The sequence below is a fragment of the Bos javanicus genome, chromosome 10 (assembly GCF_032452875.1).
Source record: "Bos javanicus breed banteng chromosome 10, ARS-OSU_banteng_1.0, whole genome shotgun sequence".
Classification (NCBI taxonomy): Eukaryota; Metazoa; Chordata; class Mammalia; order Artiodactyla; family Bovidae; genus Bos; species Bos javanicus.
The window spans coordinates 84,245,327-84,469,650 of NC_083877.1; the positions used below are offsets into that span (position 1 = coordinate 84,245,327).

General features: G+C 42.2%; 2 protein-coding genes across 18 annotated transcripts; one reads left to right on the top strand and one right to left on the bottom strand.

Moving 5' to 3' along the window:
* The first annotated feature begins 7,984 nt into the window (after positions 1–7,984).
* PAPLN (papilin, proteoglycan like sulfated glycoprotein) lies at positions 7,985–45,769 on the top strand. 4 transcript variants are annotated; one of them, XM_061429353.1, is made up of 28 exons: positions 7,993–8,179; positions 10,975–11,042; positions 16,947–17,062; positions 17,969–18,029; positions 18,357–18,459; positions 20,369–20,499; positions 21,299–21,422; positions 21,867–21,947; positions 22,042–22,214; positions 22,322–22,445; positions 22,914–23,040; positions 23,406–23,471; positions 23,998–24,205; positions 24,685–24,867; positions 25,286–25,427; positions 32,793–32,873; positions 33,049–33,307; positions 34,315–34,435; positions 34,760–34,898; positions 35,866–36,328; positions 37,329–37,466; positions 37,608–37,732; positions 38,002–38,137; positions 38,678–38,815; positions 39,483–39,610; positions 39,717–39,825; positions 40,579–40,745; positions 43,163–45,769. In XM_061429353.1, exons 2-28 carry the CDS (start codon positions 10,986–10,988, stop codon positions 43,345–43,347), a joined length of 3,885 nt encoding a protein of 1,294 aa, XP_061285337.1. In that variant the 5' UTR covers positions 7,993–8,179; positions 10,975–10,985; the 3' UTR covers positions 43,348–45,769. The 4 variants fall into 4 exon arrangements, with proteins under 4 accessions (XP_061285340.1, XP_061285337.1, XP_061285338.1 ...); XM_061429354.1 differs by lacking the exon at positions 7,993–8,179 and adding an exon at positions 9,147–9,223; XM_061429356.1 differs by lacking the exons at positions 40,579–40,745; positions 43,163–45,769 and adding an exon at positions 40,346–40,544 and having other exon boundaries at positions 7,985–8,179.
* On the bottom strand, positions 44,971–204,074 carry NUMB (NUMB endocytic adaptor protein). 14 transcript variants are annotated; one of them, XM_061429369.1, is made up of 14 exons: positions 203,969–204,074; positions 160,735–160,866; positions 160,107–160,149; positions 129,427–129,511; positions 102,101–102,241; positions 85,200–85,274; positions 80,813–80,845; positions 59,846–59,920; positions 57,637–57,777; positions 54,744–54,948; positions 52,535–52,828; positions 50,812–50,961; positions 47,838–47,984; positions 44,971–47,056 (listed from the first exon to the last, which is right to left on the bottom strand). In XM_061429369.1, the coding sequence occupies exons 5-14, from the start codon at positions 102,224–102,226 to the stop codon at positions 46,341–46,343; spliced, it is 1,962 nt and encodes a 653-aa protein (XP_061285353.1). In that variant the 5' UTR covers positions 102,227–102,241; positions 129,427–129,511; positions 160,107–160,149; positions 160,735–160,866; positions 203,969–204,074; the 3' UTR covers positions 44,971–46,340. The 14 variants fall into 14 exon arrangements, with proteins under 14 accessions (XP_061285353.1, XP_061285351.1, XP_061285348.1 ...); XM_061429367.1 differs by lacking the exon at positions 160,107–160,149; XM_061429364.1 differs by lacking the exon at positions 129,427–129,511 and having other exon boundaries at positions 52,535–52,819.
* Positions 204,075–224,324: the final 20,250 nt, after the last annotated feature.

Genomic DNA, 224,324 nt, shown 5'->3' on the forward strand with positions numbered 1-224,324 from the left:
TACGTACATCTGCCATAAGATATGGTAAATATTTAATGAGATGACCGAGTTTTAACTTGTTTGAGCCAGATAGATGTGAATGTGTGATTCCTTCGGATTTTCTGAGATGTTAAAAATGACCTCCATGCCACCTTCTGCCATCGTGGTATCTCTCTGGGAAGTCTTGTTTCTGAGACCCCCTAACCCAGCCTCCCTGCCCCTTTCCCTCCCAGTTCCGGGGTCCTCTCTGGAATAGTCCAACAAGAAGGTCATCCAGTGTGAAAAGGTCATCAGGCTTGAGTAACATTCCAGCGGGAGAGAGAGGGCATTTTTATCCTGGGTAACCTGCACGGGGGTCTGAGGGCAAGGTCTGAAGACTTCAGGAGGGTGTCTGCTTTCACACTGATTTCCTCCATGCCTGTGCTCTCTCTAAGGCAGGACTGGGAGAGCTGGGCTAGGCTTCACTTTTATTAATATGGCTACTCTGCCTTCTTGGGTTACTTCCCTGGCATTTGGAGCTGGGTTCCATGGCAGTTTATTAAGGCCTTCAGCCTTGGTGGGAACCTCTGGTGGCTCAGAAAGTAAAGAATCTGCCCACAATGCAAGAGACCCGGGTTTGATCCCTGGGTTGGGAAGATCCCCTTGGAGAAGGGACTGGCTACCCACTCTAGTATTCTTGCCTTGGAAAATTCCATGGACAGAGGAGCCTGAGGGGCTATAGTCCATGGGATCAAAGAGTCGGACACAACTGAGTGACTAACATTTTCACTTTTCACTTTCATGGTGTAGCCAGCCGTCCTAGGGGTTAACATGCTCTCGGTGGCCTCACCCCTTTGACTCTGGTGATGTAGGATCCTGCCCTCTAAGCCAGGACACCCCTTTGGTGTCTGATGGATACATGGCAGTGAGCCCAGAGTGGCGGCCCACCCTCAGGAGCGACAGGGACCCGGTTCCTCTCACTGTCCCATCATTCTTTGGAGAATTCTTTCTAACCAACAAGGATTAGAATTCCCCCTTTCCTTTCTTTGGAGAATTCTTTCTAACCAACAAGGATTAGAATTCCCCCTTTCCTTGCTTGTGCAATAGAGTCATGACTTAAACCAGTAAATAATAAAGTCATAGACTTGTTACAAGTGATTATGCAACTTTTGTCATTAAAAGAAATGATTCACCAAGGCAAACCAAGCATTTGTTAATTGCCGCATAAATTGATTTTTGTTTCAAGTCAAATGCACTGGCGAACGTTTCCGTGAAGGAAGGCAGGTGATCTGGCCCAGAGTGGCCCTGTTGCAGTTGGAGCTTACCAGGGACCAGGCCTAGGAGCTGGCTCTGCCAAGCTGACGGCCAAGTGGAGTGGCCAGCGGCCATCTGGACCCCCTCCCCATTGGCCCCTGAGTGTTTGGAAGGCACTGCCTATCTTCCTGGCCACTCTCCAGCCTTCTGGCAGGAGAGGCCTGGCCGCCTCCTCAGAGGGCCCCAGCCCCTGCCCCCCGGGACTGGAGACAAGTCTGGCCTCGTCTCCCCACTGGGAGCTCAGCCAACCCAGCTGTTTCCCGCAGCCCCTCCCTGCGCCTCTGCCCAGCCAGTTTCTCACAAGACAAACCCCTTGCTCCCAGACTGTGTTGCTCCAGGATTCTGTCTCTGGCTGGTGAGGGGCCAGGACCTGCTCCTTCCTTCCATCTCCCTGAGGGCTGACGTTCCTGTGGCCCACCCCAGTCTCCCAAACACCCTCCTTTGTTATTCTCAGAGCAGACAGCCTTTGTCTGCAGACTGGCTCTGGGACAGGGAAGCCAGCAGAGGAAACTGTCTCATGCACTCCTGATGCCTCTGAGCAAACCAATGTGGGCACCTTCACTTGGACCACAGAGGTGTGCCTTCCAGCTGCTCAAACCCTCCCACGCCCCAGGTAAGGGGATGAGCTGGCCGACGTAAGAGGGAGCTAAGTGCATGCATTCACCCACCCATCTGGGGCTCCTAGAAGTGACTCAGTAAACGTTTGCTGAATAAGTGAGGTAATGGGTGGATTAGGGGTCCACAGGAGGGGATTTCCATGCAGGATGATACGTAAACAAGACACATGTGTGGAAATGTGTTTTAAGTAAGAAGAAACATGAACCACTTTTGCCTTTGTTTATAAGGCTGTGCTGGAGATTCTGAAGCCTGAGGTCAGCTGGCCTCATCCGCTTAAAAGACCTAGTATTTATAAATAGGTGGTCGGGGTTGAATCCAAACAGGATTCCTCCCCCAGGGCACATTTGTGACATCTTGAGAAATGTATGGGTTTGTCCTCGGTCAGTGTCACCACATTGAATGCAGGAGGAGTAAAGCACAGTGTGGTTCTTGATACTTCTTATCCCTCATTCAACACACACAAAAAGTCCCAGAGAAATGTACTTGCCCCATAAAACCAATGTCCATGGAGCATTTACTATTGACGTGCCCAGACCCTCCGCAGGGCCCATGACAAGCATTGTCTCGGGCCTCCTCATCTCACCGGTGAGTAGGGCTATCCGCATTTCACAGGTGAGAGAATGGAAACTTCGAGAAGATGAATAACGGTCACAAACACACATGGCCAGAAAGTGGGAGAGGCTGCCCCTGCCCTGGCAGTTCTGGTGCCAAGGCCTGTGCTGCTTACCTCCAGAACGAGGGCACTGTAAATTGGAGCACCGCTCTGCGCCTCTGGTTTCTCTCCTGTAAAATGCAGGCAAGTTTTCTCAAATTTTCTAACTAAAGTTGCTCAAGCAACAGAGGATCTTGAGGGACCTGCAGGTCTAGGGCACAGCCCAGAGTGGCAGCCACAGGCAGCAATGTCTCCAGAGTTTTAAGAAAATCAAAGTTTTAGTTTTATTTCCCGATGCATTTTGTTGTTTTATTCTGGTAAAACACCCATGACATAAAATTTACCATCTTAATTTTTTTTTTTTGGCCGAGCTGCAAAAATCCTATTTGGCTTATAGGATCTCAGTTCCCTAACCAGAGATTGAACCCGGCCCACAGCAATGAAAGCCCAGAATCCTAACCACTAGGCCACCAGGGAACTCCTTTCATCTTTTCTTAAAAAAATATTTGTTTGTTTGGCTGTGCTGGGGGTTAGTTGCAGCAGTCGAACTCTTCGTTGCAGTATGTGGGATCTAGTTTTCTGCCCAGGAGTTGAACCCAAGCCCCCTGCAAGTCCCTTCAGTGGTATTTAAATTCAAAATTTATACTCAAAATGTTGTGCAACCATCACCACCATCCATCTCCAGGACTCTTCATCTTGCTAAACTGAAACTGTATCTGTTAGGCACTAACTCCCTATTCCTCCCCCACTCCTGCCCCCAGCCCCTGGTGACCACGATTCCACTTCCTGTCTCCATGAGTTGCCTTCTCTGTGTGCGTGCTCAGTCGCTTCAGTTGTGTCTGACTCTCTGTAACCTCCAAGGACTGTAGCCCGCCAAGCTCCTCTGTCCATTGGCTTCTCCAGGCAAGAATACTGGAATGGGTTGCCATGCCCGTCTCCAGGGAAATCTTCCCGACCCAGGGATGGAACCCGTGTGTCTTAAGTCTCCTGCTTTGGCAGGCTGCTGCTTTGCCACTAGCGCCACCTGGGAAGTTGCCTTCTCTGCAGCTGCTGCTGCTAAGTCGCTTCAGTCGTGTGCAGACTCTGTGCAACCCCATAGACGGCAGCCCATCAGGCTCCCCCGTCCCTGGGATTCTCCAGGCAAGAACACTGGAGTGGGTTGCCATTTCCTTCTCCAGTGCATGAAAGTGAAAAGGGAAAGTGAAGTCGCTCAGTCGTGTCCGACTCTTAGCGACCCCATGGACTGCAGCCCACCAGGCTCCTCCATCCATGGGATTTTCCAGGCAAGAGTGCTGGAGTGGGGTGCCATTGCCTTCTCTGTGCCTTCTCTAGGTAACTCATAGAAGTGGAATCACATGATGTTTATCTTTTTGTTTCTGGCTTATTTCACTTAGCATCATATTCTCAAGCTTAATCCACGTGTATGTCTGTGTGCCTATTTTAATACATAAGTAACCACACTACCCCTTATCTTTAAATAGCATTATACTCTGAAAGAGGAGTCCAGGGTAACGGGTCTGAAATGTACCGGTTAGAGAAGCACAGCAAGAAGATAAAAGTTATTACTTTCCCTTCGATAAGTTGAGTGTTGGAAAGGCTGTTTCTGAATTGCAGGGCGCTGCTTCTCTGACTTTGGCACAAGGCACGGACATCACTCAGTTTCTGGGTGAGAATCATCCAAATACAGCAGCTGAAGCAGCAGAGGAGGTGAGAAGTGCCCTGGGAGAGAAGTGGAGAGTGACCAAGGGGAGAGGATTTCAGGAGTCTTAGCTGCTGGCCTCTGGGGGTCCCAAGGGACAGCAGGCACAGAGCAGGGAAGGCCCAGCCCACATCGGGACCACACCCAGAGAATGATACCCCTCGCCCTCTCTCTGCAACGACTAAGGCACCGAGGCCACCCTGCTCAGCCACGAGACACCAGCTGTGCTCCAGAGGCCGGGCCACCTATAAGAGGCTGGAGGGACCCTCCAGGCCTGTGCCCTGGGGCCTGGCCCCACACCGAAGCCCACATTGGCTTTTTAGGGGCCGGGGCCAGAGCCCCTCCCCCTCAGGAAGCAGACGGTGGGCGAGGGGGTCTCCTCACACCAGCTCCCTGCACTTCTCCAGAAGTTCAGGCAAGTGGCTTCTCTGGAGGTGACTGTAGCCCAGATTCTTGCAGTGTGTGTGTGTCCATGTGGAAGGAAGAGGGTGAGATCTTGAGAACAGAGCAGCTGTGTGGGAGCCAATCAGAACAAATTTTCTGGAAAACTTCTCTTCCTCCTTTTTGTTGCTCTCGGGGCTCTTCCACCCCGGGCAGTGTCCTGCCCACACCCCAGAGTCTTCACAAGGCCTCAACCTCCCCCTGGGTCCATGTCCCAGGACCTGGATTCAGGCTCCAGGGCACGGAAGGACGTCCCAGGAATTCAGCTCTTTGTCTCTGGATGGCCCTTGGGTTAGTGGAAGGGTCGGGGAACCAGTAATTCTGTCCCTGCTCTGAGGATACAACTCCCTTCCAAGGCCAGGCTGTGTATGACAGCCCCTGTCAGCCACAGTAAGCGTTGTCCATCTCACATCTCACTCCCACGGACCAGGGTGGGGTGGGCTTGGGGGGTGGAGTGGGTGCAGACTGGCACTTGAGGGTTTGAACATTCTCCTTCCCACCCCCCAACTTTGAATGACTCTAGCAAGGGAAATGGATACATGTGTTGGAGGGTGGGGAGAAGTCGAGACAGAAAAATCCTCCAATGTGAAGTGTTCTTTTCTCCTTTTGGATTCCGGGTGGGCTGTAGCATGGGTTGTGCTGTGTTTCGTTTTGGCTGATGGGTCTTCATTGCTGAGTGTGGGCTTTCTCTAGTCGTAGTGAGTAGGGCTACTCTAGTTGCAGCGCACAGGCTTCTCATTGTGGTGGCTTTTCTCATTGTGGCTTGTGGGCTCTAGAGGGCTCAGGCTTCAGGAGTTGTGGCGCACAGGCTTAGTCGCCCTGTGGCATCTGGGATCTTCCTGGACCAGGGATCAAACCCATGTTTCTTGCATTGGTAGTCAGATTTTTAACCACTGGACCACCAGGGAAGTCTGGTTGTGACTTTTATAGTGGAAATATTTGAATATTCAAGTTGTAAGATTTGTTTTATTGTAAGGTAACACACAAGGGTAGAAGGCAGTGCCCTACTAGAAGGTAGGGCTTCCCTTGTGGCTCAGCTGGTAAAGAATCCTCCCACAATGCGGGAGACCTGGGTTTGATCCCTGGGTTGGGAGAAGGGAAAAGCTACCCATTCCAGTATTCTGGCCTGGAGAATTCCATGGACTCTATAGTCCATGGGGTCCCAAAGAGTTGGACACGCTCACTTTCACTGGAAGGTGAACTCCCCAAGGGCTGGACAGTCTGTGTGTTGGCGCCCATGGCTTGGGAGAATTGACACTGCAACCCTATGTTTAGCGACACTGCCTCAGTAGCTTGAAAATAGCCATGGGGTGTTCACACCATGGAAACAGATCAAGGCTACAAAGCAGTGCTTTTTGTCCTCCAGGGAGCTGGTGGTTAAATGTTTATCAACACTAGATGTTCATCCTCCCCAGCTTCCAGCAGAGTAGGCACTCAGGTATTCAAGGAATGAGTAAATTAATAAACCACCACCCAAAAGAGCAGAAAGGAGAGAAGCATTGTTCTAAGTCCAGGTTAACCGAGCGCTGGTGCCACATTTGTTCTCTGGGCTAACCCAGCGCCTGAACTCCCATCTGGGGGACCTGCCAAGTCTTGTTTTCCAGGTTCTGGAAGTCGGGGTGCTGGCATGCTCCTGTTGGGGCTAGAGTCTGCAAGGATCATTCGGGGCTTTTTCTGGGGGCAACGAGGGTCTGTGTTGCCTAAAAGTGGCGGTGGCAGCAGTCAAGTGTCCAGTGGGATGTCATAACCATGATCTGTGACCACTTCTGTGATTCCAACCCATTTCTGTGCTGATTCTCCAGCTTCTTGTCAAGTCTATGAGCTCCCAGTGTCTTTCCTCTGAAGAACTTTTTTCAGTTAGCCAAGTTCTTTTCTGTGGTTTGTAATCAAGAGCCCTGTGTGTCAGGTCAGGTGAGATGCACAAGACATCTACTGGGAGAAATGCAGCAAAGATAAACAGAAAGGGACGGGGCAAAGAGAGCCTTCAGAGAGTGGTGTAGACCTGAGGTATGGCAGCAGGAGGTGGTCAGTCAACGGTGGTTCCTGCACCACTCTCTGAATGAGCACTACGGAGCCCTGGTGCAGGGTCCAAAGATGAAAAACACAGACCCCTGCCCTTGCAAAGTTCACAGCTTAGAGGGACGAGGAGAGACAGATATGTCACTGCAGTTGTTCACAGTGCTAAGGCCAACCCTGCATCATGGGAGTGCAGGTGGGTGGAAGGAAGGCTTCCTGGAGGAGGTGCATCCCAGGAGCTCTTGGGGTTTTGCCATCTCCCTCCTCTCCTGCTTGCGATCCCAACCCAGCCTCACAGAGAGGTCTGGCCATTCATTTCTGGGTTGTGTCCCTGGATCTGCAATCTACAAGGATGACCAAGATGTAGGGAATCCAGGATAGAGGTGGAGGGAGCAGGGGCAGAAGGAACACCCTCTTACTGAGCACCTGCTGCTGCTGCTAAGTCGCTTCAGTCGTGTCCGACTCTGTGCGACCCCATAAACAGCAGCCCATCAGGCTCCCCCGTCCCTGGGATTCTCCAGGCAAGAACACTGGAGTGGGTTGCCATTTCCTTCTCCAATGCATGAAAGTGAAAAGGGAAAGTGAAGTCGCTCAGTCGTGTCCGACTCTTAGCGACCCCATGGACTGCAGCCTACCAGGCTCCTCCGTCCATGGGATTTTCCAGGCAAGAGTACTGGAGTGGGGTGCCATTGCCTTCTCCGTACTGAGTACCTAGTAGCAGCTTTATAGAAGCCAGTTACTTCCCTTCTCTGCCACCCTCCACGTGAGGCTCAAGTGAGCAATTGAGACTTACGGAGGTGACATGACTTGCCTGAGTTCACCCACAGTGAGAGGCAGACCTCCTTCTGCCACCCCAGGCTGCAACCCAGGGGATGACACAGGATCAGGGTGGGGGTGGGGGTGGTTACTAGGGGAGAGGCCTTACACTTTTTTTCTGGAATCTTCTTTCTAAACCACCACGTTTTTGTGCACACAGTTCTTTTTATTGAACGAGGACTCTGTGTGCTGGGCCCTGTGGTCACCAAGTCCCTCTGCGGTGGTAGAACATGAGGCTTAAAGGCAAGTACTTGCTCTAACCAGTAATAGCCAGAGCCCCGCTGGTGGGTCCAGGGACCTACCTCCCCAGCAAAGGGTCTCCTTTGCAGCTGAGGTGTGGGGTAAGAAACTTGGGCTTCTGAGAAGAAGGGATCAGAGAGGAAAACCAGAAACACATCAGGAAGGTGCTTTGACTGCCCACCCCCCACAGGAAGAGAAGCAGCTGCCTCTCACTTTACAGGGACCTTTGACCAAGCTCAGAAAATTCCTGGCTGAGGCAGGCAGGGAGTGGGGCTTTTTGAATAAGAGAAACGATTTTTCCTTTTCTAGAGAGGTTTGGGGGTAATCCCACTTCCTTCTCTCTGCCAAGCTTTGTGTAAGAATTCACACAAGTCCCCAGGGGGCCCCAGCTGCACAGCTGCTGCATCTCCTCTCTTCAGTGATAGGTAAGTAATGGGCCGAATTTAGCATGCTTATGTTTTACTAAGCATTTTGTCTGAGCATCCGTGATGGTCCAGGGAGATGAGTTGCCGGAGCTGCAGGTCTGAAGAGGGGGTAAGCTCCCCACTGGTGATTTTTCCCTGCTCCTCAGGAGGCCGGGGGGGAAATGACCAACAGCTGGGCTAGGAAAGGGGCTGCAGGCAGAAGAGGATGAGGGGAAAGGAGCCAACCTCATGATCGCCTCACCTCCAGCGTGTCCCAGGATAAGGGCTAGTTTTCTGAGGATAGGTGATTTCCAGTTTCCGAGACAGAGATGGCAGACAAGACAGAGTGCCTTGGTTAAGAAAGACAACTAGGAAGGAAAATTAGCTCCTACCTTGATCCCAACTAGTGCTGTGAACACAGGTGACAGGGATGCATGCACGCTCTACCGTCAGGGACCTCAGAGATGACTTAGGAAGAGTCCGAGCCTGCAGGGTGTTAGAGAACTGCAGCAGACGGAGGTGGAGATTGCGGAAGCAGGGGGCCACCAGCTGCCTGAGGTGGTGTGGGGAAGCTTCTAGAGAGGATGATGTTAGGCGGATCTTGAGGGATGAGTAGGAGTTTGCCAGGTCAGAGGCAGTGGGAAATGGTGGCTGAGAGGTAGGAAGCAGCGGCTTGTGTGTGGAGAAACTGAGTCCTGCGGAAGCATAGAATTCAGGGGTAGAAGACAAGCAGGCAGCTGCACAGAGAGCTGTGTTGTTTAAGGTGGGTGCAGAGGAAGGATGGCACAGACCGGAAGACTTGGGTGCAGGGGAAATGGGACTGGTGCCAGCACCAAATATGAAGGGCAAACCAAGCCTTGGCACAGACCCAAAGGGGCGGAGACCCTGGGCATCGCAGGTCACCGGGGATGGACGACAGCAGAGCTGGATGAGGAGGAGATGGGCGGGGAGGAAGCCCAGCCTCCGCCGGCGTTCCAGGCAACCGGGCCGACCTCCCAACTGGGCGGGGCGGGCACCGACGGAGCGGTCCCGCGGGCCCTTCGCGCCCGAGGCTCCTGGAGACAGGTAGGAGGCGGAGGAACAGGACCCGAGGGCCCGGGGCGGCTCACCTCTGGGCTGCAGCAGGAATTTGCCCGCCCCGGCTCCCTGGGAGAGCAGTGTCGGAGGAAGTGGGGGTCCTGGGAGGAGACCTGCCTCCCGCTCTTCGCTGGAGCGCTCCGCGCCGAGGGCCGGGATGGGGGAGGTCGCAAGCGAAAAGGAAACCTCGGAGCCTCAGAGGGCAGAGGGCCGGGCTGAAACAGACGCAACCCCGGGCGGCCCACGCCAACCCTCCCGCCTCCTCTGCCCTTCCCTCCGTCGAAAGCCGTTCCGGAGCACAGGGTCTCGGAGACCGCGCGCTCCTCTTCCTTGGTGCTGCCTAGGCTGTGGCCCTGGAGCGCCCGAGCCGAGTGCTGGCCCGGCTCCTCACGTCGGAAGTCGCCTCTCTCCGCCTCGGGGGCTGCAGCGGGCCGGTTCCCCCGCGGGGCGGGCGCAGGGGACATCCTCGCGTGGGGACCGGGAAGGGCGCGCGGGGACCGTAGACATCCGGCGCTCCCAGTAGCAACTTTTCTCCTTGAGACTGTTTTTTCTCCTGTCCTCCCTGCTGTCTCTCCTTTAGCTGCGTTCGTCCCCGCCCCGCGAAGGACTTCTATTTCAGAGAAGCAGCATCTCCGTCGTTAGCCCTAGCACGAGGCTCCCCAGGCACCCGGGCTTCCCCTCGTGCGCGCGGCTTTTCCACGAGGGGTCGCAAGCCCAGGCCGGGCCGCCACCCCTCACCCCGCCAGCCCCGGGGACCCCTGGTTTGCAGTGAAAATGATGCCTATGTGAATCACTCTTAAAACTAAATTAACGCAGCATAGATGTGCCAGTTTATATTTGGCTGAACTTGGCTTAGTACGCTCTGTTTTATTCTTGTAAACTGAAGTCATTTTATGCTTAGGAAAAATTAAAGAGAACCATGGTGGAGTTACAGATTTTAAAACTTAAGCATACAAGTCAGTACTTGCTTAATCTTTTCTCCTGAAAGGGGCACATTGTGTATGTCATTCTCCAGCAGGGTGGCATGTACACACTTGCACACATACTGCGCACACGCACCAGACTGCACTCTCAGTGCATACTGCACTCGCACACGCCACACCACACAGGCATTTTGTACACACAAACAGGACACTGCACACATGCACACACTGCACTCACTTTACACACCCATACCCCCACGCACCGGCTTAGGGAGGCTGCTTGTGGAGCTTCTCCGGAGCAGAGAAATGCTGCCTTGGGTTTAAAGTAAGATACAATCAGCATTTTCAAAGTATTTACGTTTTTAAAGTACCTGCAGAGACTTTTAAAAAACGTCTTTATTTACGAGTTTTAAAACAAGTGATGTAATGGCTTTTAAAAAAGGATCTCTTGGTGAATGAAAACAGTGAGTCTGATGGCTTTGAATCTGAACTCTCGACTTTTAACCAGTGTTTTTAATTGCTCTCCTTTCTTCCCTCTGAAACCCTGAAAGAAGTTACTCTTGAACTTTTAGAAGCCAGTTGTAGACGGGCCTGCCCTCCCTCACTGTATAGGAGCCTCCGCTGCGCCGCCTCCGCTCCGCGGCGTCCCCTCCAGTCCCTCTGCGGGTGTCCGGGTCACCTGTGGGCACCCTGCGGGGGAGGGATGGACCGCCACATCCGTGCTGGCCCGGGAGCCGGCGGGGAGCGCGGGGCTTAGATGGGTGGGGCGGCGCCTCGTCCCTGCCCCGCCCGCTCCAATCCCCGCCTCTCCCGCAGGCCAGGCCGAGATGCGGCTGCTGCTGCTGCTGCTGCCCCTGCTGCTGCCCCCCGCCCCTGGGTCCTCGGTGAGTGCGACCCTTCCTCCCGCTCCCCCCCGACCCCCGCCCAGGGTCGCCGCGGGTCGGAGCCCCCGACGGCTGGAGCCAGTGGCTGCGGCGCCATCCCCAAGAGAAAGCCACTGTCTGGATGGTGGGGCGGGAAGAGGCGAACCCGCTCAGCCTTCAAAGACGGGTGGGACCTTGCAACCTCTGGTGCCCAGAACTTCCTGTCTGGCTTTGGGGCACAGTTCGCAGAATTGGCAATTTCCCAGCAGCCCCACCCCTCCTTCAGAAGGTTCTGGGCGCGCTGCTAATGCTGCGGAGGTCGGGAGGGATGGTCTATCACTGGATGGAAGAGGGGTCCCTGCTGGCACCAGCCAAGGAGCAGGGCCAAATGGCCATCCTACCAGATGTCTGCCACCTGCCTATTGACCAAACTCTGCTGCCTCTCAATGGGGGCTATTCGGACGTAGAGGTTTGGGCTGCCAAGGCCCATCCTCCACTGCCCCTGGGGTTAGCATCTAGAGCGGGGCTGTCCAATAGAACCGTCTGAGATGATGGAAATGCTCTGCATCTGTGCTGTCCAGTAAGATAGCCACTGGGTTCATGTGGTTACTGAGCACATGACATGTGGTCAGTACAACTGAGGAACTGAATCTTATTTGATTTTTAAAATTATTTTTAACTGGGCTGAGTCTTTGTTGTTGCTGCTGCTGCTGCTAAGTCGCTTCAGTCATGTCCGACTCTGTGCGACCCCATAGACGGCAGCCTACCAGGCTCCGCCGTCCCTGGGATTCTCCAGGCAAGAACACGGGAGTGGGTTGCCATTTCCTTCTCCAGTGCATGAAAGTGAAAAGTGAAAGTGAAGTTGCTCAGTCGTGTCTGACTCTTTGCGACCCCATGGACTGCAGCCTACCAGGCTCCTCTGTCCATGGGATTTTCCAGGCAAGAGTACTGGAGTGGGGTGCCATTGCCTTCTCCGAGGAACTGAATCTTATTTGATTTTTAAAATTATTTTTAACTGGGCTGAGTCTTTGTTGCTACGTGCATGCTACTCTCTACTTGCCATGCATGAGCTTCTCATTGCGGTGTCTTTCATTGCTGAGCACGGGCTCCAGGGCGCACAGGCTTCAGTAGCTGTGGCACTCGGGCTCAGCTGCGGCATGTGGAATCTTCCCAGATCAGGGATTGAGACAGTGTCCCCTGCATTGGGCAGGCAGATCCTTAACCACTGGACCACCAGGGAAGCCCTTATTTGATTTTAATGAACATGAATTTAAACAGCCTCATGTGGTTAGTGGCTACCATATTAGTGAAAATTCAGAGAGTGGATACAGGAAGGCAACTGGTGATCACAGTAACTGTTTCATTACCAGGGGCCTGAGGGACAAGGCTTCCTGGAGAACCTACCTGGGTTCCAAGGAGGTACAGGGAATCTTCTAGATCACAGGCCCCACCTTGGGGGAGGGGACTGTGTGCCGAGCGGGGCTTGTTCCTGGAGCTGCTCCTGCCCAGCAGGATGGAGGGCACAGATTCCATCCACCCCTGGAGAGGGCTCCACTAGGGAGGCTCACAGCCCTGCCTCCTGAGAACGGACCCACACTGTTCACTGCTTTGGGAGAGGGGCAGGGTGATGCTGTCTCTGTGGAAATGTGAGTGAAGCCTGAGAAGTCCTCCTCCAGCCAGCGGGAAGGCCGGGGTGGGAGTCAGCAGTGGGCAGCGGGTTTAGCATGGGCCTCAGTCAGAGCACAGAGTGGGCTAGAGCCCCCTTCCTCACGTCCTCTCCACCACCTTCCGGTGTCCCCAGCTCACCTCTGCTACCCCATGGCCCTTGCCTCCTCAGTGCCACACCCTGAGGGCCTCGCCACAGGCGGCACTGAGGTCGCAGCTCAGGTTGCGGAGGGGGGGCGTGGTGACAGTCAGGACACTGAGATGAAACTCAGAGCCACCACCTAGCAGCTGTGTGTCGCTAAGCAGATCATCAGATCTTAGATCCCTTTAAATTGGAGAGTAATGACGCCCACACACAGGTTCCATGCAGGGAAATGAGGGATCTGAAGTAACCTGGGGCCTGTTAGGCGCTTTCTCCCTTAGAAACACCTGGGTACGTGGGGCTGGGACCTCCCCTTATCCACTCCACTGTCTGGAGGAGGGTGTGGCTCAGGCTGGTTCTGCTGCTGCTGCTAACTCGCTTCAGTCGTGTCCGACTCTGTGCGACCCCAAAGACGACAGCCCATCAGGCTCAACCTTCCCTGGGATTCTCCAGGCAAGAACACTGGAGTGGGTTGCCATTTCCTTCTCCAATGTATGAAAGTGAAAAGTGAAAGTGAAGTCGCTCAGTCTTTGACTTAGCGACCCCATGGACTGCAGCCTACCAGGCTCCTCTGTCCATGGGATTTTCCAGGCAAGAGTACTGGAGTGGGGTGCCATTGCCTTCTCCGGCAGGCTGGTTCTAGCTGAGTGCAATACCCCCCTCCATGGCCCAGGCAGGTTATAGCTGGGGGTGGGACTGCCCCATGGCCCAGGCTGGTTCTGGCTGGGTGCAATACCTACTCCCCCATAGCCCAGCCTGGTCGTAACTGGGGCTGGGACCCCCCCCATAGCCCAGGCTGGTTGTAGCTGGGGGTGAGACCCACCCCCACTCCATAGCCCAGACTGGTTGTAACTGGGGGCAGGACTCCCCCTCCATGACCCAGGCTGATTCTAGCTGTGGCGGGACCCCCTCCCCACCATCCCCAACCTTTCACAGGATCATTCTCAGTGCTGACAGGGGTCAGCTTGAGCAGAATGAATAGTCGATTAAGGAGGAATAACGCATCACACCTCTCACTGCCCCCTGCCCCATGTTGGTCAGGGGAGGTTTCACAAGGGGTCTTCCAGTCTCCTTGCTTCTGCTCTGTTCCCACTCCCACCCCAGCACGTTGGGCAGGTGATCCCAGGGGAACAGTGCGACAGGAAAGGGGGCTTCCTGAGTTGCCCAGGTAGGGGTTGGAGGAGGAGCTGGTGGGGTGGGGAGGGCGGCAGGAGGCAGGTGAGGACAGGCCCAGGTGAGGGTGGACCGGCCCAGCTCATTCCGGCTTCACACCATCATGCCGCTTGTGGTTTGGGTAATTACAGAGAAACGAGATGCGTCTGTGCTGCTCCTGGCTGAACGTGCTGAATACTCCCCACTCCAGTATTCTTGCCTGGAGAATCCCATGGACAGGGGAGCCTGGTGGGCTACAGTCTATGGGATCGCACTGAGTCAGAGAGGACTGAGCGACCAACACTTTCACTTTTCACAGTGATGAGTCTGGGGGGAGGTGCTTATCATCCCTGGAAAGTCACCCTCTATCCCCAACACTCAATACCTTCCCCTTTAAAATAGGAACTGATCAAGTAAATTTCAGTTTAAATTTCATGGAACACTTGTATGTCCTGGTTTTTAGAAGCTTGGAGATCTGGCCCACTTAGAAATGAAGGGTAAATGATTTGAAGAGTGAAAAGCTCAGACTTTGATCTAGTTGGCCCTTCCTTCTTGGTTTTGTATGCGGTTCAGCAAACGTGTGTGAGTTGTTCTGATTCAGGGTTCATGGTTTTGTTATAAACCAAGGATAACTAGATGTTTGCCACCGGGGCGCTAGAAGAGCGCTGGGCGTAATCTGCGCATGCGCAAACCTCCATCCTCACCCGAGATCTTGGGTGGTGGCAGGAGGCTCACTACGTGAGGAACAGTTTGCTTTTCTGCCTGAGAACTTGAGTTCTAGGGAAAATGGCAGGGATTTTTTCCTCTAGAGATTATTATGTTGTGACGCCCTAAGATAAAGTCCCCTTCAAACAAACAGGACATACTTCCAATCCACATTTTGCCTCCCAGCAAGAAAGCAAGTCTAACACCCGTCCATCTCCTCAAGCCTCATCCAGTGTCCCCCCTTGGTTCCCCAGGTGAGGTTGGTGGGAACCTGGTACAAGAGCAGAGGCCTGGAGTGAAGCCAAGCTGCTGTTGTGTCCACTTGTTCCTGTGGCTCCCTCTCTTTCTGCGCCTCTTTTCCATGCACCAGGATGGTCAGGTTGTTCTGTGGAGTAAATGAGAGAATATGGGGGTAGCATGTGGACTTCTGAAGTCAGCTGCAGGGTACCAGATCCTTCTGGTGGGAACCTGTATCCATTAGGATTATTTTCCTGTTAGAGTCCCAAATGACAGTCCTTCAACAAAAAAAGACCTGATTCCTCTCTCTCATAGACATGCATGGTCAGAAACCTAGGGATGTTCTGTCTCACCAAGTGCTCCAGGATTCTTGTACCTTTGCTTCAGTGTTCAAAACTTCTGTTCCTAAATTACCACAGAGTTTCAAAGGCTGCTCCAATTCCAGCCATCACATCTGATTTCCAACCAGCAGGAAGGCGTATAGGAGGACTAAGAAAAAGGACAAATGAACACGCAAGCTATCCCTTAAGGAGATTACAGGCACTCTGTTTTATTAGGCTTAACTGTGCTTTGCAGCTAGTGCTTTTTTTTTTTTTTTTTTAACAAACTGAAGGTTTGTAGTAATGCTGTGTTGAGAAAGTCTATCAATGTCATTTTTTCCAATAGCATTTGCTCACTTTGTCACATTTTTGAAACTCTCAAAATATTTAAACTTTTAAATCATTATTATGTTTGTTATGGGGATGTTTGATTAATGATCTCTGATGCTACCACTGTGAAAAGATTACAACTTGATGAAAGTTTGGGTGATGGCTATCATTTGTTTAGCAATAAAGTACTTTTTAATTGAGGTACATACATTATTTTTAATGCTATCGCACACTTAACAGATTCTAGTATAGTACAAAGAACTTTCACATGTACTGGGAAATCCCCAAAGCTGTGTGATCTGCTTTATCACAATATTTGCTCTATTTTGGTGGAACCAAGCCTACAATATCTCTGAAATATGCCTGTACTGGAGACTGCTAGGAAAGAAAATCTCGCTCAGTCGTGTCTGACTCTTTGTGACCCCATGGACTGTTTATGCAATGCATGGAATTCTCCAGGCCAGAATACTGGAGTGAGTAGCCTTTCCCTTCTCCAAGGGATCTTCCCAACCCAGGGATTGAACCCAGGTCTCCCGCATTGCGGGCAGATTCTTTACTAGCTGAGCCACAAGGAAGGCTGCCACCCAGCACCTTTCACGTACATCTCACTGACAAGAATTTAGTGACATAGCTGTGGCTGGCTGCGGGAAACCTGGGAAACGAACTTGGGTGGGAGGGCAGCCAGCTATCCAGCTAGGAGTCAAGGGTTCTCTTAGTGGGAGAAGGGGAGGATAGACACTGGGGGACTCCTGGGGGCCCCTGCCACAGCTTGGCAGGAAGGAATCACCACCCCATCCTAACACACACACATGCACACGATTAGATTAAGTTCTGACTAGGCCAGAGCTACAAAAACATGGCGCTTCAGGTGGACGGCATTCCCCGAACACCTGGAGCCCATCCTACCTGATGACACGCCGTTCCTCCTGCGCTTTTATGTCTTCCTCCTGGGAGGGCATGCTTTGCTGCTCCGGGGGTTCCATTCAAGAGTATGCTTCTAGACATCCTGGTTCTCAGACCAAACTCTGCCCAGCCAGGGGATGTCATGGTCAGACACGATCAGGGAAGAGCTCTCTGCCCGCAGCTTGCCCGCTGTACTGGGCACATAGGGGCTGCTGGTGGAGGCGGCATTGACGGATGGGGAGGCTGGGTTGGCTCCCAGCTCCTTATGGTGAAAGCTGGCTTATTCCACAAATGAGGATGTTGGGGTGCCTGGGGGAGCTGCAGTCCTGAAGGCTCAGCTCTAGGAGACACCGTCTCAGCCTCCTTGCAGGGGAGGGCAATGCTCCAAGGCTGGGGGTGTCAGGGCAGCCCTGAGCACTCCTGTGGGGGCTCCAAGCGCTGACTCCCACTGCTGAGCGTGTCCTCCTCCAGGCTCCCCAGGTGAGGCGGCAGAGTGACACCTGGGGCTCCTGGGGTAACTGGAGCCCCTGCAGCCGGACCTGTGGAGGGGGCGTCAGCTTCCGGGAGCGTCCCTGCTACACCCAGAGGTAGGAAGGCGGGGATGGGCCAGCTTGTTAAGAGAGAGCAGGCGCGGGGGAGCGGCTGGGTGTCCTGGGCCAGTGGCAGGGCTACAAGGGCAAAACCTACCACACGACAGATTTGTTCTGGGAGCAGCATCAGTGGAGAACTTGAAATTGAGTCATTTCCGCATACTGACACTCTGATTGCAACGACAGCCTTATTTCAGGGAGCTGGTGCCATTCCTGCTTCATCCACCCCTGAGTCCCTAGCTTCTCCAGCAGTGCCGGCAGGTGTAATGAATTCTTGTTGAATTAACGAATAATCCTCAAAAATTCCTAATGTGTGCGGTTTCTCTGCCGTCAGCCCCTTCTTCAAGTATAGATGTTTCTCACTCTAAGTGACTTATTAAGCTGCTGCTGCGTGCCCTGCACTCTGACGAGTACCATAGGGCGCAAAAGAAGGGGTGGTGATGCTCTGCCTATCGGGGGTTTAACGGTTCCTGAAAACTTTGCCTGAAGAGGCAGAGAGAAGATACTATTCTAAGTGTCTTACCCACATTTACTCCTCTTAAATGGCAGAATAACTTTACCAAGTGGGTATATATTGCATCTCCAAGGACAGAATTTGAGTCTTCTCTGGGAATATGCTTTAAGAGGTAGAGTGGCCCCTAGTTAGCCAAGCTCTAGGCTAGTTAGCCTTCTGGGTCGGGCTTCTCCCAGGTCTGAACACAGGGCTCACTATACCTGCCTAAGGGGATTTGGGAGCCCCCTCCTCTCCTGCCACCCCTCTGGCCCAGCAGTGCTCACCGGGTAGCTCCACCGCAGCTGGGGGTCGGGGGCGGGGGGGGGGGGGGGGCCTGTGGGAGAGACCCATGAGGGGGCGAGGTGCTGGGTCCTGGGGGTTTGGCTCTTTCCAGTGCTCTCACCCTGCAGGAGAGATGGGGGTTCCAGCTGCGTGGGTCCCACCCGGAGCCACCGCTCTTGCCGCACGGAGGTAAGGTACAGCCCCTGGGGGTGGAGGACAGCTCCCCGGACCCCCTCCGTAGCTGACATACTGGCCTTGGGAAGCCCCCCACCCCCGCACGTGGGTGCATGGCAGTCACTTCCTCACCCCGCCGCCTGAAAGGATACCTTCGCCTCCTTACCCCAAGCCCCCTGGAGGGGGGCACACGGGAGCCCTGGGCGGGGCGGGTGGGGGGGCAACCCCGCCTCCCCGAAGCTGCAGCAGGGGTTGGGGGAACAGGGCCCGGCCTCCCCGGGGTCCAGCGGGACCCCAATGGTGGACCCACAAGCCCCCTCCCTTGCCCCCTCCTCTCCACAGAGCTGTCCCGATGGCTCCCGCGACTTCAGGGCGGAGCAGTGCGCGGAGTTTGACAGCCACGAGTTCCAGGGGCGGCGCTACAAGTGGCTGCCCTACTACGGGGGTAAGTGCGCCGCCGTTCGGGCGCCCCTGCTGCCCCACCCTGCGTTGTCCTACGCTGGGCCCCTTCTTTGGGGAATCTCTTTGCTACATTGACTTTGCGTTTCGCAATTCTCACTACCATATTATGGTGCTCAATCTTTCAGTCCTGTCCCATTCTTTGCGGCCCCATGGACTGCTCTGCCCATGGAACTTTTCGAGGCAAGAATACTGGAGTGGGCTGCTATTTCCTCCTATTCCAGGGAACCTTCCCGACCCAGGGATCCAACCGATCTCTCTTGCGTCTTCTGCATGGCAGGCGGATTCTTTACTGCCGAGCCACCTGGGAAGCCCTCACCATATTCTAGACGCGTTTTCAAATACATTTAAAAAAAACCTCCAGTACTCCCAGCAGGGCACAACGGTGGTGACCATTTTGAGGTTTTTCCATCCTTCCCCCTGGGTATTCAGTGTTTCAGGCCAAGCCTTGGCCGGTTCTGGGCAGTTTTGAGCCTTCTTTTGTTTGGCCTGCTCCCTGAAGCCTTCCTCACTGGCAGGAGTCTCTGGGTGGGCTGAGGGGATGGGGGTGGGGTGGCGTTGAGACCTGTGCCCAAATTTGGGCAAACTGCAGGCTGGGCTGCCTGGGGGCTTGGTGTGGCAAGAGCTCATTTGCTCAGAATCTCTGGGGCTGGAGGCCATGCTCTGGGTAACTGAGGAGGGTGTAGGTCATTGATTTTTAGAGTGGTACAGTTCAAGAAAAAACAAAAGTCACTAACATGGTGTAATTAAAACATTTTCGATGAGTCAGATATGCTGTAGGCTAATCCTTCCCAGTATGAGTTTTCACTGCTCACTGTAGATGACTCCTGGAAACTCTGGCACTCTGGATTCCAAATCAGTGAACATTTTATGTCTTGTGTGTGCTGTGGGCTGGGGGAGGGGTCTTGGCTAGAGGTGGAGCCCCAGTGGGGTAGTTTGCATTCATTGCTCCTCCTGGATCCTAAGGTGAGGGTATGTTGAAGATAATTTGCTAAGAACCGACTCATTGGAAAAAACTGATGCTGGGAAAGAGTGAGGGCAGGAGAAGGGGGCGACAGAGGACGAAATGTTGGATGGCATCACCAACTCAGTGGACATGAGTTTGGGCAAACTCCAGGAGATGGTGAAGGACTGGGAAGCCTGGAGTGTTGCAGTCCATGGCATCACAAGCCTGGAGTGTTGCAGTCTGTGGCATGGCAGAGTTGGACACAACTTAGCAACTGAACAACAGCAAAATATTACAGAAAAACTAGAGGAAAGTTTAAAAAGGGTTGCCGAGGGATGCCTTCTTTGTGGTGGAGGTGATTACAATCCTGTTAGCACTCCTGGGTATTCAAACAGATAAATATAAAAACTGAAACAAGAAAATTAACCCACCTTTTTCATAGGATTGCTGCTAGCCTTTCTTTCTAGCTCCTTTCACATTACTTTCTCTCTCTGTTTATGTATTTGTGATTGTTACATGGTATCACTTTGCATTCTATTATAAACATCTCCCCGCATTACTGGTTGGTCTTCATAATCACAGTTCTTAATAGCACAGTCCACAGGTGTAATAATCTAGTTATAGTAATTAAAGAGTAGCTGACAGTCAGAATACTATAAATAGTAATGCTGAGATAGACCTCTTCAAGTGTCTAGCTTTTTCCTAATTCTAGGATTTTTCCTCGACTTAATTCCCAGAGATGTATCCACTTCATGGAGAAGATCTTTCCCTCTGTGACGGTGGTGGGATTTTGAGCCACTGGGGGTGTGATGGCGTAGGGCTTCCTCTCCCTGTGTGTGTGTGCACACACGTGTGTGCCTGTTTCCGGCCCCTGCCCACACTTCGCTGTTGCTCGCACAGGCCTTCAACCTCACTTAGCCTCTCAACTCGCCCCTCTTGCTTACCGCAGCCCCCAACAAATGTGAGCTGAACTGCATCCCCAAGGGGGAGAGCTTTTACTACAAGCACAAGGAGGCCGTTGTAGACGGGACACCCTGTGAACCTGGCAGACGGGACATCTGTGTGGATGGCAGCTGCAGGGTGAGTTGTCCCCGCCACCCCCACCAGCAGGTTTGGGGCTCATTACAGGATGTCCACCTGCCCCCCACCAGAGGCTCTCCTGACCATGATGCCTTCTCAAGACTAGCTTCTAAGGTGCCTTGCATCTCCGATGTCCTGTGGCCCTCTTACCTTTGCCCTTTGAAAACTCAACAATAAGAGGAAGCTTCTGGGTGGCAAGTTAGTAAAAGTAAAAGTGACTTAAGGGGGAAAAAAAGCCATTGAGGGAGGGGCGGGCTGGCTGCAGGGGCCTGGCTGATGCTCTGGAAAATCTCTCCTCGCTTGACTTTCTTCTCCTCTGGGTCCGCTGAGGGTTGGCGAGTTCTTCTGGTGAGCTGTGAAGATGGCCCAGTGGCCCCAGGCTTCCGTTGTCATAGCCTGGCCGCTCCCTGGGGCAGGGGCGCTGTTCCCAGAAGTGCCAGCAACGCGGGGTTGCCTCTGGCTTGCCCTCACCTGGGGCTCCCCCGAACGCCTTGAGCAAAGCGCACAGCCTGCTGACCGGCCCGACACTACTGCCCAGAAGCCATGTCCACACGCTGTGGGAGAGAGGTGGCTTCCGAAGGAAAACGAGGTGCTGTTGCCGGAGAAGGGGACGCGGGCGCCGTGCAGGCAGGAGAGGTGGATGATCAGCTACCGGCCAGGTTCAAGGCTAACTCGGCGCCCCTGGCCAGCGAATGGTTACTGCACCTCCTGGGACTGGCCGGGCGGCCAGGGTTCCAGTCCAGGTGTGACCGTGACCCGCCCTGGGTCTCTCGCATCTCCTCTCACCTCCGCCTGGCAGGTCGTTGGCTGTGACCACCACCTGGACTCGTCGAAGGAGGAGGACAAGTGTCTGCGGTGCGGGGGTGACGGCACGACCTGCTACCCTGTCACGGGCGTCTTTGAGGCCAATGACCTCAGCAGAGGTGCGATCCTTGTGGGGTCTGCAGACAGTTCAGACCGGGATCTGTCGCATGCCCCTTCCTGGCATCTTGCTCGCTGGCACAACACCGAGATGGTGTGATCTGGTGCTCAGGTCGTGAAGACCTCAGGGTGGAGGCCAAACCCTTGCCCAGGAGCCTGTGGGCTCATGCTAGGATCGCCACCCACTTATCCAGTGATGCCTGGGCATGTCCTCCCCTTCCCCCCATCGTCCCCATCTGTCCCCTCCATTCCCCTCCCCTCCCATCAGTTTGGGTGCTGGACCCGTCCATCCTCTGTGCAGGCATTTCCTCCTTCAGAAACACTTTCCCAAGCCCTGGCCCTGCTGTGTCCCACTTGGCGACCCCACCTGTGGGGCCAGGCACTGGGCAGCCTCAGGGCCAACTCCTCCTTGTGGCTGGTGGTCCCAGAATGTCTCTGCCCTTCAGGCTACAACCAGATCCTCATCGTCCCCATGGGGGCCACCAGCATCCGCATCGAGGAAGCGGCAGCCAGCAGGAATTTCCTGGGTGAGGACAGTTTTGGGGTCCGAGGCGGGGCTGTCGCCGTGGCAGGGAGGTGGGTGCTGCCTTGGCAGCTGACTGGGGTGCTCCCCCGGCGCAGCGGTGAAGAGCATCCGTGGCGAATACTACCTCAATGGACACTGGACCATCGAGGGTGCCCGCGCCCTGCCCGTGGCCAGCACCCTCCTGCACTATGAGCGGGGAGCTGAAGGGGACCTGGCGCCCGAGCAGCTCCACGCCCGCGGCCCCACCTCGGAGCCCCTGGTCATTGAGGTGAGTGGGGGGTGAGCACTTGGCCCCCAAGAGGCTGGCAGGAGGGCTTCGGGGTGAGCAGGGGCGGCCCCCTGGCGTCCAGCCTCAATGGGGACCCTCCTGCACAGCTCATCAGCCAGGAGCCCAACCCAGGCGTGCACTTCGAGTACCACCTGCCCTTGGGTGCCCCGCAGCCCGGCTTCAGCTGGAGCCACGGCTCGTGGGGCGACTGCAGCGCTGAATGTGGTGGAGGTGAGGGCAGTGGCCTGGGTCGGGGGTGGCGCGTGGCTGTGTGCAGGGCTCAGCTCTCTTCTGCAGGCGCTCCAGCCATGGGAGGGAGGTGGACAAGTAGATGCAACATCTGCATGTCACGGGGGGCCCCCTTGGGGAAACCCAGGAGTGGGGAGACTCGACAAAGGGCCCCTACCTTAGCTAAGCGAACCAGAGGGCTTCCTGGAGGCAGTGGCATCTCCTAGGACATGGTATTCCTTTGGTGGTGGAGGGTGGGCCTGGAGCCAGTGACCAGGTGTCAGAGAGGGGCTCCGTCACCCATAGAGAAAGCTCTCTGAGCTCAGACGTGGTGATGGCCACCTACCCAGGGGGGTCACTGAGCCTCAAACAAGGTGATACTCAGAATGTGTCTAGAAGGGAGCCTGGCCCAGAGAATGCATTGGGTGAATGTGGACTGACCAGCTGCCTGCTGTGGCCGGGCCTCTGCAGGTCAGCAGACTCGCTGGGTGTTCTGCACCATGGATAACGAGGTCTACCCTGAGCACCTGTGCCAGCCCCAGTCGCGGCCAGCTGACCGCCGCCCCTGCAGCCTGCAGCCCTGCCCACACACCAAGCGGTGAGGCCCTGCCCGCCCCTCTGCCCAGGCAGGGCCCAAGCTCTTCGGTGGGAAGGGGGTGGAGGCCCTGAGCTGCTTTAGGTGTTGGGAAAAGCAGGAGGCTGGAGGGCTCCTGATAGCTGCAGCTGGGTGGGGAGGAGGCAGTGGGGGGCCTGAGTGTGAGACCCTGAGTGGTTCTGTCCACCCTTGTGAGCCCACACAGTGCCCAGAATGTCCAGGCTAATGGCGGGGGGGTGGACGGTGGTGTGGGTACCAGAGGCCCCATTGGTGTGAGCTGGCAGGAAATTGGCGGATGCCAAGGAGTGGACCAGGGCTTGGGCCCAGGGGCCTGAGGGCATTGGCGATGCCTTTCTTTGTGCACCAAGGACCTCTTACCTGCACCGGCCCAGAGCGTGGCACCTTGCTGGGGCCCAGCGTGTGTGCAGGAGCAGGTAATCCTCGGGCCGCTGGCTCCCTGCAGGGCTGTGCCGTCTTCCACCCGGTGGCCTTGGTGGCAGGCAGCTGGTCTCTTGGGATGGTGGTAGGCTTGGCTTTGCATATGCGGTGGGGATGGTCCTATCGTCCAGGGCCGGGAAGGGCCGCTGCACATATGGGTGAGCATGTCCCCTCAGGGAGATTCCCCCCTCCACTAAGGTCAGACCTGGAGGGAGTGGAGTCTGGCTGGGGTGATGGTGACCTGGTGAGAAGGAGAAAGGGGTCCATGTGAGGACAGGAGCCCTGGGAGGGAGGCAGCCAGGCTCCGTGTTTATAGGGACCCGGGCACAGTGGTGGGAATGGTGAGCAGGGCTGGACCTAGGCCTTTGGGCAGGGTTCTCTGCCCCTCACCTGGACAGCCCGATGCTCGGAGGATGGGCTGGGGAGGGGGGTCCCCACTCCGCTCCTGGGTGCCGCCCCCCTGGGCCTGGACCTCAGACCCAGCTGCAGGGCCCACCTCAGTGCGCTCCTGCTTCCCACCAGCTGGAAGACGGGGCCCTGGACGCTCTGCTCGGCCTCCTGTGGGGGCGGCTCCCAGTCCCGCTCCGTCTACTGTGTCTTGTCTGATGGGGCCAGTGCCCAGGAGGCTGCTGAGGATGCTGAGTGCGAGGGTCTGCCTGAGAAGCCCCCGGGCACACGGGCCTGCAACCTGCAGCACTGCACAGGCTGGAGCGTGGAGCCCTGGAGCGAGGTGAGCCCGGCCCCTCTGGGACGGGGTTGGTGGGCCTGGGTGGCCGCCGGCAACTCTGAAAGACTTGTCATCCTCAGGGGAAGTGGCTCCTGGGAGAGAAGGGACCTGCCAGGTGGTCCCAGAGGCTGTGGTCAAGGCTGGGGCTAGGAGCAGGGGCTTGGATCCCTGCTCCAGCGCTGTTCCTCCTTTTCGAGGGTCCAGGGCGGGTGGGAAAGGAGCCGGGCATGTTGTTTGGGGGCGAGGGAGGGGCTGGAGCTGCTGGTCACTGCTTCTGGCCAGTTATGTGTATAGCAGTTGCAAATAAAGGAAAACACACTTCAGCCCAGTGTCCGCCACCGTTGTTCAGGCTGTGTGACCTCAGGAGGGTGACTCGGCCTCTCTGGGCCTGGGGCCACGGAGCGCTGTCTGCCCTCCATGCCAGGCTGGTGGGCCCCCAGCTGGGCGAGGACCAGCTCTCGCTGACAGCCCGGTCCTCACAGTGCTCTGTCAGCTGTGGTGCGGGGGTCCGGAGGCGGAGTGTCACCTGCCGGGGTGACGAGGGGTCTCTGCTCCACGCCACGGCCTGCTCCTTGGAGGACCGTCCACCTCTCACTGAGCCCTGTGTGCATGACGACTGTCCCCCCCTCAGTGACCAGGCCTGGCACGTGGGCGCCTGGGGTCTAGTGAGTACTGCCCCTCCCCTCCCTTCCCCCTCCCCCTCCCCCTCCCCCTCTCCCCTCTCCCCTCTCCCCTCTCCCCTCTCCCCTCTCCCACTGTTGAGTCCTGATCCCTGGGCATCATCCCCTCTTCCTTCCCCCTCCCCCCCTCTTCCTTCCCCCTCCCCCCCTCTTCCTTCCCCCTCCCCCCCTCTTCCTTCCCCCTCCCCCCTCTTCCTTCCCCCTCCCCCCTCTTCCTTCCCCCTCCCCCCTCTTCCTTCCCCCTCCCCTCCTCCCCTTCACCACTGTCCAGTCCTGGACCCTGGGTCTGACTTTAGGACTCAGGCATCTTCCCTTCCCCCTGCCTTATGGGCACCCCCCAGCCTTAGGGTCTCTCCCCCCATGCGGTGTGTTCTCTCTCTCACTCCCTTCCTGGGGTCCTCAGTGCTCCAAGAGCTGCAGCTCGGGCACTCGGAGGCGCCAGGTGGTCTGTGCCCTTGGGCCCCCTGGCCGCTGTGGGAGCCTGCAGCCATCCAAGCCCCCGGCCGTGGAGGCCTGCAACACGCAGCCCTGCGATCTCCCTCCAGGTAAGCACGGGGAGGGGCAGCTGGAGCCTGGCCCAGCCTCTAGCCCTGCCGGCAGCCTGGCCAGCACCTCCTGACCCTGCGCCTGTGCCCTCAGCCCCCTGGACCATCCTCCTCTCAGGTCTCCGTGTGTGAGGCCTTTGCCGTCCGCAAAGGCCAGCTCTTGGCAGCCTCACCGGGCAGCCGTGTGGCCCCCTGGGAGGCAGCACCTCTCCGTCACCCCCAGAGCTCTCTGTGACTGCTGGCACACTTGGGCGCTGCAATGGTTGTGCGTGGCTTGTTAGGCCTACTAGCTACAAGCTGCTTGAGGGCCAGGCCCGCTTCCTTCTTCCTGTTACGTCGTTCATTTCCTCAGTCGTGTCTGACTCTTTGTGACCCCGTGGACTGCAGCACACCAGTCTTCCCTGTCTTTCACCATCTCCCGGAGCTTGCTCAAACTCATCTCCATTGAGTCAGTGATGCCATCCAACTACCTTGCCCTCTGTCGTCCCCTTCTCCTCCTGCCTTCAATCTTTCCCAGCATCAGGGTCTTTTCTAACGAGTCAGCTCTTCCCATCAGGTGGCCAAAGTATTGGAGCTTCAGTCTCAGCATCAGTTCCTCTAATGAGTATTCAGGACTGATTTCTTTTAGGACTGACCGGTTTAATCTCCTTGCAGTCCAAGGGACTTTCAAGAGTCTTCTCCAGCACCACAGTTCAAAAGCATCAATTCTTCAGCACTCAGCCTTCTTTATGGTCCAACTCTCATATCTGTACATGACTACTGGAAAAACCATAGCTTTGACTATACAGACTTTTGTCGGCAAAGGGATGTCTTTGCTTTTTAATATGCTGTCTAGGTTGGTCATAACTTTTCTTCCAAGGAGCAAGTGTCTTAATTTCATGGGTGCAGTCACTGTCCACAGTGCTTTTGGAGCCCAAGAAAATAAAGTCTGTCACAATTTCTATTGTTTCCACATCTATTTACCATGAAGTGAAGGGACTGGATGCCATGATCTTCGTTTTTTGAATGTTAAAGTTTAAGCCATTTTTTACTCTCCTCTTTTACCTTTATCAAGAGGCTCTTTAGTTCCTCTTTGGTTTCAGCTATTAGGGTGGTGTCATCTGCATATCTGAGGTTATTGATATTTCTCCCGGCAATCTTGATTCCAGATTGTGCTTCATCCAGCCCGGCATTTAGCCTGATGCACTCTGCATGTAAGTTAAACAGCCTTGATGTGCTCCTTTCCCAATTTTGAACTAGTCTGTTGTTCCATATCTGGTTCTAACTGTTGCTTCTTGACCTGTGTACAAGTTTCTCAGGAGTGAGGGAAGGTGGCCTGATATTCCCATCTCTTGAAGAATTTTCCACAGTTTGTTGTGATCCACACAGTCAGAAGCTTTAGCATAGTCAATGAAGCAGAAGTAGATGTTTTTCTGGAATCCTCTTGCTTTCTCTGTGATCTAGCAGATGTTGGCATTTTAATCTAGGTTCCTCTGTCTTTTCTAAATCCACCTTGTACATCTGGAAGTTCTTGGTTCACATACTGTTGAAGCCTAGCTTGGATTTTGAGTGTTACCTTGCTAGCATGTGAAATGAGTGCAATTGTGCAGTAATTTGAACATTGTTTGGCATTGCTTTTCTTTGGGATTGGCATGAAAACTGACCTTTTCCAGTCGTGTGACCACTGCTGAGTTTTCCAAATTTGCTGGCATATTGAGTGCAGCACTTTCACAGCATCATCTTTTAGGATTTGAAAGAGCTCAACTAGAATTGCATCACCTCCACTAGCTTTGTTCATAGTGATGCTTTCTAAGGCCCACTTGACTTCACATTCTGGCTCTAGGTGAGTGACCACACCATCATGGTTATCTGGGTCATGAAGATCTTTTTGTTTGTATAGTTCTTTGTATTCTTGCCACCTCTTCTTAATATCTTCTGCTTCTGTTAGGTCCATACCATTTCTGTCCTTTATTGAGCCCATCTTTGCATGAAATGTTCCCTTGGTATCTCTAATTTTCTTGAAGAGATCTCTAGTCTTTCCCATTCTATTGTTTTTCTCCATTTCTTTGCATTGATCACTGAGGAAGTCTTTCTTATCTCTCCTTGCTATTCTTTGAAACTATTCTTGCTGTTCTTTCTTCCTGTTTATACCCCCACAGAACCTAGCTGGCACGTGGTTGGTCCTCAGTAAATGTTTGTTGAAGGGCTGAATGCAGAGAAGGAGACGGTCTCCTTCACATTGCCTCTGCCTTCCTGACCCCCTTCGCCCCCCATCCTCACTGGGAAAGAAGGTGTCCCCATCGTGAGGAGCTGTAGGACAAGGGGCACACAGGCCATCAGGTTATTTGGTTTGAGGAAGTGTTATTGGGGGAAGGTGTGGGCTGGGGCTGTGCAGGGGTGGCCGGGGGAGTGGCCTTCTGAGACTGCAAAGAGGTGTATTTGGCCCTGACGTGCCAATGACGGGGAAATGGTAGGATGCCAGTGGAGGCACGTGGCAAGGTGGCCAAGAACCAGTGGCCCAGAGTCAACGGCTAACTAATGGAGGGGTTCAAATCTCCCTTCTATTGCTGACCAGGCATGTGACCCTAGGCAAGGGTCTCTCCTTTCTGATCCTCCGCTGGCCCAGCTGTGCAGTGGGGTTAAGGAGACTGACTTTCCAGGCTTGTGGTGATCTCTTGGCATAGTGGTCACACACACAATACTCCATAAATGAAGTTCTTGTTCAGTCACGGACTACCGTTTGCAACTTCATGGACTGCAGCGTGCCAGCCTTCCCTGTCCTTCATCATCTCCCATAGTTTGCTCAAACTTATGTCCATTGAGTTGGTGAAGTTATCCAACCATCTCGTCCTCTGTTATCCCCTTCTCCTCCTGCTCTCAGTCTTTCCCAGCATCAGGGTCTTTTCCAATGAGTCGGCTCTTTGCATCAGGTGGCCAAAGTATTCAGCCTCAGCATCAATCATTCCAATGAATATTCAGGGTTGGTTTCCTTTGGGATTAACTAGTTGATCTCCTTGCAGTCCAAGGGACTCTCAAGAGTCTTCTTCTACACCACAGTTGAAAAGCGTCAATTCTTGGGCGCTCAGCTTCCTTTATGGTCCCGCTCTCACATCCGTATGGAGTGTGGGTAGCAGTCGTGGTGAGGCCCTGTGGGGCCTGGGCTGGGCTCCTGGGCCTGGCCTTCGGGCTGCACGCGCAGGAGGTTCCTCAGCCCTTACAAGTCCAGCTCCCTCGAGCCACTCGGTGTCCCGGGACCCTGGACACCTTCCTGGGAGAGGTGGCCCGAAGCCTGCCCCAAAGAGGCATTCACTCGGAAAGGAAGGAAATGGAAGGAGAGCTTCAGGCCAGGGTGAGTTGTGAAAGAAAGAAACCTGCATTGCTATTTTCATAATTATAGAAATAATGTGTGTTCGTTGTGGAACGTTTGGAGAAATTAGAAACATAGTATATATAGAGAAACTTAAATTGGCCTTGATCCCAGTGGTTACTGGATAAATCTTTAGTGTGTTTCCTTGTAATGTATCTGTGATTTCTGTATCTGCTCCCCCCCCCAACCCCAGTGACATTTGGTGTATGAACATTTTCATCCTGTGATTTCTAGGGGCTCCACAGAAGTCCACTTGTGGGTGAGAATTTAGAATTTGTGTGGTTCCTACTGTTTTGGATACTTTAGTGCTATAGTGCTTACTGGCAAGTGCCCTGGAGGAGGGGCTGAGTGTCCAAAGAGGGCTCCCCTTGAGGGGTGGGTGTCTGAGAGCCGACACGCTGGACAGTTCTGCTTCCCTCTTTCTAGAACAGCACACGCCAGTAGAAATAAACAAGCCCACATGTCATTAAAAATTTTCTAAGAGCCACATTTTAGAAAGTAAAAAGAAGTGAATCTGCATTTATGTTTTATTTAACCCAATAAAATATTTTTAGCCTGGAATCAATATAAAAATTGTAGGATATTTTATATTCTTTTTTTCACAAGATTTTTTTTTTTTTAATCTTCGAAGTCCACTGTATAGTTTATACTTACAGCACATCTCAGTTCAGATGCTGGAATCCCACTGGTGTAGTCGGTCTCAATTTAGAGGTCATGAGATATCCAGTTGAAAAAGCAGACTCACCTACCCAACTTGTCCCAGACATACTGAAGCATCTTCTGATAAATGAATTAAGTGTCAGTGTTTAAACTGTAAATTTAATTCTGATTCAACAAAATTTGAAATTCAGTTTCTCGGTCACTCTGGCCCCATCTCCAGTGCTCAGTAACTGTGAGACCAGTCAGGAGCCAGGACTGGCACTGGCCCAGGGTGGGGTGGGGGGTTGTGACAGGTCTTTTCAGGGGGGTGCTCTTAAGGCCAGGAGGATGCTGAGGGCCTCTGGCTATGCCTCACATTTGTCTGATAGGCTCAGGGGAGCCGTTGAAAGTTTAGGGGCTTGAAGTGACACCATGGTCATTAGGACATTTGGTGCCTGCCTTGAGGGTCAGGCTGAAGTGGGGAGAGTGGGAACAGGCTGCAGATGCTCAGAGTTTGAGGAATGGAGGGGTGGGCGCTGGCCAGCACAGCCTGAAGCCCCTGGCGTGTGGGAAGGGACCCCAGACTCTGAGTTAAAGCCTGAGATGATGGCAGAAGAGAGTCATAGGAGTCCTCACGTGCGACAGAGGCAGGATGGGCTTGGCGGAAAGCTGCCTTCCCAGCCACGGAGGGACAGCCGGAATTCCCAGGCTGGCTGGGGACCATGAACCCTCGGCCAAATGTCGACAGGAGACCAGAACCAGGGAGACAATTTGAATCAACCTTGTCTGAGCTTTTGGCCCAGGTGGGATGGGCAATACATGGAAAACAAAGATTTGACCACATATCTACCAGAATCTTCCAACTCTATTATTTTTAAAAGTTCCCTGGGACTGGCGAGATGTAGTCCCTGTGGAGATGGACTTTTCACTTATTTTTTTTTGTAACTTTGTTCCACTATGTAGTAATATGTTTATTGTGGAAAATTTGAAAAACACTAACAAATAGAAGGAAGCACCCCCCTCACCCAGCCCCCTGGCAGAACACACACACAGAGCATGCAGAGCCTTTCACTGTGAGCATTTCGGGGTTTTTATTTATTTTATTCGAGTAGAGTTGAATGACAATACAGTGTTAGTTTCTGCTGTACAGCAAAGTGATTCAGTTTTTTAATATACACACATACACAGACACTCATTCTTTTTTGTATTCTTTTCTCTTTTGCTTCTCTGGTGGCTCAGCGGTAAAGAACCTCCTGCAATACAGGACTTGCAGGAGACACGGGTTCAATCCCCTGGAGAAGGGCATGGCTCCAGTCTTCTTGCCTGGAGAATCCCATGGACAGAGGAGCCTGGCGGACTCTAGTCCAGGGGGTCACACAGAGTTGGACGTGACTGAGGCGACTTAGCACGCATGGTCTATCATAGGATACTGCATACAGCTCCCTGTGGGATGCAGTAGGCCCGTGTTGTTTATCCATTCTCTATGTAGTGGTTGGCATCTGCCAACCCCGCACTCCCACCCTCCCCTTGGCAACCATAGCTCTGTTCTCTGTGGTGGTGAGTCTGTTTCGTAATCACTGTGAGCATTTTAGCCATATCGTGCTAGTATTATTTTGGGCATCATTTTTTAAAATGCCTGTTGTCTTCATTTTCTCTACAGCCTTTTGCATTTTTTCTGTAACATTTTGTGATGAAAAATCTTTTTAAAAACCTTATTGAGGTTAATTATCATACACCATAAAATTCACCTATTCTAACGGTACAGTTTGTGATATTGAGTAAGTTTGCCAAGTTGGACAAGAGACGCGGAGAAACTTTAATCACACAGGAAAGATGAAGAGCTGTGTGGCAAGCAGTCATGTGCCCACCATCAAGTTCTACAATTACTATTTTGTTGTAATTACACTTTCATCATCTACTCTCTGTCTCTTCATTTATCAATTCAGTTGTTTTTAATATGGAATTTTTTATTGAGGTGAAATTCAATCACACACAGTTAACCACTTTAATGTGTACAATGTGCTCTTATTTGTTCTCAAGGTTGTATGACCACCAGCTCTCTCAGTTCAGTTCAGTCACTCAGTCGTGTCTGACTCTTTGCGACCCCATGGACTGCAGCACGCCAGGCCTGCCTGTCCATCACCAACTCCCAGAGCTTCCTCAAACTCATGTCCATTGAGTCGGTGATGCCGTCCAACCATCTCATCCTCTGTCGTCCCCTTCTCCACCTGCCCTCAATCTTTCTAGTTTCAAAAATTCTCACCACCCCATAAAAGTGCTCTGTGCCCGTCCATTAATCACTCCCCATTAACCCTGATCCTCTTCACTGGTAGCCAGATCGCTGTGTCTCTGTGCCATTAACCCTGAGCCTCTTCGCTGGTAGCCGGATCGCTGTGTCTCTGTGCCATTAACCCTGAGCCTCTTCGCTGGTAGCCGGATCGCTGTGTCTCTCTGGATTTGCCAGTGCTAGGTACATCAGGTGAAAGGAATAGCGTGCCTCTTGCATCTGGCTGCTTTCACCGAGCAGAATGTTTTTGAGGTTCGTCTAAGTTGTGGCATACATCAGGACTTCACTGCTTTTTATGGCTAAATTGCAGTCAGTCGTACGGATGTTCCCAGTTTGTTTACCCGCGTGTCTGTGGATGGATATTTGGGTTGTTTCCACCTTTTGGCTTTAGTGAATAATGATGCTATGAATATTCATGTAGAAGTTTCTGTGTGGGTGTCTGTGTTCAGCTCTCTTGGGTTTATACTTAGAAGTGGAGTTTCTGGGCTGTATGGTAACCGAGTAACTGTTTTGAGGGACTGCCAGGCTGGTTCCCCAGTGTCTCCACCATTCTTTATTCCACCAGCAGTTGCGTGGGAACTCCTCCATCCTCATCCTCATCCTCGCCGACCCTTGTGATCTCGGTCTTTCTGGTTAGAACCACGCTAGTACCTGCGAAGGGGCGTCTCCTTGCGGCTCCGGTTTGCGTTTCCTTAATGGCCGATGGTGTTGGGCATCTTTTCATGTGCTTATCGGCAATCCCTGTGTCTTCTTTGGAAAAGTCTTATATTCAAGTTCTTTGCCCATTTAAAAATTGGATTATGTTTTCCTCAATCCAATTAAAAATTTTTGTGTTACCATTTTTTATGTTGTTGGGATCAAACGTAAATGCTCTCTTTACACGCGGCTTTTCTCTTTGCTGAACATTTGACACGGGCGTTTTCTATGTGACGAGAGACTCTTGAAACCTGGGAAGGGTGTTGACAAGAACTCAAGCCTGCTGCTCTTCACTTCTGCTCTCCTGGGTTTCCCGGGTCCTGCCTGAGTGGTGGGGTGGGAGCAGATGTTGGGGGGGTGGCCATCCCCCTGTGCCCTGACGCCCCCGCTCCTGCAGAGGTCCCCAGCATGCCGGAAGTGCACATCAGCCCCAGGGACCCCCGGATGTCTTTGGGCCCACGGGAGGCCTCTGCCTCAGGTGAGAAGCTTGGTGGAAGCCCCCAACCTCGGGGGCCCTTGGGATGGATGTTGAGGGTCGGGGGGCAAGTGGTTGTGGGGGGAAGGGATGTGGAGGAGGGTCTGACATGGACAAAGACAGAGGGTGAGGAGTCAAACAGAGACATCATGGATCTTTTATTTCCTCCTCTTTCTAGGTTTCAGAGACCAGTGGTGGGCACCCCAGGAGCAGCCCTCAGCATGGGGTAACCCCAGAGGAGACCAGAGCCCACTCCTGTCAGCCCCGGGCCCCGCCCTGTCTCTGCAGCTCTCCTCATACCAGCAGCCTCTGCGGCCGGGCTCGGGGCCCCGCGACTGCAGACTGAGCTCCCACGGCTGCTGCCCCGACGGCCACACCATGTCCCTTGGGCCACAGTGGCAAGGCTGCCCTGGGGCCTCCTCGTGTCAGCAGAGCAGGTGGGTGCCTCTCACCCTTCCCCAGGTCAGAGAGGGAACGTGTGTCTTCTGCGGGGTGTCTGATGGGCGGGCAGGGCAGTGTCTTTGCTCAGAACAGGTAGGGTGGGTTAGCAGAGCTCAGGAGTGGGAACTCTAGGGCTGTTGTGTCTGAGCTGCCCAGTCTGGGCAGAACTGGGGACTTGGCTTCTTCCCGCTGATCTCCCTAACCTGCTGGGTTAGGGAAAAAAGCCCCCCACTCTCTCTGCAGAGGTCAGCCTGTTGAGATATAGCCTGAGGCTTGGAGAAGGCAAGTAGGGTATGAATTCTAGTTCTGTGATCCAAATCAGGCTCCTGCTCTCTCGGGTTGGGGTGCTAAGGGCCATGATTCTGGAGTCAGCAGCTTGGGGGTGAGTCTCAACTCAGCCAGCAACACAGCTGTATGACTTGGGGCAAGTTACTTAACCTCTCTGATCCTGGCTTTCTCTGCTGAGAATGGGGAACAGTGACAGCCACTGACTGGGGCCACTGTGAGGATGGACCAAATCACGTGGTGCCTGGCCCACAGGTGCTTCGATACATTCCTTCCTTTGCCTTCCTTCCCACCTGCTGGTTGGTGGAGGGGAAGTAAGCCCTGGGCTCCTTTGACCCCTTCTGCTGCCCCACCTCCCAGCTGCCTCCATTCTGTAAAACCTCCCTGGGAACCTGGTGTCTGGGGAGCTCAGGTGATTTTCCACCTTCTTGGTTTTGTGGTGGGATGTGTGAGTTGAGGATCTGTTGATTATTAAGAGTTTAGCTCTGCTTATTGTCTTCATGTTGCCCTCCCTGGGAGCCCCTACGTGGTGAGTGGACGTGGCGGAGACTGGGGTTCACCACATGGTTCGCCCTGCACGCAAGGGCCCCCCATGTCCCGACTTGGATCCTCACCTGATCAAGCCCCCTGGCTCAGGGAGCCTCAGAGCCTGGATCCTGGGGTGCTGGCACTCAGGGTCCCTGGTGGGGCAGGGGTCAGGGCTGTGATGTCTTTCCAGGTTCGGGTGCTGCCCTGATGGGGTGACCGCGGCCAAGGGGCCTCATCAGGCGGGCTGCATGAGCTCTTACGGACGCGACAACACCGGGGGCAGGCCAGGATCAAGAGCAGCGGCCTCCACAGTGAGTGTCTGCTCACCCCAGGGCCACGAGTCCAGCCCGGAAGCCTGCTCAGTGCCTCTGTGACGCGGGCTCGTGGCAGCTTTGACCTTGAGAAGGGAGGTCCCTGAAGCTTGCTGGCCTGGCTTGTCCTCTCGAAGGCACAGGTTTCCGTGACGGGCCCTGTCTGACCTTCTCCGGGATGTGATCTCCAGGACTGGGGTTCTGCTCAATGGGGTCATAGTTCTGTCCCTCTCTCTTCCTGCCATCCTCCCCCCAGCAGCCTGGAGTCCTCCTACCAAGAGCCAGACCTCCATCTAACTTCCCAATCCTGGGCTCTCTCCCCAGGTCCCCAGTGCCCACCGGCCCCAGGCCCAGCAGAATGAGCCCAGCGAGTGCCGGGGCTCCCAGTTCGGCTGCTGCTATGACCACGTGGCCCCTGCGGCAGGTCCTCTGGGGGAAGGCTGTGTGGGCCAGCCCAGCTCTGGTGAGTGGCTGATCCTCCTCGTCCTTATTGGTGGGAAGGCTCTCGTCCCACTCTGCTCACTGCCCCGCCCCCCAGAGCCCCCCGACTTCCTCCTGGCTGGTTTATCACTTGTTTCTTCCACCAATATTCCTGGCACCTGCCAGGTCCTGGGCTGGAGAACGGTGCTGGATTATCCTGCCCGACAGGTCATCCTTGCCCCTGAGTTTGCACTCGTGGCTGCCTGGCTGCCTGTGGGAGCCGGGAGCGTGGTCAGTGGGGAGTCCACGGAGAAGGAAGACCTGTGCTGCCCCTTGGGGCTCAGCCCCCTCCAGAGGCAGTGGGGGGGTGGTCAAGACTGGGATGGATGGGGTGGCCACCCTGCCTGAGATGCGTCTTGGAGGAAGGACCGTGAGGTGGGAGCACATGCCCACGTGGAGCTGCTAAGGACCATCCCGGGGATGCCGGAAGCCAGGGGGCAGAGTCTGCAGGGAGCTGGGTCGGGGGGGCTTTAAGTGGGGGGTCTGGAGGGTCACATCTGAGTGTGGAGAAGGATGGCTAGGCTGGGGGCTGGAGAAGGTTCTGAGCTGCTAAGGGGCCCCAGGAACAAGGGTGGGCCCCCTCCCTGGGCATCTTGGCAGCCTGTGAGGGCTCAGGGCTGGGGGTATTCCTTCTGGGCGAAGCACGTCAAAGGTTGGCCCTGGGGCTGCTCTGTGTGTGCTGGGGGGGGTGGGGAGGAGCACGAGGGAGCCCGTCCAGGGAGGTCACAGCCCTGATCCTCTGCAGGGCTCCAGCTCCGGGGGTGCAGAACAGGCTGGTTCTGCTGGGGTCCCGGGGCAGTGAGCAGAGTCTGTCCCTGGAGTCAGTCAAGCCCCTGGCAGTAGTGTGGATGTGCGCTGAAGCTGGGGAGGGCCTCGCTCCTGAGTCCCGGGCTGCGTTCGCAGCTTCCCTACTGAGTCCCGGTGACCTGCGTGCTTCCTGCCCCCCTCAGCGTACCCCGTGCGGTGCCTGCTGCCCAGCGCCCACGGCTCCTGCACCGACTGGGCTGCCCGCTGGTACTTCGTCCCCTCCGTGGGCCAGTGTAACCGCTTCTGGTATGGCGGCTGCCATGGCAACGCCAACAACTTTGCCTCAGAAGAGGAGTGTGTGAGTGCCTGCCGGGGACCCCAGCCCGGGGCGGGGGCCTCTGGCCAGAGCACCCATGGAGATGGTGGCAGCAGCGGTCCTGGGGGCCAGCAGGAGGCTAGCCAGCATGGGCCGGGGCCCATGGTCCAGAGAGGACCCTTGCCTTCTGGTGGCCTCCGGTGGCAAGACCAAGAGCCTGGGCCAGGGGTGACGGACCACAGACAGGCCTTTGGAGAGGGGCCCTGGGGCCAGGAGACTGGGCCCAGTCCCCCTGGACTGAGCGGAGATGCAGGACGACCAGCGCCTCCTTCCCGTGGCTCCTCCTACAGGTGAGGCCCCCCACTTCCCCAGGTGGGATGGGGATAGGGATGCAGGCAGGCCAGAGGCTGAGCCTTTTAGGGCTAAAACCCTGAGATCAGCTGGGCCTCCTTCCACCTTTCACCTGGAGTCTTCCGGCTGGAGGGCTTTGCTACCATCATTCCATAGGTGGGGAACCTCAGGCTTTGGAGACATGAGGCTTGCCCAGGGTCAGGTGGATGGTGGTGCCTGAATTCTCCAGCAGATCTTGCGGGTATGGTCCAGGGCCTGTCTAGTTGAAGCTTCAGAGCTTCATGGCCTCTGGCAAGTCATCCAGCTTCCCGGAGCCTCAGTTTCTCGACCTGTAAGATGGTGATATGATCTCACAGGTTTAGTGTGGATCCCGGTCGTCGTCACTCTCTGTGTCATATTAATGAGAACTGGGAAGATTAAAAACAAAACTGAATCCCGAGGGATCCAGCGTGCGTTTGGTTGCCCAGCTGCTTCTCTCCCACGCTGTCCGTCCTGGGGCCCTGGGGCCCTGGGCCTAATCTGTGCTCATTTTTTTTTGCCTGTGTTTGTGTGGGGGTTTCTCTCCCTGTGGTGAGCAGGGTTTCCTCTCTGGTTCTGGGTCACGGGCTCCGGGCGTGCGGGCTTCAGTAGCTGTGGCTCATGGACTTAGGTCCCCTTTGGCATGTGGGTTTCTCAGATCAGGGATTGAGCCTGTGTCTCCTGCACTGGGAGGCGCTTCCTAGCCACGGGACCCCCAGGGAGGTCCGTGTTCTGTGCTCTTACGGGAACAAGTTGAGGGCACAATGCCTGTGGGTATTTTGGGGGTGGGGAGGGGAGATTCTTGATTCCCCAGACATCTGGAGAGTGGCTTCCATGAGAAGTACCTCTGGTACTTCCATGGGTACCCTGGGGGTACCTCTGGTACCCATGACGGGGTACCATGCTTGCTGTGGGGACGCACTGATGAAGGGATAGTCCCTGATGCTGGCCCTCATGTGACTCTCTGTCCCACCTTCCCAGGATCACTCTGGCGGGCTCAGAGCCCTCTGTGGTGCAGGCAGCCATGGGGCAGTTGGTGCGGCTCTTCTGCCCGGAGGACGGCTCTCCAGACCCCCACTCAAGGTGGCAGAAAGACGGGCGGCCCGTCTCCTCTGACAGGTGGATGCAGCCCGCTCCCCTGCCCAGCCCCTCCAATTCCCGGGGATGGGAGGGTGAGAGAGCAGGGGGCAGCCCCTCCAGTGGGAGCCAGGCTCACTGTTGCCTCAGGACACAGCGCTCAAGCCCCCTCCCCGCCCTTAGGCACCAGCTGCAGTCCGATGGCTCCCTGGTCATCAGCCCCCTGAGGGCGGAGGACGCGGGCACCTACAGCTGTGGTGGCCCCGGGCCAGACCGTCACTCTCAGCAGGTCCAGCTCCACGTCACAGGTCTCATCCCCACCCCACCTAACCCACCCTTGGGTTCTTCTGGGCCCCAGGGTGGGGGTCCCAGCCAGGGTGCCCCCACACTGGGGGACTAGGGCAGGAAGCGGGCCGTGGCATCCTGGCGGCTGGGCCCCGGCGCTGCAGGTTGCCTGGGGCGGACGTCTTGCCCCGTGTGGCCCTCACTTCTCGTCGGTCCCCCGCCAGCCTCACGGGCACCGTTCTTCCACCCGCTTCTCCCCACAGCTCACCCCTTGCTTCTGGCCTCACAATAGGGGGTGACGTGGCCATGCCTTCTGAGGCTGAACCGAGGCACTTCCCCGAGACCAGGGACCCAGCCCAGGACCACAGTCCTCGGGACCCCAGCCGCGGGGGCCCCGCCGCCGCCTCACACCCGTGGCCCCTGACCAGGTGCGGTGTTCAGCACTGCTTGCCAGCCGCCTGCTCAGGGCTCTGGGAGGGGAGGGGAGGGCAAATGTGGCTCCCGGAGCCCGACCTCTGAAGCAGGGATGGGGAGTCCTGCCCACCACCGCGAGCACTGGGGAGCAGAGCCCGTCCTGGCCCCCGGCCTCAGGAGCTAGAGGGCTGAGCCGGCCTTGAAGAAGGGAGTTTACAGAGCGGGTGCAGAGGGCTGGAGGGGCCCACGTCAGGGACCTGGTGCAGGGTGGGCAGGACGCAGAAATTCTGGGTGGCTGAGGTGAGAAAGCCGGAGCTGGATTTGAGCCTGGGTCCCAGATACTTGTCGATATCTCCCAACCAGAACAAAGAGCTGAGGCTGGAGAGCGGAATCTGGTCAGGGTTGTGGGGAGAAGGGGCCCATGAGGCCGGGTAGGGGTCCCGTCCCCAGGCATGGTCGGGAGGAGGCAGTGGCGAGGAGCCTGTCCCCTGGCATGGTCGGGAGGAGACAGCGGCGAGGAGCCCCCTCACAGCTGAGTGATGCTTGCTCTGCAGGGTGCGTCTGGACCGGAGCCAGCCCGGGGTGCTGGACGCCCAGCCGGGCCAGCAGGTCCGGCTGACCTGTCGTGCTGAGGGCTTCCCGCCCCCGACTATCGAGTGGCAGAGAGACGGGCAGCCTCTCTCCTCCCCCAGGTTTGTTCAGCTCCCCTCCCCTGTCCTGCCTCTGGCCCCGCCCCGTCTGGGCAGATGCCATCCCCTGGTCAGACCTGAGCGCGACCCCAGGGCCTCTTGAAGGACGCGGTTGCTGGGCGAAGGGCTCCTTGGGCAGACCACGCTGGGATCTCTGGGCCTTTCCAGAGTGTGGCTAGCGGACAATTGTAAGAAGCCAGCCAACAGGTGACGGCCTGTTGGGAGGAAGTGGAGGCAGACACCCTTCTGGCTGTAATCATAAGAGCTAACATATATGGGCCCTGTGCTGAGGCTTAATCTCTTTCACGGGACGTGCAGAAGAGCTAAAGTGGTGCTGTTTTATCCGCGTGTGACGCACAGAAGCTTAACACCACCCAGCTCCTAAGTGACTGAACTAGGACCGAGCCTAATAAACGAGTGTAGGAAAAAAACCTCGAAACCCAAACCAGAATTATTTTGTATCCGAAAACTTGCAATGATTTGCTTGTTGCCAGGTTTTAAAGTCAGGCGTCCTTAAGTAAACGAGAGTGCCAGCAGCTGGAGGGTGGTCAGACCCCGCTGACTGGCAGGGCCCACTCAGCCTCTCACCAGGGGACGGGAGACCCTGACCCCGCTCCCACCCACTGGGAGCCTTGGGATGGCGCCACCTGACTGTGCTTGGCCTCCCCAGACACCAGCTGCAGTCCGACGGCTCCCTGGTCATCAGCCGCGTGGCTGTGGAGGATGGAGGCTTCTACACGTGTGTCGCGTTCAACGGGCACGACCGGGACCAGCGCTGGGTCCAGCTCCGAGTGCTGGGTGAGGCGCAGCCTGAGTGGGCGGGTGCGTGTGGCCAGTGGCCTCTGGGGTCAGGAGGGGCACCGCGGGCATGCCGTGGCTGACAGTGCCCCCTCCTTGGGCCCAGGGGAGCTGACTATCACAGGGCTGCCCTCCACAATGGAGGTGCCGGAAGGGGACACGGCCAGGCTGCTGTGTGTGGTGGCAGGAGAAAGCGTGAACATCCGATGGTCCAGGTGAGGCTCTGTCCCTGGCCCTCAGGCCCTCACCCTGAGCTCCACAGCCCAAACCAGGGCTGGGGGGCCCACCTTTGTGCAGAACGTTGCTGCCACCCGCACCCCTCCCCCTCACGTCTGCTCCCGGCTCCTGGCCTGGTGCCAGGGGAAGGGGCTACAGCGCCCGCCTCCCTTAATGGGGAAGCCCCGCCAGGACCACTCTCTTCTCTGCTGGTCGGGCTACACACCAGAGCTTCTCAGGCTCGGCACTGTTGACGTTTTGGGCTGATGGTTTTAGTTGTCGGGGTGCATTGGGGGATGTTTAGCCGTGTCCAGCCTCGGGGTGCCTGTAGTACTCCCTCCCACGTCATGGCCACAGAAAGTCTCCAGGTGTTGCCAGATGTCCCCTGGGTGGCGGATGCTCTGCTAGGCTGAGAAACACTGGGCTCCACTCAGCTCTGGGGGCTTTGGGTGGTCTTTTACCCCAAGTCTGCTGGGCTTTTATTCATTCAGCAGTTTGATGCCCCCTTCCTCCTTGCAGTATGTCAGGACGACGCTAGGCACTGGGGATCCTGGTGTAATCTGAGCCCCCCCGACACTCCAGGTGGGAAATAGCCCAGTATCCCCCAGGCTCGGAGGAGGTTTGCCCTGAGTGTGTCTGGGTCAGTGGGTGGCTCTGGAGGGAGCCTTAGACGGCCTCCTCCCCGGCCCTGGGAGAACCAGCTCAGCACCCGCCAGGGCCTGGAGGTTCTCCCAGCATCCTTTCCCCTCCAGGAACGGGCTGCCGGTGCGGGCCGACGGCCACCGTGTGCACCAGTCCCCGGACGGCACGCTGCTGATCCACAACCTGCGGGCCAGGGACGAGGGCTCCTACACGTGCAGCGCCTACCGTGGAAGCCAGGCCGTCAGCCGCAGCACTGAGGTGAAGGTGGTCCCACCGGGTAAGGAAGGGCCACCCCAGGCAGCTGCTTGTCTTCGGGAGCTGGCCGTGTGCAGCCGGATGCGGAGGGCACGGGCTCTGCAGTCGGAGGGGCTCTGCCAGTTCCTGGTTGTGTGACTTGGGGCGGGCCAGTCGTCACGTGGCCCGAAACAGCCCTGGGAGGGAACCGCCAGGGCCCAGCTGTGCTGGTTGGCCTGGACGGTCACGGCTGTCGGGGCCGTAGCACCTCACCAGGACCATGCAGGGCGTCAGGCCTGGCTGCCTCCTATCTGCCAGGCTGAGCCCGGAACTGGCCAGGTTAGAGGTTGCAGTCTGGTAGAAATGTTGCTTAGTGAGCAGGACTGACGGTGGGCTTCCAGTTTATGAAGACAGGGACTGGAACCCAGCCAGGGCCCGGCATCACCGGGTGCTCAGGCTGAGTGTTTGTGTGTGAAGGTGGTACCTTGGGGAAGGCACCATCCTGCAGGGGCCGCTTTTCACCTCAGTCGTGCCCAGCAGATAGATCTCTTGTCCACATACTTACCAAACTTACAAGACTTGAGACAGGCCAGAGTGCAGATTTAAGTGAGAGAGATTGCTGTCAGGGGGCCCCCACATGGGCATGTCTGTGACTAGGTAGAGATGTGTCTGCATAGGAAGCCAAACTAGAACCAGAAACTCAATTGACACTGAAGTTTGGTGGTGCTCCTAATGATGCATGGTCACCAAGATGAAATGGTGTGATGGGACTGCCTCCGGGACAGCACACTTATGGCCTCAGTCCGGCTGTCTGTCTTCTGCCCCGTTAGATGAGTGTTGGTAATCTGAGACACTTTCTTTGGGGGAGGAGGGCACTTCTTAAGGAGAAGCTATCTTCCTCTCTAACTGTGTTGGTTCCGTCAGTTAAGCTGTATGTGTCTGCCATCACCCATTTAAGCTTTTTGTGGCATTTCACTGCTTGAGGCTGCCTCACTGCCCTGTTCATGGTCTGGTGGCATGCTGGAACTGCAGTGTTAGTAAGGGGGAGGGGCCTTGAGCTGGTCCCACTCTGGGGACAGCTTGCAAGCTTGCTTTCTCTTTTTTTCTTTATTGGAGTATAATTGCTTTGCAATGTTGTGCTAGTTTCTGCTGTACAACAAAGTGCTCTCAAGCTTTTTACCTAAAGGTTTAAGGTGAGAAACAGAAAATACTGTAAGGTTAAAACATGGGGAGTGGGGCTCACTCTTCGGAATGGGATGCCCATTACGTGCTGGTTATTTTAGCCATGGTTACTATGTGCTTCAGTTGCTATCTCTTTAACTCCAAATGAGAGAGCAGACACGGAGAGCTTATGTAACCGTTTGCCCCAAGTCCCCTGGCTGGAAGGGGAGAGCCACGATGGTGCCCAGCCTGCACCATCACGCCCAGCACCTGCTCACCTCTGCCTGTGATGAGTCCAGGAGCTACGACAGCTGAGATTAAGTTGGTAACGAAAGTGGCGATTGTTAAAAACAAGCATAAACGGCTTGTCCTTTATGTAAATGTAGGTGGTCCGCACTCTTGTTACACTGACGAGCCAGCCTTCACAAAGCCGTCGGCTGCTCAGGTGTTATCTACTAGTTGTATCTGGGGGGAGGTGTGGAGGGGGGCCTTCTGCAGCCCCGTGAGGTGACTTTGGGGAGCTGCTGTCAGGCCTAGCCAAGGCTGAGCCCTGAGAGCCCCTCCCAGAAAGAAAAGGGAGGTTAACTAGACAAATAGACTTCAGTCCGAAGACAGAGCAGCAGAATGAAAGTCCCACGGTGATTTATAAGTTATGGACGTGACGAGCAGGTTCAGAGGGGAGGCGCCCGGCGCTTAGCGCTCAGTGTCGCATCAGCGCCACTGCTCATAGCCTGTCCTCCCGTCACTGGCCTGACGGGCTCTGCTGTCTCTGGGGGAAGTGGGAACTGGAAAGCTGGGGAGCTAAGTGACTGAGCTGGGGCTACTGAAGGCACAGAACGCTTAAGTGGGAGGAAACCAGCAGTGAGAGACAGACCGCTCTTGCCAACTCAAAACTGTGCTTGGGGCTGACCCCGCTCTCCTTGTCCAGAGGCCACGGCCATATATTCTGCGGCTCTTCAGGTCTCAGTCAGAGCAGGGGGTTAACTTCCAGAGATGTTTAATCAGCTGGAGAGTCAATATCTGGGGGTCTGCGATGGGCTGTGCACTGGGGCGAGCGGTGGGGGTGGGGGAGAGCTATAAAAGGATAACAGGAGGCCCACTGCATGCCGAAGCGGGGCTCAGGGCAGTGCAGACCGTGTGCCCTCAGCTGGACACACAGGTGTTACCGGGATACAGTGACCGGCATCTCTGGGAACCTGGCGGTTACAGCGCTGCTCTCCTTTAGGGAAATGACAGGGCAGGTGAGTTTCCAGCCACACGGAACTTTCTCACCACCCTCTCCCCCCCGGTGTCTCACAGTGCTGGCCACCCAGCCCCGGGACCCCAGCAGGGACTGTGTCGACCAGCCGGAGCTGGCCAACTGTGACCTGATCCTGCAGGCCCGGCTCTGCGGCAACGAGTACTACTCCAGCTTTTGCTGTGCCAGCTGCTCCCGTGTCCAGCCGCCCGCGCAGCCCGTCTGGCAGCAGGGACACAGCTCATAGCACTGGGAGGAGAAGGCTCTCGGTCTCCCCTCTCTGGCTGAGGAGGGAGTTCTCCTCCGCAGACACTGGCCTGGTCAGAGCCGCCCCCTGCCGTGGAGTGCCAGCAGCAGCGGTCCCAGCGGTGTCGGCTTCTCTGGCTTCACCGGTGCCTGCTGGGATGTCAAGAAGCGGCCACTTGTTTGCAATAAGGACATCTTTCACTTGACAGTTTCTCTCTATAATTTGTTATACAGGATCAGCTCACTGTGTTCTTAAAGCCAGCTACCAGGGTTCTCACTTTGCTGAAAGCTGGGTGGGGAGGTGTGTCCTATCTGATTGGGGAAGGTAACTAACTCCTGGTGTGTATATTAGGGAAACATTCTTTGCTAGAACTAGGTCTCATCTGGGGTCCAGATATGGTTCATCGCTCCAGTCTCTCTAGCCCTTCCTAGGGAATATGGCGACCAGCTTTAGCTGGTTGCTATAGTAGCACAAAGTTGGTGAAAGCCCTCAGCAAAGTGGGAGATAATGAAAACTAAAAACCAGGCTATTGTAAAGCACAGTACCAACAGGATAGGGGGACCAGTGGAAGGGAGGGCGACGTTAAGAAAGGGAAAAGGGAAGTGGTTTCAGAGTTAGGTCATTCTTCCTCTCAGCCTCTTAAGGCCTTGATGCTAAGACAAGAGGCCTGGTTTCAATGAGCTTCCACGTCCCTTTCCACTTTAACCTTCTCCCAATCCCCCAGAGGACGGGCTGGGCCTAGTAACAGAGGTCTTTCTGGGGCACAGGAAAAACCAGCATTACCGGGACAGGTGATTTCTATTACCAACACTCTAGCTGGAAAAGAAACAATTGCTTCATGGTTGAGTGATACTTCTTGGTCTACCTCTCATTCAGCAACAGAAACATGGGCCAGGACAGAGGTCTTTTTTTCTTTCCAGTTTTAAAAACCATTGAGGTGCATCCCCTTCCGTGTACCATGGCTGGTTTGGCTATAGAAATTGGAAGGTAAGGACTACTTTCTTGGACTCCACTGTTCTCTAGTTAAATCACTATTTGTCAAATTGGTGGCATACTCCAGACCTTAGCTAGCTCTTGGAACCAGTCACAGAGCGGTGGGGTATGGTGAGAGTAAAACTCAGTCTAGACCAGTGGTTCTCACACTGGGAGCTTTTTCAAGAAATGAAGATGGGGGTCTACTGCCCGGAGATTTTAATTGGTCTGGAGTATGGGCTGGATATGAGGATTTTTAAAAGCTCCCAGATGACTCTCATATATATCCACGGTTCAGAGTCACTGCTGTAGCCCAAATTCTCAGAATGTGAGTCTTGTTAAAATGCAAATTCTGACAACTAGGTCTGGGCTAGGGCAGAAGTTCTGTGTCTCTACATAACTGCCAGGTTCAAGTCTGCACTTGGAGCAGCAAGAATCTGACATCAGAGATGTGCTTAGGAACGACCGGAGGCTCGAGTATGAATACAGATAGGAACTTTAAGAGAATACTAGCCCCAGTGAAAGATTTTTCTAGCCATCAAACTAGAGATCTGCGGCAGCAGTAGAATGCAGAGAGGACAAGACCACAAGGAACTAAAACTCATTCGCTAATAGAGAAAAGCGCAAAGAACAGCTCTTCATGGCAAAAGCTTCTACCACGAACATTTATTTTTGTTAAAGCAGACTGTAAATTCTCATCAGTACAAATATATATATAACTTACATCTGATTGTAAGGCCAACATTCGAAAGTAAAAATGAGATGGGATCTTACGTGGTTACCAGAGGTCAAGTGGCTACAACTGAAAACAGGATGTTCGGCTCACCACAAGAGGGAGGGATGCACGCACGCACACATAACACACACACGCAGTCCTAACAAGACTGGGCCCTCCATCCCCACAAAACTCGGAACAAAACTTAAAAGGACAAAACAAAACCCACCAAGACCTACATGACAAACCAACACGGTAACCTGCGTTCCCGTCTCATGGATATGATTACATCATTGTCACCTTAGTGTTAAAGGATTAACATAAGGAAACTGCAGCAGTATAGAAAAGAAAAGACATTCTCTATTTAGATTGAACCCATTAAAATAATGACATTAGAATTTTTCATTACAGGTGTAAAACCAGGACAATACTGCTTGCTCTTTATTTAAAACTACTACCTAGCTGACGGTACTGGTCATAAGCGTGATTGTTGTTGCAGTGTGCTACTTACAGTAAATGATACCAAGTGAGCTAGGGATCCCACCTGCAACTTCCAGCCCTTCCTCTCTTTTACTTCAATAGGCATCAATGATAAATCAATCTTATGTACAATTTCTTACAGCTAACCCTTTTACCTTTGGCAAGATTACTTACAACTCATACAACTTTTTAATAGTGAGAACTATTTAAAATATTCTAAATGCATAAAAATAAAGATTTTGGCTTTTTGATATATATTTATAATATTTATTCTTACTCAAAATGGAAGCTCAACTTTACCCCTAAGATACAGCTCTGCTGGGCAGCTCCTGACGGGCCCTGCTGGGAATTCCAGCAGCACAGCCTGCCTCTCGTCCCAAGTCCCGGCACAGGCCACCCTGTTCTTGATCTTTAAGAAGGCCAGTGCTGAGAGCAGGTAGATGAAAGGCCTGAAAAACTAAGGGAGATCGTTTCGCTTCCCGTTGTGTTGTATATTCCAGTAAATGTGCTTTGAATACAGATTCCTGTTCAGATACTTCTGCCTCTCTGTTGCCAGAGACTGGTAAGTGGCTGAGGGAGGCGGGGCAGAGGATGACAGCTCCTTGACTCTCTTAGTCTAGCTGCAAAACAGCTCTTCCCTAGGAATGGGTCTCTCCACTTTCTCAGTCACCCCCATCCACATGCTATGCCTGGACATGCCCTTGGGGACCTTTGGGATTAGTGAAAAGCATATTGGTTGGGAATGCAAAGTCCCCTTTGCTCCTCTGACCTCCACCCCCCTGCCCGGGCCTAAGTACAGACAAAATACGTAAGCCATAAGGACTGCTTAAAGTTCAATTTCAAAAGTCTTCTGTAAATCACTGGAGAAAGGATTGGTGGGGGAGGGGTTAGTACGCTGCTTGGACTTGCTTTCCAAGGCTGCCCACTGGGCCTCGAAGGGATCCACCGTGCAGGTGCCTGCAGGAGCCTCAGTCTGCTTGTCTCCTGAGGCCAACCTGCTGTCGTCTACGCCATTGAGAGCTGCAGAACCGTTGAGGTGCTGAGCAGGAGGCTTAAAGAAGGGACTGGCAGTAGCACTGCTTGTCTCGTACTGTGGGAATGTCTGCTGCTTGACCAGGCTGGGAGACTGATGGGGCTGGGCAGCCTGTGGGTGGCCTGCGGTGCCAAACACGTTGGCGACCATCTGGGAGGGAGTGATGCCCACCACGGGCACGTTAGAGGCTGGATAGGTCATCCCGTTAGCCACAGGATAGGACTGGGCAGCGACAAAGGCTGGCTGCAAGGGTGGGACCACGCCCACTGGCACGGGCTGAGAGGTGAGGAATGCATTTCCTTGGAAAGGTGGCACTGGCTGGGAGATGGCAGTGGGTGGGGGCGGCTGGAGAACCGGCTGCAGAGGGGCAGCTGAGGCCTGGGGCTGCTGAGCCCGGACGCTCTTGGACACCTCCTCCAACCAGCGGTCGGCCTCGGAGGGAGTGCGTCTGTGACCAGCCTGGAAGAGACCTGGAGAGACAGCACCGGAAGACTGACCCCACTCGGTCCCTGGAAGCAACAAGAGGAAGAGAGGGAAGAATCAGGATCTTCAGGGGCTTTTTTCTTCACCTGATAATCTCGGTTATTTGAATGATCGTAATGTGGAACAAGCCCCCCCAGGGGGATAGTCTGTGGTTTTGGTAGGTGGGAGGAAAGTCTATTACCAGCTGAGGAGGTTTCCTGGCAGGACAGGGAGAACCCAGGAGACCTCAGCCGTGTGTCTGTGGTCTACCTCAGCCGTGTCGGGAAGCTGCCAGAGATGGCTCAACTGCACAAAACTGAAGCTGCTGGCTGGCATCAGAACCCTGGCCCCACTGCTGTGGCTCATCTATGGTCCAGAAACCAGCTTGCACACACTCTAAAGAGCTGAGGTGATTCACCTTCTGCTCTAACAGAATGAGAAGAAAATAACCAGGGACTTGCTGCCGGCCTTTCAGACACATGTCTTCCTGGTGAACTGCCTTTTTGTAGCCTTTTTTGTAGGCCTGCTGTTGTAGGAGGCAGGCATATCCACAGATCTAGATCCAGACACAGGCTCTTGCGAGGGAGGGCCTGGGGATCTGTGTCTTATGAAAGCTCTGTGGGTAGCTCTAGGGTCCTAAGAACTATCAATCTTACCTCTAAGAGCTCCTCTCTGACACCATTCTTCCTTAATAGTTTATTTCCAAAAGGGATCCCACTTTTCCTAAAAGGACTCCTTCCTGGTTCCCACTAAGGTAAATGGCTGATTTTCACACCAAGGTCACTTATCTGATCCCAGAATCCTCACCACCATGTGTGGTCACCTTACCCGAATGTGTGGCTGCAATTCCCTTGTTAGCAGCATCAGGGGCATAGGCCCAAGGGTTGGTTTCACGCACAGGCATTGCTACGGGTGCTAGAGCAGTAGGGGCTGGCTTAGCAGCAAGCACATGGAAGGCTGAGTCAGTGCCATTAGCTACAATGGGAGCAGACAACATTGATGGAGTTAATTCATGCAGGGTGTACAGGTGACCCCTTGGAGCTGGGTCAGTCAGGCCAATATGCAATACTGGTGGAAAGATAAGACAGAAAAGTTGGTGTGGGATAACCATGCCATCTGCAATAAATACACAAACGTTCTGGCAAAGACGGAATCAGAGGCTGTAATTAAAATGGGTGTACTGATAAAGTTAAATGACTTTTAGAAAAACATGTTTATGGGGAAAGAGGTAATAAAGACTAAAAAACAATTTCAAATTAAGTTAAAAAGAACTGCTTTGTATTACAAGTAGCAAAAATCTATTCTAGACATAGCTTAGCCTTTGGCATAATGATAAAGTATCATCTATCACAATTTCAAAAGATCAGATTATGCCAACAATGGTTAATACAATCATCCTTATTATGTGTGAGGCACTACTCTAATAGTGCTTTAGTGCGCATCATCTCAAGCTACTCCATCCATGGGATTTTCCAGGCAAGAGTACTGGAGTGGGTTGCCATTGCCTTCTCTGATTATCTCAATAAATTCTCTCAAAAACCCCATATTACAGTTAAGAAATCAAACTTGGTACGTGTTTTCATTTGCTTAATTTATAATTTGCTACAGAATTAATTTAATCTTTTTACAAGATTTTTTTCCCCTTCAGTAATGTTTGTAATGTCAAGGCACTTACTGTTTTTTCTTGTCTCCCTTTAATAAAATCCAGTCCTTGCTCCTTTACTCCAAATGGCTATCCCATCAGCTTCTACTCCTTCGCCCAGCTCTCTATACTTGGTATAGAGCAGACAAGCAGGCACCTTCTGCCTTACACCATAATCATTCTCTCTTTAGGACTTGGCAACTATGCTTATGGCATTGGTGCTATTGACCCAGGGCTTGCCTAAAAGACTAGCTTATCCAAAAACTGCGAGTCCTCTAAAGGCAGGAAAAGGACTATATTCTATTTATAGTTTTGTATACCCACTACCCTGTAAATAGGCACAAAGTCAGCTGAATGTAACAGGAACTATATTCAGAAAGACTTGGGTTTATATCCTGGCTGTGTGATTTGGGAAATTTACTTAATCTTTCTGAGCCTAATTTTCCTTATCTGTGATGCCTATCTCAAAGGACTATTGTGAGGATTAAATGAGATGAGGAAAATGCATGAGTCCTTACCATGATGTACATGGCAGACATGCTGCTAAGTGCCCCATAAATAGTACCTATTACTGTTGGCAGTATAAATATCTGTTAGATGAAATGAAAAGCCACCTGATGCATATGAATATTAAGGTTTTGTTTTGTTTTTAAAGAGACTCCCTCCTAGAGGACAAGCATGTTACAGCTTTTCAACAGGTGCAGGCAAAAAAAGTCTGCACAGCAAAACTTCTTCTGAGCTCTCTCCCAAAAGAAATGAAGAAAGATCAATTATATAAGCTCAAATTCTAACATCTGTAATTTAAGTTATATAGGCTCTTTGTTGACCTTTGAGTCAGTCAGTTCAGTCGCTCAGTCGTGTCTGACTCCTTGCGACCCCATGAATCGCAGCACGCCAGGCCTCCCTGTCCATCACCAACTCCCGGAGTTCACTCAAACTCATGTCCATCGAGTCAGTGATGCCATCCAGCCATCTCATCCTCTGTCGTCCCCTTGTCCTCCTGCCCCCAATCCCTTCCACCATCAGAGTCTTTTCGAATGAGTCAACTCTTCGCATGAGGTGGCCAAAGTATTCGAGTTTCAGCTTTAGCATCAATCCTTCCAATGAACACCCAGGACTGATCTCCTTTAGGATGGACTGTGGACTTCCTTGCAGTCCAAGGGACTCTCAAGAGTCTTCTCCAACACCACAGTTCAAAAGCATCAATTCTTCGGTGCTCAGCTTTCTTCACAGTCCAACTCTCACGTCCATACAAGACCACTAGAAAAACCATAGCCTTGACTAGGTGGACCTTTGTTGGCAAAGTAATGTCTCTGCTTTTGAATATGCTATCTAGGTTGGTCATAACTTTCCTTCCAAGGAGTAAGCATCTTTTAATTTCATGGCTGCAGTCACCATCTGCAGTGATTTTTGAGTCAATACTATTAATTCAGTATCTCTGAAAACAACTTTTACTAATTCTTCAATGCTACAAAGACTAGTTTTAGGATACTTGTTATAGAAGATGAAATGAACTGAAGAGCCAAGAGAAGTGCCTTTTTCTTTATGGGACTCTTGTGAAAGGGCAAAGACTAGGTGAGTCCAGTCTTGGCACCATTGTTATTTTGGGCCTGACTGTTCTCTGTTGTGAGATGGCTACTGTGTACATGGAAGGATGTTTACGGGCCTCCCTGGCCTCCACTGGGATGTCAGTAGTAACCACCCCCTGCCACACCACAAAACCCAAACATCTCCAGACAACGGATGCTAAATTTTTCCCAAGGGGGCAAAATCACCCCAGCTTTCTTTACTGTGGTAAAGAAAGCATGAAGCTAGAACCAACTCTGATGACTGCTGTTTCTGGAGAACTGGTTGGGTGCTTTGTCTCTTAACAGTTAAGTAGCAAATAAAGCAGTGGGTTGGGACTACTGATGCTCCTGACAGGATGGAGTGAAAGGAGGGCAGGCACATGCAAAATGCAGACAATCTCAGGAAACAGGAGGGAACAAAGCACAAAGACACTGTCGCACAGGGAATGTAACGAACCTGAGTCAGTATCAAACAGGGAAACGCAGTGGGTCTGACCAGGTCTTGGGAAGCTCAGGATGCCAACTTACACTAGCGATCAGTGTCGTGAAAGTATTAGTTTCAAAGAAAATCGCAGGCTAAGTGAGCACCAACCTTGAAAGGCGGGAGACTGTGGTGCCACCACCGTCACTGGTTTGGTCATTGGGGCGGATGAGAAGGGATCCTCAGAGGGTGTGCTGAAGGCACTGGTGATCTGTGAGCACAGGGAGCTGATGCTCTCTGCTTCGCCGTCTACCTCTGGCACTGTAAGACAGACAGAAGATGGCTCCAGACAGAAAAACGGAACAAGTCTGGAACAGAATGGTGTCACGTGAGATGGCATTTTACACTGCCTCTGTTATTTGTGGAAGAAAAAGACTCAACTGTCAGGTGGGGCTATAAAAGCAACTTCAAGAAACTTACCACTATTCACTGGCTTTTTACATGAGAAGGTACAGAATGCTAACAATTCCTGCAGTAAGGTCTACCTTCCTCCCTTGCAAATCCCCAGATTTCTGTATTTCCTCTCCTGTGTGACACTGTTGAAAACACGCTGTTCTCTTTTTGTGCCAAGACTTTTGTTGCCAGTGAGATTTTTCTAGAAGACACATGCAACCTGTTTGTCTTCCAACCAGGTCCCAAGCTGGTGATGTGAGTTAAGTTCTAGAGGCCCCCAGTGACTCTTTTGAGAAAAATGGGTTAAAGTCAGGGGCACCAGTGGGCACTCAGTCCTTTTCTCTGTCATAAACTACGACAGTGTGATCACTGTCATTTTTCTCCAAAGTGTTAACATGAAAACGTGAACTGAGGTCTAGGACTCTAGAGGCTTTGTTCTTAATATTGACTCTGGAATACTTCTGTGTCACGGAGGAAGCTAATTATATGTGTTGAAGCTCTGTCTGCTCAAATGTGAAAAGAGAATAATGGTTTTGTTTCTCGCCTGCTCCAGAGGGAAATTGAAAATGAGGTACTTGAAGCATCTGGAGTTTTGGTTTTTATAGGAGTTGAGAGAGGGGTAAGACCCTCAGTAATGATCTAGTTTAACTGTTCTTTAGGTCGAGTTTTATCCATCAAAGAACTTAAATCTCTGTGCTTTTGTGCCACCAGCAGTGACAGTGCCCTACTGAGACACAGCTTCCTCAGATTCTGTTATAGCACTGGCTCAACATGTCTGAGAGCAAAGTAAAATAGGGCCCAATAAAAGCACTGACCGGATCTGACACTTTAGCTCCGGATCTTATGATGAGGATAGAGCTAGTGGGGTTGGCTCAGCTGTACAGAGGCCACACAAAGGCCTGTGTGACAGCTCTGAAAGGTAATGAGTATGTGTGAGCAATCCCACTGTCTCTGATGAACAACAGATCTTAGATTTATACAGGAGACCCGTTTAGAGTTTCCTCCCTAGGGAGCCAACCAGCCACAAGGACAAAGAGAACTTATCTATTTCTTCTGGTACATCTGACAGTGGTGCTATTTAACTGGATGTGTTTCCAAAGCCTTTTAAATTAATTCCGTGCTGGGTCCCAAATGGCAGAATAAGAAGGGAAACTTGAGACCCTTGATGTCTGAAAGCAGGTACACTTTCATCAGGACAAATCACAAACCGTGTAACTCGGACTAGGAATTCCCATCATGGCTCTGTTAACCTATTGCTGAAAAGAAATGAACAACTCCCATCTCTCTCCATGAACCTCCATTTTCTGCCAATGGGAAATGATACAAGATATACACAGCCACCAAACAGCCTCAGAAGACGGGTTGATAGTTTGATGGGATCAGGGACTCCACTGGAGGTGACGTGACACTTCAGTACCTGAAGTTGGGGATGCCGTGTTACCTGTGTGTTTTATGGGGAAATCAGTCTTCCTCTGCATAGTGGAAGGCAACTCATTGATGCGCAGGGACAGTTGGCGTTTAAAGGGTGACATCTTCTGGCTAAGAGCAGGAAATCCTCGGAAAGAGCCTTGGCGAGCAAGCTGTTCAATTGGTGCATGCCGGCGTGGGATGGCGTGAGGATTGTTCATCTCCAGAGAGGCAGTGGCATCCAGAGTGGGAGAGGTGGGAGAGGATGGGGAGGTGGCAATGTTGCCAGGGGCCACTGACGAACCAACAGCTGTCTTATCTGTATCAGCTCAAGAAAGTAGGAGAACGAGGACCTTAGGGCAATGTCTTCAAATGATTTGAGCTCACACCACTGAGGAACCCCAAAAACCTCCTAGGTCATTTTACCCATCTACTTCCCTATGTATCTCAAAAGACAGGTTAGAAGCAGGGCTCAGATCTCCTGTTTTTCAGATAAATAAAAGGTTTAATAATCTACTACATGTCTCATGGTATATCTACTATTCCCATGTAGTAATTAAAACACTGAACAAAACTAAACAAAACAAAAAAAACAAAACTATGAACTCTTAATGTAAGGTCTTTTAAAGAACAATGGTGCACTGTTTGCAATGTCTGCTTGCTTTCTGGCCGGTGGGGGGTACAGAGGACTTTAGAAGTGGCAGAGTCACAAGGGTCTAAACAAACTTAAGTTTGATTAGATGTTAAGTCATAAAGCAGGCATGGACAACAGGCTCTCTTGAATAAAAGCATACAAAAGTAAATTTTAAATTGGAGCAAACAAATACAAGACTGTTTCCATGTGAATACCTGCTGTAACACACTCTCATTGTGGTCAATCTCTACTTCCCCCTCACTCCCCACAATCCTCTGCAGATGCTAGGACTCAAGCATTTTGGCAGTTGCTGTAGTAGCAAAAAGTATTATTTGGTGGTATCAAAGAATATGCTTCCAGTCTGAAAATCACTGAAGCACATTAAATAACAGCTATACACATTCATTTGTCTAATTAAAATAGCACTGTGTTTTTTTAATTCTTTGGTATCCTGGCACAAATGTTGATAAGAAATGAAAAAATCATAATCAATACTTTAATTTCAAATAAAAACATATATTCTTTTTTTGGCTTAAAAATTAAAAGCTGTTTGGGTATTAGATTAATGAGTGCGTGCTAAGTCGCTTCAGTCATGTCCGACTCTTTGTGACCCCATGGACTGTAGCCCGCCGAGCTCTTCTGTCCATGGGATTCTCCAGGCAAGAATACTGGAGTGGGTTGCCATGCCCTCCTCCAGGGGATCTTCCAGACCCAGAGATTGAACCCAAGTCTCTTAAAGCTCCTGCTTTGGGAGGCGGGTTCTTTACCACTAGTGCCACCTGGGAAGCTGATGTTACCTAAAATGGCAGGTTTAGAATTAAAAGAATATAGTAAAAAATTAGCAAAATTATATTAATGTATATTTAAACCAAACTTTTTAATTTAAAAATACTCCTTGTTTTGGGTTTCAGCCCAAGTTATACACAAGAATGCAAAGCATTTTTTCCCTAAGCCCTATCACTCAGTTCTAAAATACACTGGCCTCAACTTCAGACAACAGCCTCCTGAGTGACTTGAATATTTGGACAGGCATTTTTGCTATGCTGCCAAGTGTACCTTAAAAAAACTCACATTCTGCAAAACCACACACTAAAGTTAATGGGGTTATGGGAAAATAGTGAGGGGCCAGCTTCTCAAAAATCTGTGGCCTTTTTTCATGAAAGTACTAAACAGTCATAAGCTAATAGAGTATCACTGAGATGTCTCTGCCTGCATTTCCACCTGGTATCACCATCTGTGGGTCCTTTGCAGCCTAAACCTGGGACTTGCACTTCCTTCAAGATGTAGGTCCTTGATAGGATTTGCTTTTCATAGAGATCAGATGCATCAGAATTAAAAAAAAAAAAAAAATCTGTTCCAGGATACAGGTTTTCCCAATTTTGCTTTTAAATGTCTTTGCAACTTGTTCAACTGCACTCTCAGCTTCCCCAGGTAGTTAAAATTAATGGACAGAGTCAATACTTTGAAGCCACTCTGTTTAGATTTTCAGCTTTGTTCTTAAGGTCTTCATATGTTGCTGAGTTCTCTATGCCCCTGACAGCTTCCAAATATTAACCTGTTGGGAAAAGCTGTTTTAAATAAACATACATTGTAGTAGAACAAATTGTACCTTTCTTGGCATCTTGGATTTGTTTCATAATCTCCTCTCTTTCTGCTTGCTCAGTGGCTGTGGTAACACGGAATGATCCTTCTCTCGTGAAAGTGGTTCGACTGGCATCGAAAGTAGCAGTCACTCCACATTCCTTCTCCCGCTTCTGCTTACGTTCTAAACAGGCTGCAAAGGCACAGCCTACAGCATGGCTCAGTCTTTCACCCTGTACATAACAGAATGTTTAAAAAACGTTTTTACAGTTATGGTGTCAACAACTACAAATTAGCTGGACCACAAATAAGTCTGTTTTCACACAGGCAAAATGTTAGTAACTCCAGCTTATTAGATTTTAGTGTATTAATACGCCAAATTAATCTAAATGAATAATACCTTACATCATGCTATGACCCTCTACTGCAGTAGGCACCGGGTAAAGTGGCCATTGGTAGCCTGGGCCCTGTCAGCAGCCACCAACACTTTCTTATTAGTCATAGGTTCCTCTGTCACTTGTGTCGGCTCTGGCCATCAGCTGAGAAGACACTGCTCAAAGTTCCAGGCCCTAAGTATTGACGCCCAAACCTCTACTTGCCATGCAGGGGAATAATAGGAATATTTACCACGCATTTCTAAGCAACAACTGGAAAGAGGGCATTTTTCAGAGCTTAAATTTTCTGCCAACATGTCTAGGAACAAAAGGCACAGACTTAAAACTTCAGATAAATACAACTCCAGCGATAAGAAGGAATCAGGTACAGGAAAGCTGAGCCTTCTCAGTCTCCCTTTCTGAATGCTCTTCTCTTGCCCTGTTTGGGCCCTCAGTGCTTACAGGCTCTCTCCCATACCACCCCTATTTTTTTTCAGCTCTCTCAAACCCCAACTCTACTTCCCAACCACACAGAGGCAAAAATAAAACCATGTTTTCAGCTACATTTTCTACTTGTACAGGAATTAAACAGCTAAGCCTGAATTTTTGGTGTGTGGAAGGAGAGGACGGTTTGTGAAACTAAATATTGTTTTAAAGATACACTGGATTATCTAGAGTAAATTTAATAAATTCAATGGATTCTTTTTTTTTTTTAATCAGGGTTTTCTGTATTTTAAACACTATCCCTAACTGTGGAATAAAAGGGTTAGAGGTGATACAATAACTGCTGGCATCTTTTAACAGTGAGGAGAGATATCTGAGAACAGGGAACCTTTTGTGGAGTTTCCAAGATCATACCATGTAAGCAGCTGCTCCTACATATGGCTCCGAGTAAGTAATTTCACTGCATTTTATATGCCAATATCAGATACCATAAGGAGAGGTAAACGTCTGAGACACTTCTGTCCCTAGGATTTCACATGATGGTAAACTGTAAAGTCTCATTTACAGACTGACAGACTCATTCTTTGTGAATCCACATGAGTTTCATGTAACTACTTAGCAGGATGATAAATGGGTAGGCATGGAAGCATGCAATAGGAGAGAGAGCAGAAAGAATTTTAGAACCCATCTGCATTTGAGCACAGCTCTAGTACAAGGACAGAGCTATAGGCCAAAGAAGCTTACTATTTCTGCTCAGCCTTATGGCAGAAGTTCCTGAAGACAGACTTGCCCTCAAGCTCCATCCCAGACTCACTGAGTAAAAAACTCTGGGGTGGGGCCCAGTCATCTAATTTAATGAGCTCTCCAGCTGATTCTGATACAGAAGAACCACTGTTTGATACCAAACAGCCTGAGGACTATGATTTGACAACAGAATGGTTTTAAAATATAGCAAAACTCTGGATTTTACAAGTGTAGCAATAGCAAAATACACTGCTTTGTGACTTACGGTATGAGAGAGGAAGAAAGTGTAGTTTAGTTACTTCAACCCATTTTCAAAGCACTTGTGTCAAATCGAGGAGGAGCAGCTTTAACAATATCAGACACCATTTTGGAGCAGTTAGCATGAGCCAGGTCCTATGCTAAGAGTGCTTACACTTGTTACCTAATTTAGTCTTCACAGCTGTTATCTCCATCTTATACAAGTGGATACCAAGACTTAGAAAATGTTACATAACCTGCTCAAATCCCATGGCTAGTAAAAACTAGAAACAGGACTGGAACCCATATCTGATTCGGAGCCTGAGTCTCTAATACTTATTTTTACAACTGCTTTTTAAAAAAGCTTCTGGTCAATATTAGAATATGACCACGACTTCCTTTCCAGGTTAAACCTTGGCAAGAATTCACTGAGTTGTAGCCTTTATGAATAGCTACCCTGCCTTACTCTGTCTGGACTTTTAAAAACTCAGAAATCACATACTCAATGCTATCCTATAATTAAATAATTAAGATCATCATCACCTAAGAGACTCGTTTTTCATATCAGAATTCTGGGTAATTTAGATGAAAGATGACAAATTTGATTATTCTCTACTTCTAAACAAAACCAAAAACTTCTACCATGTAACAATTTCTAGCACAGCTCACTGTACCATAATTTAGTATTTCTATTTTTTTAATTAAAAATATACTCCAAACTCAGTTCTTGTGGTAGAGTCTTTTTGCAAATGAATTCGTAAGCACCTTTCAAATACCAATATCTTCTACCCAGACAAATTAGCAAATACATGTAAGGATCTTGAAAACAGTTCTAATCATGAACAGTTTTCTATAAAGCTTAGCAGCCACCATCCCCAGAGCACTTTTACTTTCCTTTAATAATCTTGGATCTCAGCCAACCATCTTGTTCTGTGAGTGGTGGGGTTACATCAAGAGTGTGAACTGCTTGAATAAAAGGGGTGAAAGCGGGCTCGTTTAGGCGCTTACAAGTTCTGTAACAGCATATACTTGTTAAAAATGCAGTGGAAACTGGCTGAGCCAACCGGGAAGAAGCTTGATGACTGTGGCTAGTCATGATGCAATTCAGGCTACTGGACTCACCGTGTCCTTGACGGCCATGAAGCAGTGACAGATCCAGCGCCGAGTTGTGCCATCACGACATATATAAGAGAAGGCCCTATCAAAGTTCCTATCTGGGGCACAGAAAGAAACTTTTTCTATTGTCTGGTCAACTATGAGGTCCTAGAAAAAGGGAAACACAAAGGAACAGTGGACTTGAGAGGTCAATCAAGTTTCTCAGAAGAAACACGGGATGTTCATTTCACAACACAGAATCCCTACATCTAATGCATCAGGGCTGCGGAAAAGCTTATCTGAGCCAGAAGTTGGAATACTAAGGATCTGACCTAGAAGAGATCCCCAGAGGCACTCTCCACAGATGTTTCTTTCCCTCACCTCATCTTCATGTTCTATAATACACATGCTTGCTGATTCTAGTTTTACAATGGTAAATTCCATGTTCAATTTTACAGTATATGTCAAACAATAATCCAATCCCCATATAAATTACACTCAATAACATAATTTCCAGAACAATTTTATGTGTTTATTAACTTATTTAATTTTGAATACCACTGAATGGCACAGTATATACATAATGTAAACATCACATAAAATGTTTTTTTTTAAATACTGAGGCTCTTTGGTGCTTCTGTGTGATGTTCCAATGGCCTAAAATCCCTAGATGCTGAGGTGGTGGCTGGAAGTGCTGAAGCACACAAACAAAATGACTTTTATAAAGCATTCCTGTTGCTCCACAAACAAACTTGCCAATCGTTTAAAAGTTCTGCAATTCTGTTGGCTCATTCTAATTTTATTTTGCATAACCTTGATTACTATGCATTTCCTCTTCAGTATCTCTTGCTATGCAGGAGTTACTGATACAGCTTAAGCGGGAGCCCTTTATCGATCATTCGCATTTTTGCAACATTTCTTCTCTGCGCATGATGGGTACCACGGTAACAAGTCATCCATTCCTATTATTCACTGTGGGGAGAATTAATTAATTCCAGTGCTATAAGTAACCACCAGGGGGCAACATCACTTTCTAGTAATAACGATTGTGTACAGCAATTAAAGATACAGCCTCCACATACAACAAATTTCATCCAAAGCACGAATGAAAACTATACAAGTTCTTAAAAATAAGCTAATTAAAATAGTTGTTTCCAACTATAATGTACATTTAAGACCACCAGTTCTCTTAAAAAAAAGTCAAAAGAATTAAAAAGTAGCTAAATTAAATCATTTAAAGTATAATAGGTAAGCTACGCATGAAAACTGTTCTTTGCCTGCTAGGCTTTCTTCTCCTTCAGGTGACATCTGAGTTTTTGTTTTTTTTTAAACTGCCTTCTGTTAAAATTTCTCCAGATTTTAGGTCTCTTAGAAAGTTTTAATTAATGATTAAATGTATGTGTATAAGTAACACCTTATGCTCTCTAAGGGCAGAGTCTATGTCTATTCTTATTTAGGTACTTAGGATCATTTTTTTCTTTTTCTTTTTTTTTCTTTTTTTTTTAAATTAAGTCTTTATTGAATTTGTTACAATATTGCTTATGTTGTTTATGTCCTGGTTTCTTGGCCATAGGGCATATGGGATCTTAGCTCCCAGACCAGGGATCGAACCTGCACCCTCTGCATTGGAAGGTGAAGTGTTAACCACTGGACCAGCAGGGAAGTCCCGGATCATTTTTTTCTAATGCAAAGTGCTATGTACATTTAAGATATTGTGTGGACTCTTAAATAAATGTTAACTCATATGAGCAATTTACTAGTCCTTAAGATTTCACTTAAATTGAGTCTTCAGTTAAATAGTAGGTTAATGAGTTCAAATATAACTTACTAAAAATAGTGTTTTATTAAGGAACAAGAAGAAACTTTAGATGTGGTCTATTCTTTTTTTTTAAACAGTGGCAAAATGCCTATAGTATTTTACATCAAATTTGTGGGGGTAAACTTTTTTTTAATGTGTCAGAACAAAAATAGAACTCAGATCTTAACATTAAATGCAAATACACTGTAAGCTAAACATGCTGTATCATGTAGAACAAAATGCTCAGAGAATTCTATTCTTCATAAGGTAAATGAGTAACTAAATTGGTTTTCTGAACATTAACCAGTCTCTCAGAAGATCGTACTTTGGACAAAGTGGAAGGATATAGAGTGACTACAACATCTTAATGGCATTATGTTTGATCACAGGGATAAAAAAACATATGAATAGTAACATTTAAGCTTATGAAAGTTTTACCTTAGTTTTTTCATCCACAACTCTGAGTCCATCTGCCGATACCCACAGGACTGCCTTAACAGCTTTCTTTCCAGTCTTTTAAGAGAAACCAAAAAAGAAGAGGGTGGGGGGAGAGACACACACATATATAATATTAAAAAAAAAAAGGTCATATTCCATAGAAAACACTGACTTCTGCCTTCCATAAGTCACAAGTATAGATGGAGTCCAAGGTTCAGGAGGGGTGCCCAAAGCCAGATACTCAAATCAAACTGCAGAAACATTCAAGAAAAAACAAGCCAAAGCCATTATTTTAGAAACACAAAGCAAAACAATAAGGTAAAATTAAGTAAAGGGTAAGGAGGATAAATGGAATAAAAACCAAGATATCACATTCCGTAAAGGGCAAAGAATAAGTAGATTCTTCACCCATTTCAAAACTCAACCACGAAAACCAAGAGTTAGATAAATATTAAATACATAAGGAGTTACACCACAAGTAGCTTCTACGAGTGTATTCAGAGTAGAAAGTAATAGGTAAGTCTAAATTGAGATGCTGACCATTCTACTATACTTTGACCCCAATGTGTATGGCTGTGCCCTTGGTCACCTGAAATTTTCATATTAAAAACCCAAGAAATCTTCATGATTCCTTTAGCAATCTTTAAAAAGCATTACTTATTCTCCCAGGATTAACACAGAACTGCTTTAGTTTTTAATTTGACATTAAATGCAGACAGACATTTTGGGGACATAGGAGGATTAAAAAACCTGGAAAAATATTGTCATTATAATATAAATTCCTTTTGCTGGCTGAGAAAAAGCTTTGGCACAAGTCACATGAGAACAAGCTGATGAATGATTTCTCCTGTGATGGAATGAAAATGGGACAGGGGAGTTTCTAATAGCAATTTAGCAGCTTCCTTTCTTTTTACTTGCTCCAAGGATACAAACAAAATAAAAGCAAGGTGAAGGCTCAGAATAGGTATCAAAACATCATAAGAAAGTATAGATCAAAAGAAATCTGGTACTACTCTGGGAGGGACAAAGGAGGATAAAGAAATGCCTACCATTCTCCACTTTACATGTCCAAGCCCAGCACTCCTCAATAAAGCACGGCCTTATTTAAGTGAAATGTGTAATCCACTCTGGCTCCAACTCCACCATCACCTCAAATCTGATGAGAGCCTATTACATACCGGGCAATAGAAATACTTGAGTTCACAGTCCACTGAAAGGCGACACTCAGATAAAAAATAAATAATACAGTAGTAAATGCTATAGCTTCCCTGGTGGCTCAGACAGTAGAAAATCTGTCTGCAATACAGAAGACCTGGGCTCAGTCCCTGGGTTGGAAAGATGCCCTCGAGAAGTGAATGGCTACCCACTCCGGTATTCTTGCCTGGGAAATCCCAAGGACAAATGAGCCTGGTGGGCTACAGTCCATGAGGCCACTAAGAGTCAGACATGACTGAGTGATTAATGCTTTCAAGTGCTTTAGTAGAGCTGAAAACAGTTTGTAACAATGTCAGAAACAAGGCACAGTCAAATCTATTTGTGGAATTAGGGGAAGGCTTTTTAAAACTGAAGAGTGAATTGGGTACTAAAATAATTTTTCTAGATGCCCCAGGTAGGAATAGGAATGCAGGGAAGTAATAGAGGTAGTAGACATCCCAGGCAGAAGAAACAGCAGTACAGGATATGGAAGCAAACAACAGAGCAAATCTGGGCCCTATAAATACTTCAGTGCGGCCTCAAAGTGGGGAGGCACAGTGGGATATAAAGAGCAGGAAAGACCTAGACATGGAGGACTGTGTATACCTGCTAAAGAATTCTATCTTAATTCTATGAGCAATTAGGAGCTTCTAAAAGTATTTTGGACATGATTAAACAGATTTGCATTTTTTAAATATCACTTTGGCAGCACTGTAGAGGAGTTGGAAAGAGACTGATAGGAGGTAGAAATACCACAACAAGATTCCAGGTGAGAGAAAATGAGGGTTGTGCTCTCTTGAGTGAGATATAGGGCTGGAGATGAGAAGTCTGAAATGGTGAATATAAGAGAAATGTTGAAGACCCCTCTCTGTTCCTGGCTTGGGTAACTGGGTGGAGAGGGTACCACAAACTAAGAAAACAGAAGAGATGCAGAAGCAAGTTTGAGAGGGGGAGACTAGGATTCCAGTTTTAGACAAGCAATGTTTGAGATGTGTGTGCAACATCCAGGCAATTGGATATACAGATCTAAATTCAGTAGAGAACTCTTAAGATGGAATTTTAGTTTTGGGAAACATCAATCGTGGGAGCAATATGAGGGCCAAGGACAGGAGAGAATATCAATAATTAAGGAATTGGGAGACAAGAAATGAAATATCAGAAAAGGAATAGTGAGGAGAATGTAGAGAGATTAGCATCACTGAGACCAATGGAGAGGAGTTTCAAGAAGTAATTTGTGGTCCAAAATGTCAAATTTTGTAAAATGACCAAGTAAGGAAAGATGTGAAACGTGTCCATTGGATGTAGCGATGAGTAAGGCACCACAGAGTGACAGCGGTTGAGGTGGCTGGTTATTTTTATTTTTAGATTGGCTAGGTTATGTTTGCCTAGTTGTTTGATCAAACACTAGCCTACATGTTGCTATAGAGGTATTTTGCAGATGTGATTAACATTTACAATCAACTAACTTTAGGTAAGGATTTCCCAGGTGGCTCAGTGGTTAAGGTTTGACCCCTTGGTCAGGAAGATCCCTTGGAGAAGGAAATGGAAATTGACTCCAGTACTATTGCCTGGAAAATCCCATGGACAGAGAGGCCTGGTAGGCTACAGTCTATGGGGTCGCAAAGAGTCAGACATGACTGAGCGACTTCACTTTCCCTTTCCCTAGTGACTGAAGGGCAGCAGCAACTTTAGGTAAAGGAGATAACCCTACCCTTGATAATATGGGTGGGCCTCATCCAGCCAGTTGAAGGCCTTAAGGGTAAAACTGAGGTTTCCCTGAGAAGAAATTCTGCCTGAATTTCCAGCCTACTGGTCTGTATGTGTATACACATAGAGAGAAAGACAGACAGACAGAGGAGGGAGGGAGACAGAGAAAGAGACTGTGGTTCAGTTTCTCTGGAGGATCTAAAAAAGTGGAAGTCAGACTAGAATGGGTTGAGAAGTAAATGAAAGGCAAGAAGAGTCTACATATATTAAATACTTTCTTTAAAAAAGCTTTCCTACAAAAAAGAGCTGTACTGCATCAGGGGACAGGCAGAGGATCAAGGGAGGTCCTTTAAAAATTGTGGTAAACTAACGTGCTATACTAGAAATAGAATGGATTTTGGAGTAAGACAGATACAAGTCTGAATTCAATGCCACTATTCATAAGCTAAGGAAGTTACAGAGTCCTCTGAGTTTCTACTTCCTCATCTGTAAAGGATCTGTGGGGTTGGTAAAAGGACCAGAGTTATATAAGCACCTGGAATTTAAAGAGGGCAATAAACAATTAGTGTTCATTTATTGTTACATTAATAAACTTAAAAATTTCTCCCAACAACAAAGCTTCTTGAAAGAGTAAGACACACTTTCACCAACGACAACAGATAATGCTTATCTGCTGAATGACAAAAGCCTGTGGAAAGATGGAGACTAAAGCCCCAAAAGAGTAATGTAGAGAACAAAGTCGTCAAGGAGGCGAAATAGGATGAAGCCAGAATACAAATTTTAGATGGGAAAGGAAATGTCCCTTCCTTGAAACAGAGGGATGGAGTGAAGCCGAGTACAAATGAAGACAGATTAGTAAAGGAGTGAGTGACAAGTTGAGGAAGTTTACTTCAAAGAGCCACAAATTCATCTGATCAGGAGATGAGATGATCTACTTTGCTAGGGAGAAAAAGGTAGGCAGATTTAAGAGCGTAAAGACTTAAACAGCAGTATTGGGGCAGTATAGTACAGAGACTACACAAACTCTGGAACCAGGCTGTTGTCTGAGTGTGAATTCTGGTTCTGCCATTTATTAGTATGATCAAAGGCAAATTACTTGACCTCTCTATGCTTCCGATTCCACTTCTGCATAACGATGTTAATAATGTCACATACCTCATGGGATTATGATGAGGATTCAATAAACAGACATACCCATCAACAACTATAACTGCCCGTATTTAACCAATGCTTAGGTAGTATTAGAATAGCAAGGAGAGATAAGAAAGCCTTCCTCAGCGATCAAGGCAAAGAAATAGTGGAAAACAACAAAATGGGAAAGACTAGAGATCTCTTCAAGAAAATCAGAGATACGAAGAGAACATTTCATGCAAAGATGGGCTCGATAAAGGTCAGAAATGGTATGGACCTAACAGAAGCAGAAGATATTAAGAAGAGACGGCAAGAATACATAGAAGAACTGTACAAAAAAGATCTTCATGACCCAGATAATCACAATGGTGTGATCACTCACCTAGAGCCAGACATCCTGGAATGTGAAGTCTAGTGGGCCTTAGAAAGCATCACTATGAACAAAGCTAGGGGAGGTGACAGAATTCCAGTGGAGCTATTTCAAATCCTGAAAGATGATGCTGTGAAAGTGCTACACTCAATATGCCAGCAAATTTGGAAAACTCAGCAGTGGCCACAGGACTGGAAAAGGGCAGTTTTCATTCTAATCCCAAAGAAAGGCAATGCCAAAGAATGCTCAAACTACTGCACAACTGCACTCATCTCACACGCTACTAAAGTAATGCTCAAAATTCTCCAAGCCAGGCTTCAGCAATACGTGAACCGTGAACTTCCAGATGTTCAAGCTGGTTTTAGAAAAGGAAGAGGAACCAGAGATTAAATTGCCAACATCCACTGGACCATCGAAAAAGCAAGAGTTCCAGAAAAACATCTATTTCTGCTTGATTGACTATGCCAAAGCCTTTGACTGTGTGGATCACAATAACTGTGGGAAATTTTTCAAGAGATGGGAATACCAGACTACCTGACCTGCCTCTTGAGAAACCTGTATGCAGGTCAGGAAGCAACAGTTAGAACTGGACATGGAACAACCGACTGGTTCCAAATAGGAAAAAGAGTACGTCAAGGCTGAATACTGCCACCCTGCTTATTTAAACTTATATGCAGAGTACATCATGAGAAACGCTGGGCTGGAGGAAGCACAAGCTAGAATCAAGATTGCTGAGAGAAATATCAATAACCTCAGATATGCAGATGATACCACCCTTATGGCAGAAAGTGAAGAGGAACTAAAAAGCCTCTTGATGAAAGTCAAAGAGGAGAGTGAAAAAGCTGGCTTAAAGCTCAACATTCAGAAAACTAAGATCATGGCATCTGGTCCCATCCCTTCATGGGAAATAGATGGGGAAACAGTGGAAACAGTGTCAGACTTTATTTCTGGGGGCTCCAAAATCACTGCAGATGGTGACTGCAGCTATGAAATTAAAAGACGCTTACTCCTTGGAAGGAAAGTTATGACCAACCTAGATAGCATATTCAAAAGCAGAGACATTACTTTGCCAACAAAGGTCCATCTAGTCAAGGCTATGGTTTTTCCGGTAGTCATGTATGGATGTGAGAGTTGGACTGTGAAGAAAGCTGAGCACCGAAGAATTGATGCTTTTGAACTGTGGTGTTGGAGAAGACTCTTGAGAGTCCCTTGGACTGCAAGCAGATCCAACCAGTCCATTCTAAAGGAGATCAATCCTGGGTGTTCATTGGAAGGAATGATGCTGAAGCTGAAACCCCAGTACTTTGGCCACCTCATGTGAAGAGTTGACTCACTGGAAAAGACTGATGCGGGAGGGATTGGGGGCAGGAGGAGAAGGGGATGACAGAGGATGAGATGGTTGGATGGCATCACCGACTCGAGGGACATGAGTTTGAGTGAACTCCAGGAGTTGGTGATGGACAGGGAGGCCTGGCGTGCTGCGATTCATGGGGTTGCAAAGAGTCGGACATGACTGAGCGACTGAACTGAAATGGGTAGTATTTACTATTTTGCTGGAAGGTAAGCTCCATGAAGGCAAGGTTTTTTTTCATACTTATTGTTCACTGCTGTATCTTTAGAGCTTAGAACAATGCATGGTACAGAGCAGGAGTTTAAGAAATATTTGTTGAAGGGATAAATTTGCTAAATATCTGCTATAGGAAAGAGGAGACAGTTAAACCAGTGATATATAAGGCTGCCAAACAGTACTGAGAATCCTGTGTAAGAAATCTGAATCTTCAATTTTATCAATATGTTAATTGTGCAACAGTAGCCTACAGTGTGCAGCATCTGATGCAAGAGACAGAACTACTTCAAAGTTGGGAGACTGAAGGTGGGAAAACTAAAAGATCATTTTAGAACAGGACTGCTCCCTATTTAGTCTCCTTATCACACACAAGGAAATATTTTCTTGGCCCAATTAGACTTCTATGAAAATATCTCTGCTTTTTGAGGTGTCTTTAATCTTTACAGTGTTGTACTAAATGCATCAGTGAAGCACTGTATTTGTCATATTTCATAGTTTCTGACTACTCTAAACAGGGGATGAAAACAGATAATATGAATTTTTCCACTTGTTCATACATCTAAGTGCCAGTTCTTGGATGCCAGTACAGTTTGCCACATTATGATTACTTCAATAAGGGACTGAGATATTAATACTCAAAGACACACCTGCAGCTGAAATTAAGTCCAAACTTCCTCTCACAAACTCTATAGTAGCAGTGCTTCTAAACTATCCGTCAACTTTTTAGAGTTTTTCATTCTGGTAATATAAACTAAGATTCCTAATCACTTTTTAGAAAATGATGAAAGTCACAGAGAGAAAATGAAAGTTTTCCTTTTGTTTGCCCTGAAACTGTCTACTTAAGCAAATTACCTTAGGAGATAAGGTTAAAATTAGCTAACCACAGGACTGAAAAAAGAGATAACCCAGAGTAAGTACGAAATGTAGAATACGCATACATCTTAGTTACATACACAACCCGTAAAAAGACTACATAATACTTCAGACACTAGTAAAAATGTGATAGGGGTAATGTATATATGACAATTAAGAATTATTTTATCACCATGGTTCCAGTGCTTTCTATTTTAATGATAATTTCAAGGTAATAGGTAGAATTCACACTGACTAGTGTCAGTGCATAAAAAAATACAATTTTATAGAAAAGAGAAACCTGTTTATTATTCAAGCAGAGAAAATGGGTCTAATATGAACAGAACTTCAGTAACTGAGAATTTAAATTGGTGAAATCTAAGAAGGATCAGGCTATCCTATGAGTGAAAAATGTCAAATTAAGAATAATTTCAAGTAACCACTCAACTCTCTAAATATCCAATTCAGAATTTTAAAACTAACATTTCCCTTAAACATCTTTTATTACAGGTAGATACAAACCAGTACAGAAATTAAGCAGACTCTGACATTGGAGAAAAGGACAGCAGGAAATCAATTGATTACAAATTACTAAGTCAGGAAACTTGAACTTGCAAGTAAGAGAAATGTACAAGTAATCTTAACATGAAATTACTAGTGAAGAAACACAAACTGGTTGCAAAAATGATATGGAAATAGTAACTAAATAAGCTCGGTACACTGTAAGATCATTTTCTCCTAAATATCAAAGCTACTCATAATAAAAAGCAATGAAATAACTAATTACAATAAAGAACTGCCATCTACCTACTTATGTCCAGCTGCCTGCTGTTTTTTTTAAGTAAATACCACTTCAGAAAGTTTTTTTCAAGGATGGAGATCATAAGTTGGTAGGGTTCTCAGGATGTTGACAGGTTCTTACAGTCACTCTTTTGTTATACATATTGTTGTTATTTGGGGAAATACTTCAGATTTCCAGTTGGAAAATTAAGTTTCTAAACTGTTTAAATCACAGATTAGGAAACTTTCTGTGAAGGACCAGATACCAAATAACTACAGCTTTGCAGGCCATATAGTCTGTGTCATCTACTCAAGTCTGCCTTGCTGTACAAAAGCAGCCAGACAATATGTAAACAAATGGACATGGATTTGTAACAATACAACTTTATAAAAGGGTTTTGGAAGGACAATTCATTATATTGAAATATTAGATCTGTTTGGAATTGCTCCTGAATTCTTTTTCTTTTCTATTTTTTAAAACAAATATCCTTATATCCCACTAGTTTATTATAATATATAATATTATATATATAAATTATTACATTAACTGAGACCTGAACTCAGGTGCAGTCCAACTCTAAAGTTCTGTGATTCCCAAGGCCAACACTGAAATAAGAACATGCAATTAATCAACATAAATGGAAGTAATATTGGGGGCAAAACAATTGTGCTGAGAATACGATAAGAGCAAAAGGTGTTCTAATGTAAGCCAAAGCAAAGGAATGCTATAAAGACACACAGAAGCGTAATTTGGCTTAGCTATGAAATGTTAAGAAGCAACAGCAGCAAACAAGGCCAATTTGGGCAGGAAGATTAGAGCAAGTCACTCTTTCTGAGCAACAGTGATATGCCATTCTACTGTGCAGAGCTCTTTCTGCTACACACCAAAGAGGTCTTCAAGGGTACCCAGTATGTAAAGAATCTCTGGTCAGTCTTTCTGCCACACCTACACACAGAGATAACCCAGTCATTATGGTGTAATAACATATTAGCAGGCAACCATGGCACAGAGTGCCTTGTAATGAGTGAACAAGACAACTTCTTTTTAAAAAAAAATCTGAGAAGGGCCTTCAAATCTATTAGATGACATTTAATTTCTGAACAGACTGTGTAATGAACAAATTTTGTCTTAAAATTCCAAGATACAGTATGTATCTTCAAAGGAAAGAGCAGTAAAGAAAAACACAACTTTCTATAGAATTTGAGACTGGTACTATCTCCAATGGCTGCTTTATTAAAAATACAGTAACTTTTATCTTGCACTTTCTTAAGTGAGAAGGGCCTTTAAAGGCTTTCAGGAAAAAATAAGGATGATACAATGTCATGAACCAAACAACAAAACAGATTTTTTGAGGCAATTGAGCTCTTCCAGTATGCCAAATCACTTTTTGAGGGGAAGAAGGAACCTAGAACAGAAATTATTCTAATATTAAGTTCATATTTCAAACGTATATAATAGAAAAAGTGGAAATTCCACAGGGACCTAAAATTCAACCTGTCTGAAACCAAATTCATTACACCTCTTCTCACAGTGAAAGACCCCCCCCCCCCACCATGGTCATCTTTACCATAAACTTAGGTCTTACCTTCTGTCTCCTTTCATATATACCTAGGGTGAATGAATGAATGATCTCCTCACCCCAGTGGCTGTTAATGCTGCTCCTTCTATGCCTTTCTCCTCTTAGTGTAACTGGAACTCATAGTCTTAAGTCTCAACCTTAAGTATCATCCCCTCTCAGAAGCCTTGAACACAATCTCTTGCATTCATTCTCCCTCTCTGCTCCAGCAGTACTTGTTATTGTTACACAATTTGCTAACTTTTTTTTAAACCTGTCTGGTTTTACTACAGGGTGAACTTGCAAGTGGTGCATCTGACATTCACTCACTCAGACACGTTGGAGTAGCCATCATGGACCACATACTATTCTAGGCATTAAAGACTCAGCCAGGAACAAAACAGGTCTGTCCACAGAAAGCTTATGTTTTAGTGAGGAAGAACTTAAAAACCAAATTAGTAAAATGCATGAGTTTGAGTAAGCTCTGGGAGTTGGTGATGGACAGGGAAGGCTGGTGTGCTGTAGTCCATGGGGTCACAAAGAGTCGACACGACTGAGCGACTGAACTGAACTGATGCTACGAAAGATGGTGATAACTTCTATCAGAGGAAAATAAAACTAGGAAGGGGAACAGTGAGTGTTTATATATGGAAGAAGGTGGTATTTGAAATTTAAAATAAGGTTCTCTCAGTGACTGCCTCAGTGAAAATGGGGCTTTTAAGCAAAGAATGGGAAGAGATGAGGAAGTGAGCCACACACATATCTGGATGATGAGTGTTCCAGATTAGAGGTTATGGCAAGTGCAAAGGTCCTGAAGTGGAAGCATACCTGGTATACTCAAGGAAGAGCAGGGAGGCTAGTATGGCTGAAACAGAGGAAGCAAGAATAGGAGAAGATAGGAAAAGGGACAGAGGGAATTCATGTACAATGGCCCACTAGGCCCAGAAGACTTTGGTTTTTACTCTGGGTAGGTCAGAAAGCTACTGGAGGACCAACTGCTGTAGGGAAAGAATCAGATCTGTCTTAAAAAGATCACTCAGACTGATATCTTGAGAACAGATGACAGAGGAATAATGATGAAAGCAGACTGAGTAGAACATTAATGCAATGATTCAGGTAAGCAGAGGAGCTGGCATGGACCAGGGTAGTGGTGGAGGTAGTCAGACAGGAACTGCTGACAGGATGATATAAGGTAAAAGAGGAAGAAGTCAAGATCAGATCCAGGATTTGTTGCTAAAGCAGAGGGACTGGGATGGGAAAGACTAGGGAAGAGCAGTCTGTGGAAGAGTTTAGAATTTGGTTTGTGACACATTAATATGAAATGCCTTAGGGTGAAATGTTTGATGCTAATGATACTGACACTTGTTCATATAGCAAGCTATTCTGTACACTTGGCTTGTATTTACTAATTTAATCTTCAGAACAATCACATGAAGTTAGAATTAGTATTATCCCCCGCCTCTTTTTTTGGTAATAGATGGGGAAGCTGAGGTACAAAATGGTTAAAAACATCTCCCAAGGTCATAAAACTAATAAGCAGCTGAGCCAGGATTAAATACACACATGGACATCACCAGATGGTCAACACCGAAATCAGATTGATTATATTCTTTGCAGCCAAAGATGGAGAAGCTCTATACAGTCAGCAAAAACAAGACCAGGAGCTGACTGTGACTCAGATAATGAACCCCTTGTTGCCAAATTCAGACTTAAATTGAAGTAAGTAGGGAAAACCACTAGACCATTCAGGTATGACCTAAATCAAATCCCTTATGATTATACAGTGGAAGTAAGAAATAGATTTAAGGGACCAGATCTGATAGATAGAGTGCCTGATGAACTATGGACGGAGGTTTGTGACACTGTACAGGAGACAGGGATCAAGACCATCCCCATGGAAAAGAAATGCAAAAAAGCAAAATGGCTGTCTGAGGAGGCCTTACAAATAGCTATGAAGAGAAGAGAAGTGAAAAGCAAAGGAGAAAAGGAAAGATATACACATCTGAAAGCAGAGTTCCAAAGAATAGCAAGGAGAGATAAGAAAGCCTTCCTCAGCGATCAAGGCAAAGAAATAGAGGAAAACAACAGAATGGGAAAGACTAGAGATCTCTTCAAGAAAATCAGAGATACCAAGGGAACATTTCATGCAAAGATGGGCTCGATAAAGGTCAGAAATGGTATGGACCTAACAGAAGCAGAAGATATTAAGAAGAGACGGCAAGAATACACAGAAGAACTGTACAAAAAAGGTCTTCATGACCCAGATAATCATGATGGTGTGATCACTCACCTAGAGCCAGACATCCTGGAATGTGAAGTCTAGTGGGCCTTAGAAAGCATCACTATGAACAAAGCTAGTGGAGGTGACAGAATTCCAGTGGAGCTATTTCAAATCCTGAAAGATGATGCTGTGAAAGTGCTGCACTCAATATGCCAGCAAATTTGGAACACTCAGCAGTGGCCACAGGACTGGAAAAGGTCCGTTTTCATTCCAATCCCAAAGAAAGGCAATGCCAAAGAATGCTCAAACTACTGCACAATTGCACTCATCTCACACGCTAGTAAAGTAATGCTCAAAATTCTCCAAGCCAGGCTTCAGCAATACGTGAACCGTGAACTTCCAGATGTTCAAGCTGGTTTTAGAAAAGGAAGAGGAACCAGAGATCAATTGCCAACATCTGCTGGATCATCGAGTTGGTGATGCCATCCAGCCATCTCATCCTCTGTCATCCCCATCTCCTCCTGCCCCCAATCCCTCCCACCAGCAAAAGAGTTTGAGAAAAACATCTATTTCTGCTTGATTGACTATGCCAAAGCTTTTGACTGTGTGGATCACAGTAAACTGTGGAAAATTCTTCAAGAGATGGGAATACCAGACCACCTGACCTGCCTCTTGAGAAACCTGTATGCAGGTCAGGAAGCAACAGTTAGAACTGGACATGGAAGAACAGACTGGTTCCAAATAGGAAAAGGAGTACGTCAAGGCTGAATACTGCCACCCTGCTTATTTAACTTATATGCAGAGTACATGAGAAACGCTGGGCTGGAGGAAGCACAAGCTGGAATCAAGACTGCCAGGAGAAATATCAATAACCTCAGATATGCAGATGATACCACCCTTATGGCAGAAAGTGAAGAGGAACTAAAAAGCCTCTTGATGAAAGTGAAAGAGTAGAGTGAAAAAGTTGGCTTAAAGTTCAACATTCAGAAAATGAAGATCATGGTATCTGGTCCCATCACTTCACGGGAAATAGATGGGTAAACAGTGTCAGACTTTATTTTTGGGGGCTCCAAAATCATTGCAGATGGTGATTGCAGCCATGAAATTAAAAGATGCTTACTCCTTGGAAGGAAAGTTATGACCAACCTAGACAGCATATTCAAAAGCAGAGACATTACTTTGCCAACAAAGGTCCATCTAGTCAAGGCTAAGGTTTTTCCAGTGGTCATGTATGGATGTGAGAGTTGGACTGTGAAGAAAGCTGAGCACCGAAGAATTGATGCTTTTGAACTGTGGTGTTGGAGAAGACTCTTGAGAGTCCCTTGGACTGCAAGGAGATCCAACCAGTCCATTCTAAAGGAGATCAGTCCTGGGTGTTCACTGGAAGGACTGATGCTAAAGCTGAAACTCCAGTACTTTGGCCACCTCATGCGAAGAGTTGACTCATTGGAAAAGACTGATGGTGGGAGGGATTGGGGGCAGGAGGAGAAGGGGATGACAGAGGATGAGATGGCTGGATGGTATCACCGACTCGATGGACAGGAGTTTGAGTGAACTCCGGGAGTTGGTGATGGACAGGGAGGCCTGGCGTGCTGCAGTTCATGGGGTCGCAAAGAGTCAGACACAACTGAGCAACTGAACTGAACTGAATCCAGATCCCCAGTCTGTCCTTGACCCCTATGCTATACTGTTTCTAAGATGGAAATACCACTCTGGAATTTATTGGAGATGTCTGGAGATAGAAACTTCAAAATCATCAGCATAGAGATGGTATTTAAATCCATGACACTGGATGAGATCATCAAGGGACAAGCATAGGTGGAGTCCACAGACTGAGAAGTAGGCAGCAATATAAGGGAAAATGAAGACAGTATGACTCCTTAACTCCAAACGAATAGTGTTTCAAGGAGTGGGAGGGATGGGCTATGTCAAATGCTGTTGATAGGTTGAGTAAATAGAACCACTGGAATAATAATACAGATGACTTGACAAGTGGTGAGGGTAAAAGTCTGATAGAGTGTTCAAGAGAGGAAAGGAGAGAAGAAACTGAAGGCACCAAGAAGAAACCTCCGTTTAAAAAGAAGGTTTATTTTCATGCTAATGGACAATCCACTAGAGAAAGAAAAACTGATTATCAACGATGAGGGATAGCGATACTGAAGAGCTGGAATAAGAATTTTGTGGAGGAGCTGGCCTCAGCTAGGAACACAGACAGCTTATCCCTTGAATAGGAGGGAAAATAGAATATATGTGCACAGATGCATGTAGGTGAGAAGATATGGTGTTGTGTCTGAGAGTTCTCTTCCAGCTGATTCTATCTGTTCAGTGAGGTAGGAAGCAAGGTCATCAACTGAAAGAGAGAACAGAGTAAGAAATTCTGGAGATTTAAGGAAAAGGAAAGCATAGCCAAATAGTCATCTGAAAGTAAGAATAAACTGGACTAAATAAATGGAGACCATCTTGCTCATCGTTGATCTGGGTAGCCTAGAACAGTTCCTAGTATGTTTTAGACACTAACTGTGACTTTGGACTTGAGAACCACTGACTACTTATGAATACAAATTAAAAAAAACAACTTCAAAGGTTAATGAGTTGGTTTTTTTTTTCAGTCTAGAAAAGATCAGTGGCCAGGCCATTTGACATATTAGTTGATCATGTTACAGGAAATACTGAAACCAAGGATCAATGGAAATATTCTAATGACTCCTGGGATTGTCTTTTTATTTTTCCTTCTTTAGAAATGTGTTATATTGCACTTCAAAAACAAACCCTAAAAGGTGCATTTAATAAGATATGAGAGAGGGTAAATTTCATAGAAGAAAGGGCATGGGAATTTAAAAAGCAGAAAGGAAGAAAAGGAAAGAGGCAGTAGATACTCCCTCACTTGTAGAGGAAAGGACCCAGAGTGGTCTAAGTACAATCTGCCATTAAGGAAAAAACACAGGAAATCTAAATAGAATGTAGATGTGAGCACACTGACTTAACGTGGTCATGAATACCATTTAAATGTTTTACTCTTGCGAATTAGTTGCAACCAATATAACAATGTGCTACTTTTCAACTATGTATTCTCTAAAACATAACCATTTCTAATGATGCCATTTAACAATTGTAACAGCATAAAAACTTGAAAAAATATATATCTGGCAGTACATTAACAATATCTGTTATAACAGATACTACAATATTTTTGGTGATTTTTATACAGTTAGAAGTGGTTAACCCCCTCCCCCAAATTAAATAATAGCCTAGGGAGGAGTTCACAGACTCAAATCCCCACAGGGTTAAAAGCAGGTAACAAAATGAGTGAAGCAGACAGTGAGGACAACAGGGAGCTACAGGGATATGGCAACAGGCAACCAAAGGGCATAACAGCTACTCAGCTCCGCATACAAAGTTAGCTGTTTTGCCAGATCTGCCATTCCTAAAATAAATATAATAGTTTCAATCTGAAAGCTTTCAATGTTTGAAATACTGGCAACTAATTTAAATTTATGAACTGTGTGCAGGCCATACAATGTACATTTGTGGGAAGCATTCAGGCCCTTGAGCAGTCTAGTGTCCCCTGCATCTGACATTTTTCCATTCACTGTAATGAAAGCCTCTTGAGGAAAGCAGAGACCAACACTGGGCAGAAGGCATGCGGCACTATGTTTCAGAAAACCTTGGTTTCAGGGTAGGCACTACCATTTACTACTAGCTGGGTAACCTCTTTGAGCTTGTTTATTCATTTGTAAAATGTAGTTTCATCAACTATCATGTCTAATTCACTGAACTGTTTTGAGTAGCAAGTTAGAAAGTAGGTCAAAACACATCACTAAGTATAAAGCTCTCTATAAATACAAGTAGATGGCTGTGAGATACTAGAAAATATACACTGGTATTTGCCCCTGGTTCCTGGCACAGAGCTCCTGAAATTCCCCAAGCAACAAGAACACAAAGAGCATCTCTTGTCCTGACATTTGTTCTCTGATCCCATCCCTGACACAAGGCTCCTAAAACCCTTGTAAATTCCTAAGTGCTAAGAACACTAGGAGCATCTTTTGTTCAATGATACAATCCTGGGTGGGCTCCTGGTAAGAACTTGTCACCAGAACCACCAAGTCATGATGAGAAGCTTAGGATTTTCAGTCTTATTCCTCCATCCTCTAAAAAGGAAGAGGAGATGGAATTGGAATTAATAATCTATCATGTCTACACGAGGAAGCCACCACAAAATCCTAATAATGCAAGGTTCCGAGAGCTTCCAGGTTGGCAAACACATGCACATGAGAAGGTGACATACTCCGATTTCACAGGGACAGAAGCTCTTGCCCTTGGGGCACTCCCAGGCTTTGCCGCACGTATGTCTCCATCTGGCTCTTCGTCAGTATCCTTTACCATGTCCTTTAATAAACTGGTAAATGTAACTCTTTCCTTGAGTTCTGTGAGCTGTTCTAGCAAATTAATGAAACCTGAGGAGGAGGTCATGGGAACCTCCAATTTGTAGTCAGAGACAGAGGTTATTACAAGTAACCTGGGGACCGACTACCTGCAATTGGCATCTGAAGTAGGTGGGACCAGTCTTATGAGATTGAATCCTTAAATCTGTCTGACACTATCTCCAAGTAGACAGGATTAGAACTGAGTTAAACTGTAGTGTCTCAGCTGGTGTCACAGATAATTGCTTGGTGTAGGGGGAAAAAAAAATCTCTATACATTCGGTGACTAAAAGTAAAGTGTTTTGTGTCAGCAGTAAAGAGATACACAGGACAAAGACTAACAGGAGGCAGATTGAACTGAGTTTTTCTAATACAATGGCTTTAAAAAGAGACCTAACAGGGTGGCCTAAAAACATTTTATATCTTTATGTTCAGTGAGTTCCTCGTAAAATGGTAATACAGATTTATTTAGCTCATGAGTTTCCTCAAATACATTAAAATTTAAGATCCTTTTCAAATGTTAAGGGCCATGTAATTGCTTACTAATATTAATAAAACATTTGCCGAGTACAGCCAAATACACTAGGAGCTGTATATAGTACTTTCTAAAAAGTTGAGAATATTCTTGGCTTTCTTAAAATAATGAGCAATTTAACGTAGCTAAGTTTAGAAAAAGATATTTCAGAGTCTTAGGTTTTTTTTCCCCGTTTTAAGATGTATGTAATCTTACAATGGGTTAATAACACAGACCTGTAAGACACCCAGGTTTATCTGTTACTCATTAATAAAGCTTCTGAAAGTACTGCTTCCATTAGATGGAGGAACAGGGAGGTCAGGCCCCTGACAGGAACAGGGCAGAGTATTCAGGTCCAGGACAACTAAGGGAAAAGCAGCAGCAGTTCTCCTCGTCATCAGGAGAACTAATAATTCATCAGGGCTAATAATTCTTTCACCCATCTGCTGCTGCTAAGTCGCTTCAGTCGTGTCCGACTCTATGCGACCCCACAGATGGCAGCCCACCAAGCTCCCAAGTCCCTGGGATTCTCCAGGCAAGAACACTGGAGTGGGTTGCCATTTCCTTCTCCAATGCATGAAAGTGAAAAGTGAAAGTGAAGTCACTCAGTCGTGTCCAACTCTTAGTGAGCCCATGGACTGCAGCCCACCAGGCTCCTCCGTCCATGGGATTTCCCAGGCAAGAGTACTGGAGTGGGGTGCCATTGCCTTCTCCATTAACCCATCTACTGTTATGCAAATATGTTTGGTGGAAACTCTTGATAACTGTTGGACCATTAAAACATACATAACATGAAGGCTAAGAAAGTATCAAAATTTATGAGGAGTTGCACTAGATAAAAACTCCCTAACATACTGTTCTATGAGATTCTTCATTTTTAGCTTTCATCAAAACACAAATGACTGAGCAAACTCAACAAACCAAATCCCTTTCACCAGATGACTTGTAGATTAGTGTTGAAAGTGAGTTAAATGATGGCAACTTGAAAAGTATAAAAGGCTCCAAATTCAAGAAAAATTTTCATTTACACATAAATTTCTGGAAAGATTATGGGTGATGCTTTCCCCCACCTTGGCTTCCAAACTCTCTGAATGAGTTAACTGTAACTAAAAAAAAAATTGTGTGTAAGACTGAACTGCCTGGGAAAAAAAAAAGAATGAACTGGCTGGCCATAAAAATAATTCTCCCCACAATAACGTAAGAATTCTGCATTGTATCTCTATGAGATGGAGAGGATCACTAAACTTATCTTAGTAACTATTTCATCACATATGAACTCGAATCATTATGCTGTACACCTTAAACATACATTGCTGTATGTCGATTATATCTCAATAAAGCTGAAAAATAAAAAGAATTCTAAGGGTCAGTTTGACAGGAAACAACAAAATTCTGTAAAGCAGTTATCCTTCAATTAAAAAATAAGTAAAATTTTTAAAAAAGAAAAAAAAGAATTCTAAGGGTCATATTTGTTCACATTATGGGACAGATTAGTATCTTTTAAGAAAATCTCACTAGTATGATTTAAACATCTCTAGATAAATAAAATGCTATTTGAACCACTGGAAAAGATTCTTCAAAGCTTTAATAATAAAGTAAATTGACCAGAGACAAAAATCCAAAATTAAATTGCTACCTTTAAAGAAGAAAGGTAGAAAATAAAATGAGTTTTAGGATGCTCTTTATTTACTAACATCTTTATAAGGTTAAATCTCTTAAACTTTGCTTGTAAATAATCTAGAAATAGAGTGATTGTAGAGCAAAGTGATTTAACAATATAGACTCTGAAATCAGATTATCTGGGTTCAAATCTAGACTCTACCACTTATTGTATCTGTGAATTCAGGCAGGTCATTTAACCCTCTGTAGACTTCAGTTTTCTCACTGTAAGACAGGAGAAAATAATAATTTCAGGGTTACTGTAAGGATTAAGTGAGATAATTCATAGTTTTCTTTCTCATACCATATTAAATTTGTGATGTAGCAAAATGCAGTGAAAATAGCTAAGAAGCATGGTGTGACCCAGTTCAGTGACATTAAATGCACAATGACCTCATTATACACAGCAATGAATACTGTCACCTGGGAACTGATTCTCACGTGATAGCTATTTTTGTTCTTTAATATGATGCTATAACCTTCTAAAAAAACACACTTTAACGTATTTTTTTATAAACCATATTAATATTTTCTACATCCTAGCATTCATACAGAGAAAGCAATGGCACCCCACTCCAGTATTCTTGCCTGGAAAATCCCATGGACGGAGGAGCCTGGTGGGCTGCAGTCCATGGGGTCGCTAAGAGTTGGACATGACTGAGCGACTTCACTTTCACTTTTCACTTTCATGCATTGGAGAAGGAAATGGCAACCCACTCCAGTGTTCTTGCCTGGAGAATCCCAGGGACGGGGGAGCCCACTAGGCTGCCGTCTATGGGGTCGCACAGAGTCGGACACGACTGAAGCAACTTGGCAGCAGCAGCATTCATAGATAAGACTGCTTTACCACAGTAGATACATTAAAAACTGATCACTTAGAAAATACTTAAAATTATATATTTTAATTGGGTTCATGTGAAATTGCTTTGAGAAATTATATTTGGAAAAGAAAAAATTCTCCATCAAAAAATTTGCTTAACAATCAGGATGCCTATTTATAAGTGTCCAAGTGTCTACAGGATTAATTCTTTCTAGTTATAGATCCCACTGTCTATGGACCTGTTAATGTGATTCTCATTCTATGGACCTGTTAATCTGATTCAGGCTCAAAATATCTACTAAAGTTTTACTGTGACATGTGTGGATACACTACATGACTTTGTATTTCAGACTGACAGCAGTTACTGAGTAAACCATTCAATCTAAAATCCTTCAAACTTGTTTACTTTAGTATAATGGTAGCTTAAACCAGAAGTGAAGTGGAAGTGTTGCTCAGTTGTGTCCAACTTTTGGTGACCTCATGCAGCATGCCAGGCTCCTCTGTCCATGGAATTCTCCAGGCAAGAATACTGGAGTGGTTAGCCATTCCCTTCTCCAGGGATCTGCCTGACCCAGGGATCTAACCCAGGTCTCCTGCACTGGAGGCAGATTCTTTACCATCTGAGCCACCAGGGAAGCCCAACTTAAACCAGAACATGTGGAGGGGATAAAAAGAGTTACAACTAAAATACTTAACTGAGAAGGAAATGGAAACTAATCATTTTAAAAAACTGGCCTTCTTAGGGACTTCCCTGGCAAGCCAGCAGTTAAGACTCCAAGCTACCACTGTAGGGGGCACAGGTTTGATCCCTGGTCAGGGAACTAAGTGCGGCATGCCATGTGGTGTGGCCAAAAAGAAAAAAAAAAAATTCTTTAAAGTAACAAAACCACCCAGTGAAAAATTAACTGTGATGGGATTTTTATATTTTATATCACATAAACACATAAACTTTTAGTAATGTACACTGAGTTATAAAAATGACAGTAGTTTTTTTATACTGTCTCAGTCTGAATTATTATTTTGTGGCACTTACTCAAAACTAAACAATACAGGTTCGATGCAGGATACAGGATGCTATTTTGTGGCACTTACTCAAAACTAAACAATACAGGTTTGATGCAGGATATAGGATGCTTGGGGCTGGTGCACTGGGATGACCCAGAGGGATGGTACAGGGAGGGAGGTGGGAGAGGGGTTCAGGATGGGGAACACGTGTACACCCATGGCGGATTCATGTTTGATATATGGCAAAACCAATACAATATTGTAAAGTAATTAGCCTCCAATTAAAATAAATTAATTTAAATTAAAAAAAAAACTAAACAATAAGCTTAGACACAAAAATGTTAGAAATGTATTTATCTATTTTTGTATTGTCACCCTACACATTATAAGGAAATCTGAACACTGAACAATCATTCTTTAAAAAGCACCTACATGGGACTTCCCCCGCGGCCCAGTGGTTAAGCCTCTATGTTTCCACTGCAGAGGGCCCAGGTTCAATCCCTGCCCAGGGAATGAAGTTCCCACATACTGCTGGGTGCAGCCAAAAAGAAAAAAATAGAAAAAAAATTAAAAAAAAAACTAAAAAGCACCTACATAAAGAACATTACACATATGACATACATTTGATAGACTACTAATTAAGATAGTTTTTCTTAAGTTACCATCCCAGGTTAAAAACCACAGGATTCCCAAAGATAAGTTCACATACTTTACTTACTTCACCTGAAATTTAACTTAAATTGAAAAAAAGTAATAGCAATAAATGTAAAATTTAGGATACATTTAATTTTCACTTGAATTTAGTATTTCTTCCTACTTCTCTGTCAATATGGAGCACTAAGTAAAGCCTACTTGTTCAAAAATATTCTAATACGAACAACTTTGCTAAATCAAATTTATTTAAACACCTAGTTTTGAGGAAGCAATTATTTTTTAACCTACTTGATTTATTTATTGGACTTTCCTAGGAATTATCAGATTTAGTATCAACAAACACACAGGTAATATCATAGACAGCAGCTTCCAGATTCATTAATTTCCATATTCCATCAAATCAATTCCTGTATTATAAAGAAACCAAAGCTGTACTTCTTTTTAAAAAATACATGAATGCTATACTAGGGGTGTAACTCCTTATAAAGCAAGGCACGAATGTGGCATCAAACTTACTTTTCCAAAGAAGCCTTTGAAGAACTTCCTTTCCTGGAGGAACAGGGGGACAAGTCGAGCGCTATTATTGTATGGGCTTAATGTCCCAGGGTTTCACAGCAATAAGCACACACAGAGGGTAGGTGAAGGGCAAAGTAGGAGAAGGGGAGGAAGTGAGAGTTTTAAAGAGTTATCCATACCAGGAGTGACAGGGAAAAAGGAAGGGTGCATGAAAATGCAGGGAAACATACTGTACGGCCTAAGAATCCACAGAAAGAGAAGATATCAGAACCTGTATTCATGCAGAGCAACTAGTTACTTTAGCATTCTCTTTTGACTTTTAAAACAGATTATTCAAATTTGGCAGCAGAGAAAAAGATTATGACATACAGATTTGGTGAGATTTGCATTAAAACTTTCATAATAGTAAGTGGTAAATATATTGGTAGATGTACATTTTTCAATTTAAAATCAGTGGTTGAATATGTGGAAGTCACCAATTAAAAAACCAGTCCACACTCAAATGATCACACAGTAACATTAAAAAATGCTACACTTAAATTATAAGTGTGCAGCGAGGATCCTTGTTAAGACTTTTTCTTTTTGAGTTAAAGATGTCACTTAGAGAATTCTTACTAATGCATTAGGATTGATTTATATGTATGTATGTGCTGATCAATTCCACAGCAATCATAGGGAATTAACAGATATTTTCGATTTCAAACACGGAATAAATCATCTATAAAGAACACAAGGCCAATGCTTTCATTGGAGTTGAGAAAATGAATATATTTGAGAACCAAACCACATCTGTGAGCCACAGCTGAAATCTGAGGAATATGGTCGTATTTTCTTTTAAAATTCTATTTTAGAATAAAGAAATTTGCAGTGACAGTTATAAGTATATGTAGGTAAAAAAGAGACAAGTGTCTGTGATCCCAGCACAATTTTTTAAGCATATACAAATTTTGCAAACTGGCCACCATGTAAAGTCTGAAGAATTTATGCAAAGTAGATGAGTTCTAGTTCACCCAAGCTAGCTTAATGTTAACATTTCTTAGTTTTGGCTGAACTATACTTTAAGCCTTTGCCTTTTATAAACTGTTATTAACAGTGAACAAATGCCTAGAAAAAGACAACTATACAGAAATTTGACTCTCTTAGATAATTTATCTAAGAGGATGGTATGGCTAGATAGCATTACCAACTCAATGGACATGAATCTGAGCAAACTCGGGAGATCGTGGAAGACAGAGGTGCCTGGTATGCTGCAGTCCACAGGGTCACAAAGAGCCGGACGCGACTGAACAACAACAGATAATTTATAAATTCATTCAATATTCTCAAACACTAAATAGTTTTTTTCTCTAGGTTTTGAAAAACACAAACAGCATCAAATATTTCCACAAAATGTTTTCAATTTAAGCTAGAAATATAATAAGGAAAGTGGGTAGTTACATAGTAAGACTAAGCTTATTTCTGCTGCCAAGTTTGGTGACTCTAGCTTTGTTAGACTTTTAGGTAACCACCAGCTTTTAAAAGGTACAGGCGATGTTAAAAGATTCACCATTCTTTAAGGACAGGAAGGTACCAGAAGAAGATTCATTAATATTTAATTTAGCTCCCAGAAAAGCTCCTGTTAAACATGGAGTTTGCCTTCTTTTTATAAAAGACCTCAGATGTTAATGAAAAAAGATGACGTGCAAAATGCATCAAGACAGTTATTAGATTAGAGAATAAAACTAATTTAAAAAACAATTATGATTCTTTTACCTGCTAAAACAAGAACATATATTAAAACAAATATATCAAATAGTGAATAAAAAACCAACATATTAGAAACTGGTAGTATAATGAAACTAGTCTAAAACCAAGACAGAGTGCGAAAGACATTTACAGAGACAATGGGAAGAAAAGACATTTTAAAAGGTCCTCTTGCACCAGTATCAAGCAAGATAACCAAAGGCCCAAAACGCTTTTTATAAAATTGGTACTCCTCACTCTGCAACTATGTCATCAAGGCACTGAAAATGGGCAACAGTCCTTTCTTTCATTTATCTTATACAATCTACACCCCTAAGTGGCTAAGTAAATTATGCCACAAAGTAAATGAATTGAAAACACTGTACCTAACTTTATGAATATAATGTAAAAAAAAATTAAACATATCTAGTCTCTGAGAAGTATTTGTTTAATTATATCTTTTCCTTTGAGAATATAAAGTATGTTGATAACTTCTAATTGAAGTTAAAGTAATCCTAAATTTTAACAAATCACTTGGAAGGAAAATAAAAAAACTGTACTTGCAAATTATCCTGCTACTTCAATCTCCCACAAATTTAAAAAACACTAGAACATTACATTTTTAGTTCAACAATGATTTGAGTGATAGGTTTAAGATGTTTGTTTTCCTATTTAACTGGTACATTTGAGCTACATAATTCTTTATATTTTAAAACTTTTTGGCATTCAAACTTGTTCCAGATATGCTATTTCTTCTTCAGTCTGTAGATTTGTACATTTTTATGTTTGCTTCCATTTATTTGAAACTCTAAGAGGAGTATTTATCATCTATGAAAATAAACACATCTCCCAGACACAGCTTTTGGCACAATATAAGCATCTGGCACAGTAGATTACAGATGTTTGTTAGATAAATGTTTGGTAAAAGGAGGAAAAAAGGCATCTAGAAATTTGTGTAGTAAAAATATGAAAAGACAAAAATCATGTATTTTTGCAGACTAACATGATATGATCTGAGGATGAACAACATCTGAAGACTTCCAACTTTCTGCAACCGTTTCCATATAGCATTAGAAAGGGTATTAGTAGAAGGGGAAGTTTCACTGAGTATTAACAAATGGGAAACTGACACAGAGAGCTCAGCCTGGTGCTCTGTGACAACCTAGAGCGTTCAAGGAAGAGGGGATATATATATATTTATGGCTGATTCACGTTCCTATACAGAAGAAACCAACACAACTTTGTAAAGCAATCATCCTTCAATTAAAAATCTTTAAAAGTATTCTTAATCTTATTCTCTTAGTGAACTTAGAATTATTTTGTTAAATAAGAGACTGAATTTAAGTTTCTTTGAAAACTGTATTATCTGCGGCTGCATTTAACTCGGGACCATATTTAGGTGGACATGGCAAGTCTATAAAACTATGAAGTTCCTTTAACATTAATGATGATTAAATGAAGAGCACAGATAAGACTAAGAAGGTATTCAAACATTTAAGAATTTAAATAACCAAAATCTGAGGTAAAGGGTATGTATATCTGTATATTGTTCTGGGTTATTTTTTTTTATGTTTTTTGCATACCATAATCAGTTATTTTTCTCCTCCTTTCCTTTCTATAATAGATTTAGACATTTGCTGGAAAACACAATCCACTTCGATGAGTTGGTTGCTTCCTTGATTTCATATCTTTTATAATGAGCAATTATATATAAGAGGTCATATAAAATACACCAAGAAGCGGAAAAGTTTTGATTAAGCAAATTGAGGGGGAAAAAAAAGCACTCATTCATTAGTAGCCAAATTGTGGCAGCCTAGCATATCAGCAAACCCAAAGCAACAAGTATTTAATGCTGCTGGGGCAAGGGCATGCAGAAGTAATGCTTAAAGCTTTCACAGCAAAGGCAGAAAAGGCCACACATTGGAGAAAAGGAAGGTTGTAAAAAGGGCTGTCAGAATCCAAAAAACATTCTTCAAACCTATCCAAACTTCAAAACTATTAACACCTTAATCTGAACCTTTATGAACTCTGAACTCCTTTTATTAAACACACAGGCATATGCCTGGGATGTATTCTATGGCGTAACAGGCAAAATAGACATTATTGATCCTTGAAAAGGACTCTCCACTTCAAATATGCTGAAGTTTGTGCAAAAGGCAGGGAAATACTAATGTTAGAGGAGTACAGAGAAGGAAACTGGGGGATAGCAGTAATGATAGGAAGTCTCCCCAAAATAAACCTCACCGGCCATTAACAGATATCTCTATTTTATACTTTTTTTTTTTTCCTGGAAAGCTGTTTCCTACAGATTTAAAATTACTAATTTATAACCCAGTTATCACAGTTAGGTTAAGTGACTGAAATAGTTTTACCCTGGTTTTAGAATATTAGTTATCTATAAGAGTTCATACCACTAGTTTAACATGGGTTCTGAATTAAAACTATCTTTTAGATAATGTCTGGCCTACACTGAAGCAGCTGGTCATTAAAACTTACATCTTTGGATGGACAACGTGAAATGCTCTTTATTAATGAGCACACATCTTTTGCCTTAGAAGAAACACTGTTCTTACTGGACAATGAATCACTGAAATTTACTGAGCAAAATCTTTTGAGAAAGTGTTTATAGCATACAGATCAACACTGGCAACCATCAAATACATACAGCTTTCAGTCTTTTTACAGCATCTTCACAGATGTGCATTCCTCTTGATTCATCAACTTCTACATGCCCAAGGTACTGTAGAAAGAAGATAAGAGTTAGGGATATTGCTGTGTTTACTAAGTAGCTACTATATGGTAGGCATTATGTGGTAGAAAATTGAATACTAAAATTCCACTCAAGAAACTCATAGCATTACACAACAGTTAAGATAATGTGACTTTACTTATTCTCGTGTCCTCATATGAATGAGATTTAGAATAAAGGTCTCAAAGAGTTGTTAAAGGGGAGTAGGTGAAAAAGAACATGATAAGGAAAGGTAAATGTCAGGTAAACATTCAGGTAAATGTTACCTGAATCTAGTGAATCTGAGGCATAAAAGCTTGTGCTAGACACTGTTTATCTCTAGACATAAAAAATAATCCTAAAACAAAGCATGTGTGTGTGTATATACTGAAAAGGTACAAAGGAAACAACAGCTATTCAAGGCCTGAAGAGATCACATACTCTTTTTATGGGAAGCACATAATAAGAGGGCTGAAAACTAAAAGTTTAAGACAGTACATTTGAGCTTTAAAATATGTATAGAACTTGAAGAAGCCATATGGGAAAGGCTGGAAAACTATTTTAGGCAGGGAGAATTAAACAAAAGCTATAGGTGTGGAATAGAATAATAATTACATCAGCAAGTATTCCTCATCTGGCAAGAATATGAGGTATATGCAGCTATGAAACTTGAATACTGAAATGAGTCTGTACTGAACCCCAGAGACAATGGAGAGCTAAAAAGCGCCTTTTTTTGCAAGGCAGTATTATTATTCAAATTATATCTTAGTATGGGAATAGTCTTGGGTTAAAAAGTACAATGGATGATGGCAATATCACAAGTGCTCTTTTAAAAGGAGATTTAGAGTCTGGTTCTGGTAAGATGGGAGTAGACATGTCTTACCCTGTCCTGGCTTCCCAGGTGGCACTAGTGGTAAAGAACCCTCTGTCAATGAAGGAGAGACTTCACTGTCAATCCCTGAGTTGGGAAGATCCCCTGGAGAAGGAAATGGAAGCCCACTCCAGTATTCTTGCCTGGAGAATCCCATGGATAGAGGAGCCTGGTGGGCTACAGTCTATAGGGCTGCACAGAGTTGGACATGACTGAAGTGACTTAGCAGAGCATGGCATCCTGTCCAACGCTCTGAATGAAATCATAAAACCAGAATAGAATGCATGGAGCACCTATCTGAGATCTCTGTAAAGAGTGTAAGATAAATCAGAGAACATCAGAATTCAAGGTATTTCTGAATTGGCAGAGAGTTTACCTTCCATGCCCCTCCCCCCTCCTTTGGTCCCTCCAGCTTGAACTTAACACAGCCAGATATCCAAAAGGGAGTGCTATGGCACAGTCAGAACTCTGGGAAAAGCACTCTATCTCTGGCTCAAGGACCAGGTATGTGAATACCTTATCCTCAAAAAGTATAGGGATCCCCATCCCTTTATTTATTTATTTTTGTTCTTTCACACCCCAATCCCCAGGAAACCCTGTGGTGGTGTCAGTGGGAGCAGCAAGGGAAACCTGCAAGAGCCACGCACCTCTCACAGACTGTGATTCCAGAAAGGTGGCGTCAACACCCCCAATCCCGACTTCTGCTTTCTTACCCTCTCCCTGAATCTCCCACCATCTGGCCCTGGATGAAGGTGAAACAGTAGCAATTCATGGGCACAATAACTAGTGCCCTAGGGAACACATGCATAGAGAGTTTAAGTAACTTGCTCAAAACCATTCAGCCAGTGAATGCTCAAACCCAAGCAGCCTGACCCACAATAGTCTTACAATGCTCATATATTGAATTTTTCATTTTTATTCCCATCTTTCCAATACTGACTGAATGCATAAAACCTACATAATTAAAATCAATTTAGGAAACTGCTAGACTTTAGGTAACAAAATACCTGAGGTATCAATCATAAAGATCATAAACTAAGGGCAAAATACTTAAAATATCTAAATAATTGTAACTGCTGTAATTTTGAATAAATGTAAAACAGCAAGATTCACTTTTAAGTGAATCAAATAATATATTCAGTTATATATATTTTATATATTCATCCTCATTCTTTTTTATTATAGATTATTACAAGATATTGAATATAGCTCCCTGTGCTATAAGTAGGTCCTTATTGGTTATCTATTTTATATACAGTAGTGTGCATCTGTTAGTCCAACTCCTGATTTATCCCTTCCTTCCCCTTTCCCATTTAGTAACTGTAAGTACATTTTTTACGTCTGTTGAGTTTGTTTCTGTTTTGCAAGTTCATTTGTATCATCTTTTTTAGATTCCACATATAAGAGACATCATACATTTGTCTTTCCCTACTCTGACTTCTTCACTTAGTATAATAATCTCTAGGTCCACTCATGTTGCTGCAAATGACATTATTTCATTCTTTCTTATGGCTGAGTGATATTCCATTGTGTGTGTGTATATATACCACATCTCCTTTATCCACTCATCTGTTGATGGATACTTAGGTTGCTTCCATGTCTTGACTATTGTAAACAGAGCTGCTATGAACACTGGTGCATGTATCTTTTGTGTGTATGTGTGTGCATGTTTATGTTTTGGCTGCACCACACAGCTTGTGGGATCTTCGTTCCTCAACCAGGGATGGAACTAAGTGGAAGCGTGCAGTCTTAACCGCTGGACTGCCATAGAGGTACCTGCATATATCTTCTGGAATTATAATTTTCCTCAGATATAAGCCCAGGAGTGTGATCGCTGGATCATATGGTAATTTTATTTTTAGTTAGTTTTTTTTTTTTTTTTAAGGAAACTCCATACTTCCTTCCATATTTAAGGAAATACCATACTTCCATTGTGGCTGTACCAATTTATAATACCACCAATAGTGTAGGAGGGTTCCCTTTTCTCCAAACCCTTGTCAGCATTTATTATTTGTAGGCTTTTTGATAATGGCCCTTCTGACTGCTGTGAAGGGATACCTCTTTGTAATTCTGATTTGCATTTCTCTAATAATCAGCAATGTTGAGCATCTTTTAATGTGCCTGTTGGCCATCTGTATGTCTTCTTTGAAGTAATGTCTATTTAGGTCTTCTAGTCACCCTCTGACTGGGTTGTTTGTTTTTTGATATTACACTGTATGAAATGCTTATATATTGTGGAAATTAAGCCCCCATTGGTCATATCATTTGCAAGTATTTTCTGCCAGTCCACAGGTTGTCTTTTGTCTATGGCCTCCTTAGCTGTACCAAAGTTTCTAAGTTTGATTAAGTCCCATTTGTTTACTTTTGTTTTTATTTCTTTTGCACTGGGAGACTGATCTAAGAGAATATCGCTAGGATTTATGTCAGAGAATGTCTTGTTTATGTTCTCTTCTAGGAGTTTTATGGTTCTCATGTCTAATATTAAGTCTTTAGGACATTTTGAGTTTGAGTTATTTTTGTGTGTGGTGTGAGGGAGTGTTTTAACTTCACTGATTTATATGTGGCTGTCCAGCTTTCCTAACACCACTTCCTGAAAAGACTGTCTTTTCTCCAATGTATATTCTTGCCTCCTTTGTCAAAGATTAATTGACCATAGGTGTACGCATTTATTTCTGGGTTCTCTATTCTGTTCCACTGATCCATATGTCTGATCCATTTTACGCTGATCCACTGATCCATTTTATGCCAATACCATGTTGTTTTAACTACTGTTAAACAACTATTACTACTGTAGCTTTGTAGTACTGTCTGAAGTTGGGAGGGGGGTCATGGTTAATGCCTCCAGCTTTGTTCTTTTTCCTCAGGATTGCCTTGGCAATTCTGGGTCTTCTCTGGTTCCACATAAGTTTTAGGAGTATGTGTTCCACTTCTGTTAAAAATGTCATAGGTAATTTGATAGGAATTGCATCAAAATTTGTAGACTGCTTTGGGTAGTATGACCATTTTAACAATATTAATTCTTCCAACCCAAGAGCATGGGATATCATTTTATTTCTTGGAACTGTCTTCAATTTCCTTTATCCATGTTTTACTGTTCTCAGCATGTAAGTCTTTCACCTCTTTGGTCAGGTTTACTCCCAGGTATTTTATCTTTTTTGATGCTATTTTAAGCAGGATTCTTTTTTTTTTTTAACTTGTTCTTTCTGCTATTTCACCGTTAGTGTAAAGAAATGGAACAGATTTCTGTATGTTAATATTGCATCCTGCACCTTGCTGAACTCATTTATCAGTTCTAAAAGTTTCTGTGTGGACTTTTTAGGGTTTTCTATATAAAGCATCATGTCATCTGCATATGATGACTATTAACCTCTTCCCTTCCAATTTGGAAAAATGAATACAGAATTTCAAAGTGTTTCCAAAAGATTTTATTCTATCATCTTTATCAACTCAACTGGTCACATACAGGTATTTATGACAAGGGGGCGGGGAGAGGGGGAAAGGAGGGAAGACTTGATGAAAAGACTTGGTAAAAAGAAGAAAATAAAAGTATCTCACATGTACTGACTCAGTCACATAATCTATTTTAGAAATGTGGAGATGGAAATCAGCCTTCTGTCTATTAGAAAAACATGCCAATTGAAAAAAACATTATTAAAAATGTCTCTTTTCCTCTCTGAGACACTACCTCACAGAAGAACTGCAGCTGATTTATGCTTTAATGGCTAAAATATTTGACACTGCGACTTCTTTGTCTGTATGCCTTTTCCAAACTCCCTCTGAGTCAAGGACTTTTATTCACAAAAATGTAGCTTAGAAAAACTAGTGTGTAGAATTTCATTCTTGGATGAATTACGTCATTTTTCGTTTTCTTGAAAAAAAAAAAAATTTAAAAGTAAATTATCCCTCTGCTTTCATACTGTTATCCATGAGAATTGTAGAGCTCTGATGTGAGAGACTACATAGTCAGCAGTTCTCAACATTAACAAACAGTGACAGTCATTAATTTATAAGAAGCTATAAGGCACATTATCACATACACATAGCCTATGTTATAGGCAAATAAAGAATGCAGATGTGCACAACATACATCAAACCTTGTTCAGGGGCTTTAATCAAAAAGAAGTAGCTAAATTAAAATGGACTATTTTTTATGTATAAATTTGGAGCACAATTACATTTGAACAATTGATCTAAACTAAGTATATATGGGAACTCCCCAGCATACCAGTGGTTGGGACTCCATGCTTTTACTGCTGAGCTGGGGTTCAATCCCCAGTCGCAGAACTAAGATCCTACAAGTCACTCAGCACAACCAAAAAAAAAAGAAAAAACTAAACTAAGCATATGGGTTAAATCTAATCACTTAAATTTAAAGCTTAAAATAGATTAAAATGATTGAACATTAAGTTTTACAGTGTGAAGCAGCTTTGAAATGAAACACTGAGTATGCAGAAGACTGTCACACTCAAGCTGTAAAATTGTAAGCAACAGAAAATATTTCATCTCCTGGGATAAATAGAATTTTTACAGCTAAGAGAAGTTGGTATGACCAATACATAAGTCCTCAGGCACCAAACATCTATCAAAAACTTGACTCCTTTTCAAGAGAAGATATTTAACTTGCAGTGTTTCAAAGAAAAATTAACTAAGGAAAACACCCAAGAAATTCAGATTAAAAACTTCAACATTCAGTTGTTATCTAACCAATAACGCCAAGAGCAGCAGCAAATATTTATCGTGTACTCACTATGTGCTCGGAGAAGGCGATGGCACCCTACTCCAGTACTCTTGCCTAGAAAATCCCATGGACGGAGGAGCCTGGTAGGCTGCAGTCCATGGGGTCGCTAACAGTCGGACACGACTGAGCGACTTCACTTTCACTTTTCACTTTCATGCATTGGAGAAGGAAATGGCAACCCACTCCAGTGTTCTTGCCTGGAGAATCCCTGGGACGGGAAGCCTGGTGGACTGCCGTCTATGGGGTCGCACAGAGTCGGACACGACTGAAGCGACTTAGCAGCAGCAGCAGCACTATGTGCTAGTGGTGTGTTTTTCATATAATGTATCTACTCATTTAATTTTCACGTGTGCTAAGTCACTTCAGTCCTGTCCGACTCTTTACTACCCCATGGACTGTATCCCATCAGGTTCCTCTGTCCATGGGATTCTCCGGCAAGAATACCGGAGTGGATTGCTGTGACCTCCTTCAGGGGATCTTCCCGACCCAGGGATTGAACCCACGTCTCTTACATCTCCTGCATTGGCAGGCGGGTTCTTTACCACGAGCACTACCTGGGAAGCCCTAACTTAATTTTCATAACCTATACTAACTCAAGTTCTCATTTTATAGATGAAAAAACTGAGGCACAGAGAGGTTAAGTAATTTCTTTTTAAATTTTTTAATTGACATATAGTTGATTTAAACTGTTTCAGGTGCAGTACAAAGTGATTCAATTTACACACACACACACACACACACACACACACACACACACACACATATGGGGGCTTCCTGGCCTCCCAGCTTCCCAGGTGACACTAATGGTAAAGAATCCGCCTGCCAATAGAGGTTAGATGTAAGAGATGCCGGTTTGATCCCTGGGTCAGCAAGATCCCCAGGAAGAGGGCATGGCAACCCACTCTAGTATTCTTGCCTGGAGAAGCCCATAGAGCCTGGCAGGCTGCAGTCCATGGGGTCACACAGAGTCGGACACAACTGAAGTGACTTAGTGCGTGCACGTGCACGCATACACATCACACACACATAGACTCTTTTTCAGATTCTTCTCCCTCATAGGTTATTACAAAATACTTAGTATAGTTCTCTGTGCTATACAGCAGGTCCTTGTTGGTTAACTTTTTTATATTAATATATAGTAGTGTATATATGTCAATCCCAAACTCCTAATTTATCCTGGACCCACTTTCCCCTTTGGTAACTGTAAATCTGTTACCTATATCTGTGCTTCTACTTCTGTTTGATACATAAGTTCATTAAAAAAAAAATTTGTTTTTAAAGATTCCATATATAAGCAATATAATGTTATTTGTCTTTTTCTTTCTGGCTTACTTTACTTAGTGTGATAATCTCCAGGTCCATCCATGTTGCTGCCAATGGCTTTATTTCATTCTTTATTTATGGCTGTGCTGGGTCTTCATTGCTGTGCACGGGCTTTCTTCAGTTGCAGTGAGTGGGTGCTACTCTTCACTGAAGTGCAAAGGCTTCTCATCACAGTGGCTTCTCTTGCTGAGGAACACAGGCTCCATGCTTGCAGGCTTCAGATGTTACAGCCCATAGGCTTCAGAAGTTGTGGCATACAGGCTGAGTTGCTCCAAGGCATTTGGGCTCTTCCTGGATCAGGGATTGAACCTGTGCCTCCTACACTGGCAGGCGGATTCTTATCCATTATGTCAACAGGTAATTTCTCTTTCTTTCTTTCTTTTTAATTTGGCTGCACCAGGTCTTACTTGCAGCACATGAACTCTTATTTGTGGCACGTGGGATCTAGTTCCTTGACAAGGGATCAAACCTAGGCCCCTTGCATTGGGAATGTGGAGTCTTAGCCAATGGGCCAACCAGGGAAGTCCCTATTTCATTCTTTTTTATGGCTAATATTCCATTGTATACACATACCACATCTTCTTTATCCATTCATCAAAGGGTAAGTAATTTTTAAGAGAGATCACACAATTAATAATAACTGGCATAGATCAAACACAAATTCAGGTAGTTTGGCTTAAAAATGTACACTTTTACAAAAGCCTAGATGCCTCTCCAGGATTTTATAACAGAGCCACTGAAGCACAGGAAGCAGGAAAGTGACATAACTATATTTACAATTTAGAAAGATCACTACTGCTGCTGCTGCTGCTAAGTCGCTTCAGTCATGTCCGACTCTGTGCGACCCCATAGACGGCAGCCCACCAGGCTCCCCCGTCCCTACTATGCACTAAGACAATAGTTTGGAAGGAAAACAAGATCAAAAGCAAAAAAAAAAAAAAAGGTCAAGAGCTCTTATAATGGTCTGAGGGAGAAAACAAAGATGAGGACTTGATTAAAGCAGTGGCAGCAGGAAAAAATAACACAAAATGAGAGGACAGTGAAGATCATATACGATATAGTGACTGTGGCTGACATTGTTAGCTGCTTACATGACAGTCATCCTTTCAACTGGTTTCCCTGCAAGAAGAGCTTGCCTCCTTGGTACAAGCTGAAAATACCAAATATTTGTTTTCTTGACTTTCAACTATAGATTTGACTTGATTCCATCTTAGCCAATGGAAAGTAATGGGAAGTCTCCATGTATCTGTCTGTAAAGAGCCGTCCCATTCTGATACAAAATGCATTTGTTCCCTTGGTCTTTACCGTTTGATAATAATGAGCGAGGACATAATTCTGTTTATTAACAGTATCTTTTTTTAATTAGCAGATAGAGTTGTAAGACAAGCTTTGAAACCTACTTTAATTACTGTTCTAATATTATTACACTTTCATAGGCACTAGTATATTTAAAAACACATGGCAGAGATCAAACCAGCTGGAGCTTCATTTGACTAATGTCTAGTAACTGCATTTCTATTTCGAGTAATTGCATAGTCTGTATTGCTTGTTCTCTAGAGTAGCTATGCCAGTCTTCAAAATCTAATTCTATAATCTCTCTCTCCACTCTTCTACACATGCCTTCACTTTTTATTTCTTTGAGAAAATATATCTTTAGAATAGAATCTCATCAATTTCGGGCCACCAACACCATAAATTAAAGTGCATTTGCCCTGTTTTCCACCTTTGCTACTATTATAGAAGCAGCATCCTTCCTCCACTCTAGAACTAATCCACTCTCTCCATGCTTCTTTGTGGAGACCTTTATGCTCAGGTCTCTACTATTTTAAAAACAAAATTCAACACAAAATCAAGCCACTGGTGATTTACACACTTTAAATCAGTAAACTTCACTTTATGCAAATTATATCTAATAAATCTGTTTTTAAAAAATCAAAACAAAATATACACATAGTTTTTCAACTTCACACTCCTTTTGTTACTCTGCCTTTCTAGTCTCCTTTGAAGACACATTTCCTGAAAAACAAAATTTAACTGCCTTACTGAGGTATAACTGACATACAACAAAATACACACTTTTAAAGTACACAATCTGCTGAGTTTTTTTTTTGTTTTTTTTTTTTGTTTGTTTGTTTTTTCCTTTAGGATTGATTTGTTTTTGTTTTTTTTTTTTAATCTTCCAATTTTATTTTATTTTTAAACTTTACATAATTGTATTAGTTTTGCTCTGCTGAGTTTTTTCATCAAATATATAACTGAGAAACCATCATCACAATCAGCCATTATCACCAAAAGTCTTCTTCTACCTCTTGCAATACTTCCCCCCCTTTAACCCTTCTCCCATCACATAAACTTGTCTGACAAACTTCTGGGATTAGTAATCTCTAGATTTGTTATCTCCTTATTTTGCATCCGTCCACTCAACATAGATTCCATCCCCATGACTCCACTCTAAATCACCAACACCTTCAAACATTTAATCTAATGAAGTTTCATTTCTTACTTGATTTCTTTACAGCATTTTTCTTCCTTGAAAATCTTGGTGTCTGAGACTACATTATCCTGGTTTCTCGTCTCTCTGGCTACTCATTCTTATTTTCCTTTGAAGATACTCATTTATACTGCCTGTCCTTTCTATATTTGTCCCAGGCCACCTTCTCTTCTCACTTAGGCAATCTCACTGACACATGATTCTAATGATGATTTATATATAGCTATATATATATTATTTGAGGATTCCATTTCCAAACTCACCTACTCACTAAAATTTGTAACCTCAAAATCAAAGCTCATGGTGCTTTTGGTCAGTGGGGATATGCACGTGCAACTCTCATATGTACCTCAAAAGCAACTCATCTCTATCCCCAAATATGGTCTCCCTCAGTGAGCATGCCCACCACCCTACTAGCTGCCTATATGGGAAACTTTTCATACCAATCCAATACTAGTTTAGAATTCATGGTTTCTAAGGCAAGCCCAGATATCATTTGCCCAGTATGACTGAGAAAATGCATCTATCTCTAGGTTATAGGGGAAAAAATTTCAGGTTTTGATTCTACCCTAGGTCACCTGCATGTAAGTGTGTGGGATAGGGTGGGATGGGATGGGTTGGAAGGAAGGCAGGTTAAGGGAGGCACACACAGCAGAGAAGATGAACATCTTGAAAGGATTTCAAAAGACCATTTGGAAAAGACCAAACAAAAACACTCTAAATAAGCTGCCCTAGATATTGTATATGCATGTTAAGTTGCTTCAGTCGTGTAAGACTCTCTGTGACCTTAAGGACCGTAACCTGCCAGGCTCCTCTGTCCATGGGATTTCCCAGGCAAGAATACTGGAGAAGGTTGGCATTTCCTCCTCCAGGGGGTCTTCCCAACCCAAGGATTGAACCCACGTCTCTTATGTCTCCTGCACTGGCAGTCAGGTTATTTACCACTAGCACCACTTGGGAAGTCCTTCTAAGATATAAATTTTATATCTTCTGTGCTTACCTCTAAAATACATCCCAACCAGCAATTTCTTACCACAAATGAGAACTACACAGAAAGATACTGAGCCTATTTATCTTACATAAAATACTTTAAAGCTAATGTATTTTGTAGCCAATTAAAAGTGCTTCAATTAACTTTACTATAATTATTTTAACCTCTCAGAATCCTATGAATGAGGTTTAAATATATATATATGTGCTAATTATAAATATGATACATATTCATGATAAAAAAAAAATGCCACGAATTCCAAAGGACATATATTCAAAAGTGAACAAATCACCAATTCTTTACTATCAGAGTTTGGAATTACCTGTGTTGTCTTTTTACAGATATTTCTTACATATATGTGAGCATATACATATTTTCTTTTCTTAAAATTAATTATTTATTTATTTTTGGCTGCACTGGGTTTTAGTTGCAGCACGTGGGTTCTCTAGTTGTGGCAAATGGTCTTAGTTACCCCATGGCATGTGGGATCCTCGTTACTCAACCAGTGATCCAACCCACATCCCCCGCATTGGAAGGTGGATTCTTAACCACTGGACCACCAGGAAGTTTTAATTTTTTTTCTGTTTAACTATAAATAGAATCATTCCATATAAACTGTTCTGTACCTTGCCTTTATCACTTAATGATACCCTAAAATATTCTGCATAAGCACATGCAGAGAACTTTCTTTCAGTATTTCCTTCCAAGGAGCAAGCATCTTTTAATTTTATGGCTGCAGTCACCATCTGCAGTGATTTTGGAGCCCCCAAAATAAAGTCTCTCACTGTTTCCCCATCTATTTGCCATGAAGTGATGGGATGCCATGATTTTTGTTCCCTGAATGTTGAGTTTTAAGCCAACTTTTTCACTCTCCTCTTTCACTTTCATCAAGAGGCTCTTTAGTTCTTCTTCACTTTCTGCCATAAGGGTGGTATCATCTGCCTATTGATATTTCTCCCGGCAAACTTGATTCCAGCTTGTGCCTCATCCATCCCTGCATTTCACATGATATATTCTGCATATAAGTTAAATAAGCAGGGTGACAATATACATCCTTGATGTATTCCTTTTCTGCTTTGGAACCAGTCTGTTGTTTCACATCCAGTTCTAACTGTTGCTTCTTGACTTGCATACAGATTTCTCAGGAGGCAGGTAAGGTGGTTTGATATTCCCATCGGTTGAAGAATTTTCCAGTTGTGATTCACACAAAGGCTTTGGAGTAATCAATAAAGCAGAAGTAGATGTTTTTCTGGAACTCTCCTGCTTTTTCGATGATCCAATGGATGTTGGCAATTTGATCTCTGGTTCCTCTGCCTTTTCTAAATCTGTTTAATAGCCATGTCAAAAAGTCTACAAATAATAAATGCTGGAAAGGGCACCAAGAAAAAGGAACCACCTTACACTGTTACTGGGAATGTAAACTGGTGCAGCCACTAAGGAGAACAGTATGGAGGTTTCTTAAAAAACTAGAATCAGAGCTACCACGTGATCCTGCAATTCCACTCCTAGGCATATATAAGGAGAAAACTATAATTCAAAAAGATACACACACCTTAATGTTCATAGCAGCACTATTTACAATAGCCAAGACATAGAAATAACCCAAGTGTCCATCGACAGGTGAATGGATAAAGAAGATGTGATATATACACAATATGGACTATTACTCAGCCATAAGTTAGCGTTACCAAAGGGGAAAGGGGAAGGCGGGGAGAGTTAGGAGTTTGGAATCAAAATACGTACACTACTATATATAAAATACATAACAACAAGGACCTACTGTATATATAGCACAAGGAACTATATTCAGCATCTTGTAATAACCTATAATAGAAGAGAATGTAAACAAAGAATGCATAGCTGAATCACTTAGATGTACACTTGAAACCAACATAACATTGTATATCAGGTATATTTCAAAAAAACTTTTTGAAAAGAGAAAAAAAGTAAATAAAAAGCACTTATCTCAGTCTGTAATCATGTATTAGTAACACAGATATCAAATTAAAAGTCTCTCCCCCATAAGGAGACTATAAACGCCACAGAGCGAGAACTGTGTCTTATTTGCTTACCACTTAACATCTGTCTGGCACATAGCAGGAGTTCAAAAAAATTTATAAATATGTGAAGACAGATCTACCTTATTCTTTTTTTAAGTGTCAAAGGATTCCCCTCAACAGATGTCATTTCTTTATCTAGTCTCAGAATGATGTTTAACTGAGTTTCCACATTTTTACTATTATAAACAAATTGCTAGAATGACCACTCATGCCGGTATATATCTATAGATGTAATTCTCAAATGTAAAATTGCTAGTCAAATGAAAAGTGCATTGAAAATTTTAACTGATATTTTCCAAATTGCCCTCCCATGAGGTTGCAAAGTATCCTCCAAGCAATCAGCAATGTGTAAGAGGATCCACTTCAACATATCAGGTTGGCCAAAAAGTTCATTTGGTTTTTTTCTGTAAGACGTTAAGGAACCCAATACTTAATACTTGATTTGTATAATCAAAATGAATCCACTGTTTGGCTGGATGTGAGGCACTAAAGAAGAGTGTTAGGTTTTATGTAAGAGAGGTGGGGTTGTTTTTTTTTTAATCTTAATATCATACTAACCACTTAAAATTAAACATTAAGTTTATTATTCCTATAAAAGAAGTTTCAGCAAGTAAGTTGCACAGACACAGCTAAGTGATTAGGAAGATGCTTCATCACTGATGGACTATGGAAAATCTGTGTATTTTAAGAGTCATGTATTAAGTTCCCAGAGATTCTCAAAATCACTTTTCCAATCATAATGACTTTTTTTCTTTCTGAGGCTTTGGTCCATGTTTCATGCATAATACCAAGGCAGTAAAAAAGGAGAAAAATCACAATAAAAATATTCATACATAAGAATATACAAAAAATAGAGAAAAATGCTAACACTTCAAATTAAAGTTTCTTCAAGATATTAACATTTTGGTGTAGTTCCTTCTATTTTTTCCTCCTCACACATCTCATAGCATATATAACTATTAATTGCTTCTTCTCACTGAACAGTGTAGCACGCACATTTATTTCTTCTATGACCTTAAATACAGATGATTCTTCTTCAGTCTCAAGTAGCAGTAACAAAAAGCACCTACAAGGCACCCCCTTCTCTAGATCTTCACTATGTTCTTAAACTCTTAAAGCTTCCATTTTCTGATGTGACAAATGAAAGCATTAGTTTAAATGAACTCAATTAAAAGTTACAAGATTAAGGATACCACTACAATACTGTAAAGTAATTAGCCTCCAATTAAAAATAAATAAATAAAAATATCTATTCAAATAGAAAAAAAAAAGATTAAGGATAAAATCCTTTTTAACTCTTCTGATTTAAGACTTTATAGAACATACCAGGCCTGTATTTAAGAAAGCATATACTCACTTCCTTTGTTCCACAATTAGTAAGCATGTTCTGTTGAAAAAAACTTGATTCTTGATAATTCAGAATTTTTAGGTATTTCAGGATTAGTATTTTCATTAGAAGTGGTCTTATTTGTAGTGATTTCAAATTATATACCAGAAATTCTTATTTAAATATAATGAGAAGGCTTCCGGTGCAAGATGATAGAGTAGAAGGATGCGTGCTCATCTTCTCCTGCGAGAGCACCAAAATTGCAACTAGCTGTTGAACAACCATCAACAGGAGGACACTGTAAAAAGATACTAAAAAAAGATAATCTATATCCAAAGACAAAGAAGCAGCCACAGAAAGATGGTAGGAGGGGCACAATCACAATAAAATCAAATCCCACACCCTATGGGTGGGTGACCCACAGACTACAGAACAATAATTCCAAGAAATTCTCCCACCACTGTGAAGGTTGTAAACCCCACTTAAGGCTTTACAGCCTGGGGATCTGACAAAGAGACTGGGAATCCTCAGGTAATCTGGTCTGGAGGGCAGAAAAGACTCTGATGCTGAAAGGGATTGGGGGCAGGAGGAGAAGGGGACGACAAAGGATGAGATGGCTGGATGGCATCACTGACTCAATGGACACGAGTCTGAGTCAACTCCGGGAGTTGGTGATGGACAGGGAGGCCTGGCGTGCTGTGATTCATGGGGTCGCAAAGAGTGGGACACAACTGAGCGAATGATCTGATCTGATCTGGATTTGATTATAGGATTTCCTTGATTACAGGACTTATTTTTACAGTCAACAAAAACAAGACTGGAAGCTAACTGTGGCTCAGATCATGAACTCCTTCTTGCAAAATTCAGACTTAAATTGAGGAAAGTAGGGAAAACCATTAGACCATTCAGGTATGACCTAAATCAAATCCCTTACGATTATACAATGGAAGTCACAAACAAATTCAAGGGATTAGATCTGATAGACAGACTGACGGAAGAACTATGGACTAAGGTTCATGACACTGTACAGGAGGCAGTGATCAAGACCATCCCCAAGAAAAAGAAATGCAAAAAGGCAAAATGTTTGTCTGAGGAGGCCTTACAAAGAGCTGAGAAAAGAAGAGAAGCTAAAGGCAAAGGAGAAAAGGAAAGATATACCCTTTTGAATGCAGTTCAAAAGAACAACTGGTTCCAAATTGGGAAAGGAGTACATCAAGGCTGTATATTGTCACCCTGCTTATTTAACTTATATGCAGAATACATCATGAGAAATGCTGGGCTGGATGAAGCACAAGCTGAAATCAAGATTGCCAGGAGAAAAATCAATAATCTCAGATACGCAGATGACACCACCATTATGGCAGAAGAGCCTCTTGAGGAAAGTGAAAAAGGAGAGTGAAACAGCTGGCTTAAAACTCAACATTAAAAATACAAAGATCACGGCATCTGGTCCCATCACTTCATGGCAAACAGATGGGGGAAACAATGGGAACAGTGAGAGACTTTATCTTTCGGGCTCACAAGATCACTGAAGGTGGTGACTGCAACCATGAAATTAAAAGACGCTTACTCCTTGGAAGGAAAGTTATGACCAACCTAGACAGTATATTAAAAAGCAGAGACATTATTTTGCTGACACAGGTCCATCTAGTCAAAGCTATGGTTTTTCCAGTAGTCAGGCATGGATGTGAGAGTCTGACTATAAAGAAAGCTGAGCACTGAAGAAGTGATGCTTTTGAACTATGGTGTTGGAGAAGACTCTCAAGAGTCCCTTGGACTGCAAGGAGATCCAACCAGTCCGTCCTAAAGGAAATCAGTCCTGAGTATTCATTGGAAGGACTGATGCTGAAGTTGAAACTCCAATATTTTGGCCACCTGTGTGAAGAGCTGACTCATTTGAAAAGATCCTGACGCTGGGAAAGATTGAGGGCAGGAGGAGAAGGGGATGACAGAGGATGAGACGGTTGGATGGCATCACCGACTCAATGGAGATGAGTTTGAGTAAGCTCCAGGAGTTGGTGATGGACAGGGAGGCCTGGCGTGCTGCAGTCCATGGGGTAGCAAAGAGTTGGACACAACTGAGTGACCAAACTGAACTGATTGTGAAAACCAATAAACAAATCTTTTACTATTGTGATTATGTCACTACTACTCACTTAATACTACTGTATCATGATTCGTCAAGAGAAAAATAATAGAATTCTGTGTCACCAAAACTAGGATCTATTAGAGAAACCTTTTAAAATCACTTTTTAAAACCTAGATGCATATGAGAAGTATCTTGAAATCTTCTGAGAACTACAAATGCTTTGTATTGCTTTTTTTCTCCAGAGCTCCAGATATGTTTCTAACGAGCAGATGCGTTTAAAATCAACTGGACTATATGATGATCTTTTACTTTTACCTAGTTTGTTTCACTTTTTCTATTTCATATTCAGTGCCCACATTTCCTTTAGTTTATGTTCTCTGATTTCTTCCATCTCTTCTCTTCTTGTTGACTGTTCTTTCTCAAGCTTTTATCAAGTGTAGTAGAAAAGCTTTTATATACATATATATAAATATGTATAATATATATATTTTAGAGAACATGAATTTTTGCCTAATTAAAAAATTATGACATTTTTGATTCCACTTGTTTGACTTCGTATAAATAGAATGCTAGATTTCTAATTAAAAAATAGATATGCAACAAGCAACAAAGGTTGACTGTATATCATAAGAAACTATAGTCAGTATCTTGTAATAACTTATGGTGGAAAATAGTTTAAAAAATAATATATGCATATTTGTATAACTGAACCACCTTGCTGTGCACCTGAAACAATGTAAGTCAATAAAGCATATATATTAAAAAAATAATAAATATAAGGAGAAAAATCATTAATTATAATCTATTTTCTTCGAATTCTGTCATTGAAGCAGAATATAAAGAGATTAGCTTTTGAAGTGTTTTAACTGTCCTAATTAATGGAATTTCACATACAATAAACTGTCAGTTTTTTCCCACATCGAGATTTATAGAAACATGAAGTCTTACCTTGACTGGGAAGCTACATTTTCCAGAACGAACTCCTTCTTCATCTGTCTGCCACTGATGTGGACGACTGGCCTCTGGAACATAAACATCTTTCTTTCTCCTAAAACTCTGCCGTAGTTTATTCATTTTAATTTTTACAAGCTGTAAAAGAAATATGAAAAGGAAGTTACTACCTTCTTACATGAGTTTGGGTGAACTCCGGGAGTTGGTGATGGACAGGGAGGCCTGGCATGCCGGGATTCATGGGGTCACAAAGAGTCGGACACGACTGAGCGACTGAACTGAACTGAACTGAACTGAAACTTCTCACATATTTAAAAGTTCAGATTATGATACTAATAAAAAACTATTATTCCAAATCAAAGGTTTTGTTTTAGGGGGAAATGAGCAATTAACATACTTCCTTTTAGAGTAACCCTAAGTTCAAACAAACAAATCATTTCACTTTTTTCAAAGACAATTATAATACTAGTTCTAGTAAAACAACAATAACCTCTTGTAGGATCTGAAGAGACGTTATTCTAAGAACTTTCAAGCACTTTAATTGTAATAAACCAATGACTATTTCTACTAATCTACCTCTCAAATCCATTTTAACTACTGAATAAAGAAATTTGTACATCTAGGCCAAATTATAAACTGCTAACAATTTCTGAAAATATTCTGAAAGCTTTTATCTTTATCAGGAAAAAATCATTCTGAAACACTGAAATTTGGGAATCTTTTTGGTTTAAACTACAGTGTTTTTGTTTTGTTACTGGAAGAGGCACTTCTCTAATGCTTTCAAAGGTACAGAAGAAATCACAAAACTACAGAGAAGGAAGACTTATCTAATCAGAAACAATAGAGCATTTAAGAGTCAATGAATAAACATAATGAATGTATCCCTTTATAGAGCAAATCTCAAAATCTGAAACCAATACCTTCAGTTTTCTGTTTAGGAGCATTGCTCATTCCTTCCATGAGGGATTTAAGCACCTCAACCAGCCTAAAAGGAGATCTTAACTTGAGAAAATGATGTGACAAAGCTATATAAAGGAAACGTCTCTGCCAGGAATGTTAAATAACAAGGGATGGAACATTAATTCCCACATAACACCAATGAAAGACTTGAAAATCAAAGCCTGCATTCAGAGGAAAATCATTTTGTATTTTACAGTGCATAATGCCACAGCAGAACTATTACCAAATTAGCTAATTCACAGAGACAGGCCATTCTTACCACATATTTTCTTAAAAGGTAAAAATTCTGAGAGATGAATGATAAAATCTCTGGATTTTCTAAAAATGAATTTATTATTTCTCAATTAAAAGTTGATTTATAGAGTAGGTAAGGTGGATATTAAATAATCAAAGGACTGGATGGACAAAAGGTAATCCATTCCTTTGCTTTTAAGTAGATCACTTATTTCTAAACTACTTTAAATGAGAGTCTATCTTAATCTAATAGACTTCCAAAAAGAATTCCTTAACCTTCCTTGATAATATATCCTGTTATATACTTTCATATCACATTTCAAAAATATATACAAATACAAATATAAGAAAATAAAAAACATCCATATCCTTGCTCAAGGTGGCACTCTAAGAATCTTGAGACAAAAGTCCGTATGATGCCCTTTTTTTTTTTTTTAATTTTTATTTTATTTTTAAACTTTACATAATTGTATTAGTTTTGCCAAATATCAAAATGAATCTGCCACAGGCATACATGTGTTTTTCTTTTTAATTTCTTTCTCTTAGCAAAAAAAGACTATACACTTACCCAGCTGGCCAAGTCAAACACCTGAAAGTCACCTCTACTTTTATTCTTTCTCGGACCAATAACTATGGATTTATTTCCTTAGTATATCCTGAATTAATTTCCCCACCCACCATGTGAGTTTTACTATCCTTATTTTTGCTTATATCATTGCAAAAGCTTAACAACTTAATGGTCTCTCTGCTTCCAAGAGAGGTCTACTTCAATCTGCTCTCCTGACTAATGCCAGACAGAGCGCTTTCTAAAACACAAATCTGATCATTAATTACTCTGCTTAAAATCCTTTAATTGCTTCACATCACTTTTAAGGTAAAGTCCAAATTCCCAAGCATGGTGCAAACAGTCTTTTTTCATCTGGCTTCACCCACCAGCTCCATTCACATGCTAAGCTCCAGGCATACTCAACTACCCAAACTACTTTAAACAAGGCAGGCTATCTTTCAGAGCCTCTGTACATGTTCCTTCCTCTGCTTAGAAAGACCTTTCTCTATTTGCTTCTGGTTCAAGTTTACTCATTTTCAAAGAGTCAGCTCAGTCTTCATAGAAGCTAGCATTTTTTCTGAAAAGCCCCTATCTGGTCTGGGTCCTTTCATTTAATATGAGTCCCATGAATACCCTCTGCTTACCTCTATAACTACTCCTCAAACCTTATAGCAATTTTCTATTTCCTTTATGGAAGGTTGTATCTTATTTGTTCACATTTACTTGTTTCAATAGTACCCTTGCGTCCTAATACAGTGCCTGTCATATATACAGCACACTATAAAGTTGAAGAAATGAAAAATACAATAGAGCCCATCCTATTAGATGGTATTTACAAGGTAGGATAAATGTGGACAGTAAGATCAGAGAATCATCGATGTTGAAAGAGACTGCATTTAATAGTAGGCCAACCTCCCACTAACAAAGGAACTACTTGGACAACTTCCCTGAAAGGAAGACATCCAGTGAAGTGAAGTTAAAGTCACTCAGTCATGTCCGACTCTTTGTGAGACCATGGACTGTAGTCCATGGAATTCTCCAGGCCAGAATACTGGAGTGGGTAACCCTTCCCTTCTCCAGGAGATCTTCCCAACCCAGGGATCAAACCCAGGTCTCCCACATTGCAAGCAGATTCTTTACCAGCTGATCCACAAGGGAAGCCCAAGAATACTGTAGTGGGTAGCCTATTCCTTCTCCAGCGCATCTTCCCAACCTAGGAATCGAACTAGGGTCTCCTGCACTGCAGGTAGATTCTCTACCAACTGAGCTATCAGGGAAGCCCTGATATCCAACCTCTGTCTAAATAGCACCAGTACAAATTTATTTGCTCTTTGTTGTTGTACCATTCTACTGACCAATAAAGATAACAGACTGGAAGTATCATCTGATTTGGGGGTCTAAATATCATGTTACTTTCAGTATTAAAATGGCTTGACATCAACATTTCTACAAAGAGAATTACATATCAGTGATTTTTGAACTATGCTTTAGGCGGCCCTAGAATTTCCACAGAGGAGTTCCTGGTACCACAGGTGTTTGGAAGGAAAGAGGAGGAGGTTAGAAGACTGACATAACTCTCAGGAGGGCTTTCAGTCCCTGTCACAGCTTCCAACAGACCAGCTTCTCCTTCTCTGACTTACATGTTGGGGCTCCATGTTAAAGTTTAAGGAAAGGGTTTCAGAGCTGGAAATTTTTTGAAAATTAGTGATATATCTGTAACTGTTCTAAAATAAACTTGGTAAAAAGAAAATAATCATAATATCTTGCTTGCTACTTCTTAATGTGTAACTACCACTGGCCTACAAAATAATCTAGCAATTAAGATAATAATTAATACAAGGGAGAAACCAAACATTCTATTTTTGGGTAATCTATGTATAATGATTTTGCTTACCAAAAAAAGGAAAAATAGAAAATGTTAATTCAAAGTAATGTTTACTACTGGCCCTCAATAAGGTTAAACTTGACTCCCAAATAAAGAAAATCATACCCCCCGTGGAAGTCCTGGTTGAAGAATACAAAGAATATATTTTTCTAAGTATAAAACCTGAGAACAAACTTATTTTGTCCTACAAACTAAATTAAAAAAAAAAATGATATCCCCATTCTACTAGATTTTAAGAGGTCACTGCGTACAACTTAACTGCCCAAATCAGCAAATCCTCTGGTTTATCCTCCTCATCTCTGTTTCTACCGATGCCTTTGAGGGCTTCCTCTACTTTCTCCCACCCACTGTAGATATTCCTCAAATAATTCTCCATTGGTGTTCTCTTTGCATTATCACTCTTGGAGAAATAATCAACACAAACTATTACCCCAATTAGGAGCATTTTCTAATTGTACTCTTAACTCTTCCTCTCTTACTTAAATTTCTATATTTGGGTGCACTGATACTGCCTCAATTGCATTAATTTAAAGTTAAATCCTCACCTCTTATCTCCTATTCCTCTGCTCTTCCTCCTCTGACCCAATTTGTTTGGGTTAGTAAAAACTGAAAACTTACCATGTGCTGGGCCCTGTTATGAATGCTAGTGGATACAGAAATTAATAAGACAACTAGCCTTTAGATGGCTCTCTTCCCTTTATAAAAGGTTCATTTCTGCACAACATGGAGAATGTAATAATAGCACTATATACAGTATCACCTAGAAGCAGTCTAGGTTCAGGAAACACTTCCTATAGGAGACACTGCCTGAGTTAAGTTTTAAAAGAACAAAAAATAGTCACATACTGTGGGAAGTAGGAGGGAAAAGATTATTTCAGGTAGAGGTAACATCATCAACAAAACATAGATTCAGGAAATCTATGAATTAACTGAGTCAACATGATGTAATTGTGCTTCAGGAAAGCACTCTGCCCAAGATGATAAGACTGTAAGCCAAGAATTAGCTACACTTTGTCAGGCAAGTTTAATAAACTAACCTATCTGGGCAAACAATTCATGCATCAGGGCAAACAGTTCTCCTCACATGTTAACAGACTGCTCTTCTTGCTATGTCCATTAATTTTAAATATTGTGTCACAAACTTTGCCCATCTACACCAGTTCCCCACTTTGAAGGACCGGCCTTAAACCATCGGAGTCCAGATCTCAAAACCCCAGAAATAACCTTTCCCAACTTCCCCTAACTACCAAGACTCTTTCATAGTGGTGCTCTCCCTTGCTGCAGTAAGTTTAATAAACTCAGTTTTGGTTGATCAACAGAATTCTCTTTGTGCGGAAAGTCAAAAGCAGGAATTAATTATAAAAGGTGAGGAAGAGAAAGAAATCAAACTATGACTCCTAAGTTTTAGGCCTCAGTAAGCTGGATAGAAGAATTCAGTGAACCGAACTGTTGAATTTGAGGGGTCTGTTTATCAGGCTGCCAGGTGGAGATGTGTATAAGCCTGAAGATCAGGGAAAAGACCAGGGCAACCATAAGCAGTTAGGATAGGTGAAACTTTTCTTGTGATGATCTCATTATTTTCCTAATTTTTTCTAATAGGTGTTAGTATATAATAAACAGAATTAAACCCAGCACACTCAACGTGAATAGAGAAATACACACCATATAATTGGCCAGTATGACTTGATATAGCCATACCAGTGATAAGTTTTTGCGATGCTTACATTCTAGATAGTAAACATTCACTGTGCTGAGTCCCTTGCCCAGGATCCATTCTGTGACCTCCCACAATGCAACAACTGTTTTAACAAAGTAGTAAGGCCAGTGATCAGTGCAAAGAAATAGGGGAACACAATAGAATGGGAAAGACTAGAGATCTCTTTAAGACAATTAGAGATACCAAGGGAACATTTCATGCAAAGATGGGCACAATAAAGGACAGAAATGGTATGGGCACAATAAAGGACAGAAATGGTATGAACCTAAGAGAAGCAGAAGATATTAAGAAGTGGCAAGAATACACAGAAGAACTGTACAAAAAGATCTTCACGACGCAGATAATCACGATGGCGTGATCACTCACCTAGGGCCAGACATCCTGGAGTCCAAAGTCATGGGGGCCCTAGGAAGCATCACTGGGAACAAAGCTAGTGGAGGTGATGGAATTCCAGTTGAGCTATTTCAAATCCTGAAAGATGATGCTGTGAAAGTGTTGCACTCAATATGCCAGCAAATTTGGAACACTCAGCAGTGGCCACAGGACTGGAAAAGGTCCGTTTTCATTCCAATCCCAAAAAAAGGCAATGCCAAAGAATGTTTAAACTACTACAATTGCACTCACCTTACATGCTAGTAAAGTAATGCTCAAAATTCTCCAAGCCAGGTTTCAACAGAACCTGAATCGAGAATTTCCAGATGTTTAAGCTGGTTTTAGAAAAGGAAGAGGAACCAGAGACCAAATTGCCAACATCCGCTGGATCATTGAAAAAGCAAGAGAGTTCCAGAAAAACATCTATTTCTGCTTTATTGACTATGCCAAAGCCTTTGTGTGGATCACAACAAACTGGAAAATTCTTCAAGAGATGGGAATACCAGACCACCTGACGTGCCTCTCGAGAAACCTGTATGCAGGTCAAGAAGCAACAGTTAGAACTGGACATGGAACAACAGACTGGTTCCAAATAGGAAAAGGAGTAAGTCAAGGCTATATATTGTCACCCTGCTTATTTAACTTATATGCAGAGTACACCATGAGAAATGCTGGGCTGGAAGAAGCACAAGCTGGAATCAAGACTGCTAGGAGAAATATAAATAACCTCACATATGCAAATGACACCACCCTTATGGCAGAAAGTAAAGAGGAACTTCACTTGATGAAAGTGAAAGGGGAGGGTGAAAAAGTTGGCTTAAAGCTCAACATTCAGAAAACAAAGATCATGGCATCCGGTCCCATCACTTCATGGCAAATAGATGGAGAAAGAGTGGAAACAGTAGCAGACTTCATTTTTGGGGGGCTCCAAAATCACTGCAGATGGTGATTGCAGCCATGAAATCAAAAGACGCTTGCTCCTTGGAAGAAAAGTTATGACCAACCTAGATAGCATATTAAAATGCAGAGACATTACTTTGCCAACAAAGGTCTGTCTAGTCAAGGCTATGGTTTTTCCAGTAGTCTTATATGGATGTGAGAGTTAGACCATAAAGCTGAACACCAAAGAATTGATGCTCTTGAACTGTGGTGTTGGAGAAGACTCAGGAGAGTCTCTGCAAGTCCCTGCAAGACTGCAAGGAGATCCAACCTGTCAATCCTAAAGGAAATCAGTGCCGAATATTCACTGGAAGGACTGATGCTGAAGCTGAAACTCCAATACTTTGGCCACCTGATGCGAAGAGCTGACTCATTGGAAAAGACCCTGATGCTGGGAAAGATTGAAGGCAAGAGGAGAAGGGGACGACAGAGGATGAGATGGCTGGAGGGCATCACTGACTCAATGGAGATGAGTTTGAGTAAACTCCGGGAGTTGGTGACGGACAGGGAGGCCTGGCGTGCTGCAGTCCATGGATCACAAAGAGTCAGACACGACTGAGCAACTGAACTGAACTGAAGGCAGGTGAACATTCTGATCGGTCAGTAACAATGCAAGTCGGATTCCAAAAGTTCCATCTCTCTCAGGCACAGTTGCTGGCTTCCTCCAGGGTCCCCAGAGGGTTGGTCTGCCTTCATGTGCCTCTGCCTGGTCCTAGATAGGCACAGGAAGGATGGTATTACCCTACTAACCAGCCCTCCACCCTGTCCACCACGGTCCTGCAGGCTGGCTCCATTGCCACAATGTTCCCCCAGTGAGATCTGGAATAGACTTGTTAGGGAAGACAGCACCTTTTTCAGTGACACTAGCTGCCCCAGTAGCCAAAGAGACTAACTAGCTCATTAGACTGGATAAAAAAGCAAGACCCGACAATATGTTGCCTGTAATAAACCTACTTAAAATATAAAGACACAAAAAGGTTAAAAGTATAATGACAGAAAACAATATACCATATTAATACAAATCAAAAGAAAGTTGGAGTGGCTATATACTCCCATCACAATAATTAACAGAATAAGGAAGAAAATAAAAAAGGAGATGTACAGCAAGACTTGAGCCACAGTATCAATCAACAAGATCTGACTGACATTTATAGAACATTCCACCCAATGACAACAGAGTACACATTCTTCTCAAGTGCATATGGAACATTTACCAACATAGACCATATTCTGGGCCATAGAACAAGTCTTAAATTTAGAAGGTTCCAAGTCATGCAAAGTATGATCTCTGACCACAAAGGAATTAAATCACGAAATATTTGGAAACTAGATAATGCATTTCAAAATAGCCCATGGGTCAAAGTAGAAATCAAAAAGGAATTCAGAAAGTATTTTGAACTGAATGAAAACACAATATATCAAAATTTATGGGATGTCACAAAAGCAGAACTTAGAAACTTATAGCACTAAACCAGTGGTTCTCAACCAGATGTGGGGAGGAATCCTCTACATTTGACAATACCTGGAGAAGACATTTTTGGTTGTCACTAGGGGAGATGCTACTGGTATCTCATGGATAGTGCCCAGAGATACTGCTAAGCATCCTATAACACACAGGCCAGCTCCTGAAAAGAAAGAATTGTCCAGCTTAGAATGCCAATAGTGCACTATTGAAAGACCCTGCACTACACATCTATATTAGAAAATAAGAAAGGTCTTAACTTAAAACCATGACCTTAGCTTCTACCTATAGAAACTAAAGGACAAAGAAATGCAAAGTAAGGAGAAAAAAGTAAACAGTAGGAATCAAAGCAGAAAGCAGTAAAGTAGGAAAATATAAATACAGAAAAAAGGAAACCAGAAGCTAGCTCTTGGAGAAGATTGAAGAAAAACTGATAAACCTATAGCCAGACTATTCAGGGGGAAAAAAATGATACAAATTACCAATGTCAAGAATGAGAGGATTTCTCTGATAGTCCAGTGGTTAAGAACCTCCTGCCAATGCAGAGGACACAAGTTCAATCCATCATCCTGGAAGATTCCACATGCTGAGGGGCAACTAAAACTGGGTGCCATGTCTACCGAGCCCATCAACTCTAGAGCCCATGCTCTGCAACACCACTGCAATGAGAAGCCCATGCACCACAACTCGAGAGTAGCCCCCACTCGCTGCAACTAGAGAAAGCCCAAGGGCAGCAGTGAAGACTCAGTGCAGCCAAAAATAAACAAATAAAAAGAATGACAGAGGTGTTATCTCTGTAAGAGTCTATAGATATTAAAAATAATAAGGGCATATTATGAACAAGTTTATGCCAATAAATTCAACTCAGATGAAATGGAAAAATTCCTTTCAAGGTACAAATTTTCATAGCTTATTCAAGAAGAAATAGATAACCCTTTGAAGCTGCAACTCCAATACTTTAGCCACCTGATACGAAGAGCTGACTCATTTGAAAAAACCCTGATGCTGGGAAAGATTGAGGGCAGGAGGAGAAGGAGACCACAGAGGATGAGATGGTTGGATGGCGTCACTGACTCAATGGACATGGGTTTGGGTGGACTCTGAGTGTTGGTGATGGGACAGGGAGGCTTGGCATGCTGTGGTTCATGGGGTAGCAAGGAGTTGCACACGAGTGAGCGACTGAACAGTCCTATGGGCTTCTCTGGTAGCTCAGCTGGTAAAGAATCTGCCTGCAGTGCAGGAGACCCTGGTTCAATTCCTGGGTCAGGAAGATCCTCTGGAGAAGAGACAGGCTACCCACTTCAGTATTCTTGGGCTTCCCTGGTGGCTCAGTTGGTAAAAAATCTGCCTGCAATGTAGGAGACCTGGGTTTGATCCCTGGGGTGGGAAGATCCCCTGGAGGGGCACAGCAACCCACTCCAGTATTCTTGCTTGGAGAATCCCCATGGACAAAGGAACCTGGCAGGCTGCAATTCATTGGGTTCCAAAGAGTCGGACACGACTGAGCAACTAAGCACAGCACAGCACAAAAGTTCTATACCTATTAATGAAATTCAGTTTATAGTTTAAAATATTTCCACAAATACAACTCCTGGGCTAAATGGATTCACTGGTGAATTCTGCCTAACATTTAAGGAAGAAATCATACCAATTCTACAAACTCTTCCCAAAAAACTGAAGAGGAGGGAACATTTCCTAAAGCATTCTATCAGGCTAATATTACCTGATACCAAAACCAAAGACACTATTTATGATTTTTAAATAGATAGACCAATATTTCTCATGAACATACATACATAAATTCTAAACAAAAATTTCGCAAATCAAACCAAACAATATATTAAAAATGTATCATGACCACATGGAGCTTTTCTAATAAATGCAGGGTTAGCTAACATTTGAAAATGAATTGTTAAGTCATCTTATTAGTAAACTAAAAATGTCTCTGTCAATATGTAAGTTTATAGCTCATGACAAATTGTACTTCTCCTTTGAATTCACGAACAGATTACATACTGAACTCAGTTGTTTTTTTTTAATGGGTAAAAATTCAACTAATTATAAACATACATTTCTTCTTTCTCTATCTCCCATAAAGAGCTCATATCTAGTCCTGACTTCTTTGTGAATTCTAGTCTTATATTTTCAACTCCAAATATCTCCAAATCCATTTATCTTCTTCCTTTCAAACAAATTCTTCTTCCTGACTTTCGTATTTCTTCATAACACCTTTATACCCAGCAAAGCTTTGAAATGCCAACAGCATACTCTCAGGTTCATCTCTGACACTTTCCCATAATTCTTCCATACAAAGTTCATCAACAGACGCTACTGGATGGGAACAGGTATCAGTTATCTCTGATATTCAGCCATTCAGCACTTCTATTCGTAATTGCCCTGGTAGAAAAATCACTTCATCCATGACCTCTGCAACAATCCCTGGACTCCAAGCCCTCTTTCCTCTAATCTTCCTACAGAGTTGTGCCAGATTAAATTCCTAGAATTCTTCCTTGACTATCTTCAAAATCCGTTGAAGATTCTAAAGTTTGATGTCCAAAAAAAAAAAAAAAAAAGTTTGATGTCCGAGTCTGGCATTCAGAAGCCTCTACAATTTGAACCCAACATTGTCGCCTTATCTCCCAGTACTTCCCTGCATAACAAGATCAGGCCTTTCAAATATGCAATGGCTTTCTCACTTCCTTCTCTCTCTTTTACCCTATATATTCTACTTGTAATATTTTACTTTCCTCCTCTTTCAACTAAAATACTATATACCAGAGTATGATAAAGAAGCTGATTTAAAAATAATTTTATTATATAATAGATGTGACTTGTAAAGAACACGAAAAACAGAAAAATCTGAAGAATGAAATACAAATGACCTGTAATCCCAAATAGAAATAACCTCCATCAACACTTCAGAGTTTTTTCCTTTGCATAAATGCTTCATATTTTTCTTTTTATAAAAGAGAGACCACATGATTATCTTTCTTTCAGCAAGGAAAATTTAAAAATCTTCTATCCCTTTCAGAGTAACATGCTTTTATTTATAATCTAGGTCAATAATTCAGAGAGGTAAGAATATTATGCTATTGTTATAATCAAAATTTCATATTAAAAGATGAAAAAGGTTTCAATTTATTTGAAGACAAAATTTATTTTTTGCTCAGCATCTAGTACATTTATTTTAATTAAAATTCACTTAGCAAGTATTCATTGACTGCCTACCATTCCAGCCTGCAGCAAACAATACAGAGCAAAACCTCTGCCTCTATGAAGGAGATAGACAGAAAATAAATAGCCAGATTATTCACAGCGATGTGCTGACTGACAAGATCCAACTGTTAAATTTTCAGCAAGTTTGTGAACTTGGTGTAAAACATAACCTTTGTTATAAATTAAACTATATAAACATAGTTATTTTAAAACAAAGATAAATACTAAAATCTTACGTCCTATTTTTACATTACATTTTACTATCATCTCTGCTCTTGATGCTACTGATGATTTTGTATCTGTATGGTAGAAATATTGCCTAATGCTGGGCTACTGTACATCTCTTCCAAATATCGCATAGTGACTTCATGTTGGTAACCTGAAATCGGCCACAGTGGAAATATTTACACTGTGAAATTTGGCAAAAACTATCAATTACTGCTTGATTTATTGTTTTGTGCTTGTCCAGATCTAAGAAACTGATGGAGAAAATGCTACAATGCAGACTGAACTTAAAAGTGTGCGGTGTCTAAAGCACTACCTTATGAATAGCACAAAAATTTTGAGGAAATATTCTTCTACTATTTGAAAACTATTATCCAATTCAGCAAAGAAGCCTCTCATGTCATTGACAAATGAGTGAAATTCTGACACACAACTTCATTCCTTCATTTTCATCTTACTCACTACACAAGCAAAAATATCAACCATCATTCATGTAGGAATTATATCTGGAAAACTAACTGTAAAGCATTTACCTGAACACCACCAGCTCTGTGGTATATTAGAAGACGGTAAATGCTATAGAGAAAAACATGAATAGGGTTAAGAGGGGGATTAGAAGTACTGAGGTAGGGATAAAATTTTAAATTAAGTATTATTTGAGTAAAGAATTGAAGTAGGTAAAAAAGTGAGTCATACACTAGGATAAGTGTTCCAGAAAAAGAAAATAATCAATGCAAAGGTCCTAAAGGTCTTGCCCAGAGTGTCTGACAAACAGAAAGGAGGTCAGTGTGTTCAGTGCAAAATGAAGACAAGAGAATAGGAGAGATGAGACCACATGGGTAACACACAACAAGTTAACAGAGAACCTTGTAGGCCAAACACTTCAATTTTCCTCTGAGAGAAATGGGGAATCACTGGAGGATTCTAAAAGAAAGCCCTTACATTTTACATTTGGCAGCTGGTTTAAGAAAGGATTGAAGGGAACAAGAATGAAGCAGAGAGACAATTAGGAGGCTATTATAATAATCTAGCAAATGATAGTAAACTGGATCCAGACACTTAATACTAGAAATGCTCCTGAATCTTTTCATACCTGCTCTAGAAAATGCACTACTTGCTGATATAAAATCTGTTGAAATCAGATTTAGAGTATTTAAATGGGAGAAAAGTGTATTAAATTCCACTGCTGGAATTAAAGACAGTTTTTAAACAAAGTATTTGGCTCAACTGTTTCAAATATAAAATCTTATCTATAATATTAATCAAAAGGTCAGCTAAATTATCATAATTTCATGGTAATTAAACTCATTCTTGACAAGACACACATTTATTGAACACTGCCTCAGTATATGAGTGTAAGAAGGATTACAAACACACATGGTGTGCTTCTAATTTGCTCTACTGAGGAAAGAACAAAAAAAGAACAAGAATAATAAGTGTTAGGCATTTACCATGAATGGTACTTTAACAGGAGTCTACAGACTTGTAAGAAATAACTGCCCCCAGCCAAAGGAAGCCCACATGTATGGGAAGGGACAACTAATTGTAGGATCAGTTCCTAAATGCTACATATATATACACATACACACACAATACTACAAAAAACGGCAAAATACAACTCCAAATAAAGCAAAGCTTTCTAAATGAATTCTCTCTAAAAAGTATCATCTGATTTGTTACATTCAGTAACTAAGAAGGTTAAAGTTCCTAAAAGAATCTCCTCAGTTCAGTTCAGTCGCTCAGTTGTGTCCAACTCTCTGCGACCCCATGAATCGCAGCACACCAGGCCTCCCTGTCCATCACCAACTCCCGGAGTCCACTCAGACTCACATCCATCCAGTCAGTGATGCCATCCAGCCATCTCATCCTCTGTAGTCCCCTTCTCCTCCTGCCCCCAATCCCTCCCAGCATCAGAGTCTTTTCTAATGAGTCAACTCTTCGCATGAGGTGGCCAAAGTACTGGAGTTTCAGCTTTAGCATCATTCCTTCCAAAGAAATCCCAGGGCTGATCTCCTTCAGAATGGACTGGTTGGATCTCCTTGCAGTCCAAGGGACTCTCAAGAGTCTTCTCCAACACCACAGTTCAAAAGCATCAATTCTTTGGCGCTCAGCCTTCTTCATAGTCCAACTCTCACATCCATACGTGACTACAGGAAAAACCATAGCCTTGACTAGACGAACCTCTGTTGGCAAAGTAATGTCTCTGCTTTTCAATATGCTATCTATGTACAGCCTATTCAGTCATTGCAGGGCTTACTATTTGGAGAAGGCAATGGCACCCCACTCCAGTACTCTTGCCTGGGAAATCCCATGGATGGAGGAGCCTGGTAGGCTACAGTCCATGGGGTCACTAAGAGTCAGACACGACTGAGAGACTTCACTTTCACTTTTCACTTTCATGCATTGGAGAAGGAAATGGCAACCCACTCCAGTGTTCTTGCCTGGAGAATCCCAGGGATGGGGGAGCCTGGTGGGCTGCCATCTCTGGGGTCGCACAGAGTCGGACACGACTGAAGCGACGCAGCAGCAGCAGCAGCAGCAGGAAAGTTACAAGAAGGTATACAAGATAGTGTCTGTGCAGCATTGTTTAGTATTTCTAACAATAAAATAACAAACACTAGAATCTAACTATCCATCAAAACAATAAATACAGAATAGTCACACATTAGAATACCATACAGAAATAAAAATAATACCTCAATTTAAACACTTTTAAAAATAAAAAATAATCAAGAGAAAACATAAAAGTGAATCATCTACAGTTATAACAATCAACATGGATGAATCCTGTAATGCTGAGGGAGGAGGGAAGCAATTTATGATTTCTTTATACAAATATAATAGATATTTTTCTCACAGCATAGTTCCTAAACATAAGCAAGCTATTTCAACTGATTTCAGCTAAAAACAGCAAACTGTCCACAGTATAACATATCTCTGGCTGTTGGATTTATTGCAAGATAGTATACTACTGTACTTTGCGGATGATTTAAAGTACTCCCAATGTTATTTTGAATTGATGTGATTTTTCGCTTTTAATGAGATTAGAGTCTCTTGGAACAAGACTCTTTAGCTAAACTAAGGAAATCTGTGAGTTTATTAATTTTTTTCAGCTATTCAGAATGGTACCCATGGTTTCAGATTTTAGTTTATATATTATTACATTCAGAACAACTAATACTGTTGTAACAGTAATTTTACCATTTTTGATAACTTTGATATTTCTTTTTCTTTCTTAAGGGGAAACTCATAATTAAGTGTCAAGGTCAAGTTTTCTGAATGTGTCTATATCCTATGTATATAATGTCTGTGCTATATAGTGTTTGTGAATTTTTTTCCGTCACAGTGAGTTTTCTAAAGCATTGTCTTGTCCAATCTTCCTTATAATTTACATACAAGAGGGGCCTAAAATTAGATGTGCAACTGTGACAAGAGAAAAAAGAAAAGCAAACAATCATAATTTAGAAATGAAAAAAACTCTGGAGAGACAAGTCCCCACTTTCCTAAGAGTTGTAGCTCTCTAATGTCCTTACAAAAGCCTTTGGTTCATTTAAAATTTCTCTTTTTTTTAATTATTTTCTTTTTCTTTTCTTCCTCCCTTTCTTTCCTTCCTTCCTTTCCTTCTCTTTCTTTCTTGGTCCATTTTATTTTTTGGCTGTGCCGCGCGGCTTGCAGAATCTTAGTTTCCCAATGAAGGACTGAACCTGTGCACTCAGCAGTGAAAGTATGGAGTCCTAACCACTGGACTGCCAGGGAATTCACATGTGGTTCATTCTGGATCGGGTTGGACAAACTAAATTTCAATAACTTTATTCTTTGCAATAAAAGTGAAACTTAGTTCAGTTGATCAGTCGTGTCTGACTCTTTGCAATCCCATGGACTGCAGCACGCCAGGCTTCCCTGTCCAACACCAAATCCCTGCGCTTGCTCAAACTCATGTCCATCGAGTCGGTGATGCCATCCAACCATCTCATCCTCTGTCGTCCCCTTTTCCGCCTGCCTTCAATCCCTCCCAGCATCAAGGTCTCTTCCAAAGAGTCAGTTCTTCGCATCAGGTGGCCAAAGTATTGGAGTTTCAGCTTCAGCATCAGCCCTTCCAATGAATACTTAGGACTAATGTCCTTTAGGATTGACTTTGATCTCCTTCCAGTCCAAGGGACTCTCATGAGTCTTCTCCAGCACCACAGTTCAAAATCATCAATTCTCTGGTGTTCAGCTTTCCTTATAGTCCAACTCTCAAATCCATACAAGACTACTGGAAAAACCATAGCTTTGACTAGATGGACCTTTGCTGGCAAAGTAATGTCTCTGCTTTTTAATATGCTGTCTAGGTTGGTCATAGCTTTTCTTCCAAGGAGCAAATGTCTTTTAATTTCATGGCTGCAGTCACCATCTGCAGTGATTTTGGAGCCCAAGAAAATAAAGTCTGTCACTGTCTCCATTGTTTCCCCGTCTATTTGCCATGAAGTGATGGGACCAGATGCCATGATCTTTGTTTTATAAAGGTTGAATTTTACGGCCGCTTTCTCACTCCTTTTGCACTTTCATCAAATGGCTCTGTTTGATAAAACAAACAGAGGGTGGTGTCATCTGCATATCTGAGGTTATTGATATTTCTCCTGGCAACCCTGACTCCAGCTTGTGCTTCACATAGCCCAGCATTTCTCATGATGTACTCTGCATATAAGTTAAATAAGCACAGTGACAATATACAGCCTTGATGTACTCCTTTCCCAATTTGGAACCAGTCAGTTGTTCAATGTTCAGTTCTAACTGTTGCTTCTTGACCTGCATACAAATTTCCTGGGAGGCAGGTAAGGTGGTCTGGTATTTCCATCTCTTTAAGAATATTCCACAGTTTATTGTGATCCACATAGTCAAAGGCTTTGGCATAGTCAATAAAGCAGAAGTAGATGTTTTTCTGGAACTCTCTTCCTTTTCCGAAGGCCCAATGGATGTAGGCAATTTGATCTCTGGTTCCTCTGCCTTTTCTAAATCCAGCTTGAACATCTGGAAGTTCTTGGTTCATGTACTATCGAAGCCTGGCTTGGAGAATTTTGAGCATTACTTTGCTAGTGTGTGAGATGAGTCCAATTGTGCGGTAGTCTGAACATTCTTTGGCATTGCCATTCTTTGGGATTGGAATGAAAACTGACCTTTTCCAGTCCTGTGGCCACTGCTGAGTGTTCCAAATTTGCTGGCATATTGAGTGCAGCACTTTCACAGCATCATCTTTCAGGATTTGAAATAGCTCAACTGGAATTCCATCACCTCCCCTAGCTTTGTTCGCAGTGATGCTTCCTAGGGCCCCCATGACTTTGGACTCCAGGATGTCTGACTCTAGGCAAGTAATCCCACCGTCGTGGTTACCTGGGTTATGAAGATCTTTTTTGTACAGTTCTTCTCTGTATTCCTGCCACCTCTTCTTAATATCTTCTGCTTCTCTTAGGTTCATACCATTTCTGTTCTTTATTGTGCCCATCTTTGCATGAAATGTTCCCTTGGTATCTCTGATTTTCTTGAAGAGATTCTAGTCTTTCCCATTCTATTGTTTTCCTCTATTTTTTCGCACTGATCACTGAGGAAGGCTTTCTAATCTCTCTTTGCTATTCTTTGGAACTCTGCATTCAGATGGGTATATCTTTCCTTTTCTCCTTTGCCTTTAGCTTCTTTCTTTCCTCAACTATTTGTAAGGCTCCTCAGACAACCATTTTCCCTTTCTGCACTCCTTTTTCTTGGGGATGGTCTTGATCACTGCCTTCTGTACAACTTCTGTTCATAGTTCTTCAGGTAGTCCATCAGATCTAATCCCTTGAATCTGTTTGTCACTTCCACTGTATAATCATAAGAGATCTGATTTAGGTCATACTTGAATGATCTAGTGGTTTTCTCTACCTTCTTCAATTTAAGTCTGAATTTGGCAATAAGGAGTTCATGATCTGAGCCACGGTCAGCTTCCAGGCTTGTTTCTGCCGACTGTTTAGAGCTTTTCCATCTTTGACTGCAAAGAATATAATCAATCTGATTTCGGTGTTGACCATTTGGTGTTAACCAAAAAGTGAGATGTAAATTTTATAATTAAATGTAATTTATTTTTCTTACCCCTTAATTAGATGACTCATAATTATAAGTGTATGTGTTTATATTTCTACAGTTCCCATCTCTACCCTCAGAAGGATTTTAGGTGACTTGCTTTCCACATAATTAAATTGTAAAATAGCTGATGTATACAAAAGAATATAAACATTGATATATAGGTTACAGAACATAATGAAATGAAAACTTGTGTATCTTCTACTCAGCTTAAGAATTAGAGCATTACTAAACCTTGGGAAGTCCCCAAATGAACCTTTGCTGATTATGTCCTCTTTTCTTTTCCCCCAGAAGTAACACTAGACTTAATTATGTTTATCATTCTCTTGGTTTTCTTTCTTGTTTGGGGTTGCCATGCCCTTCTCCAGTGGATCTTCCCGACCCAAGACCATCTGAGTCACCAGGGAAGCCACTAATTATATGCTAATGCCTAAATGTTATTATGCTTAGTGTGGCACATTTTTGAGAGGTAGTGTGAGGGGACTAAGTGCACAGATTCTAGCACCAGGCAAATCTGCCACTTACTAACTGTGTAATTGGGACAAATTATTGAACTTTTCAGTGCCTGTTTCCTTATCCAAGAAAGAGAGATTAAAAATAGAATCTATGTGATAGGGCTACTGTGAGAATGAAACGAATCATTATATGCAAACTGCATGGCGTACAGTGCCCAGTACACAGGCGGTGTTTCCCAAGTGTTCATTGTTGTTAGTACTAATACCCAGAACTAGAATTACACAGTAAGCTCACACTGTATATGCTGCTGCTGCTAATGTTTCAGTTGTGTCCAACCCTTTATGACCCCATAGACGGCAGCACACCAGGCTCCTCTGTCCCTGGGATTCTCCAGGCAAGAACACTGGAGTGGGTTGCCATTTCCCTCTCCAATGCACGCATGCATGCTAAGTCACTTCAGTCGTGTCCGACTCTGTGCAACCCTATGGACAGCAGCCCAGTAGGCTCCTCTTCTACGGGATTCTCTTGGCAAGAATACTGGAGTGGGGTGCCCTTTCCTTCTTCACACACTGTATAGGAGGCACAAAAACACTGTACCGCAGAAACTCATTGATAGAACAAGCAAAGAGAATATAAACCTAGGTTTAATTATATTGTTTCTAACTCTTTCATTTTACTGTCCTCTGAACAAACATGGTTGAATGCAAATATATACAATTCCACTGTATTTTTCATCACACACCTATTCCGGAATTCTATAAGGAAAGTGAAAGTCGCTTAGTCGTATCTGACTCTTTGCAACCCCATGGCCTATACAGTCCCTGGGATTCTCCAGGCCAGAATACTGGAGTGGGTAGCTGTTCCCTTCTGCAGGGGATCTTTCCAACCCAGGGACTGAACCCAGGTCTCCCACATTGCAGGTGGATTCTTTAACAGCTAAGCTACAAGGGAAGCCCAAGAATACTGGAGTGGGTAGCTTATCCCTTTTCCAGCAGATCTTCCTGAACCAGGAATTGAACCAGGGTCTCTTGCATTGCCGGCAGATTCTTTACCAACTGAGCTATCAGGGACAAGAAAAAAATGTTCTGACTGTACACCTGCTAACAATAATCTTAATAATAATAATTTGTTCCATCACTAAAATTCTAAGCTAAAAATGCCATAAATCAAGTGATCATTTAAAGTATAACATTATATGGCTCAGTGGTAAAGCCGGCTTAAAACTCAACATTCAGAAAACTAAGATCATGGCATCATGTCCCATCACTTCATGGCAAACAGATGGAAACAGTGAGAGACTTTATTTTTGGGGGCTCCAAAATCACTGCAGATGGTGACTGCAGCCATGAAATTAAAAGATGCTTGCTCGTTGGAAGAAAAGCTATGACCAACCTAGACAGCATATTAAAAAGCAGAGACATTATTTTGCCAACAAATGTCTGTCCAGTCTAAGCTATGGTTTTTCTAGTAGTCATGTATGGATGTGAGAGTTGGACTATAAGAAAGCTGAGTGCCGAAGAATTGATGCTTTTGAACTGTGGTGTTGAAGAAGACTCTTGAGAGTCTCTTGGACTGCAAGGAGATCCAAACAGTCACTCCTAAAGGAAATCAGTCCTGAATATTCACTGGAAGGACTGAAGCTGAAACTCTAATATTTTGGCCACCTGATGGTAAGAACTGACTCATTGGAAAAGACCTTGATGCTGGGAAAGACTGAAGGCAGGAGGAGAAGGGGATGACAGAGGATGAGATGGTTGGATGGCACCACCAACTCAATGGACATGAGTATGAGTAAGCTCCGGGAGTTGGTGATGGACAGGGAAGCCTGGCATGCTGCAGTCCATGGGGCTGCAAAGAGTCGGACACGACTGAGTGACTGAACTGAACAGTAGAAAAGAATCTGCCTGTCAATGCAGGAGATACAGGTTCAATTCTTGAGTTGGGATGATCCCCTGGAGAAGGAAATGGTAACCCTACTCCACTATTCTTGCCTGGGAAATCCCATGCACAGGGGAGCCTGGCAGGCTACAGTCCATGGGGTCACAAAAGAGTCAGACATGACTTAGCAACTAAACAACTACAACACTATACCCCAGACAAAGTATTTTGGTTTTGCATTTTCTTTCCTTGATTTCTAGTTTTTCTTATGATGTGGAACTTGCTTTCAAGATTTATTTGATCTTTTATTTGATCAAGTGAAAAAATGTAAGGAATCCTAGACTCCTATAGCATGGCCTAAAGGCTTAGAGGTAGGTCATCTAGTCAATCCCCTACTCAATCAATGAATCTTAAGAATTTTGGATTTCATTAAACATTGGTCTAACTGGCATAATGTGCCTAACAGGAAATAATTTATAACTTATTAAGTTGTATCACTAGCTTAGTTTTCCACTTAGGCCCTGAGCCAAAGGAAAAGTAACAAAGTACAGCTTCATCACCAACAGTGAAGGAAATAGGTCCAATACTTAACCTATAGGACTAATAAAGTTCACTTTAAAAGTTCATGGTCAGTTTTGTGAGAAACATGTTACAAACAGATTCATGGAAAAGGAGAGAGAACAAAGAGTTGGTTTGTTTGCTTTTTAAATCTAGTTCTAAAAGGAAATATTTATTCAGCTTCTGTATAATCTTAGGTGTCAGTAAATTTGAAATTTGTTTGTATTTCACCTTGACTTTATTAGTAAGTTTCATTTCTTAGCATATCCTGAATACTGTATTGCCTTATTTCAGAAAACACTGCCATCTATGACATTTTATAAAATTAATTTTTATTGAAGTATAGTTGCTTTACAATGTTTTGTTAGTTTCTGCTGTACAGCAAAGTGGATCAGCTATATATAAGTATATATAGATATAGATATATCCCCTCTTTTTTGGATTTCCTTCCCATTTAGGTCACCACAGAACATTGGGTAGAGTTCCCTGTGCAGTACAGTCGATTCTCATTAGTTATACGTTTTACACATGGTAGTGTATATATGCCAATCCCAATCTTCCAATTCATCCCACCACCCCCGCCACCACGTATGGTATCATGTTTGTTCTCTATCTCTGTGTCTCTATTTCTGCTTTGCAGATAAGTTCACCTATATCATTTTTCTAGATTACACATATACAGTAACTGCTTTTCTACAGCATTTTCAAAGTAAAAAATTTAAGAATAATTTTCAACAGCTAAAACTAAAAATTATGTTATCAGCTGTCAGACCAAAAGTTTAAAAAATAACAACAAATTGAGTTTGGGCTGCCTGAAAGGCTAGTATTTGAAAAGAGATTACTGTCACAGTTTGAGTGTTGATGCTCTCTAGCCACTACTTCCCAGCCCTGATTCAGACCACATGTTCTTGACCAGGGCAGCCTGTACCCCCATAGGCTCTTCAGATTTAGAAATGCCCTAAGATTATGTTCAAATCTGAATGCTCATGCTTCTGTGCATTTTCTGAGGCCAGATTCTTCAACTTTCTTTGGAATCTCAAAGGATTCTGTAACTATTAATCCTAAAAACTTAAGAAACACTTATTTAAACAGCATTCTATGATCCTTATCTATTACCTGACTTTTTAAATTTAAATTTAATTGGAGGCTAATTACTTTACAATATTGTATTGGTTTTGCCATACATCTACAAGAATCCGCCACGGGTGTACATGTGTTCCCCATCCTGAACCCCCCTCCCACCTATTACCCGACTTTAATTTCAGATTTCTGCCTTACTAATTTTCATCTTATCCACAAAATTCTTTTGTTTTGATACATGGCTTCTTTATTCACTCCTTAAAAATAATGGAAAACTAGAGCTTCAAAAAATAAGGAAAGACTGTCTACTTAAAATTGCAGTCAAAGGTGGTTTCAAAAGCTGAACCTATATATATTTAAGAAACATTAAAAAAAAAAGGCTATCTCTTCTGAGAGTTTTTTTCAGTTACACAACCAATTTTATCTTTTAGTTTATCACTTGCCTTTCAATTGAGAAAACAACTGGTGAACTGAATTGGTGATTCAGCTATTCTTAACTTTATCTTTTAAGGTATGTTGAGACTTAACAGATAAAAAACATGTATGACCATCACCCCTAATCCCATAACACACATATACAGAGACTGACTTCCTAAAATGCTGTTCCTTCAAGAATTAAACCTTTACTTATAGAACAAAATGGTTTTGCTCTGATATAGCAAGGACTGATTTAGCAAGGAACATCTTGATGAAAAAGGGCAGAACTGCTGAGAATGCTAGCCTACTTTTTAACTGACTTGCCTCCTCTAAGCATCTGTCAAGTGTGGGATGAGAAAAAGGTGCTGCAATCTGGAGAGGCAGACTAGAATAAAAATATATTTGGTTCCAAGAATTTAAAAAAGACAGAAATGGCACTGGAAAAATGATGGAAATAAGAAGGTTAAAAACAGCTCTGCTCTCCTTTTCTGTAGTTCTAAATAACTACAAATTATCTACACACATCATCTCTTCAACTCTTTAACCTTCTCCAATCTGACTCCTTCCTTCCCCTCACAACCCTCTCCCTTTATCCAAGCCATCAACAAGACTTGTAAACGTATCGTAAATCTGTCCACTGCTCTCCACCTCTACCATAAAGGACCATGGTCCAAGGTTACTGCATCTCCTACATGAACTAGTATAAACCATCGACTAGTATTTATTTCAATTTCCTCTGCTGTCCCCCTTTGATCAACTGTGAACAAAGCATTCAGTGTAATCTTTAAAAATGGATCAGGGCACTGAATAATAGTTCCATGGCTTCCCAATGCATCTTCAAGTTAAATCCAAACTCTTAGCATTCAGACAGTCAATACGGCATAACAACTAACACTGCTTGAGAAGTGCCTGGAACAGTGGCCAGCACTTCACAAATGCAGAGCAGATACTACCATGTTATGGTACAGCCCTTGCCTGCCTCTCCTACCTCAGAGTGACACTCTCCTCAAATAACCAGTATTCTCTTTCAGTTAACTGCAAGCTCTTTCCCTCTCTGGGCCTGCTGTTTCCCTCTGTCTAAAATATTTTTCTCTCAAAAACTTCAAGAATGCCTGTCTTCCATTCACACTTCAAGTCTCAACCTAAATGTTACCTCATTCATGAAGCTTTCTTTTCTTCTCTAAATACCATCCTTTATAATTCCTTTTAAAAAATATCTCAGTATAGTTTATTATTTTTTAATTTTTATTTATTTGGCTATGTCAGGTCTTAGATGAAGCACAGGGGATCTTTAGTTGTGGTATACAGGATCTTCTAGTCGTGGCGCATGAACTCTTTAGTTGTGGCATGTGGAATCTATTTCCTCAACCGGGGATCAGCCCCTGCATTGGGAGCTTGGAGTCTTAGCCACTGGGCCACCAGGGAAGTCCCTGTAATTCTTTACTGTTACTATTCTCTTCATTTTCCTTCACAGTGCTTTCTATTTTTAAACTGTCTTTCTTTCTTTCTTTTTCTTGCTGTGCCCTGTGTGGCTTGTAAGGATCTTAGTTCCTCAACAAGGATCGAACCCATGCCCCCTACAGTGGAAGTGTGGAGTCCTAACCACTGGACAACCAGGGAATTTCCTTTAATCACTTTTTTTGTTTGTTTCATCGGTTAAACTTTCTTGAACGTCATCAGATGACTAAACATCCATCCAATAAACTCTCTAACTTGCTTAATGTAGGAAGCACTGGGCTCTGTTCTTTATATTTAAAATAATCTTAACTAATGTAGGTATTAATCTCTTCTCACCAAGAAGCTAAAAAACCAGTCACTAATATACATGTGTCACAGTCTGTGCTATGATTCAGTATATCTACATACTTCCCGTAATTGTTACATACAACCTTGTGCCCAACAAAGTATTGTGCTAAGTGCTGCAGGAAGAGGAGCCAGGATGACAAAATAAGGATTATTTCTTCCATTAAGATCTTGAATAATATACGCACAGGATGGGAGAGACAAAAAACAAAACATTTCAAAGCATTTCAAGTAGAGGATGAGGTAGGACAGAGTCATGGTATGTATGTAAAAATGTATATTTCATCAAAGCTAAGATGCCATCAACTGATGGCAAGATATATCATTATTTTATGTTCCAAACAGAAATGCTGCCAAAATTGTTAATAACTGTTCATTAGCTGGGAGGTATGGGGGGCAGGAGGAGAAGGGGATGACAGAGGATGAGATGGCTGGATGGCATCACCGACTCGATGGATGTGAGTCTGAGTGAACTCTGGGAGATGGTGATGGACAGGAAGGCCTGGCGTGCTGCAATTCATGGGGTCACAAAGAGTCGGACATGACTGAGCGACTGAACTGAACTGTGAAATATCAAAAGTAACACGCACGCCAATATGACAGATACATCCCAATTCAAGAATGAAGAAAAAGAAAGAGAAGAAGGGAGAAGAAAAGAAAAAGAAAAAGGAGGAAGAGAAGGGAAAAAAAAAGAAAATGACTATTCTATGATTAACACAAAATCAATCTTTTTGAGTCTTCCTCAAAACACCTCAATGATATGGACTATCACTTCTTTACTAAAGTTTGCTATCAGGAAAGGGAGAAAAAACAGTCACTGAAAGGAGTGGTCACACAGCAACACTTTCTTTTGTGATTGTTTCATTTCCATTTGCCTTGTATATCTTCACTTATCCCTTTTCTTTTTCTTTTTTTAAAATGCAAGTACTTTTATTTTTTAGAGATGTTTATTTACTTATTTGGCTGACTCAGTCATCCTTGCAGTATGCAGGATCTTTGTTGCATTATTATTAATGGACCGCTTCTTTTTAAAAGCTAAGTGCAATGTAAGAATGCCCTCTTTAACACTTGTATTGAACACTGTACTCAAAGTCCTAACTAGCATAGCAAGGCAAGAGAAAGAAACTTTGTAAGCACGGGAAAGAAAGACACAATTGCAATCATCATACTTCAGCTAAGGTGGCTGAACAGAGATCTATATACCAAAAAAGTTTCTATCAGTAAATTGAAAATGTAAAAAAAAAAGAGGAAAAACTATTTAAAAATTTAACAACAATAATAATTAAATTTAAGAGGAGATTTGAGAGACTTATGAGAAAAAGAAACTATTGAAAGATATTTTTAAATATCTAAGGGGCTTTCCTAATGGCTCAATGGTAAAGAACCCACCTGCCAATGCAGGAGACACAGGTTCTAGCCCTGTTCCAAGATGATCCACCTGCCCTGGAGCAACTAAGCCCGTGCTCCACAACTATTGAGCCTGTGCTCTAGAGCCTGGGGACTGCAGATACTGAGCCCACATGCCACAACTGCTGAAGCCCTCACACCCTAGAGCTCATGCTCTGCGACAAGAGAAGCCATCACAGTAGGAAGTCTGTGCGCCGCAAATAGAGTAGCTCCCATTCACTGCAACTAGAGAAAGTGTGAGCAGCAATGAAGAACCAGCACAGCCATAAATAAATAAAAAATATCTAAATAGCTAGAAAGAGACACTATGTTTGAGGAGAGGAAGGCTCAATATAATAAAAAGAATAAATTAAATGCATGTATAGATTAAAGCCTCTGACGTCTTGGGCTCATATACAAACCAAGTCCTATTTTTAATAAGAGCTTTTGAACTTTCACATAACTTGACTCAAATTACTCCCTTTGATAGATATTTTTGCAATTGGTATAAACTTACTAGGCACTAATTATAGGTATTTTACTTTACTAAATTGTAACAAGAGTTGATATTACACTTTAGAATTCTGAGGCCGCTACAAGGAATAAGAGTGAAGAGCATGTGATCAGTAAGTACATGGCTCAGTTCTGGTTGAATGTGCTGTGGTCCCACCGGTTCAAAGCTCAATCAGTGTGCACAGTGTCCACAATGGAAGTTCTAATAACCACTCCTGCAAGTGATGAAACACTGCCAACATTTTACACAACAAGTAAAGTTTTCATTCTTGATAATTATCTGTGAACACTGCCAAAACACAATCTCCTTAAGTCACCTAAAATCGTAAACATTTTGAATACAAATTCCACTTACAAGAGGAAAACAGACAAAACATTCATGATACAGGGGTCATATTGAGCTCCTATGGACCTGTATGTAGTCCTTATACATGTAAGACCCAGAAGCAGTTTCCAAGTCGGCTTTACAATGGATCTGAATTTGATCAAATGAATGATTTTCTTTAGGTCTAACTTATTCAATTTAATTTTGGTTTATATAGGTATCGTGTGCTGCTTAAACTTTGCTTTATCCAAATTTCCTAACAGAGAATTAGAAATAATGATCATCTGTTTTACTGGTTGCTGCTGCTGCTGCTGCTGCTAAATCGCTTCAGTCGTCTCTGACTCAGTGTGACCTTATAGATGGAAGCCCACCAGGCTGCTCCGTCCCTGGGGTTCTCCAGGCAAGAACACTGGAGTGGGTTGCCATTTCCTTCTCCAATGTGTGAACATGAAAAGTGAAAGGGAAGTCGCTCAGGTGTGTCCGACTCTTAGCGACCCCATGGACTGCAGCCTTCCAGGCTCCTCCATCCATGGGATTTTCCAGGAGTGGAGTGGGGTGCCATTGCCTTTTCCCTTACTGGTTGCTAGGAGATGATAATACTAATAGTTTACATTTACTGAATGCTTACTGTGTGCCAGGCACCATTACAAGTGCCTTGTATGAAAAGTGAAAGTGAAAGTCACTCAGTAGTGTCTGACTCTTTGCGACCCCATGGACTATAGAGTCCACGGAATTCTCCAGGCCAGAATACTGAAGTAGGTAGCCTTGCCCTTCTCCAGGGGATCTTTCCAACCCAGGGATTGAACGAACCCAGGTCTCCCACAGGCCAGGCGGATTCTCTACCAGATGAGTCACAAGGGAAGCCCAAGTGCTTTGCATACTTTAAATCGTTTAATCTTCACAACAACCCATATCAGGCAGATTATATTACGATCACCATTTTACAGATAGGAAAACTGAGGTACAGAAAAGTTAAGTAACTTTCTCAGCATCACACAAGTAAGTGGAGCAGCTTAGTGATTCATACCCAGGTAGCTGTCTCCAGAGCCCAGACCCACATTATTATTTCATATTTCTTTTCACGATAGTTAAAACACACACAAAATTATTACAGATGAAAAAACCATCAAAAATTATGAATAAGAGTTAAACAACAGTTAAGCAATATTAATATCAATACAACTTATCACAGGTTGATACTTCACAGCTCTTGCAAAGTTTCATGGCCATGATTAAGAGTTTTGAAATTGGACAGACCTGGCTCTGAATCTTGAATGTGCCCTTTACAAGCTGTGTGACTTTGGACAACTTTCGTAACTTCACCAAGCCTCAGTTTCCTCATCTGTAAAATGAGAATAATAAACATCTCACAAAATTGTTGTTAGTAACATAATTATTGATACATTACATGGATATGATAAATCAAAAAAAAAACCACAGATACACGAAATAAAAAGAGGAGGCTCACAACTTCCCCCAGAAATCAGAGCTTTATTATGTTGTAACGAAGATGACCACTTCAAGTCACCACAGCAACTGTAAGATCCACACACAAACAGAACCATAACTCCTCTAATTAATAATAAATCATTCCTCTGAATAGCAGTCAAATGCCTACAGGTAAACTACTGAATCTCTGAAATATAAAATACCATATATACACAGAGAAAGAGCCAAACAGAAAAGACATTGTTGTCTCTTGACAACAACTCCCATGAATCCCATTCCAGGCATACACTTTCTAAGACCAGTAGTATTCAAGGGGCCCAAAACAGGAAGAGGGGTGTCAAGAAGGAGTGATTCCCACCAATAGTAGAAAGGAATTTTTGTAAGAGAAAAACAGAAGCAGACACATCATCGAAATAGGTTAGAACTATCATTACCACTGAAGAATAATTGTGTCTGTTTATACCTGGAATTTTACACTAGTCAAAACAACTGAAACTGTCACTACTGCTGTCTTTAGAATCGCAATAAAATAATTTTACAATGAATAATGAGATTTCTATCAACACCTGCATTTGCCAATAATACATCTATCTGTTATAAGGTTAGGTGTTTCTTTGAAGGGGTCATTTTAGTAATACAATACAAAAGTCAATTTAAAATAGGAAAAATAGAAATTATACAAAAATCCTATAGGATAATTTTGTTAAAAGAGTTCATCAATACTATCACCAAGGTGCATTTTTATGAATGTTATTAGTTTAAAATGTAAATTATATTATTAAAATGGTATATTACATAAAGATAATTATTAAAATGACTGCATTCATTGTAGCTCAAAGATTCAATAAAGAAAGAACTTCTATCCCCCAAAACACCCCCTTTTAACAAATAATGGCCAAAATGGCCCTCAATTTTTCTTAATAAAATTATTAAATGATCTGTCTGGAACAAAGGTCATTTAATTTTTACAAAGCACTTAAAAAAAAATTAGCTATATAGGAAATGTTTAAGAAGTCCTTAAATGACCTATTTCATAAAAGTTTAAGGAAATGAACATAGGATGTGAGATGCCCGAGGTTACTAAGCCATGACAAAAATCCAAACAAAAAAATCCTTCTGTTCTATATCCTAATAATTTGGAGTTTTTCTACTTGATCAGCATTTGCTTTGCTACTTTCTCTAAATGATGAGAATAACTTTTTGTCCTTTTCATGAATTCTACAAATCATTAATAAGATCAAGTCAGTTCAATCACAACTCAAGTATTTTAATTCAGGAATTTTTAGGTAAATTTTTTATGTAACTTAAAGAAAATTTGCAAATATCACTATTTACATTTTACCCCATTTGCTTTGTCAGTCTCTTTCCTCCTCACATTTTTTTTCTGAACCACATGAGTGAGTTGCAGACACTCAGCACTTTAGCCCTCAATATTTTTTTTCATATAGTTTCCCAGGAATACAGATATTCACTTAGATAACTACAGTATACCTAACCAAATCAGTATTGTGTCAATGTTAAAATTTCTACTATATAATTACAGCCCATATTCAAATATCATTAACTGCTTAAAAAAATGTCTTTTAAAGCTACCTATTTCCCCAGTCCAGAATTCAATTCAGAATCATGCACTGCATTTAGTGGTAATGCCTCTTTTAGAATCCAACCAACTGGAACAGTTTCTCAGTCTGTGTCCTATAAGACTGATATTTTTAAAGAACACAGACCATTTAATATTTTGTATAATGTTCTTCAATTTAGGTTTGTCTGATGGTCTCTCATGTTTAAATTCAGGCTATGCATTTTTTGTAGGAATGTCACAAGTAATGTTGGGTGCTTCTCACTGCATCACATCAGAAGCCGCAAGAGGTTACAGGTTCTATTACCAGTGATGCTAACTTTGATCACTTGGTTAATGAGTATCTGCCAAGATTCTGCACCGTGAAGTTACTGCTTTTCTCTTTGTAATAAGTAAATATATTGTTAGGAATTGTCTTGAGACTATGTAAATATCATATTCCTCATCAAACTTTACTCCATAGTTTGGTACCTGCAGGGGATTCTTGAGTGAAAGTACTATTTTAATTGTTCCCAAACGCCATTTTCTAATTCCAACAGTTCTATATTTATTAGCCATTTTAATGAAGAACTTTCCCTTCTCCCCAACTTAAGTCATTTATTCATTCATTTACTTATATGTGTATGGTTCTTATTTTTTCAATAGTTTATAATCTGTAACTATCATCATTCATTTGGCCCGTGGATGCTTCTCCACACTGGTTCTTGTTCCTTTTGACACATCCCCATCATTCTTTGACTACCTCCTTTTTTTCTGAAACAACAGTACGTTCCAGACTCCTCTTGTACTTTCCCTGAGCCAGTTCTTCCTGGGATCAGCCATTTCTCCAAAGAGCTCTGGTTTCCTTTAAGTGGAGAATGATTTAGAAATCAGCATATGGGAGTTAGGTACGTTCACTGCAATTGCTTCAAGGCCTCTTAGCAAACAAAGCTGGAATATAGACACACATATATGTGTACGCATATACACATATGTGTATGTACATGCATATACATATATCTATACATACAATTATACACATCCCTAAGAGAAAGATACATAAGTGTATACATGCATACATGTATATTTCTATCTTTATATAAATAAATGTTAAAAATCATGAGTTCATAATTTCCAATTCAAATCCAACATCACAGGATTTACTGGAGTCTTTTCTTCTATATATATATATATATAAAACTACCTTCTCCAACAATTGAAAAACCTGGCTCCCATTATCCTTAATATACTTATTCATTTGTTGAATCCTAATATAGATAGAAAATAGTTTCAAAGTTGCCAATTCATACCATCACAAATATAGCCTATAAATTAGGGTTATTTGTTTATAGCTCTTTTTGAGTTTCAAAGTACAGGATGCTCAAAAGTTACTTGGGTTACTTATTTTTCCCCCTTCAGCGTGTTTATACTTATTTTTCCCCTTTCAGTGTGTTTATGCTATAATTTGAAACACTTTAGATTTGTTTCTATTTACATTTTAGGGTTTTATCCCAACTTTATTGATTTTCTTTGCTGATTTTTTTCTTTTCTTTTGTTTAGTATCTAAAAGGTTAGCATGATAATGTCCTCTGATATTCTGAACTGATGTCATATGCAGTGTTACCAGAGGAGGTGATGGCACCCCACCCCAGTACTCTTAGCTGGAAACTCCCATGGACGGAGGAGCCTGGTGAGCTGCAGTCCATGGGGTCGCTAAGAGTCAGACACGACTAAGCAACTTTGCTTTCCCTTTTCACTTTGATGCATTGGAGAAGGAAATGGCAACCCACTCCAGTGTTCTTGCCTGGAGAATCCAAGGGATGGGGGAGCCTGGTGGGCTGCCGTCTATGAGGTCAAACAGAATTGGACACGAATGAAGTGACTTAGCAGCAGCAGCAGTAGCAGTGTTACCGGGAGTTCTCTCAACCAGTGGTTGTAATAGAGCTTTACAGTTTAGAAAGTATATTTCCCATAGGAAATGAGCCATTCTGTAGCCAATCACATGTATTTACTACCATTTCACTGAGGCCAGATGTTTTCTGGGAATTACTATTTCAAGATACAGAAAGAAGGATAAAATGAAATGGGCAACTCCAGCAACTTCATAGATCATTGCTTGCAAAACAGTTTTCAAACCATGCTACTTAGATGCCACAAGGTGGAAAAGGGCAGGACCTGGAGGCAGAACTCCAGGCCCCTCCCCTGACTTGAATTTAAGTTCCTATTGCTTTTACTAGTAATATACTGGAGAAGGCAATGGCACCCCACTCCAGTACTCCTGCCTGGAAAATCCCATGGACGGAGGAGCCTGGTAGGCTGCAGTCCATGGGGTCGCTAACAGTCAGACACGACTGAGTGACTTCACTTTCACTTTTCACTTTCATGCACTGGAGAAGGAAATGACAACCCACTCCAGTGCTCTTGCCTGGAGAATCCCAGGGACGGGGGAGCCTGGTGGGCTGCCGTCTATGGGGTCGCAGAGTCGGACACAACTGACGAGACTTAGCAGCAGCAGCAGTAATATACTGAGAATCAGTCTAAGATTTTGTTCATCTAACTAATTCAGCAAACATTTACTGAGTAACTATGTTGTCCTACATACAGTTCTAGGTGCTTCAGTGAAAAAAGACTTCATGAGACTTAGAATTCTAGTTGTGGGAGAGATAAACTATAAACCTAAGGAAACTGTATAGTCACTTAAAAAATAAAAGTTATAGAAAAATTCAACAAAATAGTTTGCAATATTAGATAGCATGTTCAGTTTAGGTCTCACTGAGAAAGGAAAGGTTACTTTTATACGAATAATTTCTTAAGCTTGAAAATCATGAAGAAAGAAGTGCAGATCAATTTTTCAGTTGGTGTTAAACTATGTCTTCAGGTCAGAACATGAGAAAAAAGTCATGAAACATTTTCCTTCCTTCATTGAATCTTAGCCAATATTTAGATTGGTTTTTCTCAATCCAGATCCTCTACTTTGTAAGTAACTACATATTTCTCCTCAGTTCAGTTCAGTTTAGTCGCTCAGTTGTGTCCGACTCTGCAACCCCATGAATTGCAGCACACCAGGCCTCCCTGTCCATCACCAACTCCCGGAGTTTACTCAAACTCATTTCCATCAAGTTGGTGATGCCATCCAGCCACCTCATCCTCTGTCGTCCCCTTCTCCTCCTGCCCCCAATCCCTCCCAGCATCAGGGTCTTTTCCAATGGGTCAGCTCTTCGCATGAGGTGGCCAAAAGTACTGGAGTTTCAGCTTCAGCATCAGTCCTTCCAATAAACACCCAGGACTGATTTCCTTTAGAATGGACTGGTTTGATCCCCTTGCAGTCCAAGGGACTCTCAAGAGTTTTCTCCAACACCACAGTTCAAAAGCATCAATTCTTCAGCGCTCAACTTTCTTCACAGTCCAACTCTCACATCCATACATGACCACTGGAAAAACCACAGCCTTGACTAGACGGACCTTTGTTGGCAAAGTAATGTCTCCTAGATTCTGGCAAAGGGCTTTTTTGTTTTTCCTTTTCTTTTGTTTTTCTTTTAAACAATTTCATTGGGAAATTGAGGTAAAATCGGTCCTGTTAACCACTCTTAGAACTTTAAAGTACATTAATTTTTATCATATCCAAATACACTATCACTCCCCTATGTTTACAGTCAACAAAAGACTAAGATATCTAATCTTTCTCAGTTGTGCTAAATCATACCACTCAAATCCTAAACAACTGAGTTTGAACCTCAAGTGTAGAACTTTATAATAACCACAGGTAACAGTTAATCAGCCCTTACTATGTCCCAGCTATTGTCTTAAATTAATGTATATTACTTTATATTTCAAAATAACATTACAAACGTTACATGATAAGTACCATCAGTACCCTCCTTTTATAGATGAATAAACTGAGAAATGGAGAGATGAAATAACCTGCTCAAAGTTTCACAGCATCTAAGTGACAGAGCCAGAATTAAAAAAAAGACAGTTTGTGCCATTAACTGTGCATATTGAACTGATTCTAAAAAAATCTTTCATAATGTGTTCTAAATTCCATCCTGTTAAATTTAACCAGTTCAGTCTATGGAGGGAAAAAAATCTGACTTCAATGCTATCATCTAATATATATGGCTATTTTTCAAAGCTTCAATTGATCAGTATGCCATGAAGGGGTCTAATGAAACTATTAGTTAATAAAAATGTGACTAGGAATAGTAGCAAATGAAATCCAACAATGCATAATAAGAATTATACACAACAACCCAGTGACTAATCTCAGGTTAGTCAAGGCTGATTCAACATTTGAAAACTATTTAATGCAATCCATCACATTAAGAGGGTAAAAAGAAAAGTCACGTGATCGTTATCAAGAGATATCGAAAAGGCATTTCACAAAATCCAACACTCATTCCTGATAAAAACTCTCAGCAAACTAGGAAGAGAGAGGAATTTCCTCAGCTGAGGCTTTACAAATAGCTGAGCAAAGAGGAGAAGCTGAAGGCAAAGGAGGAAAGCAAAAATATACACAGGTGAATGGAGAGTTCCAAATAATAGCAAGGAGAGATAAGAAAGCCGTCCTCGGTGAGCAATGCAAAGAAATAGAGGAAAACAATAGAGTGGGAAAGACTAGAGATCTCTTCAAGAAAATTAGAGATACCAAGGGAACATTTCATGCAAAGATGGGCACAATAAAGGACAGAAATGGTACGGACCCAACAGAAGCAGAAGATATTAAGAGGTGGCAAGAATACACAGAAGAACAATACAAAAAAGAACTTCACAATCCAGATAATCATGATGGTATGATCATTCACCTAGAACCAGACATCCTGGAATGCAAAGTCAACTGGGCCTTAGGAAGCATTACCACAAACAAAGCAAGTGGAGGTGATGGAATTCCAGGTGAGCTCTTTCATATCCTAAAAGATGATGCTGTGTAAGTACTGCACTCAATATGCCAGCAAATTTGGAACACTCAGCAGTGGCCACAGGACTGGAAAAGGGCAGTTTCCATTCCAATCCCAAAGAAAGGCAATGCCAAAGAATGTTCAAACTACCACACAATTGCACTCATCTCGCACACTAGTAAAGTAATGCTCAAAATTCTCCAAGCCAGGCTTCAACAGTACGTGAACTGTCAATTTTCAGATGTTCAAGCTGGTTTTAGAAAAGGCACAGGAACCAGAGATCAAATTGCCAACATCCACTGGATCATGGAAAAAGCAAGAGAGTTCCAGAAAAATATCTACTTCTGCTTTATTGACTACGCCAAAGCCTTTGACTGTGTGGATCACAACAAACTGTGGAAAATTCAAGAGATGGGAATACCAGACCACCTGATGTGCCTCTTGAGAAATATGTATGCAGGTCAACTGTTAGAACTGGACATGGAACAACAGACTGGTTCCAAATAGGAAAAGGAGTATGTCAAAGCTGTATATTGTCACCCTGCTTATTTAACTTATATGCAGCGTAAATCATGAGAAACACTGGGCTGGATGAAGCACAAGCTGGAATCAAGATTGTCGGGAGAAATATCAATAACCTCAGATATGCAGATGACACCACCCTTATGGCACAAAGTGAAGAAGAACTAAAGAGCCTCTTGATGAAGGTGAAAGAGAAGAGTGAAAAAGTTGGCTTAAAACTCAACATTCAGAAAACTAAGATCATGGCATCTGGTCCCATCACGTCAAGGCAAACAGATGGGGAAACAGTGGAAATAGTGACAGACTTTATTTTGGGGGCTCCAAAATCACTGCAGATGGTGACTGCAGCCATGAAATCAAAAGACGCTTGCTCCTTGGAAGAAAAGTTATGACCAACCTACACAGCATATTAAAAAGCAGAGACATTACTCTGTCAACAAAGGTCCATCTAGTCAAAGCTATGGTTTTTCCAGTAGCCATGTATGGATGTGAGAGTTGGACTATAAAGAAAGATGAGCACTGAAGAATTGATGCTTTTGAACTGTGGTGTTGGAGAAGACTCTTGAGAGTCCCCTGGACAGCGAGAAGATCCAACCAGTCCATCCTAAAGGAAATCAGTCCTGAATATTCATTGCAAGGACTGAAGCTGAAACTCCAATACTTTGGTCACCTGATGTGAAGAACTGACTCATCTGAAAAGACCCTGGAAAAAGATTGAAGGGAAAGATTCTGGCAAAGATTGAAGGCGGAAGGAGAAGGGGACGACAGAGGATGAGATGGTTGGATGGCATCACCGACTCAATGGACATGAGTTTGAGTAAACTCTGAGAATTGGTGATTGACAGGGAAGCCTGGCGTACTGCAGTCCATGGGATTGCAAAGAGTCAGACACAACTGAGCGACTGAACTGAAACTAAACCAGGTGAGAGGTGATAGTGGCTTGGACCAGACTGATAGAAGTGGAGATAAGATAGGTCAGAGAGGTATGTGATCCACTATCTGTGCCCTAGCTCCAGAAGAGATCACACCTGAAGAAGCAGTTGTAACACTTTCACCAAATGAATAAATTCACAATACGCAACATTTTCCAGGACATGTTATCTTAAGATGTATCTTAAGAATGGAGGTGACAGGATTTTGCTGATGAATTGAATGAACATTGTGAGAGAAAGTGAAGAATGAAAAATGACCTTAAGGTTGCTGGGGTGAGCAACTGCAAGGACAGAGTTGCTGTTTACTGAGACACAGAAAGATATAAGGTGGAGTAGGATGAAGGGAACAAATCAGAAATTTGGTTGCTATGCCTGATAAAATGTAAAAGTTTACAAATGAGATAGCTATATGTTAAATTCGCTTTTGAAATGGCAAGCTTCAAGTCTAGTACATATATTACATTCATCATTAAACAGTCCTAATCTCCAAAACTGAATGTAACATCTGCTCCCTCTGATCACCACTTTTTTTCACTGCTTAAGGCCTTATTACTGTTTATGTATTGTAATTATTGGTGTACATCATGTCCCATAGAGTTCAGATACCTTGAGAGCAAAGTTCATGGTTTATAGTTGTAAAATAGTAAAAAGTCAAAGTGTTCGTTGCTCAGTCTGACTCTTTGAAATTTCATGGACCGTAGCTAGCCAGGCTCCTCTGTTCGTGGAATTCTCCAGGCAAGAATACTGGAGTAGCCATTGACTGGGTAGCCATTCCCTTCAAGGGAATCTTCCTGACCCAGGGATCAAACCCAGGTCACCTGGATTGCAGGCAGATTCTACACCATCTGAGCCATCAGGGAAGCCCATAATAGTAAAAAAAAAGCCCATCGTTTATTGAGCACGTTCATCATTTACTGAGCTCATTTATCATTCATTTATGAATTTATCATTCATTTGTTGAGCTCATTCTTCTATTATTGGTATTTAACACATACGAAAATTCTGGTTCAGAGATACTGAATAATTCTATTCACACTTCAGCTGCTAAGTCACTTCAGTCGTGTCCGACTCTTATGTGACCCCATAGACGGCAGCCCACCAGGCTCCACCGTCCTTGGGATTCTCCAGGCAAGAATACTGGAGTAGCCATTGACTGGGTAGCCATTCCCTTCAAGGGAATCTTCCTGACCCAGGGATCAAACCCAGGTCACCTGGATTGCAGGCAGATTCTACACCATCTGAGCCATCAGGGAAGCCCATAATAGTAAAAAAAAGCCCATCATTTATTGAGCACGTTCATCATTTACTGAGCTCATTTATCATTCATTTATGAATTTATCATTCATTTGTTGAGCTCATTCAATTCTTCTATTATTGGTATTTAACACATACGAAAATTCTGGTTCAAAGATATTGAATAATTCTATTCACACTTCAGCTGCTAAGTCACTTCAGTCGTGTCCGACTCTTGTGTGACCCCATAGATGGCAGCCCACCAGGCTCCACCGTCCTTGGGATTCTCCAGGCAAGAACACTGGAGTGGGTTGCCATTCACACTTCAGAGCTCTGCTCAAATATCACTTTCTCAAAGTAGCTATCTTTGATCACCCATATCATCTGAACTAAACCTCTATAATAAACTCTATAGAACTAAAACTCTACAATAAACTCATAATACCTTGTTTGTCTCCTCTACTGTTTATCACAATATAAATAAATGTGTTCTTGGTAGCTCTCCTCCCTAAAGAATATAAGGTACATAAAGGCAGGATACTCATACATCAAGTTGATTGCAATGATTAATACATGCTTTAAATTGATAATAATGCCTTATTATTATAAATTAATAATATTGATAAATGATTTAATAACAACTAGAGACATCCATTACAAATAATTATAGAGTAGATTGTATCAGACCAATTCTCTTGGCAAGAAAAACTAAAAATTGAATTTAAAAACAAAAAGTAAACAAGGAAGACAGCCAGGATGTGAGAAGACAAAATACAGGCAAAAAACGAAATGCATAGTTAAGCCTAACATTCTCCAGTGATTTCTCCTCTTGAGGCAACTAGCTGCAAGCTAGAATGTTCAGCAGTCTCACAGACCTGCAGACATAGAAATCAGAGTTCAGGGCTTATCAGACAAGCAGGATTTGAGGGGCTAAGATTTCAGAGAAAAGACAATCACAGAAAAGTCTGAACATGCTGTACTGTTTTTGCCCTCAGGGTATTTATTGAATCCTAACCTGTGTGGGGGCAAGAGGCCAAAAACCAAGCAAAGTGCCTATTTTAAAGCAAAAAAGGTAAGTAGAACTTTTGGTAGTCTCACAATACAAGGAAAAGAAAATTTATAGTTCAGAGCCTGCCAAGATGGAGAGGCCCTGGCAAACACTGCAGAATTCTATTTGATACCTCTGAAGGACAGGACTAAAGGGAAACTGGATTTAAACCAACCCTTAGGAAGCCTAAAACAAAGCCTCAAGTCATCCCAAGCCTGTATTGAATCAAGGTCATCTGCTCCTACTTTTAACTATTACCAGAAGAAAATTAAATCCTCTCCAGTGAACAATATCACCATTAACAGCCTCTATCATTTCTCATACTTAATGTTTGACATTCATTTTTTAAATTACTAGCAATTCTAGGAGACAAGAACAAATGACTGAAAGCCACAAGAAAAAGAAGACAAGATAAAAAGATCAAAAGGGGATCTAGAAATTCTAATTATTAGACACAGACTTTAAAATAACTGTGTTTAATATGTTCAGCAAAGTAGATGAGAATTTCACCACAGAAATGGAATGTACAACAAGAGAAAAATAACTAATTAAAATTCTAGAAATAAAAAATACATAATATAAAATTAATAATAAAACACATCCTTATAACAGATTGGACACTAAACGAAATAGAAAACAGGTCAACAGAAAATACATAGATGAAGAACAGATGAGAAAAAAAGATGAAAAATACTGAACAGCATATGACAGATATTTATGATGCAAAAAAAGATCTAACATCCATTACAAATTATTATAGAGTAGATTGTATTAGACCAATTCTCTTGGCAAGAAAAACTATAAAAGATCTAATATATACATACTTCAGATCAGATCAGATCAGTCGCTCAGTCGTGTCCAACTCTTTGTGACCCCATGAATCGCAGCACGCCAGGCCTCCCTGTCCATCACCAACTCCCAGAGTTCACTCAGACTCACGTCCATCGAGTCAGTGATGCCATCCAGCCATCTCATCCTCTGTCGTTCCCTTTTCCTCCTGCCCCCAATCCCTCCCAGCATCAGAGTCTTTTCCAATGAGTCAACTCTTCGCATGAGGTGGCCAAAGTACTGGAGTTTCAGCTTTAGCATCATTCCTTCCAAAGAAATCCCAGGGCTGATCTCCTTCAGAATGGACTGGTTGGATCTCCTTGCAGTCCAAGGGACTCTCAAGAGTCTTCTCCAACACCACAGTTCAAAAGCATCAATTCTTCAGCGCTCAGCCTGCTTCAAGTCCAACTCTCACATCCATACATGACCACTGGAAAAACCATAGCCTTGACTAGACGGACCTTTGTTGGCAAAGTAATGTCTCTGCTTTTGAATATGCTATCTAGGTTGGTCATAACTTTCCTTCCAAGGAGTAAGCGTCTTTTAATTTCATGGCTGCAGTCACCATCTGTAGTGATTTTGGAGCCCAGAAAAATAAAGTCTGACACTGTTTCCACTGTTTCCCCATCTATCTGCCATGAAGTGATGGGACCGGATGCCATGATCTTCGTTTTCTGAATGTTGAGCTTTAAGCCAACTTTTTCACTCTCCACTTCCACTTTCATCAAGAGGCTTTTTAGTTCCTCTTCACTTTCTGCCATAAGGGTGGTATCATCTGCATATCTGAGGTTATTGATATTTCTCCCAGCAATCTTGATTCCAGCTTGTGTTTCTTCCAGTCCATACTTAGACCCCTAGATAAAGTGAGTGCAAGAGTGTGGGGCAGAAGCAATATCAGAAGAAATAGGCCAAACCTGACAAAAGACATCAAGCTACAGACTCAAGAGTACAAATGAAACTCAAGCACCTTAGATATAAAGAAAACCACCTAAAAGCCTTAATAAAAACATGAAAACCAAAGACATTACTTCTCTAACAAAAACAATGAAGTCAAAAGGTAATGGGATGATATATCCAAAATGCTCAAAGAAAGTAACTACCAACCCACAATTCTGTGCCCAACGAAAATGTCCTTTAGAAGTGAAGACAAGATAAAAAGTGCTTTCAGACAAAAAGTGAATATTCACTACCTGAAACTAACACAATATTGTAAATCAACTATGCTTCAATTTAAAAATTAAAAAAAAAAATTATCTGAGAAGAAAGAAAATCATCTCAGATGAAAGCACAGTAACACAGGAAAGACTCAAGAATACTAGAAAGAGAAAATGTGAGTAAAATTAAATAACTAAATTATTTAAAACAATAATAAAAACAAAAGTAAAAAAACCCAAACAAAGAAACAAAAAACAGAAGGAGAATGATAAATCCAATAAAGAGCTGTAGGTACTTGTATTATCCAGAAAATAACAGCAGTAGACTGTCTACAAAAATGGCCAGTTGTTTCTCCCATTCCTTATGCACACTCCTTTACAATGTGACTTTGCTACTCTTCCTATCAAGACGCCACTCTTCCATCAAGAGGAATTGATTTTCTTTACCTTTTGAATTTGAGCTTTGCCCAATGGGACATTAAAAAATGTGATACAGCAAAGACTTGAAAAGTGCTTGAACATTTCAATCTCTGCCTCTCTTAGAACTTTGAGTCATCAAGTGAATGAATGTGCCTGCTAAAAAAGATCACAAAAAGAACAAACTCCTCAACACTACCCTAGCCAAAAGCTTGCCAACCAACACACACTTCAGTTCAGTTCAGTCGCTCAGTTGTGTACAACTGTTTGCGACCCCACGAATCGCAGCACGCCAGGCCTCCCTGTCCATCACCAACGCCCGGAGTTCACTCAGACTCACGTCCATCGAGTCAGTGATGCCATCCAGCCATCTCATCCTCTGTCATCCCCTTCTCCTCCTGCCCCCAATCCCTCCTACCATCAGGGTCTTTTCCAATAAGTCAACTCTTCGCATGAGGTGGCCAAAGTACTGGAGTTTCAGCTTTAGCATCATTCCTTCCAAAGAAATCCCAGGGCTGATCTCCTTCAGAATGGACTGGTTGGATCTCCTTGCAGTCCAAGGGACTCTCAAGAGTCTTCTCCAACACCACAGTTCAAAAGCATCAATTCTTCGGCACTCAGCTTTCTTCACAGTCCAACTCTCACATCCATACATGACCACTGGAAAAACCATAGCCTTGACTAGACGGACCTTTGTTGGCAAAGTAATGTCTCTGCTTTTGAATATGCTATCTAGGTTGGTCATAACTTTCCTTCCAAGGAGTAAGCGTCTTTTAATTTCAGAGCTGCAGTCACCATCTGCAGTGATTTTGGAGCCCCAAAACTAAAGTCTGACACTGTTTCCACTGTTTCCCCATCTATTTCCCATGAAGTGATGGGACCGGATGCCATGATCTTCGTTTTCTGAATGTTGAGCTTTAAGCCAACTTTTTCAGTCTCCTCTTTAACTTTCATCAAGAGGCTTTTTAGTTCCTCTTCACTTTCTGCCATAAGGGTGGTGTCATCTGCATATCTGAGGTTATTGATATTTCTCCCCAATCTTGATTCCAGCTTGTGCTTCTTCCAACCCAGCGTTTCTCATGATGTTCTCTGCATGTAAGTTAAATAAGCAGGGAGACAATATACAGCCTTGATGTACTCCTTTTCCTATTTGGAACCAATCTGTTCCATGTCCAGTTCTAACTGTTGCTTCCTGACCTGCATGCAGATTTCTCAAGAGGTACGTCAGGTGGTCTGGTATTCCCATCTCTTAAAGAATTTTCCACAGTTTATTGTCATCCACACAGTCAAAGGCTTTGGCATAGTTAATAAAGCAGAAATAGATGTTTTTCTGGAACTCTCTTGCTTGTTCAATGATCCAGCGGATGTTGGCAATTTTATCTCTGGTTCCTCTACCTTTTCTAAAACCAGCTTGAACATCTAGAAGTTCACGGTTCACGTATTGCTGAAGCCTGGCTTGAAGAATTTTGAGCATTACTTTACTAGTGGGTGAGATGAGTGCAGTTGTGCAGTAGTTTGAGCATTCTTCGGCATTCCCTTTCTTTGGGATTGGAATGAAAACAGACCTTTTCCAGTCCTGTGGCCACTGCTGAATGTTCCAAATTTGCTGGCATATTGAGTGCAGCACTTTCACAGCATCATCTTTCAGGATTTGAAATAGCTCAACTGGAATTCCATCACCTCCTCTAGCTTTGTTCGTAGTGATGCTTTCTAAGGCCCACTAGACTTCACATTCCAGGACGTCTGGCTCTAGGTGAGTGATCACACCATCGTGATTATCTTAGTCGTGAAGATCTTTTCTGTACAGTTCTTCTGTGTATTCTTGCCGCCTCTTCTTAATATCTTCTGCTTCTGTTAGGTCCATACCATTTCTGTCCTTTATCGAGCCCATCTTTGCATGAAATGTTCCCTTGGTATCTCTAATTTTCTTGAAGAGATCTCTAGTCTTTCCCACTCTGTTGTCTTCCTCTATTTCTTTGCATTGATCTCTGAGGAAGGCTTTCTTATCTCTTCTTGCTATTCTTGGAAACTCTGCATTCAGATGTTTATATCTTTCCTTTTCTCCTTTGCTTTTCGCTTCTCTTCTTTTCACAGCTATTTGTAAGGCCTCCTCAGACAGCCATTTTGCTTTTTTGCATTTCTTTTCCATGGGGATGGTCTTGATCCCTGTCTCCTGTACAATGTCACAAACCTCCGTCCATAGTTCATCAGGCACTCTATCAGATCTAGTCCCTTAAATCTATTTCTCACTTCCACTGTATGATCATAAGAGATTTGATTTAGGTAATACCTGAAAAGTCTAGTGGTTTTCCCTACTTTCTTCAATTTAAGTCTGAATTTGGCAATATACTACCCAATATAGTAGCCACTAGACACATTTGCTAGTAGGCACTTGACATATGGCTACTTTGACGGAGGAACTACTTTTAAACTGTATTCGGTTTTAATTCATTTACTTTACATTTAAATAGCTACATCAGCTAGTGGCTTCTCTACTAAACAGCACACCTCTAAAATTTAAAGCTAGTGATACTGAGAGTACTTAAAATTAGATTGGATAACAGTTGAAACGAGTTTGATAAAGTCAATGCCTATAGTCACCTGCTACAAATAAATAGTTTGAACATTCTTTTTTTGTTGCTTCAGTATCTATAAATTCTGAAAATGTACTACACTGATAAAACTATAACTGAAATTTTAAAATAAATTTACCATATCCTGCAAAAACAAACAATTATTCAAGAAATGCTAACCGACAACCTTAACTACAGGGCTTTTCTAGATTATTAGCATGAATGCCCTAGCAATTTCCTAGGCCTCTTTTTTTTTTAAGGTTTAAAGAGATCTATAAAGAACTGCTACATTTTAGACCCCTTCAAATGGTACAAAATGAATAGCTTTTAATCAAATCATTTCAGGTAATTAAATATTCATTTACTCCCCTACAGCAGTTCAGTCTCCTTTTTTTACCCTCTTCTTTACCCCACCGTATCCACCACAAGAGAAAGAAGAAGTTGATTCAATACTGGTACAATTCCATAGATTTTTTTAAACTTGTCAGCATTAAGTAGGTCAGTTTTCTGCTCTATTGGGTATTTTGGCAAAAGGTTTTCTTATTAGAATACAGTCGCTACTCTGCCTGGTAAGCACATACCACAAGGAAAAAAAAGACTTTGAATAACTCTCCTAAGGGAAGAAAAGCTGCCTAATCTCTAGAAGAAAATCCCTAAGTCTTAACTGAATACTACCAGGAAATTCTGACAACAAAACAAAACAGAAGTAAAGAAAATTTCAATTCAAAATTTGTTCTATATAATGAAGTCTAAATACTTTAAAAGCCCTTAGTATCTAGCAATCCACAAAGATTCTGTTGAGACTCATATGAACTGTGGTGTTGGAGAAGACTCTTGAGAGTCCCTTGGATTGCAAGATTAAACCAGTCAATTCTAAAGGAAATCAGTCCTAAATATTCATTGGAAGGACTGATGCTGAAGCTGAAACTCCAATACTTTAGCCACCTCATGCAAAGAGTTGACTCACTGGAAAAGACCCTGATGCTGGGAAAGGTTGAGGGCATGAGGAGAAGAGGACAACAAAGGACGAGATGGTTGGATGGCATCACCAACTCACTGAACATGAGTTTGATCAAGTTTTGGGAGATGGTGAAGGACAGGGAAGGCTGGCATGCTGCAGTCCATGGGGTCACAGAGTCAGACATGACTGAGCGACTAAGTAACAACATATATTATCAGCCCAATTCTAATTACTGAGATTATAAATCAAAGGAAAGGTAATAAATGATAATCAGATTTTTTTTAAGAAGTCTAATAGAAAAACATCTATTTCTGCTTTATTGATTATGCCAAAGCCTTTGACTGTGTTGATCACAATAAACTGTGGAAAATTCTGAAAGAGATGGGAATACCAGACCAACTGACCTGCCTCTTGAGAAATCTGTATGCAGGTCAAGAAGCAACAGTGAGAACTAGACATGGAACAATAGACTGGTTCCAAGTTGGGAAAGGAGTACATCAAGGCTGTGTATGGTCACCCTGCTTATTTAACTTAAATGCAGAGGACATCATGAGAAACACTGGGCTGGATGAAGCACAAGCTGGAATTAAGATTGCCAGGAGAAATATCAATAACCTCAGATACACAGAGGACACCACCCTTATAGCAGAAAGTGAAGAAGAACTAAAGAGCCTCTTGATTAAAGTGAAAGAGGAGAGCAAAAAAGCCAGCTTAAACTCAACATTCAAAAAGCTAAGATCATGGCATCCAATCCCATCACTTTATGGTAAATAGATGGGAAAACAATGGAAACAATGAGAGACTTTATTTTTTGGGGCTCCAAAATCACTGCAGATGGTGACTGCAGCCATGAAATCAAAAGACCCTTGCTCCTTGGAAGAAAAGCTATGACCAACCTAGATAGCACATTAAAAAGCAGAGACATTCATTCCTTTGCTGACAAAGGTCTGTCTAGTCAAAGCTATGGTTTTTCCAGTAGTCATGTATGGATGTGAGAGTTGGACTACAAAGAAAGCTGAGCACTGAAGAATTGATGCTTTTGAACTGTGGTGTTTGAGAAGACTCTTGAGAGTCCCTTGGACAGCAAGATCAAACTAGTCAGTCCCAAAGGAAATTAGTCCTGAATATTCACTGGAAGGACTGATGCTGAAGCTCCAATATTTTGGCCACCTGATGCGAAGAACTGACTCATTGGAAAAGACCCTGATGATGGGAAAGATTAAAGGCAAGAGGACAAGGGGGTGACAGAGGATGAGATGGTTGGATGGCATCACTGACCCTATGGACATGAGTTTGAGTAAACTCTAGGAGTTGGTGATGGACAGGGAAGCCTGGCATGCTGCAGTCCATGGGGTTCCAAAAAGCTGGACACGACTGAGTGAACTGAACTGAATAGAAAAAATCTTATCACTATAAGGGAAATTATGGAAAACCTCTCCCTTGTAAGACATACTTCCTGTGAGGACTTTTTTTTCAAGTGAGAAATGACTTAAAACATTTTAATGATTCTACTATGAAAGCAAATTTGGTAGAAGCTTATTAGAATAAATGATTTATACATAATTATTATTTCTTTTAAAAATCAATATTGTCTATTGTGGCTCTGAAAACTCATTTTTAATCATTTGTAAATCAAATATTAAAGACGAAAACTGACAGATACACATTCAGTCAACTGATTTATTTCGTATCAGACCAAAAGTTCCTGCAGAAGCAAGATTACTATTCCCTATTATGGACAGTGGTTCAGGGAGTTCCCTGGTAGCCTAGTGGTTAGGATTCTGGGCTTTCTCTACTGTGGCCTGGGTTCAGTCCCTGGTCAGGAAACTGGGGTCCCACAAGCCACAGTGCCAAAAAATAAAAACAAAAACAGTGGTTCAAATGAAAGAAAGGTCAAAAACACTCTATTTACTGAATTTGTTTTCCAGAAAGTTTCAAGAATTTTGACGAATTCTAGAAGACAAAAGTGGAAATCCTGCAAGCTAAATCACACTGATGACTATGGAACACATTTAAGCTCACTAGGAATAAGTTACGTGAAAAAATAATGCATTGTAGCCAACATTCATGTTGCTGTAAAATATATTTACATTCACTTTATCATATTTCACTCACTGTTAGAAACAAAATTTAGAAATATATAACATTCCAGATATAATATAAATTCCAGAAAAAAGCCAGAAATTCACTCGCATTCATCTTTACTTAAGAACTGAAATACATGTACTGCTAGACTTTTTATTTTCTTAAAGCAGTTTCAGTCAAAATGCTAGCCATTTTCTTCCCCAATGTCAGATGTTAAAAAGATAAAATCAGATTTATAGTAAATGAGTAAAATTTTAGAATTTGAATGTCAAAATATACAATGGCTATATAGAAAAAAATTCCCAATACTGGCTCCAAATCTAATAAAAGCCTTCAAAATAAAGTACTTGCAGCCTATTGTCTATATGGGCCAAGAAGAGTCACAAGTTCTTGCTGGGATCTTTTCCCCATTTTAACAGCTTGGCACCATTAGTAGCAACTTTCACAGCAAGCAAGTCTTCGTATATTTTAAAGTCGTGTTTCAGAATGATGTAACGTACCAGAGGTAAGGAAAGAAGCCTCAACTAACCATTTACAACAGGGATTAAAGGTAGGTACTCACCAATATAGCCATATGTGATGCTAGATGTGTTCTGCAGCAGGAAAGGCATGGTTTTTGTTTTTTCTGTCTCAATTGTTCTCTTTTTAAAAGTATAAATAACAAAAGGTATTTTATTGCTGACAATAATGCAGGTGAGCTGAGTTTTAGGATGTATAAAAAGATACAAACACAGCTAAAAAAGAAGTAAGATCTTTAATACAGCTACTTTTCTCTACATGGAATAGAATCTAAAATGAAGTTGATGTAGACTTGAGGTGGGAATGGAAACCAATATAGCCTTTATAGAATTCAATTTGGCAATATACACGCAAGACTTTTAAATGAACACTTATCTAGGAATTTACCATATAAATATCATTACCTCAATCAGGTAACTTACAGTACCTCTGCACACACAGTGCCTCTCAAGTTTTAGCGTGCATCAGAATCACCTAAAGAGCTTGTAAGACATAGCTGGGACCCAACAGAAGAGTTTTTGATTTTGTAAGCCTGCTTAGAGGCCAAGAATTTGCATTTCTAACAAATTCCCAGTTAACACTGATACCGCTGGTCCAAGAACCATACTGAGAACCATTGATACATAGAAATGGACTTCTATGAAGCCACTGAAAATGAAGTATATCTATACTGATATAATGTATATAAGCAGTAGCGTGCTGATAAAATGGCTCTGGATGGAAATGAGCAGGGAAGGGGAAGCCCTGATTTGTAGCATTTGCCAGTTTCTTTAGTTTAACTACTTCCACCATATTTAACACCAAGTTACCAATAATATGGGCTTGCATAATTCTTTAATTACTGGTTCTGGTGAGTTGATGATTTAGAAAAACAAAATGGTCATAAATTATTGGCAAGTGAAAATTTAAGTTATGAAATTGTGTATACACGAATTTGTACGTTTATGCATCATTTAAAGATCAGAACGATATAGCCATATTAATAGCAATTACCTCTGTATTAGAGTATTAGAAATAACCTTTTTATATTTGCCTATTTGTAGTTTCAAAAATAAATACAACTAACAAGTATTATTTGGGTAACTTTTTTAGTCAATATGCAAGGGAGACAAACGATGTCTAAGTAAAGAGATGCTCAACCTCACAATCACAGAAATGTAAATTAAAATAAAATATTACTTTATTACCATCAGACTGAAGAGACTAAACAGATGGATAAAACCAAATGCTGTTAAGAATTTAAGGAAATGGGAACCCCAATACACTGCCAGTGGGAGCATAAACTGGGCAACCATTCTGGAAAACAATCTGGCAGTATTTAGTGAAATTAAGTATGGGTATGGATCATAAATCAGGAATTCCTTTCTTCAGTGTAGACTACAGAGAAGCCTTTGTACAAGTCAACAGGGGATAATGTATAAGGAAGTTCACAGCAATTCTGTTAGTAATTTTTAAGCCACACCTAGAAATCTGTTATCAGATAAATAAATAAAATGTAGAAATGCACATAAAATGCAATATTATACAACAGTCAGTAGATATTAACTAGATTTACACATTATGTTTAAATCTTAAAATAATGTTGAGCAAAAAAGAATAACTGAAATTCCCAGCACAAAACCATTATACCAAGTCCCAGAATTCAAGCCAGTTTCACCTTTCATAACCAAAATCTCACAATCTCTATTTAAAATTCATTTTGTTTCCATGTTTTCCACAGTACCCAGAAAGATGTTATTATGTAATTATAAAGCTATTATGTAATTATAAACCTATGTGTTGAACATCATACTGAAACAACATGAATGCATTTCTAAAGTAAAATGAATGCTATCATACAACCGGGACAGATACTATTTATTGACTACCCAAAAAGCCACTCCCAATCCTTCCTTCCTTCTTGCCTCTCACTATAGAGGCCAATTAGAAGTGTCCATAAAACCCATTTTGGCCCATGAAACATTAGCAGCACTTATGAGCAAGTCACTTCCAGGAAAGCTTTTTCTTGGCCTGGATCTTTTGTTGTCCTCTGTAACTGTGGGTGGGGGAACTGTGGCAGTTATCTTAGGACCATGAAGGTAAAGCAAAGTACAAAGATATGGGCCCCAACACTGTTGAGTCACTGAAGCAACATGAGCAACTGCCTTTCCAGGCTTATGTAAGGAAAACAAACTTCTCTTTGTTTAAGCCTTGTAGTCAGATTTTCAATTACTTACACTTTTTACAATCCTTTTATTTCACCATATCAGAAACTCTATGTAAGTAATAAATCAGCCTGACAAAGTTCTAACCTTCTGATAAGGACTACTGTAATGAGTATCTGCTTAGAGTACTGCAAGAAGTCTGAGCTGAGGGAAGCATGAGACAGAATAAGAATATAGAATCAAGAAGCTCTCTAGGCTCTAAATTGCACACATTGGAAGAGCCCAGACACTCAAATTAATCAATAAGAGTATTCATCCAGAAGGTCATCTCTGTGAACAATAACTTAAGCCTTCAAGCATCAAAACAGACACCTGGAACATTAAGACTACTATCCAAAAAAACTCACACTGTTAATATTCCTAGGTATGATAATGGTATTAGGTAACGGTACTATTCTTTCAACATTCTTATGGATTTGAAAGTTCCATGATAAAAAGTAGGTGTTAATGTTAATTTCCTTGTTTGAATATTATGTTTTAGCTATATAAGATGTAACCACTGGGTAAAGGGCACAGAACCTTCCTGTCATCTTTTTACAACTTCCCATTAATTTAAAATTACATCAAAACAAAATGGTAAAACAAAAATGTTGGAAGAATTTCCAACAGTTTAGTAATAAACACTATAAAACCTGGCTAGAACACATGAACAGCTATGTGAAGACTCTGAAATGTAAACATTACAGGTAGATCTTTGAAAAGCAACAGAACTTTTTTTTATCAACGCACTTGCTGTAAGTTTAGCATTTTTCCTCCTCTAGTACCCCCAGCCTGAACTCAGCACAGCCCAAAACCCAGAAGTGAACTCAATGGTGGAGGCAGAGAGATACCGGAGAAACCCTCTAGCTCTGGCTCAAGGACAGAAAATAGGAGTGTTCAGTCATTCAGTCGTGTCCAACTTTGTAGCCCATGGCTCCTCTAAAGGGAACTCCTCAAGTGCAAAGAAAGCAGGGAAATCACTAGGGTATTTTTTCATTCTCCTTTCTCTCCATACTTTCATGTCGCAGTCCCTAGGCCTTCTGTGGTGGATGCAAAGCAACAGTAGAAAAATCAATTAGGAAAGGAAGCCTCCAGGAGCAAAAACTCTTGAGGGGACTATTCCTCTCTGTTCAGCAGAACCCTGCTTCCAAGTGGGCAGGCCAAACTCCATTATTTTTTCCTTTGCTCTCCCTGCTCTCAAGAAAATATCTCCACAAAGTTGTTTATGAGCTCTGAGGTCCCTCTCAACCTGTGAAGGTATGAATCTGATGCCAATTAACATAATATAACCTTTGAAAACAGAGAAAATGAGCAGACCTCCAACCAAATCCCTGACTGACCGGTGAGAGGAATGCACATGGGACAGATCTGAAAAGCACTGACAGAGCTGTGAAGACTGAACTGACATTGGAATCACAACCCACAGAAAGCTAAAACAAAAACATCAACATTCTCCACAGAAAGTAAACAAAACATAGAATCTCATTATAACACTCAGATTGAATGTCCAGGATACAAACCAAAATTACTCAGCCTGAGAACCACAAAAATCTCAGCTCACATGGGAAAATACAACATTGATGAAGAGATGAACTTAGATATTGGAATTATCCCATAAAGACTTTAAAGCAGTTATTGTAAAAATGCTCAAATAAATATCAAACACTCTTGAAATAAGTGTTAAGTTAGAAATCACCAGCAAAAGAAGACAAAGAAGAGCAAATAGAAATTTTAGAACTGAAAAATAAAGTAACCAAAAGTTGTGAATAAGATTTCAATGTCCTTTGAATTAAAATATACTTTTTCTTTCTCTCCCAATTTAATGTTTTCCAAAAAATAAAACTACTGAAATATGTCCAGTCTAAAAAAAAAAAAAAAAATCAAACAGAAATGAAAAGATTCAGAAACCATACACCTCACTTAATGAACCAGGGGGGCAACTCCACTCTTCTTCCTCGTCCTTAAGTAACTTCTCAATGTAAACTGACCTTTTTTCAGACTCCAACTTAGGTAAAATACTACTCAATCTTCAGGGCACAGATCAAATGCCATATCCATGAAGCAAGTAAGAAAGCAAGTAAGAATATTTCTCACCTATAAACTCAAGAAGTACTGTAAGTTGCACACTGAAATTTAGCAACTATGTAAGACACATAATTTCTTTTTTATGGTTATTTACAAGTTCCATCTCTCCTAATAGATTTCTTCTAATAGATTTAAAATCCTTTAAGACCATGAAATTCTGGCTCCCATTTCTTACCTACCTCGACATCTTCAATGAACTGATTAGTACAAATATGTTGAATTGAACTTCAATTATTAAAAGCTCTTTCAAACAAAATGTATGAGAGAACTTTGAGCTACATCAAAACTTTCAGCTTCTGTATTTTAGTTTAGTTTATGAATCAAAATCTACAGAATGACAAATAATTTTTTGCATACAAAAGAATGAAGAAATAAGCATTTACTGTCTAGCACAGGAAACTATATTCAATATCTTGCAATAACCTATAATGGAAGATAATTTGAAAAAAAAATACATATATATGTATATAACTGAATCCTTTGCCTATACTAACACAGTATTGTAAATCAACCACACTATAGTTTTTAAAAAATGAAGAAACATGTAACATGGAAAGAGACATTTCCTTAATCCTTCTCTTATAAAAGTTTCTTTTAAAAGAAATAATATTAAAATTCAGTTCTCCCAAAGTCAGGCAAATAGAACACAAGGGAATTTAGTTATAACTTGTAAGGATAAAACAATTAAAACTGATCCTTTAAAATGGGATTACCTTGAAATTGTAATAACCACATTCAACTTCAAACAAACAGCTGTAATGCTATCAGTTACTGTAAGTAAGTATTAGTAGCTCAGTTGTGCACGACTCTTTGCAACCCCATGGACTGCAGGCCACCAGGCTCCTCAGTCCATGAAATTTTCCAGGCAAGGATACTGGAGTGGGTCGCCATTTCCTTCTCCAGGGAGTCTTCCCAACCCAGGAATCGAACCCGGGTCTCCTGCACTGCAGGCAGATTCTTTACCAACTGAGCTACAAGGGAAGCCCAAAGTGCAAGTGAAGTCGCTCAGTCTGGTCCGACTCTTTGCCCACCAGGCTCCTCCATCCATGGGATTCTCCAGGCAAGAATACTGGAGTGGGCTGGCCCTCAAATTTCTTATCTATATACAACAATGCCATACTATAAAACAAGAATAGAAGGTGATTATAAAATCAACTTTCCATTCTACCTTCCCGGTATCCAATTTAACATCTATCCTTTGGCCTAAAAAATAAGATAGTAAAAGACACCGAAATCAGTACTATGTGCTATGGAAAGAGCATCCACTCTTTGGAATTAATCCTGGATTTAAATTCTCCTTCTGGCTTTCAAAGTAATTTTATCAGTCTAGGCTTCAGTCTCCTCAACTGTAAAACCATCTACCTCATCCAGATTAAAGGAGAAAATATACATGGCTTAACATAGCATCCGGTACACAAATAAATATAAACAGCAGTTGGTATTGTTATCATTTCACCACTGGCACAACCACTGAGAAAAGTTCTTTTTCAGCTTCTCCAAACCACAGTTGTCCTGCTCTACATAGGAATTCTGATATCATTCACTCTGCTTACTAATGAAAATCTTTAATTCCTAAAATGATTCAGTATCAAGAGCCTTCTTTCTCTGTGCTTAAGATCAAACTATCTGAAGGCCTTTTGAAGAAATAAACACTACTTATAGCAGAAATCTCAACATATCACCTAGATTGTCCTGAAACCTTTCCATTAACAACTGCTACTATCCTTTCCAACTAAATTAATGACCCTTTTGAAAATGCGAAACTCTGCATCTCCACTAGATAGATGGTGTGGCGTTACTTTTTTTTTTTTAAAAAACACAAGGCTTAATTTAGAAAATACGGAGGGAAGCTAGATTTCTAAATGATTCCAAAAATGATAAAATTAGAAAATTCTGGGAATTCCCTGGCAGTCCAGTGGTTAGGACTTGGCACTAACACAGCATGCCATAGGTTCAACCCCTGGTCAGGGAACTAAGATTCCACAAGCCTCAGGGGGCCACCAAAAACAGAAAAAAAATTCTGCATCTAACAAGTAATTATCCAAATCTTGATAGTCTCTGGATTTAGGACAATCGTATTAAGGGCGTGGGAGAGTACCCAAATACACATTTTTAAAAAGAAAAAATTTAACCTAACCTACTTAACAGGTCTTCCCTGGTGGCTCAGATGGTAAAGAATCTGCCTGCAATGCAGGAGACCTGGGTTTGATCCCTGGGTCAGGAAGAGATCCCCTGGAGAAGGAAATGACAACCTACTCTAGTTTTCTTGCCTGGGAAATCCCATGAAAAGAGGAGCCTGGCGGGCGGGCTATAGTCCATGGGGTCACAAAAGTCAGACACAACTTTGTGACTAAACCACCACCATAGCGTCTAAACTAGGATGAGGCAAGTGAGGTACCCTAGCATAGAATTTAACAAGGTACTTTCAGGATCATGCAAGGGACTCCCCCATGAGGCTACTACTCATTCATTTATTCAACACATATTGGATGAACAGGCCTATTCCTTGTCCTCAAGGACACAGCAGTCCAGTGAAGGATGCAGATATACTAATACATAATTGCAATTTAGTTTGAGAGTTGCTATAATAAAGGTAGATACTACATACAGAGGTATCACAGAAGATGAAGTGGCTAAACTGGCTTGGGTGAGCCATGGAGCAATTCAAAGAGGCAATTTATCTGGAATTTAAATAATGTATCATAGTACTCCCAAGAGGCTAAGGTGGGCAGGAAACAGCATTCTAGGCAAAGGGAATAGCTGGGAAAAGCTCAAAGGCAGAATGTATTGAAGGAACTTCAAGGAATTTGGTGAAAATAATCTAAAAGGAAGTAGTGTGCTGTAAAACTGAAGTGGTAGCTAGAAAACAGTTAAGAGTTTAGGCCCATAAGGTAGGGCTCCTTAAATACCACATTTAGAAATTTATTTCACAAGCAGTAGGGTATAATTATGAGTGGTAAATCAGACCTGTGACTTAGGATAATTCTGGTTACCTTCTGTTTTCTGACTGTTCTGGACTAGAACAGTGACCTCCAAATTTTTTTGATCCTGTACCCCATTACTAAAATATTTTTAGCGTATCCTTCAATGTGTGTGCATTTATACTATATCTGGATAATACTATAGTCACATATTAATCACATAAGTAAAAAAGGTTTAAAGCATGAGATGATAAATATAATAACACAAATATAATAACAGTCAAAAAGGAGAAACAATCCAAAGGTCTATCAAACAATTAGTGAATTTTTTTAATGTGGTATCGCCATACAATGGAATACTATTCAATAATAAAAAGGAACAATGCTGCCTGATACATGCTACAATATGAACCTCAAAAACATTAAGCTAGGGACATTCCTGGCAGTCCAGTGGTTAAGACTTCATCTTCCAACGCAGGGGTATGAGCTCGATCCCTGATCAAGGAGCTAAATTCCATATGCCTCACCACAGCCAAAAAACCAGAACATCAACAACAGAAATAATACTGTAACAAATTCAATAAAGACTTTAAAAATGGTCCACATTAAAAAAAAAGTTTAAAAAAAAATTAAGCTAAGTGAAAAAGGCCAGAAACGAGATCACATATTGTATGATTCCAACTACGTGAAATCTCCAGAAAAAGCAAATTTTTAAAATACAAAGTAGATTACTGACTACCTGAGGCTGGACATTCTTTTGGTACAAGAATTCACTGCAAACATGTACAAGGAATTTGGCGGGGGGAATGGAAATGAAGATATTCTAAAACTGAATTTTGGAGACTGTATGTCAACTACACATCAAAAACAAAACTTATAGAAAAAAAGATCAAATTTGTGTTTACCAGAGGGAGGAGAGTGGAGAAGGGAAGAATTACATGAAGGCAATCAAAAGGTACAAACTTCAGTTATAACTATGTACGAGGGATATAATGTACAACATGATAAATATAATGAATACGGCTGTATGTCATAAATGAAAGTTAAGAGGGTAAATCCTAAGAGTTCTTGTCACAAGGAAAAATTTTTTTCTTTTTACTATGAGCTTCCCTGGAGGTTCAGTTGGTAAAGAATCCACCTGTAATGCAGGAGGCCTGGGTTCGATCCCTGGGCTGGGAAGATCCCCTGGAGGAGGGCATAGCAACCCACTCCAGTATTCTTGCCTGGAGAATCCCCATGGACAGAGGAGCCTGGAGGACTGGAGTTTTTCCTTTTGTTATACTATGAGATGACAGATAAGTTTCACTGAGAGGACAAAGAAAGAAAGTGAAGTCGCTCAGTCGTGTCCAACTCTTTGCGACCCCATGGACTGTAGCCTACCAGTTTCCTCTGTCCATGGGATTTTCCAGGCAAGAATACTGGAGTGGGTTGCCATTTCCTTCTCCAGGAGATCTTCCCGACCCAGGGATTGAACCCGGGTCTCCCACATTGTAGGAAGACGCTTTACCATCTGAGCCACTGTCCACTGAGAGGAGAAAGGGGCGACAGAGGATGAAATGGTCAGATGGCATCACTGACTCAATGGAAATGAGTTTGAGCAGCTCTAGGAGATAGTGAAGGGCAGGGAAGCCTGGTGTGCTGCAATTCATGGGATGGAAAAGAGGCGGATATGACTCAGTGACTGAACAACAACAAATTTACTGTGATAATCACTTTGTGATGTATATGAGTCAAATCATTATGCTGTACACCTTAAACTTGTACACTGCTGTACTTCCTGGTGGCTCAGATGGTAAAGAATTCTGCAAGGCAGGAGACCCGAGTTCCATACCTAGGCTGGGAAGATCCCCTGGAGGAGTGCATGGCAACCCACTCCAGTATTCTTGCCTGGAAGATCCCCATGGACAGAGGAGCCTAGTAGGCTACAGTCCATGGGGTTGCAAAGAGTCAGACATGCTAAGCACAGTACAGCACTTAAATGATGTCTCAATAAAACTGGGGCAAAGTCATGCTTACACTATAGTCTAAATATTTAGAGCATTATGTCTAAGAAAACAATGTACATACCTTAATTTAAGAATAATATTAATCACCATCTGAGCCTTCAGAGTCATAATCTTTTGCAACAATAACACCAAAGATCACTGATCACAGAACACCATAACAAATATAATGAAAATGAAAATGTCTAAAATAGTGTGAGAATTACCAAAATGTGACACAGAGACATGAGGTAAGCAAATGCTGTTGGAAAAATGGCATAAACAGACTTGTTCCATGCAGGGTTGCCACAAACTTTAAATTTGTAAAAAATGTAGTATCTGCAGAGCACAGTAAAATGAGGTAAGCATCTACTGTAATGTAAAAAGTAATGCAGGTATCTATGCAAAGTAACTTCCTAACAGACTAGAAAAGAAAGTTGGAAGAAAAAAGGCTGGTTGGGGGCCTATCTGATAGTTGAAAGACACCACTGAGACCTAAATATAAGACAGTGATAGTGAGAACGCAAATCTTTTTATGTGATAAGCAGTTAACATCTAGAGCTTCAACAATTCAACAACAACAAAAAAACAAACAATTTGATTAGAAAAAAGGTGAAGGACTTGAACAGATATTCTCCAAAGAAACTGTATTTGTGTAAAAGTCAACAAGCATGTGAAAAGATGCTCAGATGGCTCAATATCACTAATCATTAGAAAAATACAAATCAAAGCCATGATGAGATACCATCTCAGACCCATTAGAAAGACCATTACTGAAAAACAAACAAGAGTTGGTGAGGATGTGGAGAAACTGGAACCTTTCTCTATTGTTTTACATTGTGAAAATGTAAAATGGTGCAGCAGCTATGGAAGTAGTATGGCAGCTCCTCAAAATTTAAACAAAGTAACACAATTCCACTTTTGGGTATACACACAAAAGAACTGAAAGCATGGCCTCAAAGAGATATTTGTATACCAATACTCATAACAGCATTATTTACAATAGCCTAAAGGTGGAAGCAATCCAAGGGTCCAACAAAGGATGAATGGATAAATAAAATGTACTATACACAAACAATGGAATGTTATTCAGCCTTAAAATGAAAGAAACTGATACATGCTACAGCGTGTACGATCCTCAAGGACACCATGCTAAGTGAAATAAGCCAGTCACAATAAGATAAAGAGTATACAATTCCATTTACATGAGGTACCTAGAGTGATCAAATTTATACACAGAATATAGAATGTAGGTTGCCAGGGGCTAAAGGGAGAGGGGAATAGGGAGGTGTTTATTGGGTAGAATTTCAATTTTGCAAGATTTAGAGTTCTGCAAGATTTAGGAGATTGGTGGCAAAATAGTGTGAAAATATTTAGTACCACTGAACTGTACACTTAAAGAATGATGCCACTTCTGTGGCAGTCCAGTGGTTAAGTCTCCATATTTTCAATGAAAAGGGCAAGGGTTCAAGCTTTGGTCAAGGAACCAAGATCCCATATGCTACTACTACTAAGTCGCTTCAGTCATGTCCGACTCTGTGCGACCCCACAGACGGCAGCCCACCAGGCTTCCCCTTCCCTGGGATTCTCCAGGCAAGAACACTGGAGTGGGTTGCCATTTCCTTCTCCAATGCATGAAAGTGAAAGTGAAGTCGCTCAGTCGTGTCCGACTCTAGCGACCCCATGGACTGCAGCCTACCAGGCTCCTCCGTCCATGGGATTTTCTAGGCGAAAGTACTACATGCAACCAAAAAAAGAAAAAAGATTAATATGGTCAATTCTATGCTATGACAGTCACTTCCCTACCACAAAATTTAAATACTTTTGTTAAACATTTCACATCTACTATATTAGAAACCAGTTTCCCAAATAATTCTCAAATTATTAAAATAAACAAGAAAAAAAAAAACCCAAGTAGACTTTGAACAAAAACAACTAGCATTTTCTAGAAACAAAAAAACCTAACTACAAATCTTATTTTTCATCTTGTTTATAAAGTTTTGTCTCTACTTTTGATTATAGCAACATGCTTTGTTGATATGCAATAAAACTCAAAATTGATTTTACTTCTTCCTGTTTAGGCATCTTATTTTCAGTATATCTCAGTAAATGAGAGCACACAAAATTCTTATTGGACTCATACACCATAAAAAAAAAAAAAAGTCGCTCAGTCATGTCCGACTCTTTGTGACCCCATGGACTATAGCCTACCAAGCTCCTCTGTCCATAGGATTTTCCAGGCAATAGTACTGGAGTGGATTGCCATTTCCTTCTCCAGGAATATTCATCTTTTTTTTGGATGCACATTCATCCAAATATTCATCTTTTTCATTGATTACACCCATGTTTATATTCTTTATCTTAAAAGTAATGCAAATCGTGGCAAATCACATAGTTCAAAAATGGCTACAATGGCAGATTCCATGCCATATGCTCTTATAATCTTATGCTGATACTCTTCCCTTCAAGTGGTAGGGTTCTATACTCCTCTGAACCTGGGGAGACCTTCATGACTATCTCAACCAATAGAAGAGAGCAAAATAACAGTATGTGACTTCCAAAAACTAAGTCAAATATGCCATACAACTTCACCTTGCTCTTTTGGGATGCTCTCTCTTGGAACCCAGCCAACATGCTGTAAGGAAACCAAAAAGTGAAAAACAGAGGTCATACATAGGTGTTCTGGCCTACAGCCCAGGCCCCTACCAACAGCCTGCATTAACCACCAGACACAAGAGTGAGCAAGCCTTCAAATGATTACAGCTCAGGAGAATGAGCTACCTGCTTTCCTCCAGCAGCCCCACCTCATTCCACTTGTTAACAGACAAGCTGTCCCCACCAAGTAAGCCTTACCCAAATTACAGATACACAAGCAAAATAAATGACTGATAGGTCTAAAACCACTAAGTTTTGAGTGGTTTGTTACACAACAATAAATAAATAATACAAGTTCATAAATACAATCTGGAAAATGTACAAAACAAGAAAGAAAAAAAACTTTAATTATCCTAAATTTCACCACAGGTAACATTTGACACATATTTTACAAGCTTGAAAATCCTTTGCCCCAACCAAATAAGATTTCAAATGCTTTGTTTTTAACCAGCTTAAAGGGTTAAATTCTTAAAGGCAGTCAGCTGCTTGCATCTAATAAGAAATAGGAAGGAAGACTATTAGCATTCATCCTACTTTTCTTATCCTGATTCTCTCTTTCACTTACCTGTCCTGAGTGAGGTGTCTGAGGATTGCTGGCCCACCAGTATTCCAATCTATGGATGTGGATCAAGATCTTGGGTTATAACAGCAGCTGCACTGGCCTTCTTCCTTGAAAGAAGCTGCTTAAGCCCCAATTCTGAAATTTTCAAACAAAGAAAATGCTAAATATAGATGTCTTTTTAAAATCACTTATAATTCCATCTCTACAACTGAACAGGGGCTGTTAGAGGAGGTTAAGATTACACAGAAGTGAATCCACAGGTTTCACTAAAATGGATTTGGGTAATACAGATTTAATCCAGCTCTGCTTCTTAACAATTACAAGATTTTAGTGAAGGCACAAATTGTCTGTGCCAGTCCTGAATATCCACTGGAAGGACTGATACAGAAGCTGAAGATCCAATACTCTGGCCAATACTTTGGCCACCTGATGCAAAGAACTGACTCACTGGAAAAGACCCTGATCCTGGGAAAGATTGAAGGCAGGAGGAGAAGGAGGTGACAGAGGATGAAATGGTTCGATGGCATCAGAGGTTGAGATGGTTCAACGGCATCAATGACTTGATGGACATGAGTTTGAGCAAGCTCCGGGAGTTGGTGATGGACAGGGAAGCCTGGCATGCTGCAGTCCATGGGGTTGCAAAGAATCGGACATGACTGAGTGACTGAACTGAACTGAATTGAAAGATTGAGGGGACAGGATCAAAATTTGGGGCTGAGAGTCAGAAGACCTGGATTTTAAGTTCAGTGATCATTCTGCCTTGCTGTAAGAACTTAAGATACTTCTCTAAGATACATCACCTCTAAAAGGAGAGGATTGCATTTCTTGAATAGGTGCCAGCCACGACCAAAATATGAGTTTAAAGTTACCAAACTGTGCTACTATGAAACCGTCCTTCCTACTATTTTGGTGTTAAAATGGCTTCTTTTATAAGATGATGTGATAGACAGTACTAGTTGTGTTTTAAATACCCTAGAGTCAAAATCAAAAGTTATAAGCCTATGTAAATGATCTAAAATTTTTAGAAATTCTAGTGTCTAATATTATTTACATGAATCAAATTCCTTTTACTTCTAACATTCTAAATATTCATTCATTACTCAACTAATATTATATACCTAATATATGACGAGTACTCTACCAGTGGCTGAGGAGCCCTAGAAATATTTCAGACTAATCTCTGCCCTAAAAAAATCTCCCAATGTAACAGGGAAATCAACACATAAACTTCAGATACAATTTAATGAGTTAAGTCTTCAAATAGAGGTTTTGCACCTATGACAAATGATATTAAAGGCAAAGAGTCAATCCACCCAAAAGTTTGGCTTAATAAAATGATCTGGCACAAAAGGAATTATTTCAACACCGATTTATGCTCAGTGGTACCTTTCTCTACCAGCCTCTAGACAACAGAAGGACATACCAAGTTTGCTCCATTTTACATTTCTAGCACATGGTACAATGCCTTGTAAAGAACAGGTATCAAATAGTTTATAAAGAAAAAATGACTTATTAAATGCATGAATTCTCTCTTTTTTCCCCATAGGAATTAAAGTTATAGTACCTTGAAAGTAAAAATTCTTAAGATTTTTTATTCAAAAATAATTTTAAGTGTGTATATTAATCACCCAAACCTATGATATTGGAACCTGGATACGTATGCCTGTTTTGAAAAGCAAAATAAATTCACCATCGACAATCCCAAGAGTGGTGTTCCTGAATAAAAAGACTAGCAGCAATTAATTTTTTTTTTTAAATATTCTTGAAAGTACTTATTTACCAAAAACTCTTCAAAATATTTTCCATGAATTATCTCACTTAATCCTGATAACAATGCTTATGAAATGGACTATTAATATTATAATTTTATAACTAGAAAAACTAAGGTATAGAGAAGTTACTTTCAACATCACAAAACTACTAAGCAGGATTGATATTAAAAAAAAAAATAGGCTGCATGACCCCAGACTACTCTTTCATATTTTTCTTCAACTAAAGAAAAAACAAAACAGATTTTTAGCAGAACTAGGAACATTTGCTCTAATGACTCTTAAAAACACAAACAAAACAAAAAAAAACACTAAACAAAGAGTCCTTTAGTATGTGTGCTAAACACAAATACATATAACACAGTCCCTGACCTCAAAAGCCCCATACACCAGTGCAGTAATGTAAATTAACAAGACATGTCCTTTTTTCCTTTTAAATTATTTCAATGTTAAGCTTATCTGTAATTTCTTTCTCATTTACTTTACATTTACATTATTTTTTCATTTATTTTATATTTCAATTACATTTCCAGGTATTACTACATTGAGTTTTCAGAATATATAGGAAAGACTTATATGGTTCTAACAGAGAAGGCAATGGCAACCCACTTCAGTACTCTTGCCTGGAAAATCCCATGGACGGAGGAGCCTGGTAGGCTGCAGACCATGGGGTCATGAAGAGTCGGACATGACTGAGCAACTTTACTTTCACTTTTCACTTTCATGCACTGGAGAAGGAAATGGCAACCCACTCCAGTGTTCTTGCCTGGAGAATCCCAGGGACAGAGGAGTCTGGTGGGCTGCTGTCTATGGGGCTGCACAGAGTCGGACACGACTGAAGCGACTTAGCAGCAGCAGCAGCAGCAGAGTATGGTTCTAAAGTTAAATTGAGTTAAAAATTGGAAGACATTGGAAACTTACTTTATATGGACATCCACTTTCAGATAATCACATTATAAAAAACCTACAGAATAAGGAGAGTTGAAATTCATTTTCAATACATGCTCTAACAAAACAATTTCAGATGTAAGTTGCATAATATATTTTTAGCATACAATGTGTTTTACTTCATTTTTTCCTTAGCCTGATTCTAGAACAGACTATAATGCTTTTGATGTTTTACTTTCAGTTTTAACAATTATGTTAAAAAAGAACTAAATACCAAAATAACAATAGGTGCAGCAAATGCTTTTTAAATATGCCAGAAATTGACTGGGTACGTAACTACTAAAAACACTTTACATGTAGTTCATTTGATCATAATGAACTAATACAATTAAAGGAACATGGAGATTTATCTCAGCCACTTCATGGGAAATAGATGGGAAAACAGTGGAAACAGTGTCAGACTTTTTATTTTTCTGGGCTCCAAAATCACTACAGATGGTGACTGCAGCCATAAAATTAAAAGACGCTTACTCCTTGGAAGGAAAGTTATGACCAACCTAGATAGCATATTCAAAAGCAGAGACATTACTTTGCCAACAAAGGTCCGTCTAGTCAAGGCTATGGTTTTTCTGTGGTCATGTATGGATGTGAGAGTTGGACTATGAAGCTGAGTGCCGAAGAATTGATGCTTTTGAACTGTGGTGTTGGAGACGACTCTTGAGAGTCCCTTGGACTGCATGGAGACCCAACCAGTCCATTCTGAAGGAGATCAGCCCTGGGATTTCTTTGGAAGGAATGATGCTAAAGCTGAAACTCTAATACTTTGGCCACCTCATGCAAAGAGTTGACTCATTGGAAAAGACTCTGATGCTGGGAGGGATTGGGGGCAGGAGGAGAAGGGGACGACAGAGGATGAGATGGCTGGATGGCATCACTGACTCGATGGACATGAGTCTGAGTGAACTCCGGGAGTTGGTGATGGACAGGGAGGCCTGGTATGCTGCAGTTCATGGGGTCGCAAAGAGTCGGACATGACTGAGCGACTGAAATGAACTGACCTGAATCCATGATTACATTTCACATCTTTCTGCCTATATAACAAACAATAACTAAGTCTCCTTGCCATATATACCTATTTTCAAAGGAAATCAATATTACAATGACAGAAGCCATAATAAATTATGGGTGTTAGCAGTAATTTCCCAACATCTTCAGTCTGTAACAAATTAGGTGTTTATTAAAGAGTATATATGAATATATATTCCTTCTAAAACAGTACAAGAATGGGGGAAAATGTAAAAAACATAATTGGAAACACTAGCATTGTGAATTCACAGAACTAAATATAAGGCTGCTGGTTCAAAGATCTGGCTTGCCAAATTTTTTCCTATGGGTAAATGTTTGATATCCACTGAGCATTTTACACCACCTCCAAGATTAAGAGTCTTCTGCTAATTCTATGAAGATAAATGAACTCCTAGGTTATTTATGTTCCAAGTAGCTGATACTAGAGGAACAGATCAGAAAAGGGCAACTCAAGCACACTTAAGTTTTATTCAGACCTGTAACAAAGAAATTTGACATACTTTCCACACAGAAGGTGCCTATAGGAAAAAATACATATACATACTAAAAAACAAGAACCAGCATTTACCTTTTTTTAAAAACTAGAATCACTATGCCAGTTAGAATAAGTAAAAGAGGAGAGAAAATCTTCCCAATTACAAACTAAGTCCTCCTAGTCAATACTTCACTCATAAATTACCTGACTAGTTATTTTTATCATACCTGAAGATCCTCATGTCTTTCACCTCCTAATATCTTTTCAAAGGTTTCAGACCCTTTAAGACCATCCAGCCTTAGTTCTAGATGCCATCCAAAAAAAACAGATGTTGACTACCTCCTCAATACCCCCTCTTTATATATGAAATTAATAGCTCTTATAATTCCATTTCACCAAGGTCAAGTTCTGAGTGATGTGTTGCTCACAACTCCAAGCCTATGCTGCATGGCCCCAAATCCCTCCTCTCAAAAAGGTTAACAGGTTATTCTTCTTTTCTCTTAATGAAATACTAATTCCTTGCTACTCAAACTGTGGTTCATAGAGTGGTACCAGGAGCAGCATCCAGAAGTTTGTTAGAAATGCAAAATCCCAAGTCGTTGGACCTATTGGTTCAGAATCTGCAATTTAACAAGATCCTCATGTGATTCATACACACAGAAAAATGTGAGAGGCACTGTCCTTGTTCACTCTTTTAGGATTTCTTCCTCCTGCTTTACAAGTTCCTCATTTCCTATCTGGCATATAAGGGACCAAATCCTTTTTCTTTTAAGCATGTTAAAACCCACTAAAATGAAATGAGGACTCTTTAAATAAGATCACAGAGTTCTGTATAACCTTCGTTTCATAAAAGATTGTAAACTCCATGAAGACAGGGACTTCACTGTATCCTCAAAACCAAGACAGTGCCAGGTAAATATTTGTAGAGAGAACAAATTAGACAGCAGATGTTCCCTAAAGTCCTCGAACTCTTAACTCTTTGGCTCTTGCATTTGCTATGCAAGCAAAACTCTAAGGCAAAGAAAGCTAAAATAAGAAACCATCCAAATTTGCAAAATGAAAACTATACCACTTTAAAGGATTTGATCAAGGTCACAAGACAGATTCATGATTAAGTTCATAAGGCTCAACATTTTCATCAAATCATTATATGTATGATTTTATTTCATTATTATTTGTTGTTGTTCAGTGGCTAAGTTGTATCCAACTCTTTGTGACCTCATGGACTGCAGCAAGCTAGACATCCCTGTCCTCCACTATAACTTGGAGCTTGCTCAAATTCATGTCCATTGAGTTGGTGATGCTATCTAACTATCTCATCCTCTGCTGCCCTTTTCTCCTTTTGCCTTCAATATTTCCCAGCATCAGGGTCTTTTCCAACGAGTTGGCTCTTCCCATCAGGTGGTCAAAGTATTAGAGCTTCAGCTTTAGCCTAAGTCCTTCCAATGAATATTTAGGGTTGATTTCCTTTAGGACTGACTGGTTTGATCTCCTTGAAGTCCAAGGGACTCTCAAGAGTCTTCTTTAGCACCAATTTGAAGCATCAATTCTTCAGCACTCAGGCTTTTTTATGGTCCAACTCTCATATCCATACATGACTACTGGAAAAGCCATAGCTTTGACTATACAGACCTTTGTCAGCAAAGTGATGTCTTTGCTTTTTACTATGCTGTCCAGGTTTGGCACTGTTTTTCCTCCGAGAAGCAAGTATCTTCTATTTCATGGCTGCAGTCACCATCCACAGTGATTTTGGAGCCCAAGAAGAGAAAAATCTGTCACTGATTCTACTTTTTCCCCTTCCATTTGCCATGAAGTGATGGGACAAGATGCATGATCTTAGTTTTGTGAATGCTGAGTTTTAAGCCAGCTTTTCCACTCTCCATTATTATATTTCACTCTTCATTATTATATTATAGGTCAAATGACTGTAACACTTGCTCTACATATACATCCTCCACTAACATCCAGGTAGTCAGCAAACTCAAATGTCCAGAAGAGTTGTGCACTTGGAGCTTCAAATGTACACAATGCTGGAAAGAATCTGTATATAAAAATTAAAGACTACATGGTATGACTAAGTTCTTTCAATCCTTATAAAGCTCGAGTTGAAATCAAGAATAGAAACAAAAGAATAAAGGTATTGAAAAGATTAAAAACAATCAGGAACCAGATATAGCAACAAGATACAGAAAAGATCAGGATTAAAGTAATCAAAGGTTTCAAGGAATGAGATATAGGCAAAAGCAGTTACAAAGACAAAGAAAAATACCAACCGAAGCAGCATCCTCTTCAGCAACCTCTAATGACACATAATGAAAGAAATTTTGAGAACAAGTAAAAATCTGTGGAATATCTCCTGAAGTTAATGTACCATTTCTCCAATCTACTATAGCCTACATATCTAAATTAACAAGTAAATATCCCCTGAATCCTTAAGAGATCAATAAAAAGTAAATTAGGTTCAATATGTACTTGTTTTCTATGGCAAGTAAGTATTGGTTTGGAAATGTTTTCATCAATCTTTATGAAGATTTTCATTAAAAAAAAAAAAAAGTTAAACTTTTGATTCATCACCTGCCTTTTACATTTCATTTTCCCAAACTACTTTCAATGTCAGATTAATTCAAAACAGATCACTTCATGCAAAGATTTCTATTTTAAGAAAGTTTTTCTATAAATCACTCCCTTACAAACATACAAACATACACACACACACACCCATACACACACACAGACTGTTAAATCAGGGTGGGCCACGACCACCAGAAAAAAGAAACCAAACAGAAATTGTAAAGGACTAATAAAACTTACTATAAAAAGTAAAGCAGCTACACTGCAAAAGAGATTATGAAGAAAAAAAAATTGGGGGAAATACCTATAATATAAAACAATATATATATGGCACCCCACTCCAGTACTCCTGCCTGGAAAATCCCATGGACGGAGGAGCCTGGTAGGCTGCAGTCCATAGGGTCGCTATGAGTCAGATACGACTGAGCAACTTCACTTTCACTTTCCTGCATTGGAGAAGGAAATGGCAACCCACTCTAGTGTTCTTGCCTGGAGAGTCCCAGGGATGGGGGAGCTTGGTGGGCTGCCATCTATGGGGTCACACAAAGTTGGACACGACTGAAGTGACTTAGCAGCAGTAGCAGCAGTATACAAGTTAATAAGAAAAAGTTAATAAGTTAACAAGTTAATAAGAAAAAGCTAGGAGCAGAAATACATGAATACACAACTGACAAAAGAAGAAACAAAACTGTAAGCACAAGATATTCTACTTCACTAGTAGTGACCAAAGAGATGCAAATTACTATCATCTCAGATTAACAAATACTAAAAAGATAAATAATACCCAGTATTTCATAAAGCATGGGGAATCTGACATTCCTATTCATTATTTGGGACTATATTTTTAAATAGTTTATAAAAACTTTCAGGAAAATAATATTTTAAAATATGCCCATCCTTTGACCCAACAGTCTCATTTCTAAAAACTTGATCCTAAGTAAATGGATGTGTGCAAATATGTCTGTACAAAAGTCATTACACATGCCGAGCATATGCAGGTGTTCACTAAATATCTGATGAATAAATGAACCAGAATAGTGTTTATTATAGCAAGAATTGTTAATGATAGAAACATCGACAAATAAACCAAGACATAGCCATAGTCTGGAACCCTATGCAGCCACTGGAAAATTATAGAAACAGACCTGTAATTATTTATTAAAAATATATCTATAATACAGATGCAAAAGAAAACCAGTAAAATGTATGTTCATTCCCCCCAAAAAATTAAACACAGAATTACCATGCGATCCAGCAATTCCATTACTGAGCGTATACCTAAAAGAACTGAAAGCAGGACTCACACAGATATCTGTACACCAATGTTCATAGTAGCGTTAATCACAACAGCCAAAAAATGGAAACAATCCAGGTGGCCAGTAGATACTCAGAGTAGTCATATTCCTAGAGACAGAGAGCAGAATGGAGGTTGCTATGGGCTGAGGGGAGAGCAGCAAAGAAAGTTAACCCTGAATAGGTACACAGCTTCATTTTGGAAAGTTCAAGTTCTGGAGACGGATGGTGGGGATAGTTGCACAATCATGTGAATATACTGAATGCCACTGAACTGTATATTTTAAAATGGTTGAAAAAGTAAATTTTATGTTACGTATATTTTGCTACAAAAAACAATAATGCAAACCATACACAACCTCTAGACTGGAATGAATACAATGCCTATTTATTATTTTTGAGTCCTACAGTCATAAAAACAAGATTTAAAACTATATATACACACAGTTTTAGTGCTAGCTAAAACTATATATGTACACACAACAGTACCTTGGTTACTCCTGTTAAGAGTCATCAAGAACAGTACCAAGTACAAATATTCTCCCTCTGAGATTCAAAGCATAGCTCTGTAAGTTACAATTCTAATAATTCTAAATAACTATAAACACTAAATCAGAGTTAAAACATGTAGTTCTCTGTTTAACTTTATAATTACTTAAGATTAAAGTCAAATAAATTCCCATGTAAATTAACTCTTTTCCTCTTCAGTGAAAAAAAATGCTAGCTATTTAGTCTGCAAACAGAATGAAGACTTCAAGAAAGAGGAAATACATGAAGTATCTGAATATGCACTAGCAAGCCACCAGAAAACTGAAGAATCAACTACTAAGATCTGAGCCTTAAAGAATATACAGTTTATGGTTAAGATAAGCAATAGGGGGAGCCAAGTCTGACATCACAGTAAATATCAAGAATAGAAAGCCAAAAGCAACCCAGCTCCTTGCATCCTCAGAGAATGGTCTAACACTGGAATAACTCAAAATATTTAGTTAAGGCATACCTAAGGAATTCATTTCATCAAGGAGTAGCAGGTACTTAAGGGCTAAATCCAAATTTAGTGCTAGCTGAAACTTTATAGAGCCCAAGAGCCAGATGTTTCCAGGTGTGGAACAGTCCTCCTGCTTAGCCAGCTGCACTCTCACCTCATGAAATGCTATCCCTGAAACACTCTATCAGTACAGAAAAGCCAGATCAACACACCTGTTCTCCAAAGGAAACCAAGTCAAAGACCCTAAACTGTGAAGTCATCTAGGGCACAGTCAGAACATAAAGAGAAAAAAAGAGAAAAACAGGAATGCATCACATGTAATATGGGTGAATACTGATTCTCATTTTTCTGTCTGTGTAATAGTGGGTGGATCATTTCACGGCAAATAGATGGGGAAACAGTGGAAACAGTGTCAGACTTTATTTTGGGGGGCTCCAAAATCACTGCAGATGGTGACTGCAGCCATGAAATTAAAAGACGTTTACTCCTTGGAAGGAAAGTTATGACCAACCTAGACAGGATATTAAAAAGCAGAGACATTACTTTGCCAACAAAGGTCCATCTAGTCAAGGCTATGGTTTTTCCAGTGGTCATGTATGGATGTGAGAGTTGGACTGTGAAGAAAGCTGAGCGCCGAAGAATTGATGCTTTTGAACTGTGGTATTGGAGAAGACTCTTGAGAGTCCCTTGGACTGCAAGGAGATCCAACCAGTCCATCCTAAAGGAGATCAGCCCTGGGTATTCATTGGAAGGACTGATGTTGAAGCTGAAACTCCAGTACTTTGGCCACCTCATGCGAAGAGCTGACTCACTGGAAAAGACTTTGATACTGGGAAAGATTGAGGGCAAGAGGAGAAGGGGATGACAGAGGATGAGATGGTTGGATGGCATCACCGACTCAATGGACATGAGTTTGAGTGAACTCCAGGAGTCAGTGATGGACAGGGAGGCCCGGCGTGCTGAGGTTCATGGGGTGGCAAAGAGTCAGACACAACTGAGCGACTGAACTGAACTAAATAGTGGGTGAAGGTGGGCAGGGGTTGATTAAACTTTATTTAACTTATTCGTTAAATAAGTAAATATTCTTAAAAAGTGTACATGAGTGGGGAAGAAGGGTGGTTTTGAGGTAGAGGTTTTGGCTTCAACAACCACAGTTATTCTGAGGTAAAAATCTTCTTTGGGAAAGAGGCACAAAAAAGAGGGATAAAGTATTAGACAAACTTCCAGTTTGTATTTTAGTTTTCATATGCTTGTATATTGTGACCCCTAAAGACTTCACTCTAGTCTGTTAAAGTTTACCCATTAATTCAGAAGCGTAAATTAAAATTTTTTTCTTTTAAAATAGAAATGTCAACTATTCTTGGGTGTTGGCTTTGAATTAGCGGAGGAATGAGTCTGATAGCTTACCATCTATTACTGTTTTTAAGGGAATCCTGAATCAATTATTCTGCTGTTTAGAGAGATTGCGCTTGGTAATAAATGATCTTACTTTATTTCTTTGACTGAAATAATATTATAGACACACTACTTCCTTTTTGCTCTTACCTCAAGCCCTGAGTATGCCTTTGCTTTTATTTTTATCTTATATTGTAAACTGCGGTGTGTGTCTAGGTGTTTGGAACCATGAAAGTGTATTACCAAGTAAGAAGCATGGCATAAGGCCATTTAGAATTTTAAAGTTAATCTACCAGTCATGAATAATAAGAACTAATTCAATATGTCATCCCATCAGGTAGTCATTTTCAGGTGAACTTTAGATGTTGAGAGAGTACTGATCCATCCATCTAATGACTACATTTGTGCTACTTTACTTAAGTTGATAAGATCTTAATGGTTATGCATTTCTCCCCAAACTGAAAGGATTTTTTAAAAATACTTTGTTAACTCTTTAATTGTCAGAAGATCAGTCCTGGATGTTCATTGGAAGGACTCATGTTGAAGCTGAAACTCCAATACTTTGGCCACCTCATGAGAAGAGTTGACTTCATTGGAAAAGACGCTGATGCTGGGAAGGATTGGGGGCAGGAGGAGAAGGGGACGCCAGAGGATGAGACGGCTGGAAGCCATCACCAACTCGATGGACATGAGTTTGGGTGAACTCCAGGAGTTGGTGATGGACAGGGAGGCCTGGCGTGCTGCGGTTCATGGGGTCTCAAAGAGTCAGATACGACTGAGCAACTGAACTGAACTGTGGCGGGATTCTTAATTTAAGTAGAGGTTTCATTAGTATTCTGATCCAGAATCTTTCCGATGTGAGGAAATAATTAGACACTATTTATCATGATAATTGCTAAAATTTTACTTTTTTATTATTTTTCTTCTTTTTTCAATGTGAGATGAGACTTTTAACATTTTAAAATTATTGAGAAATAACTGATATATGTAGTATAAGTACAACTGTTTGTCATCTATCAAAGTAGGTAGAAGCTTTATATTGAGCCTTTGCCGTTGACATTTTTGTTGTACTGACTGACAAATTTCCTTTGATCTGTATTGCCCTTTATTGGGCCTTTGTAAAGCAGATAGAGTGAGGGAAAGATCACAGTATTTGAAATCAGAGGATTTAAAGTCCTGTCTCTGTCAGTTTACTTGCTCTTTGACTTTCACCTGTTGAGATTATTCTTTTCAAATTACTTTTAAAGAAAACAATGATATCTGTCTCATAGCATTGCTGTCAATATTAAAATTAAATAAAATGCTTTGTGACCTATATCATATCTCTTAAGAGTGTTACAGGGTGTTTTCCCGTTGTGACGCATGTTGTATTTTAGCAAAATAGCAATGCTGTGTGCTTAGTCGCTCAGTCATGTCTGGCTCTTTGCGACCCCATGGACTGTAGCCCGCCAGGCTCCTCCGTCCATGGAATTCTCCAAGCAAGAAGACTGGAGTGGGTTGCCATGCCCTCCTCCAGGGGATCTTCCAACCCAGGGATTGAACGTAGGTTTCCCTCATTACTGTCTGAGCCACCAGGGAAGCCCGAAACAGCAATACTGTCCTTAAAGATTATCCCTCTTTTTTGTGCCTCTTTCCCAAAGAAGATTTTTACCTCAGCATAACTGTGGTTGTTGAAGCCAAAACCTCTACCTCAAAACCACCCTTCTTCCCCACTCATGTACACTTTTTAAGAATATTTACTTATTTAACGAATTTTGGGCTGTGCTGGGTCTTCGTCGCTGTGCAGGCTTTTCTCTAGTGGCGGCAAGTCGGGGGCTCCTCTGTAGGTGCAGCGCGAGGACTTCTCACTGTGGTGGCTGCCCTTGTTGCAGAGCATGGGATCCAGGACACACAGCTTCAAGCAGCTGTGGCACACAGGCTCACCAGTTGCGGCTCCAGGGCTCTAGAGAACAGGCTCACCAGTTGTGGCACGTGGGCTCAGCTGCTCCACAGCATGAGAGACCTTCCCACAAACCCTGTCTCCTGCATTGGCAAGTGGACTCCTCACCACTGAGACACCAGGGAGCCCCTCATGTATACTTTCAACACTCCATTTTCCTGACTTAAAATCCACTCCATTACAATGTCCATAATTTCCTATGATATCCACACAAACTGCACTGATTTTTTTTTTAGTAGTAGCTAATGTAAAGTACATGCAATAGAGCTTAAAAGAATTATCAATTACTGGAATACCACAAAGAATACAGCACCTCAGCACTTTACAATATTGAAAAAAAATTCCAATTTCTCCTGAAAATTTTCCAATTCAAGGTTTCCAGGACATAGATTGAAATTCAATTTAAATGTTCCACCCACCTCGACACAAGGGTTTGTAAAAAAAAAAAAAAAAACAGTAATACTAATAATAGTAAAGAAAAAATGAAAACAACAACAACAACATAATGTCCCACCTCAAAGCCTCCATATATGCCATAACCCCCAGACACATTTGCTAAAATTTCAAATAATGACTGACAAGTGTTTTGGGATAACTATATAGATACACAAATACACACACACACACACACAATACATATATGCACACTATAAATAGACATCTATCGAAATAGTGTGGATATATATATAGTGCACATGTATATAAATACACACACACACACACACACACACGCGCGCGCATGTAGACATCTATTTGAGCGAGGCACGGCAACCCACTCCAGTATTCTTGCATGGAGAATCCCATGGATAGAGCAGCTTGGCAGGCTGCAGTCCACAGGGCCACAGAGAGTCGGACACAACTGGAGTGACTTAGCACACACAAGCTCATACATCTATTTATCTATCCATACTACCTAAATACAGAAAACAACAGGAAACTCTAGGACTCATTGAAAATACAATAGTTGCCATATATAAAGAACTGACTTTATGCTAGGTATCATTCTAAGAATTTAGCCACAATGGTGTGGTCACTAACCTAGAGCTGATGTCCTGGAGTGTGACCTGAAGTGGGCCTTAGGAAGGATTATTACAAACAAAGCTAGCGGAGGTGATGGAATTCCAGTTGATATTTAATATCCTAAAAGATGATGCTGTTGAAGTGCTGCACTCAGTATGTCAGCAAATTTGGAAAACTCAAGTCAGTTTTCATTCCAGTTCCAAAGAAGGGCAATGCCAAACAATACTGAAACTACCCTACAACTGTGCTCATTTCACATGCTAGCAAGGTTATGCTCAAAATCCTTCAAGACAGCCTTCAGCAGTACATGAACTGAGAAATTCCAGATGTACAAGCTGGGTTTAGAAAAGGCAGAGGAATCTCATCATGCGAGAGCACCAAGACTGCACCTCGCTGTTGAACAACCATCGACAGGAGGACACTGGAACCCACCAAAAAAAAAGATAATCCACATCCAAAGAAAGAAGAAGCCAAAGCGGGATGGTAGGAGGGGCACATTCACAGTAAAATCAAATCCCATATCCACCAGGTGGGTGACCCACAGCCTGGACAACAGTATTACAAAAGAAGTTCCCACACTGCTGTGAAGATTCTGACCCCCACATTAGGCTTCCCAGTCTGGGGATCTGACAAACGGACAAGGAATTCCCAGGGAATCTGGCCTTGAGGGCCTGCGGGATTTGATTAAAGGACTTCCAGAGGACTGGGAGAAACAGAGACTCCAGTTTTGGAGGGCACAAACAAAATTTAGCACGCACCAAGACCCAAAGGAGAGGAGCAGTGACCCCACAGGAGATGGATTCAAAACTAGCTGCTAGTTCTGGAGGATCACCTGTGGAGGTGTGGGTTGGCAGGGGCTCACCACAGGGGCAGGGGCACTGGAAGTTCCCCCTTGGCATAAACCCTCCTGGAGTTCACCATTAACCCTAACATAGAGCCCTTAGACCCCAGGGCTGGGTCCCCTCAGGCCAAACAACTACCAGGGAGGGAGTGAAATCCCAGCCAACAGCAGATGGTTGGACAGTCAACCAAGTCCAGGAAGCACAGAGAGTCCCAGGCAGGATTAAAGCCTTACTGAACAAGGCCCTGCCCACCAAACAAGACCCAGTTTTTCCCATAGCCTGTCCCTCCCATCAAGAAGCTTACACAAGCCTCTTAGCCTCAGCCATCAGAAGGCAGACAGAAGAAGAACAGTCTCACATTGGCTAATGCAAAAATCCTATTTCAGAAAGTTAATCGTGATGAAAAAGCAGAAAGTTATGTCCCAAATGAAGGGACGTGATAAAACCTCAGAAAAAAAACTAAATGGAGACAGGCAACCTTCCAGAAAAAGAATTCAGAATAATGATAGTGAAGATGATCCAGAATCTTGGGAAAAGAATGGAGGTAAAGATTGAGAAGAGGCAAGAAATGTTTATCAAAGACCTACAAGAACTAAAGAACAAACAGACAGAGAAGAATAATATACTAGAAGGAATCAATAGCAGAATAACTGAGGCAGAAGAATAGATAAATAGCCTGGAAGACAGAATGGTGGAAATCACTGCCACAGATCAGAATACAGAAAAAAGAATGAAAAGAAAAAAGGACAGCCTAAGAGAACTCTGGGACAACATTAAATACACCATTTGCAGTATAGGGGTCCTGGAAGGAGAAGAGAGTGAGAAAGGACCTGAGAAAATACTTGAGAGATAACAGCTGAGAACTTCCTTAACATGGGAAAGTAAATAGTCAACCAAGTCCAGGAAGCACAGAGAGTCCCAGGCAGGATAAACCCAAGAAGGAACACACTGAGACACGTAATAATCAAACTGACAAAAATTAAAGACAGAGATAAAATATTATAAGCAACAAGGAAAAAATGACAAATAACATACAAGGGAACTCCCATCAGGCTATCAGTTGATTTCTCAGCAGAAACTCTACAAGCCAGAAGGGAAAGGCATGATATATTTAAAGTGATGAAGGGGAAGAACTTAAAACCAAGAATACTCTACCCAGCAAGACTCTCTTTTAGATTTGATGGAAAAACCAAAAGCTTTCCAGACAAACAAAAGTTAAGAGAATTCAGCACCACCAAACCAGCTTTACAACAAATGCTAAAGAAACGTCCCTAGGCAGGAAACAAAAGAGAAAGAAAAGACCTACAGAAAATAAACCCAAAACAAGAAAACGGTAATAGGATCATACGTATCAATCATTACCTTAAATGTAAATGGATTAAATGCACCAACCAAAGACACAGACTGGCTAGGTGGATGAAAAGATGTGCATGTAAGCACTTCGACTTACCACATCACTCTGCTTGACCCCACTGTCTGGCTATTGATTGTGAAAACTGATAAACATCTTTTCACGATCTTGATTTAGTTCAGTTCAGTTGCTCAGTCATGTCCGACTCTTCGCAACCCCATGGACTGCAGAATGCCACACTTCCCTGTACATCTCCAACTCCCAGAGCTTGCTCCAACTCATGTCCATCGAGTTAGTGATGCCATCCAACCATCCCATCCTCTGTCATCCCCTTCTCCTCCTGCCCTCAATCTTGCCCAGCATCAGGGTCTTTTCAGATGAGTCAGTTCTTTGCATCAGGTGGCCAAAGTATTGGAGTTTCAGCTTCAGCATCAGTCCTTCCAATGAATATTCAGGACTGATTTCCTTTAGGACTGACTGGTTTGATCTTGCTGTCCAAAGGACTCTCAAGAGTCTTCTCCAACACCACAGTTTAAAAGCATCACTTCTTTCATGCTCAGCTTTCTTTATGGTCCAACTCTCACTATTGTGATTATGTAACTATTACTCACTTAATACCACTATATCATGATTGGTCAACAGAAACATAAGAGAATTCTGTATCACCAAAACTAGGATCTAATAGAAAAATCTGTAACCACTTTTTAAAATTCAGATGCGTATCACAATTGTGATCTTGAAACTTTCTGAAAAATACAAATGCTCAGGTACTGCTTTTTTTCTCCAGAGCTCCAAATAAGTTTCTAATGAGCATTCGTGTTAAAAAAACAACTGGGCTATATGATGATCTTTTACTTTTATCTAGCTTGTTTCACTTTTCCTATATCATATTCAGTGCTCAGAATTCATTTAGTTTATGTTCCACAATTTCTCCATCTCTTTTTTTTTTTAAATGTTCTTTCTCAAGCCTTTATCAAGTGTAGTGCAAAAACTACAGAAGCAAAAAAGCAGAAATATGTATGTATACAAAAGATAACCCAAAGAAGGAAATGGGAACCCACTCCAGCATTCTTGCCTGGGAAACCCCACAGACAGAGGAGCCTGGTTGACTACAGTCCATGGGTCACAAAGAGTCGACATGACTTAGCAACTATACAACGTATAAATATGTATTTTGTTAGAAAACTTATGAATTTTTGCCTAACTAAAAAAATTATGACATTTTGATTCTACTTGTGTTGCTTAGTATGAATAAAATGCTAGATTTCTGATTAAAAAATATATATGCAACAAGCAACAAAGGTTTACTGTACATCATGGGAACTACAGTCAATATCTCCTAATAATTATAGTGGAAAATAATTTCAAAAATATTATATGTGTATTTGTATAAGTGAATCACCTTGCTGTGCACCTGAAACATTTTAAGTCAACTATGCTTCAATAAAATATGTATGTCTAAAAAAAAAGACGGCAGAGGAATCAGAGATCAAAATGCCAGCATTCATTGGATCATGGAGAAACCAAGGGAGTTCCAGAAAACATCTACTTCTGCTTCACTGACTATACTAAAGCCTTTGATTGTGTGGATCACAACAAACTATGGAAAATTCTTAAAGAGATCAGACTACCAGACCCCCTTGCCTGTCTCCTGAGAAACACAGAAACCTATACATGGGTCGAGAAGCAACAGTTAGAATCAACCATGGAACAATGGATTGGTTCAAAACTAGGAAAGGAGTACAAAAAGGCTATATATTGTCTCCCTGCTTACATAATTTATATGTAGAGTACATCATGCAAAATGCCAGGTTGGATCAATCACAAGCTGGAATCAAGATTGCTGGGAGAAATATCAACAACTTCAGATATACAGACGATACCACTCTAATGGCACAAAGTGAAGAGGAACTAAAGAGCCTCTTGATGAGGGTGAAAGGGGAGAGTGAAAAAGCTGGCTTGAAACTCAATATTGAAAAAACTAAGACCATGGCATCTGGTCCCATCACTTCATGGCAAATAGAAGGGGAAACAGTGGAATCATTTTATTTTTATTTTATTTTCTTGGGCTCCAAGATCACTGCAGATGGTTGACTGCAGCCATTAAATTAAAAGACGCTTGCTCCTTGGAAGGAAAACTATGACAAATCTAAACAGTGTGTTGAAAAGCAGAGACATCACTGTGTCAACAAAAATCCATATAGTCAAAGCTATGGTTTGTCCAGTAGTTATGTACAGATATGAGAGTTGGATTATAAAGAAGCCTGAGCACCAAACAATGAATACTTAACTGTGGTGATGAGTCCCTGGGACTGCAAGGAGATCAAACCAGTCAACCCTAAAGGAAATCAATTCTGAATATTCACTGGAAGGACTATTGCTGAAGCTGCAGCTCCAATACTTTGGTCACCTGATACAAAGAGCCAACTCATTGGAAAAGACCTTGATGCTGGAAAAGATTGAAGGCAACAGAAGGGGGCAGCAGAGGATGAGATAGTTGTATGGCATCATTAATCAATGGACATGAACACGAGCAAACTCCAGGAGATAGTGGAGGACAGAGAAGCCTCATATACTGCCATCCATGGGGTGGCAAATAGACACAACTTAAGCCACTGAACAACAAGTAAAAGGCTTCTAGTCAAAATGGTACAGTAAATTCATCCAAATAACAATTAACATATTAATGTATCAAATATATAAAAAACAATATATAGCTGGCTCAAAAAATAATATGTCTCAGGCAGTGATAAGGAACACAGATGCAAAATGATGTGAGGCTGAAGCCAGGGGCCCACTGGGTTCCTGATCTATAAACAGGCAAAGGCAGCTGGGAGTTTGGCTTCCCTGGGGATCAGGGTCTAAAAGCACTCCATTTCAAAAAGAGGACTTAGCAGAGCTAGGTCAGAGCTAAGGCTGGTTAGGGCTCCCGTGTAAAGAAAACAACAGCCAACTCCACCTGGGGCTATGGCTGGCAGGAAATTATCCCTAGGAAGGTTGCAGGATACAGACACAGCTTCAACCTGCTAGGTCTGTGACTGAGTCTGCAATATCCACAATATCACCAATATCTCTGAGGGGCAGGAACTCTAAGCCTGGTTCTAGAACTGAGATTCAGTGGCAAACGTGAAACTACTATACAAGGAGGGAGGTGAACACAGGACAGACAATTCAAGTCAGCTGAGTCTCAAGAGCAAAAAACAACTAAACCTGCTGTTACATTCTGAAGGATATTCCATTATCCATTTCCTAAATGGATAACTATTAAGATCATCTCCAGGGCTTCCGCCTACATCTCAGTATTTATAAATCTTCATTACTTAAGGTAACAAGAAGGAACCAACACTCTTAAACCTTTTCTTACTTCCCAACAAACCAATAATCATAATAATTTTAAAAGATTATTTTTTATGTAATGAAGTTACAAAAGTCAATTTCTAAACAGTAGTACCTGAAACCCCAAAACCTAGCATCCAGTTTCCCACAGTTAAAGCAAAGTGTCTTTATAACTAAATTTGTTTGCTATGTCTACACCAACTTTCAAGTGATGTAGTATCTCTCAAACTTGGCCTTCCTATTATCAACCAGACACAGGATTTTCCTACCACTAGGAAGGGAGTGGTTTCCAGCTCAAAGATGACACAATTGAAAGGTTCTGAAAGGGAATTTAAAATAGTCTCTAGAAAAAATAACTCAGAATATAAAGTGTTTTAGTAAAACAAGCATCAAATTAGTAATGCACCACTCAAATTCTAGACCTGTCTCTGCCACTAAGCAGCTGTGTGACTTTAGCTACCTAAACAAGGCTTCAGGTTCTTTATCTGTAAAGCAAAGACACTCTAAGTCTCTTAGGCTTTACTAATTATAACATTCATTCTTTTACACTTACCATAAGAATGTTTGCTAAATGCAAATTCAGCATGTACATGTTTCCTAGAGCTTCAAATAAGTTTACAAATACCAGTGATGCCTGTCCACCACTCTCTACTCCCAAAAAGTTACATAAGCAAACTCTTAAAAACAAACTACATTTTCTTTAGATATTTTCCAAAACATCTGTTAATATGGTGACATTTTACATGCTAAAAGTTTAACTGAGGTATAATTTATATATACTAAAATTCACTTTTGAGTGTGCACTTCTGAGTTTGAAAAACACTTAGGCATGTAACCACCACCACAAACAAGATATAGACAATGTGGACTTCCCTGGTAGCTCAGATTGGTAAAGAATCTACCTGCAATGCAGGAGATCTGGGTCTGATTCCAGACCTGGAAATCAGGTCTGGAAGATCTGGGTCTAGGGGTCTGGAAGATCCTCTGGAGGAGAAAATGGCAACCCACTCCAGTATTCTTGCCTGGATAGTTCAGTGGACAGAGGAGCCTGGTGTGCTACAGTCCACGGATCACTAAGAGTCAGACACAACTCAGTGACTAACAGACAACAGAGACCACCACAAAAAACTCCCTCCTGTCCTTTGCAGTCAAACTGTGCCCCCACACCTTGGCAACCAATAGTCAGTTTTCTGTTCCTTCAGTTATGTTTATTCTAAGACATCATTAAAATGGAATCATACAGTACCTTGCCTTTTGAGCCTGCCTTCTTTCACTTAGCATAATGTCATAATGTATCTGATACCCACTCATGTTGATGTATGCACTGCCAAACAGTATTTCATTTTTATGAATGTACCAAAATTTATCAATTCACCAGGTGAGGTACATTTGGGTTTGTTTCTAGTTTGGGGTATTCACATATAGGTTTCAATGACTATAAGCTTTTATTTCACTTGAATAAATACCTAGGAGTAGAACTATTGGATCATTAAGCTAAGTGTATGTTTAACTATATATTAAGAACCTCCAGTAGTCATGTATGGATATAAGAATTGGATCATAAAGAAAGCTGAGTGATGAAGAATTGATGTTTTTGAATTGTGGTGCTGGAGAAGATGCTTAAGAATCCCTTGGACAGCAAGGAGATCAAACCAGTCAATCCTGAAGGAAATATTCATTGGAAAGACGGACACTGAAGCTGAAGCTCCAATACTTTGGCCACTTGATGTGAAGAGCTGACTCAGTGGAAAAGACCCTGATACTGGGAAAGATTAAAGGCAGGAGGAGAAGGGGATGACAGAGGATGAGATGGTTGGATGGCATCACTGACTCAATGGACATGAGTCTGAGCAAACTTCAGAAGATAGTGAAGGACAGGGAAACCTGGTGTGCTGCAGTCTGTGAGATGGCAAAGAGTCAGACATGACCTAGAGCCTGAACAACAAGAACCTGCCAAACTATTTTTCAAAAATCTGTATCAATAACGGCTTCCCAGGTGGCTTAGTGGTAATGAATCTGCCTGCTAATGCAGGAGACGTGGGTTCAATCCCTGGGTCAGGAAGGTCCCCTGGAGAAGGAAATGAAAACCAATTCCAGTATTCTTGCCTGGGAAACTCCATGGACAGAGGAGCCTGGAAGACTATAATCCATGGGGTCACAAAAGAGTTGGTCACAATGTAGCATCTAAACAAATACCAATAATGAATATGTTTTTTAAAGGTTTAAAGGAAAAGTAAGTTTAGATCTTATGTCACAAATTTCATAGAAAGATTCTAAATAGATCCAGATATTTACCAGAGGAAAAGTATTTTCCTATGTTCTATTTATAGAAAGTAGAAGTAAACAAAGGAAGTTAATTTGATAAGTATTATTCATATTGAGAAATATCTGTACTTATCAAACAGACAAAAAAGATATTTTAAAAACTTTAAAACACGTCATGTTTGAAATCACATTCATAAGCTCTAAAGGTCATTAACTCTGTGTGCGTGTGTGTACGCGCACGTACTTCAATCTGGCTAGAATGCAGGTTTAAACTGTCTACTTACAACGAAAGGTTCCAGGGATTTTCCTGATGGTCCAGTGACTAAGACCTGATGCTCTCAATGCAGGGGGCCTGGATTCGACCCCGATTAGAGAACTAGATCATGCATGCCACAACTAAAGATCCTGCATGCCACAACTAAAGATCCCACCTGCCACAACAGAGATCAAAGATCCTGTGTGCCACAACCACGACATGGTGCAGCCAAATAAATAAGTAAATATTTTAAAAGAGAATAAAAGGTTCCAAGTGATTAAGTCTGCGCAGATTCTGGTCATTTGGAATGTAAATGAGAAAGACACAACAAAAAAATTTGATCTTCCCAATTCAACTTGTTCAACTGGCCGTCGGAAATAATTCTTAATTCTTAATAAGAGAACCTGTTCATAAAACCCTCTACTTTCTCCCTATCAATCTCCTGGTTTCATGCTCTCATTTTTTGTGTGGCCACACTGTGCAGCATGCAGCAACTTAGCGCCCTCAACCATGAAACAAATCCGTGCCCTCTAGAATGGAAGCATGGAGGCTTAACCACCAGACCTCAGGGAAGTCCCTTTTTTTATCTAGCTTAGATTTCACAGTCCATCAATATAATCACTCCTTGAACTCAATTCAGTGTTCGTCAGATCTCTCTTTCCTTCACACTCTCCTAGCAAAACTCCAGCTAACTTTCTCTATGACTGCAGCAGAGCAATGGAATATTGAAGAAAATCATATATCCAGGCCGAATGGTTACTGTCATAAATTTACACTTAACAACCTCAATCAAGTTGGTGTGCCTGACAAACAGAAAAGTCAAACAAACCAAAATATCAGAGTTTGAGTGAAGAAAGGTTTATTGCAAGGAATGAACAAGGAGAATGGGGTGGCTCACGCCCAAGAGGCCTGAACTCCCTGATGGTTTTCAGGGAAGAATTTTTATAAGTAAAATTTACAAGGAAAGGCTATAAGGTATGTGACCTTCTTCTGATTGGTTGGTGATGACATAACAGGGTGGTGTTCCACAAATCTCAGTCATCAGCCTCTGGCTCCAATCAGTCTGGGGTCCACGTGCTTATACTTTGACTCAAGTTACCACACTCCACTGGGTGGAGGACCTTAGTTCCTGCAGAACTCAGACATAAGATGGATCTAAATGCTATGCACATCTCCTGAGGAGGAACCAGGACCCTGCCCCGTTGCTGCACTGTGGCTTCTTTCTGCATTTCTTCATCCCCCAAATAGCAACTGTTTGAATCTGCCCTTTGGAACACAGGAAAGGTTGAGCAGGCTAAAAGCTTTTTTTCTACAAAAAAGAAACGGGGACACAGACAGGCCTCTGCACCTGACAGGGCCCCACAGGGTCCTGTCCAGTTTCAATTTTGCACTGAAAGTTCGCTGGAATTGCTGCTTTACACTTTTTCCTCAGTTTTTAAACATTTCTCCCTTTCTCTCCATTTCCTCCCACCTCTTTTGACACTTTTATTAAGAAAATGGAAGCTATCTGATGAAAGTTTCCTGTTCTTTCCACAATCAAATTTGTAACATTCCGCCAAACTGAACACAGTCATCTCCTGGTTGAATGCAACCTGCAATCAGAAGGCAAGGAAGCCTGAGTAACACATTAATAGAGGGCAGCCTTCTGAGGCACCAAGCAGGGAAGAAAAGGGCAAGAGTGAATCTGGAGGGACATACAGAGAACAAACACAAGATCACCAATCATTTCCATTCTGGTAATTCAAATGAGCACTAAATCTCTCCTCTCTCGGTTTCCATGACATGACAAATCCTGGTTTCCCACTACATAACAATCACTTTTTCTTCTTCACCAGATAGCTATATTTGGAGTTCCTTCATGCTGAGAACCAGACAGTTGATCTCACCCTTTCCTCACAGCTCTAAATTTCATCTATACAATGACAATTTCCACTAGCGCCTCTCCTTAAACTCCAGTTTCCAATATCCCAAAGTTATCATTTAGGTGTCTCTCGAAATTTTACAGGTCCATAACAATGATTCTCATCCTCAAGAAAAAAAAAAAAGTTGTTTTCCCAGTCCTCTTCTATCTCAAATACCAAACCAGAAATCTGGAATAACCCTTGAGTCTTTTATTCCTTTTTCTCCTTCACATGTAACACATTGGTAAATCTTAAAAATTCTAATGTTATCTTATATCCATCCACTTCTATCTATACTTCCACCACCATTCTAATTACTCTGTTCCCTCTTGCTCCCTTCCTCTACAATCATCAGATGGTAGCCATAAGGATCTTTTTAAAGTGTAAAGCATATTTATATTATCTTCTGTTTAAAATCCTTCAATGGCATCCCATTTCATTTAGAACAAAGTAAAACCCTCCTACAGCAACCTACAAGGCACTCTGCAATCTGGCTTCTTTATGTCTAACTTCATCTTACAAACTATTCTTCCTTACATTCATTAAGTTCCAGCCTCACTTCAGTTTCTCAAAAATTCAAGTTCCTTCCTGCTTTAGTCTTCCCACATGTACAAAATGCTCTACCTCCAACTCTCCTCACGGTGGCTCCTCTGAACTCTTCATATCAACTTAAATGTCAACCCTAAGTGCGGCCTTTACCAACAAGATCAAAACTGGTTCCCCTATTACTCTCTCATAATAACATACTATTTATTATTTTCAAATGGCAATTTTTCTACGTATTTATTTGGCTGTACCAGGTCTTAGTTGGGGCATGTGGGATCTAGTTCCCTGATAAGGGATCAAACCCGGGTCGCATGCATTGGAAGCAGAGAGTCCTAGCCACTGGAACAGCAGGGAAGTCCTTAGGTGTAATTTTTAGAACAATTTAAATATTTCGGCACAAAAAAAAAAAAAAACTTTACAGAGCATCTAGTCCAATGTCTTCACTTTTTTGGGGGGGGCGGTGGGGTGGGATGCAGTATGTGGGACCCTAGTGGGATTCTAGTTCCCCAACCAGGGACTAAACCTTGCTTTGGAAGTGCAGCATCTTAACCACTGGACCACCAGGGAATTCCTCAATGCCTTCACTTTATTAAAGAAGAAAACAAAGACCTAGAAAAATTAAAACACAGCCAAATCAGAGTGTGGTAACACAGGAATTAAAACTTGTATCTAATGATTTATTCATTCAAGAATTTACATTCTCTCATTTAATACACACAAAATGCTTCCCATCTAACCCAACTTCAAGTTATCCATGATATCAACAGACACAAGTCAGAAGTGGAAGAAGCCACAAAAGATGTAGTGAAGGAAAAAGCCAATACTTCTTTCATCTTCTTCCATCTCCAAACCTCCTTTCATAGAAACTGGCTAAAAATACAGCCCTCCACTCAAAGATTAACCTTGTCTAAACCCAAACCAATGACAAAGAAGAGTTCAAAGAAAAGTTACATGGGTCAGTATGCAAGGGGTTCAGAAAGAAAGAAAACAATTTTAAGAACTGTGATTCTGGTGTCAACATATCATAAATATCTATGAATATTAAGTATTTTAAATAGTACTGTTATTAGGCCCAACATTTTTCAAGCACAAGTGCTATCAACCTCATATCTTACTTGGTTTGTTTCCAGAGGATGTTAAACATTTACATTTAGAGATTTTCACAAAGACCAGTTAAACAAACACTGCTGAGAACCGTCCAAAAATAGCTGCTCCAATTCCAAGACTCAATTTAAGGTACAGAGAGAAATGGCATCTTCTCCAGGAAAGCACTCAATCCCAGGTTACTAGGGTTGTCCACCATCTGTTAATTCAGATAATACTTTCCTTCCATAAATCACCCTCCTGGGATACATGACAGGAGTACTGACAGTGAAGAAAGAGAGTCTGGTGAAGAGTCTATTTGCAAACTTAGAAATCCGTTTAAATTTTGACCACCACTACCACACATTCCATAAAGAATGCAAAATTCATTGCATTTAATTTCTTTAGCACTGAGGGTAAGAATGAGTCCCCCACTTGCTCTATGATTTGTGGCAAGTTGCTTAACTTCTGTGCTTCAGATTCCTCAACTAGAAAGTAAGGATAATAACAGTACCTACTCTAGCAGGAATTATTAATATGAGGATTAAATTAGTGCATGTAAAGTATGTGGTGGCTCAGTGGTAAAGAATCCACCTGCCAATGCAGGAGACCAGGGTTCGATCCCTGGGTTGGGAAGATTCCCTTAAGTAGGAAATGGCAACCCACTCCAGTATTCTTGCCTGGGAAGTCCCATGGACAAAGGCGGGCTACAGTCCATGGGACTGCAAAGAGTGAGACACGACTGAGGGAGCTATAGCATAGAGAATGTCTTATTTTTATTTTCTTAAAATTCTGTTTCATTTCAAACTGCATTTTAAACAATCCCTACTTGAAGATAATTTTTATTCTGAAAATAACCTCACTTTTTTAATAACTCACTTGAGTTTTCTTGCCACAATATAAACTTTTTTGAGAAATTTTTTCATTGGTTGCTTTTAAAAGGCAAATAAATACCAGGGTTTACTAAGTGATACTCCTATGGAAACTCTTAAGTGTAGCTACACATATAAATTTTTTTCTTCTGCATTCTTGGTGCATGTTCATCCTGAGTAGAGTGCTCCTCCAGATATTACCCACATATAGAAATAAGACTGGCTTTAAATGGCTACTGTGATGGAAACGGTGTCTTAGATATAACCTAGACTTAAGGTAAATTAAATAGTTAACAAACTGTGGTTTAGAGAATGTTTTAATGACATTTTATTTAAAAGGGTATATCATTGCTGTAATTTTCTATTGGTTACGGTTTTAATAAAAGTGTACAAAATGAAATGAATCTCAAAAACACATTAAACAAAAGAAGCCAGATAAAAAGAGTACATGTGGTATTATTCCATTTATATGAAATTCAAAAACAGGCAAAAATCAGAAAGTAGTTGCAGAGTAAAACTAAATTGAAAGGCCATTAAACAACTTTCACTGATCATTCATATAAATTAAGTCACAGCTTTGAATATTATCCTGCTTTGAATATTATTCCTAGATTCCATGTAAAAACTGGAGCCCACTCAGAAAATGAAAAAAATAAAGAAGACAAAGAACAATAATATAACTTCACTTAAAGGAGATACTTAAAGGCTAATGATCACATTTAAAAATAGTCTACTGGAGATCAAATAAATACAAATTTAAGAAACCAGTTACTATTTTCTCCTTATATTAACATTTTAAATACTTTTAAATATTTTAAAATAATAACACTGCTCACAAAGGTATTAATACATAGCTCAGTCTCATACTGCTAAGGGGAATATAAATCGGTGCAACCTTTCTGGAGAGCAACAATGCAATGTTTTGCTCTCCTGAAAGCTCTAAGAAATGTATAACTTGACCTAATAATTCCATTCAAATGTATTTATCTTAAAAATATAGAAATGTGGACAAAGATTTGGGTTTAGCAATATTCACTGAAGTTTTGTTTGTAATAATTGGAAATCAACAAGCAAGCTAAACGTGAACACTATGGAAACTGAGTGCATAAATAATAATGCATCCATTACTGGAGTATTCTTCAGCTGTTCTAAACTGTTTCAAATTATTTTAATAAAATGTATGTTAATGAAAGCAGCTTACAAATGTATGTACACAGTAAAATATGCAATGAGGAAAAATTAGAAACAATGTCATTAAAAAATCATAATTAGAGGCCAACATCATAGAAACTACTATTATATTTCATAACTGTCTGGATTTTATTGTAAGAACACCAGTGTTACCCCTCACTAACTACGGCTACTGGAGAGAGAGGAAAAAAAAAAAAACAACAGAAGGATTAGAACATTCGTTAAAGGAACACACTGATAAGTGTTATTTCAGATATGAGCAGCCAACTCATTAAATGAAGTCAAAGTCCTTCAAGATATGCTAATACATCTCTAACAATAAAAAGTTACAGAATTCAATACAATGCAAATATATATCAATCATGCTTAATTTGAGCTAGGGAAAATAATTCGATGATTTAGTGATTTTCCACAGGACTGGGCTCCACTCTTTTATAAAGCAACAAAAGGGAAAGGCACAGCAAGAAGTCAAGCCAGCAACCAGATTTCCCAGGAAATCAGCTCTTACTTGGCAAAGTACTGGCCTCATATTCTAAAGAAACAGAACTCTACAAATAGAGATGAGACACGTAATATTTAAACACTCTGTAAAAGATGTATACTTTTCCCTTTGCTTGTAAGACCTCCAAAAGAGAATAATTAATGCCTCTTAAAACATAGGGAAAAACTTAAAAACCCAATTTAGAGTCAAATGTTCTACAAATAAAGAATAAACTTCTTTCAAAATGCTAAGTAATCTCACAAGTTGTAAAGTAACTGTATTTTCATGATTTTTTTAAATGAAAGAAAAATACCATGATGTTTCTAACCTTCAACTAGGATTACGTGGAAATGGAAACTTTGATTCTGATACTAACTCTGAATTTTTTAATTTACCAAGGCTAATAAAGATATTTATTTCTTTATAATGTTTTCAATCGTCATTATAGAACATTTCCTTCGATCTCCAACTTAAAAAAAAAAAAAAGCCTTAGTACTTGATCTTCCCTCAGAAAAAGGCTATGTGTTAATAATCCAAAAGAGTCTTCTTAAGATAAAAAAGGTAACAGGATAGGAGAGTTAAAGAAGGAAAAGGTGTAACAGAAGCTTTTCTTCCTTTATGTCACATGTTTGAAACCTAACCCCGATTTCCATTAAATGGTCCAACACTGAAGCTTCTGTAGAACTTTGTGCACAAAATTGCCCAGTAAGCAGAAAAATGGCAGATGAATTTCATTTAATACTCAAGAATAAAGTAATGAAAGGATGAAATCGACAATCATATATTTTAAGTCAGTGGGTTCATTTATAACCCATTCTTACAACTCTAAGCTGCTTCCCTCTGCCCCACTAGACCAAAAGGTCAACAAATTGCTATTCTGAAGAATTAGTAACAAAGCAGAAAATTTTATTAAACTTTTCTAACAAGCCAATAAACAAAAGGTAATGGTCTTAACAAAGGGTGCTGAGGCAACTGGATAACCATAAGTAAAAAAATTAAGTTGGGCCCCTTCCCCATACCATACACAAAAATTAACCCAAAATGGAACTAAATGTAACGGCTAAAATTTATATAAACACTTAGAAGCAAACACAGGCATAAATATTCATGACCTTGAATAAGGCGATTGTTTCTTAGATATTTTACCAAAAGCACAAAGACAGGGCTATATCAAAATGAAAAAGGTTTGCACTTCAATGGCCACCACTAAGAAAGTGAAAATATGAGCCATACTGGGAGAAAATATTTGCAAATCATGTATCTAACATGGGACTTGTATCCAGAACATGTATAAAAGTTTTCCATAACTAAAAACACAATAACAAAAAACAATTCCATTTTTTAACATGTGCAGGAGATCCAAATAGATAATATTTCAAAGATAATATACAAATGTCCAATAAACCCACAAAAAAAATTCTCAGTATCAACAGCCATCGGGAAAATGCAAAACAAAACCACCATGAATTATTACTTCACATCTACTAGATTGACTACAAAAAAGACAGAGATAATAACAAGTGCTGGTGAGGATGTGAAGAAGTCAGAATGTTCATTCCCACTGTCAGTGGGAATGTAAATTATAGAAGCTTTGGAAACTGACTTAACATATGACCCAGCAACTCCACTATTAGGTATACACCCAAAAGAAACGAAAACACATGTTCCTAAAACAAAAATCTGTACGTGAATGTTCACAGTTTTATTTGAATAGCCAGAAACTGGAAACAATCCCATATCTTATCAACAGAATCATTTTAAAAATTGTGACACATATTGGAACACTGCTGCTGCTACTGCTAAGTCGCTTCAGTCGTGTCCGACTCTGTGCAACTCCACAGACAGCACCCCACCAGGCTCCGCCGTCCCTGGGATTCTCCAGACAAGAACACTGGAGTGGGTTGCCATTTCCTTCTCCAATGCATGAAAGTGAAAAGGGAAAGTGAAGTCGCTCAGTTGTGTCCAACTCTTAGAGACCCTATGGACTGTAGCCCACCAGGCTCCTCTGTCCATGGGATTTTCCAGGCAAGAGTACTGGAGCGGGGCTGCTGCTGCTGCTGCTGCTGCGTCACTTCAGTCGTGTCCGACTGTGTGTGACCCCACAGATGGCAGCCCACCAGGCTCCCCCGTCCCTGAGTGGGGCTACTCAGGGATAAAAAGGAACACATTACTGATACACAAAATAACATAGATAAACCTCAAGACAAAGTGAAAGACACCAGACCTCCCTCTCAAAGAGTATACACCATGCAATTCTCTTTGCATAAAATTCTAGAAAATGCAAACTGTACTGACAGCAGATTGTTATTCTGAGTGTGGAAAGGGAGAGATGGTTTACCAAAGGGTAAACCTTACCCAAAGGGCATAAGGAAACTTTTAAACTGGTATATTCCTTATTTTGATTGTAGTATGTAAACAGATAAAAACTCATGAAACTGTATACTTTAAATATATGCAATTTCATTACATATCAATTACACCTGAATTTTGTAAAAGGTATATGCCATTTTGGGGGAAGAGAAGTTTCTGAAATGATACATTTGGGTAAGAAAAGGGTAGAAAAAGTAGGCTGAGAGCTCTTAGTATGATGCAGCTTTTTAAAAGACAAAATATTAACCAATCCCTACATGGTAATACCTGAATTTTCAGCCAGAAAATGGAGGAGTCAAAATAACCAAGGCTACCTATGAATTCAGTCCAGCCTTATAAAGTGAAAATTTTAAAAATTCATCTCAACATTTATTTGAATGTACATATTCTTCAAATTGGGCTTCCCTGGTGGCTCAGACCATAAGGCTATATGCCTTATTCTCAGGCATAAAGAATATGCCTGCAATGCAGGAGACCCAAGTTCAATCTCTGGGTTGGGAAGATCCCTTAGACAAGGGAATGGCTGGCTACCCACTCCAGTATTCCTGCCTGGAGAATTCCACAGACAGAGGAGCCTGATGGGATACAGTCCGTGGTGTCATATGACTCTCAGACACGACTGAGAAACTAACACTTTCACTACACTACTTTCACTACTATTCTTCAAATTGGATGTAATTTTAGGACTCTGAACTAAAATGGATGGGAGTGGGAAACTGGATTAAGATGACCATTACATCTACTCCTGTGGGCAAGAATCCCATAGAATGCAGTAGCCCTTATAGTCAACAAAACAGTCTGAAACACACTACTTGGGTGCAATCTCAAAAATGACTGAATGATCTTGGTTCATTTCCAAGGCAAATCATTCAACACCACAGTATCCAAGTCTATGCCCCAACCACTGATGCTAAAGAAGCTGAAGTTGAACAGTTCTATGAAGACCTACAAGAAGACGTTCTAGAACTAACACCAAAAATGAAGTCCTTTTCATCAAAAGGGATCGAAATGCAAAAGTAGGAAGTCAAGAGATACCTGGAGTAACTGGCAAGTTTGGCCTCAGAGTACAAAATGCTGCACTGTGCTTAGTTACTGAAGTCATGTCCAATTCTTTGCAACTCCATGGACTGTAGCCCGCCAGGCTCCTCTGTCCATGGGGATTCTCCAGCCAAGAATACTGGAGTGGGTTGCCATGCCTTCCTCCAGGGGATCTTCCCACAACCCAGGGATAGAACTGGGGTCTCCCGCATTGCAGGTGGATTCTTTACCAACTGAGCCACCAGGGAAGCCCAAGAATACTGGAGTGGGTAGCCTATCCCTTCTCCAGGGGATCTTCCCACAACCCAGGAATCGAACCAGATTTTCCTGCATTGCAGGTGGATTTTCTCCCAGCTGAGCTACCAGGGAAGCCCAAAATGAAGCAGGGCAAAGGCTAATAGAGTTTTGCCAAGAGAACACACTGGTCATAGCAAACACCCTCTTTCAACAACACAAGAGCAGACTCTACACATGGACATCAGCAGATGGTCAATACTGTAATCAGACTGATTTATTTTCTGCAGCCAAAGATGGAAAAGCTTTATACAGTCAGCAAAAACAAGACCTGGAGCTGACTGTGGACCATGAGCTCCTTATTGCAAAATTCAGACTTAAATTGAAGAAAGTAGGGAAAACCACTGTACCATTCAGGTATGACCTAAATCAAATCCCTTATGATTATATAGTGGAAGTGACAAACAGATTCAAGGGATTAGATCTGATAGACAAAGTGCCTAAAGAACTACGGACAGAGGCTTGTACCTACAGGAGGCAGTGACCAAGAAAAAGTAATGAAAGAAGGCTAAGTGGTTGTCTGAGGAGGCATCACAAATAGCTTAGAAGAGAAGCGAAAGGCAAGGGAGAAAGGGAAAGATGGGAAAGATACACCCAACTGATACAGAGTTGTTACAGAGAATAGCAAGGAGAGATAAGAAAGCCTTCTTTATGTGAACAATGCAAAGAAATAGAGAAAAACAGTAGAATAGGAAAGACTAGAGAGCTCTTCAAGAAAATTGGAGATATCAAGGGAACATTTCACACAAGGATTGGCACAGTAAAGGACAGAATGTCAAGGACCTAATAGAAGCAGAAGAGATTAAGAAGGGGTGGCAAGAATATACATAAGAATATATAAAATAGCATAAAAAATACAAAAAAGGTCTTAATGACCCAGATAACAACAATGGTGTGTTCACTCACCTAAGCCAACAACCTGGAGTGTGAAATGAAGCGGGCCTTAGAAGCATTATTACAAACAAAGCTAGTGGAGGTGACAAAATTCCAGCTAAGCTATTTAAAAATCTTAAAAGATGATGCTGTTAAAGTGCTGCACTCAATATGTATGTCAAGCAAATTTGGAAAACTTAGCAATGGCCACAAGACTGGAAAAGGTCAGTTTTGATTCCAATGCCAGAGAATACTCAAACTATTGTACAACTGCACTCATTTTCACATGCTAGCAAGGTAATGCTCAAAATCCTTCAAGCTAGGCTTCGAAAGTACGTGAACCAAAAATGTGCAGATGTACAAGCTGGATTTAGAAAAGGCAGAGGAACCAGAGATCAAACTGCCAAGATCCGTTGGATCACAAATTAAGCAAGAGGTTTCCAGAAAAACAGCTACTTCTGCTTCATTGACTACGCTATAGCCTTTGACTATGCGGATCACAACAAACTGTGGAAAATTCTTATAGAGATGGAAACACTAGACCACTTTACCTGTCTCCTGAGAAACCTGTATTAAGGTCAAGAAGCAATGGTCAGAACTGGACATGGAACAGACTGCTTCAAAACTGAAAAAGGAGTTTGCCAAGGCTGTATATTGTCACCATGCCAATTTAACTTATATGCAGAGTGTATCACGCAAAATGCCAGGCTGGATCAATCACAAGCTGGAATCAAGATTGCAGGAGAAATATCAACAACCTCAGATATGCAGATGATACCACTCTAAAAAAGCGAAGAAGAACTAAAGAGTTTCTTAAATGAGAGTGATAAAGGAAGAGTGAAAAAGCTGGCTTAAAACTCAACATTTAAAATATGAAGATTATGGCATCCAGTTCCATCACTTCATAGCAAATAGAAGGGAAAAAAGTGGAAAGAGTGACACATTTTATTTTCTTGGGCTCCCAAATCACTGCTAACAGTGACTGCAGCCATGAAACTGAAAGACACTTGCTCCTTGGAAGAAAAGCTATGACAGACCTAGTCAGTGTATTAAACAGAGAGACATCACTTTGCCCACAAAGTTTCATATAGTCAAAGCTATGGTTTTTCCAGTAGTCATGTACGGATATGAGAGCTGAACCATAAAGAAATCTGAGTGATGAAGAATTGATGTTTTCAAATTGTGGTGCTGGAGAAGACTCTTGAGAGTCCCTTGGACTGCAAGGAGATCAAACCAGTCAATTGTAAAGGAAATCAACCTTGAATATTCATTGGAAGGACTAATGCTGAAGTTCTAATCCTTTGGCCACCTGATGCAAAGGGCCGACTCATTGAAAAAGACCCTGATGCTGGAAAAGATTGAGGGCAAGAGAAGGGGGTGACAGAGGATGAGATGGTTGGATGGCATCACTGACACAATGGACATGATTTTAAGCAAACTCCAGGAGATAGTGAAGGACAGGGAAGCCTGGTGTGCTGCAGTCCATGGGGTCACAAAGAGTCTGACTTAGCTACTGAAGAACAACAATTCTACAAATATAAACGTATATGCATACGTATAGATGTACAAAGTAATAAATGTTAAACATATATGTAAGTGTAAGGCTTCCCAGGTGGCGCTAGTGGTAAAGAACCTGCCTGCCAATGCAGGATACATAAGAGACTTGGCTTCGATCCCTGGATCATGAAGATCCCCTGGAGGAGGTGGTAACCCACTCCAGTATTCCTGCCTGGGATAATCCCAAGGACAGAGGGTCCATAGGGTTGCAAAGAGTCAGACACGACTTAAGTGACTTAGTACACAGTATGCAGCACATGTAAGTATAATGCATATAGGTATTTAGAACTTATTACTTTTGTCTACAGATAATATTTGATGAGCAAATGGATTTGAGAGAGCTTTACTAACTACAGAAAATATCTACCCCTCAATCCAAAGAGTTGCAGGCAACAGATTAAGAACTGCCAATGAAGCTATTCAATGCCAAGGAGATACAGTATTTAAATATTACCTTAAATAAAACTTAAGTCTAATGAAAAATGTATCTAATTGGTTCCTTAGCTATACTTCATAATCCAAAAGAATTTAGGGATTAATTATAACAATGCTAATCTGGGTATAGATAATTAAGAATTTACTATGACTAAATGGCAAAAAATACAGCTGATTTAAAATACTCAAATTTTTCCACAGGTTGACTGAACTAAAAATAAGACAACAGAGTCAAGAAGAATTCAAGATTGCTTTTAATGTCTAACGAAGTTTAAGTTTCATAGTTCAATTTAATATATGATTCTTTCATAGTCCATGCAAAAAAAAAAAACAGAAAAATCTTTTGCCTCCTATCTGCTTTGTTCACTTTACCTCCTACCTGCAATCCTGCATCCTTACAACAGTAGCCAAGGTTTGCTAAGTATGGGGTCACACAGAGTCAGACACGACTGAAGCGACTTAGCAGCAAGCAACCCCATAGACGGCAGCCCACCAGGCTCCACCGTCCCTGGGATTCTCCAGGCAAGAACACTGGAGTGGGTTGCCATTTCCTTCTCCAATGCATGAAAGTGAAAAGTGAAAGTGAAGTCGCTCAGTCATGTCCGACTCTTAGTGACCCCATGGACTGTAGCCTACCAGGCTCCTCTGCCCGTGAGATTTTCCAGGCAAGAGTACTGGAGTGGGGTGCCATTGCCTTCTCCATTACTATGAGCTAAGTACTGTTAAATGCTTTACACAAATTATCTCATAATTCTCAAAGCTATTTATTTCACAGATGAGAAAACTAAATTAATTTGCCTAAGGAAGTAGAGCTGGATTTGAACTCGGCCAATCAAAGTTAATTTAGTTGATGTTATAAATTCAACTGGCGGTCAGAGTCTCCCCATCATTCACTCAGTACATTTGTATCCCAGAGAATACCAAAAATGATAAAGTCGTGACTTCAAAAACTTTACAGCTTTATGAAGATTAAATCTAATATCACAAAATAAATTTTTAAAAAATCCTCACCAATATGAGGATAACATACCAAGCTGTATGGTTTCTAAAATTAAGCTGGAATATCAAGGAATGGAGCATTAAGAAATCAACAGCATCAAACCCACACCCCCAGCACTGGAAGTCTAGAATCTTAACCACTGGACTGCCAGGGAAGCCCCACCAGTCATATGAATAGATATTCACAATTCATTTTCTTGCCAATATACCCAATACAGTATTTACTACTATAATCACTGCAAGAATAAGAAAGACTCTGCTACCATAGGAAAACACCCCTTCATACTATGAACAATAAAGAATTTTCAAAAATAAGAATGGATCTGGGAATTTCCTGACTATCCAGGAGCTAGGACTCAGTGCTTTCACTGCCATGGCCTAGATTCAATCCCTGGCCAGGGAATTAAGATCCCACAAGCCACGAGAGGCAGCCCTCCCCGCAAAAAAAAAAGAAAAAAAAAGAATAAATCTACTCTTTAAAATAGTTAACTATTCAAAATTATGTTCACTGATGAAATTAAAATAAAGCCCATAACATCATGAATGTTATGGAAATTATACAGCTGCTTTCATCAGAGACAATTTAAGAGATAATACAGCTTTTAACAGCTTTCTACATGTGAAAAAAGATTTTTCTTTCACGTTTGACCAAATCCTTAACTAAGGAAGGTACAGGGCTTAACTTAAGAAATAAAATCTACTTCAACTTGAATCATGAAGAGTAATGTATTAACTATAAGGGAAGATAAACTGATCCTTTCTAACTAGCATTTAGAACAAATTTTAAGTCATTAAATCTATAACATTCAACTTTTTTTCCAGTAGCAGGGTTAATGGCACCCACTATTAGGAAAAATCCCTGATGCTGGGAAAGACTGAGGGCAGAAGAAGAAGAGGGCATCAGAGGATGAGATGGCTGAACTGCATCACCGATGCAATGAACATGAACTTGGACAAACTCTGGGAGATGGTGAGGGACAGGGAGGCCTGGCATCCTGCAATCCATGGGGCTGCAAAGAGTTAGACCAACTGGGCAGCTGAACAACAATGTTAGCAAAACTCAGGCAGAAGAGGATCAGATGATATGCTTGGAGATACAACCTGTGACCACATAAAAAAATATAAGCCTCATTACCCCATGTAAATATTAGCCTTTTACCCCATGTATACCAACCACAAAAACAAAGATTGTAAATACTTAAAATACATGTAAAATTATAAAGTCAATTCCTGTTTTTCTAACTACCACATTGCTTATAATCACAGTATCTGGGATATTAAGAAAGAGCTAGTTCAGTTCAGTCACTCAGTCGTGTCCGACTCTTTGCGACCCCATGAATCGCAGCACGCCAGGCCTCCCTGTCCATCACCAACTCCCAGAGTTCACTCAGACTCACGCCCATCAAGTTGGTGATGCCATCCAGCCATCTCATCCTCTGTCATCCCCTTCTCCTCCTGCCCCCAATCCCTCCCAGCATCAGAGTCTTTTCCAATGAGTCAACTCTTCACATGAGGTGGCCAAAGTATTGGCGTTTCAGCTTTAGCATCATTCCTTCCAATGAACACCCAGGACTGATCTCCTTTAGAATGGACTGGTTGGATCTCCTTGCAGTCCAAGGGACTCTCAAGAGTCTTCTCCAACACCACAGTTCAAAAGCATCGATTCTTCGGCGCTCAGCCTTCTTCACAGTCCAACTCTCACATCCATACATGACCACAGGAAAAACCATAGCCTTGACTAGACGGACCTTTGTTGCCAAAGTAAAGAAAGGGCTAAGATTGCTATAATTACTAATTATTAACATCATCGTGTACTGAGTGCCCACTATATGCAAGGTACTACATAAAATGCTTTTTGTTTAATTCTCATTATCAGGACAGTTAAGGAGGATATTAGAAGCTCCATTTTATAGATGACAAAACTAAGGCTACGAAAGATTTCATAAACTGCCTACTGCCTAATTAGTCAATTAGTAAATGACAGAGGCAGGGTTCAAAACCATGGTCAAACAATCACAGAACTTGGGTTTTTTTCTATCCTATCATTCTTCCTCAGAACACAAATGATACTTCTTTCAATTTCTCTATATGGTAGTTACAAATGTACTTCTGTGATCATCAGGCTATTCTGTGAGTCTGAGATTCTAGGTTGAAAAAAATTTATTAAATAATACTGGGAGCTAAAATTCCTGATTAAAAAAGTCCAAAGCATCACTTACTTTTCTAAAGTCAAAGACAGTCAATCTTAAAAGATATGAATTTTGCTTTTTTTCTGTGTTCCTGACTTCCCTGACTTTGTCTTTATTCAGGAGCCAAGCAAGTGTTCTACAGCTTTAAATCCCTTTTCCTCCCTAACTAAACTGGAAAAATCTGATGATAATCACTTTTCTAATTAACTATATAACTTTAATACAAACAGGTTACCATAATTAATATTTTGCTACCTAATCAGAGAACTCAAGACTTTGCTAGTGAATGTAAGGTAGCAACAAGCAAGTAGGGAGAAAGAGTCTGGGTAGGCAGAGAAAGCAAAGCCACAGAAGTCAATTATTAACCAACTCCTTGGTTCATCCATTTAAGGTGACTGGAGTCTTCTTCCTGCCTAGTCCCAGACTCCATTAAAAAGGACAAATGGGAAGGCATGGCCTAGTAACAAGTGTTGGGCACCTATTCCCAAGAGCTAGAGAGCAGAGTCGAGTATCCTGCCTTCTAAATCCGCATGGTCCAGCCCAGGTTCCCATCCTAGGACTAGCAATTCTCATGGTGTTCATTTGTATTCTGACATGCTTTCCTGAGTGGAACACAACAAAGGAAGAGTTCTAACAAGCAGGACGAAAAATATGTCCATGCAAGAATGTTGCAAATAGGATCAACCTCCTTTACATATGTCACGCTAGGAAAACTGCCAAGAATGGCTCACTCCTCTAGACATACTTCCTGCAGATCCGCCAGACTCCACCTCAAACACGTCAGTATTCTCCTCATTCTCCCTTAGTCTCAAACCTCCTTTTGCCCTAAGATTTCCCAAGTGCATATTTTATATTCTCAAAAATATATGGCAATAAGATAAAGACAACCTATTTATTAGTATTTCATAGTTGAACAGCCTAAAATGCCTTATACACAATTTGCCTTTAATGAGATATCTAATATGTTAAATTACTGAAGATAAATTTTCTTTGCAAATAAATTGGTCTTTATTTTCAAAAAATTATATTTCTTTGTAAATAAAAGATTTACCATTATATCAAGATAAAGAAATGATAGCAAAAAAAAAAAAAAAGTTTTTTAATTTAAGGAGTACAACTATATCCTTTCTCCCCAGCCTCACCAAGGAAACATATATCAGAATTCAGAAATTGGCAAAATTTAAGATCCATTCCGTACAAATCAAAATTAAACACAACATATGTATTTTGACAAGTCCAAAATAAAATGTAGCTTTCCAAGTACTCTATTAAAATACCTCTTTTTAAGGTAGTAAGTTTAGCTAGGGAACTTTTCTGATAAAAGGAATTCTCCCAGCAAACTAAAAACAAGACACATAGAACTCCAGATTTTCAGGTAGCACACTTCCATTAGGATCTATTGTATGAGTATTTGGAGAGCAAAAAGCAGAGAAAAGAGATCAGAATCTACATATAAAAGACAAAACTTTACTGAAATAGAAAGTGAACTTAATTAACTAGTTTTAATTGAACTTCCACTTGTAAAAATAATTTACATGAATATTCTTTGAAACGGGAAAAAGAGCCTCACTAAATTGTACAGTCAAAAGCAGTTTCTTTGGGATTTAAAAACCACCCATTTTTTTCAACAACAGATTAACAAATCTCACTGTAAAAAGGGTTGAGCAATGAGAGCTATTTGTAGATAAATATGATTAAATTATGGGTAAACAGTAAGTCAACTGAATAAAGTCCATTTATCAAAAAGCGAGTAATCAAACTAATGTGCACAATTATGAAGAATGAATTTTATATTTTTCCCACACTCTATTAAAGATTTTACATTCTTCCATCAGTTAGTAAAGAACCAAATGATCTATACAAAAGTGCCTATCAACTGTACAATAATTAAAGAACAACCATTCTGGTGGTAGGGATACTTCATTTAACTCAATGCAAGGAATTTAAAAGCTTTCATCCTTGCAACCTTTGTCACAAAAATTAGTAAATTTGTTTCATGAAAAGACTGCCTATGTGTTTCAACTCAAATATGCCATGATTTTGTGGCTTTCCAAAGACTGAAATTTTTTTCAAAGATTGAAATTTTAATAAAATATAAGAAAAATGAAATACAAATAAAAATTATTTTTCAGAGAGAGAAAAATCTAAAATTCCTGATGCAAAGCTACTCCAAAAATTTATTCACAATTTCATAAAACATAAATGAAAGGGTTACATATATCTCCTGGAATAAAGATCTTAAAGAGAGCTGTAAGAATCTCTTTGTTTTTAATACTGCTTTCTCTGTTCTTGCATCCATTAAAACAGATATAAATTAACTCTTTGTAAATATAAAACATCTAGTCTTATAAAAAAAATCAAGAACAGCAAAAAATATACGTAAATATTCTCAATATAGCTTTAAATAAGTATGTAGATTACATTTAGGTCCCTCAAACAAGTTAAAACTTAAAACATATGCCACATCAAGATCATTCTGAAGGGAGAAAACCATCAGAACAAAAGCTCCTGCTTAATAAACTACTTTGTAGGTAAAACTCTCTCCCAGGTGCATTTAATTGTCCAGTATTATCACCATTTTTCTTCAAAAACCTAGAAATCTAAAATACAGAAGTATATTTGGTTCTCTTAAAAATGCTTTTATATATTTTGTATGAAAGGCCATAAAAAATTTTTTAATTCTTTTACTCTCTAAAAAGGAAACACCCTTTTGCTTTTCCCTTTTGAAATATGTCTTATTTGGTTTTTACTTACTTTATACACATGAACTTTTCTCAAACCAGTCTCGTTCAGTATTAGTTGTTACTGTCAATATGTCTGTGTAGACTTGGGTTTTTTACAGACTGTGCTCTACAGTATACTGGTAAGAAAAGCTAAAGAGGAGGGCATGAGTGAAACAAAAGTGGACCACATCTGAGAAACACCATTCAATTTCAACTCTCTGCCTCAAATACCCTTCAGTACTCATGCCAAATATTCTCAATTTCTAAAAAGAAACACAACACAGTATGATAAGGCAAACACAGGAGAAACCAAATCATCAACTGAAGAAATTTAATAGAATGTATCACCACCTGAGAAAGAAATACCACAAAAAGAAAAACAAATAATAAACCCAGTTCCTGGATGTCCCTACTGAAACATCACTTTTACTGCATTCCATAGCTCAAAACAGTTTTACAAACTCTTTTTAATGAAAGAAATACATTTTACATTGTAACCTAGTACACACATGTGCGTCATCCTGGTGGCTCAGATGGTAAAGAATCCACCTACAATGCAGGAGACCCAGGTTCGATCTCTGGTTTGGGAAGATCCCCTGGAGAAGGAAATGGCAACCCACTCCAGTATTCTTGCTTGGAGAATTTCATGGACAGGGGAGCCTGGCGGGCTACTGTCCATGGGGTCACAAAGACTCTGACACGACTGAGTGACTAACACACACGTATGAGCAAAATTTCCCAAAACAATATTTTTCCTTGCCATGTGCAATAGTAGTCAATTCTGTTCCATTTCATTTATTTGTAATGCTGGTGGTAACCCACTAAATTGATTTTATAGTTACTAATAAAGTATCATCCAGTTAGAAAAACAGGCTTAAAATAGGGTAAGCAAAAGGAGAAGGGGGGAGCAAAGGATGAGAGGGTTAGATAGCAAGCATCATCAACTCAATGGACATGAATTTGAGCAAATTCTGGGAGACAGCGGAGGACAGAGGAGTATGGCTTGCTGCATGCAGTCCATGGGTCAAAAAGAGTTGGACTCGGCTTAGCAACTAAACAACAAAAAAAACCAGGGTATCCCTTATAGAGTATTAGGGGTTTTTTTTGTTTGTTTTTGCAATTTGCTTCTACCTGTCTAGCAGGTAGACAGGTATTTTAAGGCTGCTACATTATTTTGTTGTTTTATTCACTGAGTCGTGTCTGATTCTTTTCCCACCCCAAGGGCTGTAGCCAGCCAGGCTCCTCTGTCCATGGGATTTCCCAGGCAAGAATATCGGAACGGGTTGCCATTTCCTTCTCCAGGAGATCTTCCCGACCCAGGGATCCAAAGTGCGTTTCGTCAATTGGCAGGTGGATTCTTTATCACTCAGCCACCAAGGAATCCCTTGCTACATTATTACTACTTTCAATAAAGCAAGTGGTTCTTAAAATGTTCCCCTGACCAACATAAGCATCACCTGAGAGAAATTCAAACTCCAGGCCCCACCCTAGACCTACAGTATCAAAAATTCTGGATGGAATCAGCAGTCTGTATTTTAGCAAGCCCTCCAGGTGATTCCGGTTCAAGTTAAAGTTCCAGAATGACGCATTAAAGAATTCTAAGCCTTTCTTCATCCTCTACACATTTTTTAAAAATCCAGTATATAGGACTTATTCTGTGCCAGTTACTATTCTCAAAGTTCCACAGATATTAATTCACATGAAAAAAAAAAAAAAAACCCCTAAGAAGTAGGAATTATCCGTATCCCTATTATATAGATGAAACTTCTTCACAGAGAGGTTAAGCTATCAAAGCTAGGTGGTGGAACCAGAATTCAAACTTATTTCTAATTTGGAGAAAGTAAGCCTACCCCTCTTCATGCCTCTCCTCTTCCTGATCAAGTTCAGCTATTCCTCCCTGTTTCCCATTCAAATTCCCCATCTTGTCTATGTCCTTATTTTCTAACATGATTGCTCTCGTCCTAAACATTTCTTTCCTAAAGCACTGGAATGCAAGTCACAACCTTGCTTTGAGAACCCATTCTCTGGCCCTAGATGGCAGGCACGTCAGTATTATTATGCAGCTGAAGTTTCTTCTATTTCTCAAGTTATTAGAACCTATTAAAGGCCCCCCTGTTATTCCTCGTTACCTACTATCCTGGTCAGTTTCCACGAGACCACTAGTCTCTTCCTGAACAACTTTCTCGCTACCTCCTACGACGCCCTATCTCCTACTCCCTTCCTACAAGGAAACTAACTACTTCTCCCGCCTACCCCCCGAGTCATTTTGCTTGACTAATCCCCAGCTGAGAGGACTTCACTCCTCGGCTAAACCTCTCACCACTTCTCAAACTGGAGCTACCCCCTCGAGGTTTTGTTGGTGTTTTTTTGTTTGTTTGTTTTTTGTTTCCCAAAACTCTGCTCGCCCGGGGATCCTCACACCCAGTTCCCAGTCCAGTCTTGGATCTTCCATCGCAGACCAGCGGTGGGGGGCAGGGCGCTGCCGTCCCTCCCCAACCTGTTCAAGGTCTCCAGCGGTCCGACCAACCGAAGCCCCGCCAGAGCTCCCACAGCGCTGCTCTCGTGGATGGCCGCCTTTCTCAGGAGAATCCCCCGCCCCCTCCCTGCCTCCTTCCTCGACATCCTCACTGGGACCCCTGCCGCCCTTGGCCTCCCTTCTCCCTCGGACCCGGGCCACTCCCAGTCTCCCGGCTCCCCACCCCCAGCTTTCTCCGCTCGGGCCGCTCCCGGACTTCCCGGGTTCCCACCTTCTTCCTCACACCTAAAGGTGTCCGGAGTATACCCGCGTCACCTCGTCCCTCAGACCAGGTCGTAACCGGTCACTCCCTTCTCCGGGACCACAGACGCTCCCGTCTCCCCCAGGAACCTACCCCTCACACGCACCGGTCGCCGGTCAGTGTCCCAGACCCGACCAGCTAGGCGTCCCGAGGGACCTGCTGGCCTGACTCGCTTGGGTCCGGCCCCGCAGCCTACCTTGCCACACTACGAACTCCGCCGCAGGAGCCGGGCGGCTCTCCCACCAGCCCAGTCAGGGCGAACTCGCCGCCGTCGCCGCCCCCGCCCTGGCCCCGGCCCGGGCCGGGCTGGACCCGCAGTCGAGGCCCCCTTCCCGCTGGCTTCCGCCTCGGGAGCGCCGAGATGGAGTTTCCACCCCCACCCCCCGCGACGGCCCCCAGACCTCAGGCCCGCAGGGTTCATTATCGGAACTCACCTGCAGCTGCCGCCGACCAACTCTAGCGCCCCTGCCTCTCTACCTCGGGCGCCAGTAGCCACCTAGCGCCTCCACCTCCCCCATGACAACAGTCCCACCCCTTTTCACACATCCTACCTCGCGATTGGATAGTGGGGCGGCAGCTCTCTGCTCTTATTGGTTTAGTTTACCCGTCCGTCAAAGCTTCATTACCGCCCCTTTTCCTGACCCGGTATTAGCCCCCTCCCGGACCTGGAGCGACCTACCAAGCTTTAGTTGTAATTGGTTGATGGTTGGACAGTTCAAAGTTCTGATAGGCTACCGCAAGCGTCTGTTAAGTCAACTGGCAAAGGATGGTCGGCTCCGGTTGGTTCGAGCTTGGGCACAGTTTGGTTGCGCAGTAGAAAGCAAGGAAGGGACTGACGCTCAAATCCGACGGGAAGGATTAACTCTTTGTGGTAGAGGTGACTGTAAACTCGTGCCTTTCTCCAACTTTCTCCCAATAAGGAAAAGCTTATCATGCCAGCTTACCCAGAGGGTAGTACTTACACAAGACAACAACATTAGAAATTGTGTATAAAAATCGATTACAACTCAGTGAGAGAAACGCTCTATATAAATGAAAATTTCCCCTTGAGGTCCTATGGTGCCCAGTTTCCTTGACGTTCTTTCCAGAAGTCTCCACACTAAAGGGCGAAGCACAGCCGTTTATTTAGCAGAAGTCAGTCCACTTTGGTTGCAGTTAATAAGTTGAAGTGGCGTGTTGTGAGGTCTCCCCCTTCCAGACTCACTCATGGCTGGCTTCTGCGAAGTGACCAGACAGCCAACAGCAAGTTTGGACTAAATGGGCCACAGTTTACCCTTGTGATGCTCTGGAAAAGAAAATTCGGCTCCCTGCAACTTGATTTTTATGCTCAGTAGTTCTTAAATAACCCTACTAGATGTGTGTCAGATACTTAACAATTTATCTTTTTTTCTAAACCTCTCTTCCTAGCAGTCTAAATTAAGACCGTTGAATGAATTGCAGTTCTTTTCTCATATTGGCACAATGCACAAGAATAAATGATTGCGTTTTTATTCACTTGGGTACAAATCACAGTAGGCACTCTTGAGAAATTTGATGTTGCTATAAAAACTTGTGCTCCTAGAAATGTATATCCTTTTTTTTTTTTCATTTCAGCTTTTTGCTTTTATTTTTCATTTCCACCCACTGTTCCTGCTCCTGAATGGCAAAATGCTGGCCTAATTACTCTTTCAATTTCTAAATCAGATTTAAATAAATGTACCTTCCTCACAACTCCACCCAGCATACATAAATTCATGGGTCATGAAACATACACTCAGGAATGGATTGGGAAATTTCAAGGGTACTTCCCCTTAAGCACCCCTTTATGATTGGGGACTTCAGGTGGCACCAAGACTAGACCTTGCCCCTTTCTTATTCCTGCTAAGTCTTTGTTCCATATCTCTTCTGTTTACCCTTCTGTCCTATTTCAGCAAGCTACAAGAAGTGTAAAACTGTGTGGTTCATTATCACCACCCCCCCCTCAAAGAAAAAATTGTCTATTTTCTAACATATATTTTTAGTCATTTAAATAAACTATATACCTCTATCACCAAACTAAGCGGAAATTATTCCTCAAGTAACTCTACATAACAGTAAGGTATCTTTTCCTAGTCTTTTCCCAGAACTTTCCTCCCCCTTCTCTCATCCTCACCTTCCAATTTAGAAATAACCTCCTCTTCAATTCAATGACTCATAAAAAGCCTGTGAAAGGAAAGCGGAAAAGCCAAAATAACCACAGAAATGTCTGAATCATTCAGTTGAAGGAAAGATCAAACATTGACCATGACAAGATGGCATTCAAGACATAAGGCAAGCCTTAACTAACATCCCATAACAAAAGAAGTAACATGTAAATGTGAAGATGCTCCAGTGAGAAGGAAGCATCAGTATGTCTGAAGCTTTTGAATATTATTACCAACAGCTTTCTTCTCTCTAGTCTTGGCGGTACCCTACCTACCAATTTTAGAGCAAGTTAGAAGGCAATTAATGTCCTGGCAGATAGAAAACAATAACGTCATAGGAGGGCATGGCCATTATTATGATACTCTGGGTAATAATGGCTCTTTCACAGTCATAGTGACTATGTGCCATAGAGAACATAGAATTAGGCCAGCAAGAGGATTTGTCATGGAAGTTCAGGAACTCAACAAAATTACTATCACAAAACTAGGAATATTGCCACAAAATTCAGCTATTCCTTTTATTTCATTGTATCTATTTATTTATTTTCACCACACAACACAGCCTGTGGGATCTTAATTCCTCCACCAGGAATGGAACCTGCGCCCACTACACTGGAAGCATGAGGTCTTAACCACTGGACCACCAGGGAAGTCACCCCCTACTTCATATACTAGAAAAAGTTGGCTTAAAACTCAGCTTTCAGAAAATTAAGATCATGGCATCCGGTCCCATCACTTCATGGCAAATAGATGGGGAAACAATGGAAACGGGACAGACTTTATTTTCTTGGGCTCCAAAATAACTGCAGATGGTGACTTCAACCTTGAAACTGAAAGACCCTTGCTCCTTCAAAGAAAAGCTATGACCAACCTAGACAGCATATTAAAAAGCAGGGACATTACTTTGCCAACAAAGTTCCGTCTAGTCAAGGCTATGGTTTTTCTAGTAGTCATGTATGGATGTAAGAGTTGGATTATAAAGAAAGCTGAGCGCCGAAGAATTGACGCTTTTGATCTGTGGTGTTGGAGAAGACTCTTGAGAGTCCCTTGGACTGCAAGGAGATCCAAACAGTCAATCCTAAAGGAGATCAGCCCTGGGATTTCTTTGGAAGGACTGAAGCTGAAGCTGAAACTCCAATACTTTGGCCACCTGATGTGAAGAACTGACTCATTGGAAAAGACCCTGATGCTGGGAAAGATTGAAGGCAGGAGGAGAAGAGGGTGACAGAGGATGAGATGGCTGGATAGCATCACCAACTTGATGGACATGAGTTTGAGTAAGCTCCAAGAGTTGGTGATGGACAAGAAAGCCTGGCATGCTGCAGTCCATGGGGTTGCAGAGAGTTGGACATGACTGAGCAACTGAACTGAAAAAAAAAAAGGCATTCATAAATGTTTTTGCTCATACGTGCATATACACTTCTATCACTCGCATTCCTTGTGAAAATCAGTTAAGAGGAAAAATGTAATATAAACACATACAACCCAGTAAGAGAGAAAACCTTAAAGAAAGAAGATTTTAAGGAACATTCTTTGATGCAGCAGAAGGCTATTCTGTTATTGAAGCCCATGCAGTAACTGGAAAAGTTATTGCTTGTACCCTACATTTTGATTTTGTGTCCACAAAGTAATCTTATAATGCAATTATTCCATCCAACTTCTCTTTTCTTTCCTGTGTTAGGTGCTTCTCCATCACTCTCAAGGCCCACTCTTAAAAAGCAAGGACACTCGAGTCAGGGAGTCTGCAACTCTGTGTTGCGTGGCTGGTTGTGGAGGTGGTGCAGATGGTATCTCTGCAGAACCACTTGAGCAAAACCAGCATGGCAGGTGTATTAAAGGCAAAAATAGCCTTTATAAATCCTGATTAAGTGGGAAATGATGGACTCAGAGTGATGGCCCAATATCTGAGTGGTATGGTTTGCCTTGGGCTCTCATGTGTGCTGGTGCATTTTGCTCTTTTCTTTGCTGCTCCTCTCTTTGATCATACCACTTTCAAGGGAGCAAAACCCGAGTGTCTTTACATTTCTATTTTAGTCCAGGAGGACACACTCACTATGAAAACTCCATTTGGTGTTTTTTGTTTGTTTGGGGATTTTTTTTTTTGCCTCCCTGGTTTCTGCACACAATCCAAATGGATTAGAGAAGCAAACAGTCGGTGGAAAAGAAAATCAGTCAGATGAGCAGACAAAGGCCAGAGCTGCTTGCTGCTAGTAGTTAGGGGCAAAGTCATAATATTTGATAAGAGATGGTTCCCTGAGTTTAGGATCCCTGAAAGTGGAGGTTGACAGGGATATAGGGATTGGAGGGAAGGGAGGAAAGAGTCAAAAAGTGAGACAGAGACAGAGAGAATGAGAGCTGAGAGAGAAAGAAAGCCCTTGGAGAAGAGGGTAATGAACATGAGAGAGTCAAGAGGCCACAATCAGAGTGCTGAGACAGCTTCGAGTGCTACCCGCAACCGCCCCAGATATGGACTTTACACCAGGTTGCACAATTGAACCAACAAAGTACAGCCTCTGCCACTGGCTGAAAGGAGAATGGGGCCAGAACTCTACCCTATGGCATCGTTGCTCTGTTGCCACCTGGAAATACCCCTGAGCTCAAAGCCTGCTGCTTTGGCACCAGGGCAAAGCCGACAAGGAAGGATAGATTCCTGCAGTCAGCCAGTGAACGAATCTTTTGATTTCATAAAGGTGACCACTGGCATGAAACAAAGGTAAACAAAGGGAAATTTTCTGGAAGAAGATGTTCTTGCCATCCCAAACTGGGGAGCTTCCAACAAAGGGACGTGCCAAGTTGCTTTCCATGCTGAAACAAAGCACTATGGTTTCAAAATTCAAGACTGTTCCTTGGATGGGAAGAAGCAAAAAAATTTAAAAAGTCAGTGGAAAAGGGTGTCCTCTCAGGCGGAACCATTTGATTTCCAATTCTAGGGCTCATGTGATTTTTAAGTAGCACACCATACCGTCTCATTACTCAATGCAGGCATTTTCATCCTCAAGAAAAGTGTGTATACCCCTCTACCCACCCTGCATAGCATAGGTAAGATGGCTTGAGTGCTTGTAAAATGGACAGGTTGCAGCTCTTAGCTCTGCCATTGTGCTATTGAATGGTGCCCCTGGTTACTATCATCAGATCTATGGGTGGACCAGCCATTCTTCTGCAACAGGGAGTGGACCACTCAAAGCACTTAGCACCATTTAAACTTTTGTCCATCCCAGTTTTACACACACACACAAAGAGTTTCCTGGAAACCTGGCTACACTCCAAGGATTTCAGAGAGTAGAATGCATTTTAGAACTCCAGTTTCCTGATCACTTGGAATCTCATAAGAAAGTAGACTTGAACTCAGACCCTGAAACTAAATGTGTTCAGATCCTGGCTCTGCTATTTCTAGCCATGTGACTCTGGGAAAGTTGATTCATTTACCTAAACTTCAGTTTCTTCACCTACAAAGTGGAATGTATATTAGCTATCTCTTGCTGGGTAACAAATTATCCCCAAATTTAGTAGCTTAAAACAACATTTATTACCTCTGTCTCTGTGGGTCAGAATTCCTGGTATAACTTAACTGGGTCCTCTGGCTCTGGGTGTCTCACAAGGGTGCGGTCACCTCAAGGCTCAATTAGGATGAACCTGCATCCTAGCTCAGTTATATCATTGTTGGCAGGATTCCTTAGCTCACAAGCTTTAGCCTAAGGCCTCAGATCCGCATGAGCTATTGGCTCAGGACCTCTCTGTGCCTTACTTGTGAATCTCTCCATAGAACATTTCAAAACATAGCAGCTTCCTTCATCACAGCAAGCCAGCACGAGGGAAAAAGAGAGGGTCAAGGAGAGAGGCTGCAAAAAGACAAAAGTCAGTCTTTTGCAATCTAATCACAGAAGTGACATCCCAATATTCTTGCCACATTCTGTTAGTCAAAAGCAAGTCACTGGGTCCAGCCCACACTCAAGGAAAGGAGATTGCACAAGGGTGCAAATACCAGGAGGGGGATTATTGGAGTCACTTTAGAAGCAGCTGCTGCTGCTGCTGCTAAGTCGCTTCAGTCGTGTCCGACTCTGTGCGACCCCATAGACAGCAGCCCACCAGGCTCCCGCGTCCCTGGGATTCTCCAGGCAAGAACGCTGGAGTGGGTTGCCATTTCCTTCTCCAATGCATGAAAGTGAAAAGTGAAAGTGAAGTCTCTCAGTCGTGTCCGACTCTTAGCGACCCCGTGGACTGCAGCCTACCAGGCTCCTCCGCCCGTGGGATTTTCCAGGCAAGAGTACTGGAGTGGGGTGCCATTGCCTTCTCTAGAAGCAGCCTACCATATGATAATAGTAATAATACCTACTTACAGGTTTTGTTTAAAAGTTAAAGCAGAGAATGTGTTCAGTTCAAAGCCTGGCATATATTATGTACCAACCCACTCCAGTGTTCTTGCCTGGAGAATCCCAGGGATGGGGAGCCTGGTCGGCTGCCGTCTCTGGGGTCGAACAGAGTCAGACACGACTGAAGCGACTTAGAAGCAGCAGCAGTGTATACAATACTATTCTTTTAATTTTATTATTGAGTATATAATGATTGGTTTTCTCTCCCTTCTAGGTTCTCGGAGGAAACTTTTATGAGCAATAAATGAGATAATCTACATAGTTCAGGAAGGACCTGATGCATGGTAAATTCTCATTAATTATTATTAATGTTAATTTTTATTAACATTATATGAGTGTGTGATATCTGGTTCCCTTGCCAAGCTACTGAACGGATATGCAATGTCCAGAATGGTCTTCTTTTCAAATATTTTGTCTCATTTATCCACATGTACCCTATACTTGCCAGACCATAATTCCAGATCTGGGGCTCAGAAAATATGAGCAACAAAGCCATGATCCAGTCTAATTTCCTGCCTGCCTTATATTAAGCAAAGCATGCTCAAAGCCAGCAAGATTGGGTAATTATGGTAGCACCTCCAATTTTCAGAAGTCTGAACCTGGCTCCATTAAAGTTCCAGAGAGGGGGGGTGTACCCAGGATGAGCAAGGACATGGCTGTGTGACTTTTGGCCCTTTCATTGGTCACTCTGCAGTCTGCTGTCAATCCTTAACAGGATGAGAGAAAGAGGGATCCTACCAGGCTCTGTGGATGGCATGAGGGCACCCAAGGGGCAGACTGCATCCCTGGACTGGGAGCAGTCAGAATCAAGAAGCTGAAGAGAGAGCAATTTTGCAATTAGAAAGCTGGAAGCAGAAAGCCCAGTTTACAACATGAACGAACGATCACTATGAGGTTCGATTGACTAGCAGGGCTGGGTTGAGTGGCTTCCTTATAAAGAAGGAGGATATTGAGTACTGGCCTGTAGCCAGAGAAAATGAGGAACTATTACCAAGGAAACCCCATTATTTTGGCTTTGAGTCATTTCTCAGGGCTCACACATGATTATATTATAAGAAAAATGTGGTGGTGGCTGGGGGGGTTGGGGGCAGGGTGAGAACTCCTAAAGCATAAATGATCTTTAAACCAAAAACATTGTGGAAACACAAAGGTCCAAATGCATAGCTTACCTCATCTCATCTTTTCAGGCTACTCAAATATTCTCTCCCCCTTCCTCCCTCCACTCTCTTTACATTTGTACAGGTTCTTTCCTTTTGTCAGTGTTCCAGGCAGAAGAAAAAAACTATCCTCACAAGGAAATGCCTTAGGATCTTTTCAACTGGAGCTGCTTTCTGATCCAAAGTCACTGTCTTAAGCAGTTTCTTCTGTGGTGCTAGACCATTAGCACTCAATAAATACTCACAGATAATAACAGTTACACTTCTGCCTCCAAATCAAGACACCTGTGCAGGGGGTATTTAAACAGGTCCCTTGATTTTCTGATATGCCACAACCCTGGCCTCTGCTTCCCTGGGCATGTTCCTAGGTGTTTCCACATTTGTGCACAGAAGAGCTCAAAGCAGAAGTTGTGGGGAAAGATCTGCAAGGTTAAAGGAGAGGTATGTAGCAACACCAAGTTCCTCTTCCTGTCACTTGTCTCCTCTTCTTCTAACTCTGTGTTTCCTCTGGGTTTGAGAAAGAGGAGAATTATAAGTTTCAACACTTCTCAGTAGCCAGAGAAGATCTCTGTCTGCTGTTTTGCAGGATGGCCAATTTTAGAAGGGAAAGAAGGGCTGAGAAGATGAAGACTTGCCCCCAGGAAACCTGCCTACACAATAGGGATGGTGTGTTTATTTATTCAGCTTTTTCCTCCAGGCAGCCAGAGCAGCAGCCATTTCATTTTGACCTCAGGAAGTGTATTTAGTAGTAGGCTTTCTTTCTTTTCCTGTTAGTTTCCTGCAAAAGGACATCAGTGTCTTCTTAGAGCAGCAGCTGATAGGAAAGGATGTTATTGCTCAAGGGAAGGCAGACAAGCATATTTCCGTATTTCCCGAGTCAGACCCAGATCATCCCCAGGGCCCAGAGAGTGCAGCCTGGGCTGTGGAAATAGAAGAACATGATTTTCACACCCATTTCCCTCATGCCATCTTCCTCCCTGAAATACTCTCTAGTGTATAATAATAATTACATCTTCCACTTGCGTAGAATTTTACACTTTACCAAGGTAAGCATCACACTATACAGAAGCAGAATCAGAGGCACTGTATTTGATGGAAACTGGGATTTACTTTGTGGGGTTAATATTATGTACAGGGGAAATTATAGCAATCGTATAGGTTTACTCTAAGTAGGATGAGATGGCTGGATGGCATCACCAACTTGACGGACATCAGTTTGAGCAAGCTCCGGGAGATGGTGATATATGGGGAAGCCTGGCATGCTGCAGTCCATGGGGTCATGAAGAGTCGGGCGTGACTGAGCACGCACACTGAGCATACACGCACCCTGAGTTAGGTTCCCTTTACTGGCTCCTACTCATTCTACAGATCTCACTTTCAAAGTGATTACTACAGCGGGGCCTGCTGACATCTCCTCTCCCAGGCACCACTGGGTTGGGCTGTTATATATATTGCACTTGCGTTTTGGATACACACATCCCACGAGTAAATCTGTGTGGAGCACATCCTCCTATAGCACTGTGATATCAGGAACCCATCCATCCTGCTCACAGTTCCTAGCACAGGGCCTGACCCAAAGTAGTTCACTAAATGTTCAGTGAACGAATGAGTCAGGAGTTGTCTCTAGGAGCTGCCTTCCTTCCCTACACCATCATTTATTTTGGGGTGGTGCTATGGGAGTTGTAAAAAAGAAAAAGCATGTGCTAATTATCATGTAATGCTCACTAGTCGTTAGTAGTAATTCGTAGGTAAAAGCACACTGGTCGTGTATGACTAAATAAAACATTCCACCAGTGTGTACAGGGCCTTCCCTGCATTATGAATCTGAAATCTCATTTCCTGTCTCCATTGGACCCCCACAGAGAGACAGGGTCATTCCTTCAGTTGCCAACAGTGGGGAGAGGGAGAACTCAGTTTCCTCTGATTGAGCAAAACCATTCTGGTATGAAAATTAAATGAAAATGCTGGGCCAGTAGTGGCCCTCTGCTACTTCCCTTTCAGGTTCTGAGATGGATTTCCCCATCAAAGGTCTGCACTGAGTTATCCCTGCTCCAGATAAAAAAAAATTAAAAAGTCATCTCCCTCAGGGTGAGTGATGGACACATGGACGCATCCTGCTAATCTTCCCATTGTGGGTCAAGGTTCATGGCCTGGGCCCCCTCCTTGGGAACAAAAAGAACAAGCTGAAAGGAAGGACAAGACTTTTCCTTCTCATTCCTTCCTACCTCAAAAGCTCTTGGTCTGTGGCTTCCTCTTGTTCTGCAGAGGGGAAGTGAGGATGAAGACAGAGGGGGAAGAATACCACAGGACACAGCACTCTGATGGGCCTGAGATTGTCAGGGAGCTGTGACTTGGGATGAAGGATTATAAGACATGAAGAATCCCTAGAGATTCTTCAACAATTCTCACATTCCAAATAACCAAGGCACAGCCCAGTTGCCAGGACACAGGGAACCAGAAATGCAGTCAGCGGGTGGTGATGACAGCGAAGAAGCGAGCAGATCCGACACTCCAGCCCCTATGAAGAACTGTGCCCCAAGGGAGCACCACAGACAGCTGCAGGCTGGGTCGTGAAGACAGGGAGTGAGTGTTGAGCATGAGACCTTGAATCAGGAGGCCCACACTCTATTTCCAGCTCAGCCATCAGCTGATGGAAGGATCCCACACGAAAGATGACTATCAGAGATGTGGCTTAATCAGTTAACCATGGAATGGGCACATATTTATGAGACGCTTTGAAATCTCTAGATGAAAAGAAATGGCAAGAAAAGCTATTATTATTTTGAGTGTTGATTCATAGAGGAGCCACCTCATCTTTGAGCCCCTGTATTGGAATCAGAGGCCACAGTATTTTCATCTTGGGTGGAGCAGTCCCTGGAGATCTGTTTTCTAAGAACTTCAGTTGAGAGTAAGTTCATTGTTGAGGTCCACAAGGAATCCAACCAAAAAGCTCATCATTGGAGTGTTACACATTTCCAACCAAGCCCCAGTAAGTTTTCTGGGCAAACAGATCCTGGCCAGACCTAACTTGCCTGGAGGCATGCATAGGCTATGCTGTGGTAACTCTTCTCCCTCCCTGTCACTTTCCTAAGCTTCTTTCTCCTCCTGTTCTTTTTAACAAGTGCATAAGGCTACTTGGAAACTTTGACTTATCAAAGAATATTTATAGAGATTCCAAAATGAACACACCAATTGTGGTTCTCCACTTACCATTTAGCACCCCCACACACACTTTTTAAAAGAAGTGGTCAAACCAGACCCTCTTTCATTCTATTTGGCTGGTCTGTGACCCTGGTATTCTACTTCTCTATTCATTCCCTTGTATACTTTACTAAGGGTTATGTTAGTTATTGAGTTCTTAAATGAAACCATAATTCTCCTTCCTGGTGTCTCCAACGCTAACAGGCAGACTCATAACAGGACTTTAACCCAAAACCTTCAACAAGTGCTTTCCTTGCCCTGAATGACCTAAGAAGCAACAATCCCAGGTCACAATCATCACAGAAACAGATATTATTTTTCTGCTATTGCACTAAGTGGACAAAGGTTGTCTTACTCATGCAGAAGGATTACTTAATAAAGCTAGAGCTGCTTGTAAACCAAAAAATCTCAGGAATGGGCATGTGACTGCTAGGCATGCTTTAGGGGGTAAGCTAAGTCTATAGTATCACAAGAAGCATGGGTAAGACCAACAGGAACTCTGCTCTCAAATCCCCAAATCCTAGGATTACAATGTAACTGACAAACTTTCAGTAAGGTTAAGATAAGGACTGATAAAAAGAAAAAGACTATTTCAAGCTGTAGGCAATAAGCTCATGGAACTCAATATCCAAGGAAGGAATATAGTCAGAATACAGAAACAATTAGAGCAAACTTAAGAAGTACAGAAGCATATACGCATGAACCAGACAGTCCTATATCAATGCCCCAGGTTCCCCTCCTAGTTCCAGATATTCTACTTTATTGGATTGGAGTAGGTGTACTTTATTTTTGCAAAGCTCCACCAAGTGATTCTGATTCCTAACCAGGTTTAAGAACCACTACTTGAATAACCTTTCATCCAAGGTAAGAGACTATTAAATGGACTATAGCTCTGACCCAACCTGGTAATCATTATGGTCCTAATTGTCAAACTGCTTGGTTAGTGAATGACAACTCTGAGATGGATAACAGCTGGTGTCTTTGTGACATGGAGCAAGCTTCAGCGTAGCTGTTAGACTCGAGCCACAGATCAAATGTAGTAATATAGTAGTCCTCTAGTCCCTGGCTCATTTAGAACCTTTTCCAAGATTTTCGAGAATTTCTCACCTCAGGGATGAATTAACTGGAGACTTTTAGAACAAACTTTGGAAGGAAATAGTCAAATCTGCTTACCACTATACAATGCAGACTTCTTTCAACATTTCCCTTGTGGTTTTTTATGCACAGTGCTTAGAATACTAGGCGTTCATTCATTCAGTAAATATCCATTTACTAAAACTTAAGACATATAATCTATGCTAATAGTTTGCTGCTGAGGATATAAGTAAGCTAATGTGTGTTTAGTAGCTCAGTTGTGTTTGACTCTGCAACCCCATGGACTGTAGCCTACCAGGCTCCTCTGTCTGTGGGGATTCTCCAGGCATGAATACTGGAGTGGGTTGCCATACCCTCTTCCAGAGGATCTTTCCAACCCAGGGATAGAACCCAGGTCTCTCACATTGCAGGCAGATTCTTTACCATCTGAGCCACCAGGGAAGCTGAGGATATAAATAAGCTAACGAGATAGTAGTAAAACAAATGTGGTCTCTAGCTTCATTAGTAACTAAGAAGCTCTCAACTTTTAAAATTTTATTATAATGGCTGGGTACAGTGGAACAGCCATTCCAGGAAGTTCTATGAGGGCAATTTTACCCTCTTAGGAATAGAGAATTTCAGTTCTAGATATAGCTCACCTGAGGTTAAAAACAACTATAAAATAAAATGCCCCCCTTTATTCCAAATGTACTTACAAGTAAAGGATAAAATGAACCTCCAGAAGATAACAATTATGTTTTGTTCACCTTCAGATCCGAATTGCCACATACAGTACCTTGTGCCTAGTAAGATTCAGTGTTTTTGAATGAGTGAATGAATGAATGAAGCTTGAATCTCAGTTCTGCTGCTTATTGTACATCCTGTACAAGGAATCTTTCTGACCCTCTGATTCCTCATAATTGAGGCAATAACTACCCTGACTACTTGTCATATGACTTGAAATCACATGGTCACTAGCACTGTAGCTGGCATAAGACAGGCAGGTACTCAACAAATGCTCATGGGGATGGTACATGGCTGTTATTGAGAAAACAGGGAAATAAACATTTCTAGGGACCAACTTGTATGGTCAGACTGACACCTGGTGGTACAGTTTTAGAACCTATACCAAAAATATAGTCAATTGCTTGTTTGACAGCAGAGCCTGGTGGGCTGCTCTCTATGGGGTCGTACAGAGTCAGACACGACTGAAGCGACTTAGCAGCAGCAGCAGGAACGAATAAGAACTGCTTTACAAGCAACTTTTTTTTTTTTTTTTTTACATACAAGTAACATTTAATCCTCACCAGCGATTTTTCAATCCTGACTGTATGCTAGAATAATCCGTGGACCTTTTATAATATATTGCTATTGATTTCACCCTCAGAGATTCTGACTTGATTTGTAGGACAGGCTGTCACATTTTTAAAAAGCAATGTTAATATGTAACTAGGTTGAGAACCACTGCAAAAGACCCCTGAGATCTTATTATTCTTCCCATTTTACAAATGTGAAAGTAAAATTCAGAATGATAAAGTAATTGTCACAGAGTCACATAGTTACTAGTGTAGCAGAAGGGAATTTGAACATGAGTCTACCATTTTTCTCTACACCACATTGACTTGGCAGAGGCTTTTGGAAGTCTGGTGTGCTCCACTTAGCTTCTGCCCATGAAAGACTCAAACTCAGAGGTCCTGTAGAATTCCATGACCCTACGGGGGTGAAGCACTCCAAAAAGCAGTTTGGTGTGGAAGGGGTAATATGACCCCAATGAAGGCCCTGACTTCCCAAATACTTTCTATAAAATTCCTCTTCTCAAGAGCTTTAAACTCTTCTTCTCTGTTAATGGATAAATGAATAATGTGAGGTTGCTTGATTCTTAATTGAAAAGCTACAAGATACATTTAATGCTTTCTTTCTTTTCTGAGGTCTGGGATATGTTAGAGAACTGAAACAGTTTAATCATCCGTTATAGAGTTCCAGGAAACAGCCTCCTGTGCAGCCACTGCACAACTTATCATATCTGGCCAAGAACAGTCGAGGTGTTAGGCATCAGCAGGTGAAGAAGAATGAAAGGGTTAAATCCAAACATCTGAGACGGTGTCCTGAACTGGCCTCCCAAAGATGGTTCTCAGAGGACAGATGGTTTTGAAAGGCATGGGAAGCACATGTCCCTTCCAAACCTACCCTGTAGAAAATGCCATCTCAGTCCAAGCCTGGAAAATGAATGGGCTCATTGAGGAAGCCTGAGGCATCTTATAGAGCTGGCTCAATTACTTGCTAGGATGGTTTCCCTGGACTTTATGAGGATTATTTTCTTCGGTTGGTGTTGGAAGCATATGGGAGCAGGCTGAGGGTGCTGAGGTTCAGCCAAGTGGGCAATAGTCTAGAAACTCACCATCTTAAAAGCCTATACCAGGGATCACAAACTGTCAGCCCAGGGGCAAAATTTAGCTCATAAATGTGTTTGGCACAGTGTTAGCTTTCAGGGTTTCTAATATTTTTAAGTTAATGGCCAATATTTTACGCTGAAGAAGTTTCATGCCTTGACTGTCCTGGTCACAACTATTATCCCAGAATCTAGAACAGTGCCTGGAACAGAATAACTCTTTAATATTTTTTTAAATTTATATTTCTTTAAAAAAAAAAAAAACCCTATGAAGTAGGAAATATTGTCAACCATTTTACAATAAATAAAATAAACCTCAGAGAATTAAGTAATTCACCTAAGGTCACATAATTGATAAGCAGCCAAATATTTGGACTTAAGCATGTTGACTTTCCAGAGAAGGCAGTGGCACCCCACTCCAGTACTCTTGCCTGGAAAATCCCATGGATGGAGGAGCCTGGTAGGCTGCAGTCCATGGGGTCGCGAAGAGTCGGACACGACTGAGAGACTTCACTTTCACTTTTCACTTTCATGCATTGGAGAAGGAAATGGCAACCCACTCCAGTGTTCTTGCCTGGAGAATCCCAGGGATGGCAGAGCCTGGTAGGCTGCCGTCTATGGGGTCGCACAGAGTCGGACACGACTGAAGTGACTTAGCAGTAGCAGTAGCATGTCGACTTTCAAACTGCTCCACACTGCCCAGCATCCTACATTGGTGGGCCTTTCACAGTCATGAAGCCATTTCGGTTTAAACTTTTAAAAACAGCTTAATTGAGATACGATTAACACACTACAATTTACCCATTTAAAGTGTATGATGTGGTCCAGTGGTTAAGGCTCTATGCGATTCCCCTGCAGGAGGCACAGATTTGATCCATGGTCAGGGAACTAAGATCCCACAGGCCTTGAGGTGTGGTCAAAAAAAAAATGTATGATACAATGTTTTTTGGTATATTCAGAAGGTTGCACAATCATCATCCCAATGTAGTTTTAGAATGTATTTGTTCCCCCTAAAAAACACCCATTAACAGTCAATTCCTGTTCCCCTCTCCAACCCTCCCTCCCTAATTCCCACCTCTCCCAGCCCTAGATAATCTGTAATCTACTTTCTGTTTCTATAAACTGCTTATTCTGTAATCTACCACAAAGGAGAGGAGAATATACAATGGAGAAAAGATAGTCTCTTTAGCAAGTGGTCCTGGGAAAGCTGGACGGCTACATGTAAAAGAATGAAATTAGAACACTCCCTCACCATATACAAAAATAAACTCAAATGGTTAAAATACCTAAATATAAGACATGATACTACAAAACTTCTAGAAGAGAACATAAGCAAAACATTCTCTGACTTAAATCATAGCAATATTTTTTGGACCTGTCTCCTAAGACAAAGGAAACAAAAGCAAAATAAACAAATGGTTCCTAATCAAACTTATAAGCTTTTGCATAGCAAAGAAAACTGTCGACGAAATGACAAGGCAACATATGGATTGGTAAAAAAATATTTGTAAATGATGCAATTGACAAGAGGTTAACATCCAAAATGCACAAACAGCTTCAGTTCAATTCAGTTCAGTTGCTCAGTCGTGTCCGACTCTTTGTGACCCCATGAATCCCAGCACACCTGGCCTCCCTGTCCATCACCAACTCCCAGAGTTCACTCAAACTCATGTCCATCGAGTCGGTGATGCCATCCAGCCATCTCATCCTCTGTCGTCCCCTTCTCCTCCTGCCCCCAATCCCTCCCAGCATCAGAGTCTTTTCCAATGAGTCAACACTTTGCATGAGGTGGCCAAAGTACTGGAGTTTCAGCTTTAGCATCAATCCTTCCAATGAACACCCAGGACTGATCTCCTTTAGAATGGACTGGTTGGATCTTCTTGCAGTCCAAAGGACTCTCAAGAGTTCGACTCTTTTTGAACCACAGTTCGAAAGCATCAATTCTTCGGTGCTCAGCTTTCTTCACAGTCCAACTCTCACATCCATACATGACCACAGGAAAAACCATAGCCTTAACTAGACGGACCTTTGTTGGCAAAGTAATGTCTCTGCTTTTGAATATGCTATCTAGGTTGGTCATAATTTTCCTTCCAAGGAGTAAGCGTCTTTTAATTTCATGGCTGCAATTACCATCTGCAGTGATTTTGGAGCCCAAAAAAATAAAGTCTGACACTGTTTCCACTGTCTCCCCATCTATCTGCCATGAAGTGATGGGACCGGATGCCATGATCTTAGTTTTCTGAATGTTGAGCTTTAAGCCAACTTTTTCAGTCTCCTCTTTCACTTTCATCAAGAGGCTCTGTAGTTCCTCTTCACTTTCTGCCATAAGGGTGGTGTCATCTGCATATCTGAGGTCATTGATACTTCTCCTGGCAATCTTGATTCCAGCTTGTGCTTCTTCCAGCCCAGTGTTTCTCATAATGTACTCTGCATATAAGTTAAATAAGCACGGTGACAATATACAGCCTTGACGTACTCCTTTTCATATTTGAAACCAGTCTGTTGTTCCATGTCCTGTTCTAACTGTTGCTTCTTGACCTGCATACAGGTTTCTCAAGAGGCAGGTAAGGTGGTCTGGTGTTCCCATCTCTTTCAGAATTTTCCACAGTTTATTGTGATCCACACAGTCAAAGGCTTTGGCATAGTCAATAAAGCAGAAATAAATGTTTTTCTGCAACTCTCTTGCTTTTTCCATGATCCAGCGGATGTTGGCAATTTGATCTCTGGTTCCTCTGCCTTTTCTAAAACCAGCTTGAACATCTGGAAGTTCATGGTTCACGTATTGCTGAAGCCTGGCTTGGAGAATTTTGAGCATTACTTTACTAGTGTGTGAGATAAGTGCAATTGTGAGGAAGTTTGAGCATTCTTTGGCATTGCCTTTCTTTGTGATTGAAATGAAAATTGACCTTTTCCAGTCCTGTGGCCACTGCTGAGTGTTCCAAATTTGCTGGCATATTGAGTGCAGCACTTTCACAGCATCATCTTTCAGGATTTGAAATAGCTCAACTGGAATTCCATCACCTCCACTAGCTTTGTTCGTAGTGATGCTTTCTAAGGACCACTTGACTTCACATTCCAGGATGTCTGGCTCTAGGTGAGTGATCACACCATTGTGATTATCTGGGTCGTGAGGATCTTTTTTGTACAGTTTTTCTGTGTATTCTTGCCACCTCTTCTTAATTGCTTCTGTTAGGTCCCTACCATTTCTGTCCTTTATCAAGCCCATCTTTGCATGAAATATTTCCTTGGTATCTCTAATTTTCTTGAAGAGATCTCTAGTCTTTCCCATTCTGTTATTTTCCTCTTTCTTTGCATTGATCGCTGAGGAAGGCTTTCTTATCTCTTCTTGCTATTCTTTGGAACTCTGCATTCAGATGCTTATGTCTTTCCTTTTCTCCTTTGCTTTTCGCTTCTCTTCTTTTCACAGCTATTTGTAAGGCCTCCCCAGACAGCCATTTTGCTATTTTTACATTTCTTTTCCATGGGGATGGTCTTGATCCCTGTCTCCTGTACAAAGTCAGGAACCTCATTCCATAGTTCATCAGGCACTCTGTCTATCAGATCTAGTCCCTTATCTACAAACAGCTTATATAACACATGAAAAACACACACATACACAACCCAGTCAAAAAATGGGCAGAAGACCTAAAGAAACACTACTCCGAAGAAGAAATACAGATGGCCAACAGGCACATGAAAAGATGCTCAACGCTGATAATTATTGAAAGTCTCTCAGTCGTGTCCAAATCTTTGCCACCCCATGGAGAGAAATACAAATAAAAACCACATACTGACCAGCATGGCTATCATCAAAAAGTCTGTAAAAAATAAAATGCTGGAGAGAGTTGGAGAAAGGGGATCTCTCCCTACACTATTGTACACGCATGCGTGCTAAGTCGCTTCAGTCATGTCCGACTCTGTGTAAACCTGCGGACTGTAACTCACCAGGCTCCTCTGTCCATGGGATTCTCCAGGCAAGAGTACTGGAGTGGGTTGCCTTGCCCTCCTCCAGGGGTCTTCCCAACCCAGGGACTGAACCTTCGTCTCTTACGTGTCCAGCACGGGCAGGCAGGTTCTTTACCATTAGTGCCACTAGCGCCACCTGGGAAGCCTCCCGCGCTACTGGTGGGAATGTAAATTGGTGCAGCTGCTACAGAAAACAGTATGGAGTTTCCTAAAAAAGATCAAAATAAAGCAGCCACATGATGCGGCAATTCCACCTCTGGGCATGCAACGGAACAGTTGAAAACTCTGATTCAAAAAGATACATGCACTCCAATGTTCATAGCAGCACAATTTACAATAGCCAGGACATGGAAATAACCCAAGTGCCCTTCAGCAGACAACTGGTTTAAGAAGGAATACACACACACAAAAATTTGTCTATTTTGAAAATTTCATATAAATGAAATCATACAATATATGGTCTTTTCTAACTGGCTTCTTTCACTTAGCATAAGGTTCAGCCAGGTTTTAGTATTTATCAGTACTTCGTCATTTTTTAAAAACTGAAGTATATTGATTTATAATATTGTGTTTGTTTCAAGTGTACAGCTTAAGTGAATCAATTATATAGATATTCTTTTTCAGATTCTTTTTCATTATAGGTTATTAATGATATTGAATATAGTTCCCTGTGCTATATAAGTTTTTATTGTTTATCTATTTTATAGATGTGAGTGAGTGAGGGCAAGTTTCTCAGATGTGTCTGACTCTTTGTGATCCCTTGGACTACATAGTCCATGAATAGTCTAGGCCAGAATACTGGAGTGTGCAGCCTATCCCTTCTCCAGAGGATCTTCCTGACCAGGAATTGAACCAGGGTCTCCTGCATTGCAGGCAGATTCTTTACCAACTGAGTTATCAGGGAATCATTTCATATATAGGAGTGTGTATCTGCTAATGCCAGATTCCTAACTAATTCCTCCCCACCTCCTTTCCCCTTTGGTCACCATAAGTTTGTTTTCCATGTCTGGTTAGTCTATTTCTGTTTCATAAATAAGTTCATTTGTATAATTTTTTTTAGGTTCCACATGTAAGTGATATCATATGATATTTGTTTCCTCCATCTTCCTAACTTCACTTAGTATGATAATCTCTAGGTCCATCCATATTGCTGCAAATGGAGCATTTCATTCTTTTTATGGCTGAGTAATATTCCATTGTATGTATATGTATGTACATACATATATATATCTCAATCTCCTTTATCCATTCATCTGTCATCACACTAGTACTTCCTTATATTTTATTGACAAGTAATATTTTATTGTATGGATAAATCAAAGTTTATTTATCCATCTGTCAGTTGATGGACATTTGGGTTGTTTCCACTTCTTGGCTATTATGAATAGTATTGCTAAAGCATTCATGTCAATTTAGATTTTTGACATTGTTTCAAAAGTTAGTCATTGTAAATTTTTGTGTTAAAACAATAATTTAAGTGTATACTTTTAAAACCTACCATATTTTTAAAAATATCATTCTGGTACTTTAATTTTTAAAAATATAGCTGAAGTCTCAAAAAAGTGGGAGTATCCAGCTCACTCTTGACTTTTGAGAGGCTCTAATGCTGCCTCCAATAAATGAGCCCATTTTATCAACCAAGACAACAAATTTCTCAGAGTCAGAAAAACTGTCTTGTACTTCTTGGAATATCCATGATGCCTCAATAATACATGCATTTGGTAACTATTTGCTGACAGTATAGTTCTTCTAGAAATGATGGGGTGGAGTGGGAGGATTAAGTGATAACCAGTGGGAGGCTGTGGGAGGGGAGAGAATAAATTCTAACACAGGTGTTTTCTTTCTGAGTCACCAACCCCTTTTTGCTGGTCAGGAAATTTATGTTGATGTAGTTCACTAGGAATGCTAACAGATGGAATGTGTAAACTAGTAAAGACATAAATCTTGATGGAAAAATGGAAATTTTCTCTAGATCTTGGCTGAGAAAAGGCCAGCATGGTGTTTCTTGAACAAGCTGGACCAAGCAGAAGCTTGGTCAGTAGAATCAGAAGCTTTTATAGTAGGATTCGTAGCAGCCCTTTGTCTAATTCAACCTGTGGAGTTAGTGAATGTGGCAGAAGAAAGGAGAGGAAAGATGAAAATGGGAGCAATGGAAAGGAGACAGCCAAGACATTCTGGGTGGGAAGAGAGTCTCTTACAACAGCTCAGTCTGGAAGGACAGGCAAGGATTTGTGGGACCTCTGGAGTATTTTGTCATAACATTTTATTAATATGAATAGATTCAGTTTCCCTGGTGGCTCAGACAGTAAAGAATCTGCCTGCAACGCAGGAGACCCAGGTTCAATCCCTGGGTCAGAAAGATCCCCTGGAGAAGGGCATGGCAACCCACTCCAGTATTCTTGCCTAGAGAATTCCATGGACAGAGGAGCCTGGTGGGCTATAGTCCTCAAGGGGTCGCAAAGAATCAGACA

What these genes read in the sequence shown, in the direction of transcription:
- PAPLN (XM_061429353.1), top strand. Translation starts at nt 10,986, where the DNA reads ATGCGGCTGCTGCTGCTGCTGCTGCCCCTGCTGCTGCCCCCCGCCCCT. An exon ending in CCCTGCCCACACACCAAGCG is followed by an intron (nt 23,041 to 23,405) that starts GTGAGGCCCTGC and finishes TTGTGCACCAAG; the next exon opens with GACCTCTTACCTGCACCGGC. An exon ending in TGTGGGCCAGCCCAGCTCTG is followed by an intron (nt 34,899 to 35,865) that starts GTGAGTGGCTGA and finishes TGCCCCCCTCAG; the next exon opens with CGTACCCCGTGCGGTGCCTG.
- NUMB (XM_061429360.1), bottom strand. Translation starts at nt 160,148, where the DNA reads ATGTTGGCTGGGTTCCAAGAGAGAGCATCCCAAAAGAGCAAG. An exon ending in CTGTAAAAAGACTGAAAGCT is followed by an intron (nt 80,846 to 85,199) that starts GTATGTATTTGA and finishes CTGTTCCTCCAG; the next exon opens with GAAAGGAAGTTCTTCAAAGG. An exon ending in TTTCCCCATAAAACACACAG is followed by an intron (nt 50,962 to 52,534) that starts GTAACACGGCAT and finishes TCTGTCTTACAG; the next exon opens with TGCCAGAGGTAGACGGCGAA.